The 285,450-nt window shown below is 52.9% G+C and overlaps 2 protein-coding genes across 11 annotated transcripts; one reads left to right on the top strand and one right to left on the bottom strand.

Annotated features, from left to right (window-relative positions):
- Window positions 1–86,377: 86,377 nt before the first annotated feature.
- Window positions 86,378–123,076, top strand: PIWIL1 (piwi like RNA-mediated gene silencing 1). The gene is made up of 21 exons (XM_012767020.3): window positions 86,378–86,514; window positions 89,599–89,685; window positions 89,975–90,089; window positions 93,833–93,958; window positions 94,761–94,975; window positions 95,346–95,467; window positions 96,616–96,696; window positions 97,322–97,519; window positions 97,920–98,031; window positions 102,029–102,155; window positions 102,394–102,511; window positions 103,061–103,175; window positions 104,348–104,535; window positions 104,924–104,996; window positions 106,836–107,036; window positions 107,155–107,258; window positions 107,786–107,856; window positions 108,018–108,171; window positions 111,684–111,809; window positions 114,298–114,445; window positions 114,605–123,076. Exons 2-21 carry the CDS (start codon window positions 89,608–89,610, stop codon window positions 114,719–114,721), a joined length of 2,589 nt encoding a protein of 862 aa, XP_012622474.1. The 5' UTR covers window positions 86,378–86,514; window positions 89,599–89,607; the 3' UTR covers window positions 114,722–123,076.
- Window positions 123,059–279,451, bottom strand: RIMBP2 (RIMS binding protein 2). Of its 10 annotated transcripts, XM_075996430.1 has the most exons (23): window positions 279,286–279,451; window positions 241,019–241,154; window positions 195,245–195,334; window positions 188,703–188,824; window positions 176,994–177,098; window positions 172,487–172,537; window positions 166,322–166,526; window positions 165,007–165,152; window positions 163,410–163,486; window positions 162,469–162,578; window positions 160,504–161,316; window positions 156,352–156,503; window positions 154,851–155,306; window positions 153,012–153,158; window positions 149,697–149,855; window positions 146,394–147,068; window positions 144,766–144,883; window positions 138,991–139,175; window positions 137,879–138,047; window positions 136,683–136,786; window positions 135,322–135,393; window positions 129,733–129,867; window positions 123,059–127,709 (listed from the first exon to the last, which is right to left on the bottom strand). In XM_075996430.1, exons 5-23 carry the CDS (start codon window positions 177,093–177,095, stop codon window positions 127,521–127,523), a joined length of 4,065 nt encoding a protein of 1,354 aa, XP_075852545.1. In that variant the 5' UTR covers window positions 177,096–177,098; window positions 188,703–188,824; window positions 195,245–195,334; window positions 241,019–241,154; window positions 279,286–279,451; the 3' UTR covers window positions 123,059–127,520. The 10 variants fall into 10 exon arrangements, with proteins under 10 accessions (XP_075852545.1, XP_075852536.1, XP_075852543.1 ...); XM_075996421.1 differs by lacking the exon at window positions 146,394–147,068; XM_075996428.1 differs by lacking the exon at window positions 146,394–147,068 and having other exon boundaries at window positions 123,059–127,463.
- Window positions 279,452–285,450: the final 5,999 nt, after the last annotated feature.

The raw sequence follows: 285,450 nt of genomic DNA, 5'->3' as shown, positions 1-285,450 counted from the left end.
TATGTTCTAGATAGGTTCTTGATCTCAGCCCTTTATCGGTTGTGTAGAGAGCAAATATTTTCTCCCGTTCCGCGGGCTGTCTATTCGCTCTAATGATAGTTTCCTTGGCTGTGGGGAAGCTTTTTAATTTGGTCAGATCCCCTTTGTTTATTGCTGCTGCTGCGGTGATTGCTTTGGGGGCTCTTCTTCAAAAATTCTTTGCCTAGCTAGGCGATGTCTGAAAGGGTCTTCCCAACATATTCTAGGATGCTTCAGGTTTCGTGCCTTCCGTTTAAGTCTGCTATCCGTCGGGCATTGTGGAGGGGAAGGGCGTGCCTCCAAACCCTTGTTAGGGAGAGGCAAGGATATAAAACGCAACTAAAAAAAAAAAAATTCCATATGTGGGCTGTGGGACTTGAGAAGGCGGTCTTGTCACCTGAACAAAATTGTTCGAGCTTTTGGAGAAGTGTCCTTGTGGATATTTGCCTGGAGTAAAACAGCGCGAAGCATCACTTTGGCGATGCCATAGATCTTCCTTCGTGGCCATTGTCACAACCCCAATTCTGGTTTCATTTGAAGAGAAGGAAACAGAGCTGTCGTCCCGCAAGAGTACAAACAGCACCGCAGCCAGACAGCCCAGAGCCGCCGGCCTCCCGCGAGTCAGCCCGGCTTCTCCCTCCTGGTCTACAAACGCTAGAGCCTCACGCTGCGTGTTTCACCTTCTGACTCCGCAGAAGAGAGAGGCGGCCGGTTCCCTGAATTCCCCCCAGCGCAGCAAAACCCCCGGGGCAGGGCGGTCAGCCCCACTGCGGCGGCCCTTGCCTTCAAGCCGATTCCTGCTCCAGACAGCGCAGGCGGGACGCTAAGGGACGGGATTGACCTCTCACCCTTCGCAGAGCCTGTCTTGACCCCGAATCTCCCTCTGGGTTCCCCTTGGACGCCCCAGTGACTTGCGTGTGTGCAGAACAGCCCGAGCACACGGAGGCAGCGTGGACGCCGCCCTGACAGCCACCTGCGTCCTCCCTGTCCCTCCTCCTCCTCCTCCTCCTCCTCCTCCTCCTCCTCCTCCCCTTCCTCCCCCCGCTCTCCGATCTACTCCAGTCCTCACCCGAATCCCATCAGAGCATCAAGGACCCCATAGTCCCAAGCCCAAAACGCCAATGGCCGTTCTCCATCCCCTGGGTCCGTCCTGGGCGCATTTCATGCGGTGGCCCACGCCCTCCTGCAAACCCCGCGGGCGCCGGCCGGGACACTCTTTCCACCGCCGCTCCCTCACTCTTCCTGGGCTCAGTCGCTGGGGACAGTTGGAGCCACCGCGGCTCCGGAGTCCTGTCCGGCTCCTTCTCTGTCCACAGCCTGCCCTGCCCCCGAGAGGCACGGTCCGTCCCCATGGCTCCACGTCACGGACATGGGCCGACCCCGGCAGCACGTGCGTCTTGCCAGACTGCCCGTCTCCGGGTCACCTGTCCCCAACTGCGCTCGGTCTTCCCCGCTCTCTCCCCGGAGTCAGCCTCATGTCAGCGAACGGCTGCCGTTCGGACAGTCCCCAAGTCGCGTCCTGCAAATCGCCCTCCAGATACATCCGTCCCCGCAGCCACCACTGCAGGAGGGCCGCCTGCATCTCTCTGGTGAGGTCGGGGGCAGCTTCCAACGGTCTTTCCCTCCCCGTCAGCGCGTGCACCACCCAGGCCAGAGTGGGCTTCTCTCCCACCGTTGCTGCGAACGTTATAGATGCTCCCGACTGGGAAACTCTCGAAAACTACCTCCCATCCATTAGGATGGGCACTATAAAAAAACAAAAAATAGCAAGTGTTGGAGCGGATGTGGAGGAATTGGAAGCCTTGTGCGCCACTGGCGGGAATGCAAAAGCGTGCAGCCCCTGTGGACCACGGCACGGTAGTTCTTCCGAAATTCAAGAACGGGGTGACCGTAGGGTGCAGGAATTCCACTTCCGGGTCCACATCAAAAAGAATTATGAGCAGGGACTCAAAGAGATGTTTGCACACTCGTGTGCATGCCAGCACCATTCACAACAGAGAATTTGGAAGGGGGAAGCAACCCGAGCATCCAGTGACAGATGAGTGGATAAAAAAATGTGGTCCATCTGCATGACGGGATGTTACTCAGCCTTACGAAGGAAGGACGTTCTGGCACATGCCACAACATGGATGAACCTCGAAGACAGTACGCCGACTAACACGAGCCGGCCACAGAAACACAAAGGGTGTGTGATTTCCCTCCTGTGAGGTCCCTGAGGCCATGGTCAGACTCACAGACACAGGAAGTCATCGAATGGGGGCTGCCAGGGGCTGGGGGAGGGGACGGGGAGTTGGTGCTTCACCAACGGGGACAGAGCTTCAGGTCTGCAGGATGCAAATGGTTCTGGGCGCGCATGATGGGAAAGGTTGTGCAACAACGCGGATGCATTTAAAAGAATTTTACAGAATTGTACTCTTAAAAAGGGTTTTAAAGGCCGGGCGCAGTGGCTCACGCCTGTAATCCTAGCACTCTGGGAGGCCGAGGCGGGTGGATTGCAGGAGGTCGGGAGTTCGAAACCAGCCTGAATGAGACCCCGTCTCTACTAAAAATAGAAATAAATTAATTGACCAACTAAAAGTATATATACAAAAAATTAGCCGGGCATGGTGGCGCATGCCTGTAGTCCCAGCTACTCGGGAGGCTGAGGCAGGAGGATCACTGAGCCCAGGAGTTTGAGGTTGCTGTGAGCGAGGCTGACGCCACCGCACTCACTCTACCATGGGCAACAAAGTGAGACTCTGTCTCAAAAAAAAAAAAAAAAAAAAAAAAAAGGGTTTTAAGAGTGCAAGAATCTGTACAGGAATCCACAGAATTGTACTCTTAAAAAGGGTTAAGATGGAAAAGGTTATAATATGTGTATTTTGCCACAATTTAATTTAAAAAAAAATCCCAGCAGCACAGAGTAATGTTAAATGAGTGACGTCTAACAGCACAAAAAAATATTAAAGTAATAAAGCGTTGGTTTCCCCATCAATGCCCCTTAGTTGTTCCATCGATACTTCTCCCCCCTTGACCACCACCCTAGAACCGATCCCCAGATTCGGACATTTGAATAACGTCTATTTTTGGTTCTTCTGGTCGTTCGTGCTGTTTCCCAAATACCCGCACCGCTGGAGTTCATAGATCAAGAAACAGATTGCCCCAGCTGTCTTCCTGCCAGGGAGGGAAGGAAGGAATCCGGCTTGCCCGGAATAGCTGACCCCTCCCCGCTCTGACCCGCGATTGTCAGTCGTGTCGTTGTTTTCATTTCCCCCAAGTTTGCCCTCCCGGGCTGCCCTCACGGCGAGCAGTCGGGCCCGGAAGCCCGTCTCGGGGTTCTGCAGCTTCAGAGAGCGGCGTCTCTCTGTCCGAGACACCCCAGGCGAAGGACCCACCTGTCCTCACCTCCTGGTCCCCTCGGTACCTCCCGTCGCCGGGCTGCGCCACACGGCGCCCCCTCGGCAGCTGGCGAGCCGGGCTGCGTTTAGCGGGAAGTGCTAAAGATGGGAAGTCCGTGCAGAGCGGCGGCAGCGTTACGCTGAATTCTGTCGTCGGTGTTATTCCCTGCTGGACCCCAGTTCGAGGCTGAGCCCGGACAGGACCCCTCATCCCGGGGCGGTGGGGGGAAGAGAGCGCCAGGGTCGAGTCCTTACTTCCCATCTCTCCGTCTTGCTGACCGGCACGCTTGGCGTCGTCATGGCTTGGGTCTTGCAGCCTTCCTGTTTGAATTTCTGTTTCAGAAAATTTAAGTTTTCTAATGATTCCTTTTCGATAACAGCAGTCTCAAACACTTTCCCGGAAGTCGCTCTTGGCCTGGCTGATGTGTATCCATTCTCTCCTGCAATATCCATTCCTCCAGGTGACCTTCCTTAACCTCCCCCACCCCCCAATTAAAGACACACCTCGGACAGACTCTCTCAAAGAACTCGTGGAACCATTTGTATTGCCGTCGTCATAGATACGGGTTAAAAATAAATGGCGTTGCATCCATCTGCCTCTAGAGAGAGGCACACGCTGTGTGTGCGTGCACATGCACATGCACGTATGTCTATCTACCTGTATCCATCTATCTTTTTTTTTTCTGAGACAAGTCTCGCTTTGTTGTCCAGGCTAGAGTGAGTGCTGTGGCATCAGCCTCGCTCACAGCAACCTCAAACTCCTGGGCTCAAGCAATCCTTCTGCCTCGGCCTCCCGAGTAGCTGGGACTACAGGCATGCACCACCATGCCCGGTTAATTCTCTCTATATATTAGTTGGCCAATTAATTTCTTTCTATTTATAGTAGAGACGGGGTCTCACACTTGCTCAGGCTGGTTTCAAACTCCTGACCTCGAGCGATCCTCCCGCCTCGGCCTCCCAGAGTGCTGGGATGACAGGCGTGAGCCACCACACCCGGTCTCTCCATCTATCTTTAACCTTTGCCCACCCTGCCCCTGAATCCCAGGGGAAGGCAGACGCACCTGTTGGGGTCACCTTGGCGTCCCCAGCCCCGGCAGGGCGGTGGGTGTCAGCGCTGTCTGTGTAACAAGGAAACGAGTTTAAGGCGGTTTCCGGCGCTGGGCGGCCAGTGCAGATCCTGGTTCTGGTTGTGGGGTGTCTAGGGAGTTATCCAGGGACTCTCCGAAGCCCAGTTGTTATCACCGGAAAAAAAGATCCAGATGGAGGGGCGCCTACCCCACAGGTCGGTGCCCTCGACGAGCATCCGACGAGATCACACACGTGACACGTGGCGTCCACACCGGCGCGCCCGGACCACGGGGGGCGTGCGGCGAGAACAGCGCTGTCGCTGTCGGCACTTTGGTCTCCGTCGATCCCTGCAGAGCAGACGGCCCCCCTGCCCAGGTCCGCAGGCGACACAGAGAGCCAAAGGATCACACGGCACCTGCCCCTGCAAACGCTGCTCCGGCGCAGCCATGTTAAGGAAACGGGGCGCCGCGGGCCTCACTCTTCTTCAGCCCGCTGTGCGCCAGCGTCACCCCCGGACTGTGAAGACAGGGGTCCTAGGCCCCGCCTGCAGGGCGTGGGGTTCAGGAGGTGGCCCCAGAGTCTGGGCCTCCAACAGGTTCCCAGGGGGTGCCCATTGCGGGGGGGCCCAGGGAGCACACTTTGAGAACCACTGCGGCAGGGGCCGGTGAGCCGCCGAATGAAGCCCGGGGGAAGCAGTGAGCACTCCTCACCCCCACTGGCTCGCACGACTCCGGCGGTGAGGAACAGAGCGAGCTCTGCTCGAGCCCCTACCTTGGGACGCCTCCCCCACCTGGCCGGGGCAGCCCGCCTGGGGGCTTCCCCGTCACCCCCCCCCAGCGCCACCCCCGACACCCTGAGTGTTCCCTGCCCTTGCTCCCTGGCACTTCATCCCGTCTCTGTTGAGGTCCTTGCCGGGCTTTACCGCAAGCTCCCGTGTGCGTTTCCGCTTCCCTGCCCGGAGTGCGAGGTCCCTGGGAGTGAGCGGTGCCTTCCTCGTCTTTCAACCCCCAATCCGCTGGAGACGGGTGGCTAACGCTCCTGAGTGTTGAGCGAGGGATCAGTGAGAGAATGACCTCGAATGCCTAGAGACGAAACCAGGGAACGCCCCCCACACACAGAAAGCCGGAGGGGAGCAAACTTCGGATTAAGAGTTTGGAATGGCTTGGCTGCCCGATCCCGGTTCTATTTTTTAAGACGTTACACATAGAAGTTGGGACCAGGTTTCATCAGAGTCCCGGGAGGTGGGGCGTGGCAGTGACACTGTTATTGACTCTCAGAACGGCCCCATACAAATGGACAGAGGACTGAAGCTCTTACTTGAGGGGCGAGGGGGGCACGGGCAATATATGTAACCTTAACTCTCGTACCCCCATAATACGCTAAAATTAAAAAATAGAATAAAACATAAAAAACGGACAAAGGAAATAGGAAAGCCAGAGGCTCGTGGCAAGAATCAACAATAAACCCGATAACAAGGCGTCTCCGTGAACGTCGGGATGTGGCGGGAGGCACACACGGGAGGGGCCGACCACTGGAAATGGCCACCCCGTGTGGGATCTGCACCAGGGAGGACTGCCAGGGGGGACGGGGAGGTGACCCCGGGAGCCTGGATCGGGGCCAGCTGAGAAACGGAGCCGCAAGTTTCGGGGGGACGTTGCTCCGGGCGTGGGTGTGTCGGGGGGCCCCCAGGAGCTCTGCAGGGACAGACACACTGGGTCCTTCAGACTCAGAACCGCCCGGGCCGCGTGTCCTCCCGGGACAAGACCCCACACCAGGGAGGCTGCAAGATGAAAGCCATGACAACACCGAGAAGGTTTAGGTCAGAAAGGCGGAGAGATGGGGAATAAGAACTTGACCCTGGAGCTTTCTTCCCCCCACGGCCCCCTCCGGGCGCCCCTTGCTCAGCCGCACGCTCGGGTCCGGCAGGGAATAATGTCGAGGACAGGATTCATAATCAAAAATAAATAGACGCAGTGGCTCATACTTGCCATCCCGGCATTCTGGGAGGCTGAGGTGGGTGGTTCGCTAGAGGTCAGGAGTTTGAAACCAGCCTGAGTAAGAGCAAGACCCCTGTCTCTACTAAAAATAGAAAGGAATTAGCTGGACAACTAAAAATATATAGAAAAAAATTAGCTGGGCATGGTGGTGCATGCCTGTAGTCCCAGCTACACGGGAGGCTGAGGCAGGAGGATCACTTGAGGTCAGGAGTTCAAGACCAGCCTGAGCAACAGCGAGACCCGGTCTCTACTAAAAATAGAAAGAAATTAACCAGACAACTAAAAATATACCAAAAAAAAAAAAAAAAAATTGGCCGGGCATGGTGGCGCATGCCTGTAGTCCCAGCTACTCAGGACGCTGAGGCAGGAGGATTGCTTGAGCCCAGGAGTTTGAGGTTGCTGTGAGCTAGGCTGATACCATGGCACTCTAGCCCGGGCAGCAGAGTGAGACTCTGTCTCAAAAAAACAAACAAACAAAACAAAACAAATAGACAAAAATGGGACATATTTGAGGAACGGCCAATGACTAATTCCAGACCTGGGTTAAGGGAAGCAGAGGGTGAGCCCTGTCATGACACAGCAAGGACATTGTCAGAGACATTGTCCAGAGCCAGGGAAACATCTCAGGGGCCGATGTGAAGAGTCTGCCCTTGACCACAGACGAGAGAATTCGAGGATCCGTAAGAACAACAACTGCAGTGGATGAAAACACCCGGAACATGTTTCAACCCATCGTGCTGCAAAAGTGGACTCGATGGCCTTTGCGAGCTGGACTCATGCGGTATTTTGAAGACCGGCAGCAAAAGAGGAAGAACGGTACAGCACAAACCGTCGGTATGAACCACATCACTAGGTAATAAAAGATGAGGGAAGGAGCCTCTTTCTGAAACTAGTCCAGCTGCTAAAGAAAAACGACAGAATCACAGCATCACCATGTTGCTGCTTCTAATGAAACCGCGGTTCTGGGCATTGAGGGTCCGTGCTTGCTCACGTCGTAAGACAGAGACACCAACCGCAATCTTCCTGGCGCTGAGCTGCACACACCCAGGATGTGTCTTGCTGACTGCCGGGCTCTGCGTGTCCAGCCACCGACGTGGACCAGGCTGAACCACGCCTCAGAGATGCTTTCTGGAAAGTCCCAGCCATGTGGCCATGGCAGGACAGACAACCTGGTTTCTCCAACAAACATGGAAAAGAAAAAAGAGATAAAAGAGGAATCTATCGATGCAATTAAAAAAGACTCAAAAGACATGTTAAAATGGGCAAAACCAACTTACGATGCTATAGAGTTGCGGACCTGAGTGACAAAGCTGTAAAGGAAGCCATCTCGTGCAGCCCTGGGGGCTGGGGTGCGGTGGGGACCCTTCTGGGGGTGAGGGGAAGTGCCAGACAAAGGCGCTGACAAGTCCTGTGTCTTTCCCTGGGTGCCAGCGACGAGAGTTGTGGTTATGACATTTCAAGAGCTGATACATTTTCTCAGTGCGGGGTTCTGTGTCTGTACTGTGCTGTGCGGTATCCGACGTACCATAGAGGGTGTGAAAGGATATATTAGAAAGAAAAAGAAAATCCCACACCACAAGCAAACACATTCAAATTTATTCACAAAGTTTGGAGCCGTGCTTTTTAAACAAGGCTGTGATTCCCCATTGTGTGTGATTAGACGATGCCCTTGGAATGTGTTTAAAAATAGACGATTTTGCAAGTGAAGACTATGAAAAGGGAAGGCTAAGTAATGTGGTATGAAAAGAGCTGTGCATTTTGAAGGGGTGAAAGGTAAGGGGTGTGTGTGCGTGTGTGCATGTGTGTGCACGTGCTTAGATATGTGTACGTGTGTGCATGCAAGAGTGTCTTTGTGCATATGTGTTTGGTGTGGTCTGCATGTGTGTGTATGTGAGTGTGCGTGTGTAAGAGTGTATATGTGTGTGTATGTGTGGTTTGTGCCTGTGCATGTGTGTGCATGTGTGCACGCACATGCATACACGTGTGTGCATGCAAGAGAGTATATGTGCTTGTATGTGTGGCGTGGGTCTGCATGTATGTGCATGTGAGTGTGTAAGAGTGTATATCTGCATGTGTGTGGGGTGTGTGTCTGTGCATGTGCGTGTGTGTGCATGTGTGCACGTGTGTGTCTGTGTATGCATGTGCACGTGTGCATAGGCATGCACATGATAATTCTGGCTAAAGCCCACGCAGTAGGGGAACAATTAGCTCCTGCGCTGCATGTGCTCCTGGTCTCAAGCCAATTTATTTATTTAAGGTGCTTTGTCTTGATCAGAGTGCCAGCACAGGAGCGTGTGTGCTGAGCCGGTTTCCCGGAGCACAGGGCCGCGGCTGCTGATATCAAATACAAATGTAAAATTTACGTGGCTCCGTGCGCTAAAAGGAGAACGCTTTATTTAAATCAATATGTAAACAGCTTTGGGAATAGAAGCAAAACCAGAGGCACAATCTGTGAACGTAAATAAATAAGAACGAACAAATGCCGTGAACGTGAATGGGGGTTTCCCACGCCAGCTACGGAACTGGGCCGCGTGCGTCCCTCCCGTCGGCCGCAAAACAGGAGCGCGTGAACTCCCCTGGGAAGGCCGTGTTGAGGGTGAGGTGAGAGGGCGCGCTCGGGCGGACGCGTGTGTCTGGAGCCCAGGGCGAGCCGGAGGGGGATAGATCACCCCTGGGCGGGGGCCCGGCCGCACACAGCACAGGTGGGAGAGAGCCAGGAGGTCTCAGGGACAAGGACGGACATCCCGTGAGATGGGGTCAGGGACTGGCCAAGAGGGTGACACCAGGAGAAGGGTCAGGCTCGGGTTGTGGGGCGGGGGTGAATTCAATTGTTTTTTTCATTAGACAGCAAGTAATAACTTTATTATTTGTGATAATAGTGTCATCGATGGAAAAGTATCTTGATGACATAGCTTTAAAAAATAAAACAATCAGGCCGGGCTCGGTGGCTCACGCCTGTCATCCCAGCACTCTGGGAGGCAGAGGCGGGCGGATTGCTCAAGGTCAGGAGTTCGAGACCAGCCTGAGCAAGAGCGAGACCCCGTCTCTACTGTAAATAGAAAGAAATTAATTGGTCAACTAATATGTATATAGAACAAATTAGCCGGGCATGGTGGCACATGCCTGTAGTCCCAGCTACTCGGGAGGCTGAGGCAGGAGGATTGTTGAGCCCAGGGGTTTGAGGTTGCTGTGAGCGAGGCTGACGCCACGGCACTCACTCTAGCCCGGGCAACAGAGTGAGACTCTGTCTCAAATAAATAAATTAATTAAATTAAATAAAGTAATCAAGAATTTTTTAAAGAGGTACTTTCTTAATAACTGAGATGTATCATTGTAACATATAATTTACAACGTAATGTGCATTGTGCAAAATGTAATAGTTGAAGCCTTACTATAAGTGGGAGGTTACAAATAGCAACCGTGAATAAGGAAGATACAGCCACTACAGTCTAATGTTTTAGTGAATTAATTCATAATGAGATCAAATGCAGTATCTTAAACATTAGAAATACAACCAAGAACAAAGTAATTGCTTGTCGCTTAATTTTCGCTGACACAGTGGATTTAATTTTAAGCTCGCGGTCACGTGGGAGGTGCCTGACGGCTCTTAGGCGGCAGGTGCTCAGGAGGCACCTGCGGAGGCGATCCTGGCCAGCGCTGGGGTTGGGGATGGGAGTCCCTGGGAACAGGTGTTGTCTCGGGAGTGCCGCGGAGAGAGCAGCGGGCTGAGGGAGGAAGACTCGGGGCGACAGCAGGAAACTGAGTGGGAAGGAGTAGAAACCCAGGAACGGAAGAACTCCGAGAGGCGCATGGCCAACCGAGTCAGGAGCTCCCAGGAACTCGAGCAGGAGGGAGCTGAGTGATGGAAGACACTGGATTGTGGAAGGTCCAAGGTGACTTCCAAACTGTCAGGCTTGGCTAGAGTTGCCAGCAGGGGGAGGGAGGATCCTGGGCCGTCCTGGTGGACAGGTGGTGGCAGCTCCACCGGGCGGGGGCAGGGGCTGGTCTGGCCTGGGGCAGGGGCTGGTCTGGCCTGGGACAGGGCTGGTCCGGGCTGGGACAGGGGCTGGTCTGGCCTGGGACAGGGCTGGTCTGGCCTGGGGCAGGGGCTGGTCTGGCCTGGGGCAGGGGCTGGTCTGGCCTGGGGCAGGGGCTGGTCTGGCCTGGGGCAGGGCTGGTCCGGCCTGGGGCAGGGGCTGGTCTGGCCTGGGGCAGGGCTGGTCCGGCTGGGGCAGGGGCTGGTCCGGCTGGGGCAGGGGCTGGTCCGGCCTGGGACAGGGCTGGTCTGGCTGGGGCAGGGGCTGGTCTGGCTGGGGCAGGGGCTGGTCTGGCCTGGGGCAGGGGCTGGTCTGGCCTGGGACAGGGCTGGTCCGGCTGGGGCAAGGGCTGGTCTGGCCTGGGGCAGGGGCTGGTCCGGCTGGGGCAGGGGCTGGTCCGGCCTGGGACAGGGCTGGTCCGGCTGGGGCAGGGGCTGGTCTGGCTGGGGCAGGGCTGGTCTGGCTGGGGCAGGGGCTGGTCTGGCTGGGGCAGGGGCTGGTCCGGCTGGGGCAGGGGCTGGTCCGTCCTGGGGCAGGGCTGGTCCGGCTGGGGCAGGGGCTGGTCTGGCTGGGGCAGGGGCTGGTCTGGCTGGGGCAGGGGCTGGTCCGGCTGGGGCAGGGGCTGGTCCGTCCTGGGGCAGGGCTGGTCCGGCTGGGGCAGGGGCTGGTCTGGCTGGGGCAGGGGCTGGTCTGGCCTGGGGCAGGGGCTGGTCCGGCTGGGGCAGGGGCTGGTCCGGCCTGGGACAGGGCTGGTCCGGCTGGGGCAGGGGCTGGTCTGGCTGGGGCAGGGCTGGTCTGGCTGGGGCAGGGGCTGGTCTGGCTGGGGCAGGGGCTGGTCTGGCTGGGGCAGGGGCTGGTCCGGCTGGGGCAGGGGCTGGTCCGTCCTGGGGCAGGGCTGGTCCGGCTGGGGCAGGGGCTGGTCTGGCTGGGGCAGGGGCTGGTCTGGCTGGGGCAGGGGCTGGTCCGGCTGGGGCAGGGGCTGGTCTGGCCTGGGGCAGGGGCTGGTCCGGCTGGGGCAGGGGCTGGTCTGGCCTGGGGCAGGGGCTGGTCCGGCTGGGGCAGGGGCTGGTCCGGCTGGGGCAGGGCTGGTCCTGCTGGGGCAAGGCCTTGCCTGCCCTGGAAGGGGGGAGGGCAGGCAGGGGTTGCAAGTTGAGAGCATGTTGAAGGGGCAATCTGCAGGAAGGAAGAGGATTTTGTGTGTCTGCAAAGAATAGCCGGGTCCCACGGTGGGTTTGTTTGTGACCAGAGGGTGGGGAGTCAGGGGCATTTCAGCTTGATGGTCTCTGGATCTTCCTGTGGAAAGTAGGAACAACGTACTTTGTGGGTAGGAAATTTTTATTTTTGAGACAGAGTCTCGCTTTGTTGCCCGGGCTAGAGTGAGTGCCACGGCGTCAGCCTCGCTCACAGCAATCTCCAACTCCTGGGCTCAAGCGATCCTCCTGCCTCAGCCTCCCGAGTAGCTGGGACTACAGGCATGCGCCACCATGCCCGGCTCATTTTTTCTCTATATATTTTTAGTTGGCCAATTAATTTCTTTCTTTATTTTTGGTACAGACAGGGTCTCACTCTTGCTCAGGCTGGTTTCGGACTCCTGACCTTGAGCGATCCTCCCGCCTCAGCCTCCCAGAGTGCTGGGATGACAGGCATGAGCCACCTCGCCTGGCCTGTGGGTGGGAAATTTGCACACGGTGGGGGCCACCCCCAGGAAACACGCGGAGAAGTTTCACCTTGTGAGTTCACCTGCGAGGACGGGTGTTCTGGTCCCGGGTCCCTCGCCCCTCCAGATTTGGGGAGACGCTTCTGAACTCTCGGAGGCAACAGGCTCAAAGGAAACGGGCTGCCCCCCACCCCCGCGCGTGGCGCTTTACAGACATAACTACAAATTCCACCTCTGAAAACATGCCGGCCCCCTAAACTCGAGGAAAAGGCATTTGTTGACAGGACTGATGGTTGGACACTCTAATTTGGAAAATATTTTGGAGTGGGGATTTCCTTTCGGGTCCCCCAAGAGGTAGGAGAGGGGGACCTGAAGCCCCTCCCCCATGGAGCACGGCTAAGCGCCTTCCTCGTTAATTGGGTTGCGGGTGGGCCAACAAGGAGGCACCGCGATTTCTCCCCACCTCGCTCTCCGTGTGCACGGAGGTGCGCACACGCTTCCTTCTCTCTCCCCTCTCTCCCTTCGGAGAGAGCATATGGCCCGACTTTATTATTCATTAAACACTTCCTCGTCCATTAACTTTGCTCATAAAACATGTTTGAGATTCTACAAAGACAGGGACACACATGTCTCCGTGCGGCCTCCCCGCCCGCCCGCCATGTGTGCATGTGTGTGCGAGCGCTCGGGTGTGCGTGTGCGCGTGTGTGTGTGCGTGCATGTGCATGCGTGCATGTGCGTGCGTGTGTGTGTGTGTGTGTGTGTGTGCGTGCACATGGTTCAGGGTTCCTGGCTCTCTCTGGGCTGAGCTCTCGTGCTCAGCTGCGGAGCCCACTGTTCGCAGCCCCAAGGGAAGGCACTAGAGAGACTCGGTAGTCCCACAAAAAGAACAGAGGGTGGGCGGTGAGCCAGACAAGGAGGAGGGCGGCTGCCAAGCCACAAAGAGGAGGAAGGTGAGGACGCCTCTCAGCAGTTTCTCACGGAGAAGCTTCCTGTCTTCCCAAATAGTTTTGTGCCTGCTCGGCCCCAATCGACCGCCACCCAGCCCACGGACCGGGTTCGGGAGCTCCTGGTCCTGCCCAAGGCCGCGTCCGTGCGCGGGAAGGGCAGCTCGTGGGGGCAGGGATTTCGTGCGTCCTGTTGTCTTGTTCGCTGTGATCGCCTCAGCGCCTTGAACTGTGCCTGGCGCATAGTAGGCGCGCAGGAAACACCCGTTGAACGAATACACGAAGTTATAATTTATAAGCGGGCTTATAAACACGGTATGGCCATCGTGATGGGTCAGAGAGATTCCTTTTTTAGGATCAAAGAAGAAAGAGATGATGCATTTGACGGACTTTTGTGAGCTTGGCACCACGGTGTGCCCAAAACCCAGACAGAGAAGGGTCCTTATTCCTTCACGCACGGTCCCTCCTTTAATGTCTGGTCAAGAACTGTGTTGTTTGTGCAGGCTGGAAAATCCTAGCCACTTTGATCACGCTCCATCCATTGACTTCTCAAGGAGAACTTTAGGTGGGATTTTGACTGCGTTTGGTGTCCCTGGTTAGAAGGCAAAGCCCAAAGTTCTGTTTTAAAAGCCCCGATCTCCGCGTGGGTGCTCACAGAAGTGTGCCCCGCCGACGTCAGCGAGCTCGCCCAAGGAGCGGGTTTTGTGCCTTTGGAAGGAAGCAACACTTGCAGGATTTCGCAAGCACGGCAGTTCGGCGCTCCCGGGTTCGAGTCGTGGGGGAGACACACGCCCACGCAAACATGCACCCCTTTGTGTCTCAGAAGGGGGACACCAGCCACGCTGCTTCCAGCCCCTGCTCCCACTTGCTGGCTAAATTACTAATAACTGTGGATCTGGCCGTTCTTTAAATCTGGGGAGACTACAAGAGGCTCACTGGGCTCTAGCGAGGGAAGAGGGTCGCCCTTTGGACAGGCGGGAGCGTGGACGGATGTGGCCATGCAGGGACCGCACCTTTCCTCTCCCTCCCCTTTGGTGCCTGGCTCCTCCCCGGGCCGAGCAGGTAACCTGAGTTACCTGCATGATTCCTGGCACCCTCGCACACAGTCGGCGCTTCCTAAGTGCACACGAAGTGCCGTCAGGTCATTCCACCGACTGCCGCAAACACCGAATACAGGGGGAAACCGAGTACGAGGAGTTCTTCATAAAGAATAGTCACCACAGCACCTGTTACGTGCCGGGCTGCATGCGCCGCCCCCACCGCACCACCCTGGCAACACTGGGAGGGGGTGCCGTCCCGTTCCGCAGACCGGCGATCCCGGGAGCGCCCGGCTGCTGCCCGCATGAGCTGCGATGTTGTGATGTGAACCTGCGCTCAGCCCCCGGGGGCCAGGCTCACGGCCACTGCCCCCCACGGACTCTGCCAGCCGCGCACCTGTGCAGGTGTCGTGGGCGTGTTTTCCAAGCGGGTCCTCACAAAGACACTGGGTGCCAGGTGGTTATTATCGTAGTAGGTCCCCAGGCGTGCCGTGATAAAGTAACACAAACTTGGAGGCTTAAAAATGGCAACACTGGCCGGGCGCAGTGGCTCACGCCTGTCATCCCAGAACTCTGGGAGGCCGAGGCAGGAGGATTGCTTGAGGTCAGGAGTTCGAGACCAGCCTGAGCAAGAGCGAGACCCCCGCCTCTACTAAAAAATAGAAAGAAATTAACTGGCCAACTAAAAATATATAGAAAAAAATTAGCCGGGCATGGTGGCGCATGCCTGTAGTCCCAGCTACTCGGGAGGCTGAGGCAGGAGGATCGCTTGAGCCCAGGAGTTTGAGGTTGCTGTGAGCTAGGCTGATGCCACAGTACTCTAGACCAGGCAACAGAGTGAGACTCTGTCTCAAAAAAAAAAACAAAAAACAAAAAAAACCCCAAAAGTGACAGCATTTATTTTCTCATAATTGTGGAGGCCAAAAGTCCAAAATCAAGGAGCCACTGGCTTTTTTCTTTTTTTTTTTTTTTCAGATTCTGAAAGACAGTCTGTTCCCCGTGTCTCTGTAGTGCCTGGAGTTTCCAGGAGCGCTCAGTGTCCTTGGCGTGGAGACGTGTCTCTCCCCTCTCTGTCTCCTTCGCGTGGCGGTTCTCTGGGTGTCTCTTTGTGTCCACATTTTTACTCTTGTTATAAGGACACCAGTCACTGCATGTGGGCCCCTAATCTGCCCTAGCCTCATCGTATCTTAGCAACACCCGCACAGACGCCCTTTGCAATGGAGGCCACGTTCTCAGGTTCCAGGTGGACACGGACGTTCGACCCGGGACAATTATCACCTGATTTTATAGATAAAAAGGGTTCGGGGGCTGGGGGTGCCTGACTGTCACAAAGTCACTTTGAAGCCATAGCCCGCCTACCCTCAGCCCAACCTCCTTCCTCCTGCTCCTCTCAAAGTGGGCACCGCTCCGAGGGGCGGCCGTCCACGCCACTGGCACCTTGGGCGTCGCCAGCCAGAAACTGGAGCCCGCGCTGGCGGCAAGAGGCCGGCAGGGAGGGCTTCACGGAGAGACTCTCTTAGGCGGAGGTCACCGCCACCGCCCTGCCTCGGGCTGCTCCACACGCTGCCAGGCACACGCATACCTGTCCCGTGACACTCTCCGACCCGCACGCGGACAGGAAGCCGTTCCCAGACTGCGGCATTCCTCGGAGCTCTCGTCCCGTAGGAAAACCTGTCCCACCGTCTGATCCCTGGTTTCAGAGAGCAATGCCGCAGCGGCGATGTTAACGAATCTCCCATCTCCGCAGAAGGAAGCGTGCGGGCATCCCCTATCGGAAAATCCACATCCGTGCCTGCAAACCGTGAGTCGCTTTGCAGATGTTTGCTCCAAGTAGCTTGAAAAGCTGTGAGCCATAGTCCCTCCGGTCCCCCGCCCCGTGGTCCCTAAGTCTCTCCAGGGCTGTCTTCCGGCTCCCCGGCACGGACTTGCGCTCCTTGCCTTTGTGAGCAGCCTCACGGCTCACTTCGAGACAGCGCTGCGGAATCTTCGCTCATCGCGCGCGGAGCCCCCGCCAAGCCGGATGACGTTTTAGGGTCCCAAGAGTTTTGGGCTAGCCGTATTGACAAGCACGACGGAAACGCCAGCAGCTCACCTTGATGCAGCATCTACCACTTATCACAAACCGTTCCCAGAGCTCCCCACGAGTATCGTCCAAAGGACTTTCCAGGCAACCCCTGTGAGTCAGCTACTGTTGTTATTTCCAACCTATGGATGAGGACAATAAAGTTCAGAGAGTGTAAGGGACGTGCGAAGATCGAACAGCCAAAACGTGCCTGAGACGTCAAGGTGAGATTTGGTTTTTTTATTTTTATTTTTTTAATTTTTTATATGTTTATGTTTTGGTTTTATTTATTTTTTTATTTTTATTTATTTATTTATTTATTTTAGCGTGTTATGGGGGTACAAGTGTTAAGGTTACATATATTGCCCGTGCCCCCTCCCCCATCGCGTTAAGAGCTGCAAGCGTGTCCATCCCCCAGACGTTGCACATCTCACTCGTGGCTTTTAATGCACGGCAACAATTCGAAGAAACTGGCAACATCGCCCTTTGGCTAACCCTGCACTGACAATTGTTTCAGACTACTGTCAGCAAAGGGATGCCAAAACCAACGAGTGAAAGTTGGATGAGAAACAGGACATTTCCACAGGTTGGGATTATCTCCCTGTAAAGAACTTCTGGCGGACAAAAGGGAAAAAACAGTCGCTTCCCAGCAGAGAAATCTCATCCACCCCACCTCGGTGACGCTTTTCATTTACCCGGCCTTTGCCATGTGCCTCTGAGGACACTGAGCTGAATAAACTCTGTCCTTGGCCCCAGATCATTTAGAATGACCGTCCATCATCTCTGCATTTCTCCTGGGGTGGGGGGCGTTGGAGACGAAGCCAGCTTCTACGGCTCGTTGGGAAGATGGAAAGGGGGGCTCCCGGATAAGTGAGAGGCGGCACCGTGAACGCCTTCGCCCCCCCCCCGACTCCCACCAAGAACACGTCACAGCCCGGAGAGACGTCCGGGGAGGCCGGGTCTGGGCCAATCCCTTTTCCCGTGCGGAGTTGAGCAAACAGAACTCCTCCATCTGGCAAAGAACTGCCCTCCCCCGCGTGGGGGGACTCACAGATTCATGAAGGGGGCCTCGTTTTCCTCACTGATAATATGTGGTAACTGATAAAGTGTGAACAACAGGGACTGCATCTTACTCTAACTTCCTTTGTCCTGCACTGCCTGGACTATCTGGCATCCTAGAGAGACCCAATGAATGCTTTTAAATGGGCTCATGAACAGAGTCATTGGAACTAGTTCAGTTTGAACATAAGACTCTTTTTTTTGAGACAGAGTCTCGCTTTGTTGCCCGGGCTAGAGTGCCGTGGCATCAGCCTAGCTCACAGCAACCTCAAACTCCTGGGCTCAAGCGATCCTCCTGCCTCAGTCTCCCGAGTAGCTGGGACTACAGGCATGCGCCACCATGCCAGCCTAATTTTTTCTATATATATTAGTTGGCCAATTAATTTCTTTCTGTTTATGGTAGAGATGGGGTCTCGCTCTCACTCTTGCTCAGGCTCTTGCTCGCTCTTGCTAGAACTCCTGACCTCGAGCAATCTGCCCGCCTCGGCCTCCCAGAGTGCTAGGGTTACAGGCGTGAGCCACCGCGCCCGGCCTTGGACATAAGCCTCTTGATAATAACTCTGCTCTGGGAGTCACGCAGTGGTCAGACATTTGGGACAAGAAAGTGATGGAGAAAAGTTGGGTCTAGGCAATAGGTTTTTACTAGAAACAAATGTACTGAAAGAAGTGTCATTATACTGGGTAGTTAATATAGAGCAAGATGTTTTTGAAAACACCAATGATTTTGGAGAACAATTTAGACCATACTGTCAGGGTATTTCAGTAGTGGAATTAAATTTTCATATTTCTCGTTTATATAATAATGCAATTTCCAGTCCAGTTTTATGCTTACCTTCTGTCTTTGAATTACATCTTCATTGTTACAATGTAGCACTTTGCAACAAGCATTCATAAACGTCTACGAAGCACTGGTTCATTTACTTATTTAATAGATTTTTACCAAACTCCCACTCTGCTCCTGGCTTCTGCTGGACTCGATGGGAACATTAGCAGACAACGCACGTCTGCTCAGAGGAGGCTAAACGTCAAAAGGCAGAAAAGACACAAAAGACGGGCTTATGAATGTGGGCACGGCCACACAGCAGGCCCAGGAAAGGCCAAGGTGACAGAAACTGGTCCCTGCTCTCCAAGGGACTCAGGGGTTCCTTGGGGATGAAAACCTAGTGAGGGTCAGGATGATGATGATGGTGGTGATGATGCCGGTGATGATGATGGTGGTGGTGGTGATGATGATGGTGGTGATGATGATGGTGGTGGTGGTGATGATGATGGTGGTGGTGATGATGATGGTGGTGGTGATGATGATGGTGGTGATGATGATGATGGTGGTGATGATGATGATGGTGATGGTGGTGATGATGATGATGGTGGTGGTGATGATGATGGTGGTGATGATGATGATGGTGATGACGATGATGATGATGGTGGTGATGATGATGGTGGTGGTGATGATGATGGTGGTGATGATGATGATGGTGGTGACGATGATGATGGTGGTGGCGATGATGATGGTGGTAGCGATGATGATGGTGGTGATGACGATGATGGTGGTGACCACGATGATGGTAGTGACGATGATGGTGGTGATGATGATGATGGTGGTGATGATGATGGTGGTGATGATGATGATGGTGGTGATGATGATGATGGTGGTGGCGATGATGATGGTGACGATGATGATGGTAGTTATGATGATGGTGGTGATGATGATGATGGTGGTGACGATGATGATGGTGGTGGTGATGATGATGGTGGTGGTGATGATGGTGGTGGCGATGATGATGATGGTGGTGATGATGATGGTGGTGATGATGATGGTGGTGATGATGATGGAGGTGGTGATGATGATGGTGGTGATGATGATGATGGTGGTAGTGATGAGGATGGTGGTGATGATGGTGGTGGTGGTAATGAGGATGGCGGTGACAATGATGATGGTGGTGACGATGATGGTAGTGATGATGATGGTGGTGGTGATGATGATGATGGTGGTGCTGATGATGATGGTGGTGATGATGATGGTGGTGATGATGATGGTGGTGGTGATGATGATGGTGGTGATGATGATGATGGTGGTAGTGATGAGGATGGTGGTGATGATGATGGTGGTGGTGATGATGATGGTGGTGATGATGATGATGGTGGTAGTGATGAGGATGGTGGTGATGATGGTGGTGGTGGTGATGAGGATGGCGGTTATGATAGTGTTAGTGGTGGTGACGGTTATGACATTGGTGGGGATGGGGTTGGGGACGATAGGAGAAGGGGGAACAAGAGGAAAGGGAAGAGGGGGAAGAGGAGCAGAAGGAAGGAGGCTCCACCATCTGAGAGCAGAAAGAACATGAGCCTAAATATCAGGCAGACCTGGGTTTCAGCCCTCACTTTTCTCCCTACCAAGAGAGGTATCTTTACACAAATTAGTTAAGGTTTCTGTGCCTTCATTTTCTCATCTCCACAGTAGACATTTTTTTTTTGAGACAGAGTCTCGCTTTGTTGCCCAGGCTAGAGTGAGTGCCGTGGTGTCAGCCTCGCTCACAGCAACCTCAAACTCCTGGGCTCAAGCAATCCTCCTGCCTCAGCCTCCTGAGTAGCTGGGACTACAGGCATGCGCCACCATGCCCGGCTAATTTTTTCTATATATATTTTTAGTTGGCCAATTAATTTCTTTCTATTTTTAGTAGAGACGGGGTCTCGCTCTTGCTCAGGCTGGTTTCGAACTCCTGACCTCAAGCAATCCTCCCGCCTTGGCCTCCCAGAGTGCTAGAATGACAGGCAGGAGCCACCATGCCCGGCCTCAAAGTAGACATTTTAATACCTATTTTTCAAGCTTATTTGTAAGGAATAAGCAGAAAGGGGTTAATTATTTAAATTTTTTAAAACTAGCAAAGCGCTCCCAAAAAAAGATGCTCGATCAAAAGAGCGTGTTAACACCTGCCTCTCATTCTTGCTCCAAATCCCCAGAAAATACAGAAAAATGTAATTATACATTTTTAAAAATCAAAATATATGTGGAAAATGAGGATGGTGCCCTCAGTAGAAGAGAATTATCTCAGAAACTCCTGTAAATGAGAAAGCAGTTTAGGTTGGGTAGAGTCAGAGACTAGATGGGTACCCAGAGCACCTCCTACACCCCAAGAACCCACAGGTGGGCGGGAGGCCACGGCCGAACCGAGGTAGGAACCTGAACGTGTGCTCAGGCTCTCATTTGGTTTGGTGGGGTGAAACCATTGATTAATATTAGACACTAATAAAAATATAAAGTCAATCATGATGATTAAAAATTTAAATTATCTCAAGAAAAATATAACCAATATGTGTAACTGCTAAAATAGTTGTTCAAAAAAAAGGTAAATGGAATAAGTAAGGCTTGCTTAGCTCAATTTACAAAAAAGAAGAAAGCATGGAAAAGAAATACCATAAAATAACCTGAAATAAACCCAAGCATGCGATGACATCATGATATAATAAACACTATTCAGTCAATGCCCCTTAAAAAAGGAAAGATACATTCAACTTGGGTACAAATAGAAACTCAGCTATGTGATGTTTACAAAAGGCACATTAATGATATAACAAGTTTAAAAATAAAGGGATATAGAAAAATGCAACACTAGTATTACACAGATGAATTCAAAGTTAGAGGCTAAAGAATAATATTCAGATTACAGGCCGGGTGCGGTGGCTCACGCCTGTCATCCCAGCACTCTGGGAGGCTGAGACGGGCGAATTGCTCGAGGTCAGGAGTTCAAAACCAGCCTGAGCAAGAGCGAGACCCCATCTCTACCATAAATAGAAAGAAATTAATTGGCCAAGCAATATATATACAGAAAGAGAAAGAAAAAAATCAGCTGGGCGTGGTGGCGCATGCCTGTAGTCCCAGCTACTCGGGAGGCTGAGGCAGGAGGATCGCTTGAGCCCAGGAGTTTGAGGTTGCTGTGAGCTGGGCTGACGCCACGGCACTCACTCTAGCCTGGGCAACAAAGTGAGACTCTGTCTCAAAAAACAAAAAAAACAGATTACCAACAGTAAAATTATTAAGAAAATATGACAATTGGAAAGTCTTATACCCAAGGAGTTTTGGGCCAATCTCACATATGGGTATAAATACAAATTTCCTACACAAAACATTGGCATGCTGAGTCCAGCAACACATTGAAAGGACAATATATCATGTCAAAGTTAAATTTATCCCAGAAGGCTTTACAGTGATCCCAAAAAAAAGTAAAGGAAGGGATGGAAAACTATAATAGAATAAGACACCTTAAAAAAGTGATTTGCAAAAAAAAAAAAAAAAAAAAAGCATATAGAAACTCCAAGCTTAAAAATATATAGTGTTTGAAATAAAGCAGTTAATGGATGGATTGAAGATTAGATCAGACCCTGCTGAAGAAAGAATCACTGGACCGGAAGACAGAGCTGCGGGCATCACCCACGGCTCACTGCTGGGAGATGAAGAAAAGGGAAAGGAGCCAGGCGCGGTGGCTCATGCCTGTCATCCCAGCACTCTGGGAGGCCGAGGCGGGAGGATTGCTCGAGGTCAGGAGTTTGAAACCAGCCTGAGCAAGAGCGAGACCCCGTCTCTACTATAAATAGAAGGAAATTAATTGGCCAACTAATATATATAGAAAATTAGCTGGGCATGGTGGCGCATGCCTGTAGTCCCAGCTACTCAGGAGGCTGAGGCAGGAGGATCTCTTGAGCCCAGGAGTTTGAGGTTGCTGTGAGCTAGGCTGACGCCACGGCACTCACTCTAGCCTGGGCAACAAGCAAGACTTTGTCTCAAAAAAAAAAAAAAAAAAAAGAAAAGAAAAGGGAAAGGAAGACAAGTGGAACTGTGGGATCTGCCAACACTTCAGTGTGGCTTGGTGCTCAGTCTGACACGACTTTCCCTCTTTTACTCTGCTCCCGCCAGCCCTTTGCAGCCTCAGAGCTTTCCTCCTGCTGTTCCCGCTACCCAGCCCTCTTCTCTCCCGGCTCTCCGCAGGAAGCATTTTCACACTACGGGTGTCAGCTCAGACACCACGTAACCCACGCAAGAAATATCTCCCGCGTGTCGCGTTCCTGCTTTGGCCCACGCACGGTGGCATCGGATGAAGACAAAGTCTCCGTTTGCGTGGAGCACACACTCAGGGCTCAGGTGAGCATCGGGTCATACACAGGATGCATTTTAAGGAGAAAAGGTTCATCTCTGATGAGCGTTACGAGGCAAATAAAACAGGATCCTCTTCAGGAAGTTTGTTCTTGGCCACCCGATCTGAAGTGGCCCCGTGCTCCCTAACGCACTCCCCGATGTATAAACTTGGTACAGGATGACGTCAGCTCTCCAAGAGCGGAGACCTCACCTGCCGTGTTTATGACGGCGCATCCAGGGCTGAGAACACAGTGAGCCCTGGACAAGGATTTCACATGAATGCGTGGCTTTCGTCGGCTCTCAGATGCAAGTGCTGGCCTCCCAGGGCTGATCTGAAGCCCGAGCATCTCTTGGCTTTCATCCACCTCCACCTGCCCTCCCCGGCCATTCGGGAAAAGTGTCGAACAACCAACTTCCCAGGCAAACAAAACTGTTTGACAAATTTGGAAACCCAGAGTGACTTTTCTGTAGGGTTTCAGACACTAATGTGTGCTGCAACAAAACGCAACCACCACAACAAAACGAACCAGATTTGTAATGTTTGCCGATTTCCATGGTGTAAATACTCCTCGTGGTCAGTTTCAAGCTACCAACAAACGGCTGGGAAGAGACACGCTGTAGCCCTCCACGACATAGAATTTCCTCGTGCAGATAAACCAGGGGCAATTAGCCTCGAGAGCCCAGACCAGGCGTCCTCAAACTACGGCCCCTGGGCCACATGCAGCCCGCTTAGGACATTTATCCGGCCCGCCGGGTGTTTTTGCCGCCGCTGCCTGTCCTGCTTAGCAGCCGACAGTGCGCATGTGTGGAATGTGCGCCGCGCTCTCCAACGGCCCTCCGACAGTCTGAGGGACAGTGAACTGGCCCCCTGTTAAAAAAGTTTGAGGACCCCCTAGCCTAGATCACAATGAAATATAGGAAAACTCTGAGCATTTTCCACCTTTGTTTCAAACATACCTTACTTAAACGCAAATTTGTATTTGATTTTTAATAGTGCTATGTTTAACAACGGGCTCACAAAATTCCTGAAAATGTAGCAATCGGCTCTCAGAAAGAAGCCTGTCTGAACCGACTCCACCTTGCCACTCCCTAATGCTGAGAATTGCCAGAAATTAAAGTGGGTTGAAGAAAAGCCAGGTAGTTAACTCCCAAGTGGCTTAACGTAAGGCAAGAATGTTTTTCACTCCGCCGCACAGGAAGGCCAGAGGCCAAAAGACAAGCTCAAGTGCAAGGAAGGAGCGTGACATGCAATTTGACCGTGCTAATGGTTCTCGTTTGGGAAGACCTCCTTTTGTGAGAGAGGACCCTCTCCTCAGACTACTCGGAATCCCAGCTAAGTCATCCGACAGGAATGCAAACATTGATCTAAACGGAGGCCCCGGAACAGTCTCTTACAGCTTCCTCACCCCGAGGGGGATGAATGAGAAAGATTACTTGTGGATTATAATTGCTTAAAATAGGTTGTGATGTAAAAATCTAATCCTTTCTCCTCTTCAGTGGTAAAGTTCTACAGACAGAGAAATTATGCTTAATGCCAGGGTATTGAAGGTAAAAAGAAGATTCCGTTCTCCCTTTGTGGGGGGAAGAGGAAGGACATCTTTTTAGAGCTGTCAGAATTCACAAGCCATAATAAATTATTCTTTTTCATTACTGATTTATTAAGCAGGCTGCTTGGTGTAATGGCAGGAAAATTTCTCTTTAATTTTCATAGTGTTAGACTACTGTGATTCCTGATCTGAAATCGGGTTGAGTTATTAGAAGAAGGGGATGTATTTAATGTCATGCATCGGGCTTTATCTTCATTAAATCCTTCCGAGCCGTACGGGGTTTAAGCGTTTATGTAACACGGCCATTGTCTGGCTGGCTGCAAACAAGGCAACAGCTCTGTTCTGGGGACGGTCTCCGCTAGGTGCAGACGCCCCGGGCCTCCTTCGTCTCAGAGTGATCCGCAGGTACCTCTCAGCCCTCACATGCCAGAGACGGGCCTGGAGACCCCAACCTAAAGAGTCACAGCACCCGGAGATTTCTCCAGGTGACACATTTTCTCTGCAATTATAGTTTTTAAAGCAGCCAACGGCTGGCGGAAACACGAGGACCATGGATGCGGCCAGAATTGGGGTGAACCGAGGATGTTACCAGAAAACTTGCAGTGACACTAAGTATCCAGTGACAGCCATGTGAGTGGTCTCTGTGCCCCTGGCGGGGCAAAACAGCTGTAGGGTGTCATCTTTTCCATGTCCCCCCTCCCCCACCGAGGACAGAATCTTAAACGGGGTGGCAGAGTTTCCACTCACAGAGCCTGTGATTCACCAAGTTCTTACTGCGGGAATGGCTGAGACTCCTTTTCGGCCCTCGAGGAGGCTTTAAAACATCCCGGGGAAGACAAGTACCTATAGAAGGGCCACATGAAATAGCACCTGTGGCCGGGCCCGGTGGCTCATGCCTGTCATCCTAGCACTCTGGGAGGCCAAGGTGAGCGGATTGCTCCAGGTCAGGAGTTCGAAACCAGCCTGAGCGAGAGCGAGACCCGTCTCTACTATAAATAGAAAGAAATTAATTGGCCAACTAATATATATAGAAAAAAATTTATCCAGGCATGGTGGTGCGTGCCTGTAATCCCAGCTACTCGGGAGGCTGAGGCAGGAGGATTGCTTGAGCCCAGGAGATTGAGGTTGCTGTGAGCGAGGCTGACGCCACGGCACTCACTCTAGCCTGGGCAACAGAGCGAGACTCTGTCTCAAAAAAAAAAAAAGAAAGAAAGAGAAGAAATAGCACCTGTGCCAGCCAGGCAGGTGGCGTTGCCGCTGGAGCTGTTAGGGGTCTTTTGGAATTCATCTCTCCTAGAAATTACCAATGAGTGCATTATCCCCTTGCCTTTACGAATGGGATGTCGCTATATCTTATTGAGTTAGTGGAACCCTTGAGTAAGTAGGTGCCACCCCATGCAGTCTAGGTAATACACTTTCCCAATTGTTCTATTACACTGGCGCTTCCGTCGTAATCGATCTCTCTACGTTTGCAGAAACCGGCCAGGCACAAACTCAGTGCGCGATGACATCGGACTGAGGGTGCTCAGGGGTTTTGAATGCCCTGTGGATACCCCTTCGCGTGTTCCCACAGATGCGCCCTTTCCCCTGATCTCGCCACCTCGTTAGTCAGGACCGTCTCTGGGACCCTCTGCTCCCGAAACGCCCTTTACTGCTGGCGCCTTTTAGTCCGGGGCACCCCAAACGCCACCCGTTCCCCGCGGACAGAGGGAGGTCCTCCCGCTCACGGCTGGTCCCGCCCGGCAGTGCGCCTGGCACAAGGGGTCCCCGGCCAACGACCGGTGAGCAGGTGAGACCCACAGGTGGCGGCCGCTCGTGTGGCACCCACGTTCCCATGGGAACGGCTGGACCACCTGCCGGTAAACAAATTCGGATAAAGGCAAGAGTTGGGAAGAAAATGAAATGGAGGCTCGGGGAGGAGGTTAAGTGCTGGCAGGTGGGGCGTCTCTGCAGGTGTGCGTCACCGAGGCAGGAAGACCCAGGAGCAAGTCCCTTAGGGATGATGAGGAAGGGGTGAGGCCGGAACAAGCACGTGCACAGGGGTGGCAGGGCCCGGGCAGAGCCAGTGAGAGCTGGGCAGGAGCCGGCCTCGGGCCTCACGGGGAGTTTGGATTTTCTTCTTAGAGAATTGAGGATCCATTGAGGGGTGTTTTTTTTGGTTTGTTTGTTTTCTTTTTGTTTTTCTCCCTTTTTTGAGACAGAATCTCGCTCTGCCACCCAGGCTATAGTGCCATGGCATCATCACAGCTCATTGCAGGCTCCAACCCCTGGGATCAAGCGATCCTCCTGCCTCAGCCTCCCAGAGTGCTGGGGTGACAGGCGTGAGCCACCTCGCCCGGCCTCCGTGGAGGGTTTTAAGCAAGAGAGTAGCAGCACGATCTTCGTCTCAGGAAGGTCACGCTGGGGGCAGAGTGACAGAGACCGGCCTGAAGGCAGGACGGGCAGGAGGGAGCCCCTGAGACTCCGACTGCCCTGCAGGCCAGAGCCGGGTGGGCCGGGACGGGGGACGAGGACAGACGGATGGACGTGGGTGGTGACCCGTCCCCGGTGTGTGTTTTGGGGGTTGGCACGAGAGCTGACTTGCCGACTGGCTGAGTGTGGGTGGGGAGGGCCACGTATCAAAGGTGTCAAGAACGAACGACACCTACGGTTCTGGCACCTGCCGTGGGCGGACAGAGCTGCCGTCTGGTGGCACGCGCAAGACGGGCAGGGGCGGGGGTCACCGGGCTTGGAAAATGGACCGGGCCAGGCAGGCGGAAAGCTCCTGCCCGATACAGAAGGATGCTTCTGTGTGCGGATGCCTTCCTGCCTCTCCCGCGCCCTGCACGCCTCACCAGGCGTGTGACGTGCGACCGCCCCCTGCCCAGACCCTGGCCAGCCTCCTGAGAAGAGAAGGTGCCAGAAAACGCCACCCTGCATCTTCAGCAGGGGAGGAGGAGAAAAAAAAAAAAAAAAGAAAGAAACAACAAATCCCTGCCAAGGCCTTCCAGCTCTCAAAGGAGGTCGGGTTTGCTTGAATAAAATCCAGTCCTCCCGGGGCTGCCACCCACCTGCTTGCTGGCAGCCGCAAGCTCCTCCCTCTAAGACACCTGGAGCTCTGGGGCGAGGTGCAGGTGACCCAGTTTGCAGATGGTGTCGGAGGGGGAGGAGGAGGAGGAGCCGGAGCCGCATTCACAGAACCCACCGAGCTGGAAAACCGTGGCAGGAAGGGATTTTCAATTCCAACGGCAGGGGCGGTGGGGGTGGAAATTAAAAGGCCGGGGGGGTGCGAGGGGGGGTGAAGAAAGAGCAGAAACAAAAATAACAAGGCCATTAATCTTTCATTAAGTTAAAGGGATGAAAAGGAATCGCTTAAAGTATCATTCTTGCCTTGCACCACAAGCACGCTGCCCCCCGCTGGCTTCAAAGGCTCGGAAGAGAAGTTGGTTAATACAGTTGGCACTGTATCAGGCTGTGGTTTACTTTTGCTTAAGTAGGATTTTTTTTTTCCTTTTCCCTTTTCAACAAAGAAAGCACAAGGGCCGGGCACTGGTGGACAGGAGGCCCTCGGCCGGTCCCGTCTTCGAGAGGCCTTTGTGCTACGCCCGGGGCCGCGGAGCCCCCTCCGCCAACAGGCCTGCAGACTGTGTGTCAGGGACACCCACAGCCACTGCAAAGCAAAAAAAAAAAATGAGCCAGAAAGAGAGAAGAGAAAAGGGTCATTGTTCTCCCCTTCCCCGCTTTCCTTCCGCCTCTGTGGAGCCCGGCCCGGCCCGGCCCCTGACTCGAAGGCCTCTGGGCTCCTGGTGGCTTCAGGGAAGACGCACGTTGCAGGGAAGAAACCCGAATGTGCCGAATGTGCTGGCAGAGGGGGCGGGGGACCGGGAATCCCTCACCTGTTTGGGGGTAGACAGCAGCCTTGTGCCAGGGAGGCTGTGTTTTTCTCCCAGGTAGCGCTGTTTGTACTGGAAACAGGACTAATTGGCGGTGAGCGCAGGGCTTTGCGGTTAGGAGGCTGACTGGCTCCCTTCAGGTCCTGCAAGTGCAGGTGACAGGCAGGAGGGAGCAGGGAGGGCCTGGGGGCCCTGGGAGGAGCCCAGAGCTGGAAGCCCATCCGATGGTGGCTTGTCCGAAGGCTGTGAGCCGGGTCCTGCCTTATTAGAAGGCTGTTTTTCAACGTCCTTTTTTTCCCCCCATTTTATTTTATTTTATTTTAGTTTAGTTTATTTTAGTTTAGTTTAGTTTTATTTTGAGACAGAGTCTCGCTTTGTTGCCCGGGCTAAAGTGAGTGCCGTGGCGTCAGCCTAGCCCACAGCAACCTCAAACTCCTGGGCTCAGGCGATCCTCCTGCCTCAGCCTCCCGAGTGGCTGGGAGCCACCATGCCCAGCTAATCTTTTGTTTCATTTTTAGTTGACTGGCTAATTTTTTCTATTTTCAGTAGAGACAGAGTCTTGCTCTTGCTCAGGCTGGTCTCGAACTCCTGAGCTCAAGCCATCCTCCCGCCTCGGCCTCCCAGAGTGCTAGGATTACACGCGTGAGCCACCGCGCCCGGCCTCAACGTCCCTTTCTCTGGTTTGTGTTTAACAGGGAAGGCAAGAGCTGAGAGATGGAGACAGTGTCTGCCTGGTAGATGAGTAGGTAGGCAGGTAGGTGAGTAGGTAGGTAGATAAGCAGGTAGGTGAGTAGGTAGGTAGATAGATAGGCAGGTAGGTGAGTAGGTAGGTATGTTGATAGGCAGGTAGGTAAGTAGGTAGGTAGGCAGGTAGGTGAGTAGGTAGGCAGGTAGGCAGGTAGGTGAGTAGGTAGGTAGGTAGGCAGGTAGGTAAGTAGGTAGGTAGGCAGGTAGGCAGGTAGGTGAGTAGGTAGGTAGGCAGGTAGGTAAGTAGGTAGGTAGGTAGGTAGGCAGGTAGGTAAGTAGGTAGGTAGGTAGGTAGGTGAGTAGGTAGGTAGGTAGGTAAGTAGGTAGATAGGTAGGCAGGTAGGTTAGTTGGTAGGCAGGTAGGTGAGTAGGTAGGTAGGTAGGCAGGTAGGTGAGTAGGTAGGTAGGTAGGCAGGTAGGTGAGTAGGTAGGCAGGTAGATAGGTAGACAGGTAGGTGAGTAGGTAGGCAGGTAGATAGGTAGACAGGTAGGTGAGTAGGTAGGTAGGTAGGCAGGTAGGTGAGTAGGTAGATAGGTAGGCAGGTAGGTGAGTAGGTAGGTAGGTAGGCAGGTAGGTGAGTAGGTAGGTAGGCAGGTAGGTAAGTAGGTAGGTAGGTAGGTAGGCAGGTAGGTAAGTAGGTAGGTAGGCAGGTAGGTAAGTAGGTAGGTAAGTAGGTAGGCAGGTAGGTGAGTAGGTAGGTAGGTAGGCAGGTAGGTGAGTAGGTAGGCAGGTAGGTGAGTAGGTAGGCAGGTAGGTGAGTAGGTTGGTAGGTAGGCAGGTAGGTGAGTAGGTAGGTAGGTAGGCAGGTAGGTGAGTAGGTAGACAGGTAGGTGAGTAGGTAGGTAGGTAGGCAGGTAGGTGAGTAGGTAGGTAGGTAGGCAGGCAGGTGAGTAGGTAGGCAGGTAGGTGAGTAGGTAGGTAGGTAGGCAGGTAGGTGAGTAGGTAGGCAGGTAGGTGAGTAGGTAGGTAGGTACGCAGGTAGGTGAGTAGGTAGGTAGGTAGGCAGGTAGGTGAGTAGGTAGGTAGGTAGGCAGGTAGGTGAGTAGGTAGACAAGTAGGTGAGTAGGTAGGTAGAAGAGAAGAGGCAGGACAGTGAAGTGTTTTTGAAAGACAGCCTTGTCAGAGTTCTAGCTCAAGCTTGCCTTGGCCTCAGTGTCTCCACCGTCCTCAAGTGTTGCGCGAGAAGGGCCTTTGGGACGCAGAGCGAAGGAGGCAGGCGTGTGCTTCCGTGCTGTGGACTTCTCTACTTACACGTTTCTCCAGTCGCTCCACGGCGTGCGTTACTCACTTTAGTGTTTCTCCCCTTTTTACAAATGTCAGGTCTGGAAATGGATTTAAAATCCCGGGTATCTTTATTTATTTCCTGGTGTGGTCACGGTGTTTCAGAACGCTGCCTTCCCCGGGATCAAGAAAGTGTCGCTAATACCAGTTTGCTGGTGAGTAGTGCGGTGCTTGTTTTTTTCCATTCTTGAGATACTCCCCTTAGTAGAATGGGCTCCAGCTCTATCCAGGAAAATACCAGAGGTGCTAGATCTCCGTTGTTTCTTAAAGCTGAGTAGCACTGCATGGCATACATACGCCACATTTTCCTAAGTGGACACATGGGAGTAACATTTATCGGCTGTCGGGAGGGTGGGAGTGGGGAGGAGGGGACGGGTGTATACAACCACAAGTGAGGTGTGCAACGTCTGGGGGACGGTCACGCTTGAAGCTCTGACTCGAGGGGGGAGTGGGGATATGGGCAATATATGTAACCTTAACACATGTACCCCCATAATATGCTAAAATTAAAAAAAAAAGTGTCGCTTTGAATCGGTCTCCTCCTCGGAGAGTTGCCCTACCCGGGAGAGCCGTCCTCACACCCGCCGGGCCGGGAGAGGCGCCGGGACGGGACGCAGAATTGACGCCCATTAAAGTAGCGTCAGAGAGCAGGGCCGGCTCGCGGAGCGTGGGCTCAAAGGGATCCGCTATTTCAAACAGAATCCCGTCTCATGTATTTCTGCTCCATTGTGACGGGCCAAGTCAGATCTGGTCTTGTGGGGACAGCTGTCTTAGATGTGGAACTCTCCAAGTGCTTGGCGTGTCTTCTATTTTATCACCTGTACAAAGGAGCTCTTTAGTGCAGCGACTGTCTGGGACGGGCAAGTCACATCTCAATTTTCTTTGTCGGCTATAAAACCACTCTAACCCGGAGAGCCGCGCCGCTTCGGAGGAGTTCGCCTCACCAGTCTTCCCCGCAGGCGAAAGGGCATTTGGCATCATCCGGTTTTAAAAGGAAGCTCTTCATCACCTAAAATACCAAGACAGTCCACCTGTGTTTGTTTCCAGTTTATTTTTTATTGAGGTAAAAGAGACACATATAATTTACCATCTATATTTACTAATTTACTACTAAATTTACTAATTTACTGTCTGCCCTTTTTAAGTATACAGTTCAGTAGTAGCAAATACATTTATTTTTTTTCCCACCTGTCTTACATTAGTTCTATATTTTTTAAAGATTTTTTAGTACATGCAAATTTTTTTTTTTTGGCTAAAAATCGAGGCTGTGAACTACTTTCTTTTAAATTGACAAGTCCTTTGTAAGTATAAATAGATTTGTTTCCCCTCTGTTAAGCTGTGAATACATTTGATCGATTAATGGTGTTAGAAAATAAGCTTTCTGGGATGTAATTACGTTCAAACAACTTGTCAATGAACATACCATCATGAAGTCTTGCGATGTGTTCCGTAAAAACGAATCTGAAATGCAAAGCTAATGCATCCCCAAATCTTGCAACTCTAAGACCCAAGTTTATAAGACACATGGCAAATTTATCCTTACAAAAGACTAGTTTTATGCCCAGACTGTGGAAGGTTCTGGCCTCTATTCATGAATCCATGGAGTCATGTGCAACAGCTCATAGTAAGTAGGCAAAGGCTGGCTGGCTGGACAAAGACAGCACAGAATCTCAATTTTTTTTTCATATTCACTCAACAAACAGTTACTGAGAATCTACTCTGTGCCAGACATAAAACTGTCTCTGTTCTCACGAAATTAGCAAGCAAAGGGGATATACAAATGAATAAACAGGGGTAAGAGATAAGAGGGTGAAATATCGAATTATTTTTGCTGGGGAAAGAACAGGGTGCCGTGGGCTGTCATGGGAGTATAGAGACCACCTTATTGGGAGGTTAGGAAGTTTCACCGTAGAGATGACCTCTAACCTGGCACCCGAGGAGGGAATGGGAACTAGCCAGGCTTGACCTGCTCCAGACAGAGGAAGCCACGTGTGCAAAAGCAGGTGAGCAGGCCGGGCGCAGTGGCTCACGCCTGTAATCCTAGCTCTCTGGGAGGCCGAGGCGGGCGGATTGCTCAAGGTCAGGAGTTCGAAACCAGCCTGAGCAAGAGTGAGACCCCGTCTCTACTATAAATAGAAAGAAATTAATTGGCCAACTAATATATACAAAAAATTAGCCGGGCATGGTGGCGAATGCCTGTAGTCCCAGCTACTCGGGAGGCTGAGGCAGGAGGATTGCTTGAGCCAGGAGTTTGAGGTTGCTGTGAGCTAGGCTGACGCCACGGCACTCACTCTAGCCTGGGCAACAAATCGAGACTCTGTCTCAAAAAAAAAAAAAAAAAAAAGCAGGTGAGCAGGTGAGAGGAGCAAGTTCCAGGGACTGAAGCAAGATCCGCGTGATGGAGTGAGGACGATGAGGGTCTGGTGGCAGCGACCGCCTTAGAGAGAGGAGCAGGAGGCAGACGGCGAAGAACTGAGGAGGTTCCAAACAGACAACGGTGAGGAGGGCAGGACACCTGTCCTGGCTGGAGAGGTGTCTGGGTGGGAGAACAGGTAGAACCAGACGCTTGGCTAGAGACAGGAGTGAGGGGAAGACGAGGGTGGTCTGCAGATTGCAGGGAGGAGGGAAGTCACTGGCTCCGCTCGGGGCTTGTTGCTCTAAGGCACCTGGAGATACCTAAGAGAAGGCGCACGGCTCTCAGCTGGACACACGGCCTTGGAGCCCAGAGTCACGCCGTGAACCCGGGGACTGAGGCATCCCCAAACCGGTGGGGTCGGAAGCCGTCGGAGGAGACCAGAGGGTGCCATTGCTACGGCAAAAACAGAAGAGGACCTGTGGACACCTGTCATTTAAAGGCCGACAGAAGAAGAAGAATAACACTCAAAGACACAGAGATGGGGAGAGAGCATAGCATACCGTGTTTCCCCAAAAATAAGCCCTCCCCATAAAACCAGCCCTAGCAGGATTTCTAAGCATGTGCGCAATAGGAGCCCCACCCCGAAAATAAGCCCCAGTGATGGGCGTGGCTGCGCAGCGCATCTGCACAACCCGTGCGTGTCGTCGCGGGGCGGGAAAGAAGACGAGCAGCCCCCTTCTCATCCGCCCCGTGAGAGCTCTGTGGCTCCACAGGAGAGATCGGGCTGATGGTTCTAAAGGAAACAGAGTCGCAAGACATTCAGGATGGAATTTGGGGTTTGGAGAGTGAGGATGATGTTCCAGGAGAAGACGACTTCACTATATTTGAATCAATGTAGATGGTTGGACCGTACTTAAAAAAAAAAAAAAAAAAAAAAACACATCTCCTGCAAATAAGCCCTAGGGTGTCTTCTTGAGGAAAAATAAACATAAGACCCTGTCTTATTTCCGGGGAAACACGGTAAGACAGGATAAAAATGCCCAGCCGGGTGAAGACAGACAACTGCCGGCGGATGGGAGAAGACAAATGCAAAGTGGGAGTGAGTGGCCAGAGAGGTTGGAGGAGGGCAAAGAGCGCATGGTGCGGGACCAAACCTCAGCAACGGGGCCCCTGAGGGGGGAGGGCGGCTCCGTGCTGCAGAGCGGGGGCACAGCGGGGTCTGCCCGCTGCACTTGGTGGCCCGGAGAGGGGGCTGGGGAGGAAGCCAGAGCTTGCATCTCACCCGGAGGAGGCGGATCTGCGCGACTTCTTGGAGCAGTTCGCGGTGAGGGGCAGAACAGAGGTTGTGCGGTGGCCGAACGAAGCTGTAGGGCAGCAGCGCGTGTGTTACGATGAGAAGGACCGCTTCAGAGATCCTTCAGCTGGTATCCGCAAGATTCCACAGGGCACAGATATTGCAAGCACGCATTTAATATTCTCTGCGTTTTAGATTATACTAATATATTTGCTTTACGGAGCCACACTTAATGAAGTTGCACCTCTCAGAATGGAAACTGATCTTCCTTTTAATGCAGATTAAGTCGCTACGAAACCCTACGCATAACTGTCTGGGGAACAAATGCAGGCATTAAAGAAGCTCCTCGCGGTCCCTGGGCATGGCTGCTGCCGTGCTTGTTTGTTGGTTTTAAAATTTATTTTGTTAGGACCGTGCGTTGTCGACCCCCCTGTTGGAACCGGGGTCAGCCAGTTTGGGAAGAAACCTTCAAAGCCGATCTTATCCAGCTTGTTCTTGCTCCTCCTTTACCCATCCACAGCAAGAGGCCAGGTATTCACGATTTCAGGGGCCGTGTAGTCCAAGTCGGAGCACTTCTGATTTCTAGAACATTCTTCCTTATACGGAGTCCAAATTGGTTTCTCTATAATTTCTTCTGCTTGGGGGCGATGAATTCAAATTTCGAAGTCAAACTTCCCTGCTCTGCCAGGAACATGTCATGTGACTTGGGCAAATCCCCTGATCTCAGCGGCCTCGATGTCCCCCATGGTATGATGGGGTTTGTAGAACGTCAGAGCCCATGTTACGGGGCCGTTGCCAGGGGCAACCCGGGTGACACCCACATGATCTCATCCATGCTTTTCTACTCCATGGGCTCATACAGCGGGAAAAAAGCAAAACATTAAAAAAAACAAAACCAAAAAACAGGGACATCAAATAGTCTTGAGATGTTCTAACCTTTCATAAATGTCCAGGAAGCTCTCGTGTGGCTGCTTTTGTCTTCTAAAGATCCTGAGTTCCTCCTCAGCTTCTCGTCTGACAGGACTTTAAATCCCTTCACCCTTCCCCTCTCCCTCGTGCTCCTTTGAACACGGGTGTATTTATGCCTCCTTAAACCCGGGTTATTTAGAACCTCCCCTTGGAGGCGAGCAGCCGGGACAGGACCGGCGGCTGCAGCCCGGCATGCCCTGGGCGGGGGAGACAGGGTTTATCGCGTCCCGTCTTCCCGTGCGGAAGCTCCACGAAGGGCGCGATGCCGGGGCGTGTTGGCTGCCGTGGCAGTCACTGCTCACCTCGGGCACACGCGGGGCTCGGCACGGAGCACACGGCGCCCCCCGGCCTTTGCACACGGCTGCTGCTGTCCACAGCCGGGCGCCAGTTCCGCAGATAGAACCCCCGGCGTCAGGTCCCAGCTCCGTCCCAGCAACCCCCTTGTGCCTCGGTTTCCTCCCGTGTGAAACGGAGCGATGACAGCCACGCCCACCTCCAGGAGCTGGCTCAGACTGAAAAGTGTGATCTATGCAAATGCTCGGCACGGAGTCACCCTGACACGGGCGTCAGCCACCGTTATCATTCCCAGAGTAGTTTGCATCCCACGTGTTGGGTGTTACGCGTTTCTGTCTTCATGCTTGTTCTGGAAACACAAATTTGTTCCGAGGCGATCGATGTGATTAGGGGACAGTTTGAGCTCAGCACAAAATCCCTGCTCGCTCATGGGCAACTCTGCCACAAATGTTAGGCGAATACAGAAAACTGAACAGAGCAGCAAAGACACACGGCAAACGCACCCATGTCCGTTCCCTGGTTTCCGTGACCCTGACCCTCGCACTTTCTCCTGATTTCAGATGACCCCATTCCCACCGTTTCCCGACAGCTCCCGCGCCGTGATCCTTCCGGGCCCTTCCATGAGCACGCTCCAGAGGCTCTCCCAGGTGAGGTGCCGTTCTCGCCGTGGCATTTATGTATGGGTTTTGAAACGCCGTAAGGGCTCCTCCTCTCTCTACCTGTCTGAAAGGCTGCCGACTGCACAAGCCATCCCTGCGGCAACCAGCGGGTCTGGCTTTGGACCAGCTGCGGTGTTGCTACAAGGATGTCGAGTTGTAGACGTGTAGCCCGGGAGGCAGTCAGGTGTCGTAAGAACAGCTGTGAACCGTGGCGGGAACTCGGCTCTGCCGGCAGCCGACGGGCCACCCTGGTAGGACGGTTCATTTCCGGGGTCCACGACGATTCGCCTCTAAAGCGAAGACACCACACTAGAATATTCCTTAGAAGGGCCACCCAAAGTCCAAAGCCCCACGTTGCTTAAGGCGTCATCTTAAAACAAAGATTTCAATATGGGGGGTTGTGTGAGGGGGACGAGAAGTCTCTTCTTCCCAAAGCAACGTTGGAAAATAGCTTGTTAAGTCAGTAACACGACTTCAAATTCATTGTTACCCTGAAACCACTTTATCCTGCAGGGAATGCCTGTTTCGTTTTTGGAAGTCTGTCCTCTGGAACCCAGCCTCTGCCTCTCAGCGATTCAGGGACATTTAGTGTCATATTCTCATCAAACCCATGGATAACGTCAAGCTTGGAACTGTCAAATGTTATGAATCATAGAATCGGGATCAGAATATTCTGAGAATCTATAAAACTTAGCAGAGATCATCACAGTCAGTTCTGCCAGAGATGCAGCACATACGTGCCTAAAAATCGCGGTGCTGTGCAAAATTGCGCAATAAAAATCACAGAGCTTGTGAGAAAAATGAGGTCTTACGACACTCAAAAAGCATGTCAGTGACACTGTAAAAAACAACTGTAGAAACCTAATAAAAATTACAGCGTGTTTTACACATGTTCAGTGGTGTAGTTCAAAGTCGAACTTCCTGGGTTCAAATCCCTGCTCTCCAGCTAAGAAGCCGTGGAACTTGGGCAAATCACCTACTCTCGGCTGCTTCAACGTCTCCATCTGTACAATGGGCCATTGCTGGGAGTAACCCGGTCAAGGATGCTCTTACATCAGGCTGGCTCCCCGGTGACAAGCTGTGCGACTTTCCATCCTTGTAACATTGTAGCGGATCCAAAGCCAGACCCGCTTGCTAACACAGTGAAGGTTTGTACAGTAGGCAGCTTTTAAGAAGGATAGAGAGGGTGGGACTGGTTACAGCTTTTTACAACTCGATACATAGTATTTGTCAGCTTTCAAAAATTTGACACATAACATTTATCTCCGATTCTGGAAGTCAACTCCCTAGAGTCAAATCTACTCGATATCTTGTTACATGCGACATTTTGTTACATGCATGGAACTTGTAACGATCAAGCCAGGGTACTCGGGGTATCCATCGCCTCGAGTATGTGTCGTTTTCATGGGTCGTGAACCTTTCGAGTTCTCTCTGCTATAGCTATTTTGAAATATACCCAACGCCTGGTTGCTAACTATAGTCACGCTACTCCACCGTCGAACATTAGAGCTTAGTCCTTTTATCTAACTGTGTGTTCGTACCCGTTAACCAGAAGGCAGCTTTGAGCTGGGTAAAGGGAGGATGGATGGTTAACAGCTTTCTGGAAGCTGCCAGGAACACAACGGTGCCACTGACTGGGCCACCAGGACGCTGGTCCCCGTGTGGGGATGGGATACTGGCCACACCCTCCCTGGCGCAAGGGGGCGGCTGCCCCAAGAGAGGGCCTCTGTGTGCCGGCCGGGCAGAGCCAATGCCGGCATCATACAGTCAGCCCCATACAGCGCGGACAAGCCCTGCTCCTTCTGGGAGATCTCCCTTTTCTCCACTTCCTCCTCTGGCTTTTGGAGTCTGAGAGAACTTCCATTTGTCAGACGGAAAACCAGACATAATGCTCTATTGGTGTTTCGTATAATGAGAAAATAAAACCAGAAGCGCCTAAGTCACTCTAGATAAACACACACTTTTGTTTTTACTGGAATAATTCCGATTAATTCTGCGCTTGGGCCACCAGAGTCAAATAGTTAATTTGTATGAAAGAATAGAACACAAAGCGCCGTGGTCTAATATCTCGACTTATCCATTCGTGTCCTCGGTTTATTTATTAATTAATTTGGCTCTCCACTTACTTTTCTCAGTGAAAGCCCCCGGCTCGAAAGACCCATTCAGTCGTGTGTTTGTGTGTCTGCTCAGCATGGGCGATTCACACATGGGCCACACAATCTACAAGTATAAAAGTATATAACAGGCCGGGCGAGGTGGCTCACGCCTGTAATGCTAGCACTCTGGGAGGCCGAGGCAGGAGGATCGCTCAAGGTCAGGAGTTTGAGACCAGCCTGAGCAAGAGCAAGACCCTGTCTCTACTAAAAATAGAAAGAAATTAATTGGCCAACTAATATATATAGAAAAAATTAGCTGGGCATGGTGGCTCATGCCTGTAGTCCCAGCTACTTGGGAGGGAGGCTGAGGCAGAAGGATCACTTGAGCCCAGGAGGTTGCTGTGAGCAAGGCTGATGCCACGGCACTCTAGCCTGGGCAACAGAGTGAGACTCTGTCTAAAAAAAACCAGAAGTGTATAATAGAGAAAAATAAGTCATCTTTGTCCCCTGTTCTTTGCCTCCCCTAGGGGAGGAAATCACTTTTTGTCAAATCAGAGTGTGTCTGTGCAGGATGGTCCCTGTGTTCGTGATTGTGGCGTGTCACACAAATGGCAATAGAATGTCTATGTGTGGTTCCAGCCCCTCCCAACTGGGGGTGATTTGGACTCCTGGGGTCACCTGGCAAAGTCTGTGGGCATTTTTGGCGGTCACATGGGAGGTGGGTGCTACAGGCGTCTGGTGGGTAGAGGCCGGGAGTGCCGCCAAACACCCTGCAGTGGGCAGGACAGCCCCCCACCACCCCACAGAGAATTATCTGCCCGGGAATGCCACTAGTGCAGAGGTTGAGAATCTCTTGCTTTCAATTTTTCCCCCTTTCTTAAGCTGTTTTGACTGTCATTCCTCAAACAACTGAGACGCAGATTTCCTTAGAGTATGAAGAGGAGGAGAAGAAAGTTTTAAAGTCATGGGCAAGTCGCAGCTCAATTTTATTTCCTGGTGTCCGAGCACCTGCCGGGGGCCGTGCCTCACAGAATCCGCTCAGATAGATGCTTCCAATGCACGGGCAATTAGTCAGTTATGGGAGAGAGGCGCTCAACATAAAATGAAATGTACTCTAAACTGTCCTTCTTTCTTCAAATCCAAACGCCCCAATTGTTCTGCAACATAGATTATAATTTGACTAAAGTGTCACAGGGGAGGTACTGCTCTGGCATTTAAAAAAAAATTTTTTTTTTGGACCCAGAGTGAAACAAGGTAAATTCTGAAGGAAAATTTCCATTTTGGAAACAAGCGCTGCAGACGTGAGCTGCCCGGAACAGGCCCCAGGTGCTTCGCCTGCCCTGGGTTAAAAACAAGTTATTAAAACACGAGAAACGTTGGCCTGGGCTTTTAAACGATGAGGCCGGTCAGCTCCCCTGAATGAAAGGCACCGTAATACGCACTGCTGGGCGGGGGAGAAGGTGTTTCAACTCCATCAAAAGCCTCGCAAAGGACGACACTCTCTGTATCTGTGCTTTTGGGAAGTTTTTCAGGGCTGCTATTTATTTAAAACGAGAACGGCTCACAAAGCGAAGCCCTTCACAAAACGCCTCACATGTCGTGACCCTAGAAATGACCTCTACCTTGCGAGCCTGGCCGGGGATATTACTTTTATAGGAGGAAAAAAAAAAGAAAGAAACCAGATCTCTTTAATCAGCTTTAAAAAAAAACATTGCGAACAGTCACTTCTCTTATTTAAAAGTTTAACTTTACTTTCATCAATTTATAATCAGAGTTCCTCTGGTATGTTTGATTCCTGACAAACAAGGATAAAAGTCTTGTGCCCCCGTTGCTAATGAGATGATAAAACAGCGGGGATCAAGTTTTTAATTACTGCAGGCGATGCACTGGAGAGGTAGCAATGATTTTTTTCCATTGCATGTCGACGTCGTGACTTCGGGCTTGTGACAGTCCTGCTGAGCTCCGCTGCCTTTGATGATCACTCATTTTTGTCTCCTGAGAACATACAAAAATTTCTGAGCCGGAGTCCTGGGGGGCCGGCGATTACTGGCATAACCTGGCACAGGTTCCCCTCCTGAACCACCCCCCCGCTCGGCTAGGATCTGGTTTCTGAGCCTCTGCCCTGACTCCAAGAGGGAGCTCGGATGTCCGAAAAAGTCTGTGAACTCTCCCGCTCGGGTGTGATGCCCGCTCTCCCCGCCCCAGCGTGGGCTCGCCATTAATAATGGAGCACGCGCCGGAATTGGGAGGTGCCGAGCATTGACTTTTTCGTTTCTTGTCAAAGTCATGCTTAAATTTAAAAACCTCATTTATAGACACATTTGTAGGCGTGTTTATCACGCTAAGCTATCTGAATGCATTTCTAACAATATTCCCTTTGTTGCCATAGACGGCTGATAGAGGTGCTGATGATGTGTCAAGTGTAAAGGTCAGGTGCCCTTGCCCTGTTTGGATTGGAAACTGGCAGTGGATTCCATTAACTCTCATGTTCACAAAACACACACACACACACACACACACACATGCACACAAACATACACACACACACACCCCTCACTGGATGGCCAAAGCACTCAACAAAGGAGATTTGCTCCAAAATCTGTTTTTAGCTATGAAAATATGAGCGCAGAATTATTCTGATTTGTGGATGATACCAACACCATCTGAATTCAACCACTCAACTCATCCACCAACTCACCAACTCGCCTACCAACTAGCCAACTTATCCACTAACTACCCAGTTATCATCAACCGACTCGACAACGAACCACAACCTCTGAGCACTCAAGTGAGTTCTAAATTATAAAGTCAGAACTGAGTGTCAGAATCACAAGCATTGGCTGAGCCTACAAAGTGGTTCAAATGTTTGGGATTTTGGATCATAAACCTAAAAAAAACGCATTCTCAGCTACTACGTCAGGAAAAGCCCACAAAGGAAAAGAGATCTACCAACAAGCAAAGGTAAATAAGTGAACCGTCTTGTGTCCACCCTGTCTCAGAATCTGCATTCTCACAAAACCCATGAGGAATTTCCATTGTTATCGATATATCTTTTGTGGCGTTTTAAAAAAAATCATACGTGTGAAACATAAAGACCAGATTCTCGCAGTTTATTGTCCTTCTTGACAAAGGGCAGTTAAAATGGTTTTAATTATGCAATTTGCGTGTAATGCAGGATTCACCTTGCTTGTTATTAGTCAGGATAGACGGATTGCTGTACCAAACAGTCCGCAACCTTGTAACAGAAACTCCAGAAAGATGTTTACTTCCTGCTCGTGGAGGTCCGTGCGGATCCTCCTGCTGGGGCAGAGCTCCCAGGCATCTGTCCCCAGTGACCGGCCCCTTGAGTCCAGCAGCTTCCTCCACCCTGGGACGGCAGAGCGATCTGATGGCCTCCCCAGATCTTGCTGGCGACAGGGGCAGAGTCCATTTGGGAGACCTTCTGGAAGCTTCTTCAGCCTGGCCAGGAAATATCTGTGTCACTTTGCCCACATCCCATTGCCAGACGGGTAACAAGGTCACCACTGGCATGCACCGTGGGCCCAGGAAGAAAAGGAACTGGTTTGGTAAACAACGTAGGTGCCTTTTCTGCATGAATTGCCCTGATGCTTTACCCACATAGACTGCTTTGTAGTTCTTGAGGGTTCTATCACTGTGGTCTCCTCTCATACTACCTACGAGTCTTGAAAACAAGACAGACACCATCATTTACAGGTAAGGAAACCGAGGCTCAAATATATTAATTGCCTCCCTAGAGGACAGAGAGCTACGAAGAGCTAGACCGAATGCTAGTTTTCTTATTTCTCTTCTTTGAATCTCTGTGAGACCACACGCTTGCTGTGATTCGTGAAGTCTGCTATCACCCAATGTCCTTGGTTCACATTAAGGCTCAGCCTTGGAGCTGCGCACTCCCTGGGTTTGGACAGATGCATAGTCACATGTGTTCGCCATCATGGCATCACACGGGGTCATTTCACTGCCACACAAACCCGCTGTGCTCGGCCTGTTTCATCCCGCCCTGCCCTCCAAGCCCCTGGCAACCACTGAACATTTTGCTGAATCTGGTCTTTATAGTTCACGTATGATTTTTTTTTTTAATGCCACAGAAGGCATATTGATAACAATAGAAATTCCTCATGGGTATTGTAAGTGCAGATTCTGAGACGGGGTGTGGATAAAAGATGGTTCATTTACCTTTGCTTGTTGGTAGATCTCTTTTCCTTTGTGGGCTTTTCCCGATGTAGTAGCTGAGAATGCGTTTTTTATGTTTATGATCCAAAATCCTACACATTCAAACCACTCGATAGACTCAATGCTTGTGATTCTGACACTCAGTTCTGACTTTATTATTTAGTTTTGCCTTCCCCGGAATCTTACAGTGGGCAGCCTTTCCGATTGACTTCTCTCACTTGGCAATATGCACTTAAGTTTCCTCCATGTCTTTTCATGACTTGATAGAGCTCATTTCTTTTTAGCATGGAATAGTATCCCATTGTTGTTTTAATCCACAATTCCCTAATGACATAGGATACGGAACGTCGTTCCATGTGCTCACCTGCCGTCTGCCTATCTGCTCTGGCGAAATGTCTATCAGGCCTTCCTCCCGTTTCTCAAGTTGGGTCGTTCATTTTTTTAATCATTAAATTTTAAGAGCTCTTTGTATATCATGAATAACGTCCTTTATCAAATGTATCTTTTGCAAATATTTTCTCCCAATCTGTGGCTTATCTGTCCATTCCCTTGTCATTGTTTTTCACAGAAGTTTTAAATGTTAACGAAGTCCGGCTTATCAATTCTTTCTTTTGTGGATCATGCCTTTGATGTTACAGCTGAAAAGTAATCAGCAAGCCCAAGTTCATCTGGATGCTCTCCTCTATTTTCTTCTATGTGTTCTATAGTTTGCATTTTACATTTAGGTCTACGATCAATTTTGAATTAATTCGTATGACCAGTCTAAGGTATACATCCAGCATTTTTTTTTTTTTTTGCATGTGGACATCCAGTTGTTCTAGCACCATTTGTTGAAAAGACTATCTTGCTCCATTGCATTGCCTTTGCTCCTTTGATAAAAATCAGTCGACTGTGCATATGTGGGTCTATTTCTGGGCTCTCCATTCTGTTCCATTGATCTCTTTGTATCTTCTTTCCAAGTCTTGATTACTGTAGCTTTATAGTAAGTCTTGAAGTTGGATAGTGGCAGTCCTCTGACTTTCTTTTTCTCCTTCAACACTGATCGTGTTGACCATTCTGGCTCTTCGGCCCTTCCAGAAAAACTTTAGGATGAGTGTTTGTTGATAGCTACAAAATAACTTATTAGGATTTTGATTGGGATTCCCTTGGAGACACAGATGAAGTTGAGAAGAACTGACACCCTGGCTGTTTTGAGTCTTCCTATCCATGAACATCATATATTTAGTCCTTTGTTGTTGTTGTTGTTTGATATTGTACGATATAATTTTCAACAGCAGAGAAAATTATGCTGCACCTCTGAGTGGCCCAGAGCTCGGCGGTTACGAGTGAGTTCAATGCTGGGTTCAAGTCCTTCCTCATCTCTTGGCCGGGTCACCTAACCTCTCGATATGCCCATTTGCCCATTTATAAAGTTATTATAAAGGAGATAATGGCACCTCACTCACAGTGTGAATTAAATGGGGAAAATATACCTGCCAGGCACATAGTAACTGTGCTTCTTTTATTAGTCCTTTCAGCTTCCTGAACTTCATCAGTAGTAGATATTGAGTCACTTAGCGACACAGTCAAAGCGCCAAAACCAACGAGCACATTGGTCCTGGGAAGTCTGAGAAAACACCTATCCTTCACATCCTTCCTGTACTTAGATTCCAACAGAAGAGGGCACCCTCATTCTCCCTCTAAAGAAAACCGGGCACCGCCTTTGATAAGCACCCATTCCCTGAGAGCAGTCAGTGATTACCCAGTCAGCTCAGGACATCAGGGAGAAAGTAGGGCCGAGCTCTTCCGGCAGAGGAAGCTGCATGCACTCGTTTCGCTGGGTGCTCCTCCCTGTGGGCCAGGCTCCTCCCCAACCCCCTGGGACCCCAGGGGGCAAGAACACCCACCTCCCCTGGCCTCCCACGGAGGCACGACAAGGGAAGGCATCAGAAATACACTCGATTTTTCCTCTGAGAATCGAAGATCCCGGGCACACACATCGCCTAAAATGCAAGTCAAGAAATCAAGTGTGGGATCCGGACAAAGGATTACACCCTACGCAGCGCGTGCCAAGCACCTGCTGCCTGTCCCTTCCGGCCTCCTGTGCATTTCACCCACGCAGGGACGGGTGTGGACAGGAGAGGATTCAGGCTCGTGTTTCTGCACTTGTTGCATTTGAGGCGTGCGAGAGAATCAAGACCTTGGTGTTTTTCTCTCTCCAGCCCCCTCCGCTCTCTGGCCTTTGAAAAGGGGAGTCCACTGTCCCGGAGCATGCGAAGGCCCCTCCCCCGGGGCACTCTGGACCCTCCTCAGGGGGAGGTAGACAGAGCTGTGACCAGCGGTGTGGGCACACAACTGCCTTTAAGCCAGGATCCCCACCAGTTAAGAAAAATTGAAATGGTATCCATTTCCATGAAAGATAAGCTGTAAAATTGAATATATGGATAAGCCTCTTAGTGTATATATATATATAAAGAATCACTCTACCTGGCAACTTTATGGATTTCTTCTGCAATCTGTAGAAGGTAGTGAGAGGAAAGGTGAAGTCAGTCGCCCAGGTAGGGACCAGAGATCCAACCCAAAACCCAGCGTCTCGGTCACTCTGCTCTCTAAGGCCACCCCCTGGCAGCTTCCCACGTGGTTTCCCTCTGCGTGGTTGGTTGTCTGTCGTTACGGGACCGTGCAAAGCCGTGGCCTGGGCTCGGGAAGCAGCTCCCCCGCCCCAAACGCCAGAGGCCGTTGGCTACTATTTTAGGTAGGCGCGAGTGTCAGCCGCGGAGACCAGGCTTCTCTTTGGAGGCTGATGAAGTTGCAGCAGAGTCCACGTGCAGAGCAGGAAACGTGCGAGACACCCTCACGTCCTGAGTGGCGACCGTGGCAACAGTGGCCGCAGCAGTGGTGTGCGCTCAGCGGACCCTCCTTCCCGCCGGGAAAAGGTCATTTGGAAAAGGAGACGGTTAGGTGCAGTGAGCCCGATCTTACGCATCGGGAAAGCCTTTCGAGCTAAGAGGTTTGTTTTGGCCGTGAGCATTAAGATATTGAAGGCTTGGCCAAAGGACATGGAGTCATTTTCTTTCCTGAAGATGTGTAAGAGTCACTGGAGGGTGGTGAAGAAAGGCTCAGCCGGGACGTCAGAGACACCCGGAGTCCAGCCTGTTCATTCACTGGGGGAACGTGGGCTGCTCACTTTGTCACTCCCAATGCCGGCTCCTCCTCTCTGAAATGGGGACCTTAATATAGTCACGAAGGTCTGCTGTCAGGAACAGAGGTGACGTAGCTAGAAATAGAGGCACCTCATAATTGCTTAATGAACGGCAGCTATGGCGAATCCCACTTCGTACCAGGAGAAATGCCTGGCTCTCTTGTTCCTGCATTCTTGATGCACCGAAGAAAAGGAAGAGGCCAACAGGAATGGAACAGGAAGGATCAAGCATGCAAACGCACACAGTCGTGCCTGGGGCGGGACTGGGTGCAGGGGACTCTTGACGGTGACCGTGGGAATGTAAGATGCTGGTTTGCAAGCCCCAGACAGAGCAGCCTCCCAGGGCCCCATGCACGGGTGTTAGCAAGATGGGATCAGAGGCACCTGTACCCCCCAGGACAAGATCCCTGGGACAAATCATGACACAAGAAAACAAGCTGCGGAGAAGTGCTCTACCTGGATGTGTAATAAGTATGCCCAATTAATAAATTAATATATGTAAAACAAAAATAAAACCAAACCCGAAGCATCTCAAGTGAGGTTAAAGTCCCTTTGACCGATACTAATTGCTGTAGATTAGTTTTGAGTGAAGTCTGGACAAAGCGGTGAAGAAAACAGATGATTTAAAGGAAGCCTCCAGGCTGGACGCAGTGGCTCACGCCTGTAATCCTAACACTCTGGGAGGCCGAGGCGGGCGGATCATTTGAACTCAGAAGTTCAAGACCAGCCTGAGCAAGAGTGAGACCCCCTATCTCTACTAATAATAGAAATTAATTGGCCAACTAAAAATATATAAAAAAAATTAGCTGGGCATGGTGGTGCATGCCTGTAGTTCTAGCTACTTGGGAGGCTGAGGCAGGAGGATGGCTTGAGCCCAGGAGTTGGAGGTTGCTGTGAGCCAGGTTGACACCACAGCACTTTAGCCAGGCCAACAGAATAAGACTCTGTCTCAAAAATAAATAAATAAATAAATTTAAACAATAAAGGAAGCCTCCATAAACCTAAGAGATTCTAAATTTTTTCATTATAAAGCCCAGGACACATTGGATAGCCCGAATTCCAACCTAAGATAGGAAATGGAATCATTCTAAATGTATCCGATCAACAAAAGTCAGCTGAGATTTATCGAGTGCCGATTCCAGGCTACACGTTGCAGCAGACTTTCACTTGCTTATTTTCTGTGGGCAAAGACATAAAACTAAGGGTTTGTTTGTTTTTGAAAATAGAAAGAAACATTTAAAGTAACAACAGCAACAAAAACACCAAGAGTCTGCTCGATTTGGGAAACCATTTGAGAGGCTGAGGACACACTTCTTGCCTGCACAGAGAAAATGAAGAGCCAAGCCACTGCTCGCTCGCTCGGGCCACTCGTGGCTCCTAAACATGCTTAACCACTTCGGTACCAGCGTTGACTATAGTCGACGGCCTCAGATGAACGCTCGCAGCCGAGCGCCAACGTTAGCCGACAGCCGTGATATGACTTCTCTAATTTTTTCATGCATCGAAATAAAACTGTGAGCATTTAAAAATAACGTCATGAAACATGTGTTACCTATTCTGATTTACATGACAAGCAAAGCTGCCTATAAAGGAAAACAAGCTTTCAGTGCTTTAAAGCTTTCCTCATCACACACGAGCAAGACGGACGCGTCGTCAATGCCCAGGCACTCTAGCCCGGGCAACAGAATGAGTCTCTGTCTCAAAAACAAATAAATAGGCCGGGCGCTGTGGCTCACGCCTGTAATCCTAGCTCTTGGGAGGCCGAGGCGGGCGGATTGCTCAAGGTCAGGAGTTCGAAACCAGCCTGAGCAAGAGCGAGACCCCGTCTCTACTATAAATAGAAAGAAATTAATTGGCCAACTGATATATATAAAAAAAAAAAATTTAGCCGGGCATGGTGGCGCATGCCTGTAGTCCCAGCTACTCGGGAGGCTGAGGCAGAAGGATCACTCAAGCCCAGGAGTTTGAGGTTGCTGTGAGCTAGGCTGACGCCACGGCACTCACTCTAGCCTGGGCAACAAAGTGAGACTCTGTCTCAAAAAAAAAAAAAAAAAAAACAACAAATAAATAAACAAAATGTATTTTATTTATTTATTAATATTTATGTTATTATTTAATATAAATATTATTGATATTTGTATTATTTATAAATAAAATAAAAATAAATACATAGTCCGAACTGCCGTGCGGACCGTGAGCGCCGGCTGCGGGCGAGGGGTCGCGGCCCGTGAGCGCCGCGCCGGAGCGGTCTTTAAATATTTGCCTCTTTCACGGGCGAGAAGCGCTGCTGTTGGCCCGATGGGCTTGGGTTTCCCTCCTCGGGGCCACACAGACTGAGCACTTCCATTTCCTTCTCACCGTGCAGGAAATGAGCAAGAGTGACACCGTGGCTTTGGTAAGGACGGACACAAACTCATTCATTCATTCAATTATCTCCATCCATTCATTCCATGAAGCGAACGAAGGAATGGGCGAATCGAGGCTAAAGCGGAACGGCCAACGTTCCGAGGGTCTCCAAACAAACCACACGTTATTCGAAAGTGAATTCGCCCCCTCCGGTGGCAACTGTCGGAAAGGAAACGCGGAAAGACCGTCTGGTACAGAGAGGAAGAAAAAGGGTTAAGTTGTTGACAAATAAAATCTCTTGCTTTCCTTACGGGGATCGGGATCGGGGCCTGTGGTTTGCCAGGCATCCACACGGTTCTGAACGGCAGATTGTTTAACAAATTCAGGGAAAAAATTAAATTATCCAGTTAGCGAAAGGTCTGGGGCACAAGACGCCGGCTACCCCAGGGCTGGGAGATGAAAGCGCTCTGGCTCCCCGTTTGCGGGAGTGAGCGCGGCAGGGCCGCCCCGCCAGCCCCGAGACTCACGCGCCAGACACGCTCTCCGGAGACCGGCCCGGAGCAAGCGACTCTCCGCCTGCTATGTCAAAAATGCATCCCTATTTTTTCAAGCATGCTTCCATTAAAGAGGGCACATCTGTTTTAAGTCCCCTTTTATGAAAATGACTGAGCTTCCTCTGCGTGCTTATCTTTTAATTTCGACATTCTTTGTTGCAATAGCTTGAGATAATAACCGACCATATTTCTGGCCCCTTTAAAAAATAAAAGTGTGTGTGTGTGTGATGGGGGGGTGGTGAATGGAGAAAGAAAGAACCAGCCGTTTGAGAGCTTTGAACTCCCTTTTCTAATCTTCCCCCTTTGGGCCCCGGGTGGAAGGGGTGCCCTTCATTTGTGCTCAGGATGGCTGAGCGGGGAGGGTGGCCCGCACCCCAGCCCCCCAGCCCCCGCCTCTGCTGCAGGACCCCTCATCAACTGCCCTGGCGGGGGGGAGCCGCTCTTACTTCCCAGGATGGGCAGCAAAGTGTCCGCTTCCCTTTTTAAGTCTCTTTCTCCACACCCCCCCCCAACCTCCAAACTCTGTCTGCAAAGTTTCTCAGCCCCTCCCCCCTCCGGAGGGGCTCCTTGAACATAGAAGGTCTCTTTCTGAAGCCCCCAGCATGTTTGTTTTGAATAGCCCGGGACAGGCAGCGTCCTGCTCACCATCTGCTTTTCTGCTTTGAAAACTGCTGCTTGACGCTCCGGCCGTTCCCAGTCGGGGGATGGAGCGAACAGTAAAGACTTGAGATCCCCTGCCCCCAGCACCACCCCCTTGCTCCAGTGTTTCTCCCTTCCTCCCCCAAGCACTGGTTACACGAGAGACTCACTCGGAAGGCGGGGCACAGAACCTGCACGGCGTGTCCAGAACCCGCGCGATCCGTCAGGGGCTCCCCGCAGGGCTGGGGGCCACGTGGGCGTGCGTTCTGTGGCCGCGCGGCTTCCGTCGCGAGACCGTCAGCCAAAGGCGCGGTCCAGTTCTGCTCTCCTCCTCCGCACGCAATGAGGACGGTGGCATTTTCAACCGTCTTTGCAAGCGTCTGGAGAACGGGATTCCTGACGGCCGGGACGTGGTACTGGGCACCACCTGCAGAGGCCGAAAAGGCGGGATGAGCGGAACCGTGGGATCGCTGGTCCGTTCTTGCCTGACCACCTGCGAAGGCGGGACGCCTCCGTCCCGAGAGCGTCCGGTCCCCTCGCAACAGCCGTGCTTCCGACGTTCGCCCGGAAACTCCCTGAATGAACAACCACGCAGGGCGGGAGATGGTGATCCAGTTTTGAGAGATCCTACGCATAGAGTTCGATTTTTCCCTCCTGATATACAAGGCCGGGATCTTTCTGCCTTCATGCTGGTGGCTGGGGTCAGTCACGGCAGGGAAACATGACAGCGCCAGTTCTCTCTCATCAGTGTTTGAATGGGAATGGGGGACGGGGGGTGGCAGGTGGCTTCCAGTCACCGCACACCCTCCCCCTGACCGCTGCACGCAGGACGTTGGCTTTATTCACCGCTTTAAAGATAAACTGAGTCAAGAGATCTTGCTCGCCACCAACAGATATCTATTCTGCACCTACGACAGACAAGAGCCCCTTCCACCCACCCAGGCTAGGCACTCGGAAGAAACGCCAGTCAACAGCGGGGCGCTCTCTGGACGCAAGGTCCAAACCTCGCCGCAGAGACGAGGTCTGCGAAAAGAAAACGTGTGCGCCCGATTCGGAACATTTGCTGATAAACGTCAAAGCATCGCAGGAGCGTTTGTTCAGAAATCAGTGAGCCCTGTTAGCCTCGGTGCTGGGAGTTCAACAACGAGCAAGACAAGCAAAGTCTTTGCGGATGCGGAGGACACAGACTAGCGCCGGAGGAGGCAGAGGACAGAAAGTGAACCTCCGGACATGCGAGAGAGTAATTACAGAGCGCAACAGGTGCCGTGAGGAAAGATAAGAGCGGAGAGATGGGAGAGGTGGAGGCTGGAAGGAGAAGTGGAGGCTGGCAGGAGAGGTGGAGGCGGGAAGGAGAGGTGGAGGCTGGCAGGAGAGGTGGAGGCAGGAAGGAGAGGTGGAGGCTGGCAGGAGAGGCGGAGGCTGGCAGGAGAGGTGGAGGCTGGCAGGAGAGGTGGAGGCGGGAAGGAGAGGTGGAGGCTGGCAGGAGAGGTGGAGGCGGGAAGGAGAGGTGGAGGTGGGAAGGAGAGGTAGAGGCTGGCAGGAGAGGTGGAGGCGGGAAGGAGAGGTGGAGGCTGGCAGGAGAGGTGGAGGCGGGAAGGAGAGGTGGAGGCAGGAAGGAGAGGTGGAGGCTGGCAGGAGAGGTGGAGGTGGGAAGGAGAGGTGGAGGCTGGCAGGAGAGGTGGAGGCTGGCAGGAGAGGTGGAGGCGGGAAGGAGAGGTGGGGCCTGCACGGTCGAGGTGGAGCTTCATGCGTGCTGTGTGCGGGGGTGAGAGGCAGGTGCACCTGGTTCAGCAGGGGCCTGGTGGGCGGGTGAGGCTCCCCGCCTCCGCAAGGTGCTGCGAGGCTGCTCTTCCGGCCACACGGCCTGCAGCCTTGGTTTCCACACCTGGGCACACCTGGCTCACCGGGAGGGTTTTTACCCATCGCAGAGGCCGAGGCCCCGTTCCAGGGGGTTCTAAGGTGCAATCAGAGGCCGAGAACTACTGACGTAGCCTCGCGTTCCCGGCGCCGCGATAAGGATCGTCTTGCCTCTGCCCTTGGAAGGCGCTGAGAGCCGCCAATCGGCTTTCAGAGAGGCGGCTTTGGAGGGCAGACCAGGGCTTGAGCTAGGCCTTGGGGTTCAAAGAGACGGGCGTTCAAAGAGACCCCCTTGAGATGGATGAAAGGCAGGGGCCAGGCTTCTCAACCTCGGGACTACGAACGTTTTGAGCCCCAGTTCTTTGCTGCGGGGCTGTTCTGTGCTGTAGGACGCTACCGTCAACCCTGGTCTCTGCCCGATAGACGCCAGGAGAACTCTCCCAAGTCCTGATGACCAGTAAAAGCTGCAGGCATTGCCGCCTGTCCCACGCGGGGAAAGCTGGCCCCAGCAGAGGACGGCCGGCGTACGCAGAGACGGGGGCCCAGGAAGGGCAAGGCTGCCTGCGTCTGCGGCCAACACCCACTCTGCATTGGCGGTTAACTCTTCTGGACTCCGGCGAGTTTTGGGGAGAGCTGCCCCCTCCCCTCTGAAGACAGAGGAAGCGTACGCTTGGAGCACCAACAAAAGCATGTTTTTTTTGAAAAGAAGAAAATTTGATACGGAAAAAAGAAAAACAGCACCCACGTAGAGTCAGAATTCTATGAGTCTGCCTTGTGCCGATTTTATGGTTTAATATTTCCTTACGTAAAAGAACGGGCCGCTGCTACACGCAGCAGCATGGACACGTCCAGGAGATACAAAGACGTGTGCAGGATCCAACCCCATGTGTGTGATGTGAGGGAACAGACAAAACAATCAGAGTTGCAGGAGTCAGACTGTAGATTCCCGGGTGAGGTGGGCGGTGCTGGCGAGGAGCGGGTGCAGGAGGCATTCCCCGCCCGGCACGGGCGGTGGCCACGTGAGCGCGTGCAGGTGTGAGAAGGCGTCACGTTGAACACCGGGGATCTGTGCGCTCGGTGGATGTCCCATGCAGCTGAAACAGTCGCCTTTGTACAGAGCATGGAGGCCCTAAAGCTGCGTCCATTGCCTGGCCCCCACGCCTGGCTTGCTCTCCGGCTGGATGGTAATTGATCCGTGTCGTGTTCAACATCGTTGTGAGCTGGGTACGAATCTCGGTCAAGGAGCCACAGGAGGAAAAGGCAAGAGGCGAGGCAGGGAAGAGCATCCGGTCCTGGAGGGGCGGGACTCCCACGGCGGGGAGGTGGCCTTCCAGCCGCCACGGGGACTTGCCCCTTGATGCTGTCCAGACTGGCCCGGGGGGAGGGCGGGGGGTGGGGGGAGGTAGCATCAAATCCCGGCCCGGAGAGGGAACCGTGGACAGCTCCAATCAGGTCCCCACAGCCAGAAATTAAGATGGGTCAATGAATGATGGAGGGACAGGTAGGCGGAGAGACTGAGGACAGAGCGGAAAGGGCAGGGTGCTCACCGTGCACTCTTTGGGCGGGGAGCAAGTGTCCCCTCTACAATTCTGTACATTTCTCTCTCTCTTTCTCTCTCTGCTTGAAAGCTCTTAGAATACAACGTTGGGAGGGAAATCCTTCTGTCTCTGCTCGGCTGAAACACGGTGAGAACTTAAGTGACAGAGCAAATGTCGCTGTGAAGCTCTTGGAAGTCACCGTCCCTAACCACCGCCCGCCCTCGTCCGCCATGAGGTCATCTTTTAGGAATGCCGTCGTCTGAGGCAAAACACCCAGCTATGTTTCCGGAAGCACACTTTTATAAAACGTTGAGGCGATTTCTCGAGGAAAGACTTCTGACGTGGACTTTTAGACAATGCCTAGAATTCCTTTAGACCCAGATGTCTAGAAAAGTCTCCCGGCATGCCTTTCTACAGAGCGCCCAGTCCAGCATGGGACGGATGACTTTTTCTTCCCTGGTGTCGTAACTTGGCTACAACAGCCGGCTGCTGGGGCGAGAGCTCTGGGCTCCAGCTGCCGGGGACGCGAGAGGTCACCAAGGGGAGCAAGTGGCGTCACCGGCTGCCCTCAGGTGACAGGGAGCCCCGTCCCCCTGGCAGAGGGATTTAACAAAGGAATACATTTCAAAGTCGACGCTGTGTTTCCCAGCCCTCTTCTGAAGTGTTTTCAGACACGCTCTGAGCTAAAAATGCTCAGAACTAAGAAAAAAAGGAGGCATATGTCGGACGAGCCCCGGAGCAGATGAGAACCCAGAGAGCACAAGACAGGGTCAGACTGGAGACGCTGGAACCCCTCCTCCGTCCCCAGCCTGGGAGGGCTCCATTCGTTTCCGTCCCTCCCACCGGGGCTCAACCTCGAAACGCTCAGCACAAAAGATCTGGCCCCGTGCCCTGCCTGCGTCGTCCTCTGCGAAGAGGTGACACCTCTGATTCCCGTCTTATCCCAAACCAGTGGGCAGCGACTTTGTTATGTGAATAAAAAGACGTCGCATCTGCTTAAACTCACGCCTCTTGGGTTGCTGTGAAGGCAAACGTAAAGCAACACAAGGCAGGGCTGTTTCTTTTTCTGTGTGTGTGTGTGTGTGCGCGCGTGTGTGTGTCTGTGTGCATGCGCGTGCATGTGCAGTGTTAGATTTGCAAAGCGGCGCCCACGTCTCCATCAAAAGAAATCAAAACTCACTTTTTTAAAGGTAAAAAGTGCAATTTCCCTCTGACCTTTTCTCACCTCTGTCTCTCTCCTGGAGGTAACAGTTTGGTGTGAATCCTTTAGGGTAGGTATTAATAGAAATAAGTTAAATTGAACTTTGTGCACATGAACATGATTATTTTGAAAGAACTGTTCATCAAGCTAGTGTAAGAGAAAGCATTGAAATTAGGTTTGGGGATGAAAATACCGAATTTTACTATATTCTTTAAGAATTCTATACTTGTAATCCTAGTACTCTGGGAGGCTGAGGCAGGTGGATGGCTCAAGGTCAGGAGTTTGAAACCAGCCTGAGCAAGAGGACCCCGTCTCCACTGAAAATAGGAAGAAATTAGTTGGACAACTAAAAATATATAAAAAAAAATTAGCCAGGCATGGTGGTGCATGCCTGTAGTCCCAGCTACTCGGGAGGCTGAGGCAGGAGGATTGCTGGAGCCCAGGAGTCTGAGGTTGCTGTGAGCTAGGCTGACGCCACGGCACTCTAGCCCGGGCAACAGAGTGAGACTCTATCTCAAAAAAAATGACAAAAATTCTAAAATAACTTTCATGATTATTTGTGATATTACCAATATTATCAAGCCAAAGAAATAACCTAAAATATTCAGACTTAAAATTACTGGATTTTTAAGTAATATGGATAGCTGCTCAAGTCAGGAAAATGTTTATAGTTGCCAAGTTAAGGAATATTTTTTTGAAATAAAATAGTCTAAAATGTGTAGATTGAAAAGACAAAGAGTGTTCCTCCAGTGTTGAATGTTTTTCATAAACAAGATGAAACTGGTCAGGCCGGTATAACCCGTTGGGGGTGAGGATTTCTCTGAGCTCCCCATTGCTGCCTGTTTCCCCTAGAATAATTGCGGCAGAGACAGGCGCCAGACTGACTCATTGCCTGAAATTTCCACCACGTATCCAAGGCGTCCACCCCAGAATGTTCCTCCTATGAGCTAAGATATTATTTCTGGAAGATGCTTGTTAGAAAATACAAATGAGCCAGGCACGGTGGCTCACGCCTATAATCCTGGTACTCTGGGAGGCCAAGGTGGGCGGATCGCGTGAGGTCAGGAGTTCAAAACCAGCCTGAGCAAGAGCGAGACCCCGTCTCTACTGTAAATAGAAAGAAATTAATTGGCCAATTAAAAATATATAGAAAAAGTTAGCCGGGCATGGTGGCGCATGCCTGAAGTCCCAGCTACTCGGGAGGCTGAGGTAGGAGGATCGCTTGAGCCCAGGAGTTTGAGGTTGTTATGAGCGAGGCTGACGCCACGGCACTCACTCTAGCTGGGGCAACAGAGTGAGACTCTGTCTCCAAAAAAAAAGAAATCACGAATGTTCCTGTAAGCAGCCATCGTGTGCAAACTCATCGTCACCCCCATCCCTTCTGCTCCCCAGAAGAAAATCAACATGATGGTTTTGATGCTTGGAGATTGTTTGGATGAGGTTGGAGGACAAGGTGAGGGAGAACCAACTAGAATGGGCTGCCGTGCGTTCCTGTGTATTTTTCTTTAAATCTATCTGGTTCTATCTATGTCCTTCTGTGTTGTCCTTCGAGTCGACTGCCGCTAACATTACACGGCATGCACCGCATGGCAGCGTTTTACCCGGACGGGTCCTCGGCCCCCGTCCGAACTCCTTAGGACCACGCGTGCTTTCAAATTTGGGCGGCATCCTCTAATGACACGATAGTATTTCTGCAGTGAGACTGTGCGTGCTCGGGCTGTGTGGTGTCAATAAAACACAAATAGCCTCACTTCTTGCTGCAAAATGTAGCGTTTCTAGAGCTTTTCAGACTTAGGCAGAGAAAGGATCAGGGACCTGGATTAACTCATTTAACCCTTGGAACAAGAGAGAGATGATATTAATATTATTCTGAGGTAGATATTATTCCCATTTTAAGGATGGGGAAATGGAGGCACTGAAAGGGCGAGTCATTTGCCCGAGGTGCCGTGGCGAGTGAGAGGTAGGCCTGGGCTTTGAACCTGGGTGCACGGCTCGGCCACTCTACTAAACTGCCTCACCAGGGAGCAGTTTGTACGGGCATCGGGTCGTGCTCCACCGTGCCATTTCTGCCAAGCCGTGGCAGTCACTCAGGCTCAGACAAATATAAATGTAAATAGAGTATGAAAGTTGTATAAAGAAAGGTTTGATGATGAAATGGCATACTACAGGTTCAGGGTCTCTCGTCCAAATTTGCAAAGCATCATTCAATTTGTCCTTTGAATTCAAAGTACATTCGTGACGGTGTTGCTGTGGGTGAGTATGGGTGCACCAAGGGAGACCACCATGGTTCAGCTCCGTGGCTCACGCCTGTCATCCCAGCTCTCTGGGAGGCCGAGGCGGGTGGATTGCTGGAGGTCAGGAGTTCGAGACCAGCCTGAGCAAGAGCGAGACCCCGTCTCTACTATAAATAGAAAGAAATTAATTGGCCAACTAATATATATAGAAAAAATTAGCATTGTGGCACATGCCTGCAGTCCCAGCTACTCGGGAGGCTGAGGCAGGAGGATCGCTTGAGCCCAGGAGTTTGAGGTTACTGTGAGCTAGGCTGACGCCACGGCACTCACTCTAGCCTGGGCAACAAAGTGAGACTCTGTCTCAGAAAAAAAAAGGGGGGGGAGACCACCATGGCTGTACAACCAAACATATTTTTGTAATAAACACACACACAACCACACACACACACTATCTATCTATCTATCTATCTATCTATCTATCTATCTATCTATCTATCTATCGTACCAGGCTCCTGCATGCATAGCCTCAAAGCCTCTTGTCCTAGAAATTCTATGAAATTCTATCTGCTGTCCAACACCTTTTATTTTAAGTTGTCGTAAAGTATACACAACATAAAACTTGCCTTCTTAGCACATTACAGGCATTAAGTACGTTCCACGTTGTTGCATAACCACCACCACCATCCTGGGACCCTTCATCTTGCAAAACTGAAACTCCGTATCCATCACACGGTAGCTCCCCACTCCTCCTTCCCCTAGCCCTCGGCAACCACCATTCTACTTTCCGTCCCTATAGGTCGGCTCATACCCTTTTTCTGCACAAATCATTCCAGGGTGGCTTACCGTTGCTTGCAGTAAGAGCCTAGACTGAGGTCGACTGGCGGGATCCAGAGGGCAGGGCTACCTCCCTGCCTTACTTGTATTCCCACTGCCTAGTGGGCGACCGTCCGACTGAACCGTCGAAATGATTCCAGGCCCATCATTGAAAACGAGGCTGCTCAGATAGGGCGCTGAATAACTCACTTCAATGCTGAACACATATCTTTAGGTTCTGTCTATAGGATTAAAAGGAAAAATCCTTTTCTTTTTTTTTTTTTGAATCAAGAAAGGCAAAGTAAAAAATTAATAAGGATTCAGTTTTCCGAAGAGATGAGAAATAGAGAATTTATGCCCTTGTGATGCATGAATGCTTTTAAGGGACTTCAAAATGAATCTGTTCTGCAGAGTAATCAAGGACGGGGGTATGAACAGCTGACGCGTTGCCTCATCCCAGCTCTCGCTGTCAGATTCCACACTCGCTCCGCAGCTAATTGAACCTGCAGGGAAACACGACTTGCGAGGGAGGCATTCGTCCGTGCAGAGCTTGGGGCACCAAGAGAATCGGTCTGATGGCTAAAGAAAAAGATGGGAGGAGAACTGAAGGTGTCATTGCACAGAAATCACTGAGGGTAAAAGGACCCTCCCATGGCCCCTCAGAACGGGTATGTTGGAGCCCTGGCCCCGATGTGGCGGTGTCAGGAAATGGAAGTCATTGGGTTGAGATGAGGTCGTGAGGGTGGGGGTCCCCAGGAGAGAATTAGTGTCCTTATCAGAGGAGACAGCAGAGAGCTAGCTCTTCCTCTGTTCCACCTGTCAGGACACAGCCAGAAGGCTGCCACCCGCAAGCCAGGAAGAGAGCCCTCACCAGCGCCCGACCACACCGGCACCCTGACCTTGGACTTGCCGACCTCCAGAGCTGGGAGAAATAAGTTGCTGTATCTTAAGCCTGCCAGTCTGGTGTCCAGGGAGCTCGCGTGCCTGTATGTGTGAGGTGGGGATATAGCTCATGAAAACAGAAATTAAAGAGAGAAGGGGAAAAAGCATGACGGAGGGGTATTATTATTGCAGGCTGGGTAACGAGGAGCCCACTTCCCAGAGGCACCCCGTGAGCAGTGTATTAATCTAGGTCCGGTCACTTGGATGGAGGCCACAGCAGGTATTTCAACGGCAGGGATTTAACACAGGGGATGAGCAACACAGGCGCTGGAGGGCTATTGCAAGTCGGAAGGGAACATGAAGGGACCCAGCCACGTAACTGCAAAAGCTGCTGCTGCCCTGGGGCAGGGGGACCAGGGGACAGAGGTGTGAGTGTCAGAGCCAGAAGCCCGGAGGGGCCCTGGGAGCCGGGACTCAGGTCCCTGAGGACAGGGTGCTGTTCCGATGGTGTGGGAACCTCAGGAGCTAGAGGAGAGACCCCGCCGCTATTCCCTCTGAGTGAACAAGGAAGCTGGGGCTGGAGCCAGCAGCTGCTGACGGGGTGAAGAGCCCCTGGCGGGGACACAGGGCCGCTGCCGGGCTAACTGTGGGGGGCACAGCAAGCAAAGAGGGAGGAGCGAGCGAGGCCCATTTTGCTCCTGGCAGCTCCTCTCTAGCGCTGAGCCCCTCCCCTGTCTTGGCAGAGCCCAACACCACCGGTGGGTCAGCAGAGGAGCTGCAGAGGCCCGGCCCAGCGAGGCCAGGCACGGCACAGGGGGCGGGTTTGGGGCCCAGAGGTCACAGGCCAATGACCAGCGCAAGCTGAGATCCAGAGATGGAAGGGCAGGAGCTCCGCTGACGCCTGGGGGACAGATACCCCAGACGCAGGGAACGTGCTCCTGAGAACCTGAGATGGGATCGCGTGGCGCACCGAGGGCGCCCGGCTGGCCTGCGGTGTGCGGGAAGAGTGGTGACCACTTCTGCACTGATGCACACAGTCAGACTGCACCGAGGGCGCCCGGCTGGCCTGCGGTGTGCGGGAAGAGTGGTGGCCACTTCTGCGCTGACGCACACAGTCAGACTGCACCGAGGGCGCCCGGCTGGCCTGCGGTGTGCGGGAAGAGTGGTGGCCACTTCTGCGCCGACGCACACAGTCAGACTGCACCGAGGGACCCTGGCTGGCCTGCGGTGTGCGGGAAGAGTGGTGGCCACTTCTGCACTGATGCACACAGTCAGACTGCACCGAGGGCGCCCGGCTGGCCTGCGGTGTGCGGGAAGAGTGGTGACCACTTCTGCGCCGGCGCACACAGTCAGACTGCACCGAGGGACCCTGGCTGGCCTGCGGTGTGCGGGAAGAGTGGTGGCCACTTCTGCGCCGGCGCACACAGTCAGACTGCACCGAGGGACCCTGGCTGGCCTGCGGTGCGCGGGAAGAGTGGTGACCACTTCTGCGCTGACGCACACAGTCAGACTGCACCGAGGGCGCCCGGCTGGCCTGCGGTGCGCGGGAAGAGTGGTGGCCACTTCTGCGCCGGCGCACACAGTCAGACTGCACCGAGGGCGCCCGGCTGGCCTGCGGTGCGCGGGAAGAGTGGTGGCCACTTCTGTGCCAACGCACACAGTCAGACTGCATTTCACATTCCCCGAGGAAATAAACCGAGCCTCGCCCTGCTGGCGTCTGCCGCCCTCCCCAAACTTCCTCGGGCTCTGGCATTACGCCGCCGCTAATCCTCTGCCTTCAGGCTCCCCCTGAAGCGGCTAAACACTGCCTTGAAATTTTTTCAAAAGATCCTAGAGACCAATAGTGTCCTAAATGTTCAGTTTCCAACTACAGCTCTTTTTTTTTTTTTTTTTTTTTTTTTTTGAAACAGAGTCTCACTCTGTTCCCCAGGCTAGAGTGAGTGCCGTGGCGTCAGCCTAGCTCACAGCAACCTCAGACTCCTGGGCTCAAGCAATCCTCCTGCCTCAGCCTCCCGAGTAGCTGGGACTACAGGCATGCGCCACCATGCCCGGCTAGTTTTTTCTATATATTTTTAGTTGGCCAGTTAATTTCTTTCTATTTTTAGTAGAGACGAGGTCTCACTCTTGCTCAGGCTGGTCTCGGACTCCTGAGCTCAAATGATCCGCCCGCCTCGGCCTCCCAGAGAGCTGGGATGACAGGCGTGAGCCACCGCGCCCGGCCTCTGACTTCAGCTCTCATCTGGGATTTTCTCTCTTCTTCCTGCGTGGAATGGAGGCCACAGTTCAGGTGCAGCAGCCATGGCGTAGCCGCGAGGTCACCGTGCTACGAAGCCACATGCTGAGGACGGCGGAGCAGGAAATTGGAAGGACGCTCAGAGATACGGTTTCCACGTGTGGCCCACCCAGATCTCAGGTTGAAGCTGGATCCTCAGTGTTGCAGGTGGGGCCTGGCCCTGGGGGAGGTGTTTGGGTTACAGAAGTGGGTCCCTCATGAATGGCTTTGTTCCCTTCCCCAGATCACCGGTGAGTCTCACTTTATCAGTTCACAGGGGAGCTGGTTGTTCAAAGGAGCCTGGCACTGCCTCCTCCCTCTCTCTCTCCTTCCCCCTGCCATGAGATGCACCTGCTCCCCCTTCTCTTTCTGCCTTGGGTAGAAGCTTCCAGAAGCCCTCGCCAGAAGGAGATGCTGGGACCGTGAGCCAGACAAATCTCTTTTCTTTACAAATTACCCAGCCCCAGGTATTGATTTATAGCAGCGCACAGCAGACTAATACAGTCAGGGCTCATGAAATAACGGAGTTGGGCATCAGCCTGGCTTTCCCGTCTCTTGGCTTCTAGTTAGGTGAGCAAAACAATCCCCTACTCAGTAAAGCCATTGTTGTCAGGTTTTTGTTCCTTGGAGACAAATACAGTGACTAACAGACATGTAAAATGTTTGCCGACAGGGCTCAGTTTTCAAATGGTTTGTTTTCCTAGTACCGTTTTAAAAAAAAATTTAGAAAAAAATAAAATGTAGACATTATTAAGCTAAACCTGGAGTTAGAATTGCCTTGTGCTCTTTCTGAAGAGAATCCGCAGTTCTTCTGTTTAGTACTTTTAATGTCAGCAGTCCCCCAGACTTGATACGAGATGGTGTTGAAGAAAAGAAACACTCAATGTGCAGGAATCTACTCACAAATGAATTTCACGCGGGAGACGTATTGGGAGAAAAGAATCACAAGACTCAACGACTGTCAGATGATATTTTTCTTCTCCCAGCACAGAGAGCTCCACCCAAGGCAGGGGCTCACCTTAAGGTGAGGTCCATAGTCAAGTGCATCTTAAAAGCAACGTCCTAAATAATTGAAAGACTATAAGAACATGGTATGGCAAATATTACTAGTCCATGATGACATTCAAGAATGCATCTACCCAAAAGATCCAATGACACTCTACAAAAAAAAAAAAAAAACACCTGCACTCGAATGTTTATAGCAGCACAATTCATAATTGCAAGGCTGTGGAAACAGCCCAAGTGCCCATCAATCCAAGAATGGACTAATAAAATGTGGTATATGTATACCATGGAGTACTATTCAGCTCTAAGAAACAATGGTGATATAGCACATCTTATATTTTCCTGGTTAGAGCTGGAACCCATACTACTAAGTGAAGTTTCCCAAGAATGGAAAAACAAGCACCACATATACTCACCAGCAAACTGGTATTAACTGAGCAGCACCTAAGTGGACACAGAGGTACTACGGTAATGGGGTATTGGGCAGGGGAGGGGGGTGGGTATATACATACCTAATGAGTGAGATGTGCACCATCTGGGGGATGGTCATGCTGGAAACTCAGACTTGTGGGGAGAGGGGGAGAAAGGGCATTTATTGAAACCTTAAAATCTGTACCCCCATAATATGCCGAAATAAAAAAAAAAAAAAAAGAATGAGATGGCCTAAGTAAAGGCAAAGTCAAGTTTCAAAATGACCAGAGAGGGTCTCTGTTATTCCATCAGAACTTAAATGCATTTATTGGGGATGAGGTGCAAGCCTCTCGAGACGTACTATCAATCTTCTGAGGGGGAAAGGCACAGTTGCTATGGGAAATGGTGTCTGCTTTCCTAGGCAGTGTAATTTATTCAATACGGCAGATTGGGCGCTGTGAGTTAAGGGTTAAGAGAAGGCATGTTCTGGAGCCAGGTCACCTGGTTTAAATCCCGACTCCACTGTCTACAACCTCTAGCAAGTGGGATAACCGCTCCGTACCTCAGTAACCTCATTTGTGAAATTGAGACCATAATGGTGTCTATCTCTTGGAAATTTGAAAAGTAAATGAGCTATATTTAAAATAACTGTTTGTTAGACAACATGTGTCTTGTTAATAAAAAAAAATAAATAAATAAAATAAAATAACTGTTTGTATCCACTGTATATCTTCAAATCTTACATGCCATCAATGTTAAGATCCAACATTAATTATGTATCACTACTAATTATGTTGGCAGTTTTAAGACAGAATCTCAAGTATTTTGACATTCTTGTGCATTCAAAGGGGGGATTAGGGAAATAAAAAGGCTTCTAGATTGGAAAGGAAAAAGCAAAACTGCCTCTGTTTACAGATGACATGATCTTGTAAATCCACAAAAATCTATTAGAGTTCATAAATGAGTTCAGCAAGTTTACAGGATAAAATATCAATATATAAAACTCAAATTCTATACACTAGCAATGAACATTCCAAAACTAGAATTAATAAAACAATTACATTTATACTAACATCAGAAGGAATCGAATACTTATTAAAAGCAATAAACTTAACAAATGCAGGACATGCACACTGAAAACTACAAAATATATTTAAAGACCTAGATAAATGGAAAGATATCCCATGTTCATAGTTTAGAAGTTTTAACATTGTTAAGATGGCAGTATTCCCCAAACTGATCTACAGTTTCAAGGTAATCTCTATTAAAATCAGAGCTGGCTTCTTTGCAGAAATTAATAAGATTATCCTAAAACTCATTTGGAATTGCAAGAGGTCCAGAATAGTCCGAACACTCATTAAAAAGAAGAACCAAGTTGGAGGCCTAACACTTTCCGCATTCGAAACTTAGTACACTGCTGCAGTAACCAATACAACATCGTATCGGCATAAGGATAGACATAATAAGATTAATGGAATAGAATTGAGAGTCCAGAAATAAACCCTGGCATTTACAGTCTATTGACTTTTAGCAAAGGTGCCAAGACAACTCACTGGGGACAAGAACAGTCTTTTCAAAGAACAGTACTAGGGCAACTGGACATCCACATGGATAAATTTGATCCCTACCTCACACCATGCACAAAATTTAACTCAGAATGGATCAAAGACCTAAATGTAAGTGCTCAAACTATAAAACTCTTAGAAGAAAATATAAGAGTAAATCTTCACAACTTTGGCTTGGCAGTGGATTCTTAGATATCACAACAAAAAGCATAAGCAACAAAAGAAAAAAAATAGATAAATTGAACAACACTGAAATTAAAGACATTTGTGCCTCAACAGATGCCAACAAGAAAATGAAAAGACAACTCAAGTCACACAATGAGAAACGTTTTTACCCATCGTATTTCTGATAAGGGACTTGCGTCTCAAACATATGAAGAGCATCTGCAACTCAATAATAAAGGGACAAAAAACCCAATTAAGAAATGGCCATAGGATCTGAATAGACATTTCTCCAAAGAAGGCGTAAAAATGGCAAATAGCACCTGAAAAGATCGATGCTCAAGATCATTAATCATTGTGAAAATGCAAGTCAATATCACAATGAGGTATTGTGATATCACTATGCTACACCCACTAGAACCCTCAAAACCGCTGTTGATACTGGTTAGGTTTGTAGAGAAATTGTAACCCTCGCGCATTACTGGTGAAACTGCAGACTCATACAGCCACTCTGGGAAATAGTTTGTCAGTTCCTCAAAATGTTAAATGTAGAATTACCGTGTGACTCAGCAATTTTACTTCTAGGTACAGACACCCGAGAAAATTGAAGACATATGCTTGCGCAAAAACTCGTACGTGAACGGCTCTAGCAGCATTATTTGTAGTAGCCGAAATGTGGAAACTACAAGCAACACGCAAAAGGCAGCGTATTGTATGATTCCATTTACACAAAGTGTCTATATGCAAATCTGTAGACCCAGAAAGTGGAAACCACTAAGTTTCCAGGGGTAGAAGGGAGGGGGTGGAAAGGGGTTACTGAGGGGTGTGGGGTTTCTTTTGGGGAAATGATTTAAAAAAACAGTATTAGGTTAGATAGTGGTGATGGTTGCACACTCTTGTAAATATACTAAAAGATGCTGAATTTTATACCTTTAAAGGGTGAATTTTATGACATGTGAATTATAAATCAATGTTGTTTTTTAAAAAAAGTCAGAGATCCTGGCCAGGCATGGTGGCTCACGCCTATAATCCTAGCACTCTGGGAGGCCAAGGTGGGAGGATCGCTAGGGTCAGGAGTTCTAAACCAGCCTGAGCAAGAGCGAGACCCCGTCTCTACTATAAATAGAAAGAAATTAATTGGCTAACTAAAAATACATAGAAAAAATTAGCCGGGCATGGTGGCACATGCCTGTAGTCCCAGCTACTCGGGAGGCTGAGGCAGGAGGATTGCTTGAGCCCAGGAGTTGGAGATTGCTGTGAGCGAGGCTGACGTCACGGCACTCTAGCCCAGGCAACAGAGTGAGACTCTGGCTCAAAAAACAAAAAAAAAAACAAAGGCAGGGATCTACACGTTGATACTGGGCTCCACGACTGCTTGACCAGTAGAATACGAAAGGACCCTGGGCCAGTTTCCACTCTTCCTACCTCTGGGCACCTGCTCTTACGTCCTGGCCACCGAGCTGTAAGGAAGCTAAGGCACAGTCCAGAGAGGCCCTTGCGGAAAATGGCCAAGGCCACCGGCTCCTAGCACCAGGCCAGCTGGAGCCAAGCTGGAAGCAAATTCTCCAAGCCCAGGCAAGCGGCCCCCACGGGTGCCACGTGGGTTAGAGGGGAGCTGTCCCGCCGAGCCCTGCCCACATGGAAGATCCGTGAGCAAGATAAGTGACGGCTATTTTAAGCCAGTAAAGTTTGGGCTTATGGTTAGATTGCAAGAGCGACTGAAACCCACCAAGGAGGAAAAGTCCCTGCCAAATAAAGCACGACACGATGTCTTAATGATGATCTCATGTGACACATGAAACGGCCATCCCGTTCCCTCTCAGCTGTGAAGTCTCTTTCATCTCCGCAGAGCGACGGGGAAATCCCTTTTGCCGTTAGCTGCACGGCTCGGCATGGGGGAGCTAGCCCTTCTGCTCGAATCTCAGCTTCATCTGGTGGCGGGCGCCTCCTTTCCCCGGATTCCCTGGGGCACTTGGATGTCGCTTTGGAAGAAAAAGGTGGAGCGGGGGGTCGTTCCTCTTCAGACAAATGTTTGTCTCCGGGACGGCCTATCGAGCCCTGCTGCTCAAGACCGAAAACCACGGTGTGGTTTTTTTTTTTTTTTTTTTTTTGGATGACATTTCGGCGACGGCTAAACTCAACACATGTCGCTCTGACAGCTCCATAAGTCACGGAGGAGCAGCTGTGACCATGTGTGAGCCTGGGAAGGCGAGGCTGACAGCCGTGCCCGACAGCGGTTCAGACACACCATCGGGAGCAAAGCTGGTGCTGACTTCAGAGACGAAAAATGTGAGTCTTAGAATCAGCCCAGTAGGGCCTGGCTGCTCAAGAAGGGACATGACTGTCCTCGCTCTTGTTGTTGTCATTCTACCTCCACTACGGGCAAGTGTGTGGCTATTCTGTGGCCAAATCTGAGACATACTTGGAAAGGAAAAACCAGGACTGAGTTTTTAAAATCTAACCATTAGCCTATTAGTTTTGTGGCTTTTTTTTTTTTTTTTTTTGGAGTCTCTGTCGCCCAGGCTGGAGTGCAGTGGCATCATCACAGCTCACTGCAGCCTCGAACTCCTGGGCTCAAGCGATCTTCCTGCCTCAGCCTCCCAAGTAGGTGGGACTACAGGTGCACCCCCACGTCTGGCTAATCTTTCTTTTCTTTCTTTTTTTTCTGAGATGGGGTCTTGCTATGTTGCCCAGGCTGGTCTCCAACTGCCAATCCTCCTGCACACCCTGAGTGCTGCCTGTCTGGGGTCCAGGCTGCTGCGCCACGAAAGAGCTTCATTGGCGGCTCACAGGGGACCACCAGACACCCCAGTGCCCTGCAGTTCTCCTGGCCACCCAGAGAGCCAGCGGTCAGGTCTGAGCCTCCTGCCCAGGACGGCAGGCCTGGAGATGCCATGGGGCTCAGTGGTTACTGCATGTCAGGCGCAGAGAGCTCAACCCATGGTCGCATAACTGCATGCGACACCATGGTAGGAAGAAGGAACAAATGGCAGGCAGCACAGACTTCAGGCACAGGATACCCACTGTGGAGAGCAGCTAGACAAGAGAGGTTTCCGGAGAACCTGGGACGCTGGTCCAAGCCCCCTGGACCCTCCGGGCCGAGGACAGCAGCCTCCCCACGGTGTCCCCGCCCAGCCCCTGCCCCACACTGAGCCTCCACAACGCTGCAGCCGTCCAGGCTCTCTGGGTGTCAGAGCCGAGATCCCCCCCAGCCTGCGGGTCTCACGGCCCCCTCTGGCAGCGGGACCTCCTGCCCCTGGTTGCTCCAGCCCAGGCGAAGTCTCCTGGAAGTTTCTGGACACTCCAGACCCCAGCCCGGAGGCCTGAGCAGCCGCCTGCCCCCACCGGGCTCCCCCTTCCCTCCAGCCGGCGTCCTTCAGACCCCGCCACTTGGTGACTTCCTCGGCGAGACCCTCTGGGACCAGCACCACTTCAGACAGGGGTGCTGTCTGAAGTGACAGCACCCCTCCCCTGCTCTGCCTCCGGTCTGTACTGCCCACTGCAGCGTGAGCCCCGAGGAGCAGCGCTGCCGGTCTGCTGCGTTCACCCGCATGCGGGCGTTGCCTGGAAGGGCCTGAGCCCTCGGTGAGCGCCCGCTGAACGGGCTTTGAAGGATAACGCATGCAAGCATGACAGGCTGGATCACGTCCCTCTGCCAAAGTCCTGACCCTCCATACCTGTGCACGTGGCCGTCTTTCGAAACAGGGTCTCTTGCAGGTGATCGTGTTAGGGTGCGGCCGATACAGCGGACCCTGACCCAGCAGGACGGGCAGCCTTGTGGAAAAGAGACGATTTGGACTCCCAGACGCGTACAGCGGGAAGACAGCTCGAAGGCACAGGAGGGAGCAGGAGGGGACGCCCGGGGCAGGTTCTGCCTCCTGCCTCAGAAGGAACCAAGTCCCGCCGACACCCCGATTCCCGGCCTTTGGGGAAGTGAGAGAATAAGTTCCTCTTGTTTAAGCCACCCAGGGCAGGACACTTCACTGTGGCAGCCCCGGGGGACACAAGCAGGAGGACACCACATCTGCGCTTCCTGAGGGCAGTAGAGAAAGCCCCACAGGCCAAGCTGTGCCGACGGCAGAGCTCAGCACTCACTCGGCGTAAATACCTCCTTGAACGCCTGGGACTGGAGCTCCAGCGCTGGCTCCCTGGCCGTGCAGCCACCGGGCCCTTCTGGCCGTTCGCAGCACCAGGGTCCGTCCTTCGCCCTCGCACACGCAGAGCGGGGGAGACTGCCGCCAGGCCAGCGTGATGCTTGGGGCCCCTTCTAATCCCAGGGGGCGGCAGGCGTGCGGAACCTCGGAGCAGGGGACCTAGGGAGGCGATGCCGGCTGCGTGCGCTTCCTATGCCGCGGAGATTTTTTGCACAGTTAGTAGCTGTGCTAGAGAGTTGGCAAGCTCAGACTCTCAGGACCTTGAAGGAGAAAAGGACACGTGTTTACTGGATGGCATCGCTATCTTCCAGTGGGAAGCGGGTCACATAGAGGTGAAGAAGCCAGGGCCACGATGTGTGTGCAGAACTGGTCTCAAGTGACACTGCTTTGGCCGTAGACCCCGACAGCCAGGGGCAGGGGCTCTGCGGCTCTGGGAACAAGGAGGTGGGGGACAGTCCTCACCAGAAGAGGGCTGGGAAACCCCCCCTGGAGAATAAGCAGCGTCGGGGTGGGGACGGGGGGAGCAGTCCAGGCAGAAGGAGCAGCTTGTGCAGAGGCCCTGAGGCTGGGAGGAGCAAGGTGCATGCAATGAGCTGGGGGCAGGCGGGTGAGGCTGGACTAGACACAGGAAGAGCAAAGTGTCCTGTGAGGTCAAAGAGGTATTGTGTCAGTCAGGGGACATTTCAGGGGAAACAAACCGCTTCAGTTACTTCGTGCAGGAGGGAGTTGAATACAGGGGCTTAGGTGCTCACAAAATCACTGGAACGGCTGAACAAGTGGGCTGCAGGCTGTGCCTCTTAGTTATCCCTGGAACAGAGCAGAACTGCCCACTGTGACAGCTGTCCCCTCTGGGGCCACCATGGGAATAAGCTGGCATGGAGAATCTGCAGCCACTGCCACCAGGACGACAGCCTCGCGCCCCTCTGGAGGCAACACCCATTCCTGTGCTGCCCAGCAGACAGTTGCAGGGGCCCCAGGACCCCAGTGGCGTGGGGGGGCCGGTGCTGCAGAATGCCATGGTTAGCTCTCCAGTCTACACAACCAGCACAAGGGGCAGGAGGAAGACTGAACTAATCAGTCCCCAGTCGCCAGAATAGGTAGGTGTGAGCCCCATCATGGCAGGTGTCATAGGCACTGTTGACAGAGTTTCGAGTTTGTCCTAAAAGTAACGAGGGGGGGGGGCGTTGGAGGGCTTTGGGAAGGAGGGAGTTCTTGGGGCGGAGGGGGGAGTGGCAAGGTGGGGGAGCGGAGTAGCCAAGAGGATGCGGATGAGATTGCAGTAGGTCCAGGTTGCCGTTAGAACGGGGGAGCGTGGCTGGATTTGAAGATATGTAGGAGGTTCGCAGACGGGATGGGCGTGGAACTGTGGCATGCTGAGTTGGAGACACCTTTGCCTTCTCCAAAAGGAGATGTCACCTAGGCAGACAGGTCTGGACTGGAGACACAAATCTGCTAGTTGTCACATGGGGGTGTTGAGCAAAGCCGGGTGTGTGGGAGAGAGGGGAGAGAGTGGGACGAGAAGGTCCAGGGCCAGACCTTGAAGAGCCCGAGTTGAAGGGCCCCAAAGGGAAGGGTGGGCTTGCAAAGGGGACAGAGAGAGAGGGGCGGAGGGTGGAGTGGGGGGTCTGAGGGTGGAGTGTCTGGACAGGGCACGGCCAGTGGGCAGGGTCCCGCAGGCTGGGTTAGGGTTAGGGTTAGGGTTAACTTCCTCACCGTACGTAGAGATGTCATGGCACCCACTCCTCAGGCTGCTGTGGGAAGGAAACGGCACACGTTTCACACGCGGTGTTAGCAGAGTGCCCGGCTCACATCAGACGGCAGGACGCGGAGACGGTTCTCTGATGGGAGGGGTCCCCAGGGCTGCTCTGCACCCCTTGATTCTTCCAACCATCCTGCCTCACCCCTGCTGCCCCGTGTGACTGTGGACAGCACTCTCTTTCATTCTCAAAGCGTCCCAGTTGGTGCTACAAATTATATGAGCGCCCAGCCCCCGCCGGACACGGACCACTAGTGCGCGGTCCACGTAGGACCTGCCACTCAGTGCAGGGGAAGGGAAAGTGCAAGTCCTCTTAGGGAAGCAAACCCCGTCTGCAAGAGGAGCTGCAACGCGGTCCCAGATAGAAACCCACATGGGAGGGGACCGTGCAGAGACCGCTTCCGGCACAAGGGATCCCGAAGTATCAGAGTCAGGGCTCCCAGCGCGAGACATGGCGTGTTTTTCACGCAGCCGGTAAACTCGATTGCCACGCAAAACCCAATGTCAAGGTTTTGGAAACATATGACATTATTTTAGCCTAAAACCACCCACAGATATTTTTACATATTAAATACCCTTGTAAGCTAAACTCCATTGTGACATGCAATTTTAAATATTCTAGCCTTGAAGAAAAAAAGAAAAAAAAAAAGAAATCCTATCACGGAGATATTTCTTTCCACTCATAAATGAGGCATGCATTCATGGAGCGTGCAGAGGTTTTATTTTTAATTTATAGTCTTTTGATAAATAGCTGTCTATGGTGACAAATGCTCTGCAGAGCCCCAGAGATCAAATCCGTATTGTATGATGGGATGGTTGTAGATCGTGTTACACTGATTGATTAATTCTTAACCAGGAGTATTAAAAAAGCCTTACAGCGTGTGAGCAGCATAAACATTTTTTTAAAAGAGGCTTTGATGTGCATGAACAAAAATACTTTGTCGTCGCTGAAAGGCGGGGAGAAGTTAGGATGCCGGGATATATAGAAAATAAAGACCAGTGTGACATTATCATTCATTTAAAAAGAATTTATTGCGTTTCTATAAATATAACATGAAGAAATTTTACCATGGTGCAAAAATAAAATAGAGTTTCTCTCCCCTGCCGAGGAAGCCCCACAGGAAAACAAACACAAGTGACCCGACTCAGAGACCATCAATTGTGTGGTAAGTGACAGTAATACGAGTTGATTCTCATGGGAAATTCCAAGAGCTCCAGATGATTTTATTAAAATACATATATTTTTTTTTACAAAGATCTTGGCAAGATCACAAAAAAATAAATTATTTTCAAGGGCCTGGAATTTTTTTTTTAGATGCATTGAGCTATAAGTCACGCACAATGAAATTCACCGTTTTAAAGTTTAGGATTCAGTGGTTTTTAGTGTACTCACGTAGTTGCACGAGCCTCACCAAAATCTGATCTTGGAACATTTTCATCACTGCAGAAAGAAGCCCGTACATCCAAAAGGATTCACCGTCCATTCCCCTCTCCCCGGGCTGAGGCACAATCTATTCACCCATTTCTGTCTTTGTGGATTTGCCTACCGGAACATTCTGTATGAAAGGAGTCACATGATCTGTGGTCTTTGTGGCAGCTTCTTTGACTCAGCTCCATGTTGTCAGTAGGCTGTAACGCGTGTAAGGAGCTCATTCCTTTTTATGCTCAATAATACTCCCTTTTTCTGGGAGGCCGAGGCAGGAGGATCTCTCAAGGTCAGGAGTTCAAAACCAGCCTGAGCAAGAGTGAGACTCCCGTCTCTACTAAAAATAGAAAGAAATTAACTGGCCAACTAAAAATATACAGAAAAAATTAGCCGGGCATGGTGGCGCATGCCTGTGGTCCCAGCTACTCGGGAGGCTGAGGCAGGAGGGTTGTGTCAGCCCGGGAGTTGGAGGTTGCTGTGAGCTAGGCTGACGCCACGGCACTCTAGCCCAGGTGACAGAGTGAGACTCTATCTCAAAAACTAAATAAGTAAATAAAAATAAATAGAAAAATATATAATAAAAGAATACTCCCTTTTATGGCTATACCTCATTTTGTTTATTCATTTGTCCATTGATTACCATTGAAGTTGTTTCCACTTTTTGGCTATTTATGAACTTCTGTGTACAAGTTTTTAGGTGGGTAAGCATGTGCTTCCGGTTCCCTGGGGTATAGCCCCAGGCATCAAAGTGCCGGGCACCCCTATGCTTATGGTTTTGAGACACTGACAAGCTGTCTTTCAAAGTGGTTGTACCATTTTACAATCAGACCAGGACTGTGTAGTGGCTCCAATTTCTCCACATCCTCACCAACACTTGTTATTGTCTGTCTTTTTTTTTTTTTTAGTTTAGTCATCGTAGTAGGCATGAAGCAATACTCATTTCTATTTGGATGTGCGTTTTCATAATCACTAAAATGTTGAGAATCTTTTTATATGCTGATTGGCCTTTTATGTATCTTCTATGAGAATGGTCTATTCAGATCCTTTGCTCGTTTCCAAAAAGTTGTGTTGTTGTTGTTGTTGTTTTTTTAATTAATGAATTGTAGGAGTACTTTATATATTCTGGATACAAGTCCCTTATCAGATATATAAGATTTACAAACACATTCTTCTATTCTGCACACTGGCTCTTCACTTTCTTTACAGTGTATTTTGAGACAGAAATATTATTTAAAATTTTGATGAAACCCAATTTATATATATTTTTTTCTTTATCCCTCATGTGTTTGGTGTCATATTTAAGAAACAATCACCTAATCCCAGGTCATGAAGATTTACTCCTATATTTTCTTCTGTGAGTTTTATAGTTTCGGCTCTTAATTTTGGGACTTTGTTCCATGTGGTGTTAATTTTTGTATAATACGGTGTGAGGTGACATCTCTAAAAAAAAAAAAATCACCGCAGACAGACATAGTGCAGAGCAAGGACTTCTAGGAAGAAGCCCCATTCTTTAGACCCTGACAATTTGATACTGGCCATAGAGTTCCCCTAAAATAACTGGATATTTTTATCCAAGAATTACATAGAATTCATACATGTGCAGTCTGCTCTTACATGCTATCTTTTTTTTTCATTTAAAATATACTGTAAACATTCTCACTTGCCATTAAGTATTCTTTTGTGATTTTATTGGTAAACACAGATTTCCATTCAATGCCTTTTATTCTTATTTAGCCAATCATCAATTATTGGGAATTTCATTTGTCAGCAGTTTTTCCATATTATACATAGTGTTGCAACGAATACTCTTGTTTTTAAGTGTTAGAGTGCATTTTTGACCTTGTCCTTAAGCCAAGATCTTCATACATAGAAAGTCTGCATATTTTGAAGACCTTTGATAAACCTATGGCCGCCACGTCCCCCAGGAAGACTGTGCTCCTCCGAGTTCTCACTAACAGGCTATTTTATTTTTATTAGACTTTGTAATGCGATGAGCATAAAACGAAATTCCTTTGTTTTTGCATGTCTTTGACTACTAGTGGGCTTTACTTTCAGTCTATTCCTTTTTGTTATCTATGCCTCTTATTTCTGTTTCTGGTCTTCTTGCATCAGCTAGAAGATGATCCAGTGTGAGGAATGATACTTAAAACCCTTGATTCTGATTCCTATGGGAGCGCCTCTACTTTTTACTTTTAGGGACGGCATTGGCTATTAGCGGGAGGTGAGCCCTCATCCTCCGTTCCGCACTTTCTTGGCAATTCATTGCATGTCTCCCCAGCATTTATCAAGCTGGGCATGTGAGAAATCATATCAATAAGTTTCTCAACGATGAACTACCCTCGCATCACCAAAATAAACTCCGATTGGCCACGGTGCATTATCGTTTCAGCATAGTCCAGAATTTGATGTTCTAGCATTTTGTTTGGGATTTAGAGATCTTTCACTGTGAAAGAGAATAATCTCTACTTTCTTTCTTGAACCGTTAGGTTTGGGAATGAGGATTAGGTGGGCTTCGTAACGCAAACCGGGCAGGAGTCCATCTCTCTCCGCGTGCACAGGGGGTCTCCAGGTCCCGGCCACGTGAGCTCTGTGCCGTCTCCCCTCCCCACCTTACCCCAGGCCCTCTGCCGCCCCCCGCTGCCGTCCTGTGGCAGATTCCCCACCAGCCTGCAGATTAATGCCCAACCCTGGAAAGGCGTGCCACTGCGGGGACTGCAGACAATCCGCGAGCTCTTTGTCGCCCATCGGAGAGAGATGTACACCAAAATTAGGAGCGGGCATCCGCAGCTATCTGACGGTGTTGTTTGTTGACTCTGGTTTTTTTTTAAATCGAGCTCGACTTTTGTATACCCTTGTGGTTTTCTCGTTTCACTTTCTTCCCCTAGAAATTTATTTTTATCGTGCTTTAAGAAGTAGCCGTCCACAGCAACCGGAAGTAAGCCACAAAGCCGGTCCTCGCCTCGGGCGGCCTGGGAAGCCCAGCTTGAGAGCATCTTCGCATTCCTGGCCGGAGGCTGGAGTCCTGCACGCCACTCTGGGGGCAGTGTCAAGACCAGCAGGTGGCCTGTGGATCCTGCAGGTGGCCAGCGAGGACTGCGCTCACACCAGGAGTCGGACACCTCACACAGGAAGGATCCCCTAAGGTACCCAGTAGTCCCAGCCACAGACGGAGGCTTAGAAAGTCGAATCAGCCATCCAGGGGCTCAGCTCTGGCAAGTGGCAAAGACAGAATTCAGACGTGGAGCTCTCAACCCTGACACCCTCGACCTTCTTACTCACACACAATTAGGCAGATTCCTAAGTCTGGTCCTGATAAACTCACAGGTGCCCTGTTTAAAAAAAAAAAATCAGGGCACCGTTTCAGATTTTAAGCAAGAGCCATCAGGAATTGAACCATTCCAACGGGCTATCACCAGAGCGCCGGCACTGTGGTAGCTAGAAAGAGCAACCTTTCAAACTTAATTGTAGGGTCCCAGTCATCTTTTTTTATTTTTGGGGGGAAAAAAATGACAAAACGTAGCTCAAAGAATCCAGGATTTCAGATGCTCAGATTCTTTCCGAGTGTCAAGACGGTATCCCCCCAACGCACGCCTGCCCGTGGATTAAAGGCAAGCATTTCAAAAATCATTCTGTAGCTTAAGAAAACATACTTCAACAATTACCGTTTCCTTTTTCCATGTAACCAAATTCACTGTACATTACAACTTTAAAGCTGAGATCTAAGGTTTAGATCAACTCTTTAATCCTGGCTGTGGCTTCGGGTACTTCCTGCTCTTTATGGGAAGGGCTCTAGGCCCACAGCTGCCCGTGAGCGACAGCAAAAAAAAAGAAAAAAAGAAAAAGAAAAAAAAAAGAAAAGTTAAAAAGAACTCAGCTGGCTGGAAACACAGTTCTGCAGCATGACAAAGGTTACGCTGTGGCATTTTTAAAGCCGACACTTGAAGAACACATGACTTAGCGACCTGACTCAACCTTTGCGCTCTTCCGAGGCCTTTGTGTCAGATAAAATAACTTAGGAGAGAAGTGGCATGTAATATCCTTGGCAACCAGTTAACTTTAAAAAAAAAAAAAAAAAAAAAGTATTCCAGACCAGGAACACCTAACTCTGTTTTTCCTAAACTGAATCCGCTTTCATCTTCATTGGGTGTGCTGGTTTCCAGATTTACCCAATTTTCTTCATTCGTGGGTTGTCTCTAGCACTTTAATCTCACTCTGCGATAGATGTGTTAAAATAAGATGATACGTTCATGGAAGGAAGTTGAGCAAAGATTGCTCACACCGAAATGGTGCCTTGTGATTCCAAGCAGAATCCTCATAGAACGTGGATGTGTGCGTGTGGGTTTGTTTTTTGGTTTTGGGGTGTTTTATTGAGACAGAGCCTCACTCTGTTGCCCAGGCTAGAGTGCCGTGGCGTCAGCCTAGCTCACAGCAACCTCAGACTCCTGGGCTCAAGTGATCCTCCTGCCTCAGCCTCTTCCTGAGTAGCCGGGACTACAGGCATGCGCCACCATGCCTGGCCAATTTTTATTATATATATTTTTAGTTGTCCAGCTGATTTCTTTTGATTTTTTTCAGTAGAGACGGGGTCTCACTCTTGCTCAGGCTGGTTTCGAACTCCTGAGCTCAAACGATCCACCCGCCTCAGCCTCCCAGAGTGCTGGGATTACAGGCGTGAGCCACCGCTCACCATAACGCACCAGCGTGGGCCCTTGAGCAAGTGCCTTCATCTGTTTGGGCCGTCAACAAAACCACCTGTAAACTAGCCGCGAGACTATCCAGCCCGCAGGGTTACTGTGAGAACGGAGTCAGATGACAAATACCAAGTGCCTTGCAACACCCAGCACTCAGGCTTTGCTTATTCAATCGTATCATACAGACCACTGCTCCATACATCAACATGCTGCTACTAACTTTATTGTCACTACGGTAAAACCTGACCTTAGAAGCTCCTTAGAGGAGAGAAAGACTTACAGAGTCTTATCCTCAAGAAAGAAAGAAAGAAAAGAAAGAAAGAAAGAGAGAGAGAGAGAGAGAGAGAGAGAGAGAGAAAGAAAGAAAGAAAGAAAGAAAGAAAGAAAGAAAGAAAGAAAGAAAGAAAGAAAGAAAGAAAGAAAGAAAGAAAGAAAGAAAGAAAAGGAAAATGCCCCGGTTCCAGATATGAAAGTCAAAATCTATTTTAGGGATAAAGGAGACATCAGTTTCAACTGCGTCGGCTGAACGAAACAGGAAGTTCAAGTTCAAAGATGTCATGAGAATTTCCCTTTCCTTTTCCTTTGTTCTCCTCCCATTTTTGTGCCATTTGCTTTCACCAGAGATGTCTGTTTCTATTTTCTTTTTCTTTTTTTTTTTTTTACTGACTGTGCTCTTCGGCAGAAAAATGTCTGTTTCTTGCTCAAGACCTTCTAGAACATTTGGAACACAACGTTGGAGACGCCACCAGCCGTCTCTCGATAAAAATCAAGTGAGTGACAGGCCGGTGGTGGCCCAGCCACGGCCAGGGATGCCCTGGTGCCACCCTGGGCCTCTTATGTATTCCAGCTTTTCTTAAATAAAACCAGGCCGTGTCCCAACCGTGCTTGACTCAGCTGCATGTAAAGACGCCGCCAGCCCTATCCGAGCAGCGTGGGAATGTCCTGCACTACTCTACCTGCAGCCAGAGTTAGGTCCGAGTCTTCCCACCTTGCAAATCATAGAAAGAGGGAGCGTTCAGACACTTTCAAACGTCCGTTCCTACGTATGCGGACTATGAATAACTCCTACTGGTAAAGTCAAACAGATTGCATGCTTGCTCAAGTCCTCTAGTACAAATGCAACCTAGAGTAGCAGGAAGAAGGGCCGAGTTTTTCTCGCACCCTCTCTTTTCCGGAACATTCTTCGCTGCTGACAAGCGTGCGCCCACGGGGGTCCACGAGAGCAATCCCGGCCTCCCCTGGCATCTCGTTCCTGTTCACACTTGCACATGAAATGTGGCCCTGGAAATTTCCCTGCTTTCTTTCTTTCGTCCTGTTTTCTTTGTTCTGTTTCCGTTTACAGACGCCATGGAAGGGAAATGGCTCACGGCAATAACCGGCGATGACGGGAAAGGGAACCAAACTGTGCCCGCGTGGGCACACGTGCACACGAGCACACACACACACACACACACACGCCCCACCCCCACAAAAACCACGGAAAACCGCAGGCTGGGAGAAAGCAAAGGTCAAAGCCAAACCTTCCCAAATGCCCACTGGCCACTGCTTCTGTGTCGGATCTGGTACGGCGAAATACAGACTTCCCTGGGGAAAATGCTCCGCAAAATAGCACGTCGCCAGCGTTTCTGGACCGTCACCGGGTGTGGCTGAATGCCAGTAGCTCACACGGCCCTGGGGACACTGACCGAAGGTCCCTTTGGCCGCAGCCACTGGCCGGGAGCCGGCCTGTGTTCACGTCACCCGGGCGGCACTGGGGCGCAGAGAGGCACTCCCTGGCATCGAAGTCGCCCCCAAATGAGCATAAAATGGAAGGAAAAAGGGGCTTCTGGGCAGGCACAGGGGCAGCTCCACTCCCCCCAAATCCACAGCCACCCCCAGGCCCCCAGAAGGAAACTCCGGAGCCGCCGTCACCGCTCCCCGGCTGCGACAGGTGACACCCGAGCTGAGCAGCGTGCACAGACATTCGTTCCCGTTTGCAGCGTCTGATGGAGCGGGGAGGGGCCGGGAGAAGACACCCCCGCATGGTTTCAGACTCGGAGGAATAAGCCATTTCTGCAAAAGCAGCGTCGGAGGGGCTGGGGAGGGCGTGATACCGGCGTTGGCAGGTTTGGTTCTGATTAGACTCTCCCGCCCCGGCCCCTCTGCCCCCAGCCCGCCGTGGCAGGGAATTTAAATGACATTGTGAAAGGGCTTTGATAATCCTCCGGTTTGTCTTCCCGGCAGAGCCCAGCTCAGATGGCTCTCAAATCATATCTCTGTAGCCTTGACCCCCTGACCCCCAGGAGCGCGGCAGGCGGCCGTGGGAGGGAACCCCCGCCGCCGGGAGAGGCCAGGGCGGGTTGCGAGCGACCGGGAGGGAGCGTGCCTCGCGCATGACCCTGCTCCATCCTGATGAAATGTTCATCCCCATTGGTTTTGCAGCAACAGAAATCACGGCTGGAAAGTTCTGCTACCCTCTCCGGGGCTGGGTCTCCACGTGTTACTACATGTCACTCTTCCGAAGGGCCACCGAGATTGTGCTTTGGCCGGGCGGGTCCCTGCCCTTTACCGTGACAACTAAAACACAATCGGAACCTCTGCTCCGCTAAGGCTGCCGTCAATAGCATGCGTGGCTTGATTTCGGGGTTTTTAATGGAAATAAACTGTCGTTCTTTTTTTTTTTTTTTTTTTTGAGACAGAGTCTCACTTTGTTGCCTGGGCTAGAGTGAGTGCCGTGGCGTCAGCAACCTCAGACTCCTGGGCTCAAGCGATCCTCCTGCCTTAGCCTCCCTCCTGAGTAGCTGGGACTACAGGCATGTACCACCATGCCTGGCTAATTTTTTCTATATTTTTTTAGTTAGCCAGTTAATTTCTTTCTATTTTTTAGTAGAGACGGGGTCTCGCTCTTGCTCAGGCTGGTTTTGAACTCCTGACCTGGAGCAATCCGCCCACTTCCGCCTCCCAGAGTGCTAGGATGACAGGCATGAGCCACCGCGCCCGGCCTGTCGTTCTTTTTTAAATCGTTTAAAAAGGAATGGATATCCACAAAAACTCAAATGATACTAAAAGCATAAAGTAGAAGACACACGTAACTAGTGCTGCCACTAGCCCAAGGCTCTGTGCCCCCAGACATGTGGGTTCACGGGCAGCGTGCACATGTGTACACACACACACAGAGGGTATAGCTCCAAATGTTTGGAGAAAGAGAAAGAGATACAAGAGAGAAAAAGGAGAAAAGTTGAGGAAAAGGCAAGGGAGAGGGAGGGAAGAGAAGGGAGAGAGATTCTAAAAATAAGTCATTTAATACAAGCTAGTTTGCAACTACATTTTAGCAACGACAATGAATTGTGTACTTGTTTTTGATGCCAATAAACATAGATCTATGCATATTTTTGTAACGACCGCATAGATTACTACTGTGCACACCATAATTTATTCCAATATTCTCCTACAAATAGACAGTTCTGTTGTTTTCACATAGTCTGATTTAAGGACATTTGCTCTTTATGATTTTCAGTTGGAAGTTGATTCGAACACAGTTATCCTCAGAGTGAATTAATAAAAGTCAAATTTGAACAGTATTGCTAGTTATCTAATTCTCCACTGCTATCAACTTAGTTTTTAGGAATGTATCTCCTTAAGGTAATACATCAAATCTCCTTAAGGAACAAAAAGGATTGGCATAGCAAAGAAATAAGCCTAATTCAAATGAGAAGAATAATTAAGAGAGCGAGGCTACATTTGGGAAACATTCTAAAATCCTAAATGTAAATGTTAAGTATGGTAAAATTAGATATATATCTATAAAATTAATGTAGTTTGCATATGTTAATACTTTCGATTTTCAAACAATGATGTGTCTTCTCCATTATGGTATCACACACATCAAAAGTGGTTGCTTTTTTTTTTTTTTTTAAACCGTACCAAAGCAAAAATCTAGCCATTTATCTCGGGAACCAAAGAGTACACATAAGCAACATTAATCACTTTACGTGCATCTACAAATAACATCCCGTTATATTAATAGACTCAAACAGAACATAACTATTCAACTGAGAATTGTCAGCTATTAAATTGAGAACTGTGTCAACATAGTTGCAATGTATCGATTCACCCTGTGCTGAAATGTATGTGATTGTTTTCTTTCTTTCTTTTTTTTTTAGTAGATAAACACAAACACAGGTGCAGACCCTCTGGGCTTAACCACTTGGCAATGAAGAACATGCATTTGGGGCTCAGAAGAGACCCGGACACGAAATCTACTGATGGAAAAACTTGTGCCCTCGGACAAGTCACTCACACCCTGCTAGTGCGCTACTCCTCATGAGAAGTAGGGACGGCGGCAGCGCTTAGCTCCCAGGAGTGCGGGGAGGACGGAAGGAATGACGTTCTGACCCTGCTCGGCGTGGTGGGTCGTGATGCCCAGGCGCCCGGGAAACACTCAACACGCTCTGGGTATGACGGTGACGGCAGCCGGGATGAAAACAAGAAAGGCGTCTTTTAGGTGGAAGCAAATGACGATAAACGCTGGACGTGGACAGGCAGCTTACAGCTGTCCAGTGAATGCAGTCATTGAGGGGGCATGGGAGGCAGGAACAGTGTTGCAGGAAGAGGGAACAGCAGGCACGACAGCCCGGAGGCAAGAGAGTGCTCCGTGGGAAAAGGAGCTGAGCCGAGGCCGCCACAGCTGAGGGGACGCCGGGGAAAGGTGAGGGAGTGAGCAAAGGACAGCGGAGCCTCAGCTGCCACGAGGAGGAGCTAGGAGGATGTTGAGGTGAGCGGCGGCAGGACCCCAGGCAGATGATCTACGACGTCCGCTGAAATAAAACACAGCTTGGACTGGCGCACCAGTCTCTTGGATGGGAAAATGAAAATTTGTGAAGATAACCGATTTTTAACGCATGGGCTTCCCGCACGGGCAATTATGGGAAGACTTTTCCTGGAGCTCCGTGGCGGTGTGGCTGTGTTAAAAAATAATGACTGTCCGCTAATGAGTGCCAGACGCGGTGCTCAGCCTTGCTTTCCATTTTATCTCATTTTACCTCCATGACGACACTATTACACTATTACGGTGCTATTACCATCTCCATTTTCTTATAACAGCTTTATTGAGACGCCATGCAACTCACCCACAAAGGGTACAATTTAAGGTGTAAAATATAATGGCTTTCAGCATATGCCCAGAGTTGTACGATCATCACCGCAATTTTGGGATGTTTTCATCACCCTAAAAAAAGAACCGAGCACACGTTAGCCCTCAGTCCCCATTTCCCAGCATTTCCTCCCTTGCACTGCTGAATCGTGCCTTAGTGCACGGATCCACCGCATCTTGTTTATCTATGCCTCGGTTGATGCACGTTTCGGTTATTTGCGCTTTCGGGGTTTCGCAAATCACGCTGTTGTGCAGATTCACTAAACATTTTTATACGTCTTGGTTTGGTTCCTGTAGCTTTGTAGTAAGTTTTGAAATTGGAAATTGTGAGCCCGCCAACTTCGTTGGACTTTTTCACAGCTGTTTTGGCTGTTCTGGGTTTCTTGCATTTTTCTGATGAACTTTGGATTCAGCTTGTCCTTTTCTGCAAAGAAGCCAGCTGGTATCTTAATAGGAATTGCATTCAATCTGTAGACTAACTTATTTCCATCTTAACTCTCTCCAGTCTTCTGACTCATGGACGTCGAATATACTTCCATTTCTTTAGGTCCTCCTTAATTTCTTGCAACAATTATTTTGTCATGTTTAGACTGTGAGTTTTGTGCTTTGTTTGATAAGCTTATTTCTGATTATTTTCTCTTTTTGATGGTATTACAAATAGGACTGTTTCATAATTTCATTTTTGGCTCATTCATTGCTCAGGGCCAGAAATACAACTGTTTTTTGTATGTTGATATCGCATCCTGTAACCCCGTTGAACTTGTTTCTGGTTCTAATAGTTTTTCGCTCTACTCCTTAGGATATTCAATGTATAAGATTACATTCCATCTGCACGTGGAAATGGTTTTGCTACTGTCTTTTCTATCTGGACGCCTTTTGTTTCACTTTCTTGCCTCATTAGCCTGACCGGAAGCTCCAGTACACAGTTGTATAGGAATGGTGAGAGCAGGCGTCCTTGTCTCATTTTGATCTTTGGAGGAAAGCATTCAGTCTTTCACAATTAAGTATGACATTAGCTGTGGATTTTCTATAGATTCCCTTCATCAGATTAAAGAAGTTCCCTTCCATTGCTCATTTGTTGAGTGTTTGTCATTTTATCATGAAAAAAAAGAAAACATGCTGTATTTTGTCAAATACTTTTTCTGCATGTATTAAGATGACCATGTGGCTTTGGTCTTTAATCTACTGATACCATGCATTAAATTAATTGATTTGTACAGGTGAAATCAACCTTGCATAAATCCTGCATAAATCCCTCCTGCTCATGGTGGATATAATCTTTTCTATATGTTGCTGAATTCAGTTTGCTAATATTTTGCTGAGGATTTTTGCTCTCCTATTCATAAGGAATATTGGTCTGTAGTGTTCTTTTATTGTCACGTCTTTGATTTTGCTACCAGGGCAATACTGGCCTCTTTAAAAAAACTTGAGAAAGGGTCCTTCCTCTTCCTATTTATTTATTTTTTGGTAAAAGTTTGTGAAGAATTTATATTAATTCTTTTTTTTTTAACGTGTACATATATTCATTCACCGGCGAGGTCATCAGCACCTGAGTTCTTTCCTTGTGGATAGTTTTTAAATTATTCATTCAAAGTTTTTACTCATTAAACATCTACCGGATTTTCTGTTTCTTCCCGAGTCAGTTTTAGTAGTTTTTTGCCTTTCTAAAATAGTGTTCCGTTTCATCTAGGTCAGCTGGTGTCACTTCCACTTTATGGATGAAAATACTCAAGCTTACAGAGGTCGGGGACTTTCCCAACGTGCGAGGGCTGCCCGGAAAGTATCCAGCCATGGAATAAGGTGAAAGATAGAGGCGTTTATTGGAGAAGATGCAAGAGACACAAGAAACATTGAGCACAGGACAATGGCAGCTCGGTCCCCTTCTCGGTAGGCACCTTGGGCCCTCACACAGCTCTCCCAGCGTCCTCGCCCTCACCTGTACACTCAGCACCCCCAGGTGCCCTGCTTGGCGCAGGCCTTCCAGAATGTGGACCACTCTCGACGGGCTCTCGACCCTCTCTGAAGCGTCTGTGCCGCACCTTTCATTCGCGCCGAGACTCACGGCGTCGTCCCTGGAAGCCTTCCGAGTCACCCGAACAGTGTCCCCAGAGGAACGTTCAAAGCTCAGCGGCAAAATTTGACCGCAGACTCGTTGCTCTACTCGCTGGGTCATTTAGAAGGTGACGGAGGGCCACGCGGCACACACGCTCGCTCGGGGAACAGGACGGTGACGCCATCGTTGTTCACCCACGTGCGTCCCCAGTCCACTCTCCTTGGCGGCCGGATGGCATCCGTGCCGCGCAAACGGTCCTCGGCATGCTAGCAATGGCTGGATACTTTCCGGACCGACCCCCGAATGAAGTTGAAAAAACGGTCCTGACCTTCAGTGCTACGCTGAATGCCTGGAGCTCACCACCTGCGAGCAAATGATTCTTAGGCATAGGAGCAAGAATTAGACTTGTGCTATATTTTTGGCTTTCTGTTTAAATAAGATAATGTTTCATTTAAGTTATAAAATAGCATGAAGCGCATATAACAATAATATAAGAAATCAGGAAATATCTTGGGGGGAATCCTTACTTTTAGAATACCTATATATCATTCTATATGATTTATAAATAGTAATATTGGGATTAATTATAATTTTGTTTGAAAATTTAAAAAAAAAAAGGAAAGAAAAAATAGTCCCGTCTTATGCCAATGTCAAACTCAGGTCGGTTTAAATCCAGTCTCTGTAGCCTTAACCACCTGATTAAACAATTCTATGTTTCATCTAGGGGATGGAACAACAGTATATATATATATTTATTTATTTATTAAAAAAAACCACTATCCTGGAAAGAAAAATAAAACAAATGGCTCAAAGCTCTGTCAGATATCATTACAATCAAACATTTTATAAAATGATGGTACTTAAAACAGTGTAGCACCGGCACAAAGCTAGATACACAGTTTATAACAAGAGAATCAATACCCTGGAAGCACACACACATGCATACCGTGTTTCCCTGAAAATAAGCCCTACCCATAAGATAAGCCCTAGCAGGATTTCTAAGCATGTGCGCAATAGAAGCCCTACCCTGAAAATAAGCCCTAGTGACGGGCGTGGCTGCGCAGCGCGTCTGCACAACCCGTGCGTGTCATCGCGGAGCGGGAAAGAAGGCGAGCAGCCCTTCGCATCCGCCCCGTGAGAGCTCTAGTGCTCGACAGGAGAGATTGGGGCCGATGGTTCTAAAGGAAATAGAGTCGCAAGAAATTCAGGATGGAAATCGGGGTTTGGAGAGTGATGATGATGTTCCAGAAGACGACAACTTCACTATATTTGAATAAATGTAGATTGTTGTACCGTACTTAAAAAAAAACACACACACATCCCCTGGAAATAAGCCCTAGGGTGTCTTCTTGAGGAAAAATAAATATAAGACCCTGTCTTATTTTGGGGGAAACACGGTATTAATATATGACGGAAGTGCTTGTAGTGGATTTTGTCCATGGCCCAACCGACCCCTGGTGTCCTCTTCCTCCTTCCAAACGGAGCCTGGCTTTACTCAAGAGTGTGTCTAGTCCCTGTTCAGCGTGGACCCGAGCCCGACCCTCACTGGCCTTAGAGGCGTGTCACCCCCCGGCTACTGATCGGCTCACGCAATGACATGTCACACATTTCTGGCCAGTGAGACGTGAGGAGAGTTCGCTACTATTATCTGAACCGATGGTGACAAGACAGTTGAACCACTGCTGTCCCAAGGCTTCCTTTAATGATAGTCCCGTAATTTCCTTTAACCGTTTTCCTACGTGGAACATTCTCTTGCTCGGCTTATTCTTGTATTAATTCGGTGAACCACCTCCTGCAGTGGCTTCCTGAGAAAGGGGAGCAAGTGATGAGCCCCTCGCATATTTCAAAATGTCTTTATTCCCCTCCATCCTCAGTTGATGAAGGGTTTGGTGGAGCATGCTAGGGAGGACGTCACCTCTCCGGGATGCTGAAGACACCTTCCTGGGACTTCCAGCTTTCAGTGTCGGCGTTGGAGAGTCCAGTGTCCTTTCCACTGGCAGTGATGGGTCTGTGACCTTTTTCTGACGTGCAGTCTTCGTTTTATCCCTGATGTTACTGCCTTTTGTACCTTACCGACCCCCTGAGAGGTTTAACATCTTACTGGGCGTTTTCTTATGCTTTTTTTCCTGAAATGTCTATTCATATCCTTTTCTGGCCCTTCTACTGGATTGCAAGAGCTCTTCATACGTTATAAAAATCACTCACGCCTGTCATCCTATCACTCTGGGAGGCCGAGGCGGGAGGATCGCTCAAGGTCAGGAGTTTGAAACCAGCCCGAGCAAGAGCGAGACCCCCGTCTCTACTAAAATAATTGGCCAACTAATATATATAGAAAAAATTAGCCGGGCGTGGTGGCGCATGCCTGTAGTCCCAGCTACTCGGGAGGCTGAGGCAGCAGGATCACTTGAGCCCAGGAGTTTGAGGTTGCTGTGAGCTAGGCCGACGCCACGGCACTCACTCTAGCCTGGGCAACAGAGTGAGACTCTGTCTCAAAAAAAAAAAAAAAAAATTAATTAGGGGTGTTGCCTACATCTTGCTGTGACGCAACTTCCAACGTCTTTAGAAACCCACTGTCTCGTACATCACACACCAAGGCGCTCTGGTGAGATGACGTTTGACGCGAGCGCCCTGTCTTGAGCAGTTACAAGGACTTCAGGCATACAGAGAAGATAAACACGGAGGGGAAAGTGTTAACGTCCACCCGGGGAGGTCCATTCATGATCTTTTCCTCCCCTGAGTTGCCGGGGTAGACATCTATTTCTGGTTTCATAGCCCCATCTGCTGGCAAGAGCTGGAACGTCTGTCTCACCAACATCTTCCTGGAGAATTTTTCGTGCTGTGTTATTCTAAAAAATGTGCCTTTTAGTTTTTAGAAAGTGAAAGCCTTTGTGAAGCCATTCCCCAACCCCCGAATGACTCCCCACTTCAAGCGTCTTTTCTTTTCTCCTAAATTCTCGAAGCACGAATGACATCAGGATAACAGACCTCGCCCCAAATTTCTCAGGCTTCTCTGAACCTAAGAATAACTTTGTGCCACTTGTTAAGAGAAAATTCCTTGCTCCCATCCCAAACCTGCGGAATCAAGATTATCTGGGATTCTGTATTTTTCAGAAGTTCCTCCAGTAGAGGTTTACACTCAAGCTTGTGCGGGAAACACTGAAATCTGGCCTGTCCCTTTTATTGCCCAGATGAGATTAGAGGACTTGGGGACGTGGTTTGGAGAGCCTTCAGACCTCTCAAGCCCCCCACCACCACCAAGTGTACACTCTTAAGTATCAACAAAAAACAATATGGGCTTTTGTTAAAAAGTCCAAAAACAATAGACGCTGGCATGGAATGCAGAGAGAAAGGAATACTCATACACTGTTGGTGGGACTGCAAATTAATAGAAGCCCTATGGAAAACAGTATGGAGATTCCTCCAAGAACTAAAAGTAGACCTACCAGTTGATCCAGCAATCCCGCTACTGGGTATCTTACCCAAAGGAAAATAAGTCATTTTATCAAAGAGACACTTGCACTCGAACGTCTATTGCGGCACAGTTCACAATTGCAAAGATGTGGAATCAACCCACGCACCCATCCGTTCACGAGTGGATTAATAAAATGTGGTGTGCGTATACCACGGAGTGCTACTCAGCCATTAAGAAGGATGAATTAATGCCTTTTGCAACGATCTGGATGGGAACTGGAGACCATTCTCCTAAGTGAAGTATCTAAAGAATTGAAAAACAAACACCACGTGTACTCCTGACTACACTGGCACTAACCATTGAGCACACCTGTGCACAGAGGGAAGCAAAACTCAGTGGAAATCAAGCAGCGTGGAGAAGGGTGGAGGTGGGATGGGCGAAAACCTACCCAACAGGTGCAACGAATGCTCTTTGGGCGAGGCGCACACTTTTAACCCTGGCTCGAGCATCACAAAAGCGATCCATGTAACCAAAAACATGTGTTTCCCCCGTAATATTTTGAAATTAAAAAAAAAAACGTTTGCTCTATACATGCAGTTTTAAGACAAGTCTGTAGAGGTGACAGTATTTCTGCTACCACTACTCTCCTTTATAGCTTATGGAGCATAACTCCTCAGGTGATTAATTGGCGAGCAGCGGTCCCACTTCCCAGCCTAGCGAATAATCCTGTCCCGTCGTGCAACGTGTCGGATCCTTGCCCTGGGGTGGGTCTTGCCTCGAGGAGGAAGTCAAGCCCTACTGAGGGAGCGCACCTGGCTCCACCTGGACCCGGACCCGCTGCACCTGCACCTGCCCGGAGATGCAGGGAGCGGGCCCCACCTGCGCTGCGGGGGGAGGGGGGAGTCTGCGTTGTGCCGGCGCAGGTGCTCTCGGCAGGTAGTTTGAGCACCGCTGCGGTGCGCGGCGCGCTGCACGCACGGCTCCCCGATGTGGTTCTAGGGCCGCGGCCGCCCGGCCCTGCCCTGGGACGGCGGATTCCTCTCCCAGGGCGCAGAGCTGAGTCCCAGGCGGCCGGCGAGTGAACCAGCTCCGACGCCGGGCCGGCGCGGTGGAGCCCACCCTTGCAGCGCGGCCCCCAGTCCCACCTGCGCGCGGTTCAGGCTCGCCAGCAGGGCAGGAGCGCGGGCGGGGCGGGGCGGGGCCAATCGGGTGGGCGGGGCGGGGGCAGGGAGGGGCGTGGTCAGCCGGGGAGGGGCGGGGCTGGGCTCCTCTTGCCCTGTCCCCGCCCCGTGGAAAACCGCCTTCGCGCGCGGCAGCCAATCAGGGCGCAGCGCGCGCGCCCGCCGCCACGCCGTTAGCTCGGCGTCACGTGCGCGGCGCTCAACCCCTCACTCCCTGGAGACGGTGTCCGTCCGCCCAGAAAAAGCGGGCCGGCCGCTGCGGGGGAGCCTCCCGGCGCGGAAGGCGGGGGCGAGCGGCGCGGGCGCGCGGAGGGATCGTCGCGGGAGCCGTTGGGGCTGTTGGCGGCGAGGCCGAGGTGCGAGGGCGGCCGCGCTCGGGGCTGAGGGGCGAGGACCGGCTCAGGGCTGAGGGACGCGGGGCCGAGGTGCGGGGCCGCGGGGCCTGAGGGCGGCGGGCTGAGGGGGCCGAGGTGCGGGGCGGCGGGGCTTGAGGGGGCCGAGGTGCGGGGCGGCGGGCTGAGGGGGCCGAGGTGCGGGGCCGCCGGGCCTGAGGGCGGCGGGCTGAGGGGGCCGAGGTGCGGGGCCGCGGGGCTTGAGGGGGCCGAGGTGCGGGGCCGCGGGGCCTGAGGGTGGCGGGCTGAGGGGGCCGAGGTGCGGACGAGGCTGAGGGGCCTGGAAGCGGGGCGGCGGGGCGTGCGGGCGAGGCTGAGGTGCGGGGCGGGCGGCGGGGCCGAGGGGGACCGAGATGCGGACGGCGGGCCGAGGGGGGCTGAGGCAGGAGGCCGAGAGCTGAGGGATCAAGGTGCGGGGCTGAGGGGCGAAACTGAGGGCTGAAGTGCAGCGCCCAGGTGTGGAGCTGGGGCTGAGGGGAGGACGAGGGCTGAGGCCGAGGTGCGGGCGGGCCGGCGGGGCCGTGCGGAGTCGGGAGGCCGGAGCGCAGGAGCAGGGCGTCCCCGCCGTGGGAAGCGAGCGGCGTGTGGGGCGCCGTCCCAGCCGGGCCTGGGCGCGCGGGGCGTGCGGGGCGGCGTCAGGCCGGGGAAGGGCACTGGGGCGGACGCGCCGCGTGTCTTCCTGCCCTGGAGACGGGTCCGGAAACGGCCGCCCAGGTCAGGGCGCTTTTGAGCCGAGAGGGGACAGCCGAGGGGCCCTGGCGACCCGCGCCGCCCTGCCCTGCCGCCGTCTTCGCGGTCACCTGGAGGCCGGGTTGAAGCGGGTCGGACGCGGCGGGGCTGGGGGCGGCGCCCGCCCGCGACTCGCGTTTGCGACGAGCGCCAGGTGCGGCGGGTCGGCCGGAGGCCGCGCACCGGGCGCCGCCTGGCGGGGGTGGCGGTCCGTCCCTGTCCCTGCCGTGCCACCTCGTGTCGGGGCGCCGGCACCCGCGCGGGTGCGGAGGCCTGGGTCGCGGCTGGGCCCGCAGCCCACCCGTAGTTAGAGGGGCCCCGAGCAGGTGTGCGGGAGGGACGGGAAGAGAGAGCACCTGCCGCGACAGGTGGAAGCAGGGCTTCGCGAGCAGCGTGCGGGGAGCTAAAGTGGGTGCCTCGGGTTCGCAAAGGAGGCCCGGGCTCTTCGCCGGCGAAAGGCCGCGCCGCGCGCGCGGGCAGGGGCGCCATGCGGTTGCTTGTGCGGTGACTGGACGCAGGGAGGGTCTGCTGGAGTCTGGGGGCTCCCAGATTCAGCTTCGCGTGTCGCCAGCCAGAGACTCGGGCGTAGGTGCCAGGGTGTGAGTCCGGTGTGCACGAGTAGCCGCCGTCCCGATATCGTGAAATGAACGCAGTGGTGCGGAGGGCCACAGTTAGTCGCGACGTGCTGGCGCCTCCGTAGACGGTCTTGCGTAACCTGCCTTGGGCAGTGCTGGTTTAGAGTCGACTTGTGAAGGGTCCTGTGCGGCCAGTATTTGGTTTTAGTCCTGTGGAACAGAGTAGGAAATAACCAGAGAGGTCCTTAAAACTGGAGAGTGTCGTTAGATTTGTCTTCTTAGGAAGACCATCGTGGAGCGAAGAATTTTAGAAGCTGTTAAAACTCAAAAAACAAGATGGTGACCTGACTTAGAGCAGAGTGCTGGTAAATGTAAATGATGCCATAGCCTGCCCCTGTCAGAGCCTTCAGCGGTTCCCCAGGCGTTGCGCACCTGGTCGAAGCCCTACCTCTGTCTGCAAGGCCCTGTGCCGCCTGGCCTGTGCCCACAGAGTTCCTCGGCTGTCGGTTCATTGTGCTCAGTGACACCAGGCACCTTTCAGTCCCGCGTCCCTTCTGAGCTCTCGGCACTTCGGCATGGTGGTTGTGACATCCCACCTGGAAGGCTGGTACCGCCTGCCTGCCAGTTAGTTCCTAGTTCTTTTACATCTCAGTTTAAATGTTAGAGGCAGTCCTCTGTGGTATGTAAATTAGTTCCTGCTTTTTTTAGTAAGAACATTCTGCTTGTTTCTATCATTATGCTTTTTAAAATTTGTAGTTATAGTTTTATTTGCCTTTTCCATCGGGGCTAATATTTGCTGAGTGCTCACTAGGTGCCAGGTGCTTTTTGAGCATTCTCTGTGTGTTTGCAGTGGCTCCTCACAATTGACCTGTGCAGTAGGTTATTCTAATAACTGTTTTGCAAATGTAGACGGGAGTCACAGGCTGTGTGGTTTGCTCAAAGTTGCTTGTCTGAAATGTGAAGGAATTGGGTTCAGGCACCTGCGCTCTGAGGCTTCTGCCCTGAATGGTCTGATGACACTGTTATCTGCTCCGTGGTGGGGTGAGTGGGTGTTAATGCCTCATGCTGATCCTGGCCAGCAGCAGGCACTTGAAAAATGAGGGAATTGCAGCAAATGTGCAAGCAAAAAGGGAGTAGTTTAGAGAAAGATCAATGATCTTCCATTTTTCTTTAGAGACAAAGTAGATGGTGGTGTCTCTCACCAAGAATGAAATTACGGGATGTGAATGATGAGGTAGAAGATATAGTATTAGTTTGGTGTGTTCAGTTTAAGCTGCACAAGGAACTGTGGGAAGGTCCAGGAGGACACCATATGCATGTAGAAGAGGCTTGGTGGGAAATTTGTCACAGTGCCCTGTTTCACGGTAAATTATGTATGTACACATGTATATGTGCAAATACATAACATCTCCAAATGGGAAAGAATGAACCAGTCACCAGCATCTTAATTCTGTTAGCACTCTGTTCCTTCTATGTCTGTTTATAATAAATCAGTCAAAAACCTAAATGTTATATTAAAATAAGTTTTCCCTTTAGCCCTAGCATAGTGCCCAGTCCACAATAAGCACTTAAGTTTGTTGAACATAGGAATGATTGCTTTAATATGTCAGGAAAGATTAAAAAGATATATAATGGCCTGGAAGTTTATTTTAAAATCTGAAGTAAGTTTAGATGTAACATTGTAGAAATGGTCAAATGTGATTGTGTACATTGAGTATTGTTTTCATAATTATTTCCTCTCTAGGAAAAAAAAATGACCGGGAGAGCCAGAGCAAGAGCGAGAGGAAGGGCCCGGGGTCAGGAGACGGTGCAACACGTGGGTGCTGCTGCCGTGAGTGCTGTACCACCTCTAACTATGGAAAATGTCTTTGAACCTTTATCAGCCTGGGCTGTGGAAAATAAATTAAAAACAGTCCTATGGAGGAGATAGGAAGTGAGCAAGTGAGATCATGTTCTGTTTCCTGAGGATATTAGAAGTGGATTCTTGACCTTATTTGGTGACTCTTCTCTCCGAGAAATTTCTTTTTAAAAATACTTGATTACTAACTTAGATTGACGTTGGTTGAATATGACCTCTTGCCATAAAAAGAACGCTATTCTTTATTTGCATGTAACTACAGAGTCAGCAACCTGGTTGTATTCAGCCCAGACCTCAGCAGCCACCGGCAGAGGGGGAATTAGTTGGCCGTGGACGACAAAGAGGAGGAACAGTAGGAGCAACAGCCAAGTCACAAGGTGAGGAGAGCACAGCAAGTTTGTGCATGTGTATAGTATAAATGTGGAGTAGGAAGTAGTGCACAGGCCCTTTCTGTCAGGGTCCCCTAGAGTAACTAAATAACATTTCTCTTAACTGTGCAGCCTGCTATGGGTAGAGTGCCACATGATTTCTTTTTTCCCTGAACATGAAAAAGAGCCTTGAAACGACAGGGACCCACATTAGCTATTACATGAGCCATTTTTAGAACTTTTTTCTTGATATCTTTAGTGATTTCATCAAAAGCTGGACCAACTTTAACATAACTGGTTTATAAAAGACATTGTCAACGTGTTGTATCGGTTAACCTTGTTTCTCAGATGCAAAAACCGAGGACAAATTTGTGATAATGGGTGGAGTCAGAACATCAGTTCTGATTCCAAAAATTGTGCTTTTTCCCTGAATTGGTACAAAAATGAATTATTTGGATTCTTGATCTAATAGTCTCCTGTAGTTATTAAGTTTGGCTTTTGTGTAGGAAAAAAACATATAAAGAAACAGATACACACGGGGAAATTGATTTAATAAAGTTGGCATTTTAACTCTGGGGTGGGTGTGGGAAATGGGCTGTTCAGGAAATAGTGTTGGGGCACATGGCTGTTTAGAAAGCAAAGCCAGTTCACTTTATTCCTTGCATTAAGTTCCCTGTGCTTCAAATACTTAACCATAATTTAATGAAATTCATTAACATTAGGGAAAAAATGGATGAATACTAAGATAACCCTGAAGTGGTATAAATTGAACTATGGCAAATACTATCAATGTTGAAAGACATACAATAACATGAAGACTTACTGAAATGATGGAAGAGCAACTTCTTCTGATACTCAGACCATTCTCATGAATCCATAATATTAACTATCTGGTGGGAAAGTGAACAAAGGAAGTGAAAAGACAGTACACTGAAAAATGCAAAGGCTAATGGAAATATTAAGCCTCTTGATTAAAAAATGTACATTAAATTGGAACATTTTTTTACCTGCTTCTCCATTGTTATATTTTTTGCTTATGTTGGTAATTATACAACTGGCACTTGTGCCCCTGATGGTATTGTACAATTGCACTGACATTTGGATGACATTGTATAATGTATAGCAACTATAGCAGTAACCTTTTATCAGTAGTTTGACTCCTGGAAGTGTCAGGTGTTCAACAGACACTGGAGATAAGCACAACATGATTGAGGGTATTAACTAGAGTACTTAATACCAGAAAATTAGAAACACCTCTTAACCAATGAGAGTCAGATAAAACTATTGTACTTTAACAATAGCATACCATTTGGCCATTTTCAAGAATGTAGGGACCTGCCCCAGCTATCCCAAATGAAAACAAGTTGTGAAACAGCATTATCTTTGTGGTTTTAATAACTACGTGTATATATATGTTTTCTGGATTTATATATAAATGCTAAAAGTTCTTTTGAAATTTAGATTTATTGTTCATCTCTTCAGTATATACAGAAAAATTTTATTGAATTAGAACTTGGTACAAATATATGTGCTTAAGCTGGTTAATGGAGCCTTACAATGCACATATAATTGTGAGATACTTTATGTTAAATATTTTATGCTTCAGTCTTCACTAATAATGACTGTTTGAAAAACAGTTACTCATGATCTTAAATTTAATTCCATGAAACACCATCCCATATCTGTAAAAAGGTAGTATCTGCCTTTAGAGGTAAAGATCATTGTGAGACTAAATAACACATGGGATAACAAACCACGTCCCTATTTTGTCATCTTTCACTACTCTTGTGGGGATTATATCTGAGAATTGCTTGTCATAGTAAATGTTCAAGTACCCACTATATTTTAGACATTAATATGACAAGTTTGACACATGTATTGTTAGTGAGACATTGTTTGAACCCTGATATTCATTCTGTAAAGGGTGTGGTGGACACATTGACGGATCCTTAAGTAGCACAGTGGCGAGGTCTGATTTGTATTTGGAATATAATCACTCTGGCAGCTACAAGTAAGGGGGCATTAGCAAGGTCGCCACGCTTATCATTCTGAAATCTGTCCTCTGTAGACTGACAGTTAATCAGGCTTTGGCTAAATATACTATAATTTAATAGTACTCTAAGCAGTACTGTATGTAGAAAGGGGAACAGATTTCATCATTGTTTATATTCAGAAACTAACAATTGAGTTTTTGCATCCAGAACTGAATTTTTTTTAAGACAAATTAAAATTTTTCAGGGAAAAATTTTAAACAAGTTTTATGACCCCTTATTGTCATCAGATTGGACTCAGGAAACATGACTTGTTACCCACTGCCATAGATACTTTAAACTGTAAGTCTTTAGGATGAAAAGCTCACTGAGGGAAACAAATATCAACGGTTACATATTTAAAGAATTTTTAAATAGAGCCCTTGCAAATCATGAGGTACGAAAACTAATATAGCACCTACTAAAGTACTTTATAAGTGATATTTAAAATTTATTACATATCTGTGAAGTTTATTCTCAATTTTTTAGGTGAGGAAACTGAAGCTCTCACATTAAATAACTTGTTTCCAAAGTATACCAGGAACTGAAATATTTTGTTTAAGCCACTGTTACATCTCAAATGAGGCAGTTCTGGTGTTTGGGATCTGAAGAGAACTGGACTGTTTGATCTTTCTGTTCTTTTGTCCTGAGTCAGTGACTTGCGTCATTAAGACTTATGGTTATTTCAGAATGGCTGGCTGAGCCCCTTTTGCCTCTCTCTCCAGATTGCAGACACCATGGATAGGCAGGGCAGAGCACAGAAGGCCCTAGTCAGCATTTGTTCTCCTATGGAGTTTTCCCGAAAATATCATCCTACAATTTCCGCTTAACTCTGTTAAGCCATGTTGTTAGGCCAGTTGCAGGGAGAGTGGAAATGTTAGTCTGTTTGCATATATTACTCCCAAAATAAAATTGTTTTTAAAGAAGAATGAGAGATAGGTTATTGACTAGTCAGCTGATAGTCTCTTCTCTGCAAGATAACATACCTGTTAATTGACAGCTAGAATTTTAACACTTGACTACAAAGCCCATATCCATTCTTTGGCCCACATCATACTATCAATCCTCACATAATTATATGCAGTCTGAAAATTGAATGACTTTATAATTTAGGTTCTTATAACCACAGCTTTCGGAACTAAGCATGAACTCCATTAATCAGTACCTTATTACCTATCCCAGGATGAGATGTGTATCACGGGGGTGGGGTATGGTGTACCCATCCATTCTTATGATTCTCGGGGCAATTAGTGAGGAAGTCACATTTTAGACTTAGGTTTTCTAGTCAAGGTTATAGATTTAAACCCTTAGATTACCAATTTCTGGAGCTATAATTGCATCATGACAGATTGTGGAAAATACTAAGGTCAAGGCCTCTAGATAGTTAACAGACTTATAGAAAAATAACTTCTTGGTCGATAAACACATGCTCCTGAGTTCTTGCAATACAGTCTAGTCATCCTGATCTTTTAAGGATGTATATCTCTTGAAAGGGAGTAACTATTTGCCTAGGGTTGTGACAAGAAAGACTTTATGAATTAAGTTATAACTAGGAAACCATTCTCCTCTTTGGCAGATACATCCTCAAACATTTTGATAGGACTGCTATGCATTATCTTTCATAGCTCAATATTCTTTGGGCTACATATAGTAGTGCTATGGGAATTAATACTAATGTTTTGTGTTGTCCAGGTATATAATTTTCTTTTTTTTTTTTTTAAGAACTCCAGATATCTGCTGGATTTCAGGAGTTATCATTAGCAGAGAGAGGAGGTCGTCGTAGAGATTTTCATGATCTTGGTGTGAATACAAGACAGAACCTAGACCATGTTAAAGAATCAAAAACAGGTAGGTTAATTATGAACACGGTTTCATGAGATTACTTCTCAAGTACACAGGACAATTAATTGAGGCTCTTTATTGTACATGTTTATTTGTATGATGCATTACCAGGAAGAAAAAAAGCATATTTAGTCAAGGATCTTGCTTTTCCATTTTCCTTTCTCTTTTGGCTTTTATGAAATAGGTAATAGGTATTTTGTTTTAAAGAGACAGGGTGTTGCTCTGTTGCCCAGGCTGGTGTGCAGTGGTGTGTTCACAGCTCATTGTAACCTCCAACTCTTGGATTCAAGCAATCCGCCTGCCTCAGCCTTCCAAGTATCTGGGATTATGGGTGCCTCCTACCATGCCCAGCTAATTTTTATTTTTTGTAGAGAAGGGGTCTCACTGTGTTTGTTGCCCAGGCTGATCCTGGGCTCAAGTGATCCTCTCACCTTGGCTTCCCAAAGTGCTGGGATTACAGGTGCGAGTGCCCAGCCTATAGATGTCTTTAACTGCATATTTTGAAATGTCTCATTAAATATTCTGTAGATCATTTTTCTTTTACAACTCTTTGCCATGAAGATATTTGGTTGATTGCATTGTAAATTACTTAGTCTAAGGAGGATTTATTTCTAAATGTATGATTCTTTAGGAATTCAGCTAAATAGATAGGCTAGAGGTCCCCAAAGTCAGACGTTGAAGAACTTTCATGTTGTCTGCTGCACTTAGCTTTGTGTTTACAGAACTGTGTCTGCCTTGTCCTGGTAGGAAAGATTTCAACGCAGAATAAACTTGATATTTTGTTGATTGACTGTGACTGACTTTTCAGGTTCTTCAGGCATTATAGTAAGGTTAAGCACTAACCATTTCCGGTTGACGTCGCGTCCCCAATGGGCCTTGTATCAGTACCACATTGACTATAACCCACTGATGGAAGCCAGAAGACTCCGTTCAGCTCTTCTTTTTCAACATGAAGATCTAATTGGAAGGTGTCATGCTTTTGATGGAACAATATTATTTTTACCTAAAAGACTACAGCACAAGGTTATTTCAAATGTCTGGACGGGGAGAGGGAGATGGGGGATTTCCACTTCAAAGCAGAACTGCCACAATATAGGGTAGGTCAGATGGCTTTTAGAGAGACCCCAGAGGTCTTCTGTCTGATAAGACTGATCATAAATCCAGAGGATACTTTGGCATTATTTTATCCTGAAATCAGCTTCAGTACCTTAATGATTACAACTGAATCTTAATACAGACACTTAGGTTCTCTTTTCTCATAGCCGTTTTTTTAAAATTCCATTTAAAATTTTTATGTATTTTTCAGTGTTGCTTTATTAAATAGGCATGATATGATTGGGCTTAGTTTTCCTTAAAGAATTAAAAGTTTGGTTTTCCACCTCTCTGGCTTTAGGTTACAGAAGTTTTTAGTCAGACCCGCAATGGAGAGCACGTGAGGATAACGATCACTTTAACAAATGAACTTCCACCCACGTCACCAACTTGTTTGCAGTTCTATAATATTATTTTCAGGAGGTATGTTAGTGTTTTGTTTCAACATTTTATTTTAAAAAATTGTAGATTCTGTAACATTTGGTTTCTCTGTATTGTAATAGTCATGTAAGGTGTGGTTTACTGATGTAGCATTCATTGACTTGCTTTAAGCAAGTATTCTGTCTTTAGCTTCCCTATTCGTGTTGACATCAGATCTTTCCCATAACTGTCTGTGCTTGTGCTAAGAACACAGTATGCTCAGGAGCTTGTTGCTGACTGTATATTCCTTCTCCTACAGTGGGTACCTGATCGGGAAGAGGGGCAGGCTTAGGACTCTTCAGGTTACTTCTTCCACCACAGGAGACATACTCTGTGCTTGATCCTTGACTTTCAATGTATATACCATGTTTTCCAAATCCCAAATCAAGACACCTGCTCTGCAAAGAGTTTTTTGCAGAGAGATGAGAAACAGTTTAGGTGCAGCGGAAATTTGCATGAGAATTATGGGGTATAATACTTGGGTTTGTAATTTACCTTTTTAAGTTGGTTGTAAAAGAACCGTCGCTGATGATAGGACAATTCATTTTGATAGATACTTGTTTTATGTTAATGTAACTGGTAGATTTATCTTTCTCTAAATGAGGTTGGCAAACTTTTCTTTGCAAAGGGCCAGACAGTAAACATTTTAGGCTTTTCAAGTCATGTGGTCTCAGTTGCAGCTATTCAGCTCTGCTTTTGCACTGTAAAAGTAGTGTGGACAATGTGTAAAGGAACAGTGCTGGCTGTGTTCCAGGAAAAACTATTGATGGACACCAAAATTTGAATTTCATATAAATCATGTATCATGAAATAATCTTTTGATTTTTTTTTTCTAACCTTTAAGAAATTTAAAAACCATTGTTAGCTCATAGGACATAAAACAACCAGCAGGTAAGCTGGATTCGGCCTACCCAAAGACCTTAGTTTGCCAGCCCCTACTCTAAACAGCATGCCATTCTGATTGCAGTATTAGAGATACTTATCAATATTCACTTTTTAAAATCATATAGCAATTTTTTATCTCTTTGTTGATGAACATTTCTGCACTGGCTGAAACAATTTCAGGAGTGAAATTTTCTTTGCTCCACATAGAGCATAAAGGGTGAATTCAATATTCACTTTTATAACTATTCTGACCTTTCTATTTCTAGGCTTTTGAAAATCATGAATTTGCAACAAATTGGACGGAATTATTATAACCCAAGTGACCCAATTGATATTCCAAATCACAGGTTTGTATGGAGTGGGAAGTTTCATATTCCTTAGGCTTAATCACAAACTTTGAAAATGATACTCCAGTTTGAAATGATCAAATTTGCTACTGTGACTGTTAATAGTACCTATCACATTAAATGAACACTTAACTTGGCTTGAATAATAATGAGACATCCCAGAAAACTTGCATTTAAAAAACATTACATAATTTATCTGTCACTGGGAAAGCATATATAGTTGTCCAATGCTATTAATAAGTTTGTATTTTGTTCTTAGGTAATAAAATTCATCAGTTAATGTGGTGTATCAAGATCGCAGCCTAAGTGATTTAGGTTTCTTATAATAATTGTAGGTGCTTTCATTTAGATTGGCAACTTTTTCAAGTCTTAGGCCAGTGTAGCAAATAGTTTAATAAAGTTAGTATATTTATATAAAATGGCACTTATTATAATTATTATATTGAAGGTCTTGAAAAGACAAATCTTTATGTAGAACCACATAAAATCTAGAAATAAGTAAGTTAACTCATTCAGAAACTTTGTACTTTAGACCCAGTTATTAAAGGTGAAAAACACAAATATGTACAAAAACACTTTTGGATATTTACAGAGGTTACCTCATGACTTGCATTTTATTTGACAGATTGGTGATTTGGCCTGGCTTCACTACTTCCATTCTTCAGTATGAAAACAACATCATGCTTTGCACTGATGTTAGTCATAAAGTCCTTCGAAGTGAGACTGTTCTAGATTTCATGCTCAACTTTTATCATCAAACTGAAGAACATAAATTTCAAGAACAAGTTTCTAAAGAACTAATAGGTTTAATTGTTCTTACCAAGTAAGATGGCTTTTTAAAATGCAAAATCTTTTTCCAGGTTTTAAAATGTTGTAGCTTTCTAGCCAACAATGTTAGAAAGAAAATAGGGTTTAAAGTGGAGTGGTAGGAATAGCACAGAAAAGGGGGAGAGATATTTGTCACCTTTCCCAAGATCAAAGTTTTGGGAACGTAACTCATTTGGAAAGAACGAATATCTAATGATTATCCTTTCTAATTATTTTCTGATAGCAGTTTAGTCATATCCCCCACCTATCTGGCAGAGTCTGTAAGAAATCCTTTTCCCTTTTTATTTCAATAACATTGTATATAGCTAGGTGATTGTAAATTTAAAGAATACATGCTGTCTAGTCTGTTTTTAATATCAGCTGTCCGCATGCCATCAAATGCAGTCATCCCACAGGTATAACAATAAGACATACAGAGTGGACGACATCGACTGGGACCAGAACCCAAAGAGCACCTTTAAGAAAGCTGACGGCACTGAAGTCAGCTTCCTGGAGTACTACAGGAAGGTGAGGCACCAGCACCGGAGCTATCCTCTTCATCTGAAGTATTTAGATCTCAGTGGAAATCTGAAATATCCTCACATTTTCTAACACTTGTGTGCACATTTGGAACAAATTGTTTTAAAGCTGTAGATAAATGTGTTTATTCAGGCAGTCACAGCATAATTCATTTTAACTCACTAGATTATTAAAATGCCTGCTTTTATTTGGTACAGTTCACATAATGACAGGTCCCCTTTCCTGGTTCCCTTTTCCATTAGAATGAAAGCTTTGATTTGAAGCATGTGGAGGACAAGTAGGTCCAATAACAGTTGGAAATATGAGTTATCAGCTTACCATATTATCTTTCATTGTGTAATTAACATTTTCTTTTTTTTACCTGAAGCCGTGGTTTGAACCCTCAATATTGGTTGCGCTAAATCTACTGCCTATGAGTTAACTCTTTTGATTTACATATTGGCAAAATTCGGATAGGCCTGTTTAGTTCACATAGGCTAAATCAGTTTATTGGGGGATCATCAAACATTGTTTTATAAAGATTCTAGTTTTTGTCATAGTCATCGCCAAATTAAAAAGATCCCCAGAGGCAAATTGCAGCAAGAACAACTACTGACTAGAAGAAAAAATGTTTATATAGAAATGCATATTAACATTGTTTTAGTATTCATGTTTTAGTATTCATTTAGATGAGCAGATCTGGCCCCTAAATCCCCAGAAATTTAGAAGGTCATATTCTCAGAAGATCATATTCCATTTGATGTGCTGTTAAAAGTATAGGAAAATTATTTCTAGAAAACAGTATCAATTAAAATAGTAAAACTTATCTCTGAAGTGCTAAAACTCATTACTTATTTTCTACTGTTAATAGGATATATCCTGTTTCTAAAAAGCAGGATAAATTAGCTATTGCATATTTATATTTTGTGTGGGAAAGTATGCATTTACTATTAGCTTTTGTGCTGCTGCTCCGCTGCTCTGCCATGACTGAACACATCAGAGTCCACTACCAAGGGGAGGGTTCTCTGAGAAGTTGCATGAAGGGCTGATCTTATTCTTGGCAAAATGAAAACAGGCCGGGAGTCATCTCAGCTCAATCTTCCTACCGCTGTTTGCAACCTCTTTACTCTTTGAGGACTCCAACCATGCCTAACCTAGATGCTTCTGGGTGTCAGAGGTTATTGTGAGTAATGGGTTATGGCATTTTATGTGTTTAATAATCACTATTGGGGATGGGAGGAGTTGGTATATGTCAGCAGCAAATTTAAAGGAAGCGTCATTTGAAAATGGTGATTTAATAAGCCTGAAGCAAGGTCAGGGAAAAATCCTCCCCTTCCCTGACTAGTAGTGACCATCACCTGCCAGCCCATTCTTCTGTAATTTTTTTTTTCTTTTTTTACTTAAAAGCTCTGCCCCAGACCCCCTACTACTGTGTGTTTAGTCCCTAGGTGATCTCCAGTCTTTGGTGTGGCCAAGCTTCCAGCATATGATATGTTAATAATTCTCACATTTCTAGCTCTAGTCCAGACATGTCTAAACTCAACTCTTGGTGGTTCTAAGTATTTGGATGTCTCAAAGATAACCTCACATGCTGCCAACACTGAATGGATTATATTCCCCCAAGCTGGCCCCATTCAGTGTTCTTGATCAGTGCAGGGAAAATAACTTCCACGAAGGTGGAGATTTGTAATTTTTGTGCTCCCCCAGTGCCTAAGAAGGCACTCAGGTATTTGAATAAACAAATAAGTGATGAATAATTCAAATCTCAGATCGACCTCCATGGCTTCTCCGTTGCCTTCTGTAACTCATTGCTTTTCAAATACTAGTACTCTATCTTGTTATCTGAAATACTTTTTCTCCTTTTCAAAGTGATTTGTCTTTCTGGGCCTCGTCTTTCTAATTTATTCAACTAGTTTCTTAGTATTCATTTATTCTGCTTTCTGATCCATTTTCAGACTCATACAAATCTGACGTTTTTGTTCTTCTACCCAAAGGAATTAGGTGACTTCCCATTCATTACTCCTGCGTCTGGTTAAGTACGTTGGTCTTTATCCAGTGAGACCCTGAATGAAGCAGCCCCTGCTGCTGCTTTATCCTCTTGGCTGTGTCCCACCCCCACCTCCTCAGCCACCAAGGGCTCTTCCCAGGCCGCCCTCCTTGCTTGCCTGCACTCTGCAAGCTGGGGTCTTGCCCTTGTGCCTCAGATCTCAATTCAGGTGCTTTCTGAAGGGAAGACTTTGTCACAACCACGGATAGTCAGGTGTCTTGAGTAGAAATAGTAATGGAAAGGGGGTTGGGTTGAGATATTTAAAACAAGGCATTCTTAGGACTTCCTAGTAGAAATGCAGTTTTAGTAGTAAGTGGTGGTTTGGGATGGAAGATAATACCTAGACAACATTCAGCAGGAGCGAAGGGCCTTTAGAAGGAAAGATCACAGTCAGTAGGTTTTAAAAAGATTTAACAATAATGTCAAATAGAAATTAGTGTGCTGTTTCTTAGATGTAGAGAAAATGTTAAAAGGAATTGACAGGCTTTTTGTTTATGCCCTAAGAGTATAGACAGGAAGGATCCCCACAGTTTTGTGTCAGGAACTATACACCTTTGGGTGTATAGTTCACCCAACTATTTGCCTTTGGGTGAAAGAGAGTGAGAGTAAGAACACTTCTCAAATTACTGCCACACTTCTGCCACATGTGTCCCAAGTAAGTGATGTGATGTGAAGCGGGGAACTGTTATCAGATCCCTAATAAAGAAGATAGTGTGCTAAAATAAGTAGTATAGCTACATGAAGCAGAGGTCAGACATGAGTGTTCTACTTGAAATTTCCTTGTTTGAAATAAGAAAATTAACTTTTTCCTGGATGGAAAGGAAGTCAAGGACAGGCTAGAATTTGTGGTTTCTTAATTCACAAGGGTTGTAATAGGTGGCCAGGACCTTGTCATGGGATAGGAACAAGAAATATGCAGGTACCCCTTAGTCTTGCTGTCTCCAACCCCTAGGGCTGTAGCCTGTTAGGAAACAGGCTGCACACCACTGCCCAACTCCACACCACCTCCCATCCCTCATCCGTGGAAAAATCGTCTTCCATGAAACCAGTCCCTGGTATCAAAAGGTTGGGGACCACTGCCTTAGTCCATTGATGAGAGACTGAGACTATGGAAATGGCCACAGCGAGGTTCCTTTTGTATGTTCAATGGAGATGTGTGATTTTATTAAATAAAAAGCCATATAGGGGTTAGGATGTTAAAAAAATCTGTCGGCAAGATACCGGAGAAGGTAGGGAAGAGAGGGTCTTTAAGACACAGGGCCAGAAGCTCTAGTGAGGATAACTCATTTCAAGTTTGTCATGGTTCTAGAATTGCAGAGCTGACCTGGAGACCAGAGAGCTCATCTTGTAAGGACTTTGAATCACCACTGTCATTATGTTTTGTCACTTCACAGATTGTAAAAGCATATTTTAGGCAGTGATTCCATATGGGGAATCTTAATACTGCTTAATTGAAATTTGGCTTCTTGAAAATATGGAGATTTTATAAGAACTTTCCTGATTAAAAATGTTTTGTAGCATAGAAACCTTTTCCCTTCCCCTATTTATGCTTATCGTGAGATGGCTTTTAGTGAGAACATGGAGGTTCTCACTACATGTGGTTTTAGAGGAATTATGCTGTGGTGAAGACTCAGTCACACAAACTATTTCTAAACCAAAATGTCAAAAAATGAAGCCAATGGAACTGTGACTAAAAGCCAAGACTCAAAACCTTACTGTCCTTGATGATCTAAGCTTTTAGGAGAAAAGATGAGATACTCAGTAAAGCATATAAATCACAACCTGTTTTAGAAAGATTAAAAAGTGCATTTTTAAAACTTTATTTGGGAGCTGTTACCAGCCTTGCTATTGGCATCAATTCTTTATTTAAAACAAACAAACAAAAAAACCTTTTTGCCCACTGAAATGTGTTACTCAAGGCATTTGGTATGAACAGTGACGCTTTCCTCTTGTGAGCAGCAATATAACCAAGAGATCACCGACTTGAAGCAGCCGGTCCTGGTCAGCCAGCCCAAGAGAAGGAGGGGCCCTGGGGGCACATTGCCAGGGCCTGCAATGCTCATTCCTGAGCTCTGCTACCTTACAGGTACTGTTGAATTTTGTTTACTTGGAAGGAAACTGGTAGATTATTTACCCATTCTTCTCAGAAGTCCTTCAGCATTCTTTGACTCTCCCCTCTCTCATCTCCACTTCACAAAGCCCTTTTATTAAAGCTGCTACATCTCCTTGGAATTATCTTCTTTTATCACCACCACTCCAAATATTATTTAGACCTGATCATTATTTAACCATATGCCTAAATATAAATATATTTTATTTTAAAGGTCTAACTGATAAAATGCGTAATGATTTTAATGTGATGAAAGACTTAGCTGTTCATACGAGACTAACTCCGGAACAAAGGCAACGTGAAGTAGGAAGACTCATTGATTACATTCATAAGTAAGTCATCGATTTCACTAGGATAAGGTTTCGGTTTTTTCTTTAGTATTTTATGTGGGTTTTGGGGGGTGACTTCTTTCTAGGGAGAGTGACAGAAAGTAACTTTCTCCTTTAGTATTTGCAGTATTTGGGGTGGGCTTGTTCTTCATGTTTCTAAGTGAAGCTACTTCACGTTCCTCAGGAAATTATAGTTAAATTTTGTAGCCTGCAGCCTTTCTAATTTTTCTATTAGAAAAAAGTAACAAAAGAGTGCAATGTTTTTGAATAAACCTACTTTCTGTCTTTGCTATATCAAGGGGTTTACTTTGAGGGGAGATAGTTTGGGCATCAGAATTCTAAATTAAAGAATGCCATGAGGAGAAGTGCGGAGGTGATGAGAGAAAAATAGATTGTGCTTAAGTGTCTCTAGCATTCTCACTAGGGTGTCAATCCTGAGAGAAACATTGAAATTTATTGTAAGTTGGAGTGGATCTCTATTTGCATATTATCTATTAGCTTTTGCTGTGTTTCTTTTAAGTTTAGTGGCATGTAAATATGTTAAATTTACAGAGATGATAATGTTCAAAGGGAGCTTCGAGACTGGGGTTTGAGCTTTGACTCCAACTTACTGTCCTTCTCAGGAAGAATTTTGCAAGCAGAAAAGATTCACCAAGGTGGAAAAACAGTAAGGCAGTTTTTAAAGTTGTCAATCAAGTGAGATTTGGGTCAGATCACAATAAAGCAAGTAGCAATAACCTGCTTATGTGCCACATTGGTCCTTTCCTCACCTTTCTCTTCTCCACTTCCCCTCTCTGTCAACTCACCAGAGCAGCCCAGGACTTCAGAAGTGGGTGTGCTCGAGGAAGAGAAAAGGGGAAGCGCTAGAGACTGTGGAGCCTGTAGCTTGGTCCTCACAATAATCTGTAAGACTTAGCTAAAAGGTGGCTTAATGTTTTTTCAATAACCTGAGTTACTTTAAGGTGTTGAATTCTTCTAACTACCTAATGGGGTTGATATTTTGCCACTAAAGTAATCTTTTACATGGAAAACTCCTGATTTGGTTGGCTTCATTTTTGGCTGGGCCATTTGTTTGTAGAGATAATATATTAAAAATTATGCCTTTATAAATAACCTTCAGAAAAGGAAAAGCAAGTATTCTAAGATTTTTTTTATGTAATTGAAGCACTAAGTGCCAAAATATAAAAAATAATTAATAAACTCCCCTTCCTGCCTTCTAAGTGTTTTATGAAGAACAATTTAACAATGTAACTTAATATTTTGATTGAAATTATTTTTATTAGCCCATGTAGAAATAATAAAAATATATATCCTCATATTAGGGATCAGGGAAGTGGGCAGGACTCATAGAAGACACTGGGTTTCTCCTCTGTGATGACTGGTGCAAGGGTGCTGTGCCTTTAGTTTGTGTTCACTTTCTGCCTTGCTGTCGTATGTTTTGAAGCTTGCTTTTAGCATCAAACACCTCAGTCGGGTTGTGTAACTTTCAAAGCCTTATTTTTTATATCTTCATCATGAAGAAAATAACAGCTGTCCTTACAAGATTTTAGAAAAGATTAAGGATAATGCAATTTAAAGCACTTAGGAAAGTACCTGGTACAAGTAAGCACTCAAGTAGTAGCTGCCAATATATTTTAGATAAAATTGCCATCATCCTTTGGATACATTTTGTATCTTTTTCTCCCACAGAAGACATTTTTGTCTGTCACTCTAATTCAAATGTATAAGTAGTAGTATGCTAAGTTTCTAAGTATGCCATGGTAAAATTATTGAAGACTTTTTGGCTTGATTACTGAGAACTTACAATGGAATTTACAGTGTCTCTGAACTTTCTTCTAGTTTGATTACAATCCACAATTTGCAGATTGGTCAAAAGAAACAAGAGGTGCACCGTTAATTAGTGTTAAGCCACTAGATAACTGGCTATTGATCTATACTCGAAGAAATTATGAAGCTGCCAATTCATTGATACAAAATCTGTTTAAAGTTACACCAGCCATGGGCATACAAATGAAAAAAGCAATAATGTAAGTTTGTCAATTCATTTCTACTTTGAAAATTAATTAGCAGTCATTTGGAGAGTGTGGGAACTCAAAAGTGATGGAGCTACTTAAAACAGTAACTAGGTTCCCTTAGTTTAAACATTTTATATGGTTCCCTATAATGCTAATAAACAGGATTATATTTTAATAACTAAGAATTGGTGGGAGAAAAGATCAATAAGGACTAATTCTCAAATGTACTTAAACAATTGCCATTGCTTGTGTTAGAAACAGCCTTTTGCCTAAATGGCTATTGCTAGTGTTTGATTTTATACAGAAATGTTTCATGTCCTATAATATATAGGAAAATGTCTATGCATGGTACATTCTTTGTCACTTTTCCTGAATGTTGGATTATGTACTTCCATTCTAGGATCGAAGTGGATGATAGAACTGAAGCCTATTTAAGAGTCTTACAGCAAAAGGTTACATCAGATACCCAGATAGTAAGTAGCTAATTGATGAATAGGCAGTTTTCAGTGATGAGAGCTTTCAAAGGGGCATTTGTAAATCTTGGAAGGCAGCTATGCTCACCACTATACCACCAATGCTATAAATCTTGGAATCTTGAGTTCATTTTCCAAATGTTGTAATTAGATTCCCAAACTAGCCACAAAATATATTTTGTTTACATAAAGTAGCTAAACTAATGCTAGCTTTAGTTGTGTGCTTAGGAGCTTGTTATTTTGCTCTGTAAAAGGCATGGGAGGGCTGGAGAAAAACAAAGCCATCTTCAGTTTATTCAGACTCAATGGCTTTAATTCCAGAAAATTTGGAAAAAAACGGGCATAAAAGTAAAAACCAAGGCCGGGCGCTGTGGCTCACGCCTGTAATCCTAGCTCTTGGGAGGCCGAGGCGGGCGGATTGCTCAAGGTCAGGAGTTCAAAACCAGCCTGAGCAAGAGCGAGACCCCGTCTCTACTATAAATAGAAAGAAATTAATTGGCCAACTGATATATATAAAAAATTAGCCGGGCATGGTGGCGCATGCCTGTAGTCCCAGCTACTTGGGAGGCTGAGGCAGGAGGATCGCTTGAGCCCAGGAGTTTGAGGTTGCTGTGAGCTAGGCTGACGCCACGGCACTCACTCTAGCCTGGGCAACAAAGTGAGACTCTGTCTCAAAAAAAAAAAGTAAAAACCAGGTCTTAGTTGTTCAGCACACATAGAAATATAATTGCATAATAAGAAACTTCCTGGACAGTCTGGTATAAGATCTGTCTCAGTGAGTGGGCCAGCCCTGGCAAACATGAACCTCACAAGTTTATAGACTTTACTGGGTGTCCAAATCACTCAGAGTTTGGAAATATAGATGGAACCACTCTCCTAAGCTCTTTCACCTTTTGTCCTTGAATGTGCTGTTGTATCTTTTGCCCATCCATCCAGGTGAATGTGGGATGCCTTGGAGAAGGTGAGGAACAAATACTCCTGTTTGTGGAGTCTCACTGTGTAATGTGTGTTTATGGAAGGTGCAGAGGGTCAGAGACTGGAGATGAGGGCAGCCACTTAAGATGGATGATTTTTATCTGTAATATGAAATTTTAGGTTTCTAGGTCCAATTTTTGGCTTTCTGTTTGTCTTTATTTTAATCTGTAGCGTAGTCATTAAGAGTGTAAACTGCAGTCAAATCCCTGGGTTCATGTCCTGGCTTAGCCATTTGTGTGGTCTTTGGGCAAAGTGCTTCTGGTTTTGTTTCCTTCTCTAAAAACAGTTTGGTGGTAATAATAGCAATAACAGTGAACCTCCTTCCTGACACTTCTGAGGGGAAATAGCATCATCATAGCTGGTGCTCCATTTTGTCCCCAGAATTGTATGTGGACTGCCTAGGAAAGTTTATAGTTTGATCAGATTCTCAAACCAGAGCTTTAAAGTTTAAAAGTTATGCTCCAAACTGAATCATAAATTAAAACTGGAAAATCTTGTATTTGTGCACCTTTCAATGATCACTAACTTGTGTTGCCCTGTTTCCTATCTCTAAATTAGTCCAGGCTGGTCACATAAAGCATATTTAACTAAGTTCTGGAATTTAAATGGTATTCAGTTTCAAGTGGCATAGTTTGCTTAACATGATTTCTTTATGAGCATTTGTCATTTGGTTGAATATAATTAGCAGTATCTAGAAGTTCTTACTGTCATACCAGTTGGTGATATGGCAGAAATGAATAGTAAAGTAAATGGCAGTGCCCGGCATTCATACCTCACAGCTGGGCCTGGTTTCCTGTCCTCTCCCTTGAACTTAATCATCAGTTCCCTAATTCTTTGTAATGAGGGTATTTTGTTTGTTTTTAGGTTGTCTGTCTGTTGTCAAGTAATCGGAAGGACAAATATGATGCTATTAAAAAATACTTATGTACAGATTGCCCTACCCCAAGCCAGTGTGTGGTGGCCCGAACCTTAGGCAAGCAGCAAACAGTCATGGCCATTGCCACAAAGATTGCCCTGCAGATGAACTGCAAGATGGGAGGAGAGCTCTGGAGGGTCGACATGCCTGTGAGTTTTAATTAACTGGTAGATACACTTTTAAAATTGATACTTAAGAAAATGGATTTACTCTTCAAATGTTGCTAGTACTGTGTGGTATCTAAAATTATAATATTTGTTATTAAAGCTGAAGCTGGCAATGATAGTTGGCATTGATTGTTACCATGACACCACCGCTGGACGGAGGTCAATTGCAGGATTTGTTGCCAGCATCAATGAAGGAATGACCCGGTGAGTGAGGCTGAGCAGCTGTGGGTGACGGCAAGACAAAGGCCACAGAGGACTAAAGCTGGGGCTGGTGTCTGGGGGTAGGAGGTGCAAGAGCAGGGTTCATTCTTTATCCTCCTGGCTTCTCTATAGTACCCACCAAAAAACTTAGAAAAGTTATTATTACCTACCCTACCCCTTCAAGAGCATTCTAGTGAGTGAGTATACTTCTGTATGTATTTGGGTATAAACTAGGCAGCATCTCTGGGTATCATGGTTTACATTTTATTTTCTTTCCAGCAGATGGAATCATAGTGTTGACTTTTAATTAAAGAAAACGTAGTTTGTGATGTTGATAAGGGTACAGCCAGGGTTGCTGCATCTTGCTGTTTCTGTTTAAGGTTTCATAAAGTATTCAGAGATGTTAGCAGATGGTTTTAAAGGAAATTACAAAGATGACGCATTGCTAAGAGTGAAATATAGGTTTATTCAGAAATGAAAAACCTGTAGACAATTGCATTGTCACCCTAGTTGTGCTTTTTTCTAAATAGCTGGTTCTCACGATGCGTATTTCAAGATCGTGGACAAGAGCTGGTGGATGGACTCAAAGTCTGCTTGCAAGGTTAGTCTCCTGAAGCTTTTCCACTATGGTCTGTAAACTGGGGTCTTTAAGAAATTATCCTAAGAGCTATGTTACTGAAAAATATGCCTAGAATTTGGGAAAAACACACCATTTGTATTGTAAGTATCAATTCATTTAAAACTTCTCTGGCTTTCTTTCAGCTGCTCTGAGGGCTTGGAATAGCTGCAATGAATACATGCCTAGTCGAATTTTTGTGTATCGGGATGGTGTAGGAGATGGTCAGCTTAAAACGCTGGTTAACTACGAAGTACCACAGTTTTTGGATTGCCTAAAATCCGTTGGTAGGGGTTACAAGTAAGCATGCAAATTATAAAGCATTTTCTCTCTTTAAAGCTACACCTTATCTTTCAAATTAGTGTCACAAGATAAAAAGGTAAGTGGGAACCTAACTTGATGGGTACAGTAGGGCTTTTGAGGTAATGGAAGAGGCCGAGGAATGTTTTTGTTGGGGATTTTTTTTTGTAAGGGAGAGAGTCTGGGTTGACTCCTTCAAGGAGTAGGACATTAAGACCCCCATTGCCAGTCCTCTGTCTGCGGCTTTTCTCACCCGAACCCTTGGAGTGCAGGTATATGAGGATTCCACACATGCATAGGCATCCACAGAATTGGTTGTTGGAGTAAATATTCCAGATAGTCTTAACTTACTGAACACTTGTTTCACTTCCTTGTGGACTTACAATGTACTTCATCAGTAAGGTGATTGGCAAGTGCCTAGTCTCACAGGAGGAGATGGTTTTACTTTCTCCTCTTAGATATTGTGGACAGCAAAGCATGGTGCTATCTGTACCTGAGTGCTGCACTTGCTGTCCTTCGTAAACAATCATGGCTTTGGCCTTCCTCTGCTCTCCCAAAGATATGAGCATGAATGCATGCCGTTTCTGGACAGCTGTTCTAATAAGTATATTGTTTCACTTTTCTATTTCTCTCTGAGCAATTTGAGATCAGGGATGTTGTAAGAAGGGCTAAGTGCATAATATTAATAGATTAAAGATTTGCAGAGTTGATTTTTAAGATTATTTTGAAAATCTTGGAAGCTTGTTTGTGTGTGCTTACACATGCATATTTAAACACTGATTATTCTTGCCAGGCCTTTTCAGCCAGCATTTTGTATCATTATAGAGATTAGGGATTTTGAAAGCCATTGGCCATACCTGGGGCTTGGTCTGATTTGACGTGGTGTGTGGGATCAGCATCAGGAGCATGCTGCTGCTTTCTAGCTAACCCCAACCGGAGGTGCTTCCAAGTCATCTCTGGCCAAGTCATAAAAGACCCCCTCCAATAACTTTATCCTAGACATTTTTAAAATGAGGTTTTATGCTATTAAGTTCACAGAGCAAGTCAGGGGTGTTTGTATCTTTCTTGAAATAGTTGTGTTTCATATTAAAAGCCTAAACATTTGAAAAGGAAGGTTAATACTATCTAGCCCCTTAAAACTCTTAATGCTTGTATTTTTCTCAAATAGTGCTTTTGTTTGTTTTGAGGTTTTTGTAAGCCTTATTTTATATCTTTCTGTTAGATTTTCTGTCAGCATGGGGAGGTATGGCATGGCCACAGGCAGCAGAGGAGGGGGCTAAGATGGACTGCTGCTTTCTTAGTATTCTTTCCTGTCAGTCACCACCTAAGCACTCAGCATTTTCTAGTCTTCATTGCCTTTCTCTCATACCCAGAGTGAAGGAAATTTTCAAGAAGTGAAGAATAGAGGTAGCAGTGCAAGGTCATCATATTCCCTTGAGCTGGATTTTTGAACTACTGGAGTATACACTGTAGGCCTTGCTGGGGCTGCATCTCTGGTTCTTTGAGTCCTTTGGGTTTGCTCCCAGAAGGATTGGCAGAAATGGCTCCTGAAAAGGAGATTCTGGCCCCAGTGAGTGAGTCCCTATGAACAGTCATCCTTATGTGCAGTATTGAGCCTGGTGCAACAGGTGGGGTGCACCTGCCGGCTGCTTTAGCTAATAGGAATGCACTGCGGCAGGAAGGGGGGAACCCAGATGGATTGCTTGGGCTGACACAAAACTGTTGCATGAAGTTGACGTCTCATTGCGAGTTGTGCTGTTATCTGGTGGCAGGAGAGATTCATGGTCATGAGCAACGTGTCTTAATATCAGAGTGGGGTTGATTCCAATTTGCCTTCATTTTTGGAATAGGGGAAACAATTATAAGGTGTTGAAAGGAATAAATGAAATGCATGTAATGCACTTCACACAGTATTCAGTAAGCACTCAATAAATGGTAGACAGTTCTTCCAGAAAAAAAACTTTAAATTGTATATAAAACACCTGAGAATTATTCCTCACTTAAGAAATGCATAACTGAACAGCACCTAAGTGGTCACATAGGTACTACAGTAATAGGGTATTGGGCAGGTGGGAAGGGGGAGGGGGGTGGGTATATACATATATAATGAGTGAGATGTGCACCATCTGGGGGATGGTCATGCTGGAGACTCAGACTTGGGGGGGGAGGGTGGGAAATGGGCATTTATTGAAACCTTAAAATGTACCCCCATAATATACTGAAATAAAAAAAAAAGAAAAAAATGATATAGAAAAACTAACCACAGAAAAGAGAGAGTTCTGAGCAGAAGATAAAAAAAAAAAAGAAATGCAAAGCTTGGATTAAATATTTGTAGTTGTCCTTAGAAGTACAATGTGTGCTTTTAAATTGAAATGTTGATTTTAACATTTAATGTTGAAATGTTGACCTGTGGAGTAGAAGATATTTCTAAAAGTGTCCTTTGTTTATTTAAGTAAAATCGCTTTCCTATCCCCTCTATATTTGGCTACTACTACCATGAAGGAGCTGAATTAGGTTTATCATTGAACAGAAGTTGCCATTCTGGGCCTTTTGACCATTAGTTCAGTCAGCACACTTGATCTACCCTGCTTAATCTTCACTGAAAAACATCAGCAGAATTACTGAGTCAGACATTACTGGGTCCCTACTCTGGGTGGAATGCTCTGCCTCCCAGTGTTTGGAATCAAGTGCCTCTGTGCTCTTAAGCAGCTAAGGCTGTAGTTGGATAAATGGAGGTGCTGATACTTGTGACATTGATCAGGTGCTTACTCCCTGCCAGTGCTGTTCTGAGTGCCTTGCCTATGCTGATTCATAGATTCCTAAATGGGTTGTGTGCACAAGTGTGACGGTCTCAAAGGAACTTGAAATGAATCTTTAAGAGGAGGGTAGAAGAGGATGTGGAAGGTTCCCAAGCAGACCACATGTGGCTGATCCCAGGGCTGCCGTGGGGTCTGCACAAAATGTCTTGTGAGATTCCAGTGAAATATTAATCACAGAAATCAAGTTGTTCCTCCCAAAAAGATGTATTTGTATTTTTATATAAATAAATATATGTATCTCCCCTGATATATTGTAAACTGGTAATTTTGAAAAGCACTGAATTAGACTTTGAGATTACTCAAATCAACTTACGTTTCAAAGAATTTAGATTTATTTTATATTTTCTACATAGTAGAAAATGACCATTGAAGAGTGTTTTAAATTGTGAATTTTGAAAACACACGGGATTTAACATTTTGGCATGATAGGTGTGTAAGTATTTGGTCTGTGGATAAACCATCTGCATGACCTTGTGTCACAGGGCACATTTGTGCCATTTGGTTTTCCTCCCACCATTTATTCCTGGTCCTCACTCCTGTTGAGAGGAAGATGCTGATCATTCCTCCACAACTTGGATGAATGACATGCCTGAAGAGATGTTTCTTTTAAATGAGGTATAAGAATGTCTGAATGTTTAAGTGCTCTGAGCATATGACCAACTAAATGTGGTTACTTTCATCATGCTCTTTAAGCCCAAGACTAACAGTAATTGTGGTGAAGAAACGAGTAAATGCCAGATTTTTTGCTCAGTCTGGAGGAAGACTTCAAAATCCACTTCCTGGAACAGTTATTGATGTAGAGGTTACCAGACCAGAATGGTAAGTTCTGTATGAACAGATAAAAATTGTTTTCTCTTTTTTGTTTGTTTTGAGGATGGCCTCTGTATTAATTTTAATATGTTTACTTTTTATTTCTTATATATCTTATAAATACTAAATTCTTCATTTTATCTAACATTATTACTAGGGCCCACGAATTCTTAGTGTCTGAAACTGAACAGAAGCATCTGAGTAGAGTTTTTCTTTGGGGAAAGAGGATTATTTTCTGTGGTATTAACTACACATTGAGAGGTTAAGAACTGCTTCTATAGATTGCTTTTATGTTTTTTACATATGGAACCTCATCCACAGATTGTTGTTTTCTAGTAAAAGTGTTTAGATCAGTAATGCACTTAACTTATCCCGAGGTCAACAAGTTCCATCTGAGACACAGTTGCAGATGAGAAGATGGCTTCTGAGCGAGGCCTGGAGCCACACTCTGTAGGGAGAGGGTGAGAGCGACAACTAGGACTTGCAGGACACTGGTGGGAACAAGGTCATGGTCTCAGTGGCACACAGGGTTCACTAGTAAAGTCATGACACTTGGCTCATTTTTAGTGAGTTCCTCAAAAACCCTTTTGTGTGGGTAGGTGTGCAGTGCAGTGAGCTGTGTTCATGATGGCAACTCCTCAGTCTATTCATGCTCACCTTATGAGAACGAGTAGTTAGCATGATTCTGTTTTTATGTGTTCTAGAACCTTGTGAGGAAGACAACTTTAATCAGGATAAAGTGTCAGACTAAGTGCAAAGTTTACATATGGGACACTTTTCCCGTATGAACCTTGGGGACATGAGGTGTTACTATACTAAATTTATGTGGACAGATGACAATAAAATACAGATCTTAGTTTCATCTAGTAAGCTCTGTTATCTGACAGTGGATAGAAATTTTTATTTTGAAATACATTACCCTGGATTTTTGTCTTTGTCTCAGGCAGATGTTGTTTAAGGTGTTGGTTCGGAAGGGTTCCTAACCTATCAGAGAAAACTGGCTAGGGAGAGAAAACAAGGCTGAGGTACTAACATAGCCCTTCATTTCGCTGGATTCCTTTTAACCATTCAAAAGCACTGACTCCCAGTGCTTTCTAACATTACCACTACCAATACCAAGGTCCAGATGTAGCATTGACCTGGAGACAATAACTGCCTTAAACAAATTGCGTAAAATCCAAGTTGAATTATGAAATGTGAAAAAATACTTTTTACTAGATGCTGTTTAAAACTTGCTGCTGATGATATTCAAACCTTGGAGAAATCCACTTTAACGAATACCAAAGTCATTTTTAATTACCAGCACTTTGCATGATATGTGCCTAAATTGGGAATTAGGGTTTAGATTCTAGCTCTGCTATGATTTCTCCATTCTTTTTGGACAAGTCATTTAACATTTCTGATCCCCTCATTCTTCTAAAAAATAACTGTAGAGTCTGCAGTAGATCAATTCTGATTTTCTAATTTTGTTAGTTTTGACAGTTATAATAAATTAGAGTTAATTTCCTTATATCTTTATCAGGTCAAATTACAATATCTCTGGATTGATGTTTTTTATTCATGCTAAAGAAATATCTAATGTTATGCTCTTTCATGTGTGTACTACACTTGGCCCTCCGTATCTGTGGGTTTCCCAACTGTGGATTCAACCAATATTTGAAAATATTTGGAAAAAAATTGCATCTGCACTAAACACGTACAGACGTTTTTCTTGTCATTGTTCCTTAAACAATACAGTAAAATAACTATTTACAATAGAATTTACGTTGTATCAGGTATTATAAGTAATCTAGAGATGATTCAAAGGCTGTGAGTGTGTAAGTCATATGCAAACACTACCCTCTTTACATCAGGGACAGGCGCATCCTGGATTTTGGTATCCACAGCGGTCCTCAAGCCACTCCCCTGACAGTACTGAGGGATGCCTGTGCTCGGTTTTTGTTCTTCCATTTGGCCCCATACTAGTTCTATTTATGTTCTTTCATGTTCCTTTCCATTCAAAGATTAATCCTTAATGATAAAAGTTAATTATACCTTTATTGAATAACCATTGGAACAAGCAAGAGAGGAAGCGGTTCCGTGGTAAAAGCATTTTGGGAGAAAAACACTCCCTGAAACTAGACTCATTCATTTCCCCACAATTACTATTTCAAGAGTCTCTGTTGATGGCTCAGTAACATCCTTCAGGTGTGGAGGGGAAACAGGAACACTCTACGTGCACCATAGTAATTAGCAGCATATCAAATGTTTGGTTCTGCTATGAGGCATCATGACAAATATTTAAAGTCTAGTAGTTTTTATTACAAACATCTTTTACACATAAACAGTCCCAAATGCTTCATGAATAACATGTTCTGGACTTCAAGGAAGCACATTACGTCTTAAAAGATTGGGTTACAGCAGTGCACAAGCTCTTTTCACTGTAAGAAACTTGAATCATCTTAATTTTAGCTTTGGAAAAGGTAAGGCTTATATTCATGTGTTTCTGTGATTCCAGGTATGATTTTTTCATCGTGAGCCAGGCTGTGAGAAGTGGTAGTGTTTCTCCCACACACTATAATGTCATCTATGACAGCAGTGGCCTAAAGCCAGACCACATACAGCGGTTGACTTACAAGCTCTGTCATGTCTATTATAACTGGCCAGTAAGTATTTTTATTTGTTGATGTTTATTCACATCAATGAGATTTGCTTTTCAAAATGAAGTTGCTATGGTTTAAAAGGCTTTTAGAGTTAATACTGAGATTTGCGATTTAAAGAAGCTAAATTTAGAGTAATAGAACCTTTTTTTCCTTCCACCAAAGGGTGTCATTCGTGTTCCTGCTCCTTGCCAGTACGCCCACAAACTGGCTTTCCTTGTTGGCCAGAGTATTCACAGAGAACCAAATCTGTCACTGTCAAATCGTCTTTACTACCTCTAACCTACAGAAGAAGACAAGATGTAGCTGTTTTTTCTTTTGAAAATTATAACTTTGGAATTTTTGTAAGCTTTTATTTTTTTAACTGTTATCTTTCTAGATGAAACTTGGGCAGGGAATTAGATCTAAGAGTTTTATTTCTAACATTGCTATTCATTGGCACTCTTATAGGTAAAAATTAAGATTTTATATTTTATCTTTGTTTCTCGTATGTTGTGAGGATTTTTTTTTTGTTTGTTTTGAAAAAATGGAAAAGTACTTTGTGTTATAAACAGGTTCTCAAAATATTAGAAAAGTGGGAATTTTCTTGAAAGTACTTTCAGGAGTGAGCAACTCCTGTTTAGAAACCTATATTAACTTTGTTTTTTAAATATTTATTTTGAATTGAAAGGAGAGAAGACATAAAGTAGGATTCTCACTGCAATGGTAGGTAGGGTTTTATTTGAGTATTTGATATCTCATATTTTAAAGATCAAAGCTACCAATAAATAACCCAAATATAAGATATAGGGGGAAATATGCTTATTTTTATTTATTTTGTGGGGCTAGATGGTCTGGGGGTAAAAAAAAAATATATATATATATATATATATATAGCTGAAAAGTTTTAAATTTCTGTCCAAAGAAACATTTTAAGACTCTTGAACAAATGAGGCCAGTATTGAAGCTCTATATTAACATTACTATTTATTTTGCTTTGCCACTAGGACACAATTCTATTTGTTATAAAATAAAATTGAAGTGATTGTTATCTTACTCGAATAACAGTGTAGTTTTTGTTTTTCACTCAAAATATGTGCATTTTCTTTCCATGTAATTTTTAAAACACACAAAAGAATATGATTCCATTTATAAAAGCTAAATTAGTGTTACTTGTGATCTTTAATGTCAGAGAAAAATTCTGTTAGGAAATGCTGCTACCTTCATTATTTATAGTATGAGAATGGGTATCCATACTCATTGCTGTGTAAGGAAAGATGAAGCAGATGAAGAAGTCTGTTGTGAAGTTGGTAATTATAGCTATTTACATCTACATACTTATAGTAATTATCAGGAACTTTTGCAAAAAGCAGGCATGAAAATTAATGAATTGTAAGTCATGAGAACACCTCTAAACATTGCTTACAAATGTAATGAATGTAAGCATTGGTTGTGATACAGGAGCCCCTGGGACTGTGATTTAAACTAATGCAGCTCAATAAAGTTAGTTGTCTCACATTATTGTACTCAGTCTCATTGTATAAATACCTTTTGGGTTTAGCCTTATTAACATATTATGAATGGAAATCATTTTATTTTCCTTTTAGTTTTTTGTGCTAATAATTGTTAACGTTGTTCTGGGCTAGTAGCCCAGGTTCCTTAACCTTTTCAACTTATAAGCACTAGAAGAAAAGAAATACAGGAGAATATGACTTTTCAGAAGAAGGCCAAAGACAAATATTTCAATGATAAAAGTTGCCAAATGTTGCCACAACTTTAAGAAGGAGTATAAGGAAATCTAATCAATACAACTGAAAAGACTAATTTGAGGTATGAGTTTTTACTTATGAATTTTTATGGCCAGTCAGTAATTTAACTCATCAAAATCTCATTTTAGTAGGTTTTAAGCTCTACCTTACAGTTAAGGGACTTAAATGTCTTTAGAATCATAAAAAAAAATCATAAATGTGATAATTCTGGAAAAGTTGTAGTTGTCCAGAGCCCCTCACTAGATCAGTAAAGACTTAGGTGCAAGGGACAGAAAATCTACTCAAATTATTTTAAGCCAAAAGAGGTACTGATTGACTTTCTCATCATACTAGGTAAATGCTTCCCAAATTTAATCTGTTAAGAAACACCTGGTTTGTTTTGTACTAACAGACTGCTAGGTTCCAAACCAGACCTAGGAATCAGGCTCTTAGGGGAGAGGCCAAGTGAACAGTCTATTAAACACATCCCACGTGATTTGTCAGAGGATTTCGGCAAAGGCTGGTTGAGAAGGTGTATAAGGTCTAATATCTATCCTGGTTCTGCTCTGCTTTGGTTTTAATCAGATAGACTTCCTGTGTGCAGTGACAAAGATGGTTATTAACATAAAGTCCAGGTTTATGTCTCAGCGTCTCCCCTATGAAACAACACCCCTTCCACAGTGGGCACAGCGAATCCCAGGCTGTCTATGAATCTTGAACCTGAGGGATGCCCTGCTCTGATAGGTTGGGCCTGACTCAGGTGTGCAGCATACCTTGGAGTATTGGGTAGGACAGTGAGGCTCTTCTGGAGTTGGTAAAGGGTTGGCTCCCCAAAGGACATGTGTGTGCTGCAACCAGAAGGCAGAGTGGACAGGGAAACAGTGGGTGTCTGCTAAACTCGTTTAAGGTGAATCAACTTATGGAAAAAATGACAGTTCCACTTGTGCCTAGAATGACAAGTACACAGAGCATCATAGAGGAATTCATTGCAGCACTTGCAAAGAACAAGGCAAAAACTGAGTGAAATCCAGGTTTCTTCCTTAAAATGCAAAGTATGCACACCCGAGTTTGACTTCTGAACATTTTGGTATTAAACACATTGATTTTGGGTGCTCCCTGCAGTTCCTGAGAGAGCCGCTGAGTTTGGTGGGATGGTTCTGCAGAAGTGCGTCACTGTGGGAAATCCGTCTACTTTTTTCTGGGTATACAGGACTTTTTCCTCAAAGTCCAAAGATGTCCCACTCATTGAAGTTTTTATATTAATATTTAGTAATTTTACATGTGTTCACTAGAGCCGAAAGGAATTTTGTCCAAATGCTCTCCTGAAACTGCTGTTTACAAATTGTGACATCTCTGGTTCTCCCCTCAGATTATTCTCGAATAATCTGCTGTAAACAGCAGTTTCGTTCTGATGCTCTATGAATCTTCTGATACTTTGTATATTTTTAAGTAAAAGTTTGTGTAATTGATATCGTCATTATTCAGATACAAGGTTTAGTTCTGTTCATATTATTCCAAGCCAATCATTTTAAAAATCTGTTTCTCTAAAAAGAGAAATTGTACAGTTGTCAAGCAATCTCAAGTCGGTAGGGAGTTTTCATGCACTTGTAGTAAGATGACTCCTCTCTGGGCCACAATTCACAGGAGGCCAGAGCGCCTCTGTGCTCCACGTGATGCGCCCCCTAGCTTTGTTGCCATAAGTCAAGTGGATGCCTAGAAGTCTGCTTTGATAAGCTCCAGCTGCCTCCCCTCACCTGCCGGAGCCTCCCCACTTACGTGCCTGGGGTGCAGGTTTTTGTGTGCACATACATTTTCAGCTCCTTTGGATAAATACCAAGGAGTGCAGTTTCATATGGTAAGAGTGTTTGGTTTTGTAAGGAACTGCCAAACTGTCTTCCAAAGTTGCACATCATGTTTCTCCGTCATCAGTGCAGGAGAGTTCCTGTTGCTATGCACCTTTTCGTACGCTCACTTGCCACCTCTGTACCTGCTTTAGTGAGGTATCTGTTAAGGGTTTGGCCCATTTTTTAATTGGGTGGTTTTCTCACCATTGAATTTCAGTAGTTCCTTATATATTTTGGATAGCAGCCCTTTATCAGATATGTCTTTTGCAAATATGTTGAATCATCTTTTTAAAAAAATAGGTTAGGTGGCACTACATATGGCAGCAGTTGTTAATAGAATGAAGTTTGGGTAAAACTGCTTTGGGGAATTTAAGTTTGTTAACAAGGATTACCAGCCTCTCCCTGATCATCTGGATCAACCTGCATTTCCAATTGTCACTTTCCCATATGGACCTTGGACCCCAACCACACTAATCCACCTGCAGCTCCCAAGATATTTGTGGTGCCAGCCATCTCCTGGGCTGCGTCCTGGACGGGGTCTACCTTGACCTGCCCATGGCCCCATTCTCCTCCGTGCTGCCTCAACTCACACTTGCCTCCACAAGCCCTCTCTGGCCTCTTCCTACCAGACCAAGCTGTCCAGGGGCTGGAGTTGTCTTGACCCCAGCTGTAGCCCCATCCTCTACACTTTCAAACTGCTAAGTTGGAAAGGAAAACAATTTTGAGTAGTAACTTAGGCTTGTTAGGAGTCGTCAGCAAATGATTTGCAGGGCCAGGTGTCTTCATAGCTTCTGCAGTGCTGGGCTAAGCAGCTTCAGTGTCCTCTCCTCTCCCCCAGCTTTGTTTTCCACCCTCAGGGGTTTATATCACTTAATTGTTGTATTGGGCAAAAACTGAGTCTAGTTTTCCCTTAAGTTCTACATGGTTTAAGTCAAATATATTGTAGAAAGGCCAAGTTTAATGTGCTTTTTTTAAAACCAATTTTAGTAGAACATATTTTTTGAAAGCTAAAGTAGTAAAGGAGTATGAACATAGTTGGCTGGATAAATTATTTAAGTACATTTTAGGAGCTTTATTTCACAAGTTAGGTGTAAATTAAATTCTCTTTTCCATGGTGACTCGGCAGGATAGATAGCAGGCCTTCTCAGTTCCAGACTGTGCAGCTTTTGTACGTCAAGGCTTCACTGTTACTCAACGTGAAAGGTTCTTAATCTAATTGAGCCACAGTAAGTCTACCAGTTTTTACTGAACTGAAGATACGTAAGCAGATTTGCTATTTCTCTTGTACGACTTGAGTTCTAGGAGAAGCACATGCCAAGGGGGAGCTTATCTATAACCTTGAGGGGAGCTTTAATTTGGCTGGAGCCTGCAGGCAGTATCTGGGTAGAGTGCAAATTGAGGGACATCCCTGCCAGACCAGGATTAGCATAGGTAACTGGGAATTCTGACAGCAAACCAGAGCCCCTCTCGGATTTCCTAGGGACACAGTATCTGCATCTTTGTTGTGGATCTTGCAGTTGCCATGATCTGCTACCAGTTACAAGAAAGTGCAAGTGAAATGTCTTTGACACCCCTCTAATGTACCGGTGGAGCTTCTTGCAGAGAATTCCAGGCTTGTGCGGTCAGGGATCCTCCCCAAATTGCTTCGTGGTAGCACAGCCCAAACTGTCCACACCACCCATCCTACATCGGAGTGCTTTTTAATACAAATAGCCAAGACAAAAATGCAGATGCACCCAATACTAAACACACAACTATTGGCTGGTTCTTAGGAACCTATTGTTAGGTGGTTTTAGAAATTTACGTAGTTTTTGTTGAAATGTTTAGCCTGTGATAAGGCTTATTTACTTTAACGTGCTCAATACAGGAAAGTAGACCCCAACTAGGGTCCAGCCTGAAGGCCAAGTGGGTTCTTGGCTTTACACAGGAAAGAATTTAAGAGTAAGCTGCCAGAGTGAGGCAAAAGCAAGTCTATTGAGGTATTGGGCAAAAGAAGAAAACCGTGGCTGCCACATAGACGGGACAGCAGCTCTCTCAGAGCAGCAGACAGTAGCACTTTGTGAATTTCTGGGGTCTTATTTTATTACCTTCTATTTCATTTTATGTTAAGCGGAGGGAGGATTATTATTCATGAGATTTCTGGGAAAGGGTAGGGAGTTCCTGGAACCAAGGATCCCTTCTCTTTTTAAGCCATATAGGGTAACTTCCAGGAGTTGCCATGGCGTTTGTAAACTGCCATGGTGCTGGGGGGAGTTTCTTTTAGTAGCTAATGCATCATAAGCAGGGTGTAATGAGCAGCGAGGGTGACCTGCAGTCATCTGTCACGACCGTCTTGGTTCTAGCTGGTTTGGGCCCGTTTCTCCACCACCATCTGTTTTCTCGGAGACCTTGGTTCCAGCTTTATGACTCCTTATGGAGCAGGGCCTGCTGGTCCCTGTCTCATGCTTACTATAGAAGTTATGTTTCACTGTAAAAACTTCTGGATATGCAAAGTGAAACAAAATCCATAGTCTCACTATGCAGAAACAGCATTCTTTCAACCTTTTTTAATTCTATAGATGTGATATACTTTTGTGTTTACAGAAATTTAATCATACTATTTCATAGCTTCTTCATAAAAAATTATCATGATCATCTTTTGTGTGATTAAAATGTCTCCCTTTTTAAGAAGTGCATAGTCTTCCAAACTACAGATATTCCATAGTCTATTTAATATTCCTCCACTGCTAGAAATTTAGGCTCCTGATTTTTATTTTTACTTTTATAAATATCTTTGGTGAAATTAATAACTGACAGTATAATCCCATAGGCACTCAACTGGGTATCTGTGGAATGTATGTTGACTACTATCCTTTTAGCACTTTGTTTTGCTACAATGACCTTTTCTATTGTGTTCAGGAAAACTGATTGGGGAAAGAGTAAGTAGATATGTTTTATATTTGTAGTTAATGAAATCTGGTTCACTTTTTCAGTTTGTCCAGGTTTTAAGGGAAGCTAAACACTAGCCACCTCTAACTGATAACCTGCTCCCAGGCACAGGCCATGCAAGGATGCTGGCCATCAGCACACAGACTGCTCCTCCTGCATGGACAAAGCCGCCCTGCCGGAGATGGTACAATAGTGTATCTGCCCATAAAACAGTAATAACACGTTAAGTAACATAGTTGAATGCCGTAACTGCCTCTGAACGTCAAGGAATCGAAAATAGAGACCATTATTGATAACCACATGAAGCAATTCCTGGGACAACCAGTGTGTTTCCAGAGGAGCTGCTGAGATGCTTTGTGGTTTTAAACCAACTTGACCACTGAAGGACAGCTACTGAAACTATTACACGTTTCATCTTTTAAAATAAGCATTGTCCATGAAAAACCTACAGAGTGTGGTCCATCTTTGTCCTCTAATGTATCCTAACATACTACCTTCCCAAGAGGAGACACTAAGGGATGACTTTTTAAAAATAGGAAGTCTGGCAGATGCTGATCTTACAGTTATGTATCCTTGTTTTATTATTTTCATATTCCAGTTTTCATATTTAGAGAAGAGAAACATATTTTAGAGGAAATTCACCAAGACAATGTATACAACAACATCTCTCTTTTGGTAAAATTGTTCTGCACTTTCTCTCCCTGTTCCACACTGAGTGTAATACACTCGTGATTTTTATACAGCAGGGATTGTCAGTTTTTGCTTTGTATGAACTATTGTTTCTCTTTTCCATGGATGTTGGAAGTGTGTAGTTAGTTGGCTTGGCAATAAGGAAGAAGGACAGTTACTCTGATAAATTTCAACGGCTTGTCTCCGGTTCTACACATACGTTTTCAGAAGGTTTGTTAAAGCTTTTTAACTTGATGGAATTTAAAGTATTTTTTGGAATTCAAAGTTGTCTTTTAAAGTACTTTCTTCATTGTTGAAACATTACCATGAGCTGCTATTAAAATTATAATTTCTTAAAATTCTTATGTGAGTTGTCTTAGACTGTTCCAGTTCTTTTGCTAGGCTTCTGTAGTGCATCAAATGTCTGATTTTAATTTCCTTTTTAAAACAGTTAGCTGTTTAACTGTGAAACAAAACACCCACTCAGATATATTTTTAACTTGATGAAAGAAGTGTTTTAACATATGATACAGCTTAGCTCGTTTTCCTGAAGATGCATATGTTGAGTGGCTCGTAGATGAGTTACTGAGAAGTTCTTGTGTTCAACACTTCCAAGCAGTGCATGCACTGGTAGTCATAAAACTATTATTTCAAGTTTTGAGGTCAGTTTGAAGAGTGTCCTGAGATTTTAAATCAAAACAGATATTTTGATTGTTAACACTTGCATTTAAATCCCTGTGACTCAGGACTTTTTTAATACAGTAATATCCAAAACAGAACACAAAAACTACATAATGAGGCTGTCAAAGTTTTCTCCTCTCCTTCCCCCATTTTAAATTTGTACTTACCAAGAGGCATATTCTTTCTACCAAATGACTGAAATGATATTTATAAATATCATTTATATATTTATATAACTGTGATCTTAAAAATATTTATACCATTTCTTCACTTGCCAGTCTTAACAGATATCTGTTTTTGAAATGAAACCTTTTGCATCTCTGTGCTAGGCATTCTTCTGAGTCAGCCTGTGCAGGTCCGTCCAAGGACCAAAACCACTGCTGTCGGTGCTGCCGGTACTGTGGTTTGGGAACCTTACAGTTTGATTCCAACTGACTCTCTGACCCTCTCCTCCAGGTGCTGTGGGAGGAGGCTGGACAGAGCCGAATGAGTTACGTAGCTTGTTGCTTTGTTCTTCTTTCACGTACTCAGATGCTTGGGGCTAGAGCAGTTGTAATCCTTGGTTCATGAGAGTGTATCGACCCCTGCGTATCTCTTATTTTTTAATAATTGCTCTTGAACTCATTTCCCAATCCTAGAACTAAACTCTGGCAGTAGCATTCGTCTATCCGTGTGTACCACCCCTTCCTGTCTCCTGGCCTCACTGCTCCCAAAGTGGACCTTGTTGAAAGCATCATTCCCTTTCCATTGAAAAATCATTATAGTAAAAAAAAAAAAAAAAAAAAAAATAGTCATGAACTTCCCAGAAAAACAAGTTTCAGAAATGCATATGTCAATAATTGTTTATTTTTAGTTGTCTTTGAACTTAAGGGGGATGTAGAGTTTGTGAATATTGACCTTAAAAAATAATGCCGGCTGTTTTACAGTGTGTGTATACCAGTTTATCCTTGGCCAGCAATGTGAGAGATATTACCTTGATCTGCATGCTGTTCAACATGATGAGCCCTTTGAAGAGTCGTAAAGTGGGATTTTATTGTGGTCCTGGTTTGCATTTCTCTACTTACTAATGAAGTTGAGAATCTGTCTATTGGACATATGTATTTCCTCTTCTGTGAAATACAAGTATTTTGTCTATTTTTCTCTCTGTCTGCAGCTGTTGAGTCTTACTTATATGTAGGAGTCCTTTCTATAGTCTTGATACTCATGTTTTGTCAGTTAAATGTGTTACAAATGCCTCCTCCCATGTTTGGCTTGGATTGTCATTTGATGAATGGAAGTTCTCAATTTTAATACTCTAAGTCCAAATGTGCCAGCTTTTCTTTTATAGGCAGTGTTTTTTGTGTTTTTAAAATGTCAAGGTGTTCATCTATATTCTCTACTAAAAGTTTAAAACTTTAAATGTTTAAATCATTAATTCCTCAAGAGTTGATTTTTGTGAATGGCCTTTTAAAGTAGGGATACACATTCACATTTTCCCATGTGAATAGTCATTTTTCACCTCCCTTTTCTGTAAGAGTGTCGTCTTTTCCACTGATCTGTCCTTTGGCCTCCGCCACACAGCAAAGCCCCATGAATGTGTGCAGGTCCATCTGTCAGTGGTCAGTTGATCTGTGCCTGTGTCAGCATCATGTTGTTTTAATTACTGTACTGACCTACATCAGTAGGTCAGTTACAGTTTGTATTATAGTTTATAATACAAGTGAAGTTGAGTTTTTTGTGTTTGCCTATGTATTTTACAAATTCATTATTGATATCTTTTGGGTGAGGCTTCAAAGGTACGGAAAAGGTATACCTCCTACCTGCCTCAGTGGAAAGCTTCTACTTTGGATGTTTCAAAACTATTTATATATAGCTCATCCTCCTCTATAGAATACTTTACATATAGTGTTGGATTTATTTTGCATTCTCATACGAATTTCACTTTGACTTTTTTTTATATATTTTAATTATTGCTGTTGTCTAGCGTAAGCTGTATGTCCTTGTTGCATAATCCCAGGCCTAATTTCTGTACTGTGAGTGGGGCTGTAAGAAGTAGCAATAACAGACTGACAAGTCATGATGCCCCTGTGAGCATCCTGGTCTGAGTCAGACCACGGCGAGTGGCTCGCAGCTGTGGCACACGTAACTGGCCTGTGTGTGTTTCCTTACCCACATGAAAGTGACTTACATTAATGAACTTTTTAAATTTTTAGAAGTATATCTTTTTTAAATGTCAGTAAGGCTTTAAATGTAATTGACAAATAGTTTTTTTTCTTTCTTCCAGAAGCTTCCACTGAGTTCTAGTCTTTGCCTGCAAACAAGCTTTGCATATTTGCCAGAACTTTCCCCAAGAACCAAGTCCATTAGTGCCGGACCTCCTTTACCTGAGGGCCACAGGACAAAGCACGGTAGAAGTTTCTGGAAAGTTGGGGCTTTGTGTACTGGTTTTTTTTTTTGTTGTTGTTGTTTTTTGTTGTTGGTGGTTTTTTTGTTTTTTTTTTTTTTTTAGTGCAATTGTAGATAATTTTCTAGACTAGGAAAATACAGCGTAGCTCCCTGGGCAGAACATACAAGAGGAGATTTGAATTCCACTTTAAGCAAATAGTAAAAAACACTATTTGGGCCAGGCATGGTGGCTCACGCCTATAATCCTAGCATTCTGGGAGGCCAAGGCGGACGGATTGCTCAAGGTCAGGAGTTCAAAACCAGCCTGAGCGAGACCCTGTCTCTATTATAAATAGAAAGAAATTAATTGGCCAACTAATATATATAGAAAAAATTAGCTGGGCATAGTGGCGCATGCCTGTAGTCCCAGCTACTTGGGAGGCTGAGGCAGTAGGATTGCTTGAGCCCAGGAGTTTGAGGTTGCTGTGAGCTAGGCTGACGCCACGGCACTCCAGGCTGGGCAACAGAGTGAGAGACTGTCTCAAAAAACAAAGAAAAGAAAAAAAACACTATTTGGAAAGTGTTATCAATAGACTAGAAAAATTTGAAATGAATGAGAAGTAACGGCAAAACAAAATTTGGGGGAAATTTTCCATTTTGAATTTAGGTAGGAAAGTAACAACAGAAAATAAAATCAACTAAGAATTTAAGTATAGTTCATTGTTCAATGAAAATTGTGTCTAAAAGTCAGGATCAAAGTGGGAAGGTATTCTGAGTAGGAAGCGCCACCTGTTTTCTTTTGGGGGAAGAAGGGAGCCAGTGGGTAGCACTACAGGGAGAGGTTCCCAGAGCGAGGAGGAGGAATGCTGAAGCACATGTACCAGAAGAGAACATATGTTTTGTTCTTTAAGGTACTCAAGTACATACGGGGCTTAACTTTGACGATTAGACTAGTCCCATGAGACAGAAAGTTCCACTGGTAATGGAGAGTCTCCTAACTTGTTTGGGTACCATGATAGGCCATAAAACCAAATGGGTGGTTCCTCTCTTCACCCAAAAACAGAGGTGATTTCAGCTCAGTTCTCTAGGAAGGAGTTGTGCTAGGAGCAACTCAGTGCAACTTAAGCACCCTCCTGGCTGCAGGGCGGGTGCTCTCAGAAAACTTGTGTGTATCTATAAAATAGGAAGAGAAAATAGTCCACCTTGCTATCACTTTGGATTTGCCTACATTTTCATATTTTGGGGAATTTGTAAATATTTTCAAAGGATTTAGGGAAACAGTCCTGCATACTTCTGTTTTTGTTTGTTTTGGAGAAATTGCCATCAATTCAACAGGTTGAAAAAATGTGAATGACATTATGGAACTATATACAAGTACAATAATTGCTACCATAAAGTTATGCATTTCAACTACATTGTTTTCATCTTGCCATAAGCATGTTGGTTTCACCTCTTTTAAACAAATGTTAATTTTTAGAGAATTTTAAAATAAGGCTTTTAGCAAAATTCTGTATATTTGGGAAGTTGACAAATTTGGTTTGTATTCACCTTGTAAGTCTTTCTTGTACGGAAGTATTTCTCATGTACAAGAAACACTGGGTGGACTGTTAATCATTTTTGAAAAGTGTTTTAAAAAAAGATACGGAATAAACAGTATTGTATAAAATAACAAATTTTATTTCTAGAAAATAGTTTACACTGTACACATGCACACACCCACACAGTTTAACCACACAGTGAGTAATTTCCTTTTAATAAATCTACCACATATATTACAATTTATAATATAGTTTTTGAAGACACAATGGGGAAAGCTTTGTCATTCATTTATAAACCATCCATAAATTACAAAAGAAAGGCAGTCTGAAAAGTATGTATAAAGAGTAAAAACAATTTACAAGTGGACAAGAATTACAAAATAGTAACCATCAAATATATCTGCCAGCAACTTTGTAAGTCTTTTGTTCAAATGCCAATGATGAAGGTGGGTATGGAATCATTTTGAACAGATTTAAATTTAGGATGTTTTTGGTGTGGCTTATGTGCTATGTGGATTACTTTACGTGTGTGTACTGTTGAGTATTTGGATATGGCATTTTGACAAATAATGAAAGTAACAGAAATCCGTATGCCACAAAATATAACACTGAAAGTAATGAAGATTATCACCTTTCTGGCAGGTTGGAGTACTGGTACTTTACCAAAGTTACTTTCTCTCCTTTTCTCTTTTTTGAATGATTAGGTAAACATTTTCTGTGTGTTGCCTGGCTTGCTTTGAAAGACTGAAACCAGTATCTTAAAATGCACAGCCTGTACAACTTGGTTTCGAGCCACTGTGTCAGTGAGGATGAAGACCACTGAATGCACAACACATACAAAGTATACACTGTATTTTTTATTAGACAGTACAAATCATTGTGCATTTATAAGGCAGAACATCAAGGCAAATTAAACTAGGAATTTCAAGACCAGAGTTAAAGTGAAAGTTATGCATTATGAGGCAAGCATTTTGGAAAGGTTGAAAATCATTCCTTTAAGGGTGGATGACAAATGCACAAAGACTGGAATTACAGGTAGGGAGTGAGCTACAAATAGCTATTTGCCCCCCTGTTTGTTAATAAGACATCCCCTCCCGCCTCCCAAATCAGACCTTGGACAAAGAGCAGATTGTCAACGGTGACTGAGAGAGAGCAACAGCTCCTCTTTGTTCTCGCGGTTGGTTTAAAGTGGATGGTAGTGCAAAAGTGCATTTCTCTACTGGTGTCAGGGGAGAAGATTGTTTTTTTAGGAAGTACTTGAGTCATGAAAGCCCTAGTTTGGAATTAAAGAAAATTACATAGATTTGGAAGTTGTCCATAAGCACATGAATCATTTCACTGCACCCAGCTTTTTCAGCAGTTTCTTGCCTTTGGAAAGCAGCCCCTTTTTCTTTTTCGAGGACATTTCCCTGCCTCTCCCAGGACTACCAGAACCCATAGATGACGGAGGTGACCCCGAATGGAGATGGACTGTGGGGGATGGAGCTCTCCTTGCTGTCCCTGAACCCTCAGGAGGAACCTAGTAGGTACATTGTGACAGTTTATTGAGTGCGTGAGCGCCAACAGCAGCAATTCACTTGGTAACATCGTACCGCCCCGATTCCCACCAGGAAAGAAAAAGGGGGTGGTTCATTTCTTCTTTCAATTTTTAAAGTATGCCATGAGAAGCAAACACCCTCTCCCAAAGCATGTCAGAGAGAGTGTCCAGCCGTAAACGTTTGGCTTTCAGTTTCTTTGTCTTGGGGGAGGGGGAGGCCATTGATTTGGCAAAACAAAGGTAGTAATTTATAAGTTAAGACCAAAAGCAGGGTTGGAAAAAAGTTATTTTAAACGAGGTTGATAGTAAAGTTGGCCGAGTACCCATCAGTAATCTTAACGGGAATTTCACTGTATTTGAAAACTATTTGGTTATATAAAATCCTGATATTGTAAAGTGCATTCTTGGGTTAGTATATTATAGAAATATTGGAGATGGCACACTGGTTGAAAGAAAAAAAAAACTAAAATGAACCTTAATTACAATCAAAGAAAGCTTAAAGGCCCTTATTGGATGCTTTTGTTATTTCCAAATCATTGAACATGATTAAGCACTTACAGTATATTGAAATATTACCAACAGTGCTTCAAAGGGGTAGAATTTTCTTATGTTGTATGACTTTACCTCACTTAATTTTTGCAGTTGAATACATGCCTAAACTTATATCATACCGTCATTGCTCTAGTTCCCTAGCCTCTCCAGAGCAAACCGCTTGCTAATATGAGTGTTCATTATTCAGCAGGCAAATGATATAAGCCAAGGGGCTTCAAGCTTGCTTGGATTTAAAATCAAGGTCTAATTCTAATGGAAAACACCTAGGAAAGCATCCCAAAGTACACCTGAAGATACCAGCTATTCCGTCTAATGCAATCATTTGAGCTGCATGTTTCATAAAACTTAGTATTGCATTGGTATACCAACAAATTCATCTGTCACCAACTTCTGCATGTTCCAGAACGGTTGTGCTTTGAGGAGCAGCATAGCGCTCTCATAAGGTGGAGGCATGGTCACAGGGTTCAGAGCCAACACTAGATCACCTTTGTTAACTGCTCATGTGCTTGATCTTAAATTATGTAAAACTTCCTATAGTAAACATATTTGTTAGGTTGTGCTTTTTCCAAGAGTGGCTAACAATGCAATATGCAGCTTTAATTATGAGTAGACATTGGAATACTCTATGTAAACAAACAATTAGCTTCTTAAGAAATATGTTCCCAATGTTGGCTTTTCAAATAGTCTTAATGTAAATAGTAGGAAATTATTTTTAAAGATGATTTGTTTCACTGTAAATTCAGTTGCTTTACAACTGAGACCAAGTAATATCCTAATACTTTAGGTTCAATAATTTTTTGAGACATATTTCTTTTCTTTTTTTAACCCCACAGTGAAGCCTTAAGTCTACCGCATTGGTCCATTTAAGGTAGCTTAAGTTGGTATCTTTATAGGTAACTTCAGTTGCTCACTTACGTGAAGGCTACATTGCCTGATTAAGGTGTGAAATGAACACTCTTCTTCTGTGTCCAAGCAGATGAGCAAAGAAATAAAAATATATAATATATAAAAATATAATATATAAAAACTCGCAGTGATGAAATAAAATAAAAATGAGATACTAAACATGAATGTAATCTAATAGTTAAATATGCTTAGGAAGCTCTTTGATCTTTGTCAAAAGGACTAAAATCCTAAGAGGGCAAAAAAAATCCATTCTTGCCCACCGAACCTGAAGGGCTCTCTCCTTGTCGCTCTTAAACTGAATGTGTATCTGAAATGTAGTTGGGACGCTCCTTTGTGAGTAAAGGCAGATTAGAGTTGAAAGGGATATTTTTTAGATAAACAAATAACATTTAGAATTAAGAATTTTTAGGCACAGCCCCCAAGGAAGGGCAGAGAAAAATTCAGGGTATATGTTTTTCGGCCCAAGATATAAAAATATCAGTGCAAAGACTGCATTAGAGCACGTGGCAGCGCGGGACAGGGTTAGAAAGGCCAAGTGGTCGCTTACCCTTTTTGCCTTGGAGCGCACTGGTGCTTCCTGAGAGTGGTGGGACGGAGCGTCAGAAAGGTAGACCTCCACGTCAGCAGGCACTTCTTCCAGGAAGTTTGAAGGTACAAGGCCTTTCTGCCCATTCAGCTCCCCCTAAAAAACACAGGGGGGTAAGTCAAAGAACTGTTTATTTTTCCAGACACCCACTTACTGCTTTAGGTAAAGGAATATAGCTCAAAGTAAAGATGCATGGTACATTTGTTCTAGTTCAAAAGAGGTAGGATGGGAAGGGGCCCTAGATCATGAGAACCACCTCAGCAACACGAGGGGGCTGGGCCCCTCTCCTGGGGTCCTGATTTTGCCTGTCTGGGGAGGAGCTAGGTGGTTCATAGGATCAGGCTCTTGTAGGAAACGCTTGGTTAGTGATTCTTAAGCCTGGCTGCCCTCAGAGTGTCCCTACAGAGCTTTTAAATATCTCTCAGTAGGAGATAGCGGGAGAATAAGGAGAGGTTTGTCAGTGGGGAGAAAGCTACAGTTAGACTGGAGGCATAAGTCCTGGTGTGCTATTGCACAGTAGGGTGACTCCAGTTAACAGTAATGTATAAGATTTTGAATGTTCCCACCACAAAGAAATGGTAAATATGAGGTGATGGGTACACTAGCCTGATTTGATTATTATCCAAAGTGTACAATTTTGTATCAATTAAAAACAAAACTTTAAAATATCCCTCAGGCACACCATTCTGGACCAGTTACATCTATCTTCAGGGGTGGAGAACAGGTAGGCTAACATGCCAGCAAGTTGGAAAGCCACTGACCTGTGCACAGTTGTGTTTTTCTTCCCTCTTATGCACGAATACATCTTCCCTGCAAACACTTAACGACGTGGGGAAATGAAAGTGTCTATTGACACCTCCTCAGAGGTTACTGCTCCAGATCTTGCAACTCATTCACAGATTTGAGCCTGCACATACTTAGGGTCAAGATCCCTAAGTTCAACTGCCTACCTGGCATCTGCACCGAGGAGCTCACATGCTCAAAGTGACCGACCCCAAACAGCATGGATTATGGGTTTCTATTTACAAGGTCTAGGGAGTGACAACAGAAAAGGTCAGTCTGCTACATCAAAAACTCATCAAAGGACACAATGAGCAGAGTGATAAGACAACCTACGGAACCGGAGGACATTTACAAACAATATCTGTTAAGGGATGATACCCAGAATACATAAAGAACTTCAAACAACAAAAAGACAAAATCCAATTCAAAAACAGACATTTCTCCAGAAAGATTCAGAGGGCCAACAAGCACATGAAAATATGCTCAACATCACTAATCATTAGGGAAATGCAAATCAGAACCACAGGGTCCCACCTGCTACCATTAGGTTGGCTGCTATATCAACAACGAAAACAGAAAATAAGTCTTGAAGATGTGCACTGCTGGTGGGAACGTAACATGGTACGACAGCTTTTGAAAATAGTACCGCAGTTTCTCAAAAATAGAATTACCATATGATTCAACAATGCCACTTCCGAATATATACCCGAAAGAGTTGAAAGCAGGTTCTCAAAGAGATACCTGTACACCTATGTTCATAGTTGCATTAGTTACATAGAAGAAATCCAGGTGTTGATTGGATGAATGAATAAACAAAACATGTTATATACATACAATGGAATAATATTCAGCCTTAAAAAGGAAAAAAATCTGACGGACCCTACAAGGTGGATGAACCTAGAGAACAATTATGCTAAGTGAAGTCAATCACAAAAGGACAAATACTGTGGGATCCCACTCATATGAGGTCCCTAGTGCATAAGATGCAGAGACACAAAGTAGAATGGAGGTTGCCAGGGTCTGGGAGGGAAATATGGGGAGTTAAGTGTTTAATGGGTTCAGAGTTCCACTTTTGCAAGATAAAAGAGTTTTGCAGCTGGACAGTAGTATGTTCAACATGAATGTACTTAACACTACTGAACTGTACACTTAGAATTTACTATCTGAACCATTTTTGTTACGTAGATTTTGCCACAGACATAAAAAATTGATGACAAAAAAAGCAGCCGCCCGTACCTTCCATGTCTTCCTGTTCAACAAGCCTGCCCATCAGACACGTGCAGCCCCACATACTACCCAGCCCACTCTTCTGCTTGGACCTTGAAGATCTCCTCTCAGATTTACCTTTGGAACCCCCCAGTCTCTCCCATTATTAGCTCATCCTTCTCTACAGGTGTAACTTAAAGGACTTTTCCTGGCTCTCTGTGCTGCTAACTGTACAAGTGCCTCTGGAGGTCTCTCTTCCTCTCAAGGGTTTCAGATACTCCCTATGTAGGAAGACACTCAGATTTATGTCCAGCCCAGTCTCTCAGCAGGTCCAACACAGCCTGCCTTCCCGTCTAGCCTTGGAAAAGACACTTTCTTTGCGTGAGCACCAGACAGAGTGGTTGGCTTGTATTTGCAGACTGTGTTCTATGAAAACCCACAGCTTTGTGCACAAATCTCTGCTAGTATCATGTTCACACCAAAGAAGCCTGTGCAGACTGACCTATGCCAATTCCTGCAGCTGGGGGCTCCAGGCTGGCCCCTGCTCTGGCCCACAGAGTAGAGCGTGAGTGGAACTGCCTGCACTGGTTTCTCATGTTCTCTGGGTCTTTGGGCCTGACACACACAGCCCTGTTAAAGCATTCATCAGAAGGGCACAAGTACCACGTCACTGCCTCCTCATCCCTACTGCCTCCTCATCCCTGCTGTCTCCCGCACTGCCGGGTCTGTGGCACGACTGCTTTCAGCGTGGATCACGTTCCAGCAAGAGGCTCAGATGTCCTATTCACATTCTTTAAGCTCAAGCTCCTAAACCACACTTTCTGTTCAACAGTGTCCTTATCCCTGTGTTGCCAAGGGTGATTGTCACCTCGGTCAGAATCTGGGGCTGCTCCCAGAGGACACACTCCCCCCCCCCCAGGATGACAATCCAAGCTCTGCATAAGGTCATCTTGAATCTGCCCTGTGCCTGGCGTCTCATTCAGGCCGCGTTCCCTGCCTAGACTGCCCATAGCTTGTTCCCTGGCTCCAGCCCCACTCCCACTTCCCTCAGAATCCACCTTTAAAACCCTTTACAGAGCAGCTTTTTCTGAAAGAAAACTCTATCTTGGCACTTTCCTCCCTACGGGTCCTTTGTCATCTGATCTCCTGAGCTTCTCTCCCGAGCCTCCTTCCATTTCTGTATTTAAGGCCAAACGTTAACCAACCTGGAGACCCGATATCCAAACTGGAATGGGTGGAAAGGCAGAAAACATCAAAACCTGTTCTCCCCCCCTTCTCTTCTCTGTGTCCCAGTCAGCCTGAGGCCCAATCCCATCTTCATACTTCCAAAGCCACTTCGTGGCCCTCTTTTGACACGTGAGGTATATGATTTAAGATTTTGGGTGTAGAGATGAGGGCCATGCAGGAACAGCATGAGGTTTAAGATATTATGGGGTGTTGGAGGATCTGATCTTGAAGGATCAGAGCCACTGACTTAGGGAGGGTGATGGAGATGACAGAAGAGCAAAGGGAGGAAGGCCAGCCAGGCCTCACGCCATGCTCACACACACCCTTCCCCACAGCTATGCTGAGCTGAGAAGAAAACAGGAGAACCCTGCGGTATTGGGCCCCATCAGACATTTGAGAGTCAGTGTTCCTGAGATGCTTCAGACTAGACATGTCAGAGCACAAGAGTTTCAAGAAATCTAAGATTTTTCATATAAATTAGGTATTCCCTGTTATTGTTGATCGAAGAAGAAATAATAAAACAGACTGGACTGGGCAGTCCACTCAGTGAAACTAACCAACAAAATGATACAACTATTTGGAGGAGAGAGAAAAAATTAATTTCAATCCTATTCCCACTATAATATAAAAATTTAGGCAAGACTTCAAGAAAATGAAGAAGGTAAAACTTAGGAATAGAAACACGCAGATAACAAGTTAGAAAAGTATTTTCAAACTTTGAGAAAATACCATACCAATTCTGATCATACACTTGACAATCTGAAAGGTATGTTTTTCTAAATATATAAAAATTTTTAAAAATTGACTCAAGAAGCTAACCATTTAAGCAAATGAAAACTTGTGCAGTCACATCCTAAAAAGATACTGAGCCTAAACAATTTTCTAATAACCTTCAAACAATAGTAATTCCATTTTATATAATCTGTTCGAGAGCATAAAAAAGATTGGAAGATTCTTATTCAATAATTCTAGCATAATTATGACACCAAAAACCACAACAAAGATATTCCAAAGAATACAGACCAATATTATTTCTGGAATACAAGTATACTAATAACTTCTGAATAAAATATTAGCAAATCAAATCCAGTGCTTTAAATAAATAATTATATATGATGCCCAGTAATTTACTGATGAAAAATAATCATAGCAAACTAAAACAGGATACTTTCTTAACCTATAAAGACCATCTACCTTTATGGATAGTCTAGCCTGTGTGAAATATTAGTGGTATTCCTCCTAAAATACATGACAAGTCACAGATTCCCCCACCATTGTTACTCAGAATTATTCTCAATGATGCAATAAGATGATAAAAAGAGATGACAATTATAAATATTGGTGAAGAAGAGACAAAATAGTCATGACTTGGGGAACCCAAAAGAATCAAATGACAACAGATATAAATAAATGCATTCAAAAATGATTGTGGCAACACACACATTTCCAACATATTTTCTAAATAACCATTGGAATATACATGGGGGGGGCAGGGGTCATTTACAATAGCAATAAATCTATAAAATTCCTGAGGTGAACTTACAATACATAAAGGATGTGTAAGAATAGATCTATGAATCTTCTCTGACAGATGAAAGGGAAAACTTTGAAAAAGGAGACACATGCCATTTGTTAGAATTGAAAGACAATATTATGTCAGTTTTCCTCTAATTTAATCCAAAAACTAAATGTACCTCTAGACAAAAAATTATGGGTTTGCTGTAGGGGTGGGGACTCTGTACAAAATGATTCCTCCCGAATATCAAAATGCATTATAAAAACACAGTAATTGGGACAGCATAGAGTAGTATTAAATTTATGAATACTCTAAGAATAAATAGGAATTTAATACATATAATAAGGTTAACAGGCCAGGCACAGTGGCTTACACCTGTAATCATAGCAATTTGGGAGGCCCAGGAGTAAGAGTTGCTTGAGGCCAGGAGTTTGACACCTGCTGGGTTTTCTTGTTTGCTTATATTTCTTACTTCTCCTATAATAAAATGTATTTCTTACCTATACAATAAAAAAAATCCAGAAAATTGTTTTATAAAGGTTTGGGTGGCAGCAATTTTTAAATGTAAGAATATGAATGCATTTATTTTGTTCACAGTATATATATATATATATATATATAATGCCTTCATCAGCAAAGAAAGCATTGAAGATAGCCCTTACCGGCTTTCTACCTTACATACAAGTCAGTGAAGAGAGACGAGAAAACGAGGCGAACTTTTCAGCAAACTGCAATTGGCATTAAGAGAACAGACAGGCAAAAAAAAAAAAGTACACAAAATGAATGAATTGCTGCCTCTTAATGGTTCGAGAACTTACATAATAAAATCCATCTTCATCAATTTCACCAAAAACAGTAATAATATCTCCCGTGCAAAATGTAAGTTCAGCCTGTAGAAAGGGAACACAACATTAATAGTCTTTTCCTGCACAAAGTAGTTGTTTTAAAAACTTCATGGGCATTGGTGACTCGGATGGGGAGGGACGAGGGATGGAAAGTTACCTATCAGGCTCGACGCGCACCATCCAGGTGACAGGCATATTAAATGCCCAGACTTCTCCATTATGCGACTCAGCCATGTAACAAAAACCACTTGTGCCCCCTGAATCTATTTAAATTTAAAAATATATTTTTAATTTTAAAAAGTTTTTGTGATTTCTCTCACTATTTGAGAAATTTTGGTATTAATTACTCTTTTTCAGCCAAATAAAAAAGGCACAAAGCTAACAAGTGGCTCTATTCATCATCTTCTAGAAAGTAAACACAAATCCAGATAATATCAACCTAAAAGGAAAACGCTGCGGTGCTTTCATTTTTGGCCAAAAATAAAGATTATTACCATTTTCTATTGGTAATGCATTTTTAAAACTACTGAAAGTTAACTTTAAAAACCTGGAACATCAGAGAAAAGGACCATTGCATAAGTGTCCTTTCAGTATTAAAAAGTCTACTCAAGTATTAATTAAATGGCTGTTTATTAAGCAGCTACTCTGCCAGGTACCAGCCTTGAGGGAAGGGCGCGGTGCTAAGAAAGTGTCCCTGTCCTCAGACATCCGACTGCCCAGGACACTGCAGCCCAATGACACAGCAGAAAGTGGAATCATAAATCTAGCAGAGGACACTTTAAAAAGAAACTAGCATTTCTTTTTTTTTTTCTTTAGCATCTTATTTCTGAACGTGAAAATGAAAAAATAAAGTCCGTGAGTATGTTAGCAAGTAGCTCCACAGAGCGAAGACCTCATCTTTCACTTCTGAAGACAGACAACTTTCAGCCTTTGTGAAGCCTGGGAGCCCAGGCTGGACCAGGCCACGTGCACCTAGCACATCATTGCTGTCCCCTCTGCTTTCTGTTAATGTCAGGGGACCTCATTACTTTGCTTTTCTTCACTGACCACCTGCGATGGGTTTCTGCTCATCTCCTAGAGATGACCCTACGGTGCCATCCCCAGTAGATGCGGGTCACAAATTGCTCTTTCTGCTGCAGTACAGGAAAATCTGGGCCCTGGGGAACAAGATGCTTCCTGTCCACACTGGCCATTCACTGGTTTGGTGGCCCTTCCCACCGATGGCCCACAGGGCAGGGAAGCGATGATTAAGGGCACACAGTTTCAGAGCAGCTCTGCAGTGCAGGTTCGTGGTGTGGTTTGGGATAGCAGGGAAGGAATACGGGGGCTGGTACCTCCACGTCCACGTTGGGCGAGCTTTCTCTCGGGTCATAGTCATACAGAGCCACCATTCTCCGTGTCGACACCGCATGATGCCTGCCACTCCTCCTGCTTCTTTCTGCATAAGTCACAAGGGGTACGAAAGCCATGGTAAATTTATTCCAAAATCAGCAGTGTCCCCCTTCTACCGCCATGTGGGCCAACGTGACGGAGACCTACCATCGTCTAAAAGCTCCTTAGAAAACGCTTCTGCCTTGGGCCAGTGGCCTCACACCTCACATTTTTACGCTTTTGCGCTAGTACGCTTCCCCCTTCCCAGAAACAAGAATGTGTCCTTTCTCCAGTGTGTCCCCTAACTAGAGAGATACAGATGACTCAAGGGATTCCTCCAGGTAGTGGACTGGACGGTTTGGGCCAGCACGGGTGCCTGTGGCTGGGGTGGGCGCCAAGCAGGCAGGCTGAAGGCTGTGGCTTGCGCTGGGGAAGTCCCACAAACACAGTCTCAAAAATGCCTGTCCGTGCAACTGTGACAGTGCAACAAGGCCAAGTCACTCCCCCAGAGCAGAGGCAAAGCCACAGCTCTCTCACCAGAAGCAGCAAGAACATAGAAGGGGAACCTGCTCTGCCCATCCTCGTAGTTTCTCAGTCTCCTCTGTGTTCTTTCCCTGTGGTTTTACCAGCCGTCGTGGAAGAGGCCACTTAGAGGACCACTGCACTTTCATCATCTGGCCCCGTCTCTGCCTAGGAGGTGCCACGGCCATCATCCCAGCACACTCGGAGGCACAGACGGGCCGCAGAGGAACTGCCCCAGGTACTGCCAGGCCCGAGAGCCCCACGCAGACAACACGCGGAAACTCTCGGAAAACGTGAGCTATTTACTATGCATGAGAGGGTTCGTGAAGCACCCTGGGATCTGACCCAAATCACGGAACCCCTGTCAAACTGAAGTTCTGGGGCTGTGAAGAACATTCTTCCTGGAGAAAGGTGGCGTTTATGTGTTTCATCTTTCATTAGAAGATCATGTGTGTTTTTGCAGATATTCAGGTGTATATATGTCTGTAAGCACAGGCGTACTGCAACCCTGGTTTGTAGAGTAAATTTTCACACGACTTTAGCATGTGCAGAAAATGAAAACTGGGGTCCTCCCGCTCAGCGGCAGGTGCCTTGTGCTGTGAGACACATCGGCCATGGCTGAGCGGGGTCCCCTTACCTATCTTCTCCACAGGCGTGTTCAGAGGGAGGAAGCCTTGTCTAAAAAGCTGATCCATCATCTCCTCATCATCCGCCTGGATCTCAGAGACCATGTTGCAAGGAATGAGGCCGAGCCGGGCACAGGTCTCCCCGCGATAGAACCCGTCAGCGTCCTTATCGCCATAAACCTGGAGCCATGGGGAAAATCAAAACATGTTACAATCAGTCCTGCTTACACTGGAGTCGCATGTAGTCAGGAATAGCTTCAGCACATACTTGTAGAATGGCCCAGATCACCCACATAAATCGTCCCCAGCCTTCCGTGGATGTGGACGTGTGGCCCTCGTTCTGTGACCCCAGGGTACGGGCAGCTCCCTATCTGACGGGCATTTGCTCAGACGACTGCGTGTTTGCACTCAGGCAGGTAAAGGTGTATGCAACAAGAACACGCTGTACGTAGAAAGGCCGTGTTGGCCGCGTGTAGCGGTGCTTCTGTTGGCCTGAAGTGACAAGACAGGGCCGCGCATCAGGCACTCTGACCACTTTCAAATGCTAGTTGTGTAGACCTGTTCTGAAGTTGCAAACTCAGGGTTCAAGGCTCCGTTTCTCCTGCCCTACAAAGCAGCACGCTTCCTCTCATTCTCTGACTTCAGACTCACTCGGCTCCTGCTCCTCTCAAAAGGCTGGACAGGAAAGGGGACAGGGAACAGCCTGCCCTCTGGTTGTGTCAAGGATCTACAGCGTGGCGGCCCCAGCCTCTGGTTAGTGGACGCTCGCCCCCTCCCCTCTTCCTTCGGGCCCGCCTGCGGTTTAGGTCTCATGCGTTGGAAAGTCCTTTCAAATTCAGAGCCTGTGGCATGTTTCTCAACAACACAGGACCTAATGGAATCTGTGGTCCACAGGACATATTTAGGCGTGTCTGTGTGCACGTGTGCACACAACCCTACAAGGCAAACTGGGTGAAGGCACTGCCCCTTCCCACAGATGAGCAGACACCGGGATGACCCCAGCGGGGGACAGGCCCCGGCCAGCACGGATGGTGCCGGGCACGTCTGAGCCACCCTGCTGTCAGGCTCTGCCCCGCCAAGCCCAGACCCTCGTGCGCTCACGCTGCGTCCCCTTGGAGCCCACCTTGATGATCTGCCCCTCTTTGAAGGGGAGCTCCTCCTCGGCAGCGTCTGGGTTCGGGGACATGGTGAGCGGGTCGTAGTCGAAGAGAGCCACGAAGATGCGGGCCTGGAGCTCCTCGGCGCCAGGGTCGGTTTCTGACTCTTCGTAGAAGTCTGGGGAGAGGCGGTCTCGCCCCGAGTACTCATCTGGGAGCGTGTGGGGTGAAGACAGCAACAGGTGAGTCCTCCCGCCACAGCCAAGTTAAGTTTGTGGTTTAACATGCAGGCAGGAGGAGATCAGGAGCCCTGACCAGGATGGATGGGAGAGGCGAGTAACCATTCCAAAGCGTGGTCACGCCCTGGACCCGGCCACACATGGGAAGTACCCACGGGCAGGTGGGCATCTCAACCCCGAGAGAGGGGGCCAGGTGCAGGTGCGACCCCGTAGGATGGCACCCCACCCTCTGCGAAGTGGAGAACAAGCACAGCGTGTGTGCAAAATTATCTGTATGTCAGTCAAAGTCCGGGGGAGGTGGCCAACATGTTCATGTAGCTCTAAATACTTAATTGGCAATAAACACATTCTTCATTGCAGCAACTAGTGATTTCCTGGCAGAATTGGGTTTCAACTCTGCATACCCTCCACTTCTAAAACCTATCCTTTTTGAAATTCTAATATATTTATCACTGGATAGCATTAGATACATATGCGTTCACGTGTATGTGTGTGTGTACGGAGCAACACACAACTGACAGGTAATATCGTTCTGGTCCCACGAGGTAGACTCAGAACACCAGCGGGGAAGCGAATGAGGAAGCGCAGTCAGCCGCAGAGAAGGCAGGGCTGGGAGAGCAGCCCTGTCTGGACTCTGTCACCAGCAGGAGGAAATAGGCGTGGGATGAGAGGACACAGGTGTGCAGAAGGGACAGGACAGGTGGTGGAGAAAGAACCTAGCAATCGGCTTCTTTCACCAGCAAAAAGAAAGAAAGAAAGAAATTAGTTTAAAAATAAAAGCACTTCAGCTGCAGGAAAGGTTGATCTTGAAAATGCAGTGAATTGTTTACATTATTGAAATTCAGGACCTTTTTAGAATGCCTAGATAATCTAAAAATTCAGTAATTTAACTTCTGCCAGGGAATAAAACATTCCCATGGTGGGTGTCATTAATTTCTTCACAGCAGTTTTGACTGTGTTGATGCTCAACAAAAAGACCCGATGACTTTTTTCTAGTTGCAAAAGTTACCTAAATACAGGGAGGAGCTAGAGCATCGCCCTCCTGCAATCCATGAGAAATCGCAGTGGTGCGGTCCCTTCCGCTGCTCACGGGCAGGGCGGAGCGCACCCACACGCGTAAGCAGGACGCTTGTTTGCAATTCTGCACAGATGTGCAGAAGGAACCGAACACGAGTGTTCGTGTGACCTAGAGCACGCGGTCCCCGCTGTGGAAAACCGCCAGCAGAGTACGGCTTCCGGCTACGGCATTTCCCCAGTGGAGTTCATGTGACAAGATGGTGGTGTCAGAGCCCACAGGGGTCAGGAGCTAAGTTAGCACCCACAGAGAGAGTTGGGCACCAGCAACATCCTCCTGGAAAATCTCTTAAGTCACTCCTGTGGTCTACCGAGGAGGGTGTTTTCTCAGTAGCTGGCTTATGTTCAAGGGCTGTGATGTGTGAAAAATCATACTTTTACATCTTTAAGCCCAAAATCGCATGGACCATGACAAGTGGCCACACCGCAGGAGGCATTTAGGCACAGAGACCAAAGGGGCCCCCCCGAGGCTGGCGTCCCACCCGCTCACACTGAGACATCATCTCCTGCATGTTTTCCAGGGAGGTGCAGGTGGAGGTGAGCCCTGCATTGGAAGGGGTGTGGATGGAATCACGAGTGTGAGGCGGCCCCACTGGGTGCTCCTCCAGAGAGGGGGCTCCATGTCTCCCGAGCACCTGCCGCAGTGGGGACAGCCCAGGGCCTGCAGGGAGCAACAGGGGGCTCGTCCCTCTCCCTGGCAGGCTGGGCCAAAGGGAGCACTTACCTGCGCCTCCAGGGCCACCCCAAGAGGGAGTGGGCACTGCCCTGCCCTGCTGCGCAGGTGTCCTGGCTGCAGGGATGGGGGTCTTTGCCAGGAGGAAGAAGGGGCTGCCTACCGTGTGGGAGGGCAGGGAGGTCAGGGCTCCTGACTCGCCGCCTGGGCCGGCTCCTGAGTCCACAGGTGCTGCGAGAACAAGCACCGTCTTCTACAGGAGGAATGTGGCCCTCACTACCTGACCGAGACCAACAGCCTCCACTGCTACTGTCCACTGTAATCTCTACGGAGAGAAAGGGAAGCGGCCATTAAACAGACTTCACAGCTTCTCAGCTCTGTCCTTGCGGGGAAACCCGAGGAAGAGTGTCTTTTTTAGGTTGTTGTTAAAGGGCCAACCTTTGTCGACATAGTTATTAACATTTCACTCTTCCTCTCTAGACACAGAAGGAAACCTGCCGTACTTCCTCATCCCGGAAGCTCAGTAGCCAGAAGAATGCAAAATGAAACAAAGTGGAAGACATTTTCAGAGTCGGTTAGTAAGAATAGAATCCTCTCAAACGTGACAATTCGGTGTCACAAGGGTAAACCCTCTGGCCTTCTATCTGACAGGCAAATAACAAGATACATGCAAAGACCTAGAGTTATAAAGGGAAAAACCCAAATCCAACTGAATCTATCTTTGGATATGTCTACCAGTGTTCAGAGGCCTGTTCATGCTAATCATACGATTTAGGATTTATCAGATGTGGAGCTATATAACTTTTGTTTTTTAAATCATGAAGGGCACTGTTTTTTTCTTAAATTTTGGAAAGGCAGAGAATATTAAAAGTTACAGTATTTTCATTTAATTGTGGAACCATTGCCTATTAAAAATACACCGAGGAAGTCTGGTTTACAGACTTGATTTCCTCTGAAAAAGAAAGGTGATGCTTTTGGAATATAGCAGATTTCTAAAACATTAGTTTCTAATAGTTTCACAAGGAAAACAGAACTAAGTAAATGAGAACCAGAGGAAGATGGTGTCTGTCCGAACGTCGCCGACTGATCATTCCCCTAGGCTGCTCCCCTTGCATTCCTCCTCAAGGCAGGTTATAAACACACTTCACCATGTTTCCTTCTGAAAATATAATAGGCACCAAGTCGTGTATATGTACATATGTGTGTGTGTAAAGTGTTTGATTTTAGTTGTGTTTTTATGTGTTTTTGTGGGCTGCCACATGATAAGAAGTCTGCACAATTAAAGCAAATCTATCATGGATTTATTACTTAACACTTTTTTAGTTATGTTATTAAGAGGCTTTTTCTTTGTTAAGGTGTTAACACAGAATTACTCTTTTCAACCAATTTAACGAGTGTCTTACTAAACTTAAGACATGTATGCAGCCTTTTGAATTTTTCACCTTAAGAAAAATCCAACCAAAAGGTTCTTCTCTAAGACTGTCTGAAGATGAGGTTCACCCTGGCAAGACTGCAAGCACAGGGTTTTTTTCCTTTGCTTTCTTAAGTGGAGATTTGTCGCAGTGCACAATTTTCAGTTCTCAGCCTAGGAGATTGGAATAGAAGACCCACCGGGCCTCTTCCAAAGGATGCCCTTTCTTATTGCCTACAACATTAGCTTCCCGTGGCTTGAACCTCAACAGTTCACTTAATGAGCAATGCTTGTGGTAGTTTCATTCACTAAACTGCAATCGAATGAAGACTCGAAACCAGCCTCAACAGCAGAGTTTTGAAAAACACAGAGCCTTGAACAGGAAGACTGGCTTTCCCCCAACCTGGCTCTCAAGACAAGAAGTCTCTGACAGGTCATTTGAGAGCCAGGAGAACCTACTTAAGCTCTGTAGTTGTTACAGAAGGAATTATACACAAAATAAAGGAAGATTTGGCATGGTACACTAGGTTTACAACACTCCAGAGGAATTTAGGCTCAGCATATATGTAACTGCTATTAACAGTTGATCTGTAGTAAGTTAAATCAACGTTTTCCGAATCTGTGTGTATTTTGTTATTTTTCAGTTAACTGAAAATACTGTGTTTTATAAGGATCTTTAACATTCTGTGAACTTTTTATTGGTAAACACATTCTAGGACAGGCACGGTGGCTCACACCTGTAATCCTAGCACTTTAGGAGGACAAAGTAAGAGGATCACTTGAGGCCAGGAGTTCGAGACCAGCCTAGGCCACATAGTGAGACCCCATCTCTACAAAAAAATCAAAAAATTAGCCAGGTGTGATGGCATATGCCTGTAGTTCCAGCTACTTGGGAGACTAAGGGAGGAAGATGGCTTAATCCCAGGAGTTCAAGGCTACAGTGGGCTATGATCACTACACTGGACTCTAGTCTGGGTGACACAGCAAGACCCTGTGTCAGTGAATCAATCAATAATGAAAACATTCTAAACACTGTAAAGATAAAACTTTTTTCGGCCGGGCGCTGTGGCTCACGCCTGTAATCCTAGCTCTTGGGAGGCCGAGGCGGGCGGATTGCTTAAGGTCAGGAGTTCAAAGGCAGCCTGAGCAAGAGCGAGACCCCGTCTCTACTATAAATAGAAAGGAATTAATTGGCCAACTGATATATATATAAAAAAATTAGCCGGGCATGGTGGCGCATGCCTGTAGTCCCAGCTACCCGGGAGGCTGAGGCAGAAGGATCACTCGAGCCCAGGAGTTTGAGGTTGCTGTGAGCTAGGCTGACGCCATGGCACTCACTCTAGCCTGGGCAACAAAGTGAGACTCTGTCTCAAAAAAAAAAATAAAAAAATAAAAAAAATAAAAAAAATAAAAAAAAACTTTTTTCGCCTATTGTTTGAATTGTATAAGAAAGTAAGTCTGGAAGGGCACAATTTTAAAGGATAAAGTCTTTCTTCATTTTGAGCCGGTAGGAAAGATGACCAATTGTCTTTTAAATTTCAATGATTTGAATGTGATTAGAGTCCACTTTTCAGCAGCCTAGACTACTGGACATTGTTTTCCTTCAGCCCTGTAACACCAAATCTAGATGTTTTGTTTTCATCTATTTCAAGTAACAGTTCTCATTGCTCTGTTTCACGTGTGTGTATGTGTATGTGTGTTTTCATTTGTGCTGATTACCGGGTTCCATTATCTTGTGCATAATACTTTTTGGAATTGTTGCCATGATGCATTCCAATAATTGGGGTATTTCCATCCTACCTTCAGCCACATACCCCCGAAGCAGGTGGACTGGGATGGCTACGATGACAGCTTTCAGCACGGCTGGCCGAATTCCAAAAAGTAGTTAAGAGAATGGAAACAGAATGCCAGGTGATGACTCGGGAGTGGCAAGGTGACCAGATGGATGATGGGGCACAGTTCAGGGGCACGTTCGGCTGACAGCACGTGCTGTGGCTCTCGGCTCCAGCTGCCAACGTGTCATACCCATACAGAAACTCTCAGTTACTCAGGGCCTGCTTCCATGGGCTTTAGCCCCAGGCATTCCAGGAAAGCCCAGCCAGGACAAGCAGTGGGCACAGGCGACCCCATCAGCACTACTCTGAGAGGCTCTCCAGCGAAAAGTCGGCAGGGAAAAGACTGACATAAAAAGCCAATGTTATACTTTGAGGATACTGATAATGGGTTTTATTTATCCTGCTGTGCCATTCTTGCCCTCTTTCTGCCATAAATAACTGAGAGTTTTCTGTATTTAGCTGAAAATGCTACTCCTAAAAAAAGTTGTCCAAATGTTTAGATGCAGGACTGAGCAGCCACATGCCCTGCGGTGGAAAGAGCGCGAGAGAGGCGCCGACGGGCCACTAACCAATGGACGGGACAGGCATCGGCCGGGACCGCTGAGGACCAGGGCTGCCGCGGGGAAACCTCCGGCCCACGTGATCCACCCTATCTGCCCGTCCTGCAGACGCCGGGTTTCCTAAGATCTAAAGACAAAACAGTGACAAAGTCGTAAGTCTTGCCAACCTTTGGGAGGAAAGAATTCAGTTAGCCAAATCAATTCGATTGAGAAGCAGAAGCTCTAAAGGCAACTAAACTTAGCTTTTAACTGAAAGGTTAGCTGAATGCCCTGGAAGAGAACAAAGCTGTTGCCTGGCACCCCATTCCCCATGTCAGAGTCCCAGTTTGACACTCGGGTTGGGGCAAAAGTAACTCCTGGGGAGGTACCTTTTTGTTGCTGCTACTGCTGCTGAAGCCAAACACCTTGGACCAAAATGACAACGGTTTAACACAACTGATCCCGCTGTGGGCACCTCTGAGCTTTCACCCCTGCCTGGCCTCCATGTGCCCTGCCCCACTCCCCGGCAGCTGCCACAAAAGTGGGGTCAGTGCTGCAATTCCAAATGTCCTGCCTAGATATAAGTCGTAGGAGATGTTTCCAAAAACTTTCCGTATTTTATCAGCTTTGAAACTCACGCACACACCTTCGCCCTAATCTGAAGCTGCTGGTGATACTCTAGGGCTCACTCGGGTGGCTCTCCTCTCCGGGAAAGCGCATCCCCTAACTCAGACTTAAGAGTGGAGTTGGCTAAAGAGCATTAAAACAAAAACCTCCAGCCTGCTAGGAAGTCCACTGAGCGAGGAGGTTCTCAGGAACACAGGAGTAAACCGTGAGCAGGGGTCCCGTGCCTGGGGTGCGGGCTGCGGGCAGCTGGCGGGTGAGTCCTGGGGTGTGGCTCAGCGCCTCTGGTGGACTCATCAGAGAGCGTGGCTCAGACCCGAGGCCTGGCACCATGTGGACGGCTCACCTGTCTTTCAGTGGAGGGGTTAGCATGACCGGAGCGAATGTTCTGGAGAAAGGACACAGTGCAGAGATGAACGAAGCCTTGAATGGGACCTACTCTCCAAACCGGCTAACACGGATGTCTGCAGCCACAGGTGGAGGCGGACAATGGAAAAATCATTTTGCAGACTGTCAATGCAGAAACCAGGGGGTAAAAGCCAAAAAAACCTTGGAAACAATATGCAAAAGTAGATTTCTTCAATAATTGTTCTCCATTTTTTCCAATTATGAATGAAGGCCAAAAAAACAAGTGGAAAAAAACCCCTTCAGTAATACTAATAGTTACAAATAAGTCTCTAAGGATCATTTTGGAAAAAAAAAATATGTTGTCAAACTTTGAGCTAATCACAGTTCAGCTAACCCTTAATTAAAATTTAGATTCAGTTGTCCTTTAATTAAAGCAGCCACAATCATCGCTGATTCTGGGGGGCGGGAATCGTTATATCTAAAGCAAAGGAAAGATCTTCAGCATGGTCAAAAGATTGGGAAGCGAATGGGACTTAAATCAAAAACGCAGGGAAAACTAAAGAGCAGCAGCGAGAGATTCCCCAGGGATGGACACCAAAAAAAACCCCAAAAAAAACAAAAAACAAAATGAGAGAATGCAGACGATCGGTCGGGCGGGTGGAGTGAGGGCGGTTTACTGCACACACCGCAGGGCCTCGCGAGGCGCGGGGAGCCGGCTGTGCGTGCTGGGCGGCCCTGCTGTCAGGCCCGGCTACGCTTTTCCTGCAGACACCCCGAAACTCTTCTTGCTCCACCGACTCGTCCCAGCCGTGCTTGCTGGGGGCAGGCCTCTCTTCGCCCCTGAGGACAGCACCGGGGTCCTCCTGCTCCCAAAAGTCCTCCTCAACGCTGCTCTGCCGGGTCAGAGTGCGCCGCCGGGCCAGCGCGGGCCGCGGGGTCCTGGCGCAGGGGCAGCGCCCCGGGCTGCACACGGCCGTGGCGCTCCCGAGGCCAGCCCGCAGCTCCTCCTCGCTGCCGCAGTCCAGGCCACTGTCCGGGCTCCTGGCGGCCGAGCGGCTGAGCCGGCAGCCTCTGTCCTCGGGGAGACAGTCCTCCAGGTAGGGTGCGGCCCCAGGGACCCTGTGCCAGGCTGGGAGCCGGGAGCCCGGCGGAGCCTCGTCCCCCCTGCGCAGCCTGGCGCGCCTGGGCTCTCCGGGCAGCAGCGCCCGGGCCCTGGGGGACGCCCGGAGGCCCTGCCTGTGCAGCAGCTCGCAGCACTCGGCCTCCTCCTCCGCTACTTCGGGGATACTGAAAAGCCTCTTCCTGTGCCGGGGCTGCTGCTCCGAGAAAGCGCCTTCGGAGGTCCGATGCTCGGAGCACTCCTTGGGGGTGGCGTGTCGGGGCGGGTGTGGGGAGGGCAGGGCGTGACCACGCATGAAGTGGGCGCGGGGGAGAAAACACACACGTTAGTGTCCGAGGCGATGAGGGCGCAGAGCATGCGTCCGGCTGCGGCATGCTCCGGCGGGTGCGGCCAGCGTGCAGAAGCTGGGCGGGGGGGGGCAGGGAACCCCTGCAAGGCGCGCCGCTGCTGTGTCCTCAGAACCCCGAGGCAGCTGCTATTGGAGTCTAGCTGACCGGCGCTGGCTCCCCAGAGAGCTAGGCCCGTTCCTGTCTGTCCCACTCAGCCACATTCTCCTCCTCGCACTCAGCACCCCCTTTTCTTCCTGCTGGCATCTCACCTTTCTTCTCGGTCGGCTAAAATAACGTAAGCTACGTGAAACCAGGCACCTAGACACTAGCGCCCGGGAATAGCACCAGCGCACCATCGCACTGGTTACCGTGGGCAAAGGCCTGAGTCTACCAGTCTGTCCTCTGCACCCTGCACTTGGAGCCCTGAAGAGCCGGTGTCGGAGACGCGGCGGTCTCTAGCGCCTGGCGCAGGGCTGGCTGCGCCGTGGGGCTCCTTGATAAACTCGTGGAACTTACGCTTGCCCTGTCTCCGCAGGCATCCTGTTCTCTGCCAGGAACAGCCCTCAAACTCACCCTCCACCTGAAAAATGTGAATCACACTGAATGACACTCCTACCCAGCCTCTCTTCTCGGGGGCCCTGGCCGGCTCTCAGGCCTACATCCTGCCCCTTGCCTCCCCTGCCAGGTAGAGGTGAAGCACCTATGCCGGCCCCCTGGGGTTTACCTGGTGCAGGATCTGCCATGGCCTGCACCTGGCTACCAGCCAGATGAGAGGGCCCCCTGGGCACACATTCTGGGGCAGATGTCTCTCTCCCCTTTGCCGAGGCCACATTCTGGCGTGCATACTCTGGGGAATGTCAACCAGGATCGGCTGAAGGACACCCAGAAAGAGCCACCCTAGAGCACAGGGAGATAACCCCTGGACTCTCCAGGCCAGGTGGGGACCAACGGGAGCCCAGCCAGAGCTCTCCGCCACCTCTTGGGACGTCCCAAGAGAATCCAGAAACCCAGACCAGCCTGTGACATCTCCTGATCCATAAGCACACTACATGGGAGGAGAAGTGAGCCTGCTGCCGTCCCTGCGCCCTCCTGCACGTGACCCTGCGCTGTTGTTTCTAAGAGGTGGGGGGGGGGGCTTTGCCTGTGTGGTGGGGCTTGGCCCTGTGGCCTTATAACCAACATGCTCTCCCCCCTGGGCTTCCTCCCAAGGAGAGGCAGTGACTTTTCCTTTCCTTGCTCAACTGTTCTTGGGAAGTACCACCCCCCAATCTTCCTCCATCAAAAGGAAAATCACTGTAGCAAGTGGGAAGAACAGGTGTACCCCTCACCTAGCCCAATTCATAAGCACTTCCAGGCATCGCTAGGTTCCAGGGCACAGCGTGGGGAGTTGGGGGAGGTGGGGTCAGGCTGGACCACTCAGGAGAGGCCAGTGTGAATCCTGCTCAATGGTGTCACCCTGGGAGCTGGGGCAGGGGAGAAGGGAGCCACCAGGAATTGCACGCAAGCTGCAACCATGCAAGATTTGCATAGGGATCTGGCATGTTCTTTGGTGACAAGATATCCCCCAAGGCCCTGCCAGCGGCCTTTGCTGGGAGAACATAGGTCAGTCTGTCTATGCAAGGAGGTGCCGTGTGGGTGGGCCAGATTCGGATGTGCCTCTGCCCACCATCCAGAGCACACGGCTCTGCGTTGCCAGAGAAACGCGACACTAGAGGCTCCACCCCTGACAGGAGTTTCCTTTCCAAGGCGTTTTTCATTTTGGAAACCCACAAAGGTCCTGCTAGTGGCCTGGCCCTGTGTCTGTCTCCCCGATGGACTGGGAACTACTGGAGGTCGGGGGCTGCCCTCGGCCTAGCGCGGGGCCCGGTGCCCAGAGGTGGTCAGCCCCGTGGCTCCGTGGCGCAGGCAAAGGTGCGAGCTGGAACACTGCCCGTCAGCAGCAGCAGCAAGGAAAGAGGGTCGCCACCTCTAGAAACACCCAACCTGCCGGCTTGGGTGGCCTCAGTATTCATGAAGGTAGCCCTCCGCCTTGGGGAGCAGCAGGTGGCGGGTGCTGGGCCTAGCAGGAGGTGGTCTGGACAGGGCATTGGACCCACCAGCCTGCCTGTGAGGGGCTTGTGTAATCAGCCCCTGGGATGACCCACCCAGCCCTCCTCCGACCTCGCCTTGCTGGGCTGATGCCCACCCACAGGGCAGGGCCGCCTTGACTCCTTCCTCTTAAGGAATCTTGTGCAGCCCCCTGGCCCCACGCTTTCCTGTCCCACTTCTGACTCGGAGGCTGCTTCTCTCCAGGATGAGACCCAAGGCTGGGTTGCAATTGTCTCCTGTCCTCTCACTTCAACCCCAGCACAGTGCCAGGGCCCCTAGAAGGCACCATGTGGATTCCCCCAAACCGGGCGGGGGGCACAGCTAATTCCTGAATGCAGATTCAATAGTGAGAAAGAAGCGAATCCAAATCCAGGGGCTGCTATGCAAGGCGAGGCCCCTCTGGCTCCCGGACTATGTGGAGGGCCCCGAGTCCCCTCCCCGAGGCCACTGACCTTGAGAGCGTTGTGGGAGGTGCCACTGGGCCGCCTCCGTCCCCCATCTTCCAGCTGCATCTCAGAATAGAGCTCCTCCTCGTCTTCCTCCATGATGTCGGAGAGGTCTGATCCCCGGCTGCTCTCGGTGTGGTAGTCATCTCCATGGCAACAGTGGGGCTGGGGGCCAAAAAGAGGGGACACTGATGGAATGGCGTCTCAGCACCACGTGGCTCCTCCAGCACTGGGGGCTGCCGAGATTGCCCTGCCTGGCCCCATCCCCTCTTGGCAGCTCTCACAGCCCGACGCCTGGAGACGTGCACAGGTGTGTGGGCGTGTGCCGTGCAGCTTAGGGTGAGGAAAGCGAGGACAGAGGGCATCCCCATCCGAGCCACACCGTGAGCTGGATGGCAGAGATGGGACCAAGGCAGGTCTCCCAACTCCAGCAGCCGGAACACCTGTTGGGGCTCATGAGACACACAGGCAAAACGTCCCGTTTCTGGGTACCCTCAGCTTCTCCAACTCCCTGGCTGGACAAAGGGTCACGCCAGAAGTTGCAGCTCCAATGACAGTAGGGACTAGACACTGCACGTGAACAGGGTGGGGCTGGGGCGGTACAGTGGTGCGTGCGCGCCACGAAAGGCACCTCAGATCTCAGAGAGCACCAGGCGCTCGCCACTCGGCCCGGTCGGGGCAGGAGGCGGAGGCCCCTTGCAGGCTGGGTGGTCCCCGACACCAGAGGAAGGAAGGGACACGAAGAGGAGGCTGGGGTGGCATGAAAGGTTTGACAGAACATGTCTCTCAAGATTAAGAGGACGCTGCGAACGTGCCAACTTTGAGATCCCGGTGGCCCGGGCAGACTGGTGGTGGCGGTGCCACTTCAGCTCAGCAGCCGCTGCGCTTGCAAACGACGCACTCCATCGCTCGATGACTCGAGTGTTTAAAGCAAAACAAGCCAAGCTCCAGCAACTCAAACTGCACGCTCTGACGAGCTCAGACCTGTGAACGTGATACATCCATAAAGATGTTCTGGTTTGCTACATGGCGTTGATTAAGAACAGTTTCTTTATTTTGCTCGTGGGCAGCAAGACAAATGGGTCTAATAGCATTCTGTGACATGTTTACTAAAAATACTCGGGTTTCAGTGACTAACGGAGACAAAGATGTGTAAGCACTGCGAGTCACAGCCAGCCGGTGGCCCGCCGAGGACCGTGTGAGCGCTGCAGGCAGGTGTTTCTCCACACTGTGCCCGCAAGAGGGCGCACAGCAGCCGTCTCGGCGGAGCAGTCTGCAACACCAGCATCTGAGCCGCTCCAGCCCTGATTCTTTCACTCGAGCAACAAGTGGAAGACGTGAAAGTGAACTGATTTTAAACAAGGATCAGACTGTTTTTAATGTGGTTTTCCCAAGGCATACGGGGAGGACATAAGAACACAGTCTCATCTTGCTCAAGCCCAGCGGTGACTTGGGGATAAACTCGTGGGACGGAAGGAGGAGCTCTCCCCTCAGAAGAGTGTGGTACAGGTGATGTCCAGTGACTTGCTCAAGGTGACCACCTGGTGAGAGATGCCAGGGGCTAGGTCCGGTAGACCCTGAGCGCCCAAAGCAGTCCCACTGCGTCTGCCGACAGAGGACCCGGCCTTAGAAACGCCACCTCTTGTGTGCTTTTTCCTTGGGGGACATACAGCCTTGCCCTTCAGTCCTCAGCTGCAAATGCCAGCAGGTGGACCCTTTCCTGGGACGGAGGAGGCACCGGAGGAGGCACCTGAGCAGACGTACCGGGCCAGCTGCCAGAGGAGGCTTGTGCTGATCAAGTTCACTCACAAGGAAGCCGAGGCAAAGCTCCTCCCACACAAGACAGGATTTTAAACCTCACTACAACAAACTTCGGTTCCTGTCGCCCAGCAACCCACCTTGCCCTGGCCAGAACAGAAATCCCAAATTAAATTCCCCACTTAAAAGCCTCTTTCCTTCTCTTAGATTTAACAAGGGTACAAACTTTTAGTTACAAGAAAACAAGTTCTGGGATCTGATGTTCTGTGTGGGTGACAATGGACGTGCTGATTGATTTGATTGGGACAATGTCTACGTATACCCAATCATCTCAACTATTTGTCAATAAAATGCTTTACAATAAAAATCGACTGATAACTAAATATTGGTATATTGAATCATTGGTATATCAAACATTTCTTGTTGTGGATTTACTATGATGGTACCTTTGAAGTATTAGGAGAATTAAGGCAACAGCTATAACCTCTGCCTCCCCCCTCCCTTCACTCATTAATTCAGTAAATATTTGAGCAACTCCTATCTGTGACACGCTGCAGACACAGTGGTCAGCCGAAAGGTGAGGCTTCTGCCCATGAGGAGTGTCGGGCTTGCTAAACTCATGAGATAAAACCAGTAACGGGCTAGCGGGCGGAGGTGCCCAAGGAAGGCTTCCTATGACATGGGGTAACGAAATATCTCTATTATCTTAGTCATGATTAGCTGGGCATTCTGTTTCTTGTGCTAAAATTAATGCAAATGGGATGATTTTACTCTTACAGAGGAAGCCCCTCATGACTAGAGGAGCTGGTGGCTTCTGACGCGTGATGCTGCGACCAGCGGGGACAGAGTCAGGAGGTTAGTCCAGGTCTGTGGGACCCCAACGCCCCTCTTGTCGGGTTGTCAGGCCGCCCTGCTATAGAAGCAGGTACGGACGGCACTGGGTGATCCGACATCCTAAGATTTTAGGACTTTCAGGCCCTTGGCTATTCCAACCCTCCTGCTGTCCGATTTCAGTTCTTCACGCCATTCGAGGGCATTTCCATTAGAACGCGCGAGATGAGGTGGCCCCGGATGGGCTGAACGTGTTATTTACGATCTAGCTCGGACGTTCTGCCGCTCTGAGGGCAGGGTATGGTCAGTTTCTTTCTGAATCCCCCATGACGTCTGGCGCAGAGCCGGTGTCCAAAACACATCTGTCCAATTAAGGGAAGTGAATACACAAATGGCAGGTTTTGCCTAAACAGAGAGCAGGTGGTTACCTGCAGACTACCCCTAAGCCCGACCCACGGGACTGGCCCCATGACCAGACCCCAGCAGGGAGGATCGGGGCAGGGAGGAAGTCTCACATTCAGACTTTTGAAATCGTCCCCAAATGAGGTTATATGCACAGGCATTGTTACGCCTAAGCTTCAACCCTAGCATGACTGTCTCGACCCGGGCGGACATCTCTCCCCCTCTCATGCACCCAAGGTGGCGGGAGGAGGCCGCGTCTCCTGACTTCCAGGGAGCCTGCCCCAAGCCGCTGCCCGCCGGGCGCCGACGGCGTGGGCGGCCAGCACTCACCGGCTTGCCGAGCTCAGACCCTCTCAGGAAGTCGTCCACGGACGCCCCTCTCCTTTTGATGTCGGGGGGCTCGTAGCCATCCTCCTCGTCTGAGGGGGCATACTGCCCCACGCTGCTCCGTTCCAGGAAGATGCTCCTTTTCTCTAACTTGGAAAGAAAAAGGAGACGCAGGGCTGAGCGGGAGCTCGGGGGGGGGGGGGGGGGCCAGAGCAGCCGCCAGAGCTCCCAGGCGTGCTGGGCCCACTGCTGGGCCCTGCAGCTCGAGCCTGGCCACGCGCCCGCTCCCTGCCCCAGGCTGCTGGTTCCCCACGTTGTCCCAGCAGGGCGACACCAGGCGCCCCACACTGACAAGCATCACGCCTACCTGTGCTCAAGGTAATGCATGGACACACACGAAAATCTCACCGCCCTCCACGGGTCACTTTTGCCCAGCTTTTAATTTTATCAATTAATGCTTTCTAGAAACTCAGAAGTATCTGCTTTCTCTCTGGTCCTCTGGGGAGAGCGCTACGGTTGTCAGCCCGAGGCCTCCGAGGGGGCCTGTCCAGAGTGATGGCCGCACCCAAAAGGCAGAGGGGCAGCACCCCCACCACCCCCTCCCTGCCTGGGGCTCCCCCAAAAGCACCAACTCCCGAGGCCTCCTGTGGCCTAGGGCTCCCGCCAGTGAGCCGATCAGAGCCAGATGGATTTGCACGTTCTGAAGGCATTCCTTTAGTCAAAGGTCACAAATTCATGTGTGTGTGTTTTAAAGTATAAGTGACCAATGTTGAACAAACTAGGAGACTTCCTGAATTCCTGCTTTTTCAGGAGGCGCTGGGGCGCTGCCTGGGCAAGTGTGCCAGGGGCCAGGGCTGGGGCCGACGGAAGCCCCTGCTCAGCCACTGTCCTCCCTCTGTCCCCTCAGATGCCACCTGCGCTGCTCGGCTGTCCCCTCGGGGTGTGTGCCCAGAGGGGCTGATGGGAGGGGGGTGTCCCAGCACCTGCACCATCCTCTCCAGGCGTCGCCACCCTGCTGAGACCCGACAGGCTGACCCGGTGCCGAGGGCCCCAGCCGGGGGCTGCGCCGCTGCCTCTGAGATGGGGACTCTGGCTCCCCACAGCGAGGAGGGGGCTTGTCCCAGGCAGAGAGGGGCACACGGTCTGGCTCCGGTCCAGACCCTACTCCCCGAGTCCTGGGTGGGAGGCGTCACTTTATAGAAGATTTCTTAAAAGTTCACGTCTCTTTGCACACCTCAGGTCAAATGTGGCCCTACCTCGATCCAAATACTCCCTCTGCTTGACTCAGAAAACTGCTAGTAACAGGCATGCAAATACGTGCGTACGTGTGTGTCCATACACACCTCTGTATGTCACAACATATGCGTAAGTATGTGTACAGATGTGTATGTCTACATATGTATGTGTCTGTACACACACACACACACACGCGCGTGCGCGCTAGGACTGTGAAGTGAGGGAAACCCCGGAGTGCCCCGTTCGGGAAGTTGGGGGTGACCCTCAGATCCCACGGCACAGACCAAAGCCCCTGTTGCGCGTGGGTTTGTCTCAGCCCACCTTCCAAGCCAGGCACGCGCTGGCATGTCCTTAGCTCTGGCTAAATATTTGCAAATGAAAACAATGCAGTCCACGCAGGGCCAGGAACAAGACACGTCCAAGGGGAAGGTCCGAGGGCGGGCTCCGCCTCTGCCCCCCAAGCCCGCAGGACAGCTCTGGGTGTGTGTTTGGGGGGCCTGTCTCCTGCACAGGCTCCGGTGCCGAGGGGTTGGCTGCCGTGTGGGGCTCGGGGGACAGGAAGCGCTCCAGGAGCAGAGGGGCCACCAGGGGGCCGACCCAGCTTACCCTGCTGCTCTCAGCCACTCTCTGCGCGGCTTCCCGGGCCATGGCCTTGGCGACGGAGGTGGACACCGGGGCCCCCTGCGGCTGCGGCAGGATCCGGCTGGGCGAAGGCGACCTCCTCCCCGAGCCGGGCAGTCCCGGCGGCTCCAGCGTGTGCCCGTGTGCAGGCGCAGGCGTGCGGCCGTGCTCCCAGGGCTCATCCATCCTGGCGTGGGGACCCAAGTGTTCGTCTTTGGTATCGGGGGCTCCGGCACTGGCTGGTGGCTTTGGCGTGGGAGCAGTCCTCGGGTGTGGGGGTGGGGACACCAGCAGGCCGGGGGGAATGGCAGCGACGCCGGAGTCCACCGACTCGCCCTGCGCCGAGAAGGTGCGCACGGTCACACCCTTGGCCTCCAGGCTCCGCAGCCGCAGGAGCTCCACCGCCACGCTGTCCGCCGTGGGGAAGATGACCTCGGCCACCTGCACACAGAGAGCGCCGTCCTGGTGCACCCGCCGGGCCCCAGCCAGGCCCCACGGCCAAGGATGGGGCCACCCACACCCCGGTGCAGTCGCGCAGCCCGGGGAGTCCCGAGTGTGGCGGGGGCCTTGACCGGCTGTCGGGAATCGGCGCGGCCGGTTCCGTAGGCCCGTTCACCGCCCATCTTCTGCACCCGCTCAGAGTAGAGGCCGGGCCGCAGAGGAGTCTGGAAACGGCGTTCCCGCCGCACTGGAGGGAAGCAAGCCGCTAGGCAGAAGCTGACAGGGACTCCAGGGGCTCCGGCCTCTCCTGAGGGGCACGGCCCAACCCTGGGGCTGCCACGCGGGGGCGCGGAGGGCAGAGCCAGGAGCCGCAGGAGGCAGCCGGGCAGCCAGAGACGGCTCAAGGCCCCAAGGCCGTTCCCGGCCACCCGTGCTCCTGAGGGGCCGGCGGGGACGGGAGGCAGGGAGCTTCCCCAAGCCTTCCCCGGGCCCCTGCTTCTGCTTCTCACCAGGCAGGGGGGGGCTGGCGTGGGCCCCTCCACGGGGCACCAGGGCCTCCCCCGTTTCCTGGCGTCAAGGCCCAGTTGCCTGTCCCAACCCTGCAGAGTGTCCCAGGAGGGACCCACACTTGGCCGTCAGTAACATCTGGCCAAGAATCAGTTTGTTGCCGTGAGTAAGGCAGTCACTGTGGGGGTAAATTCTGATACCAGGGGACTCAGAGAGGTGAACTTTTAAACACCGGGTGGAGGAAAACCAAACCAAACAAACAAAAGCCAGGAGCTGGGCAGGAAATCAGTGAGGGGAGGGAGACAGAGAAAATTCTGGAAACAGGAAGGGGCCAGAAACAGTGGGGCAGACGTTTCCTGGACCATCCTTGGCTGGGGTGGACATGGGGCAGGATAAATGCTGGTGGAGACTGAGGGTTGAGGATGCTCCAGTGATCAACCCTAAGAGGGGGTCGTCCCTGCTCCCCTGAGCACACGTGGGGCCAGTCCCTGCAGTGTCAGAGCCTGATGACCCCAGCCCTGGCCCCTCCAAGACTCACCCTCTGCCCTTTTGCGTACACGCCGTAGCCGGTGACATTGGCTCCGTTGGACAAGCCGGTGGGAGTCAGAGCGGGTGGTTTCCAGGAGACCTGGATGGTGGCGGGGGTGGCCCCAGCTTGGATGGTGACATCTTGTGGGGGGGCTGGAGGGCCTGGGAGGGGACAGAAGGGAAGAGGCGTTTTCAGGGACGGCTTTGGCAGGTGGGCTGTGACTGCGCTCTGCCTGCCTCACAGGAAGGTCACCAGGGAGAGACGGGAGAGGACGCGGAGCATTGCAAGCAAACCAGAAACGCCGTGGGAGACGCCACCAGCTACCAGGATGCACAGCTGCACTTTTCTTTTTAAACTCAGCATTTATTCATCCTTGTCTTGGAAATGTGAGGCTCCGTTGTGTCTGGGGAAGCCATCCCCTCCCCTGTTCTCAGTCCATGTGACTGGACAGTGCCACCCAGCCCAGGAGACAGGCTCAGGGAGGGCTGGTGAGATGCCCACGCTTGGCAGATGGAAGTGATCCCTGTTGCCCCCTTGTCCCCCAGAGAACACAAGCCTGAACCTCACCACCCGTCTACCACCCGTGACATTGAGCAACACTGAACGATGGAGAGACACCAGGCTCTGATGAAGCCCTTTGAGCTGAGACTCCAGCTCTCACGCGGACTTTCAGTTGCATCAGCTGCCGTGTTCCCTTCTGTGCCTGAGCCAGTCCGAACTGAGCTCGCTGATCTCCCGAAAGGCATCCTGAGTGGCTAACCCAGGCCACAGGCCAGCAGTGGCCACGTCATGAGGCACTGCAGGTGGAGACTGGTGCCCTCAGGATGCTGACCCTCCGCTCTGACACCTGAGGGTGGCCCCCTTTCCTCCAGGTCTGGGGTAAAACTCCCCAGATCTTCCTGTTTGAAAGTGCGGATCACTCTGCTTTGGAAGGAATATACTGGTAACTCTGAAGAGGACTATGAGCTTCAGGTACTCGGACGCCTTGCTCAAGTCCCCAAGGACTTTCTAGACCAGAGAGCAGTGACTACCTCACCTTCTTCCACTCCCTTTACACGCTTTACATCACGTCATCCTCACAGCACATCATCATTGTGCAGATGAGGAAACAGGCTCAGGGAAATCAGTCTGCTAATAAGCACTGGAAGTACTAGAAGGATTCACCCAAATAAAGCAAAAGCAATGGCACTTAGAATCAAACTACCGAACACCAAGGAGAAAAACCTCGAAAGCTGCCAGAAGGAAACCATAGCAGTGACAGCTAACACGTTACAGAAACAATGAAGGCCAACAGAAAATGGAATGCCATCCTTAAAGTGCTGAAAAGAAAAATAGTCTAGGACTCTAATCCAGGAAAAACAGTTTCAAGGGAAGGTGAAATAATGAGTTATTTTAGATTAAAAAAAAAATCATACTTCAAGAAATTCTAAAGGGAATTCTTCAGGGCTAAGAGGAAATGATCCCAGTTTCCTCAAAAAGGAGGAAAAAGGGGTGGTGAAAATTATAAATAGGTTGGGGAATATTGAAGACTGTTTTCTCAACTTTCTCAAAGGCAAATATGTAAAGAAAAATAATAATGTACTAAGGGGCTGTAAAATATGTAAAAGTAAAATATATAAAAACAATAACAGAAACAAAGCAGCACACATGGCATTATAATGCTGTACTATTTTTCCATTGTAAATAAGTTGGAATGTTTAATTTGAGGTAATTTGTAATGAGCTAGCATGCATGTTGTACTCCCTATAACAGTCTCTAAAACAATAATACAAGGTACTATTTCCCAAAAAGTGTCAATAGAAGAAAGACAATGGAATTTATAAAATTCTCAGTCAACCCAAAGGAAGGCAAGAAAAGATGAACAAAAATAAAGCACAGAGGGGGCAAGTGAAAATTAAAGAATAAGATGGCAGACTACATCAAGTCGTACCAACAATCACACTAAAAGTAAAGGGACTAAACATTCCAATTAAAAGCCAGAGATTGTCAGACTATTATAAGATCCAACTACAGACTATTTACAAGAGACACACTTAAATATATAAAGATACAAAGAATTTGAAAGTAAAGGTTAGAAAAAGATATATGTAAACATTAAGCATAAGAAAGCTGGTGACCATATGAATATCAAACAAGATAGACTTCACAACAAGAAACACCACCAGAGAGGAGACATTTCATTATGAGAAAGGGATTAATTCATTAGGAATAGTTTACAATTTCAAATGTATATGCAACTAATAAGGGAGCTTAAAAATATATGAAGCAAAAACTGGGAAAACTAAAGAGAAAACAAGACAAATAGTAACTCTCAATAAAAACTGATAGAACAAGTAAATAAATAAAACCCAGTAAGCATATGGAAGATTTGAAGAGCTCTATTAAATCACTTGACCTAATTAACACTTATATACCACAACACCAGACATGCAGAACACACATTCTTTTCAAGTACATCCGGAATATTCACCAAAGTGGACCATATACATGGCCATAATACATGTCAAATGACTAAACTCGGATAGGGTATACTGTCCGATCACAAAATAATTCAATTAGGTACTGATAATAGTCACATGTATTTTTTAACCCTCAAATATTTATAATCGTAATTAAGCAACCTATTTATAAATAAAGAAAAAAAAAAAAAGACCCCATATGGGAAATTGGAAACTATTTTAAACTGAATGATGATGGAGGAGAATATATCACATATTGTGGGCTGCAGGCCAAACAGTGCTTAAAAGGAAACTTATCAGTTCAAATATTTATACTAGAAGCAAGCTAGAATAGTTAGAATAGCTAGAAGATTATGTTGAACCCAAAATAAATAGAAAAAGATAATAATAGTATGAGTGGAAATCAATAAGATATAAAATCATAAAAAATAAACTCAACCAAGCCAAAAGATCTTCGAAAACATAAATAAACTCAAGTCTGATCAAAAAAGAAGCAAGCATAACTTACTAATAAAAATTAAAGAGGAAACAACTACAAATCTAAAGGTACTTTAAAAACAATATATTAATACTATGAATAATTTTATAAGAATAAATTAGATAATTTAAATGAAATGGAGAAATTCCTTGAAAAACACACTTACCGAAAAGGACAAATGAGGAAATAGAAAATCTGAATAACTCTGTCTCTATTAAGCAAACTGAACTTGTAATTTAAAGCATTTCCACAAAGAAAACTCCAGGTCCAGGTGGCTTTACCAGTGAATTCTGTCAAACATTAAAAGAGCTGCTGATGTGCTCAACCAGGATCGTGGACATCAAAGAAGGAGAAGACGTGGCAGGTACCACGTTTTACGCCCCCTCCCCCGTCTGCACGGTTTCCCCAGGAGGGAGTGGAGCAGGGGCTCTCCCTGGCCCGGCTCAGAAGGCAGAGGCGGGCACTGCAGCTCTCACTGTCCATGTGCCCAGGACCCCGGGTCACTTCCGCAATGGGACTTCATCTCTGCCATGAAATCCATCTATGTGGCTTAAAAACGTTAAACAGAACGAGAAAGGAGGAACAGTTCTGGGAGGAGCCCAGCGCGTCCATCTGCCCTTCCACGCCACGAGCACGTGTTGGGGGAGAGCATGGTGGGGACGATGTCACTGTCCTGTCCCCTGGGATGGACTCACTCTCCTCCTGTCTTTTATAGGATAGAAGTGCTGAAAGAAACACTGTCAACCGCACGATCCCCGGGGCCATGGACCGGTTCTGGTCCGTGGCCTGTTAGGAGCCGCACAGCAGGAGGTGAGTGGCGGGGGAGCGAGCGGAGCTTCGTCCGTATTTACAGCCACTCAGGCACCGCCCGAGCTCCGCCGCCTGTCAGATCAGCGGCGGCATTAGATTCTGCATTGTGCGAGCTGTATAAATATGTGGCGATGTCATGATAACAGAAACAAAGCACACCATAACTGTGACGTGCTCAAACCATCCTGAAACCACCCGCCCCCCAACTTCCCCAGGGTCCATGGGAAAATTGTCTTCTGTGAAACTGGTGCCTGGTGCCGAAAAGGTTGGGGACGGCTGCTCCACGTGATTCTCAGGGCTGGTGCAGACTGCACGTGGGACCCCCACTTGTCCCCACCCCTAACCGCCCCACGTGCAGGCGACGTCCCAGTGTCCGCTCCCTCAGGTGGCCCACGGAAGAAGGGCTCAGCTCACCTGCGGGCAACGTGGAGAACTCCACAGAGGCCTCCTTCTTCTCCCTCTGCTCCAGCGGCAGCTGCCACGGCATCTGGTGGGGCCTGGCCAGGACGCGCACCTTGTAGGCCGCGTTGGGCCTGAGGTTGCAGAGCTGGTACTGGTACCGCGCGGCCTTGACCACGTCGAGCTCCTCCTCGTTGAGGAAGATGACGTGGCTGTAGTTGCTGTTGGTGGGCAGCCAGGAGAGCCGGGCGGAGACCTGCGTGACGTCGTCCACGCGCAGGTGGGCGGGCGCCACCACCACGTCCTTGCCCACCAGCAGCGTGCACCGCAGCTCGTCGGAGCTGCCCCTGCCCGTCACGCACTGCACGGAGATGCGGTAGGTGCGCGCGGCCGTGTCCAGCTTCTCGAGGAGGGCCTTGGTCCTGCTCCCCAGCGCCAGGCTGGCCCGCGTCTCCTTGTCCACCAGCACGTTGTAGCCGCTCACGGCCCCCCAGCCCGGCGGCACCGCCGGGGGCTCCCAGCCCACAATGACACTTTTGGCGAGTTGCTTGATGAGGGTGATTTTCCGAGGGTAAGGCACAATGTCTTCTCCGACGTCGTCGATGTTCAGGTCCAGCGTCCCCGCGCCGTTGTCCGTGACGCCCGAGTCCACGTGAGTGGGCGAGTGCAGGTCCAGAATGTTCTCCCCTGCCAAGCCGACGCCGGCGTGGTTGATGAAGTTCTGGTCCTGCTCGCTCCCCAGCGTGCTTGCCAGCCGCGACTCGTTGTCCTGGACAAAGTCCACGAAGTTGGAGGGCACCAAGCCCCTCTGCCCATCCAGGAGCTCCCCTGTGGGGCACAAGGACAGAGCCGTCACCGTCAGGGGGCCCTGGCCCCTGCAGCACGCTCCCCCCGGCCCACTCCCTGGTGCTTAGGAGCATGAGGCAGAGCAACAGGGCCATCCTGGGACCCCGCAGCTCAGACGTCACCTGCGTGCCCGCCCACGATCTAAGACAACCTCTCCACCACCTCCCCGCATCACTCCACGACGCTCATGCCATCTGACGCCGCCAGGCGTGTTCATCCGTGTGCGTGCGGTGGCTGCCCCTTCCCAGGCAGGGCACTCCCTGAGGGCAGGGACCCCACGGCTACGGGATGCCCAGCCCCGCTCTGGTCCAGCGCGACTGGTGACCGTGCAAAACGCTCCAGGCGTCTGCCCGCGGATGTCTCCAGAGGCGACCCCATGGCACTCAAGTGAACCCCAGCATGACGGCCAGGGCTTCCGTCAGCTCCACGGGGTCACAAAAGAGAAACCCACGAGTTTAACAAGAACTATTCCCTGTGCTCAGGGGCAACAGGAGAAGCCAGGACCCTCCCGCTTGTGCAGGGCGGGTGGGAAGTTCGGGGAACTGGCGCGTCAAGCCCTTCAGCACGTTGGCTTACGGAGCGGCAGGTGCGTCTCAGGCTCATCCTCAGGCTAAGAGGCGACAACGGACGAGGCCTCTCACTCGCCTGGGCGCTCACGTTTCCACAGTTCACATTCCGAGGGGGACCCCGAGAGAGTGGTGAGGACGGACATGGGCCCCCGCCCCCAAGTGGGCAGCAGAGCCTCCCAGAGCCACTCTAGTGTGAGCCCCCGCAGCGGGGCTCAGCCCTGCTGGAAGGGACCCGAACGGGAGACCGGGGCGCAGGGCTGTCAGGTGAGAGCCGGAGAGACTCCCCCTTGGAAGCAGGGGGTCCGCAGCCCCACGGGCCCGCAGAGCTCCTCGGAGACGGATGTCGCAAACACGCATTGCCTGTCAGAGGCCAGCCGGAGCCGAGCACTGGAGACCCCACTCAGCTTTCCCGCCAGTCACCTAGGAGGGGGGACCTGGGACGCTGGAGAGCGGGTGGTCGGGCAGAGGGCCGGGAACCCAGCACGTCAACTGGGGCCCAGGACACGTTGGTCTGGGGGTGGACGGGCCCCGCCCGCGGCAGCCACAGCCACCCCCCAGCAGAGACCTTCATAGAAGCCGTCCTCGTCCATGTCTCCGTAGACGTAGAGGTACTTCCCCGCCGTGAGCGGCAGCTCCGCTTCCGGGTTTTCATTTGGACCGTCGAAGGGGTTGTAGCTAGAGGAGGAACAGGCGGCTTCCGTCAGAGGCCCTGATGGCAGACGCCAGCCGGCCAGCACACCGCCTCTCTCCTTGTACTAAGGACTCTCAAACCCTCACAACAGTTCGGGCTGTAACCGCAGCAAGACGCAGCCGGGGAGCCAGGCGACCAGCGAGGACGCCAGGGCCACTGCTGGGCGGCTCAGGACAGCCGTCACCCGCGGCGACTGCCGTGCGCTGCCTGTCTCGGGCTGAACCGCGCCCTCCCCGAGAGAAACATTCACGCTCTAAGCCTGGTCAAGCCTGCGAATGTGACCTTTCTCAGAATGAGGGTCCCCGGGAGGGAACGTAACGGAGCTAGGATAAAGTCAGACTGGAGCAGGGGCTCCTATCCAGGGACCGTCCTCCCGAGAAGACAGGAGAGCAGCACAGACACACGGGTCGGCGGCCACGCCAGCGGGGGCAGGGAAGGCGTGAGGCCGCGAGAGCCCAGGGGCGTCGGGGCTCCCAGGACCTGGCAAGGGCGAGGCAGGGCCTTTGCCGGGGGCTCCGGAGGGGGCGGCCCTGCCCACGCCTTGACCCCTGACTTCCGGCCTCCATCGCTGCGGAGGACGAATCTCGCTGTTCTGAGCCACCCAGCAGGTGGCCAGGTGACCGGCTGCCGCTGCAGCGTGGGACACAGACAGACGGCCACGGTCTGCCCACCAGGGTCCTCATCCTCCGGGCCGGCTGCAGCACCAGCTTCTCGCAGGAGCCCGGGGAAGGGGCCGTCTCCGCTCACGGGGGATTCCCACACCTCCTCTGCTCCGAGTATCCCCGCCCACGGGCGCAGGGGCCCGGCGTCCTCACCTGTAGCGGGCGACGCACAGGTGCACCTTCCCCGAGTATCTCTGCTTTGAGGTATTGGAGTTCCGCTCATTCTCCATCTGCGGAGACACAAACGGTGACCTGTCATCGGTACGGGGGGGGGGGGGTGTCAAGTCCCATGCCCGCCATGCACGGGAGAGCCTCGCACAGCCTCCCCGGGGTTTGAGGGCATGGCCTCAGCCTGCAGAGCCCCCCGAGATACCTGCACACACCCCATCCCCCCCACCGTGTGGGCCCCTTACAGGGAAGGGCTCTGTAGGGAACCCAGAGCCTGAGCACCAAGTAAGACTCGAGGTGCCGGCTCCGCCGGCCCAACTCAAGGCAGGAGACGGGGACGCGCCAGGCCCCGGGGAGCACTGCCACTCGGGCCCTCTGCCCGCCAGGGGCCAGGCCCAGGGACGAGACCACCCACGAGTCCGGCGGTGCCCAGGCTCAGGAAGGCTGCAGGGGACACAGCACGAGGGCTTGTCCCAGACCACCTCCCTCCCCACCGCCTCGGGGCCTGCGGGTGGGACTCCACGCACAGTGACTCCACAGCGTCCCAGGCAGGAGTGAGCTGGGTGACTGCGTGCACGCCCCTGCCCTCGCGCCCCGCGCTGTCCCTCCCCCGTCACGTCCCGGGCAGGAGTGAGCTGGGAGACCACGTGCACGCCCCTGCCCTCACACCCAGCGCTGTTCCTCACGTCGCGTCCCGGGCAAGAGTGAGCTGGGTGACTGCGTGCACGCCCCTGCCCTCACGCCCTGTGCTGTCCCTCCCGTCCTGTCCCCGGGCAGGAGTGAGCTGGGTGACCACGTGCACACCCCTGCCCTCGCGCCCCCTGCTGTCCCTCCCGTCACATCCGGGCAGGAGTGAGCTGGGTGACTGCGTGCACGCCCCTGCCCTCGCACCCCGCGCTGTCCCTCACGTCGCACACGCTCCGTGCGGAAGCTGGAGACGTCTTTGTAAACAGAAATTAAACCACGTCGCTCCTGCCTTCGACATTCTGGCAGCTTCCCCCGGCCAAGAATCTGAGCACATCCTCCGGCCCACGGCCGCGGCTCGACCCCCGCCCACCCACCTCCAGCTCCTGTCCAGACACATGGGCGTCTTCCAGGCCCTTCCATCAACAGAGCAGCAGCTACGGCCCAGCGGCCCTCGAGGGACCCTCTCGCACCCGAACGGGCTGCTCCTACTCCTCCCCAGGCCACGTGGCCTTGTTGAACTAGCTCCACACGCGGCGTGATCTGGTTTCTGCGCGCCCACTCCCTGGTCTGCCCCAGCCCTGCTGGAACCGCCTCCAAGAGAACAGGGCCTCACCTGCACAGCCACATGGGGCACCCACGTCCCGGCATTAAGGACTGGCTCCGGACAGATGGGAGCGAAGGGAAGAACCCGGGAGGGGGAGGAGAAAGGGAAAGGGGAGAGATGGGGGGAAGGGAAAGGGGAGAGATGGGGGAGGGAGAGGAGAGGGAAGAGGGAGGGGGAAGAGGAGAGAAGGATGGAGGGTGAAGGAGGAAGGAGGGGGGAGGAAGGGAGCAGGTCCACCACCATCCACACCAGACGCGCACGGGGCAGCCCCCACGCCAGGACAGGACTCACGTCGGACTCAAATCTGCATCTTGGGCTGCCGGATCTGGACAGAAAGGTGGGCTTGGCGGACAGAGGCTCCGGCTTGTCCCCGGGGAGCGGGAGGGTCCGGATATACTCGCCAATCGCAGAGCTGCTTCCGACAGTGCTGCCCTGACCTGGCCGCAGACATTGAGACGGTTGGAGGGGAGATGAGTGCGCCGGCCGCCCACCCCCGGGCCCTCTGCCCTCTCTGGGCACGGCCTGCCCCTCCCTCCCCGCGCTCACTGCGCCGCGTGCCGGGCGGGTCTGCGACAGTCAGCTTGAGGGCCCCGGCCCTTCCAAACGCCCACGTCCCTCTCGGCCTGCTCCCTGTCTACAGGGGTCGCCCGCACAAGGCCACCTCGTCCCTCGTCTTCCGTCCCCGCCCCCAACAGGAGGCTCCACACGCCGGACTGTGGGGACACCGTGCCCCCCCACCCTGCCTGTCCCGGTCACGGATCGCCTAGCACCCGTGCGAGTGAGCGCCGGGAGGGAGGGTACGCAGGGGCGGGGGGGGGGTGGACGCCGCTCCCCAGGATTCGGGCAGTGTCACCCCGTTTTGATGCTAAAAAGCACCCGGCAGCATGCGGTGTGTGTCCCGCCAAGCACTGGAGGAACCGGAGTTCCCTTTCGTGGCACCCACGGTGAGGCTCGGGCACTCCTCTCCTCTAAAGAGATCAGCCTTCGAAGCAGGTGGGGCCCGGGCGCGAGACCCGTTTGACCTCTACCTCCCTCGAGGACGCGGCACCTCCGGTGGCGTCTAATCAAATGACGCCTGTGACGGTTTCGCCTGTGACCGGGAGGAAGGTCCGCCCCGCACACAAAGCCAAGCCCTGCTGTCCTCTCTGCTCCCTGCACAGACCTGAGGGCGAGGCCAACTCTCGCCACCGCCTCTGTCGGGTCCAGTCCGTCCCAGCGTCACCCAGGGGTGCGGGGACGAGAAGGGGAGCAACGAAAGCAAAGAAACCAGCTTTGCAGAGCGCTGGGGGGACCCGGCCAATAATTCCACGCACAGCAGCCGCCAGTGTAGCCTCTATGGCCAGAGTCCTGGGTTCAAATCCCGACTCAACCCTTTATCGACTGTGTGACCCCACACGCATGCCTTGGTTTTGCTCGTCTGTGAAACGGGCCTAAGAACCCTGTCTCCCGGACTGCACTTGTTGATGCCCGGGAGCGCCGAGAACAGGGTGTCCGGGCGCCCCGTGTGACCTGACGCCAAGGACAGCCGTGACAGGCCCCGTACCCCTGCCTGGTGTGGGCACGGCCATCCCCTCCCCGCAGCTGGGGCAGGGAGGCCGGCGCTTACCTTTGCCGATGGAGGCGGCTAGTCCGTTCATGAACTGAGGGAAAGGCTTGCCGGGGGCCGAGGGGACGCCCGGCGGGGCCACCGCGCTGCCGCCCAGCAGGTCGATCTTGCCCGCGTGCTGCCGGAACTGCTCCAGGTCCCGGGACAGCAGGCTGAACTGCTCACTCTGGGCCCGGCATTTCTCTTCCAGCTCCCGGACCTTGCTCTGCGCGACAGACGCGGGGCGGCGTGAGCGTGGCGTGAGCGTGGCGTGAGCACGGGGGTGTGTGCGCACATTTGTGTTGTGTGTGTGTGCCTGTGAGAGAGTGCTGTGTGTGCATGAGTGTGCATGTGCACGTGTGGGTGCTGTGTGCATGTGTGAGAGTGCTGCATGTGCATGAGCATTCATGTAAATGCTGTGTGTGCATGAGCATGCATGTGCATGAGAGTGCTGTGTGCATGAGCATACATGTGCACGTGTGAGTGCTGTGTGCGTGAGCATGCATGTACACTGAGAGTGCTGTGTGCATGTGTGAGTGTGCTACATGTGCATGAGCGTGCGTGCACATGTGAGCACGTGTGCAAGAGCATGCTGCGTGAGCATGTGCATGTATGTTATGTGTGCAGCGTGAGGCTGCCTCCCACCCCCACAGGAGACCAGCATCTGACAAGCCCAGCTTCCCACGCAGCCTGGCTGTTGGCCAGCGCGAGAAGCCACAGGTGCCAAGACACGCTGCAAACACGCAGCTCCCGGCCAAGCGCGGCTGTGCTGGGCTGTGCGCACCCGGGCACTTGGTGGTTGGCACGCCTGCCAGCGCCGCTTGAAATCTGGAGTGTGAGGCAGCAACACAGCCCAGCCCCGGGGGACAGCTCAGTCACTAACCCGCTGATGGGTTTTTGCTCCTCCCGGGCACCTGCCCCGGCCCTGCGGAACCCGCAACACCACCGTGCGAGCAGGAAGCGGGATTTCTACCCGCTGGACTGGTCAGCAACATCGCTGCGCTTGCCAACAGCACAGAGACGACATCCCAGGAGCCTGAGGGAAGGGCAGGCGCCTCCCTCGGGGACACGGGCAGGACAGGGCAGCCCAGCGAAGCTCCCTCCTCGGGGCAGGATGGCCAGGGTAAATCGAGGCTCGGCCCGGGACAGCTCTGGCCCGTGTGGGCTTCCTCTGGGGCCGGGTGTGTAACGGAGCCTTCCTCTCCCTGCCCTGGGCACTGAGGTCCGTGGGGCCACTGCCTGGGACGGGGCTCCCTGCCCTGGGCACTGGGGTCCGTGGGGCCACCTCCTGGGACGGGGCTCCCTGCCCTGGGCACTGGGGTCCATGGGGCCACCACCTGGGACGGGGCTCCCTGCCCTGGGCACCTAGGTGCACCTGGGGGGGCCCACTCTCCTCACCTGCGTCCCCCCCTTTGCAGACCACCTGGAGGTCACAGCAGCCCCTGGACTCCCTGCCCCTCGTCTGCCCCCACGACCGCACCGCAAGCCCCACGCTGCACCTCCTGCTCCCGGCTCGTGCCGACGCTCAGCACAGACCCGGCTCACAGCCAGTGTTCCTAAGTGTTTGCCGAGCCCATGCAAAGAGGGGAGCCCTGAGGTACAGACAGGTTCCTGGTGGCAGCTGCTCACCCGGGGCTCAGGGCTCCCTAGGACGGCCGGGCAACCCCAAGTGGTGCCACCGACCCCCTGCACTGGGGAAATGTGGGCTCCGGGGCAACAGGACCCCGTCCCCGTCTGCCTCGTCCTGCTGCGTCTGGCCGCGGACACGCTGCGCCCCAAGTCAGCGCTCGGTGAGGGAGGTGCCCCGCCCCCACTCCTCCTCCACATCCTCTTCCTCCTCCTCCTCTTCCTCCATCCCTTCCACAGGCTTCTCAGCTCCCCGGTCCAGAATGAAGCGCTATTTATGTCTGAGATTGTGGATTTCTAAAAATAAGCCTAGCAAACACCAAGCCTATAATTAATTTCTTTGATTCATTAACAAAACAATCAGCAGCATTCTTCTCGAAAGCTGAATGGGCTCGGCCAGGTTGGCTGCATCCCCCAAGGAAGGCGCAGGACGGCATGGCGGGGGCCCGGGCGCAGGCGGGCATGGCGGGGGGCCTGGGCGCAGGCAGGCACGTGGGCAGTGCCTGGGGGACCCTCCGCGGCCCCAGGAGCGGGATCCGCACTCGGGATGGCGACCTCGGCTTCCCCTCGGCCGTGGGCTCTGGCTCTGCCCACTCAGCCCCGAAACAGAGCCAGGGCCCTGCCGTGACAGTGAAGCCGCTCCTGTCCTGAGGCCTGGGGACGCCCCCCAGCCATCCCCGCGTCCCCAAGGGTGTCTTCCTGCAGGTCCCTGTTCAGGGAGCCCGGAGAAAGCACACGCTGGAGGAGCCCGAACCCCGTCTCCCAGAGTCTCCAGCGGAAGCCACCGGCAAGTGCCACTCTTCCTGCAGAGACTTCCCTCCAGGCACCGAGCGGAAGACCACATCCCCAGGCCCTCGGGGCCCTGGCTCTGGCGCTTAGGAGCTGTGTGTCCTTGGGCAAGTGGCTCAGTGTCTCTGTGCCTTGACAGCCTCAACGAGGAGGAGGAAGAGAACCTCATCGTGGTTCAAGGGTTCATTCCGATGGCACTTGTCAAATGCCGGGCACAGGGTGGCTCGTGTGCCCGCTGCTACTGCCGCGTCCGGGGAAAGGGCAGGCAGGTCCCCCGAGTCCCCACTCGACCTTCGGTGCAGTGTGGGGCGGGCGGGCCCCCGTGCCCGCAGGGAGGGCAGAGTTCAGAGGTGACAGGTGCCGTGTCCTGGGCCCGCAGTGGGGGGTAGCATCCGGAATCTTCCCTGCGCTCAGCCTCTGGGGTTTATTAAGAGAGCTGGTCTTTCCAGGGGCGTTCTTGAAAACCTCCCTTCCATTTTCAGTTAGCTCCTGACACGTACCTTTGCTAAACCCCAAACTAGGCCAGATGGCTCCCTGGGTCCCAGGACTTTTCTCCATGGGACATGCCAGGGAATAAGGACACCTGCCCATCCCAAAACATCCTGGCCCCTCGGTCATTAGAAAACAAGGCGTATCCTAGCACTCTGGGAGGCTGAGGCGGGCAGATTGCTCAAGGTCAGGAGTTCGAAACCAGCCTGAGCAAGAGCGAGACCCTGTCTCTACAATAAATAGAAAGAAATTAATTGGCCAACTAATATATATAGAAAAAATTAGCCGGGCACGGTGGCGCATGCCTGTAGTCCCAGCTACTCGGGAGGCTGAGGCAGGAGGATCGCTTGAGCCCAGGAGTCTGAGGTTGCTGTGAGCGAGGCTGACGCCACGGCACTCACTCTAGCCTGGGCAACAAAGCGAGACTCTGTCTCAAAAAAAAAAGAAAGAAAGGAGGGTGTAGACACATCTGTAGAAATGGACGTGTACACATGAGTATGTTGGGGGTTTGTATTTAACACGTGTTCTCAGGTAAACCGTATCTAGTAACTAACTATATCATATCTAACTGGGCAAGAAAGTGGGTTGTGCTACCTACTAGAATATTCTGTCTGAGGAAAGCCACCAGGGCTCCACACAGGATGTGCCAAGTTCTCCAAGGACAACGACACTTAGAAGTGGACGCTATGCCCCGCACGGCACGTTGCTCTGGCGGGTGAGCGGGCAGGACTTGGCACCACCGTCTCGGCCCCACCCCCGGGTAAGGTACGAAACGGTCATTAAGGTGCCGAGCCTCAGACCGGCCGAGCCTCCCAGGGAGCCCCCCCTTAACATATTTTCTCCTCCCCAGTCACCGGCCTCACGGGCTGCAGCTCAACAACACGCGTCAGAATCACACACCCGCGGGGTGGTCCAGACACGGACGCCTGGGTCCCTCCCCGAGATTCCGATTCAGCAGGTCTGAGAGGTTTGGAAGCTCAGAGCTTTGGGAAACGCACAAAGCCCTGTTCTGAGGGTCAGCTCAGCCTCTCCCGGCCCCAGAGGAACTAACTGGAAGGGCTGCCGTCCACCGAGGGAAGGCGCAAGGCGGCCCGTCGGAAGGAGCTTGCTGTCTGCCCGCGGCGGGCGCGGGGCAGAAAGGGGCGCAGCTCGGGCGTAACGCTCAGGCGTGAGGCTGGACTCCCGGTGACCAGATCGCCAAATTCTGGGCTGTCGGCTGGGTTCTCTCACGCACGAGGCCGGCCCAAGCGCAGAATCTGTCCTGACCACTGCTCCCCCCCCCCCACGTGGTCATCTGAACTCACAGCCTGGCCCCAGCCTGAGAGTTGCCGCCCCGGCAGGGAACAGGGAGCCCCGAGCCCGGGCCTGCTCAACACGGCGGAGCCTGATCAAGGTGAGTCCCCCCGTGGAGCTCCTGAAAGCAGCTCCTCAGCCCCCAGGGTTAAGGAACCCCCACCCCCCACCGCATTAGAGAGATCCGGGCCAGGCCGGTGCCCCGGGGCGCCCCGTCCAGGAAGCGGCAGATTGAGCAGGCCCAGGGACTCTCGGCCGCAGCCATGCACAGGGGAGGCACCACACACGCCACGCGGGGGCGGGGACACGTCACGTCTAGAATACCTGCATGCTGTCCAAGGTGTTCTGGACGAAGCGCCAAGCAAGACACAAGCACGGAGAGACGTCATCAGTGACAGACGCGGCCCTTCCCGTTTCTCTCAAAGCAAAGCAGGCTGCGCCCCGGGGCCCTCCCCACGTTTCAAAGCACGCGCCGCGATGGCACGGGCCATAGGCAGCAGCAGACCAGAACAGCAAGGGCGGCCGAGCCAACAGCCTCGGGGCAGCTGGGAAAGGCTCTTCCCTCCCGGCCAGGAGGAGATGCGAATTGCAGTGCAGGACGGCTCTGGCCGGGGTCGAACCATGCTCGGGGAAACATAACAGCCACCAGGAGGCCTGTCTACACCCCCAGGGTGTGTGCTTTCCCACTTGCTATTCACCGTCCATCACACTCGTCCCTCCAGATAGTCGTTCACTAATGCATGCTTTGGAAAAAATCAATTTTAATACATATGGTGATAACCATAAAGCCTTTTCCTGCGGGAGGAATCTGTTTTAAAAGGTGATGCACACCGGGCGCGGTGGCTCACGCCTGTCATCCCGGCACTCTGGGAGGCCGAGGCGGGACGATCGCTCGAGGTCAGGAGTTCCAGACCAGCCTGAGCAAGAGCGAGACCCCATCTCTACTAAAAATAGAAAGAAATTAGCTGGACAACTAAAAATATATAGAAAAAATGAGCCGGGCATGGTGGCTGGCGCGTGCCTGTAGTCCCAGCTACTCGGGAGGCTGAGGCAGGAGGATCCCTTGAGCCCAGGATTTTGAGGTTGCTGTGAGCGAGGCTGACGCCACGGCACTCACTCTAGCCTGGGCAACAGAGTGAGACTCTGTCTCAAAAAAAAGGTGGTGGAAGAGACACATGCATCTAAGTGGCTGCTGTTCCCCTGGCGACAGGGGACAGGGCTGTCCCAAAGAGGTGAAGTGAACCTCTCCCCACCTCTGGAGTCCTGACCGGGAGGAGGCCACGCCGGGGCCGGCCCCCTCATGCACGCCCAGCTCCGGAAGGGTCCTGAGCCGCCAGGCCCTCGTCCCCGGCACGGTGAGGCCGGCGCTCCCTGCAGCCGCCCGCATGGGTAACAAGCCGGGGGCACCAGGGGCTCTGCCCCGTCTGCCCGTCCACTCGCTCCCGGGGGGGGGCCCGGCATCGCACCGAGGGCCAGGGCCGGGAGCGCTCACCCCCGACACCCCACCCACGCCGCTGGGCACGGAGAAAGGCCACTGTCGCCGCGTCTGTGGCGGCGCTGGCTGCCCTGCGTGCTAGACCCGCCTTTGTCTCGTCCTGCAAACGCCCCCAGCACCAGTGTCACCCCTAGCCTGCGCCCCGCAGCAGTCCCTGGGGGGCAGGACGTGCCCAGGAACGGCCCCTCCTCCGCTTCCCCCGGGGAGCGGTGCCTTGCTACTTCCCAGCGCGGGGGAGCCGGGCGAGGGGCGCAGGCCACGCCCGAGGCTCACAGCTCCGACCCCGGCTGTGTGGCCGCGGGGGACCTGCCTGACCCCGCTGTGGCTCCGCTGCCCCACGAGCAGAAACACGGAAATCGCCGTGGCGAGGACACGAGAAGATGCACAGACAGCATCCGGGAGCCGGTATACAGCAGGCGCTTAAATGTTATCTGCTATGTCCAGTGGGCGTGAGCGTGGTTCTCCCGGCCTCCCCGCCCGCCCAGGGTACTCACCTCTAGCAGCTGCACGGCGCCTTCATGTTCTTTCTTGGCTTCGACCTGAGCCTTTTCCGTGGTAGAGAGAGAGCGGTCAGCGGGGGAGAAGAGAAGCAGGTCAGCGTCTGGATTGCCGGGGGGCGGGGGCGGGGGTCATTCATTCCCGGTCCCCTAATAAGCCCCTGCGCTCTGGGGTCTCAACCAGTTTCCATTCCTTGTTTCCCGGGGCCGGACGGACAGGTTCTGGCGGGTTTGATGCTCGCTGGGGAAACCAGAAACGCGTCCCACCCTGGCGGGAACGGGCAGAGTCGCCGGACTTGGCCGGGGCGGGCGGGGCGGGTCCCAACTGAGAAGGGCCGCACAGGGAGGCAGGGCCGTGAAGCCAGAGCGCCAGGGTGGCCCTTCCCAAGCCCCCTCCCCCCGCCGGGCAGCACCTTCGTCCCTCAAACGTCCGTAACTGCCCGGGAAGCGAAACAGGATCCCGCGAGCCCGACCCCAAGCCCAGCAGCTCCTGGCTTCGGGGTGCTGGGCCCCGAGCACGCAGCAGGCTCCCGGCCCGCCCGCCACGGCACTCGCCACCTTCTAGGGAGAGCAGAAGCAAAACCACGCGCCCCAGGAATAAGACGCTCGGCAAGTTTCGCCGAGGAAATCTCTGAGGATGGCCGTGCCTGGGCCGAGGGCAAAGTCATAGGAACCGAAACGCAACGCGACCGTGGTGCTCACGGGCCCGGGAGGCCTGGCAGCACGCTGACGGCAAGCACCTGTCGCCTCCTCTCCCGGAGCAGCCCCTGGGCTTGCTGGGACCTGCCCCTCCCCACGCTGGGCACGGGCCCGGGCTCTCGGCGAGTGGTGGCTGGGTGGCTGGCGTGGGGCCTGCCGCCCGCACTGAGCCTTTGCCAGGGAATGAGGGGGTTCGGGGGGGCCCTCTCCTGTCGGACTTGGCCTGAGAAACGGTGAGGCTGGGGTGGCCCTCATGGTGCCAAGACGGCTGCGGCAGCTCCGTCCCACCACCATGACAAGGTGGCAGATGGTGTTGCGAGGTCTCGGACGCCGCTGTGTCTGAAGCCAGCGGGTCCGGGCCCTGGGTCCAGCCGCAGCTGAAGGCAAAATCTCAGCGATGCATACAAACAAAACGCCCTTGTGGATTTTCTGTCCCTGGAAAGCAAGCGTGCCAACGCACACGGCATCCGCTGCGAAGAACGTGATGCTTCCGTTTTAACGTTGAGGAACCGAGGTTCGGTGGGAGTCGGGGGTTGCGCCACAAGCCAGAGGGGAAGAGGCATCTCTGCGCCAGCCTGCACCACGTGCCACGTAGTGTGCCCGTCACACCGGCCTCGGGCTCACGGATGTCACCAAGGAGGCAGGACATCTCTGACGCTGCTGTGCACCTGACACAGTGGCGCCCAAGACCGCGCAGCACCATCCGCCTCCTCACCACGGTGGCAGGACGGAGCTGCCGCAGCCATCTTGGCACCATGAGGGCCGCTCCAGCCTCACCTCCTTTGGGGCCAAGTCCGGCGTGAGAGGACGCCCCCCGTATCCCCCCATTCCTGGGCAAAGGCTCAGTGCGGGCGGCAGGCCCCATGCCACCCAGCCACCACTGGCCGAGAGCCCGGGCCCGGGCCCGGCGTGGGGAGGGGCAGGTCCCAGCAAGTCCAGGGGCTCCGGCTCCTCTTAAAACATGGAGCGCTAACAAGGAATCCACGTGTCACGCGGAGACCCGTGTTCAGGACTCTCGGTCTCTCTCTGGCGCCCAGAGCAGCGTCAGTGTCACCGGAGCAAGCGAACACCCCCCAACAGCTGCCGCTTGTCGCTCGCGAAACGCCGCGAGTTGGAAACAAGGGCGAGCTCGGCTGCCCGGCGCGGCCTGAAAGCGACAAGTCGCCCGCGGCCCCCAGAGCTCCCTCACACGCGTGCCGTTCGTTCTCACGTGTCCCCGGGCGGCTCCCGAGAGCCGGGCAGGGCCGAGGACACGGCGTGCTGATCGCCCCGCCCTCGAGTTCAGCTGGACCGCGGGACGCTTCGGACGGCTCCTCTCAGAGCGCAAAGGCAGCGGGCGACACACAGCGAGCGGAGGGAGAGCCGGGCAGAGACGGCAGGGCACTATAAGTAGCGCCACCACCGAGCCGTGCCGTCGAAGACGCCTCCCAGCCGGCAGGACGGAAAACAGAAAAAAAAAACGGCCGCCCTCAGGAGCCCAGAGAACTGGCGGCACCGGGTCCTCACGCAATCCGAGCGCCGGCCCCGCGGGGCTCACGTCGGGGCCGCTGCCCACGCGTGGGAGAGCGTGGCCTGTGTTCGGAAGCGGCTCTGAAACCCGAGCGGGGCACGGCCCCCGCAGGTGCCCACCCTGCCCCGGACGCCAGGGAGGGGGCCGTCGCCCAAAGGGTCAAAGGTCCAGGGGGCGGGCAGCAGCCGTGCCCAGGGAGGCGTCCACGGGGGAGGGGGGGAGGAGACTGCGGGTCTCCGGCCGCCAACGTCCCGGACACGGCAGGCGGAGCCACGCCCGCGCCACGGCCAGGCTGGGCAGGGCGAGGGCAGCTGCGGCTGCGGGCGGGTGTCAGCTCCACGGAAGAGCGGGCGAGGCCGGACTGGAGCCGCGTCGGGGCCGGGAGACTCTGGGACCGGGGTCCCCGACCCTGCGGCGGGCAGGAGGCTGCTGACCACACCGGGTCACTGAGACCACAGCAGACGGGGACGGGGGCCACCCGGAACCGGCGCAGACGCCATCTGTGACCTGCGCCGCCCGGCCGTCCATGCTCGGTGACCGAGGCCGGCGCCCCCGAGGGAGGCGCTGGACGCCCGTCAAAGCATCAGTCACCGCCGGGCGCGGGGGCTCACGCCTGTCGTCCCAGCACTCTGGGAGGCCGAGGCGGGAAGATCGCTCGAGGTCAGGAGTTGGAGACCAGCCTGAGCAAGAGCGGGACCCCGTCTCTACCCAAAATAGAAAAAATTAGCCGGGCATGGTGGCAAGACCCCGTCTCTACTAAAAATAGAAATTAATCGGCTAACTCAAAATATACATTAAAAACTTAGCCGGGCATGGTGGTGCATGCCTGTAGTCCCAGCTACTCGGGAGGCTGAGGCAGCAGGATCGCATGAGCCCAGGAGTCTGAGGTTGCTGTGAGCGAGGCTGACACCACGGCACTCTAGCTTGGGCAACAAAGTGAGACTCTGTCTTGGGGGAAAAAAATCAATCACGCGTCATACGGCGAGTCCAGCGTCTCTCAGCGTCACGCGTTTAGGTCCCAGCCGTGACACGGGCAGGTCTCAGGCGGCTCTTAAACGTGGGGACCCTCTCGCTCACACCGCTGGCCGCCCGCGAGAGCCCCCGCTGCCAGTCGAGGACGCCCTCGCCTGCACGAGGACCCGGAAGTCTGAAGGGACGACGAGGGGACTGCAGGGTCCCCGTCTCCCTGACACCCCAGGGGGCTCCGGGACAGCGAGCGTGGCAGGTGCCCCGTGTGGCAGGGAAGACCCACTCGGGCTCATTCCGTGCGCGGCCAGACAGAGAACAGCGTGGATCCGGGAAGCACGGGGGCGCGGAGGGATCCGCCCAGGACCCCAGCGTCCAGCCGGGAGTGGCCAGAGGGGTCCCCCGGGGACCGTGCGATGACAGCATCCCTCCGGGACTCGGCTCCTCCAGCCAGATCCTGCAGCCCTCGGGGACCCCAGCGGCACGGGTGACAGAGGACCCGGCCAACAGACAAACGAGGAAAAAAAAGCTGGCACAAAAGGAAAGCTGCCACCCGCAGAGCCCGGGGAACGGGCGGGCGGGCAGGCGCGGTGAGGGCAGAGGGTCTCCACCCGGCGTGGCGTCTGGGGCCGCCTGCGTGGTGGCCGCGTTACGCGGAGCTCGGCTGGCTTCACGTCTAAGGCTGGGAGCCGCCACACTCGGGCGCCGAACCCCGGGGAAGAGCTCAGGGGCCCAGACGGCGAGTGTAGACGGAGCCGGGGCTGGCCAGGGACCGAGCGTTGGGGTCACCCGCCGCCTCTGGCGTGTGGGGCGTCTGTGTGTGGGAAGAAAGCCACAGCGACGCCCTCCACTGGGCCCGTCTGGGTCTGCCGCGGGGCTGCACACGCAATGCGCACGGCCATCGCCCGGGGCGGCGGGTTCAGCCCGGCTCCCCACCCCCTCCCACGCAGCGTGGCCGCAAACGACGACAGTAACGACAGCCCGTGTGCTCGTGTGCCTGCGCTTCCTTCCCGCAGGTCGCGGCGCAGGACGGGCCGGAGCGCCAGCATCCGTGAGCATTTCCAGGGTGGACTGCCGCACGCCACTCGCCCAAAGCTGAGGCCGTTCACGCCTCCGCGGGCCACCCGAGCGCGTGCCCCTTTCCCCACAGCCTCGCCGGCATCGGGCGTTGGAGCTTTCTGCTTGTTTTCCCATCATGAACACGAGACACTTCAGAAACCCAGAGCACACGGGGAAGCAAAGGCGCCCCAACCTGCGTGCCAGGAGGGCGGGAGAGGCCCCTCCGCCCTCGGGCTCCCACCCCCGCCCCGCCCCCGCGCCCGCGCTCACCTTCTGCAGAAGGTCGATCTCCTGCTGCTTGGCGCTGAGGACCGCCAGGGCCTGCTCATGCTCCGCTTCCAGCTGCTGCCGCCGTTCCGCGGCCTCTCGCATGTGCTGCGGGGAAGGGAGGCGGCTGAGCAAGGCTGAGCGCAGGCTGGGGCGTCCGCACCAGAGCGCCGCCCGGCCCGGGCCCGCCGGTCCCGGCTTGCCTGCCGCCGCAGAGCCAACAGGGGGGTGCCCTGGTGCCCGCGGGCCCCCACACCCTGCTCCTCGCCCTGCTCCCCCTCCCCGCCCCGCGCAGAGCTCAGGGCTCCCCTGTGACAGCGGATCCCCTCGTCTTCCTTGTTGTGAAAAACTCGCTCTCTCTCCTGCCGCCCTTGCTCGGGCCTTCCGCGACAGCAGCCAGAGGGCAGGACGAGAGGCTCCATCGAGAGCCAGACACCCCCGACCCCACCCCGCCGCGTCCTGGCGCCGACATCACCCGCTCTGCAACCTCAGCATGGCTGCCTGACCGCTCTGGGCGCCACGTGTTCTTCCCCCGGATTAATTACGCAACATCGCCACCTTCTCTAATTAATTCATAATCAATGAAATACGTGACGCCGATTAGCGGATTATTATAGCCGGCGCCCACGTCGCAGAGGTGCTCTGACCTTTCCCCGGCCAGAGCGGCACGTGGTGTGGTCGAGTTCTCCGTGTTACCGTTTAGTCCAAGCAAAGGCGAGAAGGCCCTTCCCGGGGACCGCGGGCAGCGCCGCGCGACGCGCTTAGACCCAGGTGCGCGAGGAAGGGGGAGCGAGTGAGGTGGCCGGGCCCCACCCGGTGCAGGATGACGCGGGACCAGGACCGCGCAGCACCTGCCGTCCACCAAGTCCGCGCGGCCAAGCTTGGCGCCAAGAGCTGGACGTGGCGGCCACTCTCTCACCGCGGGCAACGGGCTCAGAGAAGCCCAGCGACCCGCTCGAGGCCGCACAGCCGGAGCATGCAGAGCCCCCAGGCCGCAGAGACCCGGCACCCGCGCGTCCCCGACCACCACCGCCCACTTCTGGGCCCAGACAGCGGGCAGACGGACGGCCACCTTGACCCTCCAACGCGAGGAGGGCGGGAGCGGCGGCCGGCCCGCCCGGTTGGGAGAGCCACGCCCCAGCTGTCTAATGACGCCGCGGTTCCGGCTCATTTCTGCGCTCCTGTTTATTTTGGAAGTGGGCACAGCCAGCCGCAGCCCAGCGATCTTTATTTAGCCTCGGAAGGAAGTCGTTAGGGAAGGGAGGGAGCCGCTCTCCTGGCGGGCACTCATTAGGGGCGTCACCCGCGGGCAGAAATAGTCCCAGGCTTGGCGCTGCGGCTAGGACAGCAGGGGAGGAAGGGGCGACAGGCGCTTTGGGGGCTTCTCGGTGACAGGAGCAGGGGGCAGGGGGTCATGGACCCCACGGATGGACGGAGACAACCAGGATGAAAATAGCTTTTAAGTTTCTCAGGCCATGAGCCAAGTGGGTAAGACACAGCTGTCAGAAAGGCGTCAATTCTACCCTTGAAAAAAAATTTTTTTTGAGACAGAGTCTCGCTTTGTTGCCCAGGCTAGAGTGAGTGCCGTGGCGTCAGCCTCGCTCATAGCAACCTCACACTCCTGGGCTCAAGCGATCCTCCTGCCTCAGCCTCCCGAGTAGCTGGGACTACAGGCACGCGCCACCACGCCCGGCCGTTTCTATATGTATTTAGTTGTCCAGCTCATCCCTTTCTATTTGACATATACAACCACAACGAGTGAGATGTGCAGCATCTGGGGGATGGACACGCTTGTAGCTCTGACTCGAGGGGGGAGGGGGCATGGGCAATATACGTAACCTTAACACTTGTACCCCCATAATGCACTAAAATAAAAATAAATAAATGACCTGCTCCTCACCTCCCGACCTCATCTTCCAACTCTCTCTCTCTCTCTCTCTCTCCAAGTTCATCCTATTCCCGCCCCCCCGGCCGCCCCACTGTTCCCGGGCATGCCAGGCGCTCACCCTCTGCCACGGGGCCTTTGCACGCCCACCCGGCCCCCTCCCTCACCCGTCCAGGTCTCTGTCCAAAGGTCCAAATGTCAAATGTCACCAAATCATTACTGAGGCCGTCCCCAACCACCGAAGGCGAAATGACGCCTTCATCTCCATCCCTCTGCACGTCCCGCCTCCTGACATTAATTTATTGACCTCCGCCAGAACCGAGGGCACGGACCCAGCAACTGGAGAGTGTTTGGCACAAGTAGCTGCTCAATCAATGCTTTCTGAATGGCCGTGCCTTTAGCCGTGGGTTTGACCGGATCTTTCCCCGGGGCAGTGACTGGGCGGTCCGCAGGAAGCCCGTGTCCGAGGGTCCCTTTCCCCCTAAAGCCAGCGGACACGGACACACCCTCCTGACCCGCCCGGTGAAGAGTCACCTGGCCGGCCCCAGTACGGGCTGAAAGGCCTCTGGGAAGACATGGGTGTCCGTGGACCCTGGAGCCACGTGACCAGGGACGGGTCATCGCAGCAAGGCCACACGCTCTCCTCGGCCAAGCTGAGCCACCAGCGGCACATGCGTGGCACCTGGACACAGACCAGGGACCAATCGCCGGCTCGGACGGACCCAGACGCAGGCCGGGCCGAGACGGCGCCACACAGACAGACGCCCGGCGAGCCCCTCGGTCCTCTGGAGGCCGCGTCTCCTCTGCCCCCAGCCACTCTGGGGACTAGGGGGATGGTGCTGCATGTGGGGCAATGATTTAGACGACTGGGACCCCCGTCCCGAGAGCCGCCTTCCTGCAGGTCAGTGAGCTCCCCAGGGGTGAGACCCGGAGACTGCACGGCAAGAGCCCGTGTGCACAACGTCCGTGCCCAGCACAGCGATGCCCCGGCCCGGCCACACGTCCTCAGAGGCTCCGTCACAGCCAGCGGCACCACCGCGGACCCCAAAACTCACATCAGACCCCTCCCCGGGTGTCACCCCGACTCCTGCTCACGTCCGATCCTTCCAGCCCTGTCCATGCTGCCTTGAAAACCCGCCCAGACGGGGACCACGTGGGACCCCGCCCCTGCCCCCACCCTCCTGGGAGCCCCGTCCCACATCCGGGGCCCCTCCTGACCCCTCCAGACCCCACGGCACTTCCTCAGCGTGGCCGTGGGTGACGCCCTGCAGATCGGACCAGACGTGCCCCCTCCCCCCAACGCTCCGGCCGCCCGGAAGCAAACCCACCACAGGACACGCCCCGCCACTCCCCGACCCGCTCTGGAAACCCCCTAGCTGGAGGCAGTGCCCACGTCTCCACCCTCGAAGCCGGGCCACCAAGACCCGCTGCTCCCAGCGACGGAAGTGGGCAGAGGCGCCACGTGCCGGACTGGATCCAGGGCCGCCCGGGGTCCCTCGTGTCCTACCCCATTCCAGGCCCTCTCCTGCCTTGGCAGGAAGCCCCGCCCAGGCTGTGGGAAGAGGAAGAAGGAAGAGAGGAGGAAGAGGAGGGAGGGAGGAGAGGGGAGGAGGGACGAGGGGAGGGGGAGGAGGGGGCAGAGGAGGAAGGAGGGGGGCGGAGAAGGGGGAAGGGGAGGGGGAGAAGAGGGGGGAGAGGGGGAAGGAGGGGGAGAGGAGGGGGAGGGGAGGAGGGAGGGGAGGAGGGAGGGGAGGAGGGAGGGGAGGAGGGAGGAGGAGGGAGGGAGGAGGGAGGAGGAGGGAGGGGAGGGAGGAGGAGGGAGGAGGAGAGGAGGGGAGGAGGAGGAGGGAGGGAGGAGGGAGGAGGGAGAGGAGGGAGGAGGGGAGAGGAGGAGGGAGGAGGGAGAGGAGGAGAGGAGGGAGGAGGAGGAGAGGAGGAGGGAGGAGGGAGAGGAGGAGGGAGGAGGGAGAGGAGGAGGGAGGGAGGAGGGAGGAGGGAGAGGAGGAGGAGAGGAGGGAAGGGAGGAGGGGAGGAGGGAGGAGGAGGGGGAGGAGGAGGGAGGAGGGGGAGGAGGGGGGAGGAGGGGGAGGAGGGGAGGGAGGGAGGAGAGGGGGAGGAGGGACGAGGGGAGGGGGAGGAGGGGGCAGAGAGGGGGAAGGGGAGGGGGAGAGGAGGGGGGAGAGGGGGAGAGGAGGGGAGAGGAGGAGGAGGAGGAGGGAGGAGGGAGGGGAGGAGGAGGGAGGGAGGAGGGAGGGGAGGAGGGAGGGGAGGAGGGAGGAGGGAGGGAGGAGGAGGGAGGAGGAGAGGAGGGAGGAGGAGGGGAGGAGGAGGAGGAGGAGGGAGGAGGGGGGAGGAGGGAGGAGGGAGGAGGGAGGAGGGAGAGGAGGGAGGAGGGAGGAGGAGGGAGAGGAGGAGGGGAGGAGGAGGGAGAGGAGGAGGGAGAGGAGGAGGGAGAGGAGGAGGGAGGAGAGGAGGAGGGAGGAGGGAGAGGAGGAGGGAGAGGAGGAGGGAGAGGAGGAGGGAGGAGGGAGGAGGAGGAGGGAGAGGAGGAGGGAGAGGAGGAGGGGAGGAGGAGGGAGGAGGGAGGAGGAGGGAGGAAGGAGGGAGGAGGGAGAGGAGGAGGGAGGAGGGAGAGGAGGAGGGAGGAGGAGGAGAGAGGAGGGAGGAGGGAGAGGAGGAGGGAGGAGAGGGGAGGAGAGGGAGGAGGGAGAGGAGGAGGGGGAGGAGGAGGGGGAGGAGGAGGGGAGGAGGAGGGAGAGGAGGAGGGAGAGGAGGAGGGAGAGGAGGAGGGAGAGGAGGAGGGAGAGGAGGAGGGAGAGGAGGAGGGAGAGGAGGAGGGAGGAGGGAGAGGAGGAGGGAGGAGGGAGAGGAGGAGGGAGGAGGGGAGGAGGGAGAGGAGGGAGGAGGAGGAGGGAGGGAGAGAGAGGAGGGAGGAGGGAGAGGAGGAGGGAGGAGGGAGAGGAGGAGGGAGGAGGGAGAGGAGGAGGGAGGAGAGGGAGGAGAGGGAGGAGGGAGAGGAGGAGGGGGAGGAGGAGGGGAGGAGGAGGGGGAGGAGGAGGGAGAGGAGGAGGGAGAGGAGGAGGGAGAGGAGGAGGGAGAGGAGGAGGGAGAGGAGGAGGGAGGAGGGAGAGGAGGAGGGAGGAGGGAGAGGAGGAGGGAGGAGGGGGAGGAGGAGAGGAGGAGGGAGGAGGGAGGAGGGAGAGGAGGAGGGAGGAGGGAGAGGAGGAGGGAGGAGGGAGGAGGAGGGAGGAGAGGGAGGAGAGGAGGAGAGGGAGGAGAGGGAGGAGAGGGAGGAGAGGGAGGAGAGGGAGGAGAGGGAGAGAGAGGGAGGAGAGGGAGGAGAGGGAGAGGGAGGAGGAGAGGGAGGAGGAGGAGGAGAGGGGAGGGGGAGGAGGGGGGAGGGAGGAGGGGGGAGGGAGGAGAGGGAGGGAGGAGGGGGAGGGAGAGGAGGAGGGAGGAAGGAGGAGTGAGGAGGGAGGAGGGAGGAGGGAGGAGGGAGAGGAGGAGGGAGGGGGAGGGAGGAGGGAGGAGTGGGGAAGAGGGAGGAGTGGGGAGGAGGGAGGAGTGGGGAGGGGAGAGGAGGAGTGGGGAGCGGGGAGGAGGGAGGGGGAGGAGAGGACGAAGGAGGAGGGAAGAGGACGGAGGAGGAGGGAAGAAGACGAGGGAAGACGACGGAGGAGGGAAGAGGACGGAGGAGGAGGGAAGAGGATGGAGGGAAGAGGAAGGGAAGAGGGGGAAGGAGGAGGGAGGAGGGACAGAGGAGGGAGGAGGGGGAGGAGGGAGGAGAGGGAGGAGGGGGAGGAGGGGGAGGAGGGGGAGGAGGGAATAGGAAAGAGGGAGGAGGAAGGAGGGAAGAAGAAGGGGAGGGGGAGTGGGGAGGGGGAGTGGGGAGGAGGGAGGGGAAGCGGGGAGGAGGAAGGGGGAGGGGAGGAGGGAGGGGGAGGGGAGGAGGGAGGGGAGCGGGGAGGAGGAAGGGGGAGGGGAGGAGGAAGGGGGAGGGGAGGAGGAAGGGGGAGGGGAGGAGGAAGGGGGAGGGGAGGAGGGAGGGGAGCGGGGAGGAGGGAGGGGAGCGAGGAGGGAGGGGAGCAGGGAGGAGGGAGGGGAGCGGGGAGGAGAGAAGAGGAGGAGGGAGGGGGAGGGAAGAGGACGGAGGAGGAGGGAGGAGTATGAGGGAAGAGGACGGAGGAGGAGGGAAGAGGACAGAGGAGGAGGGAAGAGGAGGGAAGAGGATGGAGGGGGAAGGAGGGGGGAGGAGCGGGGAGAAGGGGGGAGGAGGGGGGAGGAGGGGGGAGGAGGGGGGAGGAGGGGGGAGGAGGGGGGAGGAGGGGGAGGAGGGGGAGGAGGGGGAGGAGGGGAGAGAGAGGAGGGCAAAGGGAAGAGGATGGAGGAGAGAGGAGGGGAACGAGGGGGGGAGGAGGGAGGAGGAGGGAGGAGGAGGGAGGAGGAGGAGGGGGGGAGGGAGGAGGGGGAGGAGGGGGGAGGAGGAGGAGGGAGGGAGGAGAGGGGGGAGGAGGAGGAGGGGGAGGGGGGAGGGGAGGAGGGGGAGGAGGGGGAGGAGGGAATAGGAGAGGGGAGGGAGGAGGAAGGAGGGAAGAAGAGGGGGAGCGGGGAGGGGGAGTGGGGACGAGGGAGGGGGAGCGGGGAGGAGGGAAGAGGACAGAGGAGGAGGGAGGAGGACGAGGGAAGAGGACAGAGGAGGGAAGAGGACGGAGGAGGAGGGAAGAGAATGGAGGGAGGAGGGAGGGAAGAGGGGGAAGGAGGGGAGGAGGGGGAAGAGGGAGGGAAGAGGGGGGAGGGGAGGGGGGAGGAGGGAGAGGGAGAGGAGGGAGAGGAGGGAGAGGAGGGAGAGGAGGGAGAGGAGGGAGAGGAGGGAGAGGAGGGAGAGGAGGGAGAAAGAGGAGAGGAGGGAAGGAGAGGAAGGAGAAGAGGGGGAAGGGAGAGGGAGGGAGGGAGGAGGGAGGGGAGCGGGGAGGGAGGGAGGGGAGGTGGGGGAGCTGGGAGGGAGGGGAGGGAGGGGAGGGGAGGAGGGAGGGGGAGGGAAGAGGACGGAGAAGGAGGAGGAGGACGAGGGAAGAGGACAGAGGAAGGAGGGAGGGAAGAGGGGGAAGGAGGGAGGGAAGAGGGGGAAGGAGGGGGGAGGAGGGGGGAGGAGGGGGAGGAGAGGGGAGGAGAGTGGAGGAGGCGGGAGGAGGGGAGGAGAGGAGGGCAAAGGGAAGAGGACGGAGGAGGGAGGAGGGAGAAGAGGGGGAGGAGGGAGAGGAGGAAGAGGAGGGAGGAGGGAGGGGGAGAAGAGGGGGAGGAGGGAGGGGGAGAAGAGGGGGAGGAGGGAGGGAGGAAGGAGCAGGGAAGGAGGAGGGGAGAGGGAGGAGGGGGGAGGGAGGAGGGGAGAGGGAGGAGGGGAGAGGGAGGAGGGGGGAGGGAGGAGGGGAGAGGGAGGAGGGGAGAGGGAGGAGGGGGAGAGGGAGGAGGGGGAGAGGGAGGAGGGGGAGGAGAGGGGAGGAGGAGGGGGAGAGGAAGGAGGGGGCGGAGGGGGGGAGAGGAAGGAGGGGGCGGAGGGGGAGAGAGAGGAGGGGGAGGGAGGAGGGGGGAGGGAGGAGGGAGAGGAGGGGGGAGGGAGGAGGGAGAGGAGGGGGGAGGGAGGAGGGGGGAGGGAGGAGGGAGAGGAGGGGGAGGGAGGAGGGGGGAGGGAGGAGGGGGGAGGGGGGGAGGGAGGAGGGGGAGGGGGGAGGGAGGAGGGAGGAGGGGGAGGGAGGAGAGAGGAGGGGGGAGGGGGGAGGGGGGAGGGAGGAGAGGGGAGGGGGGAGGACGGAGGGGGAAGGGGGAGGACGGAGAAGGGGAGGACGGAGAAGGGGGAGGACGGAGAAGGGGGAGGGACGGAGAAGGGGGAGGACGGAGAAGGGGGAGGACGGAGAAGGGGGAGGACGGAGAAGGGGGAGGACGGAGAGGAGCCAGGCAGTCGTCCCAGGTAACGGCCCCCAAGACACGCGAGGGACCCCCTGCTGGGTGGGGGGTGCCGCCGAGCCCACCGAGACTCATAAGTGATGACAGTCACCATGTTAAGCCACCAGGCACTGGGCGGTTTGTTACGCGGCGTTATTGAGACATCAGGCGACAGACACAGGGTCGGGCGACAGACACAGGGTCGGGCGACAGACACAGCGTCGGGCGACAGACACAGCGTCGGGCGACAGACACAGGGTCGGGCGACAGACACAGGTCGGGCGACAGACACAGGGTCGGGCGACACTCGGAGCAAATCCTAAAGCTCTTGGAGCTCTACCTGGGCTGGCCCGCCGCTGCGCACCGCAGCCCCACCTGCGTCTCGCCTCCTACCTGCCCGCCCTCCCCCCCGCCCTCTCGGCCACGCTGGGCGGCCCTGGCCGCTCCCGGGACACGTGGGGCTCCTGCCCAGCTGGGGCCCCGCAAACGTCCCCTCTGCGGGAGCGCTCCTCCCTGCATGCGGCCAGGGCCCTCCCGCCCGGCCTCCCGGGCTCCCGGACGCACCTGGGGGACCCCCCACCCCCCAAACTCACACAACGTCACCCCCGCTCCTCCACCCCAGTTCCTCTCTTTCCAGAGCACCTGCCAGGGCCGGACGTCACACCCCATCTCCTCTCGTCCCCACCAGCGGCGAGCTGGGCCGCCCGGGGACAGAGCTAGTCTTGAGCAGCCCCTCTATCACCACGAGGAAAACCCCAGACGGGCGTGAAAACCGCCGCGCTTTCCCCGGGCACAAACGGAGGCGTCCAAGGTGCCATCCCCCTGCCCGGGGACGACTCCTCGCGGGCTGTCTCCAAGAGCACAGGACTCCGGGGACCGCCGTGGGGACCGCCCTGCCAACGCGCCCGCCTGCCGGGTGGGGACAGGAGGGATCACAGACGGCCCTGCACACCCCGACACGCTCACCTCCTTCCCACTGCGGCAGGACCCAGGGCCCGCAACAGCAGGGTCGCCGCTCCGAGTCTCCACTTCCCACCCCGCTGCCTTTGTGGGGGCCGGGGGTCCCCCCAGCAGCAGCTGCATTGGTTCCTGCAGGCCCCCCCCCCCCGCTGGCTGGAGGGGATGGGGACAGGCCACCCACCTGGCCCTGGCAATTGTGCAGTGACGACCCCCAACTTGGCAGCACCCCCTCCCCGCAAACCCCTCGCTCACTCATCAAAACCGCACTGTGAGGAGCCGGCACCGGCCCAGCCCTGGGAGCAGAGCGGACGGGGAGCCCCGCCCCACGAGGCCGGCTCTTCAGGGGGGCGAGGGGTGACTCGGCCAACCCAGACAAACAAGCAGCACGCGTGGCAGAAGACCAGCTCCAGGGAGAAAAGTCGCACCAAGACGGGGCCAGGGAGTCCCGGGCGCGTGCACCTGCACCCCGGAAGGTCAAGGGGCAGCGGGAGACACCCCACCGGGCCAGCGGCATTGGGGCCAAGACTGGACGGCGGGGCAGGGGAGCCCTGGCAGCAGAGGCGGCCACAGTGGGGCCACGCAGCGTCGGCTTGCCAGGGTGTTGGCCACAGCTCAACGTGCCCAGAGCCGGCCGGCCGCCCAGGTGCAGCGCGGGGACCGGCTGGGCGCAGACCGGAGTCCGCTCGGCAGGATGGAGGCTGCCCCCATTGGCAGGTCGGCCCCTGGGCTGGACCCCCGGGAGCTCGGGCTTGGGAGGGTCCCCGATATCCCCCCTAGCGGATGAGAGGGGCTCGGGGTGCCCGACTGTCCCTGCACACACCACGAGGCTTACGCCGAGCACCCGCTCTCCTGCCGGGAGCCGGCACAGGTGCCCACGAGGCCAGTCCCCAGAGAAAACCCGGGGCCGAGTCTCTGGGGAGCTTCCCTGCCGGGCGCCGTTCCCCTGCGTGTTGTAGCAGCGTGTTGTCCCAAGGTCAACCCGGCCCTGCGCGGGCCGCCCATCTGTCTGTCCTCCCCAAGAGCGGGCAACGCCCCCGGCGCGAACACCCGGGACAGGAGGACACCCACGGAGAGGGCGGCTGGCAGGGCAGCGGGAGGGAGCCCGGGACGGAGCCTGGGCCGTCCACACCCGTGCGAGGCCCCGACCTCGAGGCGCAGAGCCCAGGCCAGGTCAGACCGGCCGCCGCAGGCCAGGCGGGGGAGGCGGGAATCTCACACCTCTGCAGTGAGGGACGGGACCTGCTCTGCCACCCACGCCCTAAGGCACCCCAGGCTGTGGCCGCTGCGTGAGGGCCCGGGGACAAGCCGTCTCACCTGGCAAGAGGGACTCTGCAGGTAGTTGGGGACTTTGAGATGGGAGACGATCCCAGACCCCCCCACCCCCGCCCAGGGGGCCCGGTGGCATCACCAGGGGCAGAGGCGGCACTGAGCGGCTGGCTCTGAAGGGGGCGGGGGGGGGCAAGAACAGACCCCCCCAAGCCTTAGGGAAGGGACACAGCCGCCTGCGGTTCCAGCCCCGTAACCCTCGCTTTGTCCTGTGGCCTCCAGCATGGGAAGAGAGCACATCCGTGTCGTTTTAAGCCACTGAGTCCCCGTGGGCTGACTTGCCACGGCTGCAACAGGGAACAAACGAACAGGGTTTCTGACCCTCGGCACTGCTGCCACGTGGGGTCCGACAGTTCTCCGCTGTCGGGGGCTCGATGGCACCCCCGGTCCCCCGTCACAGCCCAGTCACACCAATCGGCAACGCCCCCAGACAGCCGGGCGCGGTGGCTCACACCTGCCATCCCAGCACTCTGGGAGGCCGAGGCGGGAGGATCGTTTGAGCTCAGGAGTTGGAGACCAGCCTGAGCAAGAGCTAGACCCCGTCTCTACTAAAAAAAAGATAGAAATTAGCTGGACAACTAAAAATACGTAGAAAAAAATTAGCCAGGCACGGTGGCGCATGCCTGTAGTCCCAGTTACTTGGGAGGCTGAGGCAGGAGGATCGCTTGAGTCCAGGAGTCTGAGGTTGCTGTGAGCTAGGCTAACGCCACGGCACTCACTCTAGCCCGGGCAACAAAGCGAGACTCTGTCGCAAAAAAATAAAAATTCCCACTATGAGAATTCAATAAAATTTTAGCACCCAAAAGGACTAAAAAAAAAAAAAAAAAAAAAAAGGCAAAGGATTCACTCAGCTGCACTCAGCGGCATGGGCAGCAAATCCACCGCCCGTTCCACGCGGAAGGCGACCCCAGCCCGTCAGAGACGCGAGGAGACGAGGATCACCCGCACCTGACACAGCCCGTTCCCGGTTGAGCTGAGCTGTTGTCTCTAGAACAAAGGCCATCGCGCAGCCGAGGAGCAGCCTGAAATGCATGCAGCGGGGACACCCACGCAGCCACCCCGGTCCTGACGCCAGCTGTCCCCATCCCGGAGCGGCGCCCGCGCCCAGCCCTGCTCCACATCCCGAGAGGCGCGGGGGACTGGGACTGCCTCCACAACCCTCGCTCCGTTACGGGGGCTTTTAATTTTCGAGACAGGGTCTCGCTTTGTTGCCCGGGCTAGAGTGAGTGCCGTGGCATCAGCCTAGCTCACAGCAACCTCAAACTCCTGGGCTCAAGCAATCCTCCTGCCTCAGCCTCCCGAGTAGCTGGGACTACAGGCATGCGCCACCACGCCCGGCTGAGTTTTTCTGTTTTTTAGTTGTTTGGCTAATTTCCTTCTATTTTTAGTAGAGACGGGGTCTCGCTCTTGCTCAGGCTGGTTTTGAACTCCCGACCTCCAGCGATCCTCCCGCCTCGGCCTCCCAGAGTGCTGGGATGACCGGCGTGAGCCACCGCGCCCGGTCCCTGGTGGCTTTTTACGCCACGAAAGGGGGCAGAGCAGCCCCGCAGCCCTGGCTCTCCAGGGCTCCCGCTGGGGCGCCCAGGCCGGCGTCCTCCTACCTTCAGGACCTGTTCTAGGTTCTCCAGCTTGGCTCGCACTGGCGCCTCTCCCTCACGGCCGAATGGCGTTCGCGGGCGACCACGGTGCGCGAGGGGCGGGGCCGGGCATGCTCCGCCTTCACCTGCGGGAGGGAGGGGGGGGACAGGGTCAGGACACACCTGGGGTGCACAGCCATCGCCTCCTCCCCACCAGGACCCAGGCCATCAGCCTCCTTCCGCGGACTCCTCCCTGCGCTTTATCCTCCAGCCCGGACCTGCCCGCAGGTGCGCTTCTGCTGGGGGGCCACACCTGACTGAGGGCTGGCCAATCAGCACGCGACCTCCCCCTCCACCCCACCCACCCCCACCGCAGCCTCAGCACCTGGCGTGCGCCCCAGGCCGGGCCAATCAGTGCAAGCCCAGGCCCTGGGCACGGGATTGGTTCGGGAGGTCACGGGACCCCCCCCCCACTCTTGCCTCCTTGGGGAAATGAGACGTTGAGACTTGTGTAGCAGCCGGGAAGACCCCTCTCTTTTGCCCGCTGAACTTGGAAAGGTGAGGACAACAGGCTGGAGCTGCCGTGCCACTTGCCATCATGAGGACAGAGCCAGTGAGATGGACACGGAGCCAGGAGACACAGTGGGAAAAGCAGGATGCTGAGGGCATCTTTTTCTAAGCACCTAGATCAAGCTGTGCCTGAAGCTGTCTTTTCCTCTCCAGATACCTGGGCCAGTAGAGTCTCTTTGTTCGCTTGCACCAGTTTGAATTGTTGCCTGTCCCTTATAACTATGAGAGTCCTGACAGATACCAAAGTGTTACCCCTACTGTCTGGGCACACTCATTCTTCTGCATAAAATTTTCCCCTTTGTCTTAAAAGTAGATTTAAAAAAAAATGGCAACAGAACTCCACATGGATTAGAGTGGATTCCCCAATAAACTCAGAAACCACGTCAGTTCCAGCCTCAGGACACAGGCCCCAGTGGAGGCACCCGGTCTCCTCAGCCTCTCCTGAGGCTTTTGTGGAACAGGCGAGGGCCTGCGGTGACGGGAGAGGCTGCCACGGTTTCTATCCTGTTGATTCTGGAAGCAACACGTTTGAACCCAACAACCGACCTGCAGCGTCTTTTCCTCCACCCCCCCTCGTTACGACGTGAATTCTGGCCCCAGTAACAGACCATCCTAAAGTCATGCTTTTCAGCTGCAGAAAGCCTTCCTGCTGCAAATCCTTTACGTGCTGCGTGTTAGTTTAACCCAGGGCTCCTCAAACTTTCTAAACAGGGGCCAGTCCACCGTCCCTCAGACCGCTGGAGGGCCGGACTACAGTTTCAAAAAAAAAAAAAAAAACATGAACAAATTCCTATGCACACGGCACATAGCTTACTTTGAAGTTAAAAAACAAACGGGCAAAATCGCCCGCACGCGGCCCGCGGCCGTGGCTTGAGGACGCCCGGTTTGACCCGACGAGTCCCTTCGGCGGGAAGAAAGGGCAGGCTCCCGCTGGGCGTGGCTACGCGGGGCAGCGTGGGGGAGAGCTGTCTCGGAGAGCCGGGCGGGGCCCGTCCGCGGCGCGTCGTCACGCCATCCTGCCACGACGGAGGCGTGGGGCAGCGGACGCGGAGCAACGCGCCAGGCTCCCGCGGAAAGGTCACGGCCATGCTCGCCAGACAGTCTTGGCTCCTGAGCCCGAGCGCCGGGGCGCAGGCCGGCCGCGAGCCTTCGCTTCCCACCTCTGGCCGCTCAAGAGAATCAGACTTGCGGGTGACGCTGCCACGTCCCTAAATCCAGTCTCTCCCTGCTTGGAACCGCGGTGTCCATGGAAACGGAAATAAAATCCAAACTCCTCCCGGGTCTACAAGGCCCTGCAGGGTCTGGTCCCGGGCACCTGCTCCCCTCTTGTCACCGTTCACCTGTGACGCTCCAGCCCCCTTTCCTGTGCCTTAGACGAGCCAAGCTTGTTCCCACCCCAGGGCCTTTGCACCTGCCGATTCCACCGCCAGGCATGTCCCGCCGGCCACCACCACCCCTCTCCTTCCTGCTTTGCCGCGCTTTCTTTCCCCCGGGCCCTTGTCGCCCTGTCCCGTGCAGGTGTTCACACTCTCCTCCTCGGTGGCTTCTCTGGGGAGTCTCCCCTGCGGAGACCCTGAGCGAGGCCCCGTGTGTCCCGCACGGTCCTCCAGCGTCACCTGAGCAGAAACTGCTGGGCCGGGCGGGTGAAGCCGCTTCGCGGACGCAAAGCTTCCTGGGAGAGGCTGTGGCTCTTCCTCTGCCAGCCGGGGCAGGAGAGGCAGGTGGGACGCCTCCGACACGGCGTCACAGAAGCCACCACCACGCGCGCGCGGCCGGGCGCACAGCCACTGGGGTCCTTGCTCCTTCCCCAAGTAGCTGCCTCTGCCCGGGCCTGCCTTACTGGGCTCAGGGCTCTGCAGGCGGCGGGAGTGATCCCAGCTGGGACACCCGGGGAGCGCGGCTTCTCTCTAACTGGCAGCAGCTGGTCCTGCCCGGGCAGAGGCCGCCTCTAAGTCTCACACACTGTAAAGGCCGGGCGCGGTGGCTCACGCCTGTCATCCCAGCACTCTGGGAGGCCCAGGCGGGCGGATTGCTCGAGCTCAGGAGTTCGAGACCAGCCTGAGCAATAGCGAGACCCCGTCTCTACTATAAATAGAAAGAAATTAATCGGCCAACTAAAAATATATAGAAAAAATGAGCCGGGCATGGTGGCGCATGCCTGTAGTCCCAGCTACTTGGGAGGCTGAGGCAGGAGGATCGCTTGAGCCCAGGAGTTTGAGGTTGCTGTGATCCAGGCTGACCCCACGGCACTCACTCTAGCCTGGGCAACACAGCTAGACTCTGTCTCAAAAAAAGAAACACTCTAAATATTGGCTGGGACGGGCCACCCGGATGCCGGCATCTCAGGGGCCGATGGCTCAGTACGGTGCCCGGCGTGGTCTCTTCTCCGCCCCGTTGGCCGTTGCAGCCGGGCGCCTGGTGTGTTGGGTGTCGGCCGACAGGCGCCCGGGGGCCCCGGCTGCACGCACTCCAGGGCTGCCCGGCCCCCGCTGCAGCCACCTGTCTGTCCCTTTCGTGCCCAGAGGACCGCCCCATTAGCCAGGCCCACATGCCCCTCACTCGCACTTGCTCTAGAACATTCCCCCAAGAACTGAGCCAAGCTGTTCTCCTACTAGATCAGGGGTCCCCAAACTTTTTAAACAGGGGGCCAGTTCACTGTCCCTCAGACTGTTGGAGGGTCGGACTATAGTTTAAAAAAAAAAACTATGAACAAGTTCTTGTGCACGCTGCACATATCTTATTTTGAAGTAAAAAAACAAAAGGGCAAAAACACCCGCATGTGGCCCCCGGGCCGCGGTTCGAGGACGCCTGTACTAGAGGAATAACATAAAGGACGGAAAGAGATTTTCAAAAAGGGCATACAACCAAACCCCAAAAAGTTCCCAGCCGTGCAAAGCCGAGAGCCCAGACAATTCCCCCTTTATCCTGGTTAAAGTTAAAGCAAAGAACAATTCACTCCTATAAGACTTTTTTTTTTTTTTTGCAACCAAGGCAAAACAAATAATGATATTCAGGTGCAAGCCTGGGCTGAGCACGCACCTTTCAGCCAAAAACTGAGCCTCAAAAATCCCCAATGTCTACACGTGCCATCCTCGTAAACTTTCATCGTTTTCACGTTTAAAACTAAAGAGAAGGGGGAAGTTGCCACAGGTGGCACTATCATCGTCCACACGTGCGTCCCGGGGCTTCCGGACGGCCCGGGGTTTCTGGCCAGCGAGGAAGCGGAGTCCACAGGTCCTGGACTTCACCGCCCACCCAGCACCTGCTCCCGGAGCGCCGGGCGCCGACAGGTCTGAGAGTGTCCCCGAGACCTGCCCCTGCGCAGGACACAGGGTGACCGGGGCATAGGCCCGGCCGCTCCGCTCACTTCTGTTTCAAAACCCAGATTTCTGCGGCACCGGGCGGAAGAGAAGCTAAAACTCTGGGCAGCAGCTGCTCAACGTGACGAACACCTTGAACCTCAGACCTGCCGCAGGACCAGCCGCCCGGCCGGGGGAGGGCGCTTAATAGGCCCCTTCTGCCCCAAGGCAACAGGAAATGTGAATGTTTTTTTTTATGTGTGTTTTTTTTGAGACAGAGTCTCACCCTGAGCTAGAACTTCCCAGCCTCTAGAACTGTAGGTATAAATGTCTCTTGTTCTTGACAATGACCACAGGAGGACAATGACCACAGGAGGACAATGACCACAGGGGCACAATAACCACAGGAGCACAATGACCACAGGGGCACAATGACCACAGGAGGACAATGACCACAGGGGCACAATGACCACAGGGGCACAATAACCACAGGGGGACAATGACCACAGGGGCACAATGACCACAGGATGACAATGACCACAGGGGCACAATGACCACAGGGGCACAATAACCACAGGAGCACAATGACCACAGGAGGACAATGACCACAGGGGCACAATGACCACAGGGGCACAATAACCACAGGGGCACAATGACCACAGGGGGACAATGACCACAAGGGCACAATGACCACAGGGGCACAATGACCACAGGAGGACAATGACCAGAGGATGACAATGACCACAGGGGCACTATGACCACAGGGGGACAATGACCACAGGGGGACAATGACCACAGGAGGATAATGACCACAGGAGCACAATGACCACAGGGGCACAATGACCAAAGGAGGACAATGACCACAGGGGCACAATGACCACAGGACGACAATGACCACAGGGGCACAATGACCACATGGGGACAATGACCACAGGGGCACAATGACCACATGGGGACAATGACCACAGGGGCACAATGACTACAGGAGGACAATGACCAGAGGATGACAATGACCACAGGGGGACAATGACCACAGGGGCACAATAACCACAGGGGCACAATGACCACAGGAGGACAATGACCAGAGGATGACAATGACCACAGGGGGCAATGACCACAGGACAACAATGACCACAGGGGCACAATGACCACAGGATGACAATGACCACAGGGGCACAATGACCACAGGGGGACAATGACCACAGGGGCACAATGACCACAGGAGGACAATGACCACAGGGGCACAATGACCACAGGGGGACAATGACCACAGGGGCACAATGACCACAGGGGGACAATGACCACAGGAGGACAATGACCACAGGGGCACAATGACCACAGGGGGACAATGACCACAGGGGCACAATGACCACAGGAGGACAATGACCACAGGGGCACAATGACCACAGGGGGACAATGACCAGAGGATGACAATGACCACAGGGGCACAATGACCACAGGGGGACAATGACCACAGGAGGACAATGACCACAGGGGCACAATGACCACAGGGGCACAATGACCACAGGAGGACAATGACCACAGGGGCACAATGACCACAGGGGCACAATGACCACAGGGGCACAATGACCACAGGGGGTCGGGGAGGCAGACAGGCCAGTTAGGAACAGTCTTGGGTGTGGACAAGGGGAATGGCAGGGGAGGAGAGGAGCCAGCTGGGCATGCCAGGTGCTCGTGTGGCTGTGGACTGGGTGTGTCCCCGTCTCCTGTGTTGGAAACGTCATCCCCAGCGTGGCCGTGGCGAGAGGCGGGGCCTTTAACAGGTGATTGCGCTGGGCGAGGTGGCTCACGCCTGTCATCCCAGCACTCTGGGAGGCCATGGCGGGAAGACTGCTCAAGCTCAGGAGTTCGAAACCAGCCTGAGCAAGAGCGAGACCCTGTCTCTAATAAAAATAGACATAAGTTAGCTGGACAATTAAAAATATAGAGAGAAAACTAGCCGGGCATGGTGGCACATGCCTGTAGTCCCAGCTACTCAGGAGGCTGAGGCAGGAGGATCGCTTGAGCCCAGGAGTCTGAGGTTGCTGTGAGCTAGGCTGATGCCACGGCACTCTAGCCCGGGCAACAGAGTGAGACTCTGTCTCAAAAAAAAAAAAAAAATAAAAGGGGAGATTGGATCACAACAGCTCTGCCCACTGGATTACTGGGTCAACAGGTATCACAGGCGGGGACCGGGCAGCTTCATGGGAAGAGGCCGAGTGGCCCAAGCCGGCACGTGGGCACCCTCAGCCCCTCACGGGGTGACCCCCGGTGCCACCTCGGGACCCTGCAGAGTCCCCACCAGGTGCAGCCCCTCCACCTGGGACGGCTCAGCCTGCAGAACCGTAGGAAACAAATTCCTTTTCTCTGTCAATTACTCAGTTTCCGGGACGCTGTCATGAGCCACAGAAAACACAGTGAGGGAAGGACTCAGATGCGGGTGGGGAGGGGGCAGCGTCCGGGAGGCCCGGGGTCTGGACTGGAGCCGCGGGCAGCAGCCATGCCGTCCACGGGGGCGGTGGCCGCCGGCAGGTCCCCTGTGGCCTGGTGGTGGGACACAGCGCCTACGAGGCCTCTGAGTGGGGCCGACAGCACGGAAATGCTTCAGAGGCCGGGTCCAGGCGCCCCGACCCCGGGGGGGAATCCAGTGGCTCCTCGCCCCTCCCCAGGCCCCGCCGTCTGCGTGGGGGTCGGTACCTTGTCATGCTGCCGGGCCCCTGCGGGAAGGCCGGCGCGATGAGGTCTCAGGCGAGGCTCTCCAGGGGCCACATCCTCCGGGCCGTTTTCCTAGGGCGAGAAGAGGGGGCGCGTGAGCTGAGCGAGGCCAGCGTTTGCAGACCCGGGTTGGAAATCCGCCCCGGTGGGCGCCGGTTCTGCCGTGCACGATCCAAGCCTGACTCCCGTCCCCTTTTCGAGCCTCAGTCTCCTAATCTACAGAATGGGGCGGATGAGACTTTGAAAAAGGACGTCACAAGAACACGATAAAATAGCATCTATCGAGCACTCGGCGCAGTGCCTGGCAGGTGGATCACACCCCATCCACGGCGGACCTGCCCGCGTCGCACCTCTGTGTCCCCAAGAAGCAACGGAAATTCTCGATGACGGGCTGTCCGGCCCAGCGCTGACCTGCCCGCTTCTCCGTAAAAACATCCAGCCATAATGAACAGCGGAGAGAAAACTGGAAAAGATTCAGCCCTGCTCAAAAATAACATAACGCTTTCTAGGGACTAAAAATGGATGGACTACAATATGGTGGGTGGAACTCCCGGAACCTTCTAGATTCCGAGTCCAGAAATAGGCGGAGGATTACGATACGATATGGAGATGGCCGAGAGTCGACGTGTTCCACGTGAGGCAAGAGACCTGAGCTGAGGCCCCGGAGGAGGCTGAAAGCAGCCCGCCCCCCGCCCGCCCCGCGGCTGCGCAGGGCGGGCACCCAGGGAGGCGGGAGGGGCCGACCCACCGGCCTCCCGTCAGCACCGGGAAATACCACCCCACCATACCACCGTGCGGTGGGAGAGGAGGGTCACCGCCTCTGCCCAACGCGGTCTCCAAGACTGGCCCAAGCGTGAACGGGCACTTCAGGCGCCACTGACCGTACTGGGCTCCCCCCACCCCCGGCCCCCAGAGGGCTGCTGAAAAGCAACATTGTCCCCAAACTAACCGTCCCCACCCCAAGCTTCAAGAATCACGAAATACTGGCCGGGCACGGTGGCTCACGCCTGTCATCCTAGCACTCTGGGAGGCCAAGGCGGGAGGATCACTGGAGGTCAGGAGTTTGAGGCCAGCCTGAGCAAGAGCAAGACCCTCCGTCTCTACTAAAAATAGAAAGAAATTAGCCAGACAACTAAAAATATATATAGAAAAACTTAGCCGGGCATAGCGGTGCATGCCTGTAGTCCCAGCTACTTGGGAGGCCAAGGCGGGCGGATTGCTCGAGGTCAGGAGTTCAAAACCAGCCTGAGCAAGAGCGAGACCCCGTCGCTACTATAAATAGAAAGAAATTAATTGGCCAACTAATATATAGAGAAAAAATGAGCCAGGCATGGTGGCGCATGCCTGTAGTCCCAGCTACTCGGGAGGCCGAGGCAGGAGGATCGCTTGAGCCCAGGAGTTGGAGGTTGCTGTGAGCTAGGCTGACGCCACGGCACTCACTCTAGCCTGGGCAACAGAGTGAGACTCTGTCTCAAAAAAAAACAAAAACAAAACGAATCACAAATTAACCCACAGGTGCCAACGCCCTCCCCACCGGGATGGGGAAACACACCACTCGCCGAGAGAGACTCCCGGTGAGCGCCCACAGAAAAGAGCGCAGGTACCGGGTGGAGCCTGCTCGAGCCACGTGACCCATTCACCAGACGGTCACACGCGTCCACTCTGCACCAGCCCAGCGCTCAGCCGGCCGGCGCGGCTTCCCCCTCGGTCCTGCGGCTGAAGCGGACCCCGGTCCCCGCCGTTCCCCGGGACACAGCGGCCGCCCCGGCACGCGGGCACCTGCAGGGCTCGGGGAAGACCCGGAACACGCCGGCGGCTCACCCTTCCCAGTCGATTAAACGCGGAAAAGCAGCTCCCCCCACACACACACAGCCCGGGAAGGGCCCCAGCGGGCACGGAGCGGGGCAGGGGCCGTCCACCCAGCCACGCGGTGCTGCCCCGCTCCCATCCAGCCTTTCCGTCAGAATCCCTCAGCGGCACGGGCCGGGCGCCGCCAAGCAGAATGGAGACCACGCCGCGGGCTCCCCGCGTGCTCGAGACGGTGTGAGGGGTCGAGTCATTGTACTGCACACCTGCAAGGCCCCGCACCCCCAGTGGAGCCGGAACCAACATCTGGCTTCTGGAAACCGTTGCTTGCTCGCTTGTTTGCGCCGACTTTGCATTGTTCGAGCCCCTGTATAGTGGGGCTGCCAGCCAACCAACCATGTTAAAGGTCAATGCATGATCCACGCGTGATCAGCCACTGCATAGCGTATGCACCATGGGGATAAAAGGCACGCTGCAACCCCGGTCGGGGTCCTTGCCTCCCAGAGTGGCCACTGCGTTGGTGCTCAAGGTTTGGACCCTGGCTAGCCAGAAAATAAACTCCTCTTGTGTGTTTGCATCCTCGGTGTCTCTGTCTCTCTGTGGGTAGGGTGGTGAGAGGTAGTCGACTCCCAACAACAGAACAGCCCCCAGAGGACGGGCCCGCAGCGTAGGTGCTGCGGCAGAAGGAAGGGTCTCCGGGCGGCCAGCGCAGGTGCAGGTGGCGCCGGCCTTGACGACTCCCAGGAGGAGGGGCTGGGTGGATCTAGCGCAGTCTGACGCGCTGTCCGGGGAGCAAGGCTCTCCGCGGCCGGGGCGAGGCGGCCTCGGGCCCCACGTGTGCACACGCGCTCCAAGCTGCAGGAGCGTGCACGTCCCCACGGGCCCCCCTGGCGTGGGGCGTCGGCACCGCTGACCGCACCTGAGCGCCCGCAACCGAGTCTGACAACGCCGCCAAGGACCTCGGGACTGCGCCGAGGAGGAACTTTCCCAACGCTGGCTGCGGGAAGCCGCCCTGGGTCCCCGCCTTCCTGACCCCGAATGGCAGCCGGGAGGCGGCACACGCCGGCCCGCGTGTCTCTTTGCGATTCTTTGGAAACGTGACGCACGGTTTCTCTTCCGGGGAAGGACTCGCTCGTGAGCGCTGCAACGGGAGACAGCTGGGGCACGAGTCCCCAACCCGACCGCCCACGGGGGACGGCAGATGCCGGAACGTTCTAGAAGGAGAGGGAGCGCCGCAAAACGGCAGCGCCCGGCCCCGTGCAGAGGTCGGCTGAGGACAGGAACCAGCGCTGCTCTACGCCTTTAGGAGCCCAGACTCTGGGCCCCCACCTGAAACATCCCCGTTTCGATGCGTTGGGCACGAGCTCAAAGGAAAACACCCACCCGCTCTCCCCTCCCCGAACACGCACGTCCGCGGGCTGAACTTGGCCTAAAAGTGGGGCATGTCGGGAAAGACGTCGGACTTGCTTTCGGGGTCCAGGTACCGGTGGGGAGAGGTGGGGCAGCGAGAGCCCCCGGGGGCGGAGAGGGAGGCGTGGACAGCCGCAGGCTGGGAACAGCACGGGAATGGGGAGCATCAGGCATAGTTGGAGCAGGTTTCTGGACATAGGAGGGGACCGGGAGGTTTGGGATTGTCCCCCAGCCTCCCCTGCCCCCAACAACGATCAAAACCAGACACAGTGTTTGGGGAGCAGTTCCTCTGTCTGCACAGTAACATTTCACATCGGGGTTACCCGTTGCCATTTGCTAAGTTTGTCTGTACGGGATTATCTCCATTAAGTTGCCAAGACTCCTTAGAAGGGTTAAATAATTCGTTTTGGTCTTATGGTTTAGAAAAGCTATGAATATGTTGTAACCAGTTTTATGCCTGGACACGCGTAATTACATTACGCACTATAAACATACAAAAATATCATGCTCGAATACAGGCTACGTAGTTACGATATGCAAGCCTGGCATGATAACGTTATATAAGAATGATGCCATCATCATCAATCAGGATAGCGCAGAATAAAAATAATTGAAGTCAACACTGGAGTGTGCTGGGTGCTGGCTTTTCTTTCTGAGGTGGCTTCGTATGTGGCCCTCGCCCACAGGCAAGGTGGAGCAAGCGGAAGGAGGAAGGGGAAGAAATGCAGAATGTGGGGAGACCAGAACTGGCAGGGCCGGCGCTGTCCGTGGTGCTGAAGGTCACTGCGCCCACACCCCAACCCCCAAGGTCAAGGCCCGGGACAGTCACTGAGTCCTCCCATGGTGGGAAGGAACCACTGAGCCTGGAGCCCAGTCCTAATTCTGACCCGGCCTCATTTGGAGAAATTATTTAACCCTTCTATGTCCAGAAACCTGCTCCAACTATGCCTGATGCTCCCCATTCCCGTCCTGTTCGATATCCCGGCACCCGCGCAATGGCAGAGAAGCAAAACCGTGCCATCCCAAAACCATTTTCCCAGCCCAGGTTAGAGACAAGCTCACGTGGATAAAGGTAACAGGTGAAGCAGACTCTAACGTGGGCTCCTGACATTTACATTCGCATTTTAAATGAGACGTCTCTCAATAGTTGTATTTCGTCGGCTTGCATACACCTGCCGTGCATACTCTGATTGCTGGTGGAAAACGAGGGTGGCCAAACTTATGTTCGGTTCACACTGGTCAATGTCGTCGGAATACAGGCGGCCCCAAAGGCAGCCCTTCTTGACCAAAAGTAGTGGGGTCGAACTGAGGAGGGGACCACTGAGACACCACGTAGCTGAGGAGGAAGAAAAATGGGAAGCTTCGTACGTTGCTGGGGAGAAGTTAAACGGTGCAGCCACCATGGGAAACAGTCGAGGGGCGCGGTTTCTTAAAAACCTAAACAGAATTACCGCACGACCCAGTCATCTCACTCGTATGTGTATGCCCCAAAGCATCGAGAACAGACGTTTGAATACTCGCACCCCAATGTTCGTGGCAGCATCACTCATAAAATCCAAAATGTGGAAACAACCCGAATGCCCATCAACTCATGGATGAACGATCAAATGCACGGTATACCCATAAAATGGAATATCATGTAGCCTAAAAACGCAGCGACGCCCTGATTCATGCTACGACAAGGAGGAACCCCCCAAAACATGATGCTAAGTGAATGAAGTCAGACACGAAGGTCACACATCGCGTGAGCCCATCAACATGACGTATTCCAAGCAGGGAAGTCTGCAGCGACAGAAAGCAGATCAGCACGTGCCCAGGGCTGGGAGGACGAGGGTTCGAGGTGTGAGTGTCTAACAGGTCCTCAATTTACCTTTGGGCCGGAGAAAACATTTGGAGCTAGACAGAGGTGGAGGTGGCACAACATCACGAATGTACTAAATGCCGCTGAATTGTTTGCTACAAATGGTTCATTTTATGCTATATGAATTATACCTGAGCTGTTTTTTTTTTTTTAAATGATGCCAGGCCAGGCGCGGTGGCTCACGCCTGTCATCCCAGCACTCTGGGAGGCCGAGGCAGGGGGATCACTCAAGGTCAGGAGTTCGAGACCAGCCTGAGCAAAAGCAAAACCCCCGTCTCTACTAAAAACAGAAAGAAATTAACTGGCCAGCTAAAAATATATGGAAAAAATTAGCCGGGCATGGTGGCACATGCCTGTAGTCCCAGCTACTCGGGAGGCTGAGGCAGGAGGATCCCAGGAGTTTGAGGTTGCTGTGAGCGAGGCTGATGCCATGGCACTCACTCTAGCCTGGGCAACAGAGCAAGACTCTGTCTCAAAAAAAAAAAAAAAAAAAAAAGAATCCTTTTAATGTCTGGATATTTTTCTCAGCATTTCTCTAAGATTCTCCCACGTGTGTGAAATAGCAACCTGTTCTACTTCATCATTGTGTGTCATTCGCTCATATGAACATTCCAAAACGGATCTATTTATGTTCAACTTTTACTGAACATCGGGATTGATTCCAGTTTGGGGCAACACAGTGAGACAGCATCTCTTTAAAAATAAAAAAATGAGCCGGACATGGTGGTGCACACGTGTAGTCCCAGCTACTCCGGAGGCTGAGGCAGGAGGATCCCCTGAGGCCATGAGTTCGAGGTTGCTGTGAGCTAGGCTGACGCCACGGCACTCACTCTAGCCCAGACAGCAGAGCGAGACCTCATCTCAGAAAAATAAACGAATAAAAACGAATGTCGCAAAGCACATTTCTGCACACGCCTCCTCGTACACGTGTGCATGTCTCTGGTGGGTGCTTATCTAGGGGCGGAGCTGCCGGGTCACGTGGCGTGCACCTGTCTAGCCTTTGCCAGACAGCTCTGAAAGCGGCGAGCATGCAGATCCCCCTACACCCCTACAGCCACTGACGGCGTGCAGGTGAAGTGCAGGCTGGGAAACCTGTTTCTTACGTTTGCGCCCCGTCCATTACGCTCTCTGGAGGAAGATGCTTCTGTCTGTTCCCATCGCACATTGCGACGCTCACAGCAGCCGGGGCTCTTTGTCATGAAGACAATAAAACAACATGCTTGGGCACGCACACAGTCACATGTGAAGAATATTCCAAGCCTTGAGTTTGTTTAATGTTACGTACTGTAGCTGGTGATCTGGACATATGATAAAAAAAAAAAAATCTCTTGGCCCCAGTTGTGTGAGTTGTTTTTGTTTTGTTTTTTTTTTGAGACAGAGTCTCACTGTGTTGCCCAGGCTAGAGTGAGTGCCGTGGCGTCAGCCCAGCTCACAGCAACCTCCAACTCCTGGGCTCAAGTGATCCTCCTGCCTCAGCCTCCCGAGTAGCTGGGACTACAGGCATGCGCCCACCATGCCCGGCTGATTTTTTCTATATATATTAGTTGGCCAATTAATTTCTTTCTATTTATAGTAGAGATGGGATCTCGCTCTTGCTCAGGCTGTTTTCGAACTCCTGACCTCGAGCGATCCTCCCGCCTCGGCCTCCCAGAGTGCCGGGATCACAGGCGTGAGCCACCGCGCCCGGCCTGCGTGGGCTGTTTAGAAACGCACCTCCCCGACATGTTTCTATAAACCTCAGTTGTGACACGGAGACTGGACGCAGCCTGCTCTCTCACCATCGTATTTTATAATCTGTTGGCAGATTTATTGTAACGTTGCTCAAAGGTTTAAAATCCACGCTCCCTCTGGCTGCGGAAAGCGTTTCCGATCGGTTTCCACTTTGCGGCCTGGGGCAGGAGAAGACCCAGAAGCAGCAGTCCTGGCCTGGCACCGAGGAACGGGAGACGACACAGCTCCCGGCCGCAGAGGGAAGCGAAACGCCTGCTTTCCCTCTCGTGCCAGCCCCGCATCGGGGTAGGTTTGGGGCGAGGCCGCGCCCTCAGCGGTCCCCAAGTGGCCCTCCAGTGACCCCAGCCCCACGCCGCGGGCACCCCACAGAAAAGCAAGATCACAGAGAGCCGCCCGCGCTCGCTCCTGCTCCCCCACGTCCTTTTGTTTTCTTTCTTCTCAGCGAAGACGGATGAGGGAACCTTATTATAGTCGAGAAACACTCATTTGAGTCTCCAAGCAGGAGGTTTCTAGCAAGAAAGACGTAATCCCTCTTTTTTATCTCCTTCTTCCTACTCAGTATCTTCTATTTTTATTTTTATTTTTTTTTTTGAGACAGAGTCTCACTTTGTTGCCCAGGCTAGAGTGAGTGCCGTGGCGTCAGCCTAGCTCACAGCAACCTCAGACTCCTGGGCTCAAGCCATCCTCCTGCCTCAGCCTCCCGAGTAGCTGGGACTACAGGCATGCGCCACCATGCCCGGCTAATTTTTTCTATATATTTTTAGTTGGCCAATTAATTTCTTTCTATTTTTGGTAGAGATAGGGGTCTCGCTCTTGCTCAGGCCAGTTTCAAACTCCTGACCTTGAGCAATCCTCCCGCCTCGGCCTCCCAGAGTGCTAGGATTACAGGCGTGGGCCACCGCACCGGGCCAGTATCTTTGATTAATGATTCTGCTGCGGATGAGGCACAGACACTACTACAGGAGCTGAAGAGGATGACACCTGACACTGGAGCCACCTTGAGCAGAAGAACTTGCCCTGCCACCCTCCAAACACCCCCACAGACCGACATCCACTCCCATTCACAGCATGAACCACCGTGACGGGAGACAAGAAACCCATGACTTGTTCCACTCGTGCAGTAAAATTGAGAGTTGGAACAAGAGTCATAGACCTGATCTGAAACAGGAAATAAACCCAAAGTAAACAGAGTCACAGAGTCTTCAGATACCTTCCTTGTCACTACAATTTCTCATCTTCTACTTTTGCCACCATTTCTGGAATGGTCTGGAAGCCCTGTGTCTGTAGGTCACAGGCAGCGGCCGATTTAAGAGTTCTGCATCATACTTCAATGCCTTGCATTGCGTTTCAACAGCTGAAGCTAAGATTCTTTTTTTTTTTTTTTGAGATGGGGTTTCTCTGGGGTGCAATGGCATATGATCATAGCTCACTATAGCCTCGGGGTCCTGGGCTTGAACAATCCTCCCACCTCAGCCTCCCTAGTAGCTGGGTCTACAGCACACGCCACCATGCCCGGCTACTGAAGCTAAGATTTTGACCTCTCCAGCTTATTAGACCACAAAGTGTTTTCAGGTGATCTTTCTATCACTCCTGCACAACTTCCCTTAAGACTGCCTTTCCGATCTTTCTTGGGAGAGATGCCGCCCACACCCTGCTACCTCTTGAACTCTGTTTCAATTAGGCAGGACCCCCTCGAGACAACCGCTCTTGCTTGGCAGTCGTGCCTGAGATATTTTTCAAAGCACTTTTGCAAAATTGACTCGGGTCCAATGATTCTGCAAAAGTAGCTCTGAGAAAACTTCCGCATCAATGCCAATAATTTTACTTCCCCTCCTGATTAAATAACCCTGGGCAACTTGTAAAAAATAATAAAATACTGACATAGGGCGTTGTGTTCAACGTCATCTCCATTTGGGGAGGACAGGGTAATTCAAATGTGTAACCCTGGGCTGGTGGATAGTTCATTCATTTTCTGCAAAGCTGACCCAACCTCGAGCATCCTCAAATCCCAATAAAAGTGCCCTCGAATATATGGACTAAGCTGGCTTCTGGTGACCATCCTGGTAGATACTGTGGCCATAGTTTCTAAATAAATGTGAGAACTTCGACTTATTTATCTACGGCCACTATGAAGAGAGAAAACAGTACACAATGCTGACGTGACTCAGTGCTCTGGACTAAAGGAAGAGAAAGGGCACGTGTGTGAGAGTGTTTATCCTGGGCAGGGGAGATGTCTGCTGTCAACTGAGCTTTTATAATTTGCCACACGTGTCCCATTGCTCTGTCAGACTCCAGGGACTTCCAGCTCACCCTCCCGAAAACATTTCAAAGACAGGCATAAAGGAAAAGAGATGCTGTTCCGAATGCTCTCTTCTACAAAGATAAAAAACAGATCAGGAACATTTTTATTTGAATAATGGTAAAAAAAAAAAAATGACCACACAGCATAGATGAAGGTAGGCTGTAATTTCTTAATTGTTTCTTAATTTCTTAATTGTTTTTTCTTGTCTTATTGCTTTGGTGAGGGCTGCTAGACCAACGGCAAATTGCAGGGGTGATGGCATGTCCAGCGTCTCGTTGCCTATGTACAATTTACGTAAGTCTGCGTTCTTGACAAGATAAAATGCACAACTGGAGCGAGGGAAGGTAGGGACCCTAGGAAACTGAGCTGGGACTCAACGTGTCACTGTTTTCCTGGGTGCCACCAGTGCCGAAAACACCTAGAGAAAGCGTCAAGTAAGATTTTCATATGAAGGTCATTCTTTCCCACTAAGGGACCTTCCAGCTATCTTACAGAATGTGATTCCTATATTAAATCCCCAAAACACCAAAGTGGCCTGGTAGTTTCACTTAATGTTAGTGGAAAATTATGAATTGTGAGCTTGAGAGAAGAGGTTTCAATGGATAAGCTGCATGCAGTAGTTTCAGACCCCACATAAACTGCACGAGTCATTAAACCAGTGTTAGTTTCCAAGGCATCGGGTTAGACTGCATGCCATGGGTTGCTCGTGTCTGCCATTGTTTCAACATCCATAAGACGTGCTCACCGCTAGGATGTTAAGGTATGGCGGTGACGTGAAATCGGTAACACAGCTTCTAATAAAGGAGAGAATATCAACTGCTTCGTGTGTCTCAGTGGAGAACTCATGAGGTTCGCATTCTCCGGAGTAATCTCAGTTGTTGGGCGTGGGGGACGAGGGGCAGTGCTGACAGGCTCAGTCGAAAGCAGCCAAATTTCTTTGATGTGATAACCATGTAAACTGGTTATGTGGTTATCTGACACAAACTGTCTCTTCTTTCCAAAAGTAACTTGGAAAGTAAATAAATTCATCAAAGAATACTAGCTCAGTCTATTTTCCAAGACGATTATACGACCGCAGCAGGTTGGGACAAGATCTGCCTAACGTAACAGGAAATAATGACGATAATAAAGACGACGGCTAAAGCAATAAGGAGAGTGCTCTTTTCCCAAACAGTGCTCTCCTAAAACATGACATCTTAAAAGCTGCTGGTGAGCAGATCAGGAAATGAGCATCGTCTATCCTGACATGAGAAATTCACGTAGCAGGGAAGACGACGTTTCCACAGCAAATCCACTTGTTGGTTCCGCCAGTTTAATAGGAAAATTAGTAGACAAAGCAGTGATAAGAGAGGATCATGTTAGGTTTTTTGTCCAGTGATCACTGAACCCGGTTAGGAAGGGAGCTTGTGGGCACTGTCCAAGGTGCTGATTAAGAGAAGCCAGGGCTGTTCCATTCTGCGGCAATAGTTGTCTCAGGGTAAATCGTAGAGAGCTTTTTTTTGAGACAGAGTCTCACTTTGTTGTCCAGGTTAGAGTGAATACCGTGGGGTCAGCCTGGCTCACAGCAACCTCAGACTCCTGGGCTCAAGCAATCCTCCTGCCTCAGCCTCCCGAGTGAGTAACTGGGACTACAGGCATGCACCACCATGCCCGGAATATTTTTTTCTATATGTATTTTTAGTTGGCCAATTAATTTCTTTCTATTTATAGTAGAGACGGGGTCTCGCTCAGGCTGGTTTTGAACTCCTGACCTTGAGCAATCTGCCCGCCTCGGCCTCCCAGAGTGCTAGGATGACAGGCGTGAGCCACCGCGCCCGGCCTGAACACTTTATTTACTTACATTTTCTCTTTAACATTTATCATGATCCTAAAAGGCAGGCATTTTATAATTAAAATATATTTCAGTCTTAATATATAGAATTGGCATGTCAGAGATTAAATAACTTGACCAAGGTCATAGAGCCGTTGAGGGATAATTCTTCTAAGACTTGAACTAAAATCTCTCCGCCCCCAACTCTGCATAAGGGTGGGGAAGCCATTACGAAACTACAGTTAAATTCTCTCGGCCGGTGGTGGAATCTAAGACTATTGAGACAGGTTGAGAATTAAGGACTCCAGGTTTATGGGGTCATGGTAAAAATTCCAAGGATGAAAGAAATTAATATTCATCCATATGTCCAGTGAAGATTTATCAGGGGCCAACTGTCTTCCAGGTTTGAGCTTTGACAGGTGACTGTCAACCCACTGATCTTGGGGAGCAGTGAATCATCAGCAAATGCAGATTTAGAAAGAGAAAGTATCATGTTTCCCCGAAAATAAGACAGGGTCTTATATTTATTTTTCCTCACGAAGACACCCTAGCTAGGGCTTATTTTCAGGAGGATGTGTTATTTTCCCCTCAAAGCCTCAGCTCGCAGCACACACAGGATGGCCGGGACCCGACAGGGGGAGCCGACCTTGTTGGTGGGGCCGCCCGCACCTTTCCGGTCACCTCTGGGATAGCGGCTGTCATGATGGGGCAGATGAGAAGGGCTGCTCGTCTTCTTTCCTGCTCCGCGACGACATGCACGGGTTGTGCAGATGCGCTGTAGCCACGCCCAGCACTGGGGCTTATTTTCAGGGTAGAGCTTCTATGGCGCACATGCTTAGACATCCTGCTGGGGCTTACTTTATGGGTAGGGCTTATTTTCGGGGAAATACAGACTATGTGATGGCAATGGATGGGACTTGGGGAGCAGGCACAGGAACCCCGACTTCAACTCCTGCGCCCCCACTGCTGACCGTGAGACCTTAGACCAGGCACAACTGCTGGGAGCCTTAGTGTCCTCGACTCTAACCCACCTCACTGGGGTCTTCCCTGCCTAGACGACTTCATTCAGACTACATGCCCGCTGTTCACAAAATGCCTGGCACGTAATAAGTGCCCAGGAAAAAATGCTAGAAGTTACTAGCCTTCCGTCCATCATCCAAGTATCTCTCACGACTCTCCTGGGAGCCAACCAAAGCAGGTAAAGAATGGACACGAACTGGGTGTGAAATCTCACGTTTGTGGTCATGAAAATGGACATGACACCCAGCCACCGCAGAGTGGCCGCAATAACATCACCACCGCGGTTCGTTACAGCTACTTAGGGTTAAGAACGCACACTGAAAAACAAGAGAACGCGTCAGCAAAGGTGTCATTGAGCAGCATCCTTAAATACTTTTTTTCCATTTTTTTTTTTTTTTTTTTTGAGACAGAATCTCACTCTGTTGCCCGGGCTAGCGTGGCATGCCGTCAGCCTCGCTCACAGCAACCTCAGACTCCTGGGCTCAAGCAATCCTCCTGCCTCAGCCTCCCGAGTAGCTGGGACTACAGACATGCGCCACCATGCCCTGCTAATTTTTTCTATATATATCAGTTGGCCAATTAATTTCTTTCTATTTATAGTAGAGACGGGGTCTCGCTCTTGCTCAGGCTGGTTTCGAACTCCCGACCTTGAGCAATCCGCACACCTCAGCCTCCCAGAGTGCTAGGACTACAGGCGTGAGCTACCGCGCCCGGCCCTTAAATATTTATTTTATCTATTTAACACTTATACGTGTTAAATAAATTCAGGTATGCGCTGTTCTACACGCTTTATAGACGCTAATCTGTTCAGAGCTCACAATGACGCTATGGAGTTGGTGCCATCATTAGACAGACAAGGCAATTTAGAGAGAGGCGGCCCCATTTTACAGAGAGAGAAAACCGAGGCAAGGCAAGTGGAAAGACCTGCGGGGGCCGCACACAGGCGCGCGAACGGCAAGGCCGGGTTTGGAACCCGTGGTCTGACTCCCGAGTCTGGGCACTTCGCTCCTGCCCTGCATCAGCCTCCCGCGGTGAATTTCTGCCTCTGCTGAGACAACCCGGCAAACAGCGTCTGAAGAACGCACAGAATGCAACACAAAACCCGAGCAGGGAAAACGTAAATATTGTCCAAAAGCGCGTTTCGGCTCCCGGGCGTGGCAGCAGCTGGTCACCGCAAGGGAGCGTGGGAGTCACATCACACGCCTGGACACAGGTGACCTTTGGCTCTGGTGGGGGAGCCTCTGAGGTTCACGGCGCTCAGCCAACTCCAGGGCTGCAGGTGCGGCTGAGCACACGCCACGCGTGCTCCTCCGAGGGCAGAGAGAAGATCACACGGCGGAAACGCGCACGCGGCGGCAACTAACAGACGCGAGGATGCATTTGTTTCCCAGAAAACCACTTAAATGTCTCACGATCCGATGAGAGACCCACGGCGGGAGGGAGGAGGGGAGAAAGCTATGCAGCACCAGCCTCACCCTGATTTGTAGGCGGCATCGCCAGGATTTTTTTTTTTTGTTGTTGGTTTTTTGGGGGACTTTGACCTTGGGAGGGTTTCTAGATGCAACAGCCAATGTGTGCGGCTGCCCCGGCAACGCCGGCCACAAGGAGCGGGGGAGGGAGGTCGCCGGAGACCTTGAAAGGAAGGCTCCGCGTCCGGGAAAACGCAGTTAGCACCGGTTCCATTCTGAGCAGCAGTCGTGACGGCGGGTGTGCGGGCCGGAAACAGCTCAGCGAGCAGGGCCCGCTGCCCGGGCAACCAGGAGGAGGAGGAGGAGGAGGAGGCGCCGCCCGACAGGGATGGCAGTGGTTGTCATGGCAACCGCACGCAGGGCAGGTGAGTCTCTGCCCCTGGTGCTCGGGAAAGTATCGGGCAGTGGCTCAGGGTGAGGGTGTGACAGCAGGTCGAGCCCACTGTGCGGTGGCCCCCAGCCTCGAGCAACTCTGTGTTTTAAACGTAGAGGATTTTATTTTGTTTGTTTGTTTGTTGTTTGAGACAGAGTCTCACTCTGTGGCCCGGGCTAGAGTGCCGTGGCGTCAGCCTAGCTCACAGCAACCTCAAACTCCTGGGCTCAAGCGATCCTCCTGCCTCAGCCTCCCCAGTAGCTAGGACTACAGGCATGCGCCACCGTGCCCGGCTGATTTTTTCCACATATTTTTAGTTGTCCAGCTAATTTCTTTCTATTTTTAGTAGAGTCGGGGGTCTTGCTCTTGCTCAAGCTGGTCTGGAACTCCTGACTTCGAGCAATGAACCTCCTGCCTCGGCCTCCCAGAGTGCTGGGATGACAGGCGTGAGCCACCGCGCCCGGCCTTTTTTTCTTTTCAGTCACTCGGCAGCAGGACTGCCCTGCTGACGTGTGCCGTGCACGCTGCCTGCCCGATCGTCATCAACAGGCCGAGGGCCGAGAGGCCGTGTGTGGCCGAGACTCGGTCCCCGTCTGCTTGCAAAGGGTAAAGTCACACCCAGGGGATGAGGCGGTCTCCGGGGAGCCCCGGAGGCCGGCACCCCGCCCTGACCAGGGCACCGTGCCCGCCTGGCTCTCAGTCCAGACGCCCGGCGGGGGCTCGGGAAGCAGGACCGGCCGGGCGCTGCTGTCTGGAAGCAGATGGCACCTCCCGCCGGGATTTTGCAAAGTGAGAGGAGGAACCATTTAGCAGCCTGCGGGTGGAGTCAGAGTCCAGCCAGGAACGCTCAGACGCCCGCAGGGAGCTGGCACAGCCGGAGCCGCAAGGGACCGGGGGCAGCTGGTGCCACAGACGGGGTGCAGGAAGGGGGTGAGCGGGGGGAGGGAGGGAATGTGCCAGAAATGCCGAATCGGGAAGGACAGGAGCGGGGAGAGCCCCCTTCCCAATTCCTGCCCTGCGATCGACCCTCACCCACCGGCCCCACCCAGCTGCGGGGCAGAGGGCGGGAGCCCGGGGGCCCCAGGTTCTGGCTGGAGAACCCCAGCCTGGCGCGCAAGGCTGGCGCGTGAGCCCAGGCAGGAGGCTGCCCGAGGGAAGGCTCTTGTCTCTCCAAGTCTAAACAAAAGCTCATTCCCCGTCACAGGTCGATTGTGTCCTGCCCCCGAATTGCTACGTTGAAGTCCCAACCCCTCGGCTCCTCGGAACGTGACCCTGTCTGGACGCAGGGGCTGCACAGACGTGATCGGGAAAATGGGGTCCTGCCGGAGGCCGGCGGGACCCGGCCCAACACGCCTCGCGTGGTGCTCGTAATGGAATGTGCATGGACACAGCCGTGCACACGGCGGGCTGGGGAGGATGGGGGACGCGGGCAGAGACCGGGGGACACTGCCACAGCCCCCGAGCGCCAGGGGTCGCCCGAGAACCACGGAGGCCAGAGAGAGGCCGGGACGGAGTCCCCCTCCCAGCCTCGAAGGAACCGACCCCACGGGGACACGGGGAGCCTGGGCCTGCAGCCCCCAGACCCGAGAGCAGATAAATTGCTGCGGGAGCCCCAGCCCCCGTCTGCAGTTCTGTGGCTGCCAGAGCAACACGCACACGGCCCATCAGCCTGCACGTGAGGATGCGGCCACAGCCCCTCGGGCCACCTTGGGGCCGGCCCCGTGGGGGCGGGGGTCACCCAGAGTGAGCTCCCTTCGGACACCTGCAGCCCCAGGTGACACCTTGATGCAAACGTGCCATAGACCCTGAGCTCCCGATCCAGCCCCGGCTGTCGTCCGAGCCACTCCTCTGGGGTAATTTATTACATAACAATAAGTGACAGATGCAGCTACCTTGGATGATTTAAAAAATGCATTTTAAACCCCCTCCTCCCCGGACTTATCTATGGGCAATGCCGCCACCCGGCCCACTGCCCCTCCTCGTCCGAAGAGAGCCGCCCACCACTCTCCCGCGCCCGCCACTCTCCCACGCCCACCCTCTGAGCTGCTGCTTCGGCGAGTCTGCTTACTCTCTGCTCCCCCGACTCAGTTTCCCCGGCTGAGCAGGGAGGGCGATCACGGCGTCTCTCTCGTCGCGAAGTAAGCGAGCAGGTGAGTGTGCACATGTGCCTGACATCACGTTCAGTAGAGCGTCTGGCACGGAATACCTGCTGAGCAAGCATTAGCTATCATCATCATCATTATTATTATTATTACTGTTGATGTGACAGTGACGGCTCAATTCTGTTCGCCCGGGAATGAAACCACAACCCAACGGCAGCGATGGCAGCAGCCTGATTTCCCCCGGGGGAAGGGGGGGTCCACTCTCAAGTGTTTTTCAGTGACAGTGTCCACCCAAGGCCTCCTTGTCTCATTGTCTCGCAGAGAACAGCTCGCTAATGGCGCAGCGACAGTCAGCACCACGGACAGATCTGGAAATAAACACCCCGCGTTATGATGGGCGTGGACGTGTGGGGTCACACCATTGTGGGACCCACGGCAGACACACCTCTGTCTGCACACACGCACAGCTGCCGGGCGGGCCGCGCCTCGCACTTCCCCAGGTTGACCCGGCGCCGTTTCTCCCCCCAGTGACCGCAGCAGACGCAAATCAGCCACCGGCTACGTCTGCGCCAGCCAGGCCAGGGGCTCCGCCGCTCTGCCTGCCGCCCCTAGGCCCCGGCGTGAGAACGCAGAATCGCAGGGAGTCGGCGTGGGGAGGTGTGGGGGACACGGTGGAGGGACAGAGCGGAGTCACCCCAGGATTCCACTCACTGGGGTAGAGGCTCGGCCAAAGGCCAGGTGGCGGCCTCTTTTAGAGATGCTGGTCTCGGCCGGGCGAGGTGGCTCACGCCTGTCATCCTAGCACTCTGGGAGGCCGAGGTGGGAGGATTGCTCAAGGTCAGGAGTTCGAGACCAGCCTGAGCAAGAGCAAGACTCCCGTCTCTACTATAAAATAGAAAGAAATTAATTGGACAACTAAAAATACATAGAAAAAATTAGCCGGGCATGGTGGCGCATGCCTGTAGTCCCAGCTACTCGGGAGGCTGAGGCAGCAGGATTGCTTGAGCCCAGGAGTTTGAGGTTGCTGTGGGCGAGGCTGACGCCACAGCACTCCAGCCTGGGCAACAAAGTGAAAATCTGTCTCAAAAAAAAAATTTTTAAAAATCCCATTTTTCAGTTAAAGAATGAACATTCCCCAAATATAATAAAAAGAAGATTCGGAAAGCATGAGCAGCAATACTGGTAAGGCTTTGATCCTATTTTAGTTTTATGCCTAAAACTTATCCATATAACCCCTTGCTCTATACATCTGCTAAACTGACTTTTTTTTTTTTTTTTGAGACAGAGTCTCACTTTGTTGCCCAGGCTAGAGTGAGTGCCGTGGCGTCAGCCTGGCTCACAGCAACCTCAAACTCCTGGGCTCAGCGATCCTCCTGCCTCAGCCTCCCGAGTAGCTGGGACTACAGGCATGCGCCACCATGCCCGGCTGATTTTTTGTATATATATTTTTAGTTGGTCAATTAATTTCTTTCTATTTTTGGTAGAGATGGGGTCTCGCTCAGGCTGGTTTCGAACTCCTGACCTTGAGCAATCCGCCCACCTCGGCCTCCCATAAACTGACTTTTAAATTGTATCTTTCATTCCCTAGGATTTGGGAAGAGCCTTAAATTTATCTGGATTTATCTTTTATTAATAATTTATTCTGATAGCTATAGTAATACATGTTCACTGTAGAAAAATGTTTAAATATAGAAAAGTACAAAAAAAAAGAAAACTATCAAACTCTGCAAAAGTGGTGATGATCTATGAAATAAAACGTACAATCAGACATGCAGGTGGAGGATATATATCATCGGTGGCAAACATCACTAAATTTTAAAATATATATCTGAGTCTTTTTAGTCTATTCTTTTTCTAATACTCCACAAATGAAACATCTGTGTCTAACCTAAAATTAGATTTTATCAAATTACTTCAAAGCCACCCTCCGAGAAACTTAGAACACTTTATCCACAAGGAACAATAATTCTACAAAATCCTTGACAGAGTGAGGTGCTCGTCTGCAAGAAACAGAAAACCAATTTAAATCAGCTTAACTGAAAGAGAAAGCTATGAGTTTACCTAACTGGAGGTCCCAAGGGGTGCAGGTTTCAGGAATGGCTTGATCCAGGGACTCCACCCTGCGAGCACCTGGCTTCTATCCTCTGTCATGTATCAAATTCATCCTGGGGGAGGAATCCTGTGGGGTCAGCAGGGCCAGCGCTCTTTGCAAGGAAAGTGGGGTGAGGAGTGCTTCCGAAGCTCACGCAGAAGAAAGAAAAGGCCTTCTCTAGAACCTCCTAGAAGTCTCTCCTCCTCGCTCCTGGCTGGAATTGGATCACCCGCCCTGTCCAGGACGAACCCCTAGGAAGGGCTGAGGTTCTCTCTAAGGAGCTCAGCCCTGGCTGCAGGGGCAGGGCCCCGAGAAAAGGGGTGGATAACCTAAAAGAAAATTGGGGTTCTGTCTGGCAGGAATAAGCAGAACAATGGATGTCAACAGGCACCCAAGTGTCTTCTCGATTCTGTGGGGGTTGTGTGATCTGACAGCTTGTCAGAATTCCACCGGGCACTTTCAGGAGTGAAGGAAATTTGAAAGGCAGAGGAAAATCACCGAGCGGGGAGGGACTCGCTGCGCATTTAATAAAATCTAAACAGAAATCTCTGACAGCGTGGCTTGGTGAGGCGGACGGCTGGCTGTAGACAGGTTTTGACTGTACTGATCTAATCTTTTCTTCTGACTGAGGACTAAACGGGAGGCTGGAAGCCTACTCAGGCCGCATGAAACGTATCTGCCCAAATACCATTAACCCAGAGCTGGGCTTGAAATCTAGGAGGGCTTTTCAAAAACCATTTAAAATCCTTAAGTGCAAGTGACACGACGGGACCCGCCTTGTCAGTTCCGTATTTCCAGCACCCTTCAAACCAGTCTACGTTTTTCTTCCACCAACAAACGAACTGCCAGACACACGAAACACAGTCTCCCGCCCTGCCGGGTCCTTTCCTCGACAGGACAGGCGTCCGGTGGCGTCTCCAGCCCCAAGCCCGGTCACGAACCCAGACTCGAAAACGCTAAATTGGTCCAAACACGGGACGGGAGAGAGGATCAAATTGGCGTGCCTGGGTGGCAGCGAGCTTGGATTTCCCGATGAAAAGTTAACAGGACAAGGTATGGGGGTTCTCCTCCAATTACTGACGAAGTCGTTCAAAGGACCACACAAACCACACAGGGAACGAAACAGGGACATGGCAACCCGTCGTGGAGACTGGGCGCTTTCGTCTTTAATACCCGAAAGGGTAAACAAGTCTGCCCTATTGCAGCCGGGGCTTTATGTTAGTGCAATCATTTTTTTTTCAACGATGCGTTAAAATCTTTAAAGCCGGGCCGGGTCAGCTGTTTAAAAGCCAACAGTTAAGTCCCCCCACGGGCAGGGGACTAGTTGCTGGGGCACAGGTGAGCCTCTGCCTCTCTCGGGTGTTGTCGTAGTAACCCCCCCCCAACCAGCAACCTTGTGAACTGTAAGTCGGGTTGCGTGTTTCTTCCCCTCAAAACCCTGCAATGGTTTTCCGTTTCAATTATATGTTATAAAACCAATATAAACCAATCACATCCACCAACCTGAGGAGAGAGGAAACACACATCTAAACCCACAATGAAATACCTCTCGGCACCCTCTCTGAGGGCTGGGATTTTTCTTAAAAAAAAAAAAAAAAATGAAAAAGCACAAGTGTTATCAAGGATGTGGAAAAACTGGAGCCCCGACCAGCGCCCGTGGGGACAGAAAACGGGGTGGCCAGCCGCCCCGGGACACAGCGTGGAGGATCGTAAACACTGAGTCAGCACACGGCCGATAATTCCGCTCTGTTAGTTTTTTTATTTTTGGAGACAGAGTCTCACTCTGTTGCCCAGGCTAGAGTGAGTGCCGTGGCGTCAGCCTAGCTCACAGCAACCTCCAACTCCTGGGCTCAAGCGATCCTCCTGCCTCAGCCTCCCAAGTAGCTGGGACTACAGGCATGCGCCACCACGCCCAGCTAACTTTTTATATATATATATATATATATTTTTTTTTTTTTTTTAGTTGCCCAGCCAATTTCTTTCTATTTTTGCTAGACACAGGGTCTCACTTTTACTCAGGCTGGTCTTGAACTCCTGATCCTGAGCGATCCCCCCGCCTCGGCCTCCCAGAGTGCTGGGATGACAGGCGTGAGCCACCGCGCCCAGCCCACAGGGAGCTTTTGAAATGTCCCAACTGTTGGGGTTTCACGCACTCACGCCACTATCCCCCGTGGCTTCAGAAGAAACCACCGGGCATGAAAGGCACGAACGTTTTTCTGCAGACCCGGGGGTTGCAAACACGGGTCTGGGGCCCGGGCGTTCGTGCCATGAGAAGGCAGAGTCACTTGTCCCTCAACAGATGTGTCAGTGCGACAATAAAGGGCACTGACGGTCATCAACAGTTTGTTGCTCCTCTCACAGATGGGAGCCTATAACGTCACTGTGGTAGGGCCGCTGCTCCTTCGCTCCCTGCCGGGCTCTCCAGGGTGGGGGAACGATGTTGCCTCCCGGCTCAACCCCCCATCCTGACTCTGCCTATGGGGGTGATGTGGGGAGACGGGGAGTGGGGGGAGGAACAGGGGAGGGAGCTGCTCCCCAAAGCCCGGCCCTGGCTGCCCCGGCCCTGGCGCCTGGTGGGAAACAGGCAGACGGCTCCTGGCCCACAGGGCGGATTTCTCCTTGCGGTTCCTCCGTGCTCACCGCGCCAACGCCATCACCTCCGTTCCCTTGGAGACGGCGACCAGGGCCGGCGAGCATGGCCACCTCTGAGCCCTCACGACCCGCCTCTGTCCCCTGGACCTCCGGTCTTGGGGGCGGCAGCCACGCAGAGCGGGCCCTGTGCCCTTTTCTGCTCCCTGACGCTGACCGTCAGTTTGCGTGTGAAATGCTCCCTGGCGGCCCCCCTGCTGACCCCGGCCCGCTGGTACACGCGTGTCCTCCTGCTGGCGTGGCCGCAGCCTGTCTTGCCCGCCCGCCGCGTGTCAAGAAAGGCCGAGCACGGCTGTCACGGGAGAAGCGACGTCGCCGTGGGCAACGGAAGGGGCCTTGGCTGTCGTGAGCGGGAAGGCACATTCGTGAGGAGGGCGGTGGCACTGTGTGACCTCCCAAGTTCAAGCAGCCGGACTCGCGGGAAGGGGAACCCTGGGACGTCTCGGGGGGCTCCGCGCCAGTGGGGGTGTCCGAGATCTCTCTCTCTCTCTCTGTCTTTGGAGGACTGAAATAACTCACGAGCTCCGCTTCCCCAAACACCCCGTCTCTCCACCTGCGCTTCCAAACACCACGTTCCCGGTAGCCTGGGTCCCTGCCCACGCCGGCACGCCCCGCAGGTGGGCCGGGCTCCGTGGCATCCACGCAGCCCCGGGCCCGGTGCCCGAGAGCTGGGAACCTTGGCAAGCACACACTCAGCCCTTCCACCCTGGTCTCTGACCCCGGGCCGGGGCGACAGGCTCCCCCGCCCTGGGAAGTACAGAAGCTCCGCAGCCCCCAAGCCCTCCGGTTGCAGCCGGGGCACCTGCCAGGCTGGGAGGCCCTTTGGCCAGCTCGATCTGCGAGCTTCTTCCCCGGCGCTCGGAGCCAAGCGCTGTGCTTCACTTGAAGCATCCTCTGCAGACGCTTCCGGTCCCCGAGCAGGGCGGCCCCGTTCCTCACACGCGACTCCATCCACGGCGCTTTGCAAGCTCCGTCTTCCAGCCAGGTCCCAGTCGGTGGGAATGACCTGAGTGCACAGGGGCGTTGGCAGGGTATAAAAGTCACTTCTGGATGGCGGGGCCGTTACCCAGCAATCGTCCTCCGCGTGGGGGGGAGGGGGCGTGCCGTCGAAACGGCCCGATCCTAGTCTCGCCCTCTCTGCAGAACAGCGGCTCCGGAGTCCCCGCCACGCAGAGCCTCAGCAAGAGTCAGCCCTTGGCACACGCCTGCTTTTTTCTCCATTCCTGTATTCTACTCGGGATTTAATTTTTTTAAACGCCCCAGATTTTACAGAGCGCGGCAGTAGAATAAGAAACTGGAGCTTCTTTTCATATAAACTTATTTGTTTGGATTTTTTTATATTTCAAATTATCGATGCGTTCAAAGAGTCATTTTGATCTCTATAATTTTTCATGGTGTGGTATTTTTAGAAACGTTTGCCCACAGGAAGACCTGGCTTACATTCGCATGTTTCGCAAATATGAATCGTCTCTCTTCTTCCTCCTTTGGTTTTTCTGTTAGAACAAACCACACGATCTCTGTGTTTTTTGTCAGGGTGAGGTGTGATTACATGGAGCTTTCCATGTAAACGTTGCTCTAAGTCAGTGGATAACAGTCTACCCCTGGAAGTCAGGGTGCCGCCTCTGCATTTACATTTTACTTGTCCTTTCGTGCTAGTGAAAACAAGAAAAGATACTGGGAAAACAGACAAAAATCCCCCTGCCCCCCAGCGGCGAAACTACCTGTCGAGTGCGGCTCGACATACGAGCTGCTACCGATGCCAACCGTGTCGAGTCACACGCGACTTCCGAGTGCAAAGGGTTAGATGAGGCGAGAACAGAGTTTTTAGCATGTAACACTGAAGACGGCACGGAAGGTCACCGGAGCTCATCCAAGTCAACCCCGCCCGGCGCAGCGCTCACGCCGGCTCGCGGAGCCCGAGCGCGGACCGGCCCCTCGGCGGAAGACGGCAGTTCTGCAGGGGAAGCGGGACCGCGCTTGTGGCCGTCACGCGTGTGCGGCGGGACCGTCCCTGTGTATTTTTACTCACTGTTCATGGCCCGGGGGACTTGTCAACCAACCTGGGGCACAACAGAAGGGGTGGGACAGACAGTCCCCAGGAGCCAGACGGTGCTGCGGGGCGTCCTTCCGTCCCAGCGTGGACTGTCCACGCGGCTGCGGCCGGGAAGGGGCAGCTTCCTCCCTCCCGCCGCCCGGCGCCCCGGACCCGCGGAGCGCGGCCGACCGAGAAACCAGCCGGCAGGACCGCCGCCGTGCCTGTGTCCGGCAAAACGGTGTAAGTACGTGTTTATTCACAGTCCCATATTTACTGTACACTCCATGGATCGTATTTTATTATGAATATTTCATTGTACAAATAACAAATATTTTGTACATTTGTGTATTAAGTATCAGGTACAATCATATTTCATATCTCTGAAAAAGACTCGGAGCACAGATGGAAAAGCAAAACTGATTGTTGGACTGGGGTAGGGTCAGAGGTGAATATTTTATTTTAAACTGTTCTTTAATGTGGGGATGATACTTTTAAAGATGGCTAAGTGTGTGTGCATGTGTGTGTAGGTGTGTGCATGTGTGTAGGGGTGTACATGTGTGCATGTGTACATGTGTATAGGTGTGTGTGGTGTGTAGGTATATACATGTGTGTGCATGTGTACATGTGTATAGGTGTGTGTGGTGTGTAGGTATGTACATGTGTGCATGTGTACATGTGTATAGGGGTGTGTGATGTGTAGGTATGTACATGTGTGCATGTGTACATGTGTATAGGTGTGTGTGGTGTGTAGGTATGTACATGTGTGTGTGTGTACATGTGTATAGGTGTGTGTGGTGTGTAGGTATATACATGTGTGTGCATGTGTACATGTGTATAGGTGTGTGGTGTGTAGGTATGTACATGTGTGCATGTGTACATGTGTATAGGTGTGTGCGGTGTGTAGGCATGTATATGTGTGTAGATGTGTGCACTGTGTGTGGGTGTGTACATGTGTGCACATGCGTGTGCACTGTATAGGTGTGTGCATGTGTGCACTGCGTGTGGGTGTATGCATGTGTGCACGTGTGTAGGTGTCTGCACTGTGTAATTGTGCACGTGTGTGTATGTGTATGCACTGTGTGGTGTGTACATGTGGGTGCATGTGTGTAGGTGTGTGCGGTGTGTAGGTGTGGGCATGTGTGCACGCATTGTGCAGGTGTGTGCACTCTGTGTGTGTGTGCATGTGTGTCCGTATATGTGTGCACATGTGCACGTGCACTGTGGAGGTGTGCACATGCGTGTGCACTTACCGGAGGCCTAGGTGCTCTGAGCAAACGGGCTGTGTAGACGAGGGAGAGAGGCTCGCGATCTGGGTCTAGTTAGACATCAGTAGCGGGTCTGCAAAGGCTCCTTGGCGTCTGCAGAGGCGGCCCTAGGACAGGCGGGGACACGTGCCGTCCGTCCCGTGTCGGGGGCAGCCGAGGACGCGGGCGGGGCTGGCGGGGGAGGGTGCCGGCAGAGACACCGAAGCTGGGTGTGCGCAACGTGGCCAGGCCGCCGGGCTGCGAGGCGTGGGCGCTGCCCAGGGCTGTCTGAGGCGGCTCCAGCCCGGGCCCAGCTGCTCCTGCAGAAACCCCCTCCCCCGCACGCCCCTCCCCCACCCCTCCCCCGCACGCTTGCCAGCCCCGCCCCCGTCTCTGCAGGCGTGCGCTGAACTCACAGGGAAGACAGAAGCTGCCAGCTCCGGAAGGGATGGAAATGGCCCGCGGAGCGCTAAGCGGCGTGTCTGTCTCTGTGCGGGCGGGTCTGCGTGGGGGATTATCGCCGTGCTACTCGGCACGCTGTAACCTTCCTCCCTGCAGAGGGATCCGTAGGCAACAGAACTCGCAAACAAGGAAAGCACCAAACGGAGAAAATAAAATCCATCAACCAGATTAAGATAAAACCCCATCATGAACACCGCATTGCTCCTTGCTGGAGACAAATAAATGCAACGTGCAGCATTTTGAAAAACAAGAGCAGGTGCCCTGTGGGGGGTTGGGAGTGACACTCGCACCTCCCCACCCTCATCACGGAAGGGGACGCCCCGGGGTGAGCCGCCGTCTCCCCCAGACATGCACCAAGGAGGAAGGAGCCCCGGCCCCCACCACACGGGAGAGTCCAATTCTCACCTCGTTCGGCTCCCAAAGAGATACGAGGATCCTGGGGCAAACCTTGTAAAGAATGTCTGATACTGCATCATCTTATTTTCTACGTAAATAAAAGTCCGTCACACCCCGAACGGGCTCACACGCGTGGCGTGGCCCAATTACAGGACAGGGGATGACACAAAACATAAAAGAACGACACAGACACGCATAAAGACGTTGCGTGACTCAAGTGACCAATGCACCGGTCGCTTTATTTTTACACCCCCCCGACCCAAGGTTAGTTCCTTGTACGTGAGCTTCTGAGCACAGCAGTGATGTCCGTCAATTCCAGACTCATTTTACAAGGGAACGATTTCCCACGGTCTCAGACCTTAAAACGGTTATTCGAGGCGCTAGCGCCAGACATAACTCAAAAACCAAGGCCGAGATAAGCAATATCGAACAACGCAGCCATTAAAAAAACTTTCCGTGCTCTTTCCCAGCCGGCGGCCGACCCCCACGGTTGTGTCTGTCTTAGGTTGTTCCCCCCGCAAAAAATCTTGACTACCAACCATCATATGGGGCCAGACTTTAAAAATGTTTTTTTCTGTCATTATGGCTTTTAGACTCCCACCATGGGGGCCTCCGTGCGGGGGCTGGGCAACATTTGCTCACGTGCAGAAACTCAGGCCTCTTGTCATGTCCCGAGGCAGCAACCAAAAATGCCGGCCACCGCTGCGTCACGCAGCACACGCACATCACAGGCTACAGTAAATAATCGGCCCCCAACACACGCGTGCCTCTCCGAGCCCGGGCCCGGGGGTGGCTTTGCCTTTCTGCTCTGAGGTTTCCCGAGCTCCCTCATCTACGCCGTGGGGACCCAGATGTGGGGAGTGACGGAAGGACTCACCGAGGCCTGGGCCTGTCCCACCAGGGCGGGAGCTGCCCCGCCTGCAGCCTGGGGCTCCCACGCCGGCCACCCGATGCCACCTCCCGGCGCCCGGGCTCCTTGGGCACGCGGCTGTCACCGTGCTGCCCGCTGGCCTGGCTTCCTCCCCTCCCAGGACGGACGACTGAACCTCCTGGACCCCTTCTCGGGGTGGCGGGGGGCCGTGCCCAGCTCCGACCCGTGAGTTGAGAGCAGGACACCTGAGTCTCGGTGACCTGCCCAGGCCCTCTCGAGGGACACCCCGGGCAGGGCCAGCAACGCTGAGGACGGCGGTGCCAGACCGGCGGGTCCCCGAGGAGGCACAGTGAGCAGCTCCTGACAAGACAAGCCGCTGGAGCAAGAAACGAGCTTCTGAGGTTGGGGCTGCGCGTTGCCCCAGCACGACCCAAACTCCCCAGACGGGCACAGGGACAGATTTCCTTCCCGCCACCTTTCTTTTTTTTTTTTGAGACAGAGTCTCACTCTGTTGCCCAGGCTAGAGTGAGTGCCGTGGCGTCAGCGTAGCTCACAGCAACCTAGAACTCCTGGGCTCAAGGGATCCTCCTGCCTCAGCCTCCCGAGTAGCTGGGACTACAGGCATGCACCACCATGCCCGGCTAATTTTTTCTATATATATCAGTTGGCCAATTAATATCTTTCGATTTTTAGTAGAGACGGGGTCTCGCTCTTGCTCAGGCTGGTTTTGAACTCCTGACCTCGAGCGATCCTCCCGCCTCGGCCTCCCAAAGTGCTGGGATGACAGGCGTGAGCTATCACGCCTGGCCTTCTGCGACCTTTCTAAGCAATACCCTGTGAGAGTCGATCCAAGGACAGCCAAGTCCCCATCCGTGAACGTGCAATATGCTTCCTCTTTCTTCACTGTAACAAGCAATGCTAGGGGACAAGTATTTATCTCTGATGATGATGCAACAGTCCTTTGACATCAGCACTCCCTGGAGCCGTTCTAGGTGCCAGGGGGTCCAGCGTGCAGAAAACACGCACAGCCCCTGTTCTACTTTGGTGCAGAGAGAAAGGCAACCAGTTGATGTGATATGCTAGACAGTGATAATTGCAATAAAAAACTAAAATTATGGCCGGGCGTGGTGGCTCACGCCTGTCATCCTAGCACTCTGGGAGGCCGAGGCAAGAGGATCACTACAGGATCAGGAGTTCGAGACCAGCCTGAGCAAAAGCAAGATCCGGTCCCTACTAAAAATAGAAAGAAATTAGCTGAACAATTAAAAACATATAGAAAAAATTAGCCAGGCATGGTGGTGCATGCCTGCAGTCCCAGCTACTCGGGAGGCCAAGGCAGGAGGATCACTAAAGGCCAGAAATTTGAGACCAGCCTGAGCAAGAGCGAGACCCCATCTCTACTAAAAATAGAAATAAATTAATTGGACAACTAATATATATAGAAAAAATTAGCCAGGCGTAGTGGCGCACGCCTGTAGTCCCAGCTACTCGGGAGGCTGAGGCAGGAAGATCGCTTGAGCCCAGGAGTCAGAGGTTGCTGTGAGCGAGGCTGGCGCCACGGCACTCATTCCAGCCTGGGCAACAAACAACAAAGTTGTTCCACCGCGAGCTGGAATCTATGAGCCGGTGCTCACAGCCACCAGGACAAGCAACCTCTCATGGCAAACCACACCCAAAACTTTCTCAGCGTCCTTCCCAAAAATTTCATCCTTGAACAAATGTTTCCAGTTGCCTTGAATCACTGGCAGCTGCAGCTGCTTTTGCAGCGGCGAGGATATTGGCACCAGGATAGACAAACAGTTCGCTGCAAGAGAACAGAGAGCCCAGAAATAGACCCGTGAATGCACTAACAACCATCTTTTAACAAAGGTACAAAGAGGATCCAATGGAAAAAGAACTGTCTTTTCAAACATAGTGATGGAAAAATTGCGTGCCCATATGCAATAAATAAACCTCGTTCATGCTTCATATCACGTGTGAAAATTAACTCAAAGTAGATCATAAACATGTGACTTTGGGTGAACCAAAAATGTTTTAGATCTGCCTTCAGAACAAATTGGCAAGTGGATAGACCGTCGTGCAAAGCATGAGCTTTCCCCACTAAGAGAATGACAACAGGAGCCACAGATTGGGAGAAGGTATTTGCAAACAGTACATCCGGCAACAGAGTGGACATAGACTGTGCAAATTAGTGTCAGTATTCGATAACAAGAAAATAAGCTATCCAATAAGAAAATGGGCAAAAGATTTGAAAAACACTTCAGCAAGGAAAATACACAGATAAACGCATGAAAAGATGGGCAACCGCACTCCTCACTGGGGAAGAGCAAATGGAAACGAAAACGCAACAGCACCACAGCTTACCCGGCGCAAACTGGCCAGCAAGCTGAGCGCGGGCACACAAGTGCCAGCACGGACGTACGTCGGACTGGGACCCGCACACGCTGCTAGCGGGAACACAAAGTGGCCCGGCCACTTGGGAGAATGGTTTGGCGATTACCCAGGATAGACGGTATTTGTGCATACTGATGGTTGGAGAGTTTCTTACAATGTTAAACCCGTAACTGCCTATCATCCTGCCATTCTACCAGTAGGTTTTTCACCTAGGAGAAGGTAAATATCCAAGCAAAGTCTTGGACATGAGTGTCTGCAGGGGCTGTACTTGTAACGGCCAAACTGGACACCACCCCAGTGCCCGGGTGCAGGGGAAGGTTCAAACCAGCCGTGCCACACTCGCATGACGGGACCCTGCTCGGCAGTGATGAGGAGGGGCCGCTGGTGCGTGCCAGCCATACACGGGCGAGTCGTGAAATACATGTGCTAAGTGGGAGAGGCCGGACCAGACTGCATGCCTCCATCTGCACAAACCCATAGAAAAGTGTGTCCCCCTACAGTGACAAAAAGCAGGTCAGTGGCTGCCTGGTCAGATGGGGCCGAGGAGGAGAGATGACAAACGGACTTCGCATCACATGCGAAAGTTAACTCAAAGGAGATCATAAACGTGTGACTTTGGGTGAACCAAAAATGTTTTAGTTCTGCCTTCAGAACAAATTGGCAAGTGGATAGACCGTCGTGCAAAGCATGAGCTTCCCCCACTAAGAGAATGACAACAGGAGCCACAGATTGGGAGAAGGTATTTGCAAACAGTACATCCGGCAACAGAGTGGACACAGACTGTGCAAATTAGTGTCAATATTCGATATTGACAAGGGAAGAAACTGCCTATCATCCTGCCATTCTACCAGTAGGTTTTTCACCTAGGAGAAAGTGAATATCGAGGCAAAGTCTTGGACGTGAGTGTCTGCAGGGGCTTCTTCCCAAGTGAAGAAACTTGCGAGAGTCGGACCTGTTCTCTTCCTCGAGGTGGGGGTGGTTTCCTGGGCACAGACAGACGTCAGCACTCCTCGCGTTGTATGCTTCAAACGCACGCAGTGTATACCTTAACAGTCATTTTAAAAAAGCAGAAGTAGTGGATCTGAGGAAAGGAATTTAAACGTGTTCTTGGCCGGGCGCGGTGGCTCCCGCCTGTCATCCTAGCACTCTGGGAGGCCGAGGCGGGAGGATCGCTCAAGGTCAGTTCGAAACCAGCCTGAGCAAGAGTGAGACCCCGCCTCTACTATAAAAATAGAAAGAAATTAATTGGCCAACTAAAAATATATAGAAAAAATGAGCCGGGCATGGTGGCCCATGCCTGTAGTCCCAGCTACTCGGGAGGCTGAGGCAGGAGGATCGCTTGAGCCCAGGACTTTGAGGTTGCTGTGAGCTAGGCTGACGCCATGGCACTCACTCTAGCCTGGGCAACAGAGCGAGACTCTGTCTCAAAAAAAAATAAAAATAAATTAAATTAAAAACAAAATAAATAAACATGTTCTTGAAATTATAAATTAAACAGAGCTGCGTTTTAAAAGCCTGAGACATTCACAGCCGCCAACTCTTTCACACGGCCGTTCATCTGGACACTCGTTTAACGGGGGGTAGGGGGTGTAGGGGAGGTTCCTCCAGGACTCGACCAAACTTGTGCACGGTGGCTTCTTCCGCTTCAAATCCAGGGACGGCAGCCTCTTCCTGCGGTCGCCAGACCCTGGAGGCATCGCCGTTTCCCACGGTTTCTCTCAGCCCCGCCCGCACCTGTACAGACCACCCCTTGCAGCCCCCTGGCCCCCCAGCTGAGCCGAGAGCACCTTCCTGGCTGCCTGCCGGGGTGCGGACTGAGACATCCTCCGTGAGCCCGTCCTCGCCCACGATGGCCGGCCAGGCGGCCATGCAGGGAGAGCGGGCACGCGGGGCGTCGGGGCTGGGTCAGCAGCCCCTCTGCTGTCAGGGCGAATTCTCCCGGTGATTTAATCAACCAAAGACCACCAATACCCACCAGGGTCCCAGCTCAGACGCGGCCCGTCCAGACGACCGGAACTCCCCAGGAGCAAACCGACACCCCACGGGCCGCTCTCCCGCCCCCGGGGGTGGGGGCGGGGGGGGGGCAGAGGGAGAAAACAACAAACGGGCGAATGTGATTATCTCTCTCACTCCTGGCCGGACCGGCAGCCTCTGGGCTGCGGCACATCCATCACGCCGAAGAGCGAGCTACGTCCACGGATTAAAAATTAACTTACTGCCCGGGCTGGCTCCCAGCTCGATGCCTTAATTGAGTTTGTTACCACAGCGGCGCTGGGCTCCAAGGCACAGCCCAGCCCCGTCCGGAGACCCCGGCGCGTGTGTGTGTGTGGGGGGGGGGTTGATGAGCTCGGCGATGCGATTACCTTGCAGCACCGCGGGATGCTCATCTCCAAAGTCGCCCCGAATTCATCCCCGGTTCTTGGCGCACACGTAACTAGAAACGGTTGTCGGTCTACTTCTTCAAAGACCCGCTCAACAGCCTAGAGTCTCCAAGGAGAGAGAGAGGGCTTGATCCTATTGCTAAGACACTCTTTGCGGAAGCAGATTAATTAATTAGCGTTAAAGATTTAATTGAGCACCTACTGTATGCTTGGTGTGCAAGAGTGCGGCGACCTCCCTGTAGAAGCTGTCGGCGAACCCTGAACTAAGTGGGATGTCAAAGAGACGGCTCCCAGCTATGCCCCTGGGTCCCCTGGCCAAGAAAGGTCTCCAGAGATTTTCGTTCTTTCTTTCTTTAAAAAGATATTTCCACAGTGCTAACTGTGCCAGGCACCTCGCAAATAGCAACCCTGTAGTCACCAGAGAAATCCTGATGGTCACAGATGAGGAGCTGGTGGCTCACACGTCTCATGAGACAACCTGGCACCCCTTAATCATCTCAGCCCCAGCAAAGGCACCTTCGGGGCCAGGCGTGGAGGCTCACGCCCGTCATCCTAGCACTCTGGGAGGCCGAGGCGGGAGGATAACTCCAGGTCAGGAGTTCGAAACCAGCCTGAGCAAGAGCGAGACCCCGTCTCTACTAAAAATAGAAAGAAATTAATTGGCCAACTAAAAATATATAGAAAAAATCAGCCGGGCATGGTGGCGCATGCCTGTAGTCCCAGCTACTCGGGAGGCTGAGGCAGAAGGATCGCTTGAGCCCAGGAGTTGGAGGTTGCTGTGAGCTAGGCCGACGCCACGGCACTCACTCTAGCCTGGGCAACAGAGTGAGACTCTGTCTCAAAAAAAAAAAAAAAGGCACATTCGGCTCCGTGGGTCAGTGCCCCACCTCCCCTCTGGAGTTGGGGGCCATGTCCTCAAATGCCTGCCTCCCACTGTGCTGACGTGCCTTGCGTTGCCAGGGCTGACCCGGATGTGTGCACGTGTCCCCAAATGAGGTCACCCTCGTCCTTGCAGGGTGACTGGGGCTCCTCCCGGTGGGGGAGTCTCCCGTTCTCGTGCGCCGTTGGCAGGGCTGGCAGGGACTTGCTCCGTCGCCCTGCCCTGGGCAGCGGGCAAATCCTCTGAGCGGTGCCGTGAGCGAGTACCCGCGTAGGAGAACGGAACAAACAGAGGTGGGTGGCCATGGGAGAGAATTGGTAATAGTAAACACAGGATTCGGTGACATCCCATTACGATAAATAACGGCCAGGACTAGAGTCGGCTCTCAGTGAGATTTGGAGTTCTTCTGGCACACATGGAGAAGTGTTATTTTGGCTGCTCAGAAATCGGAACGACGACAGTGATATGCTTTAACCTGTGAGCATTTTAGAATTTGCCCAAGTGATTTATCCGTGGAGATTTTCCCCCCTACGAGGGAGAAGGAGGTCTTTCTCATTGACACAGACGGTGTGTTCAGCTGAGGCACTATTCGGCAAAGCAGTGCAATTTCCTCTTGCTTATCTTGTAATATCAAGACCAAAACCGACGCTCTGTTCTGTATGCGGAATATATCACGCTAATCTCGCTAATGAAAAAACAGGCGAAAGACAGATTCGAATAACTAATACAAGAGGACGTGTTCGGCGTCACTGGCAAATCGAGGACGTGCAGGCAGATTTAAACGCGTTCCCTTCAGACGTGCACGGATGTACAAGCTCGCTCTGTGGAGTGCGGACACGGCGGGGCCACGCGCCCACTCGCACAGAGCTGGCCGGGACACGCGTTAGCTGGGCAGGGACTGGAACCAGGAGCTTCCGGGCCAGAAGGGAGCGGGCGCCACGACCCGCCCGCGTCAGCAGCTCACGCCCGCGTGTGCCCGGGAGGCAGGCGCGAGCGCGTCCGCCGAGGAAAAGCGGGGGGAAAAAACCCCCCAGAGAAACGGACAAGAAACGTCACCATGCAGACACATCTCAAAAACATCAACGCAGACTGAGGACAGAAAGACACGGAATCGTGCGCTCAGTGTGTCGTGGCTATCAAAAAAATCCACGTAAAAAAAAAAAACACCGTGCGTTTTCTGAGGAGACGGACAGACGGGCCCTACAGGGCGTTTCCGTCAACGGTGGACCGCGAGCGCACACGGTGGCGCCCGGTGAGATTACGCTGGAGCTGGAGCCTCCTGGCGCCCGGTGACGTCACGGCCACCGTAACGTTGCAGCACGAGGGTCTTGACGGGTCTGCGGGGAGACGGGTGGAGCAGACTACCCCGCTGCTAGTCCTACAGAAAGCCCAGCGCGTGCCGCCACACACAGGGCATGACGCTCGATGACACACGGCTGTGTCGCAGGTCTGTGCACCTGCTGTACTCCCTTAGCGTTATTTTAGAGTGTGCGCCTTCTACTTGTTAAGAATAAACTTAACTGTGACACAGCCTGGGGCAGCTTCTAGAGGAGGGATTCCGGAAGGCAGCCTGGTTCTCATAAGCAGATGACAGCTCCATGCCTGTCACTGCCCCGAAGACCTTCCGGTGGGACCAGACGTGGGGGCGGAGGACAGTGACATTGACGGTCCCGACCTGTGTAGCCTCATGTGGGTGTGTGTTTGGGTCTTAGTTTTTCACAAAAATTTCTAGAAGGAAAAAAATACGTAGAGGCCGTGTCTGTCATCCTAGCACTCTGGGAGGCCGAGGCGGGAGGATCGCTCAAGGTCAGGAGTTGGAAACCAGCCTGAGCAAGAGCGAGACCCCGTCTCTACTAAAAACGGAAACAAATTAATTGGCCAACTAAAAATGTAGGAAAAAAAATTAGCCGGGCATGGTGGCCCATGCCTGCAGTCCCAGCTACTCGGGAGGCTGAGGCAGGAGGATCGCTTGAACCCAGGAGTTTGAGGTTGCTGTGAGCGAGGCTGACGCCATGGCACTTACTCTAGCCTGGGCAACAGACAACAAAGTGAGACTCTGTTTCAAAAAAAAAAAAAAAAGAGGCCGGGCGTGGTGGCTCATGCCTGTAATCCTAGCACTTTGGGAGGCCGAGGCGGGCGGATTGCTCAAGATCAGGAGTTCGAAACCAGCCTGAGCGAGACCCCGTCTCTACCAAAAATAGAAATAAATTAATTGACCAACTAAAAATATATATATATACAAAAAATTAGCCGGGCCTGGTGGTGCATGCCTGTAGTCCCAGCTACTCGGGAGGCTGAGGCAGGAGGATCGCTTGAGCCCAGGAGTTTGAGGTTGCTGTGAGCTAGACTGACGCCACGGCACTCACTCTAGCCTGGACAACAAAGCAAGACTCTGTCTCAAAAAAAAAAAAAAAAAGAAAGAAAGAAAAGACACACAGCATCCTAATAATACAGTGCATGCTTCAGGGCAGGGGGTGGGTGCGCGGGCAGACTCTGTAAACTAAAGAAGAATTCAGCTTCGTTTGTCACGCCTGACGCATTTTCAAAGGGAAGTACACGCAAACGATCTGCTCTCTTCAATAAATCGGCGGCATGAGGGAATGGTGTTTTCAAGTAATAAAAGAGACGTCAAAGATTAAGAAATCTGAGCGGATCCTGGTCCAACAAAAACAGCAATGTGTGAAAAGAAAAAACCCCAGGGACAACTGAGGGATTCTGAACAGGGGCTGAAGGTCGGATGGCATCGGGGACCTACCGCTAATCGCTGGGCACGGCAGCGCGGCCGCAGGTACGGGGGGACAGCCTCGCTGCTAAGTGATGAAAAACGAAGCATTTAGCGGTGAAGTGGCACAACATCTGTACCTTTGAAATAGCAACGGCTCAGCAGCAAAATAGATGATGACAGCCAGACAGGCAGGCGGCGAACACGACAGCAGTCTGCGGCGATTGGGTCTGAGTGGCGCGAGCGTGAGGTTCCGCTACGACTGCTTCAGCGGCTCGGTGCGTCTGAAATCCCTCACGAGGAGAAGAGTCGGCGTGTAACTTGGGAAAGAATAGACAGCCACAATCGCTGGAGGCACGGACGGCAAAATTGTTGGCCCTGAGATTGGATGTGACGGGAAGTGCCTAAGGGCGGTATTTTCTGCTCTGCACTTTTCTTGTTTTAAAATTTATATATATACATATTCTCCCCAATTAGAAACAACAGTGAGACCGTTGCATTCCTGGCATGACCACCATCTCTCTGTCATCCTGCCGCTGACGGCCAGGACGGGCCAGTAAACAGGGAGTTTCCTAAGACGCAGCCGCCCGGCGCACGGGCAGGAATTCCCGTTCGAGACCAGCCTGAGCAAGAGCGAGACCCCGTCTCTACTAAAAATAGAAAGAAATTAATTGGCCAACTAAAAACATATACAAAAAACTAGCCGGAGAAAGCGGGACTTCAGGTGGCGTGACACCACCGGGGCGGGGGTTGGGGGGCAGGAGCTGAGTAAGCAGGTTCCAGAAAGAATTCCACCACCGTCTCCTGGGGCTGTGCCTTTTTAGCAAAACTCCTGGCGGCTTCCATCCAAACCTCGCCTGAAAGTCTGCACGTCACGGACCGTAAGCTTTCAGAGCAAGCTGTCGATTAGGAACTGGGGATATTCTAGAACTTTTTCTCCTCGTTTTCTAAGTATGACTTGTGCCAAGACCTTTGCCCTGGTGCTAGAGCCTGGCTTTTTTGCTTAAACAAAGTCGAAAACAAACCAAGTGGCCGGGCGAGGTGACTCACGCCTGTCATCCCAGCACTCTGGGAGGCCCAGGCGGGAGGATCACTCGAGGTCAGGAGTTGAAGACGAGACTGAGCAAGAGTGAAATCCGGTCTCTACTAAAAACAGAAAGAAATTAGCTGGACAACTACACTATATAGAGAGAAAAAAAAACTAGCCGGGCATGGTGGCCCGGGCATGGTGGCACACGCCTGTGGTCCCAGCTACTCGGGAGGCTGAGGCAGGAGGATCGCTTGAGCCCAGGAGTTGGAGGCTGCTGTGAGCGAGGCTGACGCCACGGCACTCACTCTAGACGCCGGCTCCCGGGTGTTTCGAGGGAGTTAGAGCTCAGTGCCTGTCCAGCGGAGGCCGTGGGACCTGCCGCAAGCGGGACGGCACCGCGTGACCCAGAGAGCGTGGCCGGGGCAGGCAGCACAAGGCACGGCCGGGACCGGCCCCCGTCTCGCCTCTGGGCCGGAGGAGAGGCCTCCGCGCGGAACAGCCGCCTGGAACGGCCAGAGGATCAGCCATGGGTGGACACGGGTCTCGGGTGCGAGCAGTCCTGCCCAGGTGACCCCCGGCCGCCCCCTTGAGCCCCGAGCTGGCCGGGGAGTGGACAGCAGCCCTGCGCGGGTGACCCCCGGCCACCCCCTTGAGCCCCGAGCTGGCCGGGGAGTGGACAGCAGCCCTGCGCGGGTGACCCCCGGCCGCCCCCTTGAGCCCCGAGCTGGCCGGGGAGTGGACAGCAGCCCTGCGCGGGTGACCCCCGGCCGCCCCCTTGAGCCCCGAGCTGCCCGGGGAGTGGACAGCAGCCCTGCGCGGGTGACCCCCGGCCGCCCCCTTGAGCCCCGAGCTGGCCGGGGAGTGGACAGCAGCCCTGCCCAGGTGACCCCCGGCCGCCCCCTTGAGCCCCGAGCTGGCCGGGGAGTGGACAGCAGCCCTGCGCGGGTGACCCCCGGCCGCCCCCTTGAGCCCCGAGCTGGCCGGGGAGTGGACAGCAGCCCTGCGCGGGTGACCCCCGGCCGCCCCCTTGAGCCCCGAGCTGGCCGGGGAGTGGACAGCAGCCCTGCGCGGGTGACCCCCGGCCGCCCCCTTGAGCCCCGAGCTGCCCGGGGAGTGGACAGCAGCCCTGCGCGGGTGACCCCCGGCCGCCCCCTTGAGCCCCGAGCTGCCCGGGGAGTGGACAGCAGCCCTGCGTGGGTGACCCCCGGCCACCCCCTTGAGCCCCGAGCTGGCCGGGGAGTGGACAGCAGCCCTGCGCGGGTGACCCCCAGCCGCCCCCTTGAGCCCCGAGCTGCCCGGGGAGTGGACAGCAGCCCTGCGTGGGTGACCCCCGGCCGCCCCCTTGAGCCCCGAGCTGGCCGGGGAGTGGACAGCAGCCCTGCGCGGGTGACCCCCGGCCGCCCCCTTGAGCCCCGAGCTGCCCGGGGAGTGGACAGCAGCCCTGCGCGGGTGACCCCCGGCCGCCCCCTTGAGCCCCGAGCTGCCCGGGGAGTGGACAGCAGCCCTGCGCGGGTGACCCCCGGCCGCCCCCTTGAGCCCTGAGCTGGCCGGGGAGTGGACAGCAGCCCTGCGCGGGTGACCCCCGGCCACCCCCTTGAGCCCCGAGCTGCCCGGGGAGTGGACAGCAGCCCTGCGTGGGTGACCCCCGGCCGCCCCCTTGAGCCCCGAGCTGCCCGGGGAGTGGACAGCAGCCCTGCGCGGGTGACCCCCGGCCGCCCCCTTGAGCCCCGAGCTGGCCGGGGAGTGGACAGCAGCCCTGCGCGGGTGACCCCCGGCCACCCCCTTGAGCCCCGAGCTGGCCGGGGAGTGGACAGCAGCCCTGCCCAGGTGACCCCCGGCCGCCCCCTTGAGCCCCGAGCTGGCCGGGGAGTGGACAGCAGCCCTGCGCGGGTGACCCCCGGCCGCCCCCTTGAGCCCCAAGCTGGCCGGGGAGTGGACAGCAGCCCTGCGCGGGTGACCCCCGGCCACCCCCTTGAGCCCTGAGCTGGCCGGGGCAATGTGGCAGGAAAGGTGCTTTTTAAGCAATTTTGGAGATGACGGGTGGGTCTGACAGTGAAGACGGGACGGGAAGTCATCAGGGGAGGCAGAGCGGACGGGACGGGAGAACCGGGGCGGCTGGGCTTCACGCGACCGCACCCCCCCATGGCCCCTCACGCCGCAGCCCCATGCGGCCCTCCCTCCGGGCACTGCCAGGGCAGCCTCGGGTCTGAGCTGGGACCTGCCGCAGCCACGTGTTGGCCCTGTGGATAGAAACACCCCCCGCTTTCCTCCCGCCCCCCAAGTCCCGCACCTGCCACCCCACACCCGCCGGTCACGACGCTGCCGCTCGCCGCTATGACTCCCGCCCCCGCCACCCGCCCAGACGGGCGCCCAGGGAGCTAAGAAAAGGCTGCTGGCCTCCCCCTCCCCCTCGCCTGCGCCTGCGGCTGCTATGAATTCCCGGCCCGTGCACGGGCAGCAGGCGGGCGGGCGGCCACGCGTGGTCTCTGGGCGGCCACGCGTGGTCTCTGGGCACCAGGCGGGCGGGCGGCCACGCGTGGTCTCTGGGCAGCAGGCGGGCGGGCGGCCACGCGTGGTCTCTGGGCACCAGGCGGGCGGGCGGCCACGCGTGGTCTCTGGGCAGCAGGTGGGCGGGCGGGCACGCGTGGTCTCCGGGCAGCAGGCGCGGGTGGCCGGCCCCGGGGCGGGCGCGGCCACCCGAGGGGCAGACGGACGGGCGCTTGGGGAGGGGCCGTCCATGGTGGGGGTGTGCAGGCAGCCGCCACCCTGGGAGGCTGTGACCGCGGCGGGAGGGCCAGCACCGGCCTCCACGCCCGGCCTCCATGTCCCGGCCTCTTTCCAGTCTCCCGCCAGGGCCTCCACCGGCGGCCACACTCGCCCGCGAGCCAGAGGCCAAGGGCGCTGGGGAGATGGCGCGCACAGCGGTCAGCCTCCCAGGGCAGAGGGCAGGACAGAAGGGAGCAGGGGCTGCAGCCGGGAGGCAAACGGAAAGCGCCCGGCACAGATGTCTTCCTTCCCTCAGCAGAAAGACAAAGCCTCACCAAGAGAACGTCCCCACTGCCCTCACCATCCCGCCTTCCCCTTTCTTCCTGCCTGGGAGGCAGACGCAATGCCAGGAGGCACAGCAGCCATCATACGAGCCTGAGGACAGCAGAGCGAGGAGGAGGCTGGGTTCTCTGAGCCCTCCCGCCACCCCAGGGTGGTGACCTCTGGGTCACTGCTTGAGCACAGCAGACCCTGCCCCTGCACGGCGGCGGTGAGAGGCTGCACGGCGGCTGAACGCTGCCTGCCCGATGCACAGAAGCGGCCCACGCTTTCTTTCCGTGGTGCCTTAGGCCCTCAGCCCAGACCATGCGCACCGTCTGGTCGGAAGCAACAGACACCGATGCCGCTGTCCCCACTCCTGAGACAGGACAATAAAGGCACAGATAAGTGAGTCACGGCCAAGGGACAGCAGCGTCCCCAGGGATCAAAGAAAAGCAGATCACTGAGCACGTGGGCCGCCTCACTCGTGGTCAGGAGGTGTGAACTAAACAAGCGATGGAAACAAACAGCCGGGCCCGGAGGCTCACACCTGTCATCCCAGCACTCTGGGAGGCCGAACCAGGAGGACTGCTCGAGGTCAGGAGTTCGAGACCAGCCTGAACAAGAGCGAGACCCCGTCTCTACTGTAAATAGAAAGGAATTAATTGGCCAACTAAAAATATATACAAAAAATTAGCCGGGCATGGTGGCGCATGCCTGTAGTCCCAGCTACTCGGGAGGCTGAGGCAGGAGGATTGCTTGAGCCCAGGAGTTTGAGGTTGCTGTGAGCGAGGCTGACGCCATGGCACTCACTCTAGCCTGGACAACACAGCGAGACTCTGTCTCAAAAATAAAAAAATGAATGAATCTGGAGCACAGGGACCCAAAAGCAAACAACCAAATAGCAGGTGCTGGAGCAGGCGTGACTGGCGGCTCACCTGAGGCTCCCCCCCCCCCCGAGTTCCTGGCGCTTCTCTGCCCGTCCCCTCCCCGCGGGCTCCTGAGCAAGTCCCCTTCCCCTGGGGACAGCCAGAACCTCGGCCCGCGTGTCAGTTTCCCCCGGGGGCCACCAGGCAGAGCTGCACGAACCAGGCAGCCCCACAGCAGCCGGGCGGCGCCCACAGTCCTGGGCCTGAGTGCAGGGCCAAGGCGGGCAGGGTGGGCGCCTTCCGGGCTCTCTCCTCGCCGGCCGCTGGAGATCCCGGGCCTCCCTGGAGACTCGTGGACATGTCACTCATCCGCCCCCTGTCCTCATGTTCACGCGTGTTCACCCCTGCACACTCGTGCCCATGTCCGAATCCCCGTCTGCACGCGGGCGCCCATCACGGTAGGTTGAGCCCCACCCTGGCGACCTCGCTATGCACAGACGACCTTCATAAAGCCCCTGTCTGGAAACGAGGGCACAGTCTGAAGTCCTGGGGCCGAACCTCCAACATACCCTTTTTGGGGGAGACCGAGTCGACCCGTAACAGCCCCCGTTAACAGGGCGTGCTTCACGGCTCCGATCAAAACCGAGGCCATTGGAAGGTGTTATCTTCAATAAAAAAAAAAAAAAAGAACCGAGGCCGGCACGAGGGGAGCGGACGGAGATTCCCAGAACGCTGTTTGAGCTCCTGGATCCAGCCATTCCTGATGCAGAATCTACAGCTACCCCGGCCAATCAACTCCCGGTGGTTTGGTTTGGTTTTGTTTTCCGAAGCGAGTCTGAGCCGGCTCTCCGCAACGTGCGAGCTGGAGACCCCGGCAAACCGGGCACCGCGGCCCTGGCGAGCCCCCGAGACCCCCAACCCCGAGCACGGCCACCCCGGCAGCCTCGTTTCTTGCTTCCGCGCAGCGCGGGGCCGGTCAGCTGCGTTCGGGCCGGGCTCGCCCAGACACGGGAGAGGAACGGCGACGATCGAGGCCTTCACGCCACGGCCGGAAGGGAGACCCTGTCCTCGCCGTGCGCGGGACCCTCGCCACCTGCCCCGCCCCCACCCCCGCCCCCGCAGGCAAACCCGGAGCCGCCCCGAACCCGGCACCGAGGACGGCAGGCCCGCGTCACACGCGCTTGCTGACAGCCCAGGACGCGCGAACGAGCCCTTTGTGGCAATCGGCGCTGAGACTTCAGCGTCAGCAGAGCCGTTCCGCTCCGCCTTGTCTGCTTGAGAGAAAAGAAGAAGCAGCGAACGACATGGAGTTTAGGTGCGTGACTGCTTCCATCACGAGACCAATGGCATTAAGAGCCATTATAACCAGACACGTCCGCGCTGATGACATCGTGGCCGGACGGTCCCTGCCGGAGCCGGGAAGTCGGGGGGCAGGGAAGTGGGGGGCTCGGGAAGTCGGGGGGCAGGGAAGTCGGGGGGCCTGGGAAGTCAGGGGGCCCGGGGAAGTCGGGGGGCAGGGAAGTCGGGGGCAGGGAAGTCGGGGGCAGGGAAGTCGGGGGCAGGGAAGTCGGGGGGCAGGGAAGTTGGGGGGCAGGGAAGTCGGGGGGCCCGGGAAGTCGGGGGGCAGGGAAGTAGGGGGGCTGGGGGGCACAGTCTGAGGGTCTGGGAGGCCGGAAGTGCCCGCGTGTTGCCAGGGCAACCGTGCGGCCCTCCCCAGGCTGTGTCTCTGAGGCCACAGGCACCTGGGTGTCCCCACACGTCACAAGCTCTGCCGCCTCTGTGTGACGGACGCTTAACTGACGCTTTTTCTCCAAGCCAGTTTGTGTCTCACATTCGCGATCTTGTTGAGAAAGGAGACTTTCTGTGCCTGACACGGAGCCGCTGGTGCATGTGCTGGTCATCGCCTTTTCTGATAAATAACTCTATGTTTTCCAATGGACACATGGCGGTAGGTTGGTTTTGTTGACTGTCTCTGTCTGTTTTGTTACCCGTGGAGCGCTGGGGTAAATGCGGGACTCGTCAGTGCGTTTAGGCAATGCCTTTCCCGAGCTGCACAAAGGGGGAGGAGATGAAACGTCCCTCCCTGACCCCGCTCGGCGCTTGGACGTGACCTCTGTCCCCAGAGCTCATGGCATCGGGAAAGCAGCTCTCGCCAAACACCAAGACTTATCTGACGGGGGAGGAGGGAGCAGATGGCGACAGCCAAAGTCCCGCGGTCCGGGTGCGGCCGCTTCCTGCCGGCGCCAGTGAGGCCCCGCCCCCACAAATATTTACCCAGCACCCGGAATGCACAAAGCCAGGTTGTCAGACACACGCACATGCAAACACGCACACATACACGTACACATGCACACACATGCACGTGCACACATGCACATGCACACACATACACACATGCACACACATGCACGCACACACATGCACACGTGCGCATACATGCACACACATGCACACACGAAGACATGCACACATGCACACACATGCACACACACATAGAGAAGACAAAACCAAGACGTAAACTGAACACTGTGCAGCTGCTAACGACTGAGATAATTCCATGACACATTACTAAATTGTAAAAGCAGATTATAGTGGACATCCCGGGTTTTTTATTTAATTTTTTTCCTACATGTTCCAATGCTCATACAGATCCACGCACGTTTGCACGCCTGTTAGAGTAACGTGAACACAGGAGAGCGCGGGCAGAGATGCTCGCCGCGGCGGTGCGGGTCAGAGTTAACGTGGCCGGGGACGGCGAGTCCACTTGTTTTATGCGTAGGTGCTGACATCTATCCACCATGAAATTGGGGCTACCCTAACCAGGAGCAAGCGCCCTGAGCAGGGCTCGGCAGGGTTTTGCGCACACGCATGTGTGTGCGTGTGCGTGTGTGTAGAAGGACCAGGCTGATGATGGTGGCCAGCCTGGTAGAAACAGAACAGTCAAAGAACACTTGAGGTTTTTACAAATTAAATACATCGATTTAATGCTCAAGTAGGGGCCAGGCGCGGTGGCTCACGCCTGTAATCCCGGCACTCTGGGAGGCTGAGGCGGGCGGATCGCTCGAGGTCAGGAGTTCAGAACCAGCCTGAGCAAGAGCGAGACCCCGTCTCTACTATAAATAGAAAGAAATTAATTGGCCAACTAAAAATATATAGAAAAAATTAGCCGGGCATGGTGGCGCATGCCTGTAGTCCCAGCTATTCGGGAGGCTGAGGCAGGAGGATCGCTTGAGCCCAGGAGTTTGAGGTTGCTGTGAGCTAGGCTGACGCCACGGCACTCACTCTAGCCTGGGCAACTAAGCGAGACTCTGTCTCAAAAAAAAAAATGCTCGAGTAGTGAAAACTACTTTAAAGGTTGCAGAGCAGATTATGCATGTACTTGGACACACACACATAAATATATATGTATGCACACATACATGCATGTCCGCTTTTGCATATGCACAGCCGTATATTTTATAACACACCGAGACACGGCGTCTGTGTGCATATCTGTGCACGCACGGGGCAAGCGCTGAGATCCTGAAAAGAAACGCCAAACGCTGGTGGCAGTCGCCAGTGGAGATCAGAAGATTCACAGGGACTTAGTGCCTTCCTCTGTGCATCTCCTCGGACGTGACTTTTCCAACGAGCGTCTGTTGCCCTTGAAAACGGCAAGGTGGCGATGCTCTGAAGCCGTCACCCACACTCACACCTCTGCAGAAGTGTCCCCGACGTAGGACTCGGTCCCACTCAGGCCTGAGAATGAGCATTCTGGCGTGTTCTTCCCACCGCGGGGCCCGAGCCCAGTTCGGAGGGATGGAAACACCAGGTGCTCATGGTGACGGTCGTCACGGACTCACGTACGGAATACACCACGCTGGGAGAGACTGCAACTCGGCAGTCGTTTGAGGCGCGCTTAGGGCGGTTTTTCACTTCCGCCGGGGCGAAGATCTTCTCACCCGCCTGGAGTCAAACACTCAGACCCTCTGAGACTCCCTGGCTAGACCTCCCGTTCCAAAAAGTCATGAGGCTGAATTTTGTCACTGCTTTCCCTTCGTGGAGAAGTAATTCAAACGCTCCGTTCCCTTCCAAAGTGAGAACGAGAGCTAAATTTAAACGCAATAACTTAATGATGCATCTGCACTTCCAAGCAGCCAACAATCTATCAAAAAAAAAAAAAAAATCAGCTCGTTCCAAATATAGGAGAGTCGCACACACTTGTGTGTCGCCGGGCTCCGTGGCTTTCAACCCCAGATGACCAAAGTAAAAAAATCAAAGCAGTAATAAGCCCTCAAAATAATCGGCTTGTGATCTCACAGAGAGCAGACTAACTTCTGTAACCCGCAGGCCGCGTATGACAAACGCACTTGCAAAAACGGCACACAGAGAGTAACCCGCACCACTCGGTCGAGCCTCGTAAACTGTAGCTATGGGAGAACCTGATATGATCGTATTGGCAATGATGGAAATCGAAGGGTCTAGAAATATTTTCCAGGACGCTCCCCGCCTCCCAGGACGCTGCCGTTGCTCATCAAGTGCTGATCGGTGGCTCGGTCGTAACAGGGAAGGAACGAACACCAAGTGCACGTCCCGCATCTGAAACAGCTGAGAGCGCCGCGCACGGACCCTTCCTGCCTCCTTCCAGGGAAAACGAGCCCACGGCACAGAAATCAGAGGATCGGACCCAAATGCAGGTGTACTGAACACACACTGGCTGGCCCCCTTTCCACCACCACCATCATCACCATCACCATCATCACCATCACCATCATCACCATCACCACCATCATCACCACCACCACCATCACCACCACCACCACCATCACCATCACCATCATCACCATCACCACCATCATCACCACCACCACCACCACCATCACCACCACCACCATCACCATCATCACCATCACCATCATCATTACCATCACCACCACCACCATCACCACCACCACCATCAGCACCACCACCATCACCATCACCACCATCACCATCACCACCATCATCACCACCATCACCACCATCACCACCACCACCACCACCACCACCACCACCACCATCACCATCACCATCACCATCATCACCATCACCATCATCACCATCACCACCATCACCATCATCACCATCACCACCATCATCATCACCATCATCACCACCACCACCATCACCATCATCACCACCATCATCACCATAACCACCATCATCATCACCATCACCACCATCACCACCACCATCACCACCATCATGACCATCATCATCATGACCTTCATCATCATCACCATCACCATGACCTTTATCACCATCATCACCATCATCATAACCTTCATCACCACCATCATCACCATCACCACCAACGTCCGCCCCGCCCCACGACCAGCACCAGCACCGCCCTCCCCACGCCCACCCCGCGCAGACTGGAACCCGGGACCCAGGCGCTGTGCTCTCACCCTCGAGCAGCCCCGACGCCAGCCCAGGCAGGGGCGCCGGGCATGGCGGCTCACCCCCTGCTCCACAACCCAGTCGCAAACGGGGCGGGGCAGCTCGCCGCCGCGGGGGCGGCCTTCGGCGGCAGGAAGCAGCCACTATCTCACCGCCCGACCATCCCACGAGCACACGGCGGGGACTGCTGCCTGCGTGCACGTCACGCCTCCACGCGGGAGGCCCCAGCCCGAGCACTCCGCAAAGCGGTCACGGTCACGGGGCCGGCCCAGACTTCACCCCCGACCCTGCGCCTGGCCAACGGCTGGCTTCCGTGTGCGGCGTCTCTCGGATAACTCACGCCCACGTAGGGCTTCAGGGCGGCCTGGCGCCCACTCAGTCTTTCTCCCGTTGGGAAACAGTGCTTCCCCTCCCCCACGCAGCCCACACTCGTCACCCTTCCCGCCCCACGGCCCCGCCCGTCCCATGGCCGGCAGGTCCCACGACCCCGTACACCTAGGGCCCGCCCCTCGGGTGACTCCGCTTCCACCAATGCCCCGGCGCCAGCCGCCGTCCCGGCTCGTCTGGACCACACGGGCCCCGGTTCTCTTTGCTCCCATGGAAGCCCCACCGCCGTTCAGAGTTCGGGGTGATCTCATTAAAACGCAAATGCGACCGTGTCGCCGTCCTGCCTGACATCGGCCACCTCCGGCTAGCCATGCTCTCAAGGCTTAAAATCAAGGCCGGGCGCGGTGGCTGGCGCCTGTCATCCCAGCACTCTGGGAGGCCGAGGCGGGAGGATTGCTCGAGGTCAGGAGTTCGAAACCAGCCTGAGCAAGAGCGAGACCCCCCCACCCCCATCTCTACTAAAAACAGAAAAGAAATTAATTGGCCAACTAAAAATATATATAGAAAAAAATCAGCCGGCCATGGTGGTACATGCCTGTAGTCCCAGCTACTCGGGAGGCTGAGGCAGGAGGATCCCTTGAGCCCAGGAGTCTGAGGTTGCTGTGAGCTAGGCTGACGCCACGGCACTCTAGCCCAGGCAACACAGCGAGACTCTGTCCCCACCCCACCCCCAAAAAAAGGTTTAAAATCAACATCCTAACACGGTCCATAAGACCCTAAATGAGCTGCTCCAGCTCCCTATCCTCCATCTGGGCCCCGGACACCCAGATTTTCACACATCAGGCTCTTGCTTGCCCCAGGGCCTTTGCACGGCTGTTCCGCCACGACGCTGCCACCTTGGCGAGGTCCGGACCACAACTGCTTGGTCCACCGCTCCCCGTCCTGCCCCACTAAGGGACTCACAGTTCGCACTCGATAAGCGTGTCTCTCGAATAAATCTTCCCACAATGAAAGGACAGACGAAATCCCAAACTGGCGCAAGGCGACAGAGCTCCGGAAGGCAGAGAGGTCACCTTACCACGCAGTCCCACCGCGGGGTCCCTGGTCTCCGGACGCAAAGCCGGGAAGGTCCCTGGCGGGTCTTCCAAAGGCTGGGGCTGGCCGAGCACGGCGTGGGCTCCTGCGGGCTTCAGGCGCGGCGGGCCATTTCTAGGCTGCAGGGAGAAGCAAACACGATCCTCTGTCACCAAAGAGCGGCTCGCAGGCGGGCCTCCCTGCCTCCCGCACCTCCTCCTCAGTGCTTGAGAGGCGGGGCACGGAAACACCCCCGTCTCCGGTTCAGAACACCCGGGGGCCAGCCAGGGGCAGAGCTGAGACTGCACGCGTGGCCCTCCCACCCCGTCCCACCTCGAGACACCTCGGTCTCCCTTCGGTCACACCTCCCGGTGCAGGGCACGGCAGAAAGACACGCACACGCCCTGCACCACGCTGTCACGGCTGTGCGGGCAGACGGAGCGGACCTCCCGGTCCCTCAACCTGCCAGGAGAGACGCACTCAGCGCTAATTACCCGGACTCGGCCGGCAACAGCAAGGGATGGGAGCATGAGTCAACGTCCGGGCTTGCTCCGCACCCGGCCTTCATTATCAAAAACCATGGCTGGTGCCCAGAAGGCTCTGGAGAGGATTGTTACGGGTCAGAGTCATTAATAAAAGTCAACATGCAAACCGGCGGGCGTGCTGCTCGCGGTAAGCCCAGGGAGCTCCCACCCCGCCACCAGGTACTGAAGAACAGAAATCCCCGTATGTCAGCAGACCCTCAAGTTGGCATAAACGATGAAAATATCAGAAGGTCTTTTACTTCTCTTTTATTTTGTTAAAAAAGAGTCCTTTCCTGCAATACGGACCTGGGAGGAAAAAAAAATTATAAAAAAAAAAAAAGAGTCTTTACACTCCTTGGAATCACAGAGTAAGATGATAAATTGAATTATCCTAGGTTTCATCAAAAAGCTCTAAGTGTCCTGTGTCTGCATTAACCGGCGTGGGTGAGCGGAAGAACCAAGAGCAAGGCAGACTCCACCCTAGAACCCGGGACAGAAAAACAGTCTGTGCGGCCAAAATCCAGTCTTATTTTAATTTAGCAGACGTGCGCCGAGCCCTCCAATGCTCCCGACTGGTGCGAGGCCCAGAGATCAAACAAGATTGAGTCCTCCCGGCCTGGCGGGCAGGGCTGAACACGCCCGTGTAATTTCAGCCCAGGCTGGCATTTAATAAGGTTTGCAGTCTTGCACGGAAGAGATGGGAGAGGAAGATATCTGGACAGGAGGTTGGGGTTTACTTTCTGGGGACGTTTAGTGACAGAGAGCTCGGGACTCAGAGGTCTCGGGTGGAGATTGTGACAGTTAACTGCGATATATATATATATATATATATATATATATATTTTTTTTTTTTTTTTTTTTTTTTTTTGAGACAGAGTCTCACTCTGTTGCCCAGGCTAGAGTGAGTGCCGTGGCATCAGCCTCGCTCATGGCAACCTCAAACTCCTGGGCTCAAGCGATCCTCCTGCCTCAGCCTCCCGAGTAGCTGGGACTACAGGCATGCGCCACCATGCCCGGCTAATTTTTTTTCTATATATATTAGTTGGCCAATTAATTTCTTTCTATTTATAGTAGAGAGGGGGGTATCACGCTTGCTCAGGCTGGTCTCGAACTCCTGACCTCGAGCGATCCGCCCGCCTCGGCCTCCCAGAGTGCTGGGCTGACAGGGGTGAGCCACCGCGCCCGGCCTGAGTGTGCTATTGAAAGGAGAGAAATGACAGCGTCTGCCTGGGGGGACCCTTCCCTCCCCTGGTCCACATGGGTGATGCGGCCAGCTGGACGCCCGCCCAGGCCACTCTCACACCAGGCAGGAGACGGGAGCACCGCTGTGTACACAGTAGGCTGAAGCCCAAGAGCAAAGACCTCCAAGTGCCAGCCTCGGAGCTTCCATGACACAGCTTGCGGTCCCTCACAGGACCCCGGAGTGAGCTCGTCACCACCAAGCCCACCCCGACACCCACTGCCTGTCAAGACTTTGCTCCAAAGCCGCACGATCCACCAAGGATGGCTCGCTACATTTCCAAAACCTCTAGGACTAAAAGAACATAAAAATAAAACTCAGAGAAAAGGGAGATCATGCAGGCAACCAAAATAGATTTAAAAAAAAAATCTAACAAGTGTCCTCAGAAAGCATCTAAAAATGAAGAACAGGATGCTAAAAAGGATGGCCGGGCGCGGTGGCTCACGCCTGTAATCTTTGCACTCTGGGAGGCCGAGGCAGGAGGATCACTCGAAGTCAGGAGTTCGAAACCAGCCTGAGCAAGAGCGAGACCCCCCACCCCCATCTCTACTAAAAACAGAAAAGAAATTAATTGGCCAACTAAAAATATATAGAGAAAAAATTAGCCGGGCATGGTGGCACATGCCTGTAGTCCCAGCTACTCGGGAGGCTGAGGCAGGAGGATCGCTGGAGCCCAGGAGATTGAGGTTGCTGTCAGCTAGGCTGACACCACGGCACTCTAGCCCTCGCAATACAGTGAGACTCTGTCTCAAAAACAAACAAAAAAAGATGCTAAAAAGACCCAGGAAGGACAAAAAGGAACTCTTGCAAATGAAAACGGTACTTGCTATTATGAAATGAAATTTTGAATGGCATGTTTGGATGATCAAGTTAAGGAAACCTCCCAAAGGGATAGAAAATATTAAAGGAAAAAATAAAAAAAGACTTTAATGATCCACCCAAGAGGTTCTGCTTTTACCAGTTAAGACTTCCAGACGGAGGAAATACAGAGACGGAAATTGTCGGTAAAACAGTAAGAACAAGTTCCGGATAGAAGGACCTCACAGGTAGGTGAAGGTCTCGCAAGGCAGGGGGCAAAGAGACCTGCACCAACAGGTGCCACGACATTTGAGCAGACGGCTGATAAAGAGAAGACCCTAAACACTTCCGCTAATAATGGAAAAGAAGAAGTGGGATTTTTGAAAAGGAAAAGAATGAGTTTAAGGCATCGTGGGATTTCTCAACAACAGTCTTGGAAGGCAGCAGAATGTCTTTAAAATTCCGACTGCACGTTATTTCCAACTTAAGATTCCGTGCCCAAACAAGCTGCCAGTCAAGCCAGAGGATGAAGGAGGGATGTCGCCACTCATGCAAGGACCCCTGAACTGCGCCTCCGGTGTGTGCTTTCTTAGGAAACGACTGGACGACGTGCCGCAGCAAAACACGTGGAAAAAATAAAAATAAAAGGAAAAGCCCCAGAGTCCAAGAAACAGCAAATCCAACCTGAACAATGACAGGGAAAAATTCCAAGGTGATGGGCCAGGGCGCGGTGGCTCATGCCTGCAATCCCAGCACTCTGGGAGGCCGAGGTGGGAGGATCGCTCAAGGTCAGGAGTTCAAAACCAGCCTGAGCAAGAGCAAGACCCCCCGTCTCTACTAAAAATATGAAGAAATTAATTGGCCAACTAAAAATATATAGAAAAAAAAAGTTAGCCAGGCATGGTGGTGCATGCCTGTAGTCCCAGCTACTAAGGAGGCTGAGGCAGGAGGATCGCTTGAGCCCAGGAGTCTGAGGTTGCTGTGAGCGAGGCTGATGCCAAGGCACGCTAGCCCGGGCAGCAGAGTGAGACTCCATCTCAAAAAAAAAAAAAAAAAATTACAAAGTGACAGCTGAACCCTAGACCTGGAGAACAATGAGTTTGAAACGAGAAGACGACGGAGTTTGGAGGCAGAGTATCCACAGGGAAAAAGAGACTCAGGAAAAGCTTTTGACACCATGAAGAACTCAAAGAGTTTCCAACATGTGGACTGCAAAGGGCACGGTGAAAAGTGAGGTGGTTAATAACTCCAGGAAAACCAAAGGGCTACACGGTGAAGGAAACGTAATCACAGGCACCAATTGCTTCTACAGCTAACAACAGATACATAATGGCAACGTTAACGCGAATCACTGACTTCACTAGAGCAGCGATTTCACCGCACGTGCAGGCTGGGAGAAGGGGTCTACGGTGGCCAAATCTTCACACACCCCAGAACTGCTGCTCCTCAGCGGTTGGACATCTGGGGTCACACAACCCCCTGTCGTGAGGGGTCCCGTGCATTTTGTGGGGCAGCGGCAGCCCGTGACCCGGTGCCAGTCACCCACCTGTCTCCCCCGAAATTGAGACGAACAAAAACGTCTCCCAACATGAGCCCTGGAAGACAACATCAGCCCTGTTGGCTGAGAGCCACTCATCCCCCATCAAGGAAAGGGCTATTTTTTGAACCCATGAAAACTGGCACGTCAACAAACAGAAGTACAAGCATACTCTTTAGCATTATTGAGGTGACTTCGAGGAGAAACCACTAGAAGTATAAGCATTGGGTTAGAAGGACGGAGCAGCAGGAGATAGCTCTTTTTTTTTTTTTTTGGTTGCTTGTTTTTTCTTTTTAAGAAATTTTTTTTTTTTTTTTTTTTGAGACAGAGTCTCGCTTTGTTGCCTAGGCTAGAATGAGTGCCGTGGCATCAGCCTAGCTCACAGCAACCTCAAATTCCTGGGCTCAAGCAATCCTTCTGCCTCAGCCTCCCAAGTAGCTGGGACTACAGGCATGCGCCACCATGCCCGGCTAATTTTTTCTATATATATTAGTTGGCCAATTAATTTCTTTCTATTTATAGTAGAGACGGGGTCTCGCTCTTGCTCAGGCTGGTTTCGAACTCCTGACCTCGAGCAATCTGCCCGCCTCGGCCTCCCAGAGAGCTAGGATTACAGGCGTGAGCCACCGCGCCCGGCCTGTTTTTTCTTTTTAATGATCACAAAGTATAGTTTTCATTATTACTTTTAAGCTTATAAAAGACCAAGTTACCAAACATATGTATTCTAGTAAGATTTACTACTCTAATATAATATCTTTAAGTTCTATAAATATAGTAGAAGTTTTAGAACACATCCTGCTTAAAGATATTAGCTGATTAGATCTTCCTAAAATACCAACATCCCCAAATAAAATGAGTTGACATGGCGTCACACACCTCTACACACTATCGATCTTTTTAAATCATTCGCATGCACTTGCAAGTTGAAAAATATTGGCGGAGCCCAAAAGAAAGAACGCTTAGGTCCAGTTGGGGAACTGACTGAAGTCTCTTGTCTCCAAGGAAACCTTATACGACCACATTAACTCACCGGATGTGCTCAAGTCTTTTCTCTAAACTACATGAATAGCTGTCAGACAACAACATACATTTTTTTTTAAATCACCTAAAGCCATCTGCTATGACGCCCCGCCGTGGGGAAACGGCAATGAACAGAGAAGGCACCGGGAGGTCTCCAACCCGGAAGCAAATCAAAGCAGAGACCTCCACGGAGACCCCCGGGCAGAGCCACTCCTGACTACGCACCAACTACCGCCTTTCGTGCAGCCCCCCAAGTCTTCCCCTCCAACGATGCACACGCCCCGTTCTGCCCCTCTGAGGGACCGTGCAGAGAAAGAGTTAAGAATGACATGGAAAATAAGATTACAGGAAGTCGTGATCATCTGCAAGTTATGTAAATGATTTCCCGGCTCTATGCAAAGGAAAATCAGGTGGGACAACAATCCCCAGCTTCTCGATGCATTTCATAAATGAATGTCGGTGCTCCCTGCAAGGAAGAAGTACATCGCCTCCTCTCCCCCCCCACTCCTCCCCGCCCCCCCATCTTTCTGGCCCCCAAGGCTGTGCCATTTCAGAACTTGAAATCCTCCGCCCTCCGCCCCCGCTCCCCCCTCTGCTCTGCCTGCCCGGTCACTAAAGGGGCGACCGGCTCTGACACCTCCCCGGGCTGGCTGCAGAGCTGGTTAATGATTACCAGACGTGAAAACCCATTCTGTATGGTCACCCGTGAAGAGCGATCATTATTAATTCAAGAGCGGTCCGGCCAGAGGATGCCTCTGTGGGCCCGTGCATCACCTAACGACTCCAGAGTAAACTTGGACGCAGAGCTCAAACACCACTTTATACGGAGTTTTAATTAGCAGAGCCGTCTCGGCAGACAGGGAAACAAAAAATAACAGTGGTTAATGGACGTGCATTTTACTGCGGCCATCAAATGCCAGGCAACGTGAAGCCTCGGCCACCTGCCCCGCCCCATAAATGTCCCCCTCATGGGGCGCACAGAGCAAGGCTCTCCCCACAAAATAAAAAATGCTACGACCATGCCCGTTGTCAAAGGGACGTCATTATCTGAAATCTTCACGAGGCTGAACCCCGTCTCATCGTTTGGGCTTAAAGCAATGGAAACGCCGCACAGAAGCCCAATGTAAAGCAGGAGTGAAGACGTCCACTCAACTTTGGATATGCTGTTTTTAACGTCCACCGTGCGATGCCCAAACAAGGCAAAAGCAAACTCAGTCTGCAACGGAATATGGATTTCCTAAGGCGGGGAAGTTGGGGGAGGGGTGGATGAGGGGACGCCCACCTCCCCGGCAGGTGGGACCTGCACACCGCCCCCCCAACCCCCGTCCTGGACTGTCTCGTACCGGGGCAGTCCTGCCCGCACCTGCCCCAGTGAACTGACCCTCTGTGCAAAATGTCCCTCCTAGCCTGACGCCGGCCCGGGGACAGGTCTGGAACCGAATGCCCACTGGCAGCAGCAGTGATTTGAGCCACCACAATGAGGACCCAAAGGTGTTGAGACCAGCAATTATCACAGCCCCTCACCCCCCACCCCGGGGGGGGGGGCTGGAAAACCCCTCTCCCCGCCTCTCAGCCCGGAGGGGGGCAACGTTCACCCTGCAGCCAGCAGGTCCATTTGCCCGTCCTCGTCCTCGTCTGAGCCATGCCTCACTAACTCACCAGGCTCTGCCCCCCAAAGTCAGTACTCACCAGACTCGGGGATCAGGGGTCCCGGGGGCCAGATTGTGCAGCCCGGCCACTACGCGGTGAGCACCGGCTTCCCACCCCTGCGGCCGCCGCCAGCGCCCCCGAGCCGAGCCGGCATGGAGCTGGAAGGCTGTTTACTTATTCATGGGCCGCCTGAGCCGGCCAGAAACTGCTTTGTGTCATCTGAATAGGACGGTAATTCAATCTGCAAATGCGGCCGCCCGGCAGGCTGCACGCCTGTCGTCAGGAGTCACGCAGATGCCGCCGGGAAGACCTGTGTTTTGACAAGGAGCGCGTCACAAGGCACTCCCTGCCCCTCCCGAGCCGTTCTCCCTTCGCCCCCCAACTCCCCTCCCCACACGACCCGCCCGGGACATAGAATCTCACATGCGGTCACATCTTTGGGAGAAGAGGCAGGGCCCCGGAAAGCCACCTGCTCCCGGGAAACAAGAGCGTGCCCCTGGAGAGAGGGGGCAGGAATGTTTGGAAACCGGCAAGAGAAGCGTGAGGGGCGGGACGGCCAGAGAGGACAGCGTGGGTCTGGACAGAGCAGGGTCCGCTCCCGGCCCTGCCTTCCACGCCGTCTCCGACGTGTCACTTCCCGACCACTTCCCGGTGACCCTCCCCAAGCTGGAATCCAGCGCAGACCCGCAGCCGAGCCAGCTCATCCGCCGCAGGCGCCGTGCGGGCCGGGTCTCCGCTCTGCGGCTTACCGGGCAGTGACTCCGCGCGCCGGATCTCCCTGAACCCCAACGGGCTCACCTGTGAAATGGGCGCGGTGACATCGCCTCACCCGGGGCTGCCGGGTGGGGCAGGTGAGGCAATGGCCACACGGCCCCAGCAGAGGCGGGGTGCGCAGGACGCTCACTCAGTCCTGAAGACGTGAATGATCCCAGGAAAGAGTGAGCACCGAGCCAGCAACCGTCTCCACGGCGCGGCCCCGCCGGGGTAGGAATGGAAGCTCGGGGTTCCTGGGACTTTGGGGGCGAGGCCAGCACAGCACAGCGGAAAACAGGGCTGAGACACGAAGAGAAACCTAGTCCTGAGGGCACTGCTTGAGCCCCTGGATCCAGCTGCACCTGAAGCTGGACACCTGTCCCTGGACCTCTCAGTTGTGTGTGGAGACATTCCCTTTTAACCCTTTGCACTCGGACGTCCAGTGTGACTCGACACGGTCGGCAAAAATTACAGAGATTAAAATCACTCTTTGTATCAATAATTTGAAATATTAAAAAAAAAAACAAATAAGTTTGCGTGTAAAGAAACTCTGGTTTTTCGTTCTGCTGCCGCGCTCTGTAAAATCTGGGGTATTTAAAAAATTAAATCCCGAGTAGAATAAAGGAATCGAGAAAAAAAGCAAGCAAGTGCAAAGGGTTAATAAGACTGAGTCAGTTTAACTGGGTTTGGGAGCGCTTTCAGCAAAAATTAAACCCAAACTAACACGCAGCTGGTAGTAGCGTCTTAGGAAAAGCGTGGGCCGGGCCGGCCTGGCGGGGCCGGGGTCACGCTCCGCGCTGTAGGGCCAGGGCCGCGGGGTCTGAGCGCAGAGACACCTGCCTGGAGCTGCCCGCCGCGTTCCCTGCCGTGTCCCAGGTCTCGTCTCCGCAGAGGCTGAGCTTGCGGGGCGTCTGCGCGCGCCAAGGCGCCCGTGTCCCCGCGGCACCTCTGGAGCGAGACAGGGTTGGGGTCTTGCAGCCCACGGCGCCCCCGCAGCGGGGACGGTGCCCCGAGCAAGGCGAGCGCTGGACGGACAAGGGCTCGCCGGACGGAGGAGGAAGGAACCAGCCACGCCTGACCCGCAGGGCGGACCAGGGAAACCCAGCGGAGCTTGGCGTCGTCAGCCACACGGCTGCGAGAGAGACGGGGAGCAGCCCCCCGAGGAAACGAAAGGCGTATGCACCCACCTCCCCAGGCAGATTCGAGGGCGCCACAACCAGGACCGATGCTCTGGGCAACGGTCGGGGAACCCCCAAATGAGGAAGCCGGAGAGCCTGTCAAAGTCCCCCTGTGGGCCGGGCGCGGTGGCTCACGCCTGTCATCCTAGCACTCTGGGAGGCCAAGGCGGGAGGATCGCTCACGGTCAGAAGTTCAAAACCAGCCTGAGCAAGAGCGAGACCCCCGTCTCTACTATAAATAGAAAGAAATTAATTGGCCAACTAATATATATAGAAAAAATTAGCTGGGCATGGTGGCGCATGCCTGTAGTCCCAGCTACTTGGGAGGCTGAGGCAGGAGGATCACTTGAGCCCAGGAGTCTGAGGTTGCTGTGAGCTAGGCTGATGCCACAGCACTCACTCTAGCCTGGGCAACAAAGCGAGACTCTGTCTCAAAAAAAAAAAAAAAAAAAAAAAGAATTAGATTTTCTGTTTAATCCTAATTGTGAATACTGTTCGTGTTAGTAACAGCAGCCCACATTTTGAGTGCTTATTATATACTAAGCGCTTTACAGGCATCTTACTCAGCGTGTCTCAGTGAACCCTCAGAAGCCCCACATGGTGCCGTGACCATCTGTGCATGCTGCCCGTGAAGAACCCAAGGGACAGAGGGTCCCTCGTGGGTCCTCAGCTCGGAAGTTGGCGAGTCGGGATCTGCACTTGGCGGTCTGGCCCCAGGACCGCACCAGCCCGGGCTCCACCGCGACCCAAAGGGTGGCGTGGGGGGCGGCGATTGCTCTCCACTGCCAGCGTGTTCAGAGACTAAATTCTCCTCTTTACAGACACGAGAACAAAACCTAACTCTGCTGAGTGGGAGGAAACATTAAATTGAAAAAAAATTTTTTTTTTGAGATAGAGTCTCACTCTGTTGCCCGGGCTAGAGTGCCGTGGCGTCAGCCTCGCTCACAGCAACCTCAAACTCCTGGGCTCAAGCGATCCTCCTGCCTCAGCCTCCCGAGTAGCTGGGACTACAGGCATGCGCCACCATGCCCGGCTAATTTTTTCTCTATGTATATTTTTTAGTTGTCTAGCTAATTTCTTTCTAATTTTTGGTAGAGACGGATCTCGCTCTTGCTCAGGCTGGTCTCGAACTCCTGAGCTCAAACGATCCTCCTGCCTCAGCCTCCCAGAGTGCTGGGATGACAGGCGTGAGCCACCGCGCCCGGCCTACATTGAAAACTTAAATATTACGAAACAGCCAGGCATGCTATAAACCTAAGAAAAGGCAGACACAGCCCCCAGCGAGGCTAACCAGAGCCGGCAGAGCCCCCGGCGCTGGGCGGTTTCTGCAGACAGGAAGGACCCCCCGCCCTCTGGCCATCCACCCGGCGATTATAACGGGTCCTGGTGGCCTCCCTCTGAGCCCTCAAAGAGGTGACGTCACCACAGCCAGACCACAGAGGCAGGCGGCAGGCATTTCTGATTCCTGCTGTTTGCAGTCGCGCAGGCAGAACGCTAAATAATCAGCCAGATCTGGGCACCCGGCCGGTGCCGGTGGCCTGGAGGAAGCCGCGCCCTGCCCCCCGACCTGCGGGACGCTCGCCCCCACGTCTCGGCGGGCCTGCGGCCGGTGCCCCCGCCCCGCACCCGCCTCCCACGTGGAGACTGCGGCGCGGGGCTCGGTCGTCCCCTTCTAATCAGCCTCCTGGGCTGAGAGCGCCTCATCGGCGCCTGGGACCGACTGCAGAGCAACTCAGAACGTCAAGCCGCCAGCGTGGCGCTCTTGGAGCCGTGGAGAGCGGAGACGGCTTCGTGCCCAGAGAGCACTGGAAAATGAGTCTCAGCCTGGGGGCAGCTCGCTGGCTTGACGGCCACACGGCTGGAGGGCAGCACTCACAGGGGGCGTGACGTGTGACCGCACCAGCCCCGCCCGCAGACCCGTAGCCGAGGGCGACAGCTCACCAGCGCCACCCCGCACAAGTCCACACCTTGCGGCGGCTGCAGGTCCCCCATCCTCACCTGAGCCTCAACATAAGCCACCATCCCCATCGCACAGATGAGAAGCTGAGGTTTTCAGAGGTCAAGTGACGGGCTAAGGTCACACCGTGTGCAAATAGCAGAGCCCGGAGTCAGACCCAGGTGTCTGGGGCCAAAGCGTCCTGCCCTCGTGCCTGAAAAAGTCCGGCCAGGCGTGGTAGTGGCGCATGCCTGCAGCCCCAGCTCCTGGGGAGGCTGAGGCCGGAGGATCGCCTGAGCCCAGGGGTTGGAGGCTGCAGGGAGCCATGAGGGAGGCTGTGAACAGCCAGTGCACGCCAGGCTGGGCGACACAGAGAGACCCTGCTCGGTACACGGGGCTCAGGGGACAGGGTGTAGGGACACAAACACCGACTGGAAAAGAGAAGACGAAAACAAAAAAAGAAGAAGAAAAAAGAGAGAAGATGGCTCCATCTCCAGGAGGTCCCGAGGGGTCCCCTCGCTCGAGCCAGGGCTCTGACATTAGTCGCACAACTAGACTGTCCCGGGAGGAATGACAACCTGTATTACTTTAACAACCAGCATCAACTGATAGAGACGTAGCCTCGTCCGAGGGCCAGGCACCGTTCAAAGCATTCTGGTCACATCCACCCAGCTAATCCTGACAGCAACATCCTTGCCAGTCAAGCCCCACCACTATTTCCACTTTGAGGATCAGAAAACTTAAGTTACGGCCGGGTGGGGTGGCTCACGCCTGTCACCCCAGCACGCTGGGAGGCCGAGGCGGGAGGATCGCTGGAGGTCAGGAGTTCGAGACCAGCCTGAGCAAGAGCGAGAGCCCGTCTCGGGGGGAAAAACGGCACCTGCCCCCTCGGCACCCAAACCAAGGGGGCTTGGCGGGCGTCCTGCAAGGTGTCCACAGGGTGCGTCTCCGCCCTTCCCACGCGGCGAGCTCCCCGGGGCCGACGTGTGCTCCCTCCCCGGACAGCCGGCTGCGGGTCCCATTCTTAAAAACCTCCAGGGGCCTTGTGAGCGTCCTCCGGGGCCACTTGCTGCCAGCTCGCGGTCCGGGGCTCGAAATAGAGCCGCTTTTCACGCCACAGCTGTGCTCCCGGCTCCCCGCGGCCTCCCCGAGCTGCCGCCACTTGGTTAAACGCGAGCGCCGCAAACACGCCCAAGCCTCCTTTGGGAAACCCGCCCACGGGGCGTGAGCCGGTGTCGGGGCCTGCCCACCCAGGGGGCTCCGTCCCTGTCCCCTGAGCGCGCTCCCTCCCCGGCACGTGCAATGCATCAGGGACGCCTTGGAACGCGGCGCTGTCAGCCCTAAACGCTGACCCGGGCCCTTCGCCAGGGGAGCCCCGAGGTGCTGTGACTGTCTGCAGACCACCCTTCGGCCGCCCCGCAAACAAGCGAGGCTTCGAGTTGTTTTCTTAGCCGGTGGTTGTTTTCTAGGGGGCAGAGGGGAGTGGCGGGGGAGATATTTTCCCCCGATCAAAACAAGCAGGTGCATCTATAATGCAAATCGCACCCGCGCCCTAGAAGAAAACTGCCGGTGACACGTGCGATGCGTTGGCTGCTGACCTTGGAGGAAAATACCTGAGAGATTTCAGACACTCTTCCCTTGAACAGAAATGTACACGGCCTTTTTTCTTTAAAAAAGAGGAAAAAAAACCAGCTTTGTAACTGCCGTCAGAAGCACACTAAGCACGGATGAAACGGCTTCAGAACACGCTCGTTTCTGTGAAGAGAGAAAACAGCTCCGCCCGGGGTCACCACGGAGTCCCTGGCTTCCAAACAGCGTCTCTCCCTGAGGGCGGAGCTTTCCCAGGGATGCGTTTTGGGGACACTGTGGGTGTCACGCCCCCCACGAGGCTCGGCAACCCCAGTCCTGCTCTGCAGGGAGACGGGAGGGTGGCACATGGGGACTCCCAGCAACTGCCCCGGGGGGCCGGGTGCTCAGAAAGACAGGTTTAAAAACAGGAATTGCGGCCGGGCGCAGTGGCTCACGCCTGTCATTCCAGCACTCTGGGAGGCCGAGGCGGGAGGATCGCTCGAGGTCAGGAGTTCGAAACCAGCCAGAGCAAGAGTGAGACCCCGCCTCTACCAAAAATAGAAAGAAATTAATTGGCCAATTAAAAACATATAGAAAAAATTAGCCGGGCATGGTGGCGCATGCCTGTAGTCCCAGCTACTCGGGAGGCTGAGGCAGGAGGATGGCTTGAGCCCAGGAGTCTGAGGTTGCTGTGAGCTAGGCTGACGCCACGGCACTCACTCTAGCCTGGGCAACTAAGCGAGACTCTGTCTCAAAAAATAAAATAAAATAAAATAAAATAAAATATAAAATAAAATAAAAAATAAAATAAAATAAAAAGACCTCGCCGAGTAGCCGCAGGTGCCCTGGCTGGAGACAGAGCTTGCAACAGGAAGGCCACCGTCCCTGGAGCCTGCGGCCACAGCACAGGACACGGGGCTCCCGTGTGGATGTCCCGGGTGCCCTGAGTCCCACGTGGACAAATTCAGGGACTGTCCCGTGCCCGTCCCGCCCCCACCAGGTGCTGTCCAGCAGCCTGTGGTCCTGGCACTCGTGTACTCCGGCCGCCCGGCGAGGGCTGGGACGGTGCCATTCGCGTCTGTGTGTTCGCGCTCCCCGCACACACGCTCGCAGGGCCTCCACTCCGCATCTGCAGACGACACGGCCGTTTCCACGGTGAGAAAGGAGAGGGCGGACAGCACCGGGAGGGAGGCAGACCAGGAGGATCGCATTTCGCTGAGCAAATTGACAAAAGGTCAAAAAGCTTGATCTGGGCTACTGATGGGCTCGCTCTGAAAGCGAAACTGCCATTTAAATATTTATAGCCGAGCGAGCGCTGTGACCGCAGGGACGGCCGCTCGGAGTCCGCGGTTGGGCCGGTGCACGAGAAGCAGCCGAGTCCCTTCCGACAGCGCCGGGCCGGCGTTGCTGCGCCTGCGACCAGCCGGCCGAAACCGTGCCTCGAATCTGGAGAGGACAGGAGCTGTTGTGCCAGGCAGGTGGCGGAGCAGGAAGGCATCGGGTACGCACGGGAGGCCAGACATGGAGGCTCACGCCTGTAATCCCAGCACTCTGGGAGGCCGAGGCCGGAGGATCACTCAAGGTCAGGAGTTGGAAACCAGCCTGAGCAAGAACGAGACCCCGTCTCTACTAAAAATAGAAAGAAATTAATTGGCCATCTAAATATATAGAGAGAAATAAAATGAGCCGGGCGCGGTGACTCACGCCTGTCATCCCAGCGCTCTGGGAGGCCGAGGCAGGAGGATTGCTCGAGGTCAGGAGTTCGAGACCAGCCTGAACAAGAGCAAGACCCCGTCTCTACCATAAATAGAAAGAAATTAATTGGCCAACTAATATATATATATATAGAAATAATTAGCCGGGCATGGTGGCACATGTCTGTAGTCCCAGCTACTCGGGAGGCTGAGGCAGGAGGATCACTTGAGCCCCGGAGTCTGAGGTTGCTGTGGGCGAGGCTGATGCCACGGCACTCACTCTAGCCTGGGTGACAGAGTGAGACTCTGTCTCAAAATAAAAAAAACAACAACAACAAAAGTGCACACGGGAAAACGCGCTTAAACTCTCTGCTATCGCACGTTCCTGCCGTCCTCCTCGTCCAAACTCCGACTCGCCGACGTCCCAGCACAGCAGCCCCCCGTGAATCAGTCCCGCCCCCATCGTGGGAAAGACCGAGAGTCTGACAGACGGCCAGACCGGCAGTGGGCTTCACGCTCCGCACCTCGTGCTGCCCAGGAGAAACACAGCGTGGGCCAGGTGCATGGCTCTAAACTGTCCGGTAGCCGCTCTAAATAAAGCAGGAAGGACAGATAAAATTAACTTTAATAATGAACGAGATATACGTACCCAAACTATTGTCACTGCGACACATAACCAGTGCAAAGCCATTGATGCTGGTTGGCATGCTTTTTCTCTTACTAAGTCTTCAAAACCCAGTGCGCACTTCGGTGCGGAAGAGCCTCATTTCGGGGGCTCGGTGGCCTCGTGGGGCTGCTGTGCCGGGCAGGCGGGACTAAGGGACAGGAAGAGAACGTGAATGGCGCTGTTGCCTTGGGGTTGAGAAGGGGCAACAGGCCGGGCGCGGTGGCTCACGCCTGTCATCCTAGAACTCTGGGAGGCCGAGGCGGGCGGATTGCTCGAGGTCAGGAGCTCGAAACCAGCCTGAGCAAGAGCGAGACCCCATCTCTGCTATAAATAGAAAGAAATTAATTGGCCAACTAATATACATAGAAAAAATTAGCCGGGCATGGTGGCGCATGCCTGAAGTCCTAGCTACTCGGGAGGCTGAGGCAGGAGGATTGCTTGTGAGGTGGAGGTTGCTGTGAGCGAGGCTGATGCTACGGCACTCACTGTAGCCTGGGCAACAAAGCAAGACTCTGTCTCAAAAAAAAAAAAAAGAAAGAAAAGAAAAAGAAAAAGGAAAAAAAAAGAAGGGGCAGCTGCTGACATCAGACACCTGGAGGACCGCAGGAAGCATGAGTGCTCCCGGGTTTGGTAACGGGGATGTGAATATACCCGGAGATTTTGCCTCCAAGCTCCCGCCTCCACCCTCTGCACGTGGCCCCTCTGGACCTGCACGGAGACCCCGTGCTCTCTGGAGGCGTCTGCATGCAACATGCCACGTCACAGCGGGGCCGGGGGAGAACACGGGTGCTCATGAGACAGGTGTAAGGCGCCGGCGCAAACCGTGCAAACCGGGAATCATGGGAGACAGGTGGGACCTGCAATGGGAGCGTGAACGTGACCCTGATCTCCACGGGGGTCGCGACCTCTGAGAGGCCGCGGCTCGGGATCAGAAAAGAGTCGGGATGTTTACGACGGTGAACACGACGCCAGCTGCCTGGAAGCCGGGAACCAGCGACGGAGTCCGTTCCCCCGCCAGATGCCGGGGTCTGCGGGGAAGGGGCAACCGGCCTGAGCCTCCACAGCCCGCCAGCCCAGATCCAGCTCCCGGGGGGCCAGGAGGGCCTTTGCCGGGCCGCCCGCCACCAGGGCACGTGCGGCTGGAAATGGAGCCGCAGCTCCGAGTCTCGCTCCGCTCATCTTAAACCGGGAGCGCCGTCCGGGGCGGCGGCGGCTGTGTGTGCCTGCGTTCCAGATGCCACGCCTCCCCCCTCCGGCCCCGGGGGCCCCAGCCTCTCCCCAGGAGACTAACCTGTCTCCCTCTGCTGAGTTCCAGGCCACCTGGGAGCCCTTGGTGCTTAGGGTCAACCATGTGACCGGGCCGTAGCCAATCCCAGCGTCTCATTCTCGCGGGCACAGGGACCGGCTCAGGGCTGGGCAGGGGAGCTAGGCTGGTCCAGCCATAATTATTAATCCCAGCCCTGTTGAAGGAGCTGGACAAAGAGGCTCCTTTCCTCTTTGTCCACTAGCCCAGGAGGGCGTGAGCTGTGTGGCTGAGAAGCAGAAGGGAGACCAAGGATCTCTTACACAACCACGCACAGCGACCCCCTTGGTGCCCGCCGTGAGCGCAGACGTGGTGGCTGGCACTGCAGCAGCCATTGTGTGACCCCGAGGGGAAACCACCAAGAGACCCTGGCCCTGAACCACCGTCCGCAGCTACCTGCTTCCAGACTTCTCATGAAGGCGAAATGAAACCTCACTGTTTAAACCACAATCAGTCAGATTTCCTTACTTTCAGGTACTGCAATTCCTAACTGATCTACTTCCCCACCCAAGCATAGTTCCCTAACCACTCTGTCTCACATCTTCCGCTCCAGACGTCCCTGCCATGTTTCTCTGATTACTCTTCCTTGTTGCACAAACTAAAATTGTCTTGCTAGTGTACTGGCTATCTGGCCTCCTCCCCCCCCCACGGGTAAGTGCCATGGGAACGGGACATGCCCCGTCTTACTCACCGGACACCTCCAATGCCCAGAACGGCGCCCACGGACAAGAAGACAGGCCGTGAACACGCGTTGAACGCGGGGTTTATCAACCCCACGCTGCTGCTGAGACTCAGGCCTAGACGAATGTTCGTTGCTCGGGGTCTTCCCGGGCACCGTAGGGGGTTTTGCGGCACCAGCTCCACCCGCCCGATGCCAGCCTCGTGGCCTCCCCGACCTCCGTCCCCGGGCGTGACAGCCAGAAACGTCTCCAGACATCATTGATGTCCCCTGGAGGCAAAACCACCCCGTCGGGAACCGATGATTTAATTAACGAGTTTAAGGAACGCCTGAATGGCCTTCTCCAAGGGCACGCGAAAAATGAGACAACGTCGGCCGGGCGCGGTGGCTCGCGCCTGTGGTCCCGGCACTCTGGGAGGCCGAGGTGGGAGGTTCGCTCGAGCTCAGGAGTTCGAGACCAGCCTGAGCAAGAGCGAGACCCCGTCTCTACTAAGAATAGAAAGAAATTAGCCGGGCAACTAAAAATAGAAACAATGAGCCGGGCATGGTGGCGCGTGCCTGTAGTCCCAGATACTCAGGAGGCTGAGGCAGGAGGATCGCTTGAGCCCAGGAGTCTGAGGTTGCGGTGAGCGAGGCTGACGCCACGGCACTCTAGCCAGGGCGACTGAGTGAGACTCTGTCTCAAAAAAAAGTAAAAAGGATACAATATCGAAATATGCTGGCAGATGAGAAGGTCTGGCAAAAAAGAAAAAAGAAATGCCACTTAGAAGAAAATCACTTACCGTCAAATGAAATCACACGGCACGATGGTCGTGGGCCAGCATCTCTGCCGATCTGTTCTTGGGCTTAATTTGAGACGCGATGTGGCGCGGTTTCAGGGCAGGAGCAGGCCACGTTCTGACACTGCCCGCCTCCGAGGGGGGCGTGAAGCCCCGCACGTCGGCAGCGGCGGGGCAGCCCGGAGCGCGGCTGGAGCCTCCGCGGGCGCTCCCAGGGTTCTGAGATAGCTCCCTTTAGACCCCGATCCCTCGCTAGAAATGCCGCGCCCCGGCTCTGAGCAAATTACACAGATGGAGACAGAAATAAATGCGCGCTCTTGGCCAGGTCTGACTCTCACAACACGACTCATTAAATCAATTAAATCACTTGCTTGGCAGGATTATTTATGGAAATAAGAAAATCGCTTTCCATCAGCAAGTCTGAGGGTGGCTAAACACCATCTTCAAATTGGAGGGCCGGATTGAGCGCACGCTCACATATTTTGGGTGAGAATTAAGGCCCTACATTACATTAAAACCTCACGGTGTGTAAGGCATCTTCGACGCTCGCAAACGCCCTCAGATCCACTCGGGACATTCGGCCCTGGCGTCTCGTCCCAGGGCCGCCGTTTGGCGGCGTCGGCGTTTGCAGGGCAGAGCCGGGAGCGCAGGGGGTCGGGTGGCGCACGCGAGCTGCCAACCGAGCACGAACCAGAACCGGAGGTTCTGACGGTCAAGCCCGCGCCTGGGGTCAGACACACGGAGGGCGGATGGCAGACAAGCGCCCCAGAACACCGGACAACCGCGCCTCCACGAGAGCCGACCGGGGCCGCTCGGAGGCAGGACGGGAGGCCCTTACCCTGTCGCCAGAGCCTCTGTTCCTTTCTTCAAGAAAGTTGTCGGGGCCGGGCGAGGTGGCTCACACCTGTGATCCCGGCACTCTGGGAGGCTGAGGCCGGAGGATCGCTTGAGGTCAGGCGTTCGAAACCAGCCTGAGCAAGAGCGAGACCCCGTCTCTACTATAAATAGAAAGAAATTAATTGGCTAACTAATATATATAGAAAAAATTAGCCGGGCATGGTGGCGTATGCCTGCAGTCCCAGCTACTTGGGAGGCTGAGGCAGGAGGATTGCTTGAGCCCAGGAGTCTGAGGTTGCTGTGAGCTAGGCTGATGCCACGGCACTCACTCTAGCCCGGGCAACAAAGCAAGACTCTGTCGGAAAAAAAAAAAAAGAAAAAAAAAAAAAAGGAACACTGTCAGAATTCTGGGTATTATAGGAAATTGTCGTGGTTTGGGTTTTTACCATTAGCAACCAATTCAAAATGGAAAACACAGCATGTTTGCAGGCCTTATCAGAGCCTTTAGAGCAACACTTTGTGACCTTCCTGCCTTCCTCTTCCCGAATACCTTTGTTCCTTAAGCCAGTGGTCCCCCAACCTTTTCAGCAGCAGGGATCAGTTTCATAGAAGACCATTTTTCCACGAATCAGGTAACGGGCTGCTGACCCTAACAGGCCACAGACTAGTACTGGCCCACGGCCCAGGGGTCGGGGACCGCAGCCCTACGGCCCCCGTGACAAACAATGGCCCAGCCCCAAACGTCAGCACGGCCGAGGCTGAGAAACGCTGGCCCAGGAAGCGCTGGGCAGGAGGGACACAGTTTGCACCACGCATCCTTTTGTGCTGTGAATCTTCACCGTGTGGTGTATTAACTTTCAAAACAAATGTTTTGTCATGTTTCCGTATCTGAAGCCTGGGGAGACCTCGGCGGGTGGGAAGGAATACTTATCTCTGCAGCACGTGCACCCTCTGCTAATGATTAACCGGCGGGACCAGGGCCCGAAAGGTACGAGAGAGACCTCAAACCCCAAGGCTGAACGTTTCAAATGAGGAACAACGGTGAGGAAACCCTGTAACTATCTTCCCCACGTAACAAGGCTTATTCCTAAGGACTATAAATAAATTTTTAAAAAGTGACATGTGCTTTTACAAATATCTTTTGTGATGAAATTGCAACAAAGTTTCCAGCATTTTAAGTGAACAACTTAGTAGCACACGGTATAGTCCTAATGTTACGGAACCGCCACCTCATCCAGACCCCGAATTTTCTCATCACCCCGAGCGGAACCTCCGTCCCCACTAAACGATAGTGCCCCCTCCCACCTCTCCCATGCCCTTGTAGCCTCTATCCTACTTTTTTTCTACCGATATGTTTTTGACTCTTTTAAAAATCAATCTTGAGGCCGGGCGCGGTGGCTCACGCCTGTCATCCTAGCACTCTGGGAGGCCGAGGCGGGCGGATTGCTTAAGGTCAGGAGTTCAAAACCAGCCTGAGCAAGAGTGAGACCCCGTCTCTACTATAAAAATAGAAAGAAATTAATTGGCCAACTAATATATATATATATAAATTAGCCGGGCATGGTGGTGCATGCCTGTAGTCCCAGCTCCTCGGGAGGCTGAGGCAGGAGGATCGCTTGAGCCCAGGAGTTTGAGGTTGCTGTGAGCTAGGCTGACGCCATGGCACTCACTCTAGCCTGGGCAACAGAGTGAGACTCTGTCTCAAAAAAAAAAAAAAAGAAATCAATCTTGGCCGGGCGCAGTGGCTCATGCCTATAATCCTAGCACTCTGGGAGGCCAAGGCGGGAGGATCGCTCAAGGTCAGGAGTTCGAGACCAGCCTGAGCAAGACCCCGTCTCTACTATAAACAGAAAGAAATTAATTGGCCAACTAAAACTACATAGAAAAAATTAGCCGGGCATGGTGGCGCATGCTTGTAGTCCCAGATACTCGGGAGGCTGAGGCAGGAGGATCGCTTGAGCCCAGGAGTCTGAGGTTGCTGTGAGCGAGGCTGACGCCACGGCACTCACTCTAGCCTGGGCAACAAAGCGAGACTCTGTCTCAAAAAAAAAAAAAAAAACAAAAAAAAGCCGAGGGTAAGCGACACTTTCAGATGAACCACAGGTCGTGTAAATTAATTACTGGCTCTGGTAATTGAGACGTGTAATTCTCTTCTGCACACGCTCCTCACACCGTAGCCCCACGCTAGTGCTTCGCACGCACACGAGTGTGGCAGAGACAGCCCTCCCCGCCCCCGAGGATGAGGGACCACTTCCATGGCGTGTGTCCCTGCTGGGTGGTGGCCACCAGCCCGCCCAGGGACTCCGTCCCCAGCGGGAGGGGCTGGCACCAGCTGAGGGACACACCTCACCTCCGGCCCAGGGAGCCTCCTGCACCCCCGGCCTCCCCGCCGCCCGCGCAGGGGCTGAGGGGCCCAGGAGGACCTCGGAGCCCGAGACGGGAAAGACCCAAGTTCCCGAACCGGCGCTCGGGGGAGCCGCCCGCGGACCCCGGATGGTGCCTCGTGCAGCTGCGGCGGCCCTGCCATCGTTGCTGCGGCCCGTCAACCCGGCCCCACCGCGGCCACCCACGCAACCCCCTCAAATCTGCACCAGGCTTCGCTCACCGGGGGTCTCCCATAAAAGTTGCTGTTGCTGAATGTTGAAAATAAAAAACCATTTTTTTTAAATAGCTACATGCTATAAAATTTGATCTTCAAAAAAGATTCAAAGGAAATTAGCAACGAAGCACACGCCGTGACGGGCAGACAAGGGGGTTCTTTTCACCATCTTCCCACACTGAGCGGTGAGGACAGGTCCGGCAAAGAGACCCACGCGCCAACGCACGGCCCAGACGTGCGGGACCCTTTGCGGCAGGAATCTGACGGGCGGAACACGAGTGGCCACGCCCGAGTATCTATCTCAAACGTAAGTGTCGCTCGCTGTAGACAAAACACTTCTCCCCAAGATATTTATAAGTAATTCTATTCTTTTACAGAAATTACCGGGCCTACCGATCGGAGCAATTATTTCAGAGATGAATTACGCTTGGTGAATTCAGCCTTAACACGTGTTAAGAGGTTGTAAGAGGCCCAGGACCCCATTTGGAAGTAGGGCCCTTACAGAGGTACCTGAGGTAAAGAGACAGATGAGGCCATGGTGGCTCGGGGTGGGGGATCCCCAAACCCAATGAGGGCTCTCTTTTTTCTTTGAGACACAGTCTCGCTCTGTTGCCCGGGCTGGAGTGCCGTGGTGTCAGCCTCACTCACAGCAACCTCAGACTCCTGGGCTCAAGCGATCCTCCTGCCTCAGCCTCCCGAGTAGCTGGGACTACAGGCATGCACCACCATGCCCGGCTAAGTTTTTCTATATATTTTTAGTTGGCCAATTAATTTCTTTCTATTTTTTTTTTTAATTGAGACAGAGTCTCACTTTGTTGCCCAGGCCAGAGTGAGTGCTGTGGCGTCAGCCTAGCTCACAGCAACCTCACACTCCTGGGCTCAAGCGATCCTCCTGCCTCAGCCTCCCGAATAGCTTGGACTACAGCCATGCGCCACCACGCCCGGCTCATTTTTTCTATTAGTTGGCCAATTAGTTTCTTTCTATTTATAGTAGAGACGGGGTCTTGCTCTTGCTCAGGCTGGTCTCGAACTCCTGAGCTCGAGCGATCCTCCCGCCTCGGCCTCCCAGAGTGCTGGGATGACAGGCGAGAGCCACCGCCCCGGCCCAATGAGTGTTCTCATCGGAGACAGAAAAGGCCTCGAGGCCACCAGAGCACGCCCGTGTCCCCTGGGGGGCCGTCCCCAGTGTAGCCTCCCCTTACCGAGTCCTGCCCGTCTCTCCCGCGACCCCCCACAGGCCTTCTTGCCACGTGGGCGAGACGCCTGGCTGAGAAGCTTCTCCACGGCCTCATGGTCCTCACCCACAAAGAGCGACACTCACACTCTGCGCCCCCCGCTGGGCTGCTGGGTCACAGGACACCCCCAGCGAAGGCAGGAGGGGCGGGAGGCGAGGCCCAGACGGGAGCCCCGAGGCGAGGCCCAGACGGGAGGCCAGAGACGAGGTCCAGACGGAAGCCCCGAGGCGAGGTCCAGACGGGAGCCCCGAGGCGAAGCCCAGACGGGAGCCCCGAGGCGAGGCCCAGACGGGAGGCCAGAGATGAGGCCCAGACGGAAGCCCCGAGACAAGGCCGAGACGGGAGCCCTGAGGCGAGGCCGAGACGGGAGCCCCGAGGCGAGGCCCAGATGGGAGCCCCGAGACGACCACCCGCCCGGGGTCCTCCCACACCACACGGAAGCTCAAACCCGGCCGAGAGGCGCCGTCCAGCCGCTCTGCAGACGTGGAGGCCGCATGGCCGGGAGCACGCACGGGCTGCACACCCAGCTCCCCGCTGAGCGGAGAGGGTGTCCAGCCGTCGTCGCGGGGCCGGGAGCGGGGCAGCAGATGGCCGCGTGACGGTGACACTGAGGAGGGAGGGCCGAGAGCTGCCAGGGCTGCCAGGAGGGCGGGCGCGGCCGGGGAGGAGGAAGGAGGGAGGCCGCAGGGCAAACACCGCGGGGACACGCACCAGCCCCTCTGCCTGCGGGTGACACGCACACGCACACGCACACGCAGGCCGAGAAGAGTCGCTGTGACCCCCACAGAGCAGAGATTAAAGGCGGCCTTCCAGCCGGCGTCGCCAGGGAGAGGGACCTGCATCTTCTTGTCATTTAAGCCTCTCCTGGCCTTTATTAAGTTTTTTTTTTTTTTGAGACAGAGTCTCACTTTGTTGTCCAGGCTAGAGTGAGTGCCGTGGCGTCAGCCTAGCTCACAGCAACCTCAAACTCCTGGGCTCAAGCAATCCTCCTGCCTCAGCCTCCCGAGTAGCTGGGACTACAGGCATGCGCCACCATGCCCGGCTAGTTTTTTCTATATATTTTTAGTTGGCCAATTAATTTCTTTCTATTTATAGTAGAGACAGGGCCTCGCTCTTGCTCAGGCTGGTTTCCAACTCCTAACCTCAAGCAATCCTCTCACCTCGGCCTCCCAGAGTGTTAGGATTACAGGCGTGAGCCACCGCGCCCGGCCTCTCCTCTTCTTTTCAAAGTGAAAAATGTCATCACGGCGTTTCTCAGGTTGGGACTGACGCTGCACGCCGCGGCGTGCCGTCGTTGGATAAAGGAAAGGAAAACCAGGCAAAGGGGACGTGGGACCGCCGGCGCGTCCCTGCACGGCTTCTGCACGGCTCTGCGGCACCGATTCCACCAGACAATTGTTTCTCTGGCCGAGGCTCCCAGGCGGCGAGGCTCCAAGCAAAGCGGGCAGGCAAATAAAAATCAAGCCCTCAAACGGAGACCAGCGCAGGCGACGCGGGCGGAGAGAAGAGAAAGGCCTGAACAGGAAGACGCAGCCGGCTGGACACGCGGCTCTCGCCCCGGCCTGCAGAGCGGCGACCGACAATCGTCACCGCGGAGAGATCGCCGGGACCCACCGTCCCTGCCCCACCACGCCGGGGACCCCCTGTGCGTCCCGCTGTGCAGGGCGGGTGTGGGACAGGCTGTCCACCTTGCGGTCACGTGACCGCCTCCCACTCCCTCCCACGGGAACGGCACGCGAGCACAGCCATGGCCGGGGGAGGACAGATCGCCGGGACGGGCGGTACGGCGGGACCCGGCAAGCTCAGCTCTGCGCAGCAGGGTCCTCACCAGGACCGACATCGGGGAGGCTCCTGCGTCTGCCCTGCAGCGCGGCCGGGTGGGGGACCCTCCGCCGTGGGCACCTCCGGCTGAGCCTCAGGTGCCGGCCCGGCCCGAGACCAGCAGGAGGAACGCAGCCCGACGGCGTGAACCCTGGCCCCCGCGGAGAACCGGGACAGGAAGCTGCGTGGGTCTCCTCAGCTTGGTGACAAGTGACGGCAGAGGGCGGCTCAAACAGCACCCGCCTGTGAGCTCGTGGCCCGGACAGGCTCGGCCGGGCGCCCTGCTCAGGGCCCCGCGACTCTGCTTCCAGGCTCCAGGCAGGGTCTGCTCTCAGGCCCGCTCGGGCTCGGGCAGGGAGGGCTGAGCCCCGAGTCCCTGCGGTGCCCGCCGGGCCCCTCTGGGCAACTGGAGGCGGCTTCTCACGAGGCCCCTTCCCTCTCCAGGGTCAGCGACCGAGAATCCAATCTCCCCGAGCCTCCGCGCCCGCTGCCTCCCTCCTGCTGCCAGTGGGAGGAAGTTCGGGGCTCTCGGGCTGAGACCAGGCTCCCCGGAGGCCTCCCCTGCATCTCAGGGTGACGTAGCCCTGGAGGGAACCGCGGTCGCTGCCAGGCCCCAGGGACTGGGCTGTGGAATCTCGGGGGCTCTGTCGCAATTCCACCTGTGCTCGTTCCTGCCGCCCGAGAGCCTCAGGGAATGTGGCTCCAGGGGGTCCTGGCAGCCGTTTTGCCACCACGAGGCAAGGCACCCTGCGCGCCCCCCCCCCCCCGTCAGAATCAGGAAAGGAGAAGACGGACTTGGAGTCTCAGCAGGATTATCGGGGACCTGAATCAAGCCGCGCCTGACCCGCCCTCCCCAGAGATGCTCCCTCCTCCGGCCACACGTTCCCTTTGGGTCTGTTCCAGCCTGGGAAGGGTTTTCCGTCCGTGGCCCCTTGTCGGTCCTAACTGACATATCTGAGATGGGACAACCGCGGCGGAATCTTCTACGCCAGCAACAAGCCCGCAGACCGCACACTTCCGAAGGAATCTCCCAACACCAAGGAGAAGCACATGGCCGGGCACGGCGGCTCACGCCTGTAATCCCAGCACTCTGGGAGGCCAAGGCGGGCGGATCACTCAGGGTCAGGAGTTCGAAACCAGCCTGAGCAAGAGGGAGACCCCGTCTCTACCAAAAATAGAAAGAAATTAGCTGGACAATTAAAAACATATATAGAAAAAATTAGCTGGGCATGGTGGCGCATGCCTGTAGTCCCAGCTACTGGGGAGGCTGAGGCAGGAGGATCGCCTGAGCCCAGGAGTCTGAGGTTGCTGTGAGCTAGGCTGACACAACGGCACTGTAGCCCGGGCAACAGAGCCAGACTCTTGTCTCAAAGGCTCCTGGTGGCCTGGACGGTGCCCTCCCGGCCGTGGCCCTCGGCGGTCACAGCTGCGTCCGGAAGGCTGCAGGTGGCCGAGCTGGGCCTCCCCGATGCGTGGACACCTGCCAGGTGCGTGGACACCTGCCGGGATCTGGGAGGCGGGGTCTGCGGCGTCTGGGGGAGGAGCCCGGGTGCTGCCACCGTGAAAAGGGAGAGTCTGTCTCTGGAAACGGGACAGAGGTAGGAAGGACCCGGGAGGCAGGCGTCTACTGCCCGGAGGGGCAGCCGGGGCGCACCCGCAGCCTGGGGGGCGGGAAGCCGGGGTCTCAGTCCTGCCTCTGCGATGACACCTCCACGTCCCCAGCCTCAGAGGAGAGAACAGGCGCCAGGGTGGGAAGCGCCGGGGGCAGAGGTGGGAGGCGGAGGGGCGTCCCCACAGGTGGGGCGTGACCCCCGACCTCCCCCGGGTGTGGACAGCAGCCTCGCGGGGCAGCGGATCCCTGCGAGCTCACCTCCCCGCCCCTCCCCCCCGCCGCGCCGCCCGCCCCCGCCCCCCCCATGTCCTGTTTACCACAAAGCAGCTTAATCGCCTGGCGCTGAGCAGCCAGGAACAGAGGCTGATTCGATGAGCCTTTTGTTCTCTTTATTTATTAAAGTTTAATTAAAAACCATTGAAGGCTCCCCGCCCCGATGCACGGACATCAATCTCACCCAGACCCGCCAGGTCCGATTCCAGCCGAGACCGGGGCGCCCCTCCCCACCCCCCCCACTCCTGGGACCCCCACCCCCCCTAAGCGCCTTCCGCAGGCGGCCGGACGGGCATTCTAGGAAGCGTTGTCCAAACCGCAGGCCTCGGCCCACCGGGCTGTGGAGTCGATTTGGTAGGTGTTAACACGGTTTGTAAAAATAAAATATGGAGTGGGATGGAATGGCACAGGCGGGGTGTGTATGGGCTAGAACATATGCACACGCACGCACACACGTGAGCCACGGACACGGACACCTCCTCCCGTGGCCCCAGCGTGGGCCCCACATTTCTGTTCTGTCACCCCTCAGAACACTCTGTCTCCCTGCTCGCCTGCAAACTCCACGTTCTAGCACGCCCTGGCCGGGCAACAATGCGACTGATTGGAGGGAGGAATGAATGAATGAATGAGAAGGAGGATACAAAGACCTGGCTCCAAATCCATTTTTTAAGACAGTTCCTGAGTGTGTCTGCACACGCACACAAAAAACATCAGTGCCCGGTGTGGAGGCGCGTGCCTGTAGTCCCGGCTACTCGGGAGGCTGAGGCAGGAGGATCTCTTGAGCTCAGGATTTGAGACCAGCCTGAGCAAGAGCGAGACCCCGTCTCTACTAAAAATAGAAAGAAATTAATTAGCCAACTAAAAATATATATAGAAGAAATAAGCCAGGCATGGTGGTGCATGTCTGTAGTCCCAGCTACTCGGGAGGCTGAGGCAGGAGGATCACCTGAGCCCAGGAGTTTGAGGTTGCTGTGAGCGAGGCTGATGCCAGGGCACTGTACCCCGGGCAACAGAGTGAGACTCTGTCTCAAAAAAGAAAAGAATAAAAAAACCTCCGGCAGGAAAAGCACTGTGTCTTTAAAGGGTCATTGTTTTTTAAAAGCTTGGCAGGGACATTCCGCTTGCCACCGCTTGCCCCGGCCCCGCCCGGCCACCCTCGCTGGCTGGCGGGGCCTCAGGGCTGGCCGGGCTCTGCCGCCTGGGATCTGCATCCATAATCGGATCCCAGGTGCTGTGGCCTCACGTGACGCGAAGGCTGCCACCTACGCTCATCGGCCTTCTGCAAAGGAGCCGCCTCCCCTCGGGCGGCCGGGGCTTCTGCACGTTCTGACGGAGGCCGGGCCGGGCAGCCACCCGCGTGCGTGCGCAGCGCTGGGCTTGTTTTGAAACGGAGGTTCCCGGGAGAGGACGGAGAGCAGCGACCCTTCACGGAGCTTAGCCGAGCAGAGAGGGAGGGAGACCTGGCGGGGGTAGGGAAGCGAGCAGGGAACTGGCCCCAGGCCTGCGCGCCCCCCACGCGGTGGGGTGAACCCGGCTCCTTCCTGCCACTTCCCGGTGGCGCCAGCAAAGTCACCTCGAGTGTCCCCCTCTGTGCCCGCAACGCCCAGGGGAGCTGCCTCTGCCTGGATTAGCCGCACGTTAAGCCCTCGGCTGCTGCCGGAAGGTGTGGGGCGGGGGAGGGGGTCACCCTGCGGCCGGAATCCTTTCCCGCTGGCACCAGGACAAAGGGGGGGCAGGGCTCCCACCTGTCGCTCCGGCAACCAGGGCTGGGCCCCACACCTCTTGCCTCTTGCTTAGCAAATAAGAGCCAACGCCCCTGAAGGCAGTTTTTTTTAGTTGTTTGCTTGTTTGGTTTTTTTTTTAAGACAGAGTCTCACTCTGTTGCCCAGGCTAGAGTGAGTGCCGTGGCATAAGCCCAGCTCACAGCAACCTCAGACTCCTGGGCTCAAGCGATCCTCCTGCCTCAGCTTCCCGAGTAGCTGGGACTACAGGCACGCGCCACCACGCCCGGCTGATTTTTTCTATATGGTTTTAGTTGGCCAATTAATTTCTTTCTATTTATAGTAGAGACGGGGTCTCGCTCTTGCTCAGGCTGGTCTCGAACTCCTGACCTGGAGCAATCTGCCCGCCTCGGCCTCCCAGAGTGCTGGGGTGACAGGCGTGAGCCATCGCGCCCGGCCCTGAATGGCAGTCTTAAAATCCAGAAGTGATCTGACATCAGGGGGCCCTTCCGTCTTCCAGCCCGGCTTCCGGAGAGTTCCCTCGGTTGGTTTTACAGCTGTAGGTTCCCCCGAGCGCGGGACGCCCACCAGAGAGCAGGTACGACAGCGCAACAATGCATAAGGTCCCCAAACTCGGGGGTTCAGCCCCCCCGGGTTCAAATCCCGATTTTGCTGCCTTCCCGCTGTGTTATCTGAGGCTGACTGCTCAACCCCTCTGTTCCTCCTTGCTTTCCCGCACAACGGGGGGGGGGGGGGGCAGTAGCCCGCTGCGTTCGTGCCCTGTGGCTGCCACAAACCCGGCAGCTTCAAACCGCAGAAGTTTATTCCCTCACAGATCTGGGGCCAGAGGTCCAAAGTCAAGGCTGGGCAGGGCCGGACCCGCCAAAGCCCCTCTGTCTCACGCGGGCTGGGCCCAGCGGGCCCGGAACCTTCCTCCTCCTGAGATCCGACCTCGCTGGGTGGTGACACCCCAAGGCCGGGAGGGCAGGGAGCGCCAGGCACCCCCAACCCCCCAGCTCTAGCCCCCCCCCCCCGTCCTCTTGGCTGTTCCGGATTTGTATATTTTATGATAAACCGGTACATGCAAAAAAAATTTTTTTAATTATTTTAAAAGATCCTGGACTTTATCACATCTTTTGCCTCCTACGGTGAGACCCCCGGATCCGGGGACCAGGGTGTGCACCTGTCACTGGGGCCACTCTGGCGGACCGCGAGCGGGGCAGGGCCGGGCGCGGAGGCCCGAGGGGCGGGGAAGGCAGCACAGGGCGGGGCGGCAGGTCCTGTGCCCCAGGCGCCAGGGCGGCCACAGAGAGGAGAGGCCAGGTGCGGTGCGAAGGGGAGGGCTGCTAGCGGGCCCCTGCGCAGGGACAGCCGGAGAGTCTGCGAGGAGGAAACGTTTACAGAAGAAACACTCAGCTCAGAGACAGAGAGAGAGACAGAGTGACAGACAGAGAGAGACATAGACACAGAGATACAGTGAGAGACAGAGACAGACTGAGACAGAGACAGAGACAGAGAGACAGAGTGAGACAGAGACACAGAGTGAGAGACAGAGTGAGACAGAGACAGCGTGAGAGACAGAAACAAAGACAGAGACACAGAGACAGAGTGAGAGACAGAGACACAGAGACAGAGACAAAGTGAGACAAAGACAGACTGAGACAGAGTCAGAGACAAAGACAGAGACACAGAGACATAGAGACAGAGTGAGAGACAGAGACAGAGTGAGACAAAGACAGAGAGACTGAGACAGAGTCAGAGACAGAGAGAGACAGAGACAAAGGGACAGAGACAGAGAGACAGCCAGAGGCAGAGACAGAGAGAGACGCTACACACGGGCCCTGTCTCCACGCCCCGCAGCACCCCTCTGGCTTCCTGGAAGCCCTGGCGCCCGTGGACAAGCGCGTGGAGGGCCCGCACGGTGGAGTGCTATCTAGCCACAAAGAGGGATGAGATCTGACACACGCCACGCCACGGCTGAACCACGCGTGATGCCGCGTGGAAGGAGCCAGACAGGAGGGAGCACACATATCACCTGTTCATGAAACGTCCGGGAACGGGGTCCATGGGGACAGAAAGCACACGGGGGGGGGGGGGCAGGGCAGCAGGGCTGGGGGCAGGGTGTCGCCTAAGGGGACCTCACGGCTCTGAAATTGCCCGTGGCGACGGCCCTCGTCGCTGAGAACAGGCACGAGCGCGTGGGGAGCCAGGCGGTGCGCGAGCCCGCCTCCCTGAAGCCGCTGAAACAGCGGCCTGTGCCCGCCGGGCGGCTCCCGGAGGCTCGAGCAGGAGGCCGGACAGGCCTTGCTCCAGAGCCCCGCGGGTCCCAGCGCGCGTCCGGGTCCGGGAGCGGCTCGTCCGGGGGTGTGGGGATCTCGGCTCCCGGGCCAGGCGGACCGGGCGGGACCCCTGCCCCAGCCTCCCGCGGCCCGGCCCTGGAGAAGCCCGTCCTCCCACCTGCAAGGCGGGCACGGAGCCGCCGTGCCCAGCACACGCGCCCCGCGACGGGCACAGAAGCAGCGAGGCGGCCACCTGTGGGCGGCCGACGGCAGATGGGGCTGCCGCATTTGGGTGCGAAGGCTGTTCACGCAAGTTTCTTTATTTAATTCTCATGATCAAAGAAAACGGTGCAGGACTGGGGTGAGGGAGCCCTGCCTAGGGCCTGGGGCTGGGGACGGGGACCGTCCCGCCCGGGGCTGGCCAGGGCCCCGGCCCGTCCCGCGTGCCGTCCCATCCGCTCAGCTTCTCTCCAAGAGACAATCAGCGGGCCGGGCGCGGCGGCTCACGCCTGTCATCCCAGCACTCTGGGGGGCCGAGGCGGGAGGATCGCTCAAGAGCAGGAGTTCGAGTCCAGCCTGAGCAAGAGCCAGACCCTGTCTCTACTAAAAAAAATACAAAGAAATTACCTGGACAACTAAATATATATATACTGAGGACTCAACTCTGATCTTTTTCTTTTGCTAAAATCTCCTTCCTAAGGAGGCCAGCTGGGTCAGGCTGACAAAAGGTAAATTCCCACTAAGCGCCGCCCTGATTCTGATATGGCATTAACGTCACCTAAAAGATAAGAAGTCCCTGTCTTAACTCAAGCATCCTAGCAGATGCCTGTCATAAATTTAAAATATCTTAAAGCATCCTAGCGGGCGCCTATTGTAAATTTAAAACATCCTCCTGTCTGGACCTCCCAGAGTGCTCATACCCTTATCTTAAAATAAGCATATCCTTTCCGGTCTTCTAGATAAAGTCTAACTCTCTCAGCCAATTGCCAGCCGAGAAATCTTTTCTTTTTTTCTAATTTTTTTTTTATTTCAGCATATTATGGGGGTACAAATGTTAAGGTTATATATATTGCCCATGCCCCCTCCCCACTCCCACCCACCTGACACCCCATAAATGTTATTCCTATATGTCCACTTAAGTGTTGATCCATTAATACCAATTTGATGGTGAATACATGTGGTGCTTGTTTTTCCATTCTTTTTTTTTTTTTTTTCCAGCCGAGAAATCTTTAAACCCACCTATAACCTGTAAGCACCCACTTGGAGATGTCTCACCTTTTGGGGCCAAACCAATGTGTGCCTCTCACGTATTGATTTGTGACTTTGCCTATAACCCCTGTCTCTCTGAAATGTATAAAACTGAACTGTCACCCAGCCACAGCGAGCCCACTTGCTCAAGGCCACTTGGCAGTGGCTCTGGGTCATGGTCCTCAAATTTGGCTCAGAATAAATCTCTTTAAAATTATTTTACAGAGTTTGTCTTTTTTCCGTTGACCATTTTTATATATTAACAATTAGCCGGGCAAGGTGGTGCATGCCTGTAGTCCCAGCTACTCAGGAGGCTGAGGCAGGAGGATCGCTGGAGCCCAAGAGTCTGAGGTTGCTGTGAGCGAGGCTGACGCCACGGCACTCACTCTAGCCTGGGCAACAGAGCCAGACTCTGTCTCGAAAAAAACAACAACCCTCGGCCCCTGAGCACCCAGCTCTCTAAAGGCCCGGCCTCTTCCCCGTCTGCTCGCAGCCTCCCGGCGCTCCGGGGCTCCCTGCGGGTGGAGGGGGTCAGAGCCGAGCCGGCCTGCGGCCATCCCTCCTTCCGCCCCGGCTCTCCGTCCGGGCAACACGGCCGTGCAGCGGCCACATATTTCTCTGACTTAGAAACCGTAGTCGATGGTAACCGTCACTATCACCCCGAGGAAAACCAGCTCCGTCCGGCCAGCCCGGCGGCCAGCCTAGATACAACTGTCGCGGAGCGCACGCGGCGCTAGGCCCCCAGGACTGCGGGGGCTGCGGGAATCCCACCGGAGTCCCAGCGCCAGGCCTGCGGCGCGGGCAGGGCCTCGGCCCACGCAGACGCCTGCCCACAGGCAGGACAGGCAGGTCCCTCTTTCCTGGCGGGCCGGGAGGGGGGAGGCAGGAGGGGAAGGGGGGACTTCTGCACCCAAACGGACACCCGCCGCCCACTCCCCGGAGAGGAGACGGACGGGACACCCCCCCCCCCACACACACACACACACACACACACACGGGTCTGCAGGTGCCCTGGGGGCTCCCGGCCGACACCCAGGTCAGAGGGGGGACTCGACCCCAGGGCCTGCCGCTCCACACACGCCCAGGAGCTCTGTGCACATCCTCGGAAACTGAGGCTGTGAGGGCAACTCACACGCTTCCTTCCCGCCTTCCACCCTCAGGGCCTGCGCTGTCTGCCCCGGGAGTCTGCTCCGCCAGGTCCTGTCATGCTTCTCAGCCGGAACGCCACCTCCTCCCTGAGGCCTTCCCAGATCATCCCGCCAGTCTCTCACCGCCACTGTTGGAGCTGTCTGCATGGCGCAGACAGGTGGGCCAGCGATGCATTCGCCTGCCGCTGCCCACACACACACACACATGCACACACGTACACACGTGCATACACGCATGCACTGCACACATGTGCACATGCACACACATACACACATGCATGCACATGCACACATATGCACACATGCACTGTACACATACCCATACACAAATGCGCAAAAACATGCATGCACACATCACGCACATGCATGCACACGTGCGCACACATGCATATACACATGTCCGCGTACAAACACACATGTATACGCACATGCATACGCACATGCACACACACAGGAGTGCCACCTTCACGGGAGCAGGGACCTCGTCTATCTCGTCCGCTGCCGTGTGCCCAGCACTTAACACGGCCTCGGTATGTAGCAGGCACTCACACGCCTGCTGAACGAGCGACCGGGGGCGCCGCCTCAGTCAGGGCCGTGCGGAGATGAAGGAGCCACGGGCACCGCCTCTCGGCGCCGTCCCAGCCACAGACAGCCGCACACACGTGCGGCGAGCGTGCAGGGAGAAGGGCGCACACGCCAGCAGCCAGACCCGCGAGGGCGCCTGCCCTGCGTCCTTGCGCTTCCTGCGATCCGTCTCCCAGGAGCGTTTGCTGAGCACCTACTGCACACCGGCCGCCCAGACAGCTCGCGATCCAGGCCACTGCGGACGGAGGCCGTGAGGCCGCCTCTGCACCGGCCCCGTGCTGGGACCCTGGTCCACACACGCGGCTCCGCGCAGCCCAGGCCCCGGGGGACGACGCCCCCACACACGCACACGCACGTGAGCAGCAAGAAGAGCCCGCCCCGCCTCCCAAAGCCCAGACGCACCTGGCGGCCCCCGGTCCGGACAGTCCAGCAGCGTCGCGGCAGACCGAACCCGGGTTCGAGCCCAGGGGCCGCCCAGCAAACAGCACTCCAGGCCCGGCTCCGTGTGGCCGGCCTGCTCAGAGACAGCTACGGTCACGCGGCTCTCGAGACGGGGCATGTCCTGGGAAGTTCCATGCTGGGTAATGTCACCGCCGTGCACACGTCAGAGCACGCACACGTGCTGCACGGCACAGCCGAGCGCACGCCCCCCGAAGGCCTTCAGGGGCAACGGCACGCACGGCATCGGCTACGAGAGGGCTGCAGACCTTCTGAAGCGCCTAAGGATGTTCTACATTTATTTTTTTTATTATTTTTTTTTGAGACAGAGTCCCGCTTTGTTGCCCAGGCTAGAGTGAGTGCCGTGGCGTCAGCCTAGCTCACAGCAACCTCCATCTCCTGGGCTCAAGCAATCCTCCTGCCTCAGCCTCCCGAGTAGCTGGGACTACAGGCATGCGCCACCATGCCCGGCTAATTTTTTCTATATATATTAGTTGGCCAATTAACTTCTATTTATAGTAGAGACGGGGTCTCGCTCTTGCTCAGGCTGGTTTCGAACTCCTGACCTTGAGCGATCCTCCCGCCTCGGCCTCCCAGAGTGCTGGGATGACAGGCGTGAGCCACCGCGCCCGGCCACCATTAACATTTTCTATATATGAGTAGGGGTACGCTCTAAAACAATGATAAAAGTACAGTAACTACATAAAGCTGAGATGTACTGATAACCACTGCCTATCAACAGCACGTGCTACGCACGTACACAACTGGATGTGCAGGACTGGCGGTGCAGCAAGCCTGTCCACACCGGCCTCACCACAAACGTGAGCCATGTCTCCTGCCACAGCGGTGAGGCGGCTATGACGTCACCAGAGGGTAGGAATTTTTCGGCTCCGTCATAACTTTATGGGACCACCATCGTACACTTGGCCTGTCACCGACAGGACGCCGTCACGGGGCACATGGCTGTGTTCCTCCAGGAACACATGCCCCTACAACGGGTGGCCTGGGTGCGGGGTACAGGGTTCAGGTTTCAAGGTTCATGAGAAATATTTTCTTCTTCAAGTTTCTTCAGTGGTTCTTGGTGATTAAAAACAGACCTTCGTGGCCAGGCGCGGTGGCTCAGACCTGGAACCCTAGCACTCTGGGAGGCCGAGGAGGGAGGATCGCTCAAGGTCAGGAATTCAAGACCAGCCTGAGCAAGAGCCAGACCCCATCTCTACTTAAAAAATAGAAAGAAATTAGCTGGACAACTAAAAACACATATAGAAAAAATTAGCCGGGCATGGTGGCGCATGCCTGTAGTGCCAGCTACTCGGGAGGCTGAGGCAGGAGGATCACTTGAGCCCAGGAGTTGGAGGTTGCTGTGAGCGAGGCTGACGCCACGGCACTCTAGCCCAGGCGACAAAGTGAGACTCTGTCTTAAAAAAAAAAAATGTACCTTCAGAAGTCAAGGGGTACAGCTGAGTCTCTATCACTGTAAGATTGGGCGGATCGGCCCCAGCTGCCCCCAGAACTGCCTCTGGGCGGGGTGTCGGCCGCGTCTCAAAGGCGAAGACCCAGGCAGGGTCCCCACACACAGGCACGGAGCCCCGAGGCCCCCCACCTGGGTGACTCCAAACGTGCCTCCAGTCCCCTCTGCCCAGCCCTGTCACCCGGGAGCCACCCCACCCCAGACTACTGCACTCTGCCCGGTTTGGAACTGTAAGATCTTTTCAGCTCACTCCCAGCTGCCTTCAGGGAGCCATGGAGGGGGAAGCGTGGTCTACGGGGCCGGACAGAATGGGGCCGACGTGGGGAAGCCAGGCAGGGCCAGGCGCGGGGGAAGCAGGATCCCGGAGAGCAAACGGGAAGGACCCGCTGGAACGAAGTGGACATGTCCCCTGTGGCCCCACAGTGCCACAGGGGGACACTTCTGAGATGTGTCCCGAAACGGTGCCCACACAGGACCGCACGTGGACACACGCCACACCTGGACAAGTACCACACGTGGACAGGAGCCACACCTGGACGAGTGCCACACCTGGACAGGAGCCACACCTGGATGAGTGCCACACCTGGACACACCTGGACAAACACCACACCTGGACACATGCCACACCTGGATGAGTACCACACCTGGACACACCTGGACAAATGCTACACCTGGACACATGCCACACCCGCATACCAGCCACACCTGGACGAGTGCCACACCTGGATGAGTACCACACCTGGACGAGTGCCACACCTGGACACACGCCACACCTGGACACATGCCACACCTGGACATGGGCAAGGACTTTCCCGCAGCATCGCTTGTGCAGCAGAGCTTGGGACGCCCTGGCTGGGGACAGGTGCACACAGGTGGGTGACAAGCTCTGGGGAGGCCGTGGCGGTTAGGAGTGACTAACCAGAAACACACGGAAACGAGGGTCGGTCAGGACAGCGCAGGCCCCGCGAGCAGAGCGGGAACAGCGACGTGCAGAGCACAGGCACGGCCGGGAGCTGTGCACGGAGGCAATTTCCAGACTGTCACACCTGGGGCAGGACTGACCCTCCAGAGAGCCAGCGGGCAGTGAGGGTTGGGGCAAAGAGACAGCGACAGAGGGAGGGAGGGAGGGGACGGAGAGAGACAGAGGGAGAGAAAGGACAGCACCGGCCGTGACAGCCGCCAGGGACGCCGGAGTGCCACCGGGACAGCCCTTCGCACCAGCGTCACCCACAGGACGGGCACCCGCCCCTCTGCACAAAGCCTCCCCCACCCGTCACAAGACCAGGCAGCTTTTCAGACGGGTGGAAGCGAAAAGGGAAACTGAGGAAACGAGTCGTGCACCACGTGGTCTAAGTCCAATGGGCTTGGAGAGGAGGAACAGGTTTTCTTGGGGTTGCCGTGGGCGTCTCTGCCCACTCACAACAGACCAGCGCGGGGCTCCCGGCACCTCACAGCTCCCGGACCCCCGGCCACCGGCCGCCGTGGGAAGCACCGGGAAGCTCCGTGTGGAGCCCCCACCCGCCTGAGCCAGGCACTCGCCACAGCGCCCCAGGGAGACCCCGGCCTGACCCCTCCTCTTTGGCCCTTGGGGGCCCGCCCCGCCCTGGGAGGCTAGTGCTTGGGCGGCGGGCTTCACTGCAGCGGCAGCCAGAGCTCACAGACAGACAGACAGACAGACCGACAGACCACACTGGGGGGGGGGTGCAGAGAGCGCCTCCAATCAGGGGTCGCCGGCATGGGGTCCCGGGGCCGGCCGCAGGCAGCCTTGGCACGCCCTGGGAACCCGGGGGAAATGCAAACCCTTGGCGCCTGCCTCCCTGCCCAGGCGCGGGGACTCGGGGTTCTGACCCCCCTGGCCGGACGCCCCAAGAGCAGCGCTGCTCTAATTGGAGCCCCGGCCCACCCCAGAGGTACACAGGGGAGCGGCAAGGAAAGCAGGGGGAGCTGGGGAGAGCCAGCTGCTCCGGCCCCTCCCCGCCCTGACGCACCTGCTGTCCCTCCTGCGAAGCCAGCGCCTGCCGGGTCCAGAGCACCTCACCGGCGCACCACTCCGGTCCGGAGCACCTCACCGCGCACCACGCTGCGCACCACGCCGGTGGGCTGAGCTGCTTCCCTGCTTGCTTTTCTTTTTAAAGGCCCGGCGTGCTCACGCTGCCCGCACATTGGCCTCACCTGGGGGAAGCTTCCCGAGCCCCCACGAGCCCGGCTGGCTGGCGCTGCCCGGAGAGCCGGCCGGCCGGGCCTGCAGGTCACACGTCCCCGGTCTCCGCGGCACGTGGGCAGCGCCAGCCTCCCCTGACCCAGTTTGCCGTCCTCCGGGAAGGGGCGGCGGTGAACGCCAGCTGCCGGCGCCTTCCCTGAACGCGCTGCCAGGCCTTGCTCGGCCGGGGGCTGCCATATGGCCGGCGGGGCCGCCCCACACCCGGCCACCCCACCCTGCAGATGGGGCCTCTGCCTGCCTTTGTGTCACGCCACGTCGCCTCGGAACCTTCTGGAGTGAGGGCTGGGAGCCCAGAGCACGCCCTGCCCGTCCCACCTGGAGCGGGGGCGCCTCCCTGACCCCGCACAGCGAGGCGGGACCCCAGCCCCGACGCCAGGCACCCACGGCCAGGCCTGGGGGGGCGCGGGCTCCAGGGGGCCCCGCAGGGCTGGGAGACAGCCGGGGGGCAGGGCCGCGGGGGTGGGGTTTTCAGAGTCCCCCGCTGGGCTGTCCACCCTAAACCCAGGCATGTTCGGACGCTTCCCGCCGGCCGCCCGCACACCTGTCTTCATTTCAGAGCCGACTGCTCTTCCTCCTGGCGCTGGCGGAGGCGGGTGTTGTTCTGTCTCGGAACAGAGTCCCCCTCAGGGTCCGCGGTGAGGGAACAGGGAGCTGCACCCGGCGCCTCCTGGCTCAGCCGCCAGCTGGGACCACGCACGGCCCACGCGGCGCGCTCGCCTGGCGGTGGCAGGTGGCTGGAGGCGGCACTTCTGCCCTCCCGCCCCTCCTCCCCCTGCCCCCTGCCCCCCGGAGTCGCCCAGCCCTCCTCGCCGCCGCCAGCGCGCTCTGGGGACAGGACCCCGCGGCCCGCGCAGGCCCCGCCCCGGTCCCAGCAGGCGCTGCTGTCCCGGCGGACGTGCGGTATCCGAGCGGGGCGGCCCCGCAGACGGCCTGGGGCACGCGCGCGGCACACGCACGCACAGCTCTGCGGGGGACACCGCTTGACACACAGATCGTGCCGGTCGGTCGGTGGGACGTGCGCGGACAGACTCCTGCGCGCAGGCTGGGCGGGCGCGTCCCCCCAGCGCCCGGCTCTCCGCGCCCCGCGCCCCCGCCCCGCACAGGGGCCACCAAGGCCGGACGCCGCTGCGGCCCCCTCCCTGTCCCCCGCCCTGCGCTCCCGCGCCGGCCCGACTTTGCCTGGAGGGGCCTCTCCGGAGCGGAGCGCGCCAGGGGCGGCCGGGTCACAGCGCCAAGGCACCGGCCTGGAGACCGATGACCCAGCCGGCCCCGGGCGCGCAGGGCCCGCAGCCTCGCAGGGCCCCGCTGAAGGGCATCCTGCGGCCGCCGGGGTAAACTTCGCCCGGGGAGGAGTGCCCAGCCAGCCCCTGCGCTCCAGCGCCCTGCAGCTCCAAGCGCGGAGAGGCGAGGGGGACGGGGAGCTATTTTTAGGAGAGAAAAATAAATCTCAGGCTACCTTAGAGGCCGGCAGTGCCGGGGCCCGGGAGGTTCGCGGCGGAGACGACTGCGGCGCGCTGTGTCAGATTACAAACTGGGGAGAGTGGAGGGGGGCAGGCGGAGGCGGCACCAGCCAGCATCGCAGGGCACTGGCGTGTCGGCCGCTTGCATCCAGCTAGACATGATTCATTAGTTTTCTGCAAGCGGCGCGGGCGGGGAGAGGGAGGGAGGGAGGAACCATCCGCCGTGCAGCGGCGGCAGCAGCAGGCAGAGCCTGTGAGACGTCAGCGCTGGAACACACGCGCGCACAGGCGCGCACACGCACCCAGCCGGCCATACCTGCCCCCGCGGCCAGTGTCTGCCCCACCGAGCCGGGTCAGGGGCCCGGGCAAACATGGAGGCGAAACCGCTGTCTTCCCCGTGCGGGGCGGGGGAGGGGTGGTCCTCCCTCTGCCTGGTGGACCCAGGCAGGTGCACACGACCGGCCCCTGCAGGTGGCCGGGTTTTCAAGCCGGCCCTGAGCTGCCTGGGTCTTTACTGTCGCGTGGGGCTCCCCTGCCTCCCCAAGCCCCCAATTACACTGGGGACGCCCCTCCCCACAGGACTCAGGTTGTTGCACAAATGCACACCCCTCCCCCCAGCAACCTGGGGGTGCAAGAGAGAGAAAAACACTAGGAAACGTGCGTGGACTTACACACACACACACACACACTCACACAGCCCTCCTTCCCTAGAGCACAAATCCCAGCACTTGCTATTTAGAGATGCTGAATAATGCAGCTCATGGAAGGGAAAGCCCTTGTGTTGGGCCCCACCTGCCCAAATGGGGCTCCGAGGGAGCCCGCGACTGACGTGTGCCCACACAGGCACAGGACGCAAGTGTGAGGACGCAGGAGTTCCAAGGAGAAGCTCAGCAGCACCTGCAGGTCCTTGGCACAAACGGGAAGGGCTTCTCCCCAGGGGCTCGCTGATGCTTCTCCAATTAATAGACCTGCTTTACAGGTTTTATTAAAAAAAAAAAGTCTCGGTGGTGAAACGACACATCCATCAACCGCCGTGGTTTTGCTGTTGGTCTCCGAGGAGCCACAGGGCTCTGGAAGCTAAACGGGCAGAGGAAGCCCCCGCCCAAGACGGTTTTCCCACCATCACGGCAAAGGGGTCCTCGAAGTTTCCCCACCAGGAGCCCTTTCGCACCTGGACCTGCCTGCCGGAGGGCACCAGTCCCGAGTTCAGGAGTCCCAGCCTCTGCGTCAGACGCCGGATCCGTGCCGACGCCCGGGAGTGGGGAGCAAACCGCCTGCTGAACCCCGTTGCTCTGCGGGCAGAGCCGGCAAGTCCCGGACACACGGCCAGGGCCGGGGAGGAGGCAGGCTGAGCCCGCGGAGGCTGGGGCGGAAACAGACACCTGTGCACACCTGCTCCGTGCAATGCTGTGCACGTAATGTACACACGCTGTACACGCACGCTCCGCGCAGTGCTGTGCATGTAATGTACACACACTGTACACGCACGCTCCGTGCAGTGCTATGCACGTAATGTACACATGCTGTACACGCACGCTCTGCGCAGTGCTGTGCACGTAATGTACACATGCTGTACACGCACGCTCCCTGCAGTGCTGTGCACGTAATGTACACACGCTGCACACGCACGCTCCCTGCAGTGCTGTGTACGTAATGTACACACGATGTACACGCACGCTCCGCGCAGTGCTGTGCACGTAATGTACACACGCTGTACACGCACGCTCCGCGCAGTGCTGTGCACGTAATGTACACACGCTGCACACGCACGCTCCGCGCAGTGCTGTGCACGTAATGTACACACGCTGCACACGCACGCTCCGCGCAGTGCTGTGCACGTAATGTACACACGCTGCACACGCACGCTCCGCGCAGTGCTGTGCACGTAATGTACACACGCTGTACACGCATGCTCTGCACGCGTGCTCTGCACACACACTCCGTGCAGTGCTGTACACGCAGCGCTGCCCACGACAGCTAAAGGTGGAAGCAACCCAACGTCCACCAGCCAGTGGACGGATAAATAACATGGTACATCCAAGCGATGGACAGCGCTCGGCCGGGGACAGGAACGCAGCAACGCCCCGCCCCGCATCGTGGAAGCGCCGTGCTGAGACAGAACCCAGACACGGAGGGACACCCTCGGGATGGGTCCATCCTTATGAAATGTCAACAATCGGCAAATCCGTAGAGACGGGAAGGAAACTGGTGGCAGTGGGTGGATGTGTTATTTTTTTTAAGTATGGTCCAACCATCTACATTGATTCAAATAGAGTGAAGTCGTCTTCTCCTGGAACATCATCCTCACTCTCCAAACCCTGAACCCATCCTGAATGTCTTGCGACTCTGTTTCCTTTAGAACCACCGGCCCCGATCTCTCCTGTGGAGACACAGAGCTCTCACAGGGCAGACGAGAAGGGCTGCTCGTCTTCTTTTCTGCTCTGCAACGACACGCACGGGTTGTGCAGACGCGCTGCGCGGCCACGCCCGTCACTGGGGCTTATTTTCGGGGTAGGGCTCATATTGCACAAATGCTTAGAAACCCTGCTGGGGCTTACTTTATGGGTAGGGCCTATTTTCAGGGAAACACGGTAGGTGCGTTTTGTGCATCAAACACTGAAAAACGTAAGGACCCTGAGACTTTCCCGGGCACGCTCTTAGGTAACCAAGGACACAGGTGAGGCCAGGCTGCCTCTGAGAGGAACAGGAAACACCTGCAGCACAGCAGGAAGGAACTGCCCAGTTCCGGAAAACCACCTGCCAGGGTGGAGGCCAGCTCCTGTGAAGCCACCAAAAGCCCCAACCCACCCGCTCCGTGCCAGAAAACAGACGGCACGAAGGGGCTGCTATTCCCTAGCTCTATCGCGCCGTTTGTCTGTCTGGTCCCAGGTGCAGCGGGTGTTTGCCAGATGTCAGAGCGGTGCCAGATGCCAAGCTGCGTAACCGCCGGGCGAGTTTCCCCGCCCTGCATGTGGAGGGAAGAAGCGCAGCCCGGCACTTTCCGCTGGGAGCTGCTGCCGGAGAAAACGCCAGCCGCTCACTCGGGCACTTCTGCGGGCTCAGCACCTGCGAGGCATCTCCTGCCGCCGGTGCCTAATAATAGCCTGGTACTGAGTGTCAGCACCTCTGCCGCCCGGCACGGAACGGCACGGCCGGCCCCACGGCCACTGGCCCGGTGTGGCCACCTAAGTCCTCCCAAGTGGCATTTTGCGGGTGGGTGTTCGCCGTAAGCTCAGCACTCGGCTAGGGGCATCCTCTGGGGACGCCCGCGTGACGCCCAGTCTGCAAGGCGTGGGACGCCTGGGAAGGTCTCAAGAGCAGGCGGCCTTGGGGAAGACACCACAGTCCCCCTGGAACCCAAGGGAAGCGACCTAAGCAAAACAATCACAGTTGAAAATTGGAGGCCGGGCGCAGAGGCTCACGCCTGTCATCCCAGCACTCTGGGAGGCCGAGACGGGAGGATCGTTTGAGCTCAGGAGTTCGAGACCAGCCTGAGCAAGAGCAAGACCCCACCTCTACTGAAAATAGAAAGAAATTACCTGGACAACTAAAAATATAAATAGAAAAAATTAGCCGGGCATGGTGGCGCATGCCTGTAGTCCCAGCTATTTGGGAGGCTGAGGCAGGAGGATCGCTTGAGCCCAGGAGATTGAGGTTGCTGTGAGCGAGGCTGACGCCACGGCACTCACTCTAGCCTGGGCAACAAAGCGAGACTCTGTCTCAAAAAAAAAAAAAAAAAAACAATGCCGTCTTAGTTTTCCAAACCTCAACTTCCTCCCTGACCCCCAGTCCAACCAGTCACGGAAGCCCCCCAGGGCTCAGACCTCGGAGCTGGACACCCTCCCGGCCCTGGCCCACGTCCCCAGGTCACGTGGGAATAAAGTAACACCCCCCCCCCCCCGTACCACGGCTGCGAGGCCAGCCTTCACTCGGGTCTCCGAAGAGCCAGGTGTCCGCTCGTTCCCGGCTGCCGGGCCTCAGCTCATTACCAAGACGGCTGCCGGGCAGGCGAGTCCTTCCATACGGGGCAGGTGGCTGGCGTCCATTTGCCTGTTTATTTTTTAATCCTGGGAACGCCAGAGTGGCCGTGACGCTGCTCAGCCACCGAGTCTGCTAGCGCCGCTGCGTTCCGCCCCGACCCCCGGCCCAGGGGGACTAGGCGCCCACGAGCTGATGGGGCCTCCCCGGGGTCCCCTTCTTCTCAGGAGGCCTCCGCATGTGGAAGCCCGGTCCCCGAGTTGCATTCCGCCCGTTGACCCGCCAGTCCCTGCTGTCCTTCTGGGGGCTGGAATGGTCTCCCTGTCACAGCGGCGCTCCCAGCAGGGGTCCCCTGGGGAGAGGTTTCCTGCCGGTGACCACTGTCCCTGGATCACGCAGGTAGGGCTGGACTCCCCGACAAAGGCTCTTAAAGGGTCGCCCAGGTCAGGGGGAAGATGGGATTGGGTTGACGCAGATCCTATGGACCCGAGGTTTCTAAGGAAAGCGTTTGCCTTGGAGGTGTCCACGCTGCACGGCTGGGCAGAGAGCGCCCCCTAGTGCCCATCCGCCCTGCAAGCGGAGGCGGCAAGCACAGGTGGAAGGCCCCGGAGTGCAGCGGGAAGGCCAGGCCCAGCCAGCCTGAGGCCACTCCCCGGTCCTGCATGCAGAGGGCATGGCGATTTTTTTTTAAAAGCAGCTTTATGGTATTATAATTGACAGATCCCCCAAAATGGATGCATTGCAAAGGTACAGTTTGATGCTTTTTAGTGAGCAATCGCCACAGGAATCCAGTTCTAAAATACTTCCAATGGCCGGGCGCTGTGGCTCACGCCTGTAATCCTAGCTCTTGGGAGGCCGAGGCGGGCGGATTACTCAAGGTCAGGAGTTCAAAACCAGCCTGAGCAAGAGCGAGACCCCGTCTCTACTATAAATAGAAAGAAATTAATTGGCCAACTGATATATATATAAAAAATTAGCCGGGCATGGTGGCGCATGCCTGTAGTCCCAGCTACTCAGGAGGCTGAGGCAGGAGGATCGCTTGAGCCCAGGAGTTTGAGGTTGCTGTGAGCTAGGCTGACGCCATGGCACTCACTCTAGCCTGGACAACAAAGCGAGACTCTGTCTCAAAAAATAAATAAATAAAATAAAAAAATAAAATAAAATACTTCCATTGGCCAGGCGCGGTGGCTCACGCCTGTCATCCTAGCACTCTGGGAGTCTGAGGCAAGAGGATCGCCTGAGCAAGAGCGAGATCCCGTCTTTACTAAAAATAAAGAAATTAACTGGCCAACTAAAAATATGTAGAAAAAATGAGCCGGGCATGGTGGCGCATGCCTGTAGTCCCAGCTACTCGGGAGGCTGAGGCAGGAGGATCGCTTGAGCCCAGGAGTTAGAGGTTGCTGTGAGTGAGGCTGATGCCACAGCACTCTAGCCTGGGCAACACAGTGAGACTCTGTCTAAAAAATAAACAAACAAATAAATAATAAAATACTTCCATTCCTCCAGAAAGCTCCGGCCTCCTTCCCCATGCTGGACGCTAAACTCCCACTTGCGAGGCGGCCCCTGTATCTGCTGCCCGCATTCAGCCCACATGGGGAAGTTTTTAAAGTTAAATTAGTTGCGACATTAAAATGCGAGGCAGGCTCACGCTAAGATCCAGATGTTCGGCTGTTCTCGAAAGCGTGCAGGTGGTGACTGGGGCTGCCCGTCTCTGGTTGGCAGCAGGTGGCTGCCACTGCCTGGCTTGCCCGACCCCGCCCACCCCACCCCACCCCCGGGCCCACCCGCGTCCGAGCCGCTCCCTGCTCTCGCCGTCACTGAGCTCCGCACTCGTTGCCATTTGCCCCAGTGTTTGGTTGAGCAGTAGGCCAGAACAAGGGAAGTATCTTGTTTTTACTGACATACGTCAGTTGTACGTTTTCTTGGGGCCCAGGTGATACTTTGACACCTGTATTACGACGTGTCATGTCCCATCAGGATGACTGAGACACCCATCCTCTCAGACATTTATCTTTTCCCTGTGTTGGGAACGTCACCAGTCTTCTCTTCTGGCTATCTGGAAACATACGATAAGCGGTTGTTAATTTTGATTTCTCAACTTACTGTCGAATACTAGAATGTATTCCTTTCACCTACCTGTATCTTTGTGCCCCTTAACCAACCAGATGAAATTTTTTTTTTTC

This window comes from Microcebus murinus, chromosome 22 (genome assembly GCF_040939455.1).
Source record: "Microcebus murinus isolate Inina chromosome 22, M.murinus_Inina_mat1.0, whole genome shotgun sequence".
Taxonomy (NCBI): Eukaryota; Metazoa; Chordata; class Mammalia; order Primates; family Cheirogaleidae; genus Microcebus; species Microcebus murinus.
This window is presented reverse-complemented; position numbering and strand designations above follow the sequence as displayed.

Excerpts from the sequence above, each read along its gene's own strand:
- PIWIL1 (XM_012767020.3), top strand. The coding sequence starts at position 89,608 with ATGACCGGGAGAGCCAGAGCAAGAGCGAGAGGAAGGGCCCGGGGTCAG. Across the intron at positions 93,959-94,760 it reads TGTTAAAGAATCAAAAACAG|GTTCTTCAGGCATTATAGTA; the intron begins GTAGGTTAATTA and ends CTGACTTTTCAG. Across the intron at positions 102,156-102,393 it reads TGAGCTCTGCTACCTTACAG|GTCTAACTGATAAAATGCGT; the intron begins GTACTGTTGAAT and ends TTTATTTTAAAG.
- RIMBP2 (XM_075996430.1), bottom strand. The coding sequence starts at position 177,095 with ATGCGAGAGGCCGCGGAACGGCGGCAGCAGCTGGAAGCGGAGCATGAG. Across the intron at positions 165,153-166,321 it reads AGCCGCCTCCATCGGCAAAG|GTCAGGGCAGCACTGTCGGA; the intron begins GTAAGCGCCGGC and ends GTCTGCGGCCAG. Across the intron at positions 161,317-162,468 it reads CGAGGACGGCTTCTATGAAG|GGGAGCTCCTGGATGGGCAG; the intron begins GTCTCTGCTGGG and ends TGTGCCCCACAG.